At 45.9% G+C, this 288,358-nt stretch overlaps 1 protein-coding gene and 1 long non-coding RNA gene across 6 annotated transcripts; one reads left to right on the top strand and one right to left on the bottom strand.

Moving 5' to 3' along the window:
- Positions 1–87,141: 87,141 nt before the first annotated feature.
- On the top strand, positions 87,142–252,312 carry LOC119863613 (aryl hydrocarbon receptor-like). Of its 5 annotated transcripts, XM_043505753.1 has the most exons (13): positions 87,143–87,586; positions 89,890–90,077; positions 171,098–171,213; positions 209,890–209,979; positions 219,855–219,978; positions 220,807–220,937; positions 225,290–225,492; positions 228,101–228,210; positions 230,435–230,576; positions 234,151–235,277; positions 235,314–235,882; positions 237,986–238,103; positions 238,181–239,948. In XM_043505753.1, the coding sequence occupies exons 1-13, from the start codon at positions 87,546–87,548 to the stop codon at positions 238,216–238,218; spliced, it is 2,997 nt and encodes a 998-aa protein (XP_043361688.1). In that variant the 5' UTR covers positions 87,143–87,545; the 3' UTR covers positions 238,219–239,948. The 5 variants fall into 5 exon arrangements, with proteins under 5 accessions (XP_038278232.1, XP_043361687.1, XP_043361688.1 ...); XM_038422304.2 differs by lacking the exon at positions 238,181–239,948 and adding an exon at positions 250,829–252,312 and having other exon boundaries at positions 87,142–87,586; positions 234,151–235,882; positions 237,986–238,131; XM_043505752.1 differs by having other exon boundaries at positions 87,142–87,586; positions 234,151–235,882.
- Positions 91,833–95,218, bottom strand: LOC119863614. The gene is made up of 2 exons (XR_005295664.1): positions 95,009–95,218; positions 91,833–94,378 (listed from the first exon to the last, which is right to left on the bottom strand). It is a non-coding gene; the product is annotated as an uncharacterized LOC119863614 (long non-coding RNA).
- Positions 252,313–288,358: the final 36,046 nt, after the last annotated feature.

Here is a 288,358-nt window from a genome sequence, read left to right as displayed (position 1 = left end):
CAAGGATTGAACTCACAACCCTGGGTTTAAGCAGGCCAATGCTCAAACCACTGAGCTATCCCTCCTCCCAAATTATATAATATCACTCTTTGGCCATGCTGTCGTTATTAAATAATGGTACCTATCTTTATTGCAGTGTGATCTGTTTATCATGGAACCATTAACTTTAAGTTGCATTTCGCCACCAGGCCAAGGTAAAAACCAAAAAAAACCCCCAAAATAAAAAAACATTTTTAACTACAGTTGTGCTTAATATTGGTAAATTAAAAAAAAAAAAAAGGTATTACACAGGTTGCATCGGGATTTGGGGGTAATACTCACTACAGTTTTTGCTTGTTCTTTAACCCTTAGACCCAAACACACATGGGGGGAAACAGAACAACCATCTGCTAGCAACCTTTTATCCTGTGTTGGAAGGTAACTTTCTGCAATTGTTTTTTCTCAACTTGTATCGGGACCACAGATATGAGATGTTTTACTTGCAGAAGGAGCTAGAATATTACTGTCAGCAGGATGTCAAAATTTTGAGACAGGCCTGTATCCTATACAGAAAAGAGATTATGAAAATATTGGAGATGGGAGATATAGTAGAGAGAGGCCCTGGTAAATTCACCTAGATAAAACTGTGTATAGATCCTTTCCGGTACATAATGCTAGAATCTGTCTATATGGCTATGTACAAGTTTATGTTTTTGGAGCCTAACACAGTAATTCTTCTCCCTCCAGACAAATACCACAGGCAGAAAAATAGATATTCAACCCCATCTATTCAGTGGCTGTTATATACCTCTCACAAATAAAATATACAGATACGGCATGCTTTACAGGGTGGGGAACTACAGGTAGGCCCCTACATTTTAGACAGTTACGCCAATGTTGACGGGGTATGCACAACCTTTGAGTTTAACGGGTGTTTTTTCCATGGCTGTGTCACCTGTTGCTGTGAAAAAACACAGAACCCTATGACGGGGACAACTTTTGGGTTTCTTTATTACAAGACACAGCTCAAGACCGACTGTCTGAAAAGACTTCATTTTGTAGTGAGGCCTCTCTGGGAGCATGAGTGACAGGTGATGAAAGAAACACACAGGAAGCTTGCAGGTTGCCTTGGGATGCTCTTTTTGTGTGGAGGACAAATGCTACCAACCTGTATTACAAACCTAGCCCTGGGGAAGAAATCCACTATTATGATGTACCAGCCTATACCCTTTCATAAACAAAACCAAAGAATAACCTATTGGACACCCCGATATAATTTATTTTTTCTGTAGGGCCCCCTTACAGTATTAAACAGTAAATCACTATAAACAACAATCCTTAATGTTACTGTATGCATTCCAAAGTGGGGGCCCCTTGCAGATATCAGTGAATCTCTTGGGGCTTTGTTTGTTTGTTTGTTTTGTTTTAAATGTTTTTTTCATGCTTAAAGTTTGGGGGTTGTTTTTGAAATAAAATGGGTGTATCACAACCATAGTAAGCACCCTACAAATACCCATAGCTTTTAAATGTTTGATTTTCTTTAAATCAAATGCTTGTTCTAAAGTATGGTGGAGATTTGTGAACCATTGAAACATTTCAGTTTTGGGTTAGATCCTTGTTTATTTTTGTAAAAATATTATTTTAAACTTCTAATGACTTTGAGTTGCTAGAAAGAGTGACCCATAGCATTCAACCAACTCCTGAGATTTTATTTAAACCGTCCGAGTTCTACCAACTCCTGGGGTTTCTATTTCATTTCATATTAATCAGAGCTCACTATCCTCACCCACCCACCTCCCTTACTGTGGATGTACACCCATCAAATTTAATTACTGATCACTAATACGATTAACCTGATGGCAACAAGGGTGGCTAATCTCAACCCTGGTCTACACTACGAGTTTAGGTTGGATTTAGCAGCATCAGATCGGTTTAGCCCTGCACCCATCCGCACTACGAAGCCATTTTTTCCGACTTTAAGGACTCTTAAAACTGGTTTCTGCACTCCTCCCCGACGAGTGGATTAGCGCTGAAATCTACCTCGCTGGGTCGAATTTGGGGTAGTGTGGACACAATTCGATGGTATTGGCCTCCGGGAGCGATTTGCCTCAACCTCCCACCCTGCCATAAATGTCTACCCCTTACTCTCACAGATATTGTGGAGCATACAGCAAGCAGTAATAACAATGGGAATATTGGTTTTGCTGAGGTCTAACCAAGTCAGTAAACTGCACCAGTGCACTTTTAAATGTCCAAATGCACATTCTACCACCATTCTGCACTTACTCAGTCTATAGTTGAACAGCTCCTGACTACTGTCCAGGCTGCCTGTGTATGGCTTCATGAGCCATGGCATTAAGGGGTAGGCTGGGTCCCCAAGGATAACTATAGGCATTTCAACATCCCCAACAGTTATTTTCTGGTCTGGAAAATAAGTCCCTTGCTGCAGCCGTTCCCACAGACCAGAGTTCCCAAAGATGAGAGCGTCATGTGCCTTTTCCAGCCATCCTACTTTGATATTGGTGAAACGTCCCTTGTGATCCACCAGTGCTTGCAGCACCATTGAAAAGTACCCCTTTCGGTTTATGTACTGGCTGCCTTGGTGGTCCAGTCCCAAGATAGGGATATGCGTTCCGTCTATCACCCCACCACAGTTAGGGAATCCCATTGCAGCAAAGCCATCCACTATGACCTGCACATTTCCCAGTGTCACTACCCTTGATAACAGCAGCTCAGTGATCGCATTGGCTACTTGCATCACAGCAGTTCCTGTGGTAGAATTGCCCACTCCAAATTGATTCCTGACTGACTGGTAGCTGTCTGGCATTGCAAGCTTCCAGAGGGCTATCGCCACTCGCTTGTGAACTGTGGCGGCTGCTCTCATCTTGGTATTCTGGCGCTTAAGGGCAGAGGAAAGCAAGTCACAAAGTTCCATGAAAGTGCCCTTACGCATACAAAAGTTTCACGGACATTGGGAATCGTCCCAGACCTACAACATTATGCAGTCCCACCAGCCTGTGCTTGTTTCCTGGGCCCAGAATCGGTGTTCCACGGCATGAGCCTGCCCCTTTGCCACCAGGATGGCCAAATTGCCAGGGCCTGTACTTTGAGAGAAGTCTGTGCCCATGTCCTCATCACTCTCCTCACCGCACTGCCGTCGCCCACTCGCCTGCTTTTGCAGGTTCTGGTTCTGCATATACTGCATGATAATGCACGTGGTGTTTAGAGCAGTCACAACTGCCACGGTGATCTGAGCAGGCTCCATGCTTACCATGCTATGGCATGAGCAGGAAAGCAGAGTGGCAGCAGAAGTGGTGGGTGGATGACAATACTGACAGCAATATGGCGCCCGCACAGAAAAAGGCGCAAAATGATTGTCAGAGGTTGCTTTCACGGAGGGAAGGGTAGGCTGGCAGCAAACGGTGCTTGTCAAGGTTCCTTCCCCACTCTGAACTCTAGAGTACAGATGTGGGGACCTGCATGAAAACCTCCTAAGCTTACTTTTACCAGCTTAGGTTAAAACTTCCCTAAGGTACAAACTATTTTACCTTTTGCCCTTGGACTTCCACTGCCACCACCAAACATCTAACCAGGTTTATTTTTGAGAAAGCGTTGTTTGGAAACATCTTTCCCCCCAAAACCTTGCACCCCCCTTCCTGGGGAAGGTTTGATAAAAATCCTCACCAATTTGCATAGGTGACCACAGACCCAAACCCTTGGATCTTAAGAACAATGAAAAAAGCATTCAGTTTCTTACCAGAAGAATTTTAAGAGAAGAAACAGTAAAAAGAATCACCTCTGTAAAATCAGGATGGTAAATACCTTACAGGGTAATTAGATTCAAAACATAGAGAATCCCTCTAGGCAAAACCTTAAGTTACAAAAAGACACAAAGACAGGAATATCCATTCTATTCAGCACAGCTTAATTTTCTCAGCCATTTAAAGAAATCAGAATCTAACGCATATCTAGCTAGATTACTTACTAAATTCTAAGACTCCATTCCTGTTCTGTCCCCAGCAAAAGCATCACCCAGACAGACACAGACCCTTTGTTTCTCTCTCCCTCCAGCTTTGAAAGTATCTTGTCTCCTCATTAGTCATTGTGGTCAGGTGCCAGCAAGGTTATCCTAGCTTCTTAACGCTTTACAGGTGAAAAGGTTTTTCCTCTGGCTAGGAGGGATTTTAAAGGTGTTTACCCTTCCCTTTATTTTTATGATAGTGCTGTTGGCTGGGAGAGTAGCCTGAGGCAGATTAGCCCCCTCAAGGATTGAACTCAACCCTGGGTTTAGCAGGCCAATGCTCAAACCACTGATCTATCCCTCTGCCAATATTCCAGGCAGGACTGAATCTCCATTAGACAAAACTTAAAGAAGAGAATGACCTGAGTCACTACCTGACAGACTTTACTCATGTCCAACAAGGTGCCCCTGACAGACCTTACTGAGGTCTGCCAGGAGCACCCTATGTCCGCCCAGGCACCCCCAACAGACCTCACCGAGATCTGCCAGAAACACCCAGGAGACAATGAGGACAGCTACTAGTCGTACTGCACTATCTGCTGCTACAAGACAGTGAGCCGCTGCTGTGTAGCAATGCAGTCCCATGTCTGCCAGCAACCAGGAGACATACAGTGACGCTGAGCTGAGTGGGCTCCATGCTTGCTGTGGTATGGTGTCTGCATGGGTAACCCATGAAAAAAAGGCACGAAACAATGGTCTACCTTTGCTTTCATGGAGGGAGGGAGTGAGGAAGGGAAGGGGGGCCTGACGACATATACCCAGAACACCCGCGACAATGTTTTTTGCCCCATCAGGCATTGGGATCTCAACCCAGAATTCCAATGGGCTGCAGAGACGGCGGGAACTGTGGGATAGCTACCCACAGTGCAACACTCTGGAAGTTGATGTTAGCCTCGGTACTGTGGACGCATTCCGCCGACTTAATGGTCTTAATGGTTTTAAGTGGGGACACACACAATCAACTGTATAAAATCACTTTCTAAAAATTCAACTTCTATAAATTCAACCTAATTTTGTAGTGTAGACATACCCTTAGTCACCCTTGCTATTCGGTGGGGGTATGGTTAAAACCATTCAATTCAAAAGGGTGAGTCAGCTCTATTGTACTCAAACACGTCTGAATCATCCCTGTTGTTTTTTTTTCAATTGTAAACACATTTTTAGGGTTTTCCCCCCCACAAGATTCTACAACATACATTTCAGCTTTTTGCTGTAAATGGGTCTCTTTTACACAACGACATAAGCGCTAGCTATTTTTTTTTTATTTAAGAGACATACAGCTCCTTGAAAACAAACCAAGATGCTCCATTAAAACTTTTAGCTCACTTAAGGGCCAAAGGCCTGCTAACAGAAACACAGATGGTCACAAAGCCCTTTTCAATAGATTTTTTTTTTATTTACAGCTACCAAGTTTTATATCGCATGTTTGTCACCTCATCATTCTCTAACTTAATCCTTTTAGATTTCTTACATATAGTCTTTTTTTTTAAGCAGGGTTCTGTAACTTTTTGTGCGGACCAGACAGTCAATATAACGCTGTAAGCAGGCATCTTCCGGTTTGGTCATTTTCTTTAAAACACGGTCAGGGTCCCCACTGAATTGTACAGCATTTATCAAGGTCACCCATTGCGCTAAATGTTCTTGAGTTAAGCACAGACATTGCATAGCATAACCTATGGCAATAACAGTTTTTAATAAGCTTTCCAAACACAGCTCAGCACACAGGCCCAGAGCTTGCAATTTATATCCGTTGAAGTCCAAGTCACACAGTCATGGTGCCACTGGCCTGGTGCATCTATGACACAGCCCTCACAATCTCAGAAAAGCTTTTCTCTAAGACAGTGATTAAGGACAGCATAAACAGCAACACATACAATAGTCCGTGTGACTTGTTTACACTCACAACGTGGCACTGGCTCAGTTAGTTCCATGCCAAGCCTCCTCCTAAACTCCTCATAGCCGTGATCCTCAGAGTCCTCTTCAACAATTTGTATCGGTGTTGAGCAAAAACAAGGCGGGCCCGGTTCATCTTCACTGTTTGATGCAACACTGTCCAGAGCCTCTGGGTCCTCTAGAAAGGCATCGTAGAGCTGTCAAGAGATTTTCAGAAAAGAAACAAGTTTAAGTTCCTACTTCTTTTTTTTGGATTTATATAACCCCGGTTCTTAACCCCATTACACACACACACACAAAAATCCTCTAACATTACTTCTAAATCGTTCATTTACCTGAGTGACATCTTTTCTGTTCATCTTGTCTGCTGGTGCCTCCCCCGAGCTGCGTATTCATTTACCTGAATTTATATAAAATATCATGTAATCCTATATATATATATATGTATATATATATATATATATATATATATATACACACACTCTACAAAAGTATAAGTACAATGACAAATATATCTATAATCCTGACCAAAGCCCATATTATTGACCACAACAAAGTGCAAGAGGTGGCCCCCTTTATAATATCACCCAAAGGTCATCAAAGCACAATTCTGAACCCCACCCCTCAATCATGGCCCTGGGCCTAACATTCCCAGGCCCACCATAAAGGACTCAAAACAGTTGGAAAATAAAATCTATCCATTGCTCATACAAGGGAATGTGCAGACTAAGGGACAGATGGGATATGAATATATGGATGGTAAAGTAAGGTGACCACATACCAGTGTTTAGCCCACTGGGTCATCTTCAGTCCATGCATTATGCTTTTTCGGGACGATGGGTAAACACCCTCCCCATAAAAACACAAAAAATGGGGGAAAGTAGTTGAAAGAGAGAGCCAGAAGCATGGGCCTGGTGCAAGGCCTGAGGCCTGAACCAAAGTCAGCAAAAGTTATGCTCTGAGCAACAGTCAGGTCCTGTCAAGAGCAGCGCTTGCTGACAAGTCAGCGTCCAGTACGTGAACTCAGCACTAGTACTGCTAGCATTGCTAAAGCACACTGAATATGTAAACACATTTCAGCAGGCCAGCACAAGAACACCCCGATCAAACACACAATAAAATGGTTTGACAAAAGTGATGAACAGAAATATTTTGTTGGAAACATCATGAGGAAAGGAACAAAGACAGGTGGTATATAGGGATGTTTTGTCTGAAACATCAGGAGAAGAGTACAAGGGGAGGTAACAAACATGTCATGAAACACGTAACATGATACATAAGTTGTTTATCCCAGATTGTTTGTCTCAATCTACAAATGTTGGGATACCTCACTTTAACTGCTTGTCTGGCCTAGGGGACAGTGGAAAGTCCTGCCACTGGTTGAGCTGGTCCATTGTCACGGGCATACATGAGTTAGTGTACCTGTAACCATTGAACTGGGGCATTAGCACCATGCCTTCGCTTCTAAAGGAGTCTGTGGTTATTGGGCAGTTTGACTGGAACCTGCTGTATGAGCTATCTAGCCAGAGCCAGTGCAGCCCACAGAAAGGACACACACATACAGTCAAACATCTGACAACACTCACACAGCTGGAACCTTTGTCAGCCAAGCAGATGTCGCCTTGGGAAAGGCCAGGCAAAATGAGAACCGGCATCCATTCTGCCAAACTCCACTGCTGTGTTCTGGAGAAGAGCCCAGTTCCTGCGCTCGGATCTAGCCATGATTTAGTTGGGGATTGGTCCTGCTTTGAGCAGGAGGTTGGACTAGATGACCTCCTGAGGACCCTTTCAACTCTGATATTCTATGATTCTATGTCAAGTTTTCCCATGCTGTGATCTCTACACTTTTGGGGAGGTTATGTTTTTCCTTTTCTCTTCTTTTTCCATGGATGTATTTCACCTTCCCCTCCATTAACGTTTTCCATCACTTGACCAGAAAGAAGTACAGCGCCCCCATCAATACGAGACCAAACCAAGCGGAGTTATAATAGCCATTCATCACTTATCATTGGGAAGCAGTAGCATTGCCTTCCTTGCAGTCCTGCATTCCTAACACCAGATGGTGCTGTGCAAAGGTATAAACAGCAACATTCCTTGCATGACCCAAAATGGAGTCCCACAGCCCCTACCAGGCATAGTTGCCTCTTCTTGCTCCAGGGAAAACTACCACAAAGAAATCCCTGCAGTAAGAAAAAACAACTCTCCATCATCTGTGATAAGGCCAATATGGCCAATCCCCAGTATTCAAAATTCACGTGGCGGACCTCAAAAAAATCATGAGGTTGCCTTAAAAATCAGATATTTTTAAAATAATTAATGTGTGGTTCCTTTTTCTTTGTCTTCTGCTTTTTGAGCCTTTTGCTTACTCTTGGGTCCATTATCAACTTGTTAGTGGAGCCAACAAGGGCCAGAAACTTACTTTAAAAATAAAAACCTGAGATTGCCATGTACTCAGATGACTCCAGAAGCTGGAAGTTGAGGAAAATCACCAAAACATCACCAGAGTTGGCAGGGCAATTGGACAAAGGAAGGAAAAAAACAACTCTGCAGGAGGGGGTCTCCATCTGTCTTCCACTAGGGACTTTACATCAGTTGGGGGTTGTACTACAAGAATCAACCATTTAACAGATTTTCCCCTTGGATTGCCATAGAAATTTCAACATGAAATTGCAGCCACCTCTGCTCTCTTAGTCTCAGGGGGTAAAATTCACCAGCAAAAGATCTATGCATCACTAAAATCTTACACAAATTATGAACCCTGTCAGGAGGTGGGAAAACTGTTGCATTAGAAAGGGCTGCCAGTTGGAATCCTACCTTAGACTTTAAACCCTTTCTGTGCTCCTGAGGACACAACCTGGCCTATAACTAACAGATGCTGGGAAATGTTTCTTCTGTTTTCTGTTGTCCTTTGACTAATCACAGACCAAGTATTATTCTTCTGATCCACAGCAGTTCTCAAGTGTACAAAGTCCCAGACTAAGAGGTGATATAACTGGAGAGCAGTTCCCTTTTGAGCAGGAAGAGTTCAGCCTCTCTAACAGCCCATGGTTATCACTGGCTATAGGCCTTACTTCCCCATGAAAAAGTCTGCCACTAAAGCTCTTGGGATGTATGAGGGCTGTGGCAGGTCCCCAGTGCTTCATTGGGAAGGGGGTTGCAGACTCCATGTGATGACACTACCATGGTGCCATTTCTTTAAAAAGCAAACAGGCCTGGATTGAAATGTATAGTAAGCCTAAAGCTGCTTTTTTTTTTTCTTTTTTTTTTTTTTTGTTAACTGTGAAGATTTGATCTGCCTGGCAGATGTTGGGCAGTGGTGAATGAATTCATGACTTATTCATCTGAGCTTCACAGAGTGCATTTCACAGCTCATTCCTTCCTGCTTCTGGAGCTCCCTTGCAAATGAAAAAGCTGCGAGCTAATCATCTGCACATGACAGGATGGTTTTCCTTGCTTTCCTATGGGGTGGAAGGGAGTCAGGGTCTTCCTTGGTTCCATACAGTGGGAGCAACTGGGAATGGCAGCACTTCTGATATGTCCCTCCATTTCTCTCTGCTTGCATAACTGTTCTGTTATGCCCACTTCAATCATTCAAGCACATGCAGTGCTACTTCTGTTGTCTGGAGGGCCGACCTGAGCTGACATCCTGCTATTCCTGAACTTCTTTGAAAGACAGCTGTTCATAACATCAGCAGATGTCAGCCAATTGGCTATCACCAACCTCCTTTCCCCCCCCACCCTCATAAAACAGTGTCACTACAAAGGAGACATGCACTTAAAGACATCTAGGTCAAGACACAGGGACCTGCATGTAGGCAGACTCTCTCAAAGAGGAACACCATAGCACAGGGATGGGCAAACTTTTTGGCCCGAGGGTCACATTGGGGTTGTGCAACTGTATGGAGGGCTGGGGAGGGAAGGCTGTGCCTTCCCAAACAGCCTGGCCCCTGCCCCCTATCCCCTCCTCCCACTTCCCGCCCCCCTTAGAACCTCCGACCCATCCAACCCCCCCTGCTCCTTGACTCCTGTCTCCTTCCAGGACCCCCACCACTAACCGCCCCCCCGGACCTCACCCCTTATCCAACCCCTTCCCCCGCTCCCTGTCTCCTAACTGCCACAATCCTTATCCACATCCCTGCCCCTAACTGCCCCCTGGGACCCCACCCCCTATACAACTCCCCCTGCTCCCCATCCCCTGACTGACCCCCCAGAACTTCCACCCCATCCAACCGCCCCCTGTTCCCTGTCCCGTGACTGCCCCCCGGGACTCCCCGCTCCCTGCCCCCTTACCACACTGGAGCCAGCCACGCTGCCGTGCTGCCCGGCAGAAGCGGTGGACCAGGGCCCTGGCGGCGCATTGCGCTGAGGCTGCAGGGGAGGGAGAACAGTGGGGGAGGGGCCGGGGCAGGACAGTCCTGCGGGCTGGATGTGGCCCGCAGGTCGTAGGTTTGCCCACCTCTGCCATAGCATGTAACTCCAATGAAGTCTCCAGTCTCATCTCACCTATGGGAGCTCACTGCACAGTTGCTTGGCAATACCTCTCTTGAATGTGGTGGGAGCTTGGCAAGGGAAAGGTATTTAGGTGGAGGCAGTATTGTCCAGTGGCCTGAGAGGTAGGTGACTTGGGTTCTATGCCCATCTTTACCATGGGCCAGCCGTGTGACTTTGGGCAAATCACTTTACCTCTCTGTGCATCTGTTTCTCCTCCCACCCTTTCTCTGTGTTTTCTATTTAGGTGGTAAGATCTTCAGGGCAGGGAATGCCACCCATACTATATATTTGTACAGCATTAGCACAGTGGACCTTGATCTCAGTTGGTGACTCTAGGCATTACTATAATATAAATGGTAATAATAACAATAATTCTAATTTTGCAGTGATCTGATGCCAGATACTTGCTTAAAGGCTATCTCGCTGCTCTCTAGGGCTTTTTCCAGTCGATTACTCTGGAGGCTACTATGCATTTTCTGGAGGGAATAAGGGAATTACTAAATAGTTGATCACTGTAAAGCAAAGTTTCTAATCCTTTACTCATTCTTGTGGGTCTTCTCAGACCCTTCTCCAATTTAGCAACATCCTTCTTAAATTGCGAACACAAAAATTGGACCCAGTATTCCAGCAATGGTCACACCAGTGCCAACTACAGCAGTAAAATAACTCACTACTCCTACTCAAGGTTTCCCTGTTTATGCATCCAAGTTTTGGCCACAGCATCACACTAGGATCCCATGTTCAGCTGATTATCCATCATGACCCCCAGTTTTTTTCTGTCACTGCTTCCCTGTATAGAGTCCCTTGTCCTGTAAGTATGGCCTACATTCTTTGTACCTAGATGTATAAATTTAAATTTAGCTGTATTAAAACATATATTGTTTACCAAGTGATCTAGATCACTCTGTCAGTGAGCTATCATCTTCATTATTTACCACTCCCACAATTTTTGTGTCATCTGCAGACTTTATGACTGTATGTTTTCTTCCATCATTGATCAAAATGTTAGCAAGCTTAGGGTCAAGAACCGATCCATGTGGGACCCCACAGGAAACACAACCGCCTGATGATTCCCCATTTACATTCCCCTTTTGAGACCTATCAATTAGCCATCTTTTAATCCATTTAATATGTGCAATGTTAATTTTATATGACTGGAATTTTTTAATCAAAATGTTGTGAGGTACCAAGTCAAAGACCTTACAGAAGTCTAAGTCAACACTATTACCTTTATCAACCAAACTTATCTCATCAAAAAAGATATCAAATTAGTTTGACAGGATCTATTTTCCATAAACCTAGGTTGATTGTCATTAATTATATTACTGTTCTTTAATTCTATTTTAATGTATCTGAGCATCTCATAATCTTTAATGTATTTATCTTCACAACACCCCTATGAGGCAGGGCACTGCTCTTATGTCCATTTTACAGATCAGGAACACAGACAGAGAGAGATTAAATGAGGGCCAAGGTCATATCGAATGTTTGTGTCAAAGCAAGGGCTTCAACCTCTGTTCCCAACTAGCACCTTAACCACAGGGCCAATCTTCCCATTTAGGAATGCTAGGGGCATGTCCTACTGATGGAGGCCCAGTCACATCCTCAATGAGCTAGGCATGCAAAGGGGATTTTCAAAGGTCCTAATAGGCATTAGTGCCAAGATCGTGCTGATTTCCAATGGGAGTTGGGCACCAAACTCCCATCTGTGCCTATGACAATCTCCCTCCAGTTCAGTGAGAGTTGGGTATTTCCTGAAAGTCTGAGGCCAAATTACTACACTGATTGTTAGCTGAGATTGCTGTGTTTTCCCTTCCCCATTTGACAAAGATTCGGAAAACAGTTTCTGTCAAGGTTCCTTCCCCACTCTGAACTCTAGGGTACAGATGTGGGGACCTGCATGAAAGACCCCCTAAGCTTATTCTTACCAGCTTAGGTTAAAAACTTCCTCAAGGTACAAACTTTGCCTTGTCCTTGAAACCTGTGCTGCCACCACCAAGCATGTTAAACAAAGAACAGGGAAAGAGCCCACTTGGAGACGTCTTCCCCACAAAATATCCCCCCAAACCCTACACCCCCTTTCCTGGGGTAGGCTTGATAAAAATCCTCGCCAATTTGCATAGGTGAACACAGACCCAAACCCTTGGATCTTAAGAACAAGGAAAAAGCAATCAGGATCTTAAAAGAAGAATTTTAATTAAAGAAAAAGTAAAAGAATCACCTCTGTAAAATCAGGATGGTAAATACCTTACAGGGTAATCAAATTCAAAACATGGAGAATCCCTCTAGGCAAAACCTTAAGTTACAAAAAGACACAAAAACAGAAATATACATTCCATTCAGCACAGTTTATTTACCAGCCATTTAAACAAAAGGAAATCTAACGAATTTCTAGCTAGATTACTTACTAACAAGTTCTAATACTCCATTCCTGTTCTGTTCCTGGCAAAAGCATCACACAGACAGACAGACCCTTTGTTCCTCCCCCACACCCAGCTTTGAAAGTATCTTGTCTCCTCATTGGTCATTTTGGTCAGGTGCCAGCAAGGTTATCTTAACTTCTTAACCCTTTACAGGTGAAAGGGTTTTGCCTCTGTCAAGGAGGGATTTTATAGCACTGTATACAGAAAGGTGGTTACCCTTCCCTTTATATTTGTGACAGTTTCCAAAGCCAAACTGAATCTTTGTCTTAAGTTACATAATTGAAATGCTTGTGGTCTAGCTACATTTCTGATCCTTAAGATCTCAACATCTAATCTAGCTAGGTCATGAACTAACGTCTTAACAAACTTTTCATAAAACTCTGATATCAGCTCATCTGATCTGAGGAATTTTTGCTGAGATCTTTCTAATAGCAGTAGCAACTTCTGCTTAGCCCCTTGGGCAATTACTATTTGCATTTCCTCCAAAGAATGTATCCTTGGAATCTACAAACAGCTTTCAAAACCCCTCTGGATTTCTTAGAAATGAAGATTTCTTTTTATCCTTACCTTCTTTTCTCTTTAATACCTTGGTATTCTAGGCTGTCCTTAGCAAGCATTTATTTTAAAGTTATTTGCTTGAAAGCTGATGACTGTTACTCTGTTCAGCAAATTCAATGAGGTTTCAGTTCCACAGAACCCCTCCCCTGCAAACCACACCATTTAGTTTCTCTTTTGTGTCATAGAAACAGGAAGATTTAGAGAGGAACTGGATGCATCAGGCCCTGTAATTATCCTATATAATGTTACTAATCCTACTATACTGATTTGGGGGCAGTATGTGTGATAACCACATGCAGTACCTTTTGGGATTGCATTCTACTCCATAGTGGAGGGTTGTTGCATTCCCTCAGGAACTAAAATGTCTGTGGGCTGCTTGATGCAGAAGCCCAAAGCTGGCTATGCAGATACCCAACCCTTTGAGGTGTGACCTCCTGGGGAGAGGGGCAATGACTAGTTTTACCTGGAAAGGAAAGCAAGAGCTTAGGTATAAAGGCACAACCTCAGGGCCTGCCTTTAGATCAATGATTCTTAACCTGGGGTGCATGCATGACATGCCAGTTTTTTTTAGAAGGTAAATCATCGAAAACACAAATTAAGCACAGGCATTTAAGTACAACTACTTTGTTTCATCAACCCTATGTATTTATTAACATTATACATTTTTTAACGATTACTGTAATATACAAACTAAAATATATCTAGGTTTAAAGAACTGACCTACTTTAATGATTTTTTATAAGAGGTGCAAGAACATATTTTGAGAACCAAAGGGGTGCAGGCTGCAGTAAAGGTTAAGAACAACTGCTTTAGATTGAACCAGTGGACCTGGCCTTTGGCCCGAGGCGGGACCCAACCCTGGGAAAGACTGGAACCTGGCAGGGTCTCCATAGGACTGATGGGGAACTACTGGTAAAGGCTTTCAATCCTGTTTTGGGGTTCTGTGTTTTTTTTCTGTATGTTTTTATCTTTGAATACATGTACTGTGCTCTGGAAGTGCTGTGTGGTCACTGGTAAATCACTGCCATTGTACCCGGAGTGAAGCTAAAGAGTGGGGGTTGGACATTTGTCAGACCTGCTTGGGGAGAATCACAGTGAGTGCTAGGTGACTGCGGCCTAAAATCCATGGTGGGAAGGAAGTGGGACGTGGGTCCCTTCCCAGAGAGAGCTAATGTCTAGAGAAGACCACGGAGGCAGGCTACAGTTGCTGATAGCCTGAAACTGATAGTACAATATGACCAAGTGGAGATTGCAATGAGCTGGGAATCAGGCTGTATCTCAGTGACTCTGTTTGCCCCCCCCATTATTTTAGCTTGTCCACTTTTTGGTAAATTCTTCAAGGCAGAGATTGTCTCTTACTACCTTTTTGTACAGTGCCTAGCACAATGGGATCCTGATCTCAGTTGCGGCATCTAGGTGTTACTGTTATACAAATGACATCAATAACTGACCCATTTTTATTTCACATCTTTGATTTCTGTCTCCCCTTCCCCTCATACTGCAATGTTCTCTTGGAATACAAATCTACTAATGTCTCTTATTATTATTCATAGCCTGTTTTTGTTAAAAAGACACCAGCAACTTAAAAAAAAATCGCACACATCTCTGCATTTTTTCACCTATTGTTGTTGCAAGCAACCCTCATGATTCCTAAAACTGAAAGATCAGAAAAGATACTCTCTTCCTTTCATTTGGTTTACTTGGTTAATTTGATAGCATTTTGTCTCTAGGATCATTTTCACAGTATCCTCTGTCCATTCGTCTCTAGGGACAGGGCTCTTTAATTGGACTACATCTCTCATATGCACTACACTCTTTACTTTGGGGAAGTGGTGCATCATGGGAGTCCCAGGCTGTAGTGTGGCATTAGAGATGTAATCTGATCAGTGAGCCTGACCAATAGACTAATAGAAGAGGATATGGATTTAAGGCAACCAAACTACAACTCTCATAGGCACTGCAGCAGTGTGTGTGTTCTTTATTTAATGGAAAATCTAAATTTCCCATGGAAAGCAGACACTTTTCATGAAAAAATTTAGTTGAACACCCAATTTTCTATGGAAAAACAGTTTTGATGGAAAATTTCCCACTAGTCATATCTAGTATGTTACTCACATAATCATAGTACTAATGGAGAGTGGTTTGCACATTCATCCCAGTGAAAGAGCTCCCACTACTGCCCTTGGAAAGGGACCGATCTGGTCTCACCATAATCTCCATTAGGAATTTTCTGATATTTCGCTCTTGTGACAACAGTTAGGACTGACATCTTTTGCATCTCAGCAATGGTCGTTGGTGCCTTGGGTTTGTAGGAAGGTCATTGAGTTTGGAGAAGGACTGTGATTGGGAGAGAAGATAAAGGGCATGGGGCCAGTCCCACTATGACACTCTGTATCTCGGGGGAACACTCTGCACCCCCATGTTCATCCTTATAATATGATTGTGTGGTATTGAATGCAAAGTTTGTCATGTCAGATATCTTTGGAAGGCTCATGATTCACTGAGCATTGTTGTTATAGTAATATTATAGTAATGTTAACATTGTAATCTCATCTATATAGTTATGAGGTTGAAAATGTGTCCTCATGGCTTAAAACAAGCCTAGGCAAATCTCTCCAGGAACAGAGGGGCAGTTCACACCTCATGATGGCATTTATGGGACAAACCCAGCCCAGCCTCACAGGAACAAAGGACAGTAGCCTAGGCAGCAACAAAGGATCTGTTGGACTCTTGAGTGAGTCACCCTTTCCCTTGGTCAGTCAGGGACTATGATGAGGTAATGCTCAGCTGACCCTGAAGAGGGGGAGGGCAAAGCCAAGAGAGAAGAAAGAACATGATAAAAGGGAGAGACATTTTCCATGCTCTTCTCTCTCTTCCACCTCCATCCACAGACATCACCACCAAGTGACTGAAGTGCTGATCAAAGGGGAGAGCCTGGCTGAAGAGCAACCAGCCAGCCTGTGATGAGAAGTATCTGAGTTTGTAAGGGCACTGAAAATGCTAAGATCATCTTAGAATGCATTTTGCTTTTATTTCTTTTGACCAAATCTGACTTGTTGTGCTTTGGTATATAATCACTTAAAATCTATCTTTTGAAGTTAATAAATGTTTGTTTATTTTACCTGAAGTCATGTGTTTGGTTTGAAGCATGTCAGAAACTTCCTTTGGGATAACAAGCCTGGTGCATATCAATTTCTTTGTTAAATTGACGAACTCATATAAGCTTGTAGTGTTCAACTGGCATAACTGGACACTGCAAGACAGAGGTTCCTAGGATTTTGTCTGGGACTGGAGATATTGGCTCATGCCATTCGGTTGCACAATCCAAGCAGCTTACATGCCAGAGACTGTGCATGAACAGCCCAGGAGTGGGGGTTCTCACAGCAGAGCAGGGTAAGGCTGGCTCCCAGAGTCAAGGATTGGATTGACCTAGCAGATCACCAGTCCAGATAACACCAGGGGAACATCACACCCACACCCTCCATTCAAGCTCCTGGGAGGCTTCCTCTGTCTTTTGCTGCTCCCTGGTCTCACTCTCCTGCCTCTGACCCAGCAGCAGGGTAGGTAGCTCACAGTGGCATCAGTAGCTTGGGGCAGTGCAACCCAGAGGAGCTCTGTGTTGAAGAGGCAGAAAGGGAGAGGTTCTTTGGGCAGTTCTGGAGGACTGGGACAATCTAGGGTGGTAAGACAATATCACAGAAAAGAGACACAAAGGATAGAGTTAAACTTGAATCCTTTTAAATACTGAAGAAAATACACAGCAAGGAAAAGAATATAGTGATTACCAGACTGGATCAGACCCAAGGCCCATCTAGCTCATGATCCTATCTCTGACAGTGGCTAGTGCCAGATGCTTCAGATAAAGGTCAAGAACCAGGTGTGGGATAATCCCCACCCATACTGGATCTGATCCTGGTCTCTAATAGTTAAAGACTGACTTAAGCCATGATACGTGATTTTTAATGTCTCTTCCAAAATGTTTTGGAACCATTAATTGTGATCATTCTGGATATCCATATAAATGTCCAATCTCTTTTTTGACCCTTGGTAAATTCTTGGCCACATCTACATGCAGTATCTCAAAGAAGATATACTGGAATTGAAAAAGATTCAGAAAAGGGCAACAAAAATGATTAGGGGTGTGGGACGGCTTCCGTTTGAGGAGAGATTAATCAGACTGGGACTTTTCAGCTTGGAAAAGAGACGACTGGGAGGATATGATAGCGGTCTATAAAATCATGACTGGTGTGGAGAAAGTAACTAAGGAATGTTATTTCCTCCTTCTCATAACACAACAACTAGGGATCACCAAATGAAATTAATAGGCAGCGGATTTAAAACAAACAAAAGGAAGTATTTTTTTCACACAATACACAGTCAACCTGTGGAACTCTTTTCCAGAGGATGTTGTGAAGGCCAAGACCATAACAGGGTTCAAAAAAGAACTAGATAAGTTCATGGAGTATAGGACCATCAATGGCTATAAGCCAGGACATGCAGGGATGGTGTGCCTAGCCTCTGTTTGCCAGAAGCTGGGAATGGGCGACAGGGGTTGGATCACTTGATGATTCCCTGTTCTATTCATTCCCTCTGGGGCACCTGGCATTGGCCACTGTTGGAAGACAGGTTGATGGGCTGGGTCAGGGGTGGACAAACGTTTTGGCCCGATGGCCACATCGGGGTTGCGCAACTGTATGGAGGGCTGGGTAGGGAAGGCTGTACCTCCCCAAACAGCCTGGCCCCCGCCCCCATCCACCCTCTCCCACTTCCTGCCCCCCTTAGAACCTCCAACCCATCCAACCCCCCCTGCTCCTTGACCTCTGACCGCCCCCTCCCAGGACTACCCACCCCTAACCACCCCCCAGGACCCACCCCCTATCTGAACCCCCGCCCCATTTCGTGTCCCCTGACTGCCATGACCCCTATCCACACGCCCGCCCCAACTGCCCCCTGGGATCCCACCCCCTATACAACTCTCCCTGCTCCCCATCCCCTTGACTGCCCCCCCGAACCTCCGCCCCATCCAACCGCCCTGTCCCCTGATGGGGGCGGTCCTTACCATACCGGAGCCAGCCACGCCGCTGCGCTGGCCGGCAGAAGCGGAGGGCCAGAGCACTGGTGTCGCATCACACTGAGGCTGCGGGGGGGAGGAACAGCAGGGGAGGGGCCAGGGACTAGCCTCCCCAGTCGGGAGCTCAGGGGCCAGTGTACTAAACTGCTCCACATAGGAATGTGCTAGTGGTAGCAGTTACTGATATGTAATGGATTGTAAGAAACTGCTATTGTAGTAAACTGCTACCAAATGCCTACAGGTAGCAGTTTCTTGCACTATAGTGTATGTGAAATTGCTACATGTAGAAATGTGCTACCTGTAGCAGTTATTTATATGTATAGATTGTAAGAAACAGCTTTTGTAAAAAGATGCTACTTCCCTCATAGGTCATGTTTTCTAGACCTTAAATTTTTTTTCTCTTCTCCGGACTCTCTCCAATTTGTCCAGATCTTTCCTGAAATGTGGTGCCCAGAACTGGACACCTGGACGCAATACCAGCTTGTGGTCCACTATGACCCTCAGATCCCTTTCCTCAGTACTCCTTCCTAGGAAGTCATTTCCCATTTTGTATGCGTGCAGCTAGTTATCATTCACAAACTTTATAATTGTACTCTCTATGTCATTATCTCAATCATTGATTAAGATTTTGAACAGAAACTTATCCAGAACTGATCCCTGCAGAACCCCACTTGTTATGCCCTTTCAGCCTGACTCAGCCCTCTCAGCCTTTGAATCACTGATAACTACTGTTGGAACTATTTTCCAACTAGTTTTGCATCCATCTTATTTTTGCTCCATCTAGGTTGCATTTCCATAGTTTGTTTATGAGAAGGTCATGGGAGACAGTATCAAAAGCCTTACTAAAGGTAAGTCGACCACTTCCCCCCATCCACAAGGCTTGTTACACTGTTAAAGAAAGCTATCAGTTTGGTTTTACGTGTGAGACTTGCTTGTATTAGCTACATCAGATGGCCTTTTTTAGCAAAGTAGGACCTGTCATTGCTTTAGGTAGTCCGGTCCTACAGATAGCATTTTCACACACACATACATGTATAAGAAACTGCAGTCTGTAGGGATGTCCTACCTGTAACACTGCTATACATGTGTGATGAAGCTAATTTCTACAGATAGCAGTTTCTCACACCATATGTATGCAAGACTGCTATCGGCTTTAATTAGCTACATTAGATGGCCTTTTTTAGCAAAGTAGGACCTGTCGCTGCTGCAGGTAGTATGATCCTTGCTGCTGCATATGTTTCCGGATGGTACAAGTCTCTGGAATCTAATGTATACACATTAACCCTCATGGGGCACATCACTATACAAAAAAAGTTGTGTCTGTGCCTGTACAGGGGCGGCTTCCACTATGTGTGAGATGGCAGACAGTGAGGAGGGCCAGGCAGGTTTGTGGGTTTAGAAAAAAAGGTGTAAACATTACATATACGTTTATGTAGTGGATGGTTAACAATACATTATAAGAAGTTGGATCCCATGGCCACAACCACCCCTGTCTGACCTGTTTGGTACCCAACATACACTGCCAAAACAAAGCTTCCCAAATACAGTGGGATATCTATTCATGGTGCACCTCGCTCTGAATCTATACAAGTGCTTCTGGTGAGTACCCTGACTGCTGAGACAAGGAGTACAGGAGGCATGCACACAAGTGACATAGTAACTCTAGTAACTCCATGCTGCCATAACTTGAATTAACCTACACTTCAAAGGGTAGATATGGCCTTAGGTATATAAAATGTTTGGAAGAGGTAACAGGAACAGTATGAGGGTAGACTAAAATTCATTCAGGTGTTCAGGCTCAAGGCATTGAAACTGGCCTTACTGCACCCTATAGGCTCAGGAACAAAGAAGCACATAAAAAAAAAGATATCATTTATTTATTAAATTTTCTTGATTCGAGGGTGTATAACTCATGATTTTAGAATTCTTGTGGTTGTAAAGGTATCTTGAGGTTGTAGATGTGTGATCATTATATTTTGAAAGGCAAAACTATGAATGGGTTGAACAAAGAGTTAGATCAGTCCCTCAGGATAAATACATTGGCTATTAGCCAAGATAATCAGGGATGCAGGCCCATGTTCTGCATGTCCCTAAACCATCCTTTGACTGCCAGATGCTGGGAGTGGACAATGGGATGATTCACTGAGTCATTGCTTGGTCTAATCATTCCCTTAGAAGCACCTGGCATTGGCCACTGTCACAAGACAGGATACTAGATTAGGCGGACTATTGGTCTGACCCATGATGGCAGTTTTAATTTTCTGCAAAAATTACAATCGATTTTTTTAAGGGAGAAAAATGTTATAGGAGATAGTATACTGCCTTTATTGAATATTTGAGAATTAAGTTGTACACAATGGCATGCGGAAAAACACTAAGGGCTAGACTTAGAGGCAAAATAACAGTTGCAAAAATGCAATCCCCACTGGTGGATTGGCTCAAAACAAAGCTTTGACACTAGGCCAGAAATTCAATCAGCTCTAAAATGAGAAGAAAAAATTAAATTTAAAAATTCAAGGAATTCAGGGAATACCAGCAGCAGATAAAACAACTTGGGAAACTGCTAGGAGACTCTATGCAATCAGATACAGTGATAAGGAATTCTTTGTTTCTGAGGGGATATATGTAACTTGTTTCACTGAATTAAGTCTCAGGGATTATCTGCACTGGCAAGTTAAAGCGCTCTAACTTGCTGCCTCCGGGGTTTGAAAAATCATGCTCCCCGGGCGCCGCAAATTTGAGCGCTTTAAAGTGCTAGTGTGGACAGGCTTGTCTCCCAGTGCTCGGAGCTAATCCCCTCATCGAGGTGGATGACCAGGAGCACTGGCATCCATGGCAGCGCTTTGAACTTTGTAGGGTAGACACAGCAGCAGTAGGTTAGATCAGACAAAGAGGAGTTGTATTGACTAGGCATTGGCTGCCTGTGCCTTTAAGAACCCAGCCCTGGGAAGCCAATGCTGAGAGGTGCTGCCTGTGAAAGGGGAAATTAAAAAGCCCTTTTGCCCCCACCATTTTGGCAAACACTGGTGTCCCAATCCCACGGGGTAATTGTTACCCGCTGTGCCCCTGCCTGTGCCAGGTTTTGCCCTCTGACACCCTCTGCCAGCACCTCACCTCGGGCTTAACTCCTGCTCCTCTCACCCCAGCCCTGATTTTGCCCTTTAGCCCCTCTCCTAATCCTGCCTCAAGCTGCTTGATCCCCCCCAACCAGCTTTATATCTTCTTTATATCTTCTTCCCACTTGCTGGAAAGCTCTTTTGCTCTGACCTGGGTCAAACATTGTGTAGTGCTATCTCTGAGAGGTTTCTATTGTACACAGTTCCTGGGGTAATCTTTGTGCTTTTGTGCATTTCCTCAATAAGCCATTGACATTGTTTGGCATTTTTACTGTTGTACCTGAAAGGCTGCTTGTGAGTGTTTTCAACCTCACATGTTTCAGTAACACATACATATCCAAACTTCATAACTTCACAGAAGATGGTAGCACATACAATCCAATGAAATATTAATGTCTAGCAGATCAAGACCTTTAGAATGATACCTCACATGTCATACTTTGTACAAAACATATCCTAATTATATGACAGTGGTGAATAAGGGGATGCCAGGGTGTCACACCCACAGACAAAAAATCCTTTACCTTTTTTTTAAAAGGATGAGCATAGTATGATTTCAAAAGTGTTTAAGCCTTTTTCATGTTGAATATATGAAAACACTGGTGTCAATCTGTCATGCATGACTTATAAAGACAAGTCACGATATCTAATCTCAGTGAGAATTAGGGTATATATTGCCAGAGGCTATCATTACAAAGCAGCATGCAAATAGGATTTTTCATGGGAGTACTTTAATTTTCTGTCCAAAACTTAGAACTATTTGAAATGAAGACACAAAGGCAGCCACATCGTATCATTTTCAAAGACAACTCTCCTGCCCCTCTCCCCAAACATGGAATCAGTCCTGCCAGCTGAGTTTTGATATGGGGGGGAGGGGGAAATCAGCTTTAAACACTGGCAGATCTTGTTAACTGATGTTGCCTTAAACAGCAAGAGTACCTGTAGTTCAGAGCAAGGTGCATGGAGTTTGCAATTAGAGAATTCACATCAAAACAAGATCAGCTGGACTGCAGGGATAACAATCTATCCAGATCAAGGGAGGCCACATGTCTCCAGCTGGTCTCTTCTTCCTTTCAAAAGAAGACTAAATTCATTAGCCAGTAGGGGAAACTCAAGCCAAGGAGATTTGGGTGAAATCCCAGCCCCACTTAAGTCAATAGCAAAACTCCCAGTGGCATCACTGGGGCCAGGATTTCACCCTCAGTGCGTCAGGTAACAAATATGGCCCAGATCGCAATGTTGCCTACACTCATGATATTTGATGTGTTTCTTAAAGTACCAGCTACTGGAGGCAGGTGATTAGGTGAGAATCTCAGGGTTCTTCTTCTTCTTTATTTGTAGTGTGGAGTCATGTAGGTGAACCAATCATGGATCAGTACCCCATTGTGCTAGCTTAAAGACATGAACTGAGTGTATCTAGACATTCAAAAACCTGAAGGCAAATAAAAAGAACCCTCAATTTAAAAAAAAGTATATCTCTGGCTTAAAAATTACTTCTTGTGAGCTGAAAACACTTGGCAATACTCTGACCATAATAATTCTTGTCACGCTGAATAGCACCTTGCTGCACAAGTTCTGGTTCAGCGTGGACGTCTTGGGGTGAGAGCTGCTATTGAGCATGGATAGCTGGATCACATAATGCAGTATCAAGTGCTGAATAGCCTTGTATGTATCTTGTGGATCTCTCCCATGGCTTCCTGGGAAAGAAGGGAAAGGGTATTAAGGAAAGGGTGTTAATTTTCTAAGAGCAGCTGTCCAGCTCCAGGGTACAGGATTTCCTTCTAGTGTTACTAACAATCGCTGAGTGAGCTTTGATATGAACAGAGCTCAAGTGGAGTTCAAATGCAAGTGTCTCTGGTCATTCTGCTTGTGCTTGGTAACTGTAGCGAGCAGGTGATGACTGTGTAATCTTGAATGGGGAGTCTTCCTGAAGTTTGTCTTTGGGAGGTTGTTTCTGTCACCACCCATGCTGGTGCCCACCTAGACCCCTTTAATGACGTTCAGGCTGCATGCCTGTAATCCACCATTGAAAACAACCTGCCAGTTTCCTTGGATTTCTTTAATTGACTTACCCAAAGTCTCAGAACAGCTCAGTGGCAGAGCCAGGAATAGAACTCAGGTAGGGCTCTTGGGTCTAGCCACTGCCTTTCTCTTGCTAGGTGCTCTTTTCATGGGGTTCTCTTAAACAAGTGGACATAGAGCATGCAAGCAACTATTTGATGACAATTAAGATTACAGTGGTGCCCAGATGGAGTTTGGGAAGGGCCTAGTAGAGGAGGATGTGACTTGTGCTATGTTTACGCTGATGGTTCCCTTCTTATTTGCATTTTTCTTTCCCTCCGTTAGCCCGAAGCCACCACGTCCCGAGGGTGTACAGTCAAACCCCTCCAAGCGGCACCAGGACCGCCTCAATCAGGAGCTGAACAAACTGACGAGCTTGTTGCCTTTCCCTGAGGATGTTCAGGCCAGGCTCAATAAGCTTTCCATCCTCCGGCTAATTGTAGGATACCTGAAAGTGAAGAGCTACTTCATGGGTAAGTGTAGGCAACCCAGAGACTCCTATGCTGAGACAGGGACGGCTTCCTGGCTCGATGGTGTTAAGCGATGTTCAGGGATCTGCTAGGCAGCATTTTATCTTCTTCTGAGCTGGATGGCATCCCAATCCTGAATGCAATTTGTGCCAGAATGAGCTGCCACTGGGGAGGAGGTAGCAGTCTTAGGGCAGGACAGACCATGCGTCCTAGGAAGCTGGACTGATGCTCCCTGTTTGTTTGTTAAGGCCAGGAGAGCAGTGTGGCTCAAGTCTGCCCTTTTACCTCATTACTATTAAGCTTTAGTGGTCGGAAGAAACGGGCCATGGAAGATTTGTCCTTGCCTAGAGGATGGACTTGGGAGATTGAGCCAGAGCAGCAAGCATCCCAGCCTGAGTGGGGGAAGGCAGGCTTGCTTGTCGAACTCCGAGCAAAGACTTCTGGGAAGAGGAGGAGTCTGATGCCCTTTATAATGCATCTGGAACTTAGTCAGTGCTTGTGAGAGTAGCACCATGGGAGGAGGTGCTGCCCAAAGGAACATTCCTTCTTGATGAAGCCTGTTGGCTCTGTGTTGGAGAAGACCTTGGGGATCAATATTACTAAGCACTTTGGGGAACGGGCCTGTACACAGGTTCATGAGACTGTCTGGTTTTGAGAATCTAACCCATCTAGATATTCATAATAGGGTAGGCTCCAGGAATCTCACTTTCCAGGTGCAGTGCTTCTAGGAATGAGGATAGAAATCTCACTCCTTCCTCCCCTGTCTGTTTGCTTCTGCTCCTGGAAATACAGAGGGTGCAACAGGGAAAGAGGAGATGCTCGTAGGTAGCCAAGTGTTGAGAAACAAAAAATGGAAAGCACCCAGTCTCACCATTGCCTGATGCCTGGAGTTGCAGGGAAGGTATAATGGAGAATGCTAGTGGAGGATCCCTGTACTTTTGAGAAAGATGAGAATCTCGGCTAGTGAGTCCTAGGCCAAAATTCTATTCTTTCTCCTTGCTTGACTAATAGAGCAAGAATGCATGTGGTAAAGCATCTAATTCTATGTAGGCACCTCAGGTAACCTTGATGTCACAGTTGTGGTCCCAGTTTTAAGGGAGCAAGAAGCAATACTTTCAGCCATAACCTTCCTCTGTCTTGAAATCTTTAATTTGCTAAATATTAAAGACGGGATTTCAAAAATGCACAGTGTTGGCCTATCTCTGCTCCCCACTGATGTCAAAGCTAAAAATCCCATTGCTGTCAAAGTGAGTAGTTAGGGCAATGCTGAATGATTCTGAAAATCCCTGTTGTGATAAGTTTTATCCTAATTTTAGTTGAATGATATTTATATCCATGAGTAAGCCTTAGGCCTGGTCTACACTATGAGTTTGTGTCTTCACTATGTCTGAATTAGCAGCGTTAAATCCAAATTAACCCTGCACCCATCCACACAACGAAGCCATTTTTTTACATAAAGGGCTCTTAAAACCGATTTTTGTAGTCCTCCCCAACGAGGGGATTAGCGCTGAAATCGACATCGCCATTTAGAATTAGGGTTAGTGTGGATGCAATTCGAAAGTATTGACCTCTGGGAGTTATCCCACAGTGCACCATTGTGACTCTCTGAACAGCATTCTGAACTCGGATGCACTGGCCAGGTGTACAGGAAAAGCCCTGGGAACTTTTGAATCTCATTTCCTGTTTGGCCAGGTGAGTTCATCAGCACAGGTGACCGTGCAATCCCAGAATCGAAAAAGAGCTCCAGCATGGACCAAACGAGAGGTACTGGATCTGATTGCTGTATGGGGAGAGGAATCCATGCTATCAAAACTACATTCCAAAAGACGAAATGCCAAAACATTTCAAAAAAATCTCCAAGGCCATGAGGGACAGAGGCTACATCAGGGACGCAACACAGTGCAGCGTGAAACTTAAGGAGTTCAGACAAGCGTACTGGAAAACCAAAGAATCAAACACGCTCTGGGACAGAGCCCCAAACATGCCGCTTCTACGCTGAGCTGAATGCAATTCTAGAGGGGGCCGCCACAACTACCCCACCCCTGTCCGTGGACTCCGATGATGGGGTACTCTCTGCCAGGCTTGAGGATTTTGCGGACGGGCAAGATGAGGAGGAGAAGGACGAGCTTGGGGAGAGCACACAGCACACCGTTCTCTCCGACAGCCAGGATCTTTTTATCACCCTGACTGAAATATCCTCCCAACCCAATGAAGCCAGAGAAGGGACCTCTGGTGAGTGTACCTTTTTAAATATAATACATGTTATAAAAGCCAGTGTTTTTTAATGATTAAGTAGCCCTGAGGACTTGGGATACATTCGTGGCCAGTACTTCTACTGGAAAAGTCTGTTAACGTGTCTGGGGATGGGAGCAGAAATCCTCCAGGGACATCTCCATGAAGTTCTCCTGGAGCTACTCCCAAAGCCTTTGCAGAAGGTTTCTGGGGAGAGCAGCCTTATTCCGTCCTCCATGGTAGGACACTTTACCATGCCATGCTAGTAGCAAGTAATCTGGTATCATTGCATGACAAAGCCTGGCAGCGTATGGTCCCAGTGTTTGCTGGCATTGAAGAAACATCCGTTCTTTATCTCTCTGTGTTATCCTCAGGAGAGTGATATCGTTCATGGTAACCTGGTTGAAATAGGGGAATTTAATTAAGGGGACATTCAGAGGTGGCTATTCCTACTTGGTGTTTGCCTGTGGCTGAAAAGAAATCCTCCCCACAGTTAACCAAGCAGTGGGGGTGGGGCATTGTTGCTGAGCTGTTCGCATTTGGCTAGCAGGGATCTTCCCTGATACCAGCCAGGCTGGTGGGGGAGGGGAAAAGCGATCATCCCAGAGAATTGGATGGGGGGAGGGCTGCCAGTAGGACTGAATCACCATGTGCCAAGGCTCCTTCCCCACTGTGAACGCTAGGGTACAGATGTGGGGACCTGCAGGAAAACCTCCTAAGCTTACTTTTACCAGCTTAGGTTAAAACTTCCCCAAGGTACAAACTATTTTACCTTTTGCCCTTGGACTTATCGCACCAACAAATGCCTAACAGGGATATAATTTGGAAAGAGTCCATTTGGAAAGTCTTTCCCCGCAAAATCCTCCCAAAAGTTACACCCCCTTTCCTGGGGAAGGTTTGATAAAAATCCTCACCAATTTTCATAGGTAACCACAGACCCAAACCCTTGGATCTTAAGAACAATGAAAAAGCATTCAGTTTCTTAAAAGAAGAATTTTAATAGAAGAAAAAGTAAAAAGAATCACCTCTGTAAAATCAGGATGGTAAATACCTTACAGGGTAATTAGATTCAAAACATAGAGAATCCCTCTAGGCAAAACCTTAAGTTACAAAAAGACACAAAACCAGGAATATCCATTCCATTCAGCATAGCTTATTTTCTCAGCCATTTAAAGAAATCATAATCTAACGCATATCTAGCTAGATTACTTACTAAGTTCTAAGATTCCATTCCTGTTCTGTCCCCGGCAAAAGCATCACACAGACAGAGAGAGAGGCTTTGTTTCTCCCTTCCCCCAGCTTTTGAAAGTATCTTGTCTCCTCATTGGTCATTTTGGTCAGGTGCCAGCGAGATTGTCATAGCTTCTTAACCCTTTACAGGTGAAAGGGTTTTTCCTCTGGCCAGGAGGGATTTTAAATGTGTTTACCCTTCCCTTTATATTTATGACACCATGAGACAAAACTTAAAAGGGAAATGACCTGGCTGAGTCACTCCCATGTTTGCCCAGGCACCCCTGACCTCATCCATGACGGCTACCAGTCATACTGCACTGTCTGCTGCCAAAAGGCAATAAGCTACTGCTGTGTAGCAATGCAGTAGCGCGTCTGCCAGCATCCAGGAGATATACAGTGACGGTGAGCTGAGCGGGCTCCATGCTTGCCGTTGTATGGCATCTGCATGGGTAACCCAGGAAAAAAAGCGTGAAATGATTGTCTGCCGTTGCTTTCACGGAGAGAGGGAAGGGGGGGCCTGACAATATGTATCCAGAACCACCCACGACAATGTTTTAGCCCCATCAGGTATTGGGATTTCTACCCAGTATTCAAATGGGCGGCAGAGACTGCGGGAACTGTGGGATAGCTACCCACAGTGCAACGCTCCAGAAGTCGATGGTTGCCTAGATACTGTGGACACACTCCGCCAACTACATGCACTTAGAGCATTTGTGTGGGGACACACTCAATCGACTGTATAAAAATGCTTTCTACAAACCCTATTTCTATAAATTCAACTTAATTTTGTAGTGTAGACAAGGCCTTAGTAGTTCTACCCACAGGACAGAGAGATTGAGATAGGTTAGTATTTAGCAAATGTAGGACACTCTAAGAAACAAGTCACTGTTTCTATCTGGGAATTGTTTTGGTGTCCATTTTCAATATAAAATCTGCAAAGTGGTTTGTGATCCTACTGAGCATGTCCTAGGTAGAGCTGGTCAAAATTTTCCCATCAAAATGTTTTTTTGGTAGAAAATTGGGTTTTCAACTAACTGAAAATTGTTACAGAAAATGGCTGCTATCCTCAAATTTCTGATTTTTAATTGGAAAATTCTCCCTCCCTCCCCAACCCACCCCCAAATTCAGCTATAAGTCAAACAATGTTTCAGTTTTGGGTTTTCAATGAAGAGTCAAAAATTCCTATAAGGGAAAAAATATTTTTTTTCATCTAGCTCCAGTCCTGGGGTTCGTTTTAGCTGGCCTGGGCTTGGCTGAATACCATGGTATTGTAAAGGGCCTGAATCAAGATAAATTACATCCTGCTTCCCCATCACAGAAACCTGCAGACATCCACAAGGAGAACTGAAAGAAAGATGTAGGTCATGGGCGGGTGTATTCTGTAGCTTTGGAACCGTTACAACATTGTGGGAGCTCTAGTTCCTTACATCGAATTAGGCACTAAATGAAATGTAAATCTTGATGCTTCTGTTTAGTTTTCCAAACCCTTGGAGTGGGGTAGGGGAGAAAAGCACAATTATGTGCATGTCTGTGTTTGATAGAGAGCTCTGGACAGCACACACATATTAAGGTGATGGGCACACTGTAGGTACCTAGCTATAACAAGATGTTGTCGATTGGACTATTTTATTCAGTACAATCATATCAGTTTTAAATATTTCTGTTGCATAAGGCTGCAGAAAATCTCTGCATTTGAGCTCTGTAAGGGTGGGACTTGTTCTATGCTCCCTCCCTCATGACTTATTTCTTAGTGATGAGATAATTGATTTGGGCTGCTGTATAGTCAGACCAGCCTTTGATGTGTTTTGCTTCGGAGAGAGGCTGGAATGGGAGAACAGAGTCACTGTCTATTTTTGGTCTTCCTGTGGGCAGAGACACTGTGTTCTTGCAGAGAGATGCTGCATCTATGCCCCACTGTATTGAGGCACTATGATGTGCTACCCTTGTGTGTTCTGCCGTAATGTTGCATTAGCAAGACTTTTGAATTGGCTATGACTCAGACCTGAGAACAGCAGGGCTGGTTTGTGGGTTCAGGGAGGTGCTCAGGACATGCTGGGGGTGGTCATGCTTGCTGGGAGGGGTCATGGACTTGAAGTTGGGGGAGAGCTGAGCTCTAGTCCTGCTTCTGCTGCCACTGACCCACTGTGTGTCCAAGATCAACCCATTTGTGGTGCCTTCATTTTTGGCAGCTGCACACCCAGGGTTTCATCACCTCTTATTGGAGTCGTGGATTCTCAACCCCTCTGAAAGCCCTAGGTGTGTCAAAACATACGCTTTTATGAAGACTTTGGCCTTGAGGTCTCTGCCTTTATTCTTCCACCTGTAAAATGTGGCTTACAGCTTCTGCATAGTTCATGGGGCCATTGTGGCTTAACACTTTCATGATGAAAAAGCACTTTGGAATCCTCCGATGGGAGCTGGAAGAGCAAGGCAGAGGATTAGAAGTGTTTTGTGTCTGGCTGACTAAGGAACAGCACCGATGGTTCCATTCAGCCCTCCATTGCTAGAAGAACGGTAGCTCTGACAAGCCTTACCCAGGGGCTCCCATCTTCCTGGCTCTCTCATGGACATGCAGGTCTCTGAGAGTTCCCATCTGACTACAGAGTATGAGAAGTTCACAGCCCACTGCAGTTAATTATTGTAATTGTTTAATTCTCTGCTCAGGCTGTAGTTGGAACAGGCCCCACTCTGAGCATTTGCCACCAACTATACAACCATCACCTCTGTTGGCATTGGCTCAGGCCCTTTGCTCTTCACCCCATAACAGGTTACTGCCTTCTATAAGAAGTCCATTACCAAGCCTGTCCTACATGTCTTAGAACTAGAGTTGCCAACTTTCTATTTGCAGAAAACCGAATTCCCATGCCCCACACATGCCCCAAGGCCACACCTCTTCTCCGAGGCCCACCCCATGCTCTCTCCATCCTTCCTCCTTCCCTCTGTCGCTCACTCTCCCTGCACCCTCGCTCAATCACTCATTTTCACTGGGCTGGGGCAAAGGGTTGGGGTGCTGTGGTGGGGGTCTGTGCAGGCTTTGGGTTGGGGCTGGGGCCCAGGGGTTTGGAGTGCAGGAGGGGGCTCAGTTCTGGGGCAATGGGTTAGGGTGCAGAACGAGGTTCAGGGTGCGGGCTCCGGGCAGCGCTTACCTCAGGCAGCTCCCGGAAGTGGCACATGTCCTCTGGCTCCTAGGTGCAGGGATGACCACATAGCTCCATGAGCTGCCCCTGCTGCAAGGCACTGCCCCCGCAGTTCCCACTGGCCGCAGTTCCCAGCCAATGGGAGCTGCAGAGCTGGCACTCAGAGCAGAGGCAGCACGCGGAGCTCCTGTGGCCACCCCTTTGCCTAGGAGCCAGAGGGACATGCCAGCAGCTTCCCGGGGGTACCTGTCCTGCTGCGCTACCGACTGGACTTTTAACAGCCCAGTCAGTGGTGCTGACTGGAGCTACCAGGGTCCCTTTTTGACCAGGCATTCAGGTAAAAAACTGGATGCCTGGCAACCCTACTTAGAGACAAAGGCCACCTTGTCTCAGCAGTGGCAAACAGTTTGGTGGTGTCTGCAGACATTCATCATTCCCCACCCCCCCCCCAAAAAAAGAAAACCCTAACAATTTTAGCAAGCTGCTTGCTGTATCAGAGCCTTTGTAGGTGTTTGCTTCAAGATGAACATACTCTTAGCCCTTTTCTGGTACATACAAGGGGAAAACTCAACTATGGTAGAAAAGTGACACTGAAAGAGCTAGGAGGGGAAAAAATCTCATTTTGGAAAAATTTCTCCAACAATTTTGTCAAAGCAAAGACTTTTAGGTCAGATTTGAGGCCTAATAAATTTATTTTAGAACTTATACAACCTGATTGTGGAAAATTGTGCAGGTTCCAGAGAATTCATTTTTATTGTAATCCACCACTCTTCAAAATGTTTTATTAAAGAATAGACATTATGTATACTGCGGCCTCTGGAGACACTGATTGCCATGTTTGGGGTCGGGAGGGAGTTTTCCTCCAGGGCAGATTGGAGAGGCCCTGGAGGGTTTTTTTTGCCTTCCTCTGTAGCATGGGGCATGGTTGACTGGAGGGAGGCTTCTCTGCTCCTTGAAGTTTTGAACCATGATTTGAGGACTTCAATAGCTCAGACATAGGTGAGGTTTTTCGTAGGAGTGGGTGGGTGACATTCTGTGGCCTGCGCTGTGCAGGAGGTCGGACTAGATGATCAGAATGGTCCCTTCTGACCTTAGTATCTATGAATCTATGAATCTATGACACACTAATCTCTTCTGCCCCCTCTGCGGCTTCTTCAGCAGCAGAACTAACGCACTGGTGTTTTTAGAGCTTTTCTGATGTCTTTGATTTATGCTGGGAGTCAAAAATATGAGAGATCAATAGGGCAAAGTGTTATGTAAATAAAAGTTAAACCACACAAAAAGAAGACCATTGCATTGAGTATAATTTGACTTCTATATTTGGGGGAGAGGACAGCTCCAGTCAGAGCAATGGGGCTGCATGTGCAGGGAGGGGCAAATTCTACACCTGCCCAAGGCTTGCAGTTTCAGGGGGCAATGCCCTCTGCCCCCCAAACTATGCCTATGCATTTCAGTTCATTTCTAATGTGTTTGGTATGGGAGTGGTTAGAATAAGTCAGACCTTGCCAAATGGAAAATGACATGATTGATAAGCAAAGAAATACAACTGTAAATATATAAATATAACTGTAAAAAGGGAATTGTGAATAACAGAGCTGAAGGCAAAATTTAATTAGTATTTTAAAGTTGCGTTTAAAAGTAAAAACAGGACAGTTTCTGATGAATGGATGCCTCTTAAGCGCTCATTCTTAAGTATGCAAGCTATTCGCTTTATACAAGCAAAATAAAGTCTGCTGCAACTTTCCCTTTATTTTTCTGGATTGTAGAGAGAAAAACAAAGCTGTAGTATGAAAAATCTGACCCTCCTCATTCCTTGTTGTCACTGTGCCTCAAAGGGTCACAACTGAGAATACCAAATTCAGGATAAACTGCTGACCAGCCCAAAACTGGTGGTTATTCTTCCATAAGATGTACCGAACCAGCAACAAAACTAAACTTCTGTCTCACCACACTGGCTAACAAGAAGACAGAAATGCAGCCTCCTTAGCTATTCCAGTCCTGGATTCAATACCCAGACACTAGACCTAAAGATGAGTGGTTATTTAAAACCAATTTGATCAAACAAAAGGGTTTTTCTGATCCTAAAGGACTAGCCACACACCCAGGTCAATACCTAACTCAGATCTTACCCAAAAGTCACACTGTTGCCCATCCTTTAGTATCTAAAAGCTAAAGGTTTACTGAAAGAAAGAAAGAAAGAAAGAAAGAAAGAAAGAAAGAAAGAAAGAAAGAAAGAAAGAAAGAAAGATGAGAGTTAAAATTGGTTAAAGGAATAAAATACAATCAGTAATTGCAAAGTTCTTAGATCTGCTTTGGAACAGAGATGGAATAAACTGCTGGCTTGTTAAGTCTCTGGTTGCTTCCAAATCATTGGAAGGACCTCCGTCCCTTGGTTAGAATGCTCCCATTTGTATAAACCCATAATCCAGAGGTTTGAGCAGGAAGGAGGCAAAATGGAGATATTTCCAGGACCTTCTATAGCTTCTGCCACATGGACGGAAACTTCATTGTTTCAAAAAAGCCCTCAACATAGTTTGTGGAAAAGTACAGGCACACAAGATGGCGTTTAATACCACATGATCAAGTCACATGCCCTTGCATGCTTCAGTGTGTCATAGCAGGGCTCATTACCGATATTCTAGCTAGAAAGTCCATCTGGAAAGTTCATTAGGTGGGGATAGGCTTCTTCCTTGGCCCTTAGTGTTCATTGGTGGGCCATCAACTTAAACATTCCCAACACAATGTGCTGGCTAGACTGGATGTAAATACCTTGTGGGTGTTACCCAGGAGCAAACACATTTGAAATACAGGTACATAGTCAAGGAGTACTTGTGGCACCTTAGAGACTAACAAATTTATTTGAGCATAAGCTTTCGTGAGCTACAGCTCACTTCATCGGATGCATGCAGTGGAAAATACAGTAGGACAATTTTATATACACAGAGAACATGAAACAATGGGTGTTACCGTACACACTGTAACGAGAGTGATCAGGTAAGGTGAGCTATTACCAACAGGTACGAAGTCAATATTCATAACTCCAGATACAAAAATGATACAAGAAGACAAATAGCATCATCACATTCAGTAAACCCTAACTTTTCCATTGATACCCTATTGACATATTTTGTACAAGATTTGTTGCAATTGCATAATAGTGGTAGCAACAATGATCTACATGGTCATATTTTAATCATATAACATCTCACTTGTTTAAAATGCACCACTGATAAGTTTTGGATTCTGTCTCAGCCCTGACCAAAGTGATGGCTCTGTCCATCTTGAAATCCCAGGGCCTGGGCTAAGTGACTCACTGACAAGCAGCCCTGAATCTGGTATGGGTGCTGATTTGATACAGTTGCATATGCTCACAGGTCCATCCAGATTGCATGCTGCTGATCTTTCCTTAGGAGCCTAGGAAGAGAGGAGTAAAATGACGAGTTCCTCTTTTTCTGAAGGGCCCATCTGGGAGAATAAAATTCTTGGTCAATTGCAGTGTTCAACCAGTTAAAGGGAATAAGGTGATGATGTAGTATGTGTGTGTGCACTTGCCGTGTACAGCTAGGTTTCACTCAGCCTAAAAGTGGAGGTTTTAGTGCTATTGCAGCTCTTGCATTTGACAGTAGATCATTTGGATCTCTTATTTGTAAATTGACATCCTGTTCTGACTTTACAATGCTCGACCCTATAGTTTTTCTATGGGATTCAAGTTACGATGTTTTCAACTTACGATGCGGTTCTCAGGAACCAATTGTGTCGTAAGTCTGAGGACTGCCTGATTGCAGTAGCTGCTAGCGGTCCCAATCCAGATCAGGGCCTGATCGTGCATGGTGCTGTATAAACACATAGTAAGGGAGAGCCCTACCCTGAAGAGCTCACAGTCTAAATAGACAAGGCAAGTAAAGGGTGGGGGAAAAGGGAGCTTTATTATTCCCATTTTACATATGGGGAACTGAGGCGCAGAGAGAGTAAGTGGCCAAGTCACACAAGGTGTCTGTGACAGAGTTGGGACCAGAGCACGGAATTTGTGCCTCAGCCCAGTGCATTCTTCACCAGTCGTCTTTTCCATCAACAGGAAAGAGGTTGCAAAACAGGAAAGGCCATTGAGGCTGGGTGTGTTTGGTGCTGATGCAGATCTGCTGATACAAGCTTCCTCTAAAATGCTTGTTCAATTCAATATTTTCTTCACTCCGTTTTCTTCCCCCACCCCTTTGTGGTCTCTGAAGCCTTAGAAAACCCCTTCCCCAGGATCAGCCGTGATAGATGGATTCAAGAAAACCAGAGGATTTGTTTTTCCAATAAGCATGTTTTACGATATTTAATATGACACATGATACCCAGCGAGCCCAATTCATTTGTGCAGGAAAAGACTTTCAGCTGATTTATTTGGCAAACCAATCTACTGGTGTTTGCCTCTCCAGCTGTCCTGCCTCTTGAATGGCATTATGGAGACTTCCCATGCTGGCAAATTACTTCTCTCCTCAATGGCACAGAAAAGAAGGGAGTAAAACATGTCATAAAGTAACAGATTTTCTACTCGGTGAGCTTCTCAATGTTTTATCCCAGGGGTATTATTGCTGATCATTTACATACTTCTAATTAGGGCCGGCTCTACCGTTTTTGCTGCCCCAAGCAGGATGTCTGAAGACAGAAGCTGCCGCTAAATTGCCGCCGTGGCAGCAAGAAGAGTGAAGCCGCCACCGAATTGCCACCGCAGCGCAGCCTCCAGAGTAGGGCTGCCACCGAATTGCTGCCCCAGCACAGCCTGCAGAGTGAAGCTGCCACCGAATTGCCGCTTCCGCGGAAAGACAAGTGCCACCCTGATGGCACACGGACTCCCGCCGCTGTCACAGTGCCACCCCAAGCACCTGCTCGGAACGCTGGTGCCTGGAGCCGGCCCTGCTTCTAATACTACTGCTCTTCCCCTAGCGTGTCCGCCGTCTCCAGTAGAGAGCACGGTTCATTTGACAGAATTCCCTGATGCGTCACAAGCTAATACATAACCCACACTGTGGGTGTGTAGAGATGGGACTGCTTCTTCTGCTGCTGAAAGTCAGCCACCGTTGGGGTGAGACTTGCCATCTGTTTAACAGCATAAAGCAACAATGTTGTTGAAAAAAGAACGAGGAGGACTTGTGGCACCTTAGAAACTAACAAATTTATTTGGGCATAAGCTTTCGTGAGCTAAAACCCAAAATTCAGGTTATTTTTGACATGAGCATTTGCAAGGAAGGCTTATAGTCCTCCTTGGTGTACATGTTTTAGTCCAGGGTTCGGCAACCGTTCAGAAGTGGTGTGCTGAGTCTTCATTTATTCACTTTAATTTAAGGGTTCACATGCCAGTAATACATTTTAACGTTTTTTAGAAGGTCTTGCTCTATAAGTCTATATATTAAATAAATAAACTATTGTCGTATGTAAAATAAACAAGGTTTTCAAAATGTTTAAGAAGCTTCATTTAAAATTAAATTAGAAAGGTTGATCTTACGCCGCCAGCCCGCCTGCTGGTCTGGGGTTCCGTTCACCTAGGTTGGCAGTGGGCTGAGTGGAGCCTGCGGCCGGGACCCCGGCTGGCAAGGGACTGGCAGCCAGAACTCCAGACCGGCAGGGGACTGAGCGGGACCTGTGGCCAGGACCCCGGCTGGCAAGGGATTGGCAGCCAGAACCACAGACCAGGAGCGGGCTGAGCCGCTCAGCCTGCTGCTGCTCAGGGGTGCCGTCTGCTGGCTCCTGCCAGCTGGGATCCCGGCTGCTGGCCCCGCTCAGCCCGCTGCTGGTCTGGGGTCCCGGCCCTGCCCACATAGAGTGGGTACCTACCTTCTCCCTGGTTCTAGCCCATTCTGTTCCTCTCTCTGCACTGAGCTGAGGGTGGGAGTGCACTGAGCACAGGGCTGGGGGTGAAGGAGCAGGCTGGGGGTTGGGGTGTAGGGTCTTGCCAGGAGCTAGAATGAGGGAGGGGGCTCAGGGTTGGGGCAGGAGGTTTGGGTGTGGAGTGCTTACCTGGGCAGCTCCCATTTGGTAGGAGGGGTGCAGGTGGGAATGTGGGGGGGGGAGGTGCAGGAGCTCCTGTTTGGTGCTAAGGGTGCGGGTGGGGATGTGGGGGGTGCAAGAGTCAGGGCAGAGGACTGGGGGCATGTGAGGTGGGTGCAGGTGTCAGGTCATGGGGTGTGGGGGGCCTGGGTATGTGTGGGGGTGCCAGAGTCAGGGCTGGGGTCGGGGGGGAGTGAAGGAGTCAAGCAGAGGGCTGGGTGTGTGTGAGGAGGGTACAGGGCTCAGGGCAGGGCCCTGGGGAGTGTGCGGGGCTCAGGGCAGAGGGCTGGATGTGTGTGAGGGAGGGTCAGGGCAGAGGGCTGGGGGTGTGGGCTGGGGTCGTGGGGTGCTCATGGCAGGGGGCTGGAGGGGATATGCCCCACTTCTTCTCTGCCTCTGCCGGGAGCAGCGACCACGCTGACCCCGCTCCCTCCGTGGCAAGGGCTGGCAGGGAGGGAGGGACAGAGAGGAGGAGGAGGGGCAGGAACCCAGCACACTGCGGGAAGAGGCAGAGGAGCCAGCAGGACCAAGCTTCTGCCCCTTGCCCCCCCGCGAGTGACCCAGGCAGGCAGCAGCGTGCCATTAAAAATGGGCTCACGTGCCGTCTTTGGTATAGCTCTAATTCATTTGTTTAGTACACTTTATTAGCAAGGAAGGTGCTAACAGTCTTCGGTATGGACTTTGCACCTACATGCAAAGCTATTGCAGGAGTATGGGGTAGTTTTTGGTATGTGTCACACAGTCCTGAGGGTGCTTGTGCTAATGACTGATTTTTAGAAAGAGCCATTGGGCATTGATACAGGACACCCAGCTTCCCTTTGCTTCTGTACCCAGATGAGAGGTGGAAGGGTCTCCTCCATTATCCAGGAAGTCAGAGGAAACTCTGAGCACGGAGTGTTTAGACAGTTCTGTTGCAACCCAGATACCATATACTCATTATATGTTCTGTGTGTCAACTCCACTGTAATGCTTTAAGGGCTGCAGCCTCTCCAAAGTGCAAACTGAGCTGTGCATAGCTACAATATTGAGGAGAGAGGCTGAAATTCTCTCTAGGTCAGTGGACTGTACACCTGCCATTCCCCATTAACCTGCCCATGGGTTAGATATTTTTCTACCATTTTTTTGGTAGCAGAAGATGACAAGTACTGTCAGCATCCCTGGATCCCAGCAAATACGCTTCCAAATAGAGTGATCATCTACTGAATAGAGATGAGAAGACAGCGGTTAAACCTAACCATTTAACCTAATGGAAAGTATTAAGGGAGACTATGCTAGGCTGGGGAAGACGCTTAAGGAAATTGAGGCTCAGGTGATCTTTAGCGGGATCCTTCCTGTTACTAGAGAAGGGCAACAAAGGTGTGACAAGATTATGACTGTCAACAGATGGCTTAGGCAGTGGTGCTATAAGGAGGGCTTTGGGATGTATGGCCACTGGGAGGCATTCACGGACAGAGGAGAGTTCTCTCGGGATGGACTTCATCTGAGTAGGGAAGGAAATAGACTTCTAGGATCGAGGCTGGAACAACTGATAAAGAGAGCTTTAAACTAGGAATTAGGGGGAGATGGATGGGAGATGTCCAGGAAATCTCCACGCCAGATTTTAGCATTGAGAGGGAAGAAGACGAAGTAAGAAAGGATACAGCTGTGGGTAGGAGAATGTATATAAGGAGCGAGGGAAGTGTGGATACTAGTCTAATAGGTTATACTGGCTATAGAATGACTGTGCCTAATAGGGTACAAAATGTGAGCGAGACCAAACAGCAAAAATTAAGATGTCTATACACCAATGCGAGGAGCCTAGAGGAGGAACTAGAGCTACTGGTGCAGGAAGTGAAACCAGATATTATAGGGATAACAGAAACATGGTGGAATAGTAGTCATGACTGGACTACAGGTATTGAAGGGTATGTGCTGTTTAGGAAAGACAGAAACAAAGGTAAAGGTGGTGGAGTAGCATTGTATATCAATGATGAGGTAGAATGTAAAGAAATAAGAAGCGATGCAATGGATAAGACAGAGTCCGTGTGGGCAAAAATTACATTGGGGAAGAAAACTAGTAAAGCCTCTCCTACGATACTGCTTGGGGTGTGCTATAGACCTCCGGGATCTAATTTGGATATGGATAGAGCCCTTTTTAATGTCTTTAATAAAGTAAATACTAATGGAAACTGCGTGATCATGGGAGACTTTAACTTCCCAGATATAGACTGGAGGACCAGTGCTAGTAATAATAATAGGGCTCAGATTTTCCTAGATGCGATAGCTGATGGATTCCTTCATCAAGTAGTTGCTGAACCGACTAGAGGGGATGCCATTTTAGATTTAATTTTGGTGAGTAGCGAGGACCTCATAGAAGAAATGGTTGTAGGGGACAATCTTGGCTCAAGTGATCATGAGCTAATTCAGTTCAAACTAAATGGAAGGATTAACAAAAATATATCTGCAACTAAGGTTTTTGATTTCAAAAGGGCTGACTTTCAAAAATTAAGGAAATTAGTTAGGGAAGTGGATTGGACTGAAGAATTTATGGATCTAAAGGTAGAGGAGGCCTGGGATTACTTTAAATCAAAACTGCAGAAGCTATCGGAAGCCTGTATCCCAAGAAAGGGGAAAAAATTCATAGGAAGGAGTTGTAGACCAAGCTGGATGAGCAAGCATCTTAGAGAGGTGATTAAGAAGAAGCAGAAAGCATACAGGGAGTGGAAGATGGGAGGGATCAGCAAGGAAAGCTACCTAATTGAGGTCAGAACATGTAGGGATAAAGTGAGACAGGCTAAAACTCAAGTAGAGTTGGACCTTGCAAAGGGAATTAAAACCAATAGTAAAAGGTTCTATAGCCATATAAATAAGAAGAAAACTAAGAAAGAAGAAGTGGGGCCGCTTAACACTGAGGATGGAGTGGAGGTTAAAGATAATCTAGGCATGGCCCAATATCTAAACAAATACTTTGCCTCAGTCTTTAATAAGGCTAAAGAAGATCTTAGAGATAATGGTAGCATGACAAATGGGAATGAGGATATAGAGGTAGATATTACCATATCTGAGGTAGAAGTGAAACTGAAACAGCTTAATGGGACTAAATCGGGGGTCCCAGATAATCTTCATCCAAGAATATTAAAGGAATTGGCACCTGAAATTGCAAGCCCATTAGCAAGAATTTTTAATGAATCTGTAAACTCAGGAGTAGTACCGAATGATTGGAGAATTGCTAATATAGTTCCTATTTTTAAGAAAGGAAAAAAAAGTGATCCGGGTAACTAGAGGCCAGTTAGTTTGACATCTGTAGTATGCAAGATCCTGGAAAAAATTTTGAAGGAGAAATTAGTTAAGGACATTGAAGTCAATGGTAAATGGGACAAAATACAACATGGTTTTACAAAAGGTACATCATGCCAAACCAACCTAATCTCCTTTTTTGAAAAGGTAACAGATTTTTTAGATAAAGGAAATGCAGTGGATCTAATTTACCTAGATTTCAGTAAGGCATTTGATACCGTGCCTCATGGGGAATTATTAGTTAAATTGGAGAAGATGGGGATCAATATGAACATCAAAAGGTGGATAAGGAATTGGTTAAAGGGGAGACTGCAACGGTCCTAGTGAAAGGCGAACTGTCAGGTTGGAGGGAGGTTACCAGTGGAGTTCCTCAGGGATCGGTTTTGGGACCAATCTTATTTAATCTTTTTATTACTGACCATGGCACAAAAAGTGGGAGTGTGCTAATAAAGTTTGCAGACGATACAAAGCTGGGAGGTATTGCCAATTCGGATGACCTTGTAAACTGGAGTAATAGTAATAGGATGAAATTTAATAGTGAGAAGTGTAAGGTTATGCATTTAGGGATTAATAACAAGAATTTTAGTTATAAATTGGGGACGCATCAATTAGAAGTAACGGAAGAGGAGAAGGACCTTGGAGTATTGGTTGATCATAGGATGACTATGAGCTGCCAATGTGATGTGGCCGTGAAAAAAGCTAATGCGGTTTTGGGATGCATCAGGAGAGGTATTTCCAGTAGGGATAAGGAGGTTTTAGTACCGTTATACAAGGCACTGGTGAGACCTCACCTAGAATAGTGTGTGCAGTTCTGGTCTCCCATGTTTAAAAAGGATGAATTCAAGCTGGAGCAGGTACAGAGAAGGGCTACTAGGATGATCCGAGGAATGGAAAACTTGTCTTATGAAAGGAGACTTAAGGAGCTTGGCTTGTTTAGCCTAACTAAAAGAAGGTTGAGGGGAGATATGATTGCTCTCTATAAATATATCAGAGGGATAAATACTGGAGAGGGAGAGGAATTATTTCAGCTCAGCACCAATGTAGACACAAGAACAAATGGGTATAAACTGGCCACCAGGAAGTTTAGACTTGAAATCAGACGAAGGTTTTTAACCATCAGAGGAGTGAAGTTTTGGAATAGCCTTCCAAGGGAAGCAGTGGGGGCAAAAGATCTATCTGGTTTTAAGATTCTACTTGATAAGTTTATGGAGGAGATGGTATGATGGGATAATGGGATTTTGGTAAGTAATTGATCTTTAAATATTCAGGGTAAATAGGACAAATCCCCAGAGATGGGATATTAGATGGATGGGATCTGAGTTACCCAGGAAAGAATTTTCTGTAGTAACTGGCTGGTGAATCTTGCCCATATGCTCAGGGTTTAGCTGATTGCCATATTTGGGGTCGGGAAGGAATTTTCCTCCAGGGCAGATTGGAGAGGCCCTGGAGCTTTTTCGCCTTCCTCTGTAGCATGGGGCATGGTTGACTTGAGGGAGGCTTCTCTGCTCCTTGAAGTCTTTAAACCATGATTTAAGGACTTCAATAGCTCAGACATGGGTGAGGTTTTTCGCAGGAGTGGGTGGGTGAGATTCTGTGGCCTGCACTGTGCAGGAGGTCAGACTAGATGATCAGAATGGTACCTTCTGACCTTAGTATCTATGAATCTATGAATCTATGAATCTAATCTGCACAATACTGTAACCTACAGATAATGATTTAGCAACAGGCTCTTGTGCTGGCAAATGCTCTCCTTGTGGTACACTGAAAATATGTTCTTTTGGAAACCCTAATGAGAAAAGTCATTAAAGTCAAAATTACCTTTTTAAATCCCCTTGACAGGCTGGCTGCATTCATGATGCAGGTTAGGGGCTGCATCTAGGTTCCTTTACTCGAGAGGTGAAGTTAAATTGAACTGTTTGGACAGCAGCTACATAGTATTTCTGAATTTCTTTTTCCTCTTGCATTTGACTTGGAGAGGTGTCCCATGGCAAATAGAAATTGTTCCCTACTGGACAATAAGATATAAGAACAACAGTGGCACTCTGCCAATTTACACTAACTGAGGATCTGCCCCAAAGAATCTGATGTGCACAAGGGGGTCTTTTTCATTCTGTTTGTGCAGCGCCTAGCACAGGATCCATTATGCCCTGACCTCCTGCACAGCACCAGAGACCCCAGAGACCCCACCCAGTGACTGACCTGTTGTTTGGTAAAGGTGGCTGAAAATTTTCTAGTCTGAAGCTTTGACAATTTCAAATTTGGACATTATGAAATTGAAAAAAATAAAGAGGGAAACATTTAGACAAAACTTTTTCAGAATTTTCATTTTCTTTTTGACCAGCTACAGAGCTGGTCAAAACGTTTCAAATTTTGAAAAATAAAAAATCTTCTTACAATTTCCACACACCCACACTTTCCAGCATTATTGTGCAGCTGCTCTGTTCTTACACTAGCTCACAGCCCTACGGTTTTATAGCCAAAACTTTTATGGAATGTTAACTTCTTATCCCATTTAAATACCTGCCTAACCACTGCTTTGAGCTGTTGTTTACCCATTACCTGAAAGTTCTTCTGCTTCCCACCTCTTCATTTTCACTGTTGTGGTGTTTAGATGCTGCTTGTAATTATTAGAACTGGGAGCACTGGCTGTTGGGAGTCTGAAAGGACAGGAAACAGGAATGGGGGGGAGTTGAAGAGGCTGAATGAGAGCTACCAAGGGTGCAGCAGCAGCTTGGTAAAGAGGCTTCCTTTTTGAAAATAAAGTCCTGTTGAAGCTTGTTAGTACCTTCCTGGTTGATACAACATTTTGGCGACCGGGATGGATCTTCTGCCTCTGAACCCACCTGCACCCTTTCTGCAAAGCCCAGATGAGCCTCCAGTTGCTTTTACTGCCTGGAGCCATATGTTTGAGACTTATCTGCTTGCAATCAGTGCTACAGAGATTTCTGAAGTAAGAAAGCATGCTCTGCTAATTCACTGCCTTGGAGCAGAACGGCAGCGTATATTTTACACTTTTCCCCTTGCAGATGATAAATATGAGACTGCACTCACTGCATTAAAGAACGTTTTTGTGCCAAAAGTGAATGTAGCAGTTAATCGCTTTTATCAGCACAAGCAGAAAACAGGGGAGACTATAATGCAGTATATTGCTTCCCTGAGGAGTCTGATTGTAACTTATGACTTTGGGAATATGGCAGATGAGATTATTAGAGACCAGCTCATTGAGAAAACAACCATGCTTCGTATAAGAGAATGCTTATTTCTGGAACCACAACTTACACTAGAAAAAGCAATAACCATTGCTATTCAGATTGAGTCAGCTACAGCTGAAGCCAAAATAATGAGCATGGATACAGGAAGCACAGTCAAGGCTGTGACTCCTTTGCAGAAAAGTTCCCTATCGCTGCAGACAAGCGATTACAAGAGGAAAACTAATAGAAAACCAGTGAATTAGCAAATTCAAAATAGAGTAAAAGCATGTTTTCGCTGTGGATCCCCACAACACCTTGCAAACTACACAGGATGTCCAGCAAAAGTAGCTCAGTGCAATCATTGCAAAAAGACTTGACATTTTGCTGAAGTATGTCGCAGCAGCCAGTTCAATCAACAGGTGCATGCAGTTACAATATCAGATATTACTGTGCTGAGCGTGGACAAAATCACTACTGCACATTATTCCAGAACAAATAAAGTGCTATTTAAACATTTCCGCCATACCCTCAGGCAAATCACACTTTATTCAGCTAATGTTGGACACTGGTTCAACAGTATCTATAATACCTGATTCCATATATTTGCATTACTTTAAAGATGTGCCTCTCACTGAACCCAATCTTCACTTGGTGTGCTATTTGAAAAACCATATTCCAGTACATGGCTGCCTGCCAGTAATAGTTACTTTTGGTGATTGCTGTGTAACTGCAGAGCTCTACATTGTCCACAAAGGCACTCCTGTTCTTGGCAGAGATTTATTGGCTGCTTTAAATCTCAGGGTAGCTAATGGATGAATTGATCTTCCTCAGCAAAGCACTTTTGCGGTACACATTCCAGTTTCAGCTGAGACCCAACACCAGGTTGAGGAGAAACTCGGCTGTGCTTATGGGTTTCTGCATAAAGTTAAAATGCAGAATAATGTGATGCCTGTACGTCAGAAGTTACAGCGCTTACCATTTTCAGTCAGGGAAGCTGTTTTAGAGGAGCTTAGAAAACTTGGTTAAAAGGACATTATTGAAGAGATCGACTCCTTGGAATGGGTTTCACCTATAGTAGTGACGCAGAAGAAGGGTGGAGGCATTCGCCTTTGTGTGGACTTAAGGGAGCCAAATAAAGCTATTGTGATTGACAGCCATCCTCTTCCTCACATAGAAGAAGTATTTGCAGAACTCCATGGAGCAAAGATATTTTCTACTCTTGATTTGCAGAGTGCATACCTCCAGGTTACGTTGCATGAAGATAGCAGAGACCTCACAGCATTTATTACACGAGGGACTATTTTGTTTTAAACATGTTCCATACGGTTTTGCATCTGCCCCAATTGCCTTCCAAAAAATGTCATTGATTCTGAAAGAATCAACATGGAGTTCAGTGCTATCTAGATGATATTATTGTGTTTGGAAATACTTCTGAGGAGCATGACAATAACCTGCAGTCTATACTAAACTGCATCAGCAAAGAAGGCCTCAAGCTCAATCCGTCCAAATGCAAATTTAGACAAACTGAATTCTCCTTTCTGGGGCATACGATTTCACAGGCTGGACTAAAACCTGATCCAGATCATATCCTGGCAATTTCAAATGCTCCTCCTCCAACAGATTTGCAAACCTTACGTTCCTTCTTGGGTCTTACCTCCTAGTATGCAAAATTCATTCCCAGTTATGCTTCTGTCATTGAACCGTTACAAGAATTACTACGGAGAAGTTCAACCTTAGTGTAGACAATGGATGCACAAGCTAGTTTCGAAATGGTGAAAGACTTGATTGTACATAGTTCAGTACTTGCACTATGCAGTCCTGCATTGCCCACAATTGTAACTACTGATGCTTCTGATTATGGACTTAGGGCTGTCCTCACACAACTTCATGAGGACAACACAGAGAGGACTGTTGCATTTGCTTCAAGGACACTAAGTAATGCTGAGAGAAAATATTCTACAGTCGAAAAAGAAACGCTTGTGTCTGGGCTACTGAAAAATGGACAACTTACCTGTCGGGCCGCACGTTCAAGTTGCTCACAGACCTCAGCCCTTTGACGACGTTGCTCACCATGAAAGGACTCGGAAGAGCAGGATATCATATTGCTACATGGTCTGCAAGACTACTCTCTTTCAATTATGAACTGGAATATAAGCCTGGAAACCAAAATGTGGTCGCTGATTGCCTTTCTTGCCTGCCTTTGCCTTCACCAGATGGTCCACTGGAGGATGAGGATATAGTGGTTGCGCTTATTACAAGCACTCTCACTGCAGTTACAAAAGAACAATTTCAAGCTGCTTGTTCAGTGTGTCCAATTCAACCAAAACTACAGGAATTTCTGACAAAGAGATGGCCCAGTAACCCTAAAAACCTTGACCCAGTTTTGCTGCCTTATTTTAGAGTTTGGGATGAACTTTCTTTGCTTGATGACTGTGTGCTATGAGGTACACACTGGCTTCTTATGCCAGAAGAATTACAGTCAAAACTCATACAGCTGACACACGATTCTCATCAAGGAATTGTCAGAACCAAACAACAACTATGGGATCTGTATTGGTGGCCAAGGATGGACTCTCAAATTGAAGCACTCATAAAATCCTGTGTCACTTGCCAAATTCTTGATAAGACAGCAGTTATATGTACCCCTCCATTACAGCCTGTTCCTCTTCCTGAATCTGCATGGGAAAAAGTGGTGATTGACATTGTAGGACCTTTTGATACTGCTCCAATTGACTGCCGTTATGCCATCACTTTAATAGACTATTTCAGTAAATGGCCTGAGATAGCGTTTACATGGCAAATCTCTTCTGCTACAGTAATTAAGTTCCTCTCTTCAGTTTTTAGCAGGGAAGGTAACCCCAAAGAACTGGTTTCAATTAATGGTAGTCAATTTACTTCCCTGGAGTTTGAAACTTTTCTAGCACAGAGGAACATTTTACACAGAAGGTCATCCCTATATTACCCTCAAGCCAATTGGGAAATCGAATGGTTTAACAGAAGTTTGAAAGAGAGTTTGCAAACAGCTAAACTGGAAGGGCAATTGTGGATAATTTTCACTACTGATTTCTTGCAAGCATACTGGGCTACATGACATGCCACAATGCAAAGATCATCCGCAGAGTTACTGCATGGGAAACACAAGAATACTAAACTAAACATTGCTGGATTGTTTAAAGGCACGACCTGATGCCCCAACCGAGCATGATGTGAGAAAAACAGTTGAACAGAACCAAGCAAAGTATAAGGCTTTCACTGACAAGTGGCGGGGTGCTAAGGAACCAAAGTTTGAGTGTGGTTCCTTCGTTAGAATAGGAAAACCTGGAATTTTACGCAAAGGGGACCATAAATTCACAGCTCCTCTTAAAATCATAGACAAGAAGGGACCTTACACCTATCGACTTTCTGATGGATGAGTATGGAATGCTTCTTATCTTGCACCTGCCTATGCAACAAAAGGAGATTATGCCAACATCCAGTCTGCAGTGGATGACTTCACCGTAGTATCAACACAACAAGACATTGCACTGGAACCAGCGCTTGAGAGATGGCCTGTCAGACCCAGACAGCCACCTGTCTGGACTAGAAACTATGTTATGTAGTATCAACAGTGTTTTCAGTGTAATATTTCTGCCAACAGTATAGTGTCTTGTTTCATATTTGTTTCTGTGGTTAGAACAACAGTGTTTATTTTAATTGGGAGAGTTTCTTAAGAAAGGAGGGAATGTGGTGTTTTGATGCTGCTTGTAATTATTAGAACTGGGAGCACTGGCTGTTGAGAGTCTGAAAGGACAGGAAACAGGAAGGAGAGGGGGAAAGTTGAGGAGGCTGAGTGAGAGCTACCGAGGGTGCAGCAGCAGCTTGGTAAAGAGTTTTCCACTTTAAAAATAAAGTCCTGTTAAAGTTTGTTAGTACCTGGCCTGGTTGCTACAACACCTATGTGATCCTTTATTCCCCATCCTCTTACAATTATTGCCATAACCTTTCCACTCTGGTAGGAACTGTCCAGCTCATATTCTTCCCATGAGAGGGACTGTCCCCGGTTGTGTCCTGTTTGCAGTCATGTGGACAGCAGTTCCACGTTTCTTTTTTTTCCCATCTACACTGTAATGACAATTGTTTTCAGGAACCCAATTGAATCCTGACAAAGTTAAAATACAGGAGTTAAAATAATGCTGCTGCTTTCTTGTTGCTTCACCCCAGAAGATTTCTGTTTTCCTAGGAGGAAGGACAAATATGTCTGTCTGTCTGTCTTGTAGAAACCAAATGTGTCAAATTACAACTACCCTTCCAGCCTTAGGGGTTGGGGGCAAGTGCATCCATAAGGGAAATTGGAGAGTGCAAGAAACCAGGTTCTGGCCTGGACTTGTCCTTGCAATATTTTAAGACTTCCCCCAGGTGGAAGCCCATCCTTTTGGAGTCGCTTTCATCTGGCAGCTCTCTCTCTCTGGGTTAAGGAAGTGCTGTCGTATTGGAACGCATTTGAAAGTACAAATAACTGAACAAGGCAAAGCAGCCAACTTTCATAGAATCTCAGACATTAGAACCGGGGATAAAATAGACAGTGTCCCAGTCCATTCCCCTTGTAGAACTGTATTGCTTCCCTCTATACATTTTCTAGTGAACTGGTCCAGTTCTGGGACTTCTCTTGCAAGATTCTTTTGTAGTGGAAGCTCCAACTGCTCTGCTGTGACTTTCTTTTTGTCTTGCCACTGAAGAGGCCCAGCGTGTTTCTTCAATAAGCCCCCAGCCAGCTTCTGCCCTCCCTGGATTCTGCAATGGAGTTCTAATTGGGTGTTTATGACACCACCTGTTGTGAACAAAGAAATCATAATGTCACACACAGACTCATAGGTTTTAAGGCTGCCCTAGTGGGACCATTATGTAACACAGGCAGTAGAATTTCACCCAGGAAATTCTGCATCAAGCCCTTTACTTTGGCTACAATGCATCTTTCAAAAGACATCCGATCTTGTTTTAAAAGCTTCAAAGGATGGAGAATCCACCAGGAACTCTCATTGTGTGGGTGGGTGAGGGAAGTTTCATTCTAAACATGCATTTTTCCAATCCATATTTGAAATTATGGAACAAAATTGAACAAATGTGGGCTCCAAGAAGTTATTCAGAAAATGTGTGTTTATATATAATAAATGACATTTTTTTAAAGCTTCTTCCCAGAAACCTCTGAGTGGCTAAAATGGCATATTGCCTTCTTCTGCAACGCCTGGACAAGATGAGTTTAATGGTTTCAGCTTCCTGGCATTTGATATGACCACCTATAGTGGAGGGTCCCCTTTGTTCCCGGCGAGTTAGTTGGATACCTTGTGCTTGGAATGGTCTCTATGGTTTATCCCACAGCATTCAGTTCAGGGAGGACGCAGACACAGGCACTCCCTCCAACCCACCTCCATGCACTGACCCTATTCCTGTCCAAATCCGTGGAAAAACTCCCAGGTCCAGGATTAAGCCTTAACTGCTAGATGAGGAAAGTAGCTGGTACTGGTGATGACAGCTGCTGTCCGCCCACTACATCTCTGTTTCCAAGGCAGCATCCTCAGGATCCACTCTGTTCATAGAATCATAGAAGATTTTGGGTTGGAAGATACCTCAGGTCATCTAGTCCAAACCCCTGCTCAAAGCAGGATCAACCCCAACTAAACCATCCCAGCCAGGGCCTTGTCTGTTGTTCCAGAATGATCCCACAATTGGTCAGTCTTTGATGGTCACCGCTCTGTGGAGCCACCAACGTGACCTCTCGAGCTTTGCAGCCCTGCTTGGCCTGTGATGCAGGAGCAGTTGAGGCCTCTTGGGGCTATTATTAGCTATCACTTAGGCATCTTCTTCCAGCTGTGCAGGGTAGTGATTGTGTTTCCCACGGCCCCGCGACCCCCAGCTGTTTTCTGAAAGGAAAAGGAAAAAAACCATGAAAACACTTCAGCACTTCAGTTTTCTTGTTCCCCTAGAATTTCATTTTTAAAACCTACATTTTAGGCTTAAAGTCTTCCCTTTTTCCTCTTTGGGCTAAAAATACATGAATGGCTTTTGCTCCTTGCTGAGTTCTGTGGGAGCAACCTGTCTGAGAAGAGAGAAGAGCTCTGAGTGTCTAATCCCCTTCCCCTGCGGCAAAGCACTTTCTGCCTGTTCATTGGCTATCAATGTGGGCCCCCTGAAGTGTTCATCTGATGACTGCTCTGTGTTAATTCTATAATGCTGGCTTCCCCCTTTGCCCTCCTGCTTTTGGCTCAATCCTCGAGCCCGAGACCAGAACATGCAAGATACCTGTCTGAAGCAGTGAAGTTTGGACTGCAGTCCTGTGGGAGAGACAGTTGATGCACTGTGGTTCCTCCATCTGAAAGGACAGAGAGTGGAGAGGGGCCAAACTTTCTGCCAACTGTTTGATTTTTAACAGTCGTTTAAGTCGTGGCCCAACCCTAAAAGTTGCTGGATGTTGAAAATATTTTCAAGTGCTTCTGTCATGTCCAAATATGGAGTGCTTTAAGGTATATCTACATGGTAAAAAAATCCATGGCAGTGAGCCCCAGAGACTGGGTCTACGGACTTGGGCTTGCACTACAGCACAATAGCAATGGAGATGTTTGAGCTTGTACTCTGGAACCCAGCCCGCTCCAGGCTTCAGAACCCGAGATGCAGCCTGAGCCATAACATCTACCATGGCTATTTTTAGTGCCATAGTGGGAAACCTGTGAGCCCAGGTCTGTAGAACCAGGCTCTGAGACTCACTGCCATGGGGGTTTTCTTTTTTGCTTTGTAGTCGTACCGCTAGTGCACACACCAAAGCGTGCAGGGAGCATTGCTCGTAAGTCTTGCATTGCCATAGTAAATCTACTTTGGGAGATAGATCATAGATAGGGCTTCTGTTTTTTGCATGGGGAGGGAGGGAGTATTAATGTCATTTTTAGCAATTTTTAGTACTGTGTCGATGTCCAAAAATCAGTTTTGGGGGGGTTGGGGGGATTTCTCTTTGTGTATACTGTAATGAGTAATGTAGATACTATAACGAGTAATCTTTGTAATGTTCCTAGTGTTTCAAACAACACTAAGTAAAAGCATACTCGGGAACCTTTACTGCGCACCAACAGGGTCTACACCAGTGGTTCTCAAGCTTTTGTATTGGTGACCCCTTTCACACAGCAAACCTCTGAGTGTGACCTCCCCACCCCCTTATAAATTCAAAACACATTTTTTATATTTAACACTATTATAAATGCTGGAAGTGAAGCAGGCTTTGGGGGTGGAGGCTGACGACTTGTGATCCCCCCATGTAATAACCTCACGACGCCTTAAAGGGTCACAACCCCCATTTTAAGAACTCCTAGTCTACACAGACCTATTAAAGCACAACACAGTGGTTTGCTTTATAAATCATACCCCCATAGTCAGTATTACTACTTTTTGTAGCTAAGCCCTTAGATACCACTAACTAGGTCTGGGGTTTGCCTGATATTTGTTAGATAAACAACTATTTCTCTCTCTTCTGTGTCTGTGTGTGTGTGTGAGAGAGAGAGAGAGAGAGTGTTTTGTTGGTGTTAGTTAAAACCGAAAATCAGATGCCCTATGTATAGACTAGAGATAAGGGGAGGCGGTGGGATACTGCAAATGTGAGTTTGAGAGGGAATCATTACTGAAGAGATGAGGCCTTGAAGCCTTTTGAGTGAATATTTCTCATTTTTGTGGAGTCATGGAACTGCCGTCTGCGTGTCAGGTTGGATTTGTTTGTTAAAGCACTGCACTGTGTGACTGAAGAATTTGTATGGGAGAATAGTGAAAAAAGAAATCCTGGAAGGGAATAATCAGGCCTTAGAAGAGGACAGTTCCACATGTGACAAAGGGAGTTCGGTGTTTGCTTGGAGAAAGCGAATATGTTTCAGATTCTGGTTTTAAAAAGCCAGCTCAGCAGAGCTGATGGTGAACATGAGCAAGGCAAATAGATGCAATAGCACCTTGCACTTCTATAGATGTCTATAGATGTCGGTGATGCTACATCTTAGAACTTTTGTCCTAATCTAGGTTCCAAATGGGTGGACCATATGATGCTATTTTCATTTGGGAGGATTCACTGCTAATTCGTGACCTAATTTTTTTTCAGGCCTTCTGGGCGTTATTGGTTCTTCCCTGACCTGTGTCACCTTGCCCAGCAGCTTTTATAGTTAAGAACCAGTAGGGTCTGTAAATGATGGTCTGACATGCAACAAAACACAGGTTTTGTGCATGCAAGTCATTTTCCATGCATAGGTAGGCTTGGAAGTTGAGAGGGATGGTTCCTATTTACCTCTTCTCTCCCTACCCATCAGAGCAGCAGGGAAGCAAAATTCCTTTCTGGGGTGGCACATATATTTCCTACCCCATAGACAGGGCTGAGCCTTCTCCTTAATCTTCTGAATGGTAGCTGAATCCTTTTAGCTGTGGGTTGGTTGGTGGATGGGTGTTGCAATTTGGGCTGGGATGAGTGGTTCTCTTGTTTTCTTATGAGCACTATTCTTTAGTCCCATTTCACTCTGAAATACTGTCAGTGATTTTCACAGCCCAGGATTTACACGTCTTGCTTCACTGGAGAAAGCCAAGCATGCATCTAAAGGCTGGGCTGGGCCCCCTGTTTCCTGGCAAGGTCACTCACTACTGAGCAGAGCCCTTTGGTCACCTCCTAGTCCAGGCCTCTAGGTCAGTGCGCTTTCCTGTTGAGGATGAATGGCAGGTATTCAGACACTGTGGAATCCATAGACACTTCATTATGCCTAGTGTCTTTTTATCCCAGCCTAACTGACAATACCTAACTTCCAAGACTAACACTTCCAGATCTTCCAGGAAAGATTCTGGGGCGCATTTGAATCCAGATTAGTTACCTGTGACGTTATCCGGCATGTACTATTGCTGATACAACATGGGTGTGTTTGCGTACCTCATGTTCATTTAGGCAAAGAGCAATACCACGTTGCAGTAGGGAAGGAGAAGGGATCATCTAAAGACACTGTGTCCTTGTCACAAACACACAGCCATGCAGTGTGTTTGAACTTATTAAAGACTTTCGCTGAACCATAGTTAATCTTGGACTTTATCTCATCCACCCAGAATTTGTTGGGGGGCTGGAAGCTCCAGTGGCTGGGACCTGTATCTCGCTAGGGAGTGAAACTCAGTCCTGGAAAATCTGGAATCTGAATCCCGTCTGTGATCAGAATATCAGCATTCAGCCACTGATAACGTCATTTTGACTTTCCTCTTGTTAAGTCTTTTGCTCCTCTTGAGTTCAATAAACTCTTTCCCTTGTGCCCCCATGTCACCTCCAACCCACTTTCCCCAACATCTGGGTTCTTATCGCCACCAGCTGCCTCCAACACCTGTAGTTTCACCACCCAGCCCTGAAAACTACAACCCTTACCCACTGCACTCAACCCCCATCACCATGCAGTATAGCCATCCTGAAGTGCAGCACTCATTGCACAGCACTCCAGACTGGAAGGCTGAGTATGATAACAGGACATATACAAATCTGTGATTGTACCATTCCCTACCCCACCCCGTTGCCCTTTCTGTTTACCAAGCAGTTGTGTTTCTTTTCAATAAATGAATTTTCTTTTCAATAAATGAATTTTTTGGCTTTGAAAACATTCTTTATTATTGCATAAAGTAAAAGATACCTTAGCCCAGGAAAGAAACAGGCACTGTAAGTCAGCGTAGCAAACATAGATTCCTACTAACATTGGAACCACTGTACTTCGCTCCCATGCAGGGCACCAGACATTACTGGTGGCTTTCAGCCTCCAATTCTCCCTCAAGGCATCACTAATCCTTGCAGCCCCACACTGGGCCCCTCTAATAGCCCTGCTCTCTGACTGTTTAAATTCAGCCTCCAGGTGTTGAACCTCCGAGTTCCATGCCTGAGTGAATCGTTCACCCTTCCCTTCACAAATGTTACGGAGGGTACAGCACGGGGATGCTGTCATCAGCCAGGTCCAGCTTCCCATACAGAGAGCGCCAGCGGCCCTTTAAACAGCCAAAAGCACACTCCACAGTCATTCTACACTGGCTCAGCCTATTGTTGAACTGCTCCTTGCTACTGTCAAGGCTCCCTGTGTAGGGTTTCATGAGCCACGGCATTAAAGGATAAGTGGGGTCTCCAAGGATCACAGTGGGCATTTTGACTTCCACTACGGTGATCTTCTAGTCTGAAGGGAAAAAAAAAGGCTTGCAGCTTCCTGAACAGGCCTGTGTTCTGAAAGATGCGTGCATCATGCACCTTTCCGGTCCAGCCTGAGTTAATGTCAATGAAACGCCCATGGTGATCCACAAATGCCTGGAGACCATAGAGAAATACCCCTTCCGATTAACATACTTGGAGGCTAGGTGGGCTGGTGCCAGAATCAGAATATGTGTGCCATCTCTCAATCCTCCGCAGTTAGGGAAACCCATTTGTGTAAAGCCATCCACAGTGTCATGCACGTTATCTGGAGTCATGGTTCTTCTGAGAAGGATGTGATTAATGGCCCTGCAAACTTGGCATCAACACAATTCCAACGGTCGACTTTCCCACTCCAAACTGGTTAGCAACTGATTGGTAGCTGTCTGGAGTTGCCAGCTTCCAGATTGCAATAGCCACCCGCTTCTCCAATGTCAGGGCAGCTCTCAATCTTATATCCTTGCTCCGCAGGGTGGGGGGCGAGCTTCTCACACAGTCCCATGAAAGTGGCTTTTCTCATCCGAAAGTTCTGCAGTCACTGCTCATCATCCCAGACTTGCATGACGAGGTGATCCCACCACTCAGTGCTTGTTTCCCGAGCCCAAAAGCGGCATTCCACGGTGGTGAGCATGTCCGTGAATGCCACAAGCAAACTCATGTCATATGCGTTACTTGAGTCGATATCATCGTCGGAGCCCTCACTGTCACTTTGAATCATAAGGAATAACTTGACTGCCAAACGTGACATGCTGGCGAGACTCATCAGCATACTCCTCAGCAGTTCGGGCTCCATTCCCGCAGACCAAAAGGGAAGACAGCATGCTCAGTACAAAAAATGTTGAAAGATTGCACCAAATGTGGATGGAAGCACAGGGATTGCTGGGATGAAAACCAATGCATCACGGGGCTTTGGGACAGGACCCAGAATGTCTCGTACCCCCACCCCCTTCCCACAAGTCATAGCGCCAGTATGGGAAGAGGTGTTCTGTGGGATAGCTGCCCATAATGCACCGCTCCCAATGCCACTGCAAGTGCCACAAATGTGGCCATGCCAGTGCACTTGCAGCTATCAGTGTGGACAGACCGCAGTGCTTTCCCTACTGTGCTCTCCGAAGGCAGGTTTACCTCAACGTGCTCTACATCTGCAAGTGTAGCCATGCCCTAAGATAATTTGGTCTTTCCAACCAAACTCCCAGCAGTGTCACATCCTGAAAAGACGTGGAAACCTGGCAGAGTGGGGGATTTTAATGGTCCGAGTGATAGGAATGCATCTCTGAGGGATATACAGAGATTTAGTTCCTAGCAGAAGGCAGAAAAACAGAATCTTGCAGAGGTGTCAGGTAGAGTCTCACAGAGAGCACTAGAACAAAAATCCAGAGTTTAGTAGTACCTCTCTCAGTGGCACTGATGGCATGCAAGGTAATTTTAGTGTAGCCTCCTCCTGGGAATTACAAAAGAAACTCCCCTGAACAATGTGAGGCAGCAGCTTCACTTTATGCCATGTGATGACAAAATTTTTCGAGCAATTCTTCACATCCTGGACCATTTGTCCTGGAAGCTATGCGGTTCACTCATCCTTCGAGCAAGCATGAGACAGTAGTTTCTTCATTTTGATGTTGGAGATGTTTGTGGAGTCAATGATTTTCTATTGGACATGACGTCTCTTTTTTTCTGGTAATATTTTTAATGGATTCCATTGCATACATTTCAGACATGAGATAGACTTTGTCAAAGATCCAGTATTTTCTCTGTAGCCTCATAATGAAGTGTTCAGCCAAATCTCTGCAGGTGTTAACGATTTCTGGTTTGTCAAGAGCTTGTACCTCAGCCATACCATCTATGGCTTGTGGCTGCATGAGGAGCTTTTTAGCTATCTAAAACCCAAAGGGATACTTACAGGAAATGGAAGGCAGGGCATGTCACCAAAGAAGTATACATGGGAATAGCACAAGCATATAGGGACAAAATCAGGAAAGCCAAGCCAAGGCAAAGAATGAGTTACAGCTGGCAAGGAATGTTAGAGACAACAAGAAGAGGTTCTTCAAATATGTCAGACAAAAAAGAAAGATCAGGGATGGTGTGGGTCTGCTGCTCAATGGAGAAGGTGAACTGGTAATGGAAGATAATAGGAAGGCAGAGCTGCTCAATGACTACTTTGCTTCAGTCTTCTCACAAAAAATAGCATGTGACTGGATGACTAATGAAGTTACCATAGACAATAAAGGGGAAGGGATGCAGATCAGGACACATAAAGAACACTTCAGCTCTTCTGACCAATCTGAATGAATTCAAATCAGCGGGACCTGATGCTGTTCATCCCAGGGTACTGATGCAATTAGCTGAAGAAATCTTGGAGCCACTGGCAATAATATTTGCAAATTCATGGATGACAAGAGAGGTCTCAGAAGACTGGAGGAGAGCTAATGTAGTGCCCATCTTTAGACAGGGGAAAAAGGAGGAGCCGGGGAACTATAGATAAGTATTGACTTTAATACCTGGGAAGCTACTAAAGCAATGTACAAAACATTCAGTTTGTGAATACCTGGAGGATGAAGGGGTAATCACTAACAGCCAACATGGATTTACCAAGAACAAACCATGCCAAACCAAATTGATTTCCTGCTTTGACAGGGTAACTGGTTTGGTGGATGGGGGAATGCAGTGGACATAATATACCTAGACTTCAGCCAGGCTTTTGAAACAATCCCACGTGACATTCTGATAAGTAAGCTGGAGAAATATGGGCTTGGTGGAACTATTATTAATTGGATACATAACTGGTTAAACAATCGCAAACAAAGACTAGCTATGAATGGAATGATGTCAGATTGGAAAGAGGTCTCAAGTGAGGTTCTACATCAGAGGTGAGCAAATTACAGCCTGCGGGCAACGTCTGGCCCGTGGGACCATCCTGCCCTGACCTTGAGCTCCTGGTCAGGGATGCTAGCCCCAGCCCCTCCCCTGCTCTCCCCCCTCCCCTCTAGCGACGCTGCCGCGCGGGCAGCAGGGCTGTGAGCTCCTGCTGCTCTGAGCGGCATGGTAAGGGGGCGGCAGTGGGGTGTGCACATTGGATAAGGGGTAGAGGGCCCTGGGGGGCAGTCAGGGGACAGGGAGCAGGGGGTGGTTGCATGGGGTGGAAGTTCGGGGGGCGGGTGGTCGGGATGGGGAACAGACAGGGTTGGATAGAGCATGGGAGTCCGTTAGGGGGCAGGGGTGTAGATAGGGGTCGGGGGGCAGTCAGGGGACAGGGAGCAGGGGGGCATTGGATCAGGGTGGGGTCCCGGGGGGCAGTTTGGGGTGGGGGTCCTGGGAGGGAGCGGTCAGGGGACAAGGAGCGGGAGGGATTGGATGGGTTGGGGGTTCTGAGGGGGGCAGTCAGGGGGTGGGAAGTGGGAGGGGTTGGAAGGGGACAGGGGCCAGACTGTTTGAGGAAACACAGCCTTCCCTACCCGGCCCTCCATACAGTTTCACACCTCAATGTGGCCCTCGGGCCAAAAAATTTGCTGATCCCTGTTCTACATGCATCTGTTCTGGATTTGGTGTTACATAACATCTTTATTAATGACCTGGATATAGGAATATAGAGCCTACTGATCAAATCAGCAGATGACATAAAGATTTGGGAGGTGAGGGGTGGCAAACACCGTGGAGGACAGAGCTAAAATTCACAGGGATCTTGATAAATTAGAGAACTGGGCCATAGACAACATAATGAAATTCAGCAAAGACAAATGTAAGCTGCTACACTTAGGGAAGAAAAAACAAATGCACAAATACAGAGAGGGGGATAACTGGCTTAGCAGCAGCACTGCTGAGAAGGCTCTGGAAGTTGTGGTGGAAAAGAACCTCCACATGAGTCAGCAATGCGATGCTATTGCAAAAAAAGCAAATGCAATTTTAGGTTTCATTAACAGAGGCATAGCATGCAAGTCATGGGAGGTGATAGTACTGCTCTGCTCAGTGCTGATTTGGCCTCAGCTGGAGTACTATGTCCAGTTTTGGTCACCACTGTACAGAAAGGATGTAGAGAAACTGGAAAGGATCTAGAGTTGTGACAAAGATGATTAAAGGGATGGAACACAAGCCATATGGCATAGGCTGAAGGAACTGAGTATGTTTAGTTTGGAAAAGAGGAGATTAAGTGGGGATATGAGTGCAATCTTCAAATACTTGTAAGGCTGCTATAAAAAAGATGGAGAAAAGTTGTTCTCTTGCCACAGAGGGCAGGAAAAAAGACAATGGGTTCAAACTACAACATAGCAGATCTAGATTAAATCTCAGAAAAAACATCCGAACTGTAAGAACAGTGGAACACTGCAACAGCCTGCTTAGCGAGGTTGTGGAAGCTCCTTCACTGCAGGTTTTCAAGAGGAGGCTGGACAGCCAACTGTCTTGGATGGTTTAGACACAACAAATCCTGCATCTTGGCAGGGGGTTAGACTAGATGACCCTTGTGGCCCCCTCTTACCCTATGGTTCTAGGATTCTATTATTTGAACATGCTTTCATCAGGACATTTATGCACTCAGGTCTGCCATATGCAAACAGATTGCCAGTGTGCACGCTCATCCTGTATCTTTAAAATTGCCCCTTCTGGGCATTTAATGAGATGGTGCATGGTTACTTCTGGGGAAGTCCTCCCAGCCACAGTTAATGTTTCATTCAGAATTCGATGGAGTTCTGGGATTGTCAGGAAAAAAGCATTTGGATTCTGTGTTATGCCTATCAACTCTGCAGTACTTTCCCCTGCTCTGTTTTTGTGTTCTAGGGCTCATCTAAATCAAGTGCACAGAAGGGAAATGGTAACCTTTGAACAACCCAATTTCCTTGTCAAAACTCCTCCTGTATGTCAGGGTCAGGCTTTTCTACACCATTCATTTCAGCGAGATACCAGGCAATCATAGCAGAACAGTTAGTTAAATCTAAAGCAGAAATGCATTTCACTAAGTCTTCCAGTGCTGCCAGGTGCATGTTCCAATCAGCAGTCTGGACAGATAGAGTAAAGAGCAGCAAAGACTCAAGGATCTTCATGTTTTAGCGCACCACCCTGAAAGTTTGGCTTTGTCATCAATTCAACCACATCACATTGCTTGCTCCATTCTGTGATACTGCAGCCCTCTGTCATGTGCAATAGGTCATTGAGAGTGGAATGTATACTGGATATGTGGAACTGGTCTTGCAAGTCCTGAACCCTTTGAGAAATGACTTCAAACACATCTATCTGCTTTTCAGCTAAGACATGTAACTATGTGTAGACCATTTGCGGGTGGATTCCAGTAATTTCTGGCTGGATGTTGATATCTTAACCAGTGCCTCATTACAATTCTTTCGACATAATAAACCAAGCTGATAATCAATACCACGGACTTGCTTCTTTTTTTGCTGATGGCGGCAAATCAACTTGAAGCACTCCTTAGAATTCTATTAATCTGTAATAATAAAAAAATTAATCAGGTATCATGTACTGAGCATTAATTGATGACACAGTACTGTCAGTCAAGTACTTAACTTTGTGAGGGATGCATGTTTGAAATGGTCCATGTTAAGAATATAATTTAAAAAGTTGATTTTTAAGCATTTTCTCCAATGTATATCTGCAAAATTGTTCTAGGTTTGTCATGTTTGATACCGTCTTATTTGTGGGAGAAATGGCTTTTGAAGGATACCCACCTTGGCCCATTTCCAACGACACCGTATTATTGAAATTTCCACAAGCTGGACCTGGATCTGGGAGCTGGGGCAAGGAGCCCCCTTCCCGCCCCCCACCATGTCACAGAGGGTGACACCCTTGAAAATTCTGAATCTGTAGATTTTTACAAATCAAATGACATCTCCCTTACCTTTCTATGATTAACTTATCCACATAATTACACTCATTCCTTAATTAGAAGGGTTTTGCTCAAGCTGTAGGCATCCAGGCTTTTAGATCTGACAGTTTCCCAGTTCTGGTCTTGGAGTACTGGGGCAGAGCTGGGGGCAGAGCAAGGCTGGGTGGTGCCCCTCCCTGCCCCCTCATGGGGGCTGGCCCAGGCCCCGCAGCACCCCCCGGGATGTTCCTGTGTGCCCCCCCAGAGGGTATGCCCCACAGTTTGGGGACCACTACCCTAGACAGAATGGGAAGAGAGGTGTCTATAGTAGTCTCTCTCATGGTGTGAGCCATACTATAAAATATCTACAGGCTTGTCAGAATTGGATTTTTATATACAATTTTGATAGTTGGTATTGATGTTTATTTTTAAACTTTTGGTTCAGGTTTTATCAATTTAAAATTTCACAGCTGTGGGAACTTATGCCGTGGGAGGCAATTGAGGGGTCAGACAGTCTCTAATCACAGTAGACACTGAGATTCAAAAAGTTAAAGCTTTATAACAGTTACAGCACAAATTGTCAGCATCACATGTCAAAATATGCCAATGAAATACCCTTAAATCCAACCCTAAGTTCTCAGTCACAATTTTCCTCACTTGGCCTATCTGTAACTATGGATTAGTCCTGATAGAAATATTTGTTTTGTGTGTGTCTGATGAAATCAATATTTACCACTAAAAATGTAATCCTTCCAAGCGTACAAATCTACAATGTAGCATTTGCCAACCCCTTCCTTAATTTGGATATTTTCTCACTATTTGCACATGCCAGCTTGCCACTCTCTTTTTACAGGATGTGGACCACCCCCAGAGACAATGCTTCTGTGCTCCTGTGTAGTTTACTTTCCAACCAGTGTTTGAGGGGGAATTTTGTCCATGCGTTGCTCTGTTTACAAATAATCACACGTGTCTGTGGGTTTGCTCCATAGTTCCATTCTATCTTGTTTATTACAGTACTGGAGGATGAGATGCAGGCATACTCTGGCTTCGGATACACCCTTGTAGCTCCTGTTAAGTTGACAGGAGGCAGAAGTGAGGGAGGAAGAGAAGGGGCAGGAAAAGAATGGGGGTAGGGGAAATAAAGGAGTGGGGGGGGGGAGAAAAGATGCCCAGAAGAAAGACAAGAAGGGAGAAAAAGGAACAGATGGGAAAAGAGAAATAAGAGAGAGCCAACGGATGGAAAATGGTGGCAACTGTGCCAGGACTTGGTGCAGGTGGATACCAAGAGAGTACGTCTATCCTAATAGGAATGTGTAGCAGGCTTTGCTCGATGGCAAGCAAGTCTAGTGGTCAGGTCATAGAGTCATAGAATCAGAGAATATCAGGGTTGGAATGGATCTCAGGAGGTCATCTAGTCCAACCCCCTGCTCAAAGCAGGATCAATCCCCAACTAAATCATCCCAGCCAGGGCTTTGTCAAGCCTGACCTTAAAAACTTCTAAGGAAGGAGATTCCACTACTTCCCTAGGTAACGCATTCCAGGTCATGGTCAAACACTTTCTCTGAGTCTTGGGACCACTCTTCTAGGCTGCCCAAGGAGGTCCTAGTAACCAAATCACGCCCCCTGCCCCCAGAGTCCTCTACGATCTCTCAGTTGGCCAAGGAAGGAGGGAAGGGTAGAGGGACCTGGGCCTCCTTCTCCACCAAGTCCTGGCCCAGGGCTGAGAGGTGAGAGGGAGCTCAGTCCCTTCTGGCCACTGCTCCAGATTAACCTCCCCTAAGCCATTTCCCATCTTTCCTGGCTATTTTCCCTTCAGTTTGGGGTGTGGCCTCAGCCATCTGCTTGGAGAGTTTCAGAAGTTCAGAGCCTCAGCTAGGGGGGACATTCCATCTCATTTGAGGGTATATCTACACTGCAATTAGACACCCACGTCCTGCCTGTGCCAGCTGACTGGGGCTTGGGCTAAGGGGCTGTTTAATTGCAGTGTAGACATTTGGCCTTGGGCTGCAGCCCAGGCTCTGGGACTCTCCTACCTTGCAGTTTCATAGAGCCAGGGCTCTAGCATGAACCCGAATGTCTACACTGCAGTTAAAGAGCCCCACAAGCCTGAGCCAGCTGGCACAGGCCAGCTGTGAGTTTGTAATTGCAGTGTAGACATACCTTCAGAGTCCAGTTGTTCCTCCTAGCCAAGAAGTGAGGGAGAGTCGGGCCCTGGCCTCCTGGCAGAGTCTCATTCACAGTCCCGGTCCCTCCCCCATAGGCCCTTCTATCTTAGCAATTGCGGCCTGTCTGCTTTCCTGCAGCCAGTCTCTCTGTCACTTCCCCAGCTTCCTTTGTGTGGGGGCTGTAAACCGCAGCCAGGGCTCAACATGCAGTCCCCTTGGGCTTCCCAGACATCTTGCAAGCCAGCCCTCCTGGAAATTCAGCAGCTGCCTAATTCAGATTCAAACTGGAAGGGGTTTTAGTGGATGAAATATGGAAGGGGATGATACAGTTTTGAGCAATGACCTCCTGGCCACATTGGGGTGAAAGCTCACCCACCTGCCCATCCCAATGTGAATGAGTTGGTTGTAGCATAACCTGGAAAATCCCTTTTAATTTCATTTATGGTGCAGCCCCCCTTACAGGCAATGGGCAAGTTCCCAGGGTTCAGGAGGTCACGGAGAGGTGAGGGCTGGGAGATAGAACTTAGTTGCCAGCTAGGAGAGCCAAGCCTGAATACCAGTGATGGGACCCTGTGGAGCCATCACATCACATCAGAGAGGGCTGAGGCACCCCCTTGACAGGCGCCTGAAAAAAGGAGCCTTTCCCCCATGGTATCCTCTGCTCACCTGCACTTCTGGCTCTATCTGCATCACTCTGGCATGGAGCAAGGAGGCCCCAACCATAGACTGTTCTCTGTGATTTGGGGCCAGACTATCACTGGAAGACTGGAACTGGCTGTGGAGCCTGAGGGATTTAGCCACTCGGTGGCCACCAGGATTTGGACACCCACATGTCTCCTTTTCCTTTGACAATCCTACCCTGAGATCTCAGGCTATGTGGCCTGATTGAAGTCTCTGTCTCTGTAATCTTTTCCCGGTAACACATGCAGACTAACCTACACTGCCACAGTCTTTCCCACCCCCACAACATGTGCTTTAAAAATGTAACTGTAGTTTGCGGGCAAAGCACGAGGCCTTGGGAATGGCCTGCTGCTGAGAACTGCCCCAATGTCTGCAGGTCCCAATTCGACAAGGATTGCTTTGCAGAAGGACTCTTCAATTGAGTAAGCTCAAGCTATCATCTTAAAAACAAAGTGAACTGCCAGAAAGATGAAAGGCAGAGAGTTGCCTTCCCCGGAGGGCTATGCTATAATGTTCTACTGGCTTGAATAAATTTATTTTACTTATTGCAAACCTCCCAACCGTTCAATCATCTGGCAATCCTGCTCCAGTTTCTCTCCCACAAGTCTTGAACAAGGGTTGCTTTCTTAATAGAAAATGGAATCAGATCATGGCATAGAGTGCATAGTCTTTCCAGTCCTCCGAATGCTTGAATCTAGGTGGGGCCCTTTTTCATAGTCCTGGCCCTAGAATTTCAGTGTCATGCCTGTGTAGCTCAAGGAATGTTAATTAGCCTGTGGAGCTCATTGCCATAAGGATATGCATACACTACAAAATTAGGTCGAATTTATAGACGTCGGTTTTGTAGAAAGCGTTGTTATACAGTCGAGTGTGTGTGTTCCCACACAAATGCTCTAAGTGCATGTAGTCGGCGGACTGTGTCCACAGTACCGAGGCAACCGTCGACTTCCGGAACTTTGCACTGTGGGTAGCTATCCCACAGTTCCCTCAGTCTCCATCAACCATTTGAATTCTGGGTAGAAATCCCAGTGCCTGATGGGGCTAAAACATTGTCGTGGGTGGTTCTGGGTACATATCGTCAGGCCCCCTGTTCCCTCCCTCCCTCCATAAAAGCAAGGGCAGACAATCATTTTGCGCCTTTTTTCTTGAGTTACCTGTGCAGACGCTATACTACGGCAAGCATGGAGCCCGCTCAGCTAACCATCACGTATGTCTCCTGGGTGCTGGCGGACATGGTACTGCATTGCTACACAGCAGCAGTTTATTGCCTTTTGGCAGCAGACAGTGCAGTATGACTGGTAGCCGTCGTCGACGTAGGCCTGGGTGCTCTTTTAACTGGGTACCTGGGCAAACATACGAGTGACTCAGCCATGTCATTTCCCTTGTTTCGTCTCATGGCGATTGAGTTCTACCGGCAGTGCACTGTCTTTTAATCTGCAGCCAGCAGAAGATGATGGCCAGTAGTCATACTGCACCGTCTTCTGCCGAGCACCGAGGAGGTGACGATGGCTAGCGGTCATAGTGCACAGTTTGCTGCCAGCATGATGTATAAAGATAGATGAAGTGGCTCAAAACAAGAAATAGACCAGATTTGTTTTGTATTCATTTTCTCCTCCCTCCCTCTCTCTGTGAAGTCAACGGCCTGCTAAACCCAGTTTTGAGTTCTATCCTTGAGGTTTTGAGTTCTATCCTTGAGGCGGCCATTCAGTTTCTTGCAAAGCCACCCACTTTGTTGATTTTAATTCCCTGTAAGCCAACCCTGTAAGCCATGTCGTCAGTTGCCCCTCCCTCCGTCAGGGCAACAGCAGACAATCGTTCTGTGCCTTTTTTCTGTACAGACGCCATACCACGGCAAGCATGGAGCCCGCTCAGTTCACTTTGGCAATTAGGAGCACATTAAACACCACACGCATTATCCAGCAGTATATGCAGCATCAGAACCTGGCAAAGTGAAACTGGCCGAGTAGGCGACGTCAGCGCGGTGATGAGAGTGATGAGGACATGAACACAGACTTCTCTCAAAGCACAGGCCCTGCCAATGTGGGCATCATGGTGCTAATGGGGCAGGTTCATGTGGTGGAACGCCGATTCTGGGCTCGGGAAACAAGCACAGATTGGTGAGACCGCATAGTGTTGCAGGTCTGGGATGATTCCCAGTGGCTGCGAAACTTTCGCATGCATAAGGGCACTTTCATGGAACTTTATGACTTGCTTTCCCCTGCCCTGAAGCGCAAGAATACCAAAAGGAGAGCAGCCCTCACAGTTGAGAAGCGAGTGGCAATAGCCCCGTGGAAGCTTGCAACACCAGACAGCTACCGGTCAGTCGGGAATCAATTTGGAGTGGGCAAATCTACTGTGGGGGCTGCTGTGATGCAAGTAGCCAACAGAATCAAAGATCTGCTGATATCAAGGGTAGTGACCCTGGGAAATGTGCAGGTCATAGTGGATGGCTTTGCTGCAATGGGATTCCCTAACTGTGGTGGAGCCATAGACGGAACCCATATCCCTATCTTGGCACCGGAGCACCAAGCCAGTGAATACATAAACCGCAAGGGGTATTTTTCAATAGGGCTGCAAGAACTGGTGGATCACAAGGGACGTTTCACCAACATCAACGTGGGATGGCCGGGAAAGGTACATGATGCTCACTTCTTCAGGAACTCTGGTATGTTTCAAAAGCTGCAGGAAGGGACTTTCTTCCCAGACCAGAAAATAACCATTGGGGATGTTGAAATGCCTATAGTTATCCTTGGGGACCCAGCCTTAATGCTATGGCTCATGAAGCCATACATAGGCAGCCTTGAGAGTAGTCAGGAGCTGTTCAATTACAGGCTGAGCAAGTGCAGAATGGTGGTAGAATGTGCATTTGGACGTTAAAAGCACGCTGGTGCAGTTTACCGACTCGGTTAGACCTCAGCGAAACCAATATTCCCACTGTTTTTACTGCTTGCTGTGTGCTCCACAATATCTGTGAGAGTAAGGGGGAGATGTTTATGGCGGGATGGGAGGTTGAGGCAAATCACCTGGTTGCTGGTTACGCACAGCCAGACACCAGGGCGGTTAGAAGAGCACAGGAGGATGTGGTGCGCATCAGAGAAGCTTTGAAAACCAGTTTCATGACTGGCTAGGCTACAGTGTGAAAGTTATGTTTGTTTCTCCTTGATGAAACCCTCCGCCCCTTGGTTCACTCTACCTCCCTGTAAGCTAAGCACCCTCCCCACCTCCCTTCGATCACCACTTGCAGAGGCAATAAAGTCATTGTTGCTTCACATTCTTGCATTCTTTATTAATTCATCACACAAATAGGGGGATAATTACCAAGGTAGCCCAGGAGGGATGGTGGAGGAGGGAAGGACAAGGCCACACAGCACTTTAAAAGTTTAAAACTTATTGCATGCCAGCCTTCTGTTACTTCGGCAATCCTCTGAGGTGCAGTGGCTGGGTGGTAGGAGGCCCCCCCACCGCATTCTTGGACGTCTGGGTGAGGAGGCTATGGAACTTGGGGAGGAGGACGGTTGGTTACACAGGGGCTGTAGTTGCAGTCTGTGCTTCTGCTGCCTTTCCTGCAGCTCAACCATACGCTGGAGCATATTAGTTTGATCCTCCAGCAGCCTCAGCATCGAATCCTGCCTCCTCTCATCATGCTGCCACCACCTATCAGCTTCAACCCTCTCTTCAGCCCACCACCTCTCCTCCCGATCATTTTGTGCTTTCCTGAACTCTGACATTGTCTGCCTCAGTGCATTCGTCTGTGCTCTGTCTTTGTGGGAGGACAGCATGAGCTCAGAGAACATTTCATCGCGAGTGCGTTTTTTCGCCTTCTAATCTTCGCTAGCCTCTGGGAAGGAGAAGATCCTGTGATCCTTGAAACACCTGCAGCTGGTGGAGAAAAAAAAGGGACAGTGGTATTTGAAAAGTCACATTTTGTAGAACAATGGGTACACTCTTTCACAGTAAACCTTGCTGTTAACATTACATACATAGCACATGTGCTTTCATTACAAGGTCACATTTTGCCTGCCCCCACCGTGTGGCTAACAGCAGGGAACATTTCTGTTCAGCCATAGGCAAACAGCCCAGCAGGAATGGGCACCTCTGAATGTCCCCTTAAGAAAAGTACCCTATTTCAACCAGGTGACCATGAATGATATCACTGTCCTGAGGATAATACAGAGAGATAAAGAACGGATGTTGTTTGAATGCCAGCAAACATACACTGCAGTGCTTTGTTCTACAATGATTCCCGAGTACATGCTACTGGCCTGGAGTGGTAAAGTGTCCTACCACGGTGGATGGAATAAGGCTGCCCTCCCGAGAAACCTTTTGCAAAGGCTTTGGGAGTATATTCAGGAGAGCCACGAATGCCAGGGCAAATTAATCATTAAACATGCTGGTTTTTAAACCTTGTATAGTATTTTAAAAGGTACACTCACCAGAGGTCCCTTCTCCGCCTGGTAGGTCTGGGAGGCAGCCTTGGGTGAGTTCGGGGGGTACTGGCTCCAGGTCCAGGGTGAGAAACAGTTCCTGGCTGTCAGGAAAACCGATTTCTCAGCTTGTTTGCTGTGAACTATCTACAACCTCCTCATCATCGTCTTCCTCGTCCCCAAAATCTGCTTCCATGTTGTGTCCATCTCCATTGAAGGATTCAAACAACACAGCTGGGGTAGTGGTGGCTGAACCTCCTAAATTGGCATGCAGCTCATCATAGAAGCGGCATGTTTGGGGCTCTGACCCGGAGTGGCCGTTCACCTCTCTGGTTTTCTGGTAGGCTTGCCTCAGCTCCTTAAGTTTCATGCGGCACTGCTTCGGGTCCCTGTTTGGCCTCTGTCCTTCATGCCCTGGGAGATTTTCACAAATGTTTTGGCATTTCCAAAACTGGAACGTAGTTCTGATAGCACGGATTCCTCTCCCCATACAGTGATCAGATCCCGTACCTCCCATTCGGTCCATGCTGGAGCTCTTTTGCGATTCTGGGACTCCATCATGGTCACCTCTGCTGATGAGCTCTGCATGGTCACCTGCAGCTTGCCACACTGGCCAAACAGGAAATTGAAATTCAAAAGTTCGCGGGCCTTTTCCTGTCTACCTGGTCAGTACATCTGAGTTGAGAGTGCTGTCCAGACCGGTCACAATGTAGCACTCTGGGATAGCTCCCGGAGGCCAATACCATCTAATTGCATCCACAGTACCCCAAATTCGACCCAGCAAAACCGATTTCAGTGCTAATCCCCTTGTCGGCAGTGGAGTAGGGAAATCGATTTTAAGAGCCCTTTAAGTATAAAAAAGGGCTTTGCCATGTGGACGGGTGCAGGGTTACATCAATTTAACGCTGCTAAATTCGACCTCAACGCCTAGTGTAGACCAGGGCTAAGATGTACTTGAGGTCAAGATGTTAGTAGAATTTCAAAGAAGGATGGGATATTTACAAAGATAATCAGAACATTCACAAATGCATTAGGTAGGGCGAATGTATTATGGTATATAAACCCTCATGCATGAGAGTATAAATCATCTGGCAACTGACAAGATTTCCCTCTGTGCAGGTTAGTCCATTAACTGGAAATGGGATTCTTGCACTTGCCTCTAATGCATCTGGTATTTGCCACTTGCTACTAGACTACATGGATCATTGCTCTGATTTGATATGGTAGGTCCTATGTTTCTTGGTTTAGTAACACAGGTCAGATACAGTGTGGCTGTGGAATGTCCCTGGTAGAGTCATTAGCAGCAGAAGGGTTAAAGTGGTGTAGATGGGAGCCAAGGTACAGTGCTATAATAAATTGTTGAACAAGGAGAGCAACGTCTTTTCCTTTTCTTGGCTGTAACTAGGATTCTGACTCTGGATTTGGATATCTGTGGTACAGGTGGCTACATAGGTTAAAAAAACCTTGTCACTGTACAAGTAACTATACAATTATTCAAAGATACATAATGAAGGGCAGAGCCCATCCTGGGCTGAGAGTCATGTTTGTCTTCAGATTTTTGGAGCCAATATTTGAATTCTGATCCCAATGAATATGACATTGCCTGTGAAATCAAATATTACTAGAAATAAATTATTTTTCTCCCAATTTCTCCTTCTCTGCCTTCTTTTCCTCTGATTTCTTAATTTTTCCCCTCTTCATATCTTTTCTCAAGACAACATCAAATATGCATGATCTGGGCTATTTTGTAGGGTCAAAGACTATACTCCTTATGAAAAAGTCCTACAGAACTTAAATGGGATAAAACCAGAGCAAATTGACATTTGTTTTAATGTCAAAGTTTTGGGGGGAAATGGGAATTTTTTTTGGCAAATTTCATGAATTCCCCCTTTTCCCCACTATTTTCCATCCAATTATAGAACTAGTCAAAACTCTTTTTGAATTTTACATTTCAAAAAAAGGGGAAGTTGTGTATTGGGGGGGGAGGGAATCACAATTTCCCCCTTTCTGCCATTTCTTTTTTAAACAACTTCTAAATGAATCAAACAAGGTAGAAACTACCACAAAAACTCACAGTATTTAACAGAGAAAGATCTTCATTTTCTAGCCGTTTTGTGTCTTTCTGTAGAATTCTACACACAGGATGTGATTTCTTGTTCAATTCTACTGCAAGCATTAAAAACCCTAAAGAAAGGTGGCTGAAGTGATACTGGGCCAGCTTCTGTTGGTGTGAGAGAGAAGCTTTTGAGCCACACAGAACTTTCTTTGGGTCTGGGAAAGGTACTCCCGAGTGTCACAGCTAAATGCAAGGTGGAACAGATTGTTTATCATAAGTAGTTAACACATATTTCAAGGAACCATTCAAGGTGAAGTGGCACATTAACAGCCCTCCAATCATGGAGCAAGTGGGGGAGAAGGGAGCTGTTACGGGATGCAAATGGGGCTGGGGGTTGTTAATGGGTTACAGATTGTTGTAATAAGCCATAAATCCAGTAGTATCTAGCAAAGTTATGAATTCAAGCTCCCATGCTCATCTTTTGAAAGTGTTGTGCAAGGGGTCTCCTTTGAGGATGAAGACTGATATGTCAGACATAGAGCAATCGCTTTGTGAAAAATGTTCACCCACTGGTGACAGGGTATTTTTTTCTTTTTATTATTTTCCTGTCTTAAGTTTATTTGAGAGTGTAGAGATTGTCTATCTGATTTCACCCACAGAGTGACCATTGGGGCATTTAGTGCATGGGATGAGGTTCACAACATTTTGTGATAGGCATGTGTAAGACCCATGCATCTTGAAAGGTGTATTGTGGCGGATGTTGATCATTGTAGCAGTGGAGCTATGTTTGCAGGTTTTGCATCTGTTCTTTTGGCAGGGTCTGGTGCTTTTTTGAGATGGCATGTCCTGGTCTGTGGGGAGCTTGCTTCTGATGATGAGCTTGGAGAGTTTGGGGGGTTGTTTGAAGGCCAGAAAAGAGGTTCAGGAAAGATTTCTTTCAGGATGGGATCCCTGTCGAGTATGGGTTGTAACAGTTTGAGGATACCTTGTAGAAGTTCCAGTATGGGGTGATAGGTGACAACTAGGGGTGTGTGATTAAAGGGAGGTTTTATTTCTGTATTAAAATGGATTATCTCTGGGTATTTGGGTGGCTCATTCCATGATGTGATCTACTTCTCTGGTGGGGTGTGCTTGTTTGGTGAAGGCAGTTTTGAGTGCATTAACTTGTATATCCTAGACTTTCTCCTCAGACCATATTTTGTGTATCTGAGTACCTGGCTGTAGCTAACACATTTCTTGGTGTGTTTGGGCTGGTTCCTGGATTTATGAAGGTAGGTGTGGTGATCTGTGGGTTTCTTGTATGTAGTTATCTGTAAGGTTCCAGTGTTGAAGCTGAATGTGGTGTCCAGAAAGAAAAGGAAAAGGAGTACTTGTGGCACCTTAGATATTAACAAATTTATTTGAGCATAAGCTTTTGTGAGCTACAGCTTACTGCATCGGATGCATTCGGTGGGAAATTCCAGAAAATTGTTGCTAGTGTGAGAGTGTTCTAGAGAGAGTTTGATAGATGGTGTCAAGTATCAGAAGGGTAGCCGTGTTAGTCTGGATCTGTAAAAGCGGCAAAGAGTCCTGTGGCACTTTATAGACTAACAGACGTGTTGGAGCATAAGCTTTCGTGGGTGAATACCCACCTTGTCAAATACATTTGATAGATGGGTCATGGTTGTTGAAGTTGTGGTGGAAATCTATAAGGGAGTTGAAGTCGTCTGTCCAGAGGATGAAAATATCATTGATGTATCTCAGGTTATCATTGGTTTTGTGATGCATTTGGCCAGAAATTCTTCTTCAAGGTGGCCCATGAAAAGGTTGGCTTTTGGGGGAGCCATCTCAGTACTCCTGGCTGTTTCCGATGGTTTGGACAAAGTGATTGTTGTTGAACGAAAATGGATATCTGAGGGTTGTTCATTGTCTTGTAAGTATTTGAGGCATGCAGCTATGCCATCATTGTGGGGGATACTGGTGTACTGGGAGGTGACATCCCTGGTGGCAAAGATGGTGTTCTGAGGGAGGTTGAAAATGTTACAGAGTTTGTGGAGGACGTTGGTTGTGTTCTGCAGGAAGCTGACCCATTGTGTGGTGTGTAGTTTGAGGATGGTTTCTATGAGTCCCAATGTTCTCTCAGGTTTCAAAGTAGCAGCCATGTTAGTCTGTATTCTCAAAAAGAAAAGGAGTACTTGTGGCACCTTAGAGACTAACAAATTTGTTTGAGCATAAGCTTTTGTGAGCTACAGCTCACTTCATCGGAGGCATTCTCAGTAAGAGTACGGTGGTCAGATATGATGGGTCTGCCTGGGTTTCCTTGTGTGTGTATCTTGTATGTAAATTATTGGAGGATGAGTTTGTAGAATTTCTCTTGGAGTTGTTTGGGGAAGGATTTGATGATATCCTTAAATTCCTGGGTAAATTGTGGTGTGGGGTCTTCTTTGACATTGGAGAGTTGTTGGTTGGCCTCATTAATGTAGTCATCATGGTTGAGGACTATGTGTTAATTACTTATGCTGTACAATCTGCTCCACCTTGTGTTTAGCTGTGACACTCCAAGTCCCTTTCCCAGACCTGAAGAAGAGCTCTGTGTAAGCTCAAAGGCTTGTTTCTCTCATCAACAGAAGTTGGTCCGGTAAATCTAGTCTAGACCCACCTCGTCTTTCTAATATCCTGAGACCAACATAGCTACAACAACACCGCACATAGAAAGGTTAGCATTTTCTGTGGGGTCTATATGTTTTTTTACAAAAGGTATTCTGATACTGTTTTGAGTCTGAATTGTGTGACTTGCCATTTCATGGCATCTCTATCAATTTGTAATTGGAACTATGAATTGATCCAGGTATTTATTTCCATGCATATTTTGCTTAAAGGCACATACACAACTACACTTTGGCTGATTGTATTTGGAATGGATTATGATGCATAAATTAATTTTACTGTCTATTATAAATGTTTATACAGTGTTTTTTTGTAATTGTCTGGGGCCTCAAACCATGGTCCATAGGGTGGTTAAGAGCTAGTATGTTCCATCCCACTACTCAGTTACTGTCATCAGAACTCAGAAGCTCAACTCTGACAAAGGACTCCAGTTCTAGGATCTGATTGGTGGAATTCTGGGGCGCCTGATTGGTTGCCTATATCTATTTAAACCAAGCAGAGGAACAGGAAGTTGTCTATACAACTGGGTTAGCCCTGCCTAGGGCTGAGTCCCCTGTGCTACCTGTTCCTGCTGCCTGACTCTGATTTCCTGGTAACCTGGCCCTGCTTGCTTCCTGACACCTGACTCTTGGTTTGCTCTCTGGCCTGTCTTGGGCTCTGATTTGGTATCCTGACCTGGCCTGCCTCCTGGCTGCCAACTCCAGTTCTGACCACTGGGCCTGACTGCCCATGTCCCAGTTGTGATAGCAGTATCGCTATATACATGGTACACATGCAACGAATAGGAGATGGGGATGGAGAACCCTCTGAGATTGGCAGCCTTGCAGTATTTCGCACTGTGGACTGGCACAGTCCTGACCACTAAATCTATCCTGTTAGGGGATGTGTCTTGTAGTCTTTAATTTAACTATTTCTTCATCCTAGAGAAACTGTAGAAGGTATAAGGATGAGATCCCACAAAGAGGTCTGCAACAGACATGATGGTCTTGGCTTTTATGTGTTGGATTTCTCTAAGTCATCCTGCACAAGATTTCCTACTGGAAGGTGTAATCCTCCTGTTTAACTTTGTGCACATACTGAAGTCAATGAGCCAGAAGTAGGCATGGCAGAATTCAGTTTTTACTTTTGTATAATTCTGACAGATAATATCAGTGTTTAAAGCTTTATAACCATTAATACACACATTGTCAACATCACAAGTCAAAATATACACAAGACATATCCTTAACTCAAACTCTAAGAAGTTCTCACATCCCTTTTCTTGCTTTGTCTTTTGAAAAATTTCAGTGAATATTGATGGATATTTTTTTTGTCAGTTTATGTGTGTAGTAAAGTCAATGTTTAAAGACATCTACTGATTAAAAAAATTACATCTAGGTGTGGAAGGATTCAAGCATGTGCTTAAGCTCTCTACTGATTAGAGAGGGAAGGTATTGCTGGAGACTCAAAATCTAGTCCTTCAAAACTCATTTCACATGAGACCTGGTGTCTCTGTACCATCATATAGCTAAACCACAAACTGGCAGGACTAGCACTCTGCACTGCAGAGCACCAGCTGGGGAAGTGCAGGGGGCCAGCAGTGAAGGAGGCCAGTTATCCCTCCAGCCTGTGTTTCAATTTCAGCAGCATCTAATTCACAATGATCAAAAAAATGCCCAAAAGTTGGGGAGATTTCACTACCCCCAAGTGCTGGCATTACCACTGGATGTTTATATCATTCTCATTTCTTCCTTAATTCGAGGGCTGGGCAGGAAATGGTTTTACTTTTCCCATGAGAATTTTCAGACTCCTAAATTTGGAATGAAAATTCAATCTTGAAAACTTTTATGAACTTAGGGTAAAAATATTGGTTCAGGTAAATTGACGTGTTTTGATTCTTCTCTTTTTACTTAACTTCACCCTTTTTTAGAATCAGTTTGAGCTGAAACTTGACGTTTATTATTTTGGGGCCTGGGAAGCTTGTTTAAGCTTTCCCAGGAACAGTTTTGGTTTTGATGACTTGGCATTTTTCAGTGAAATCACATTTTGTTGAAAACTTCTTGACCAGCTCTTTTTAACTCACTTTAACTGCTTGAAAGCGAAAGGGAGTGTGGACTAGGAACAACGTTTTTATTTTGGTGCCTAACACGCAGGTGCTGTAGTAGCTTTCCTTCCTGTTGACCCCTTTCACCAGCCAACAAAGCTTTGGGCATGTTTTCAATAATCCTTTCTAGAAATGCATGTGATAAAACACACACAGCTTGTGAGGCAGAGTTCATTCACCTCCTTGCTAATCAGAGCTTTAGGGCAGGGTTGAGAGAAGGATGTCTACCTACCATGTGCATGTATGTGTTTTCTTAAGTCCCCTCTCAATCCCCCACCTCACTGTAACACTCTCTTGCAGCATAAGCATTGAATTCCTCAATGCACAGTGTACAGACCCTGGGCTAAAGACAGAAATGAAAAGCCAACCCCTCTCACTGGGCTCCTGCATTTCAGGGGTTAAATCTCCGAAGGCAACTAAATACAAGACTTTACCCTCAGTGCGTCAGCAACGGAGAGACAGCTATTTCTTGTTTCCTTTTTGTTTTTACAATATGTGTGATCTGGATTGTCATCTTTCTGGCAGCTGGAATTGTAACTGATTCACAAATGGGCATCTGTGTCTATCCCTAGGGAATGCAGCAGAGAACTTTAGGGGGAGAGGGGCTTTCTGTTTTTTAAATCCAAATGGTACAACAAAGACCCTGCCCTCTAGAGTTTGTTTTGTAGTGTGGGATTGTTTTTAAACCAAAAATGTGCTGTCAAACTGCACGACTCAATGCATTTTTGGTAACAAACTTTCTTTGCTATGAGCCTTTAAATATTCCTTCTCTCTCCCCTCATTCTTTAATAGAAAAGCAGAAAAACTTGTTATCCAAATAACTGAAGGAAACTAGGAGCTTCAGGGTTCTGAAAGAAAAGCCTTAGAATGTTGAAATATATTTAAACTTGATATTAAATACATATATTTCATAATAGACATATGTATACATATATTACATAATGCATGTACTCTAAAATGTGTGTGTTTGTGTTATAAGTTGCCCAACACTTAATATTATAAACCTCTGATTTTAGTTGCTAATAATGTTGCCAAACTTTAATTATTTGGGCTGAGATTTTGCATGGAGCAGCTGCCAATGGTGGAGAGCTTCTGCTGGGCCTGAGAAATGAACACTGATGGGTGGGATTGCACTGTAATGCAGGCTTGGGATGACAAGCAGTGGCTTCAGAACTTTTTAATGAGCAAGGCCATGTTCCTGGGTCTGTGTGCCAAGCTCGCCCCAGCCCTCCAGCGTAGGGACACCACAATAAGAGTTGCCCTGACAGTGAAGAAGCAGGTGGCAATCATAGTGTGGAAACTTGTAACATCAGATTGCTGCTAGGCAGTGGGAAATCATTTTGGAGTTGGAAAATTCAGTATGCGGGGCCATTGTTATACAAGCATGCAGGGCAATTAACCACCTCCCGCTACACAGGAGTGTGACTGTCAGCAACATGCAACACACAGTGGATCAATTTGCAGCAGTGAGGTTCCAGAATTGCGGTGGAGCAAGGGAAGGCATGCATATGCCTATTTTGGCACCAGGCCACCTTGCCGCAGAGTACATCAACAGAAATGGCTACTTGGTTATGCAAGCATTTTTGAGTCTCCAAGGATGCTTCACTGACATCTGTGTTGGCTAGTCAGGCAAGGTGCATGATGTTTGCATCTTTAAGAACACAGGACTGTTCAGAAAGCTACAAGCAAGGACTTTCCTGACTGGTGGATTACAATGGGCGATGTTGAAATGTCAATAGTGATCCTGAGAGACCCAATCTACCCCTTAATCCCCTGGCTCATGAAGCTGTACACCAGCCACATTGACAGCACCAAGGAAAGATTCAGCTACCAGCTCAGCAAGTGCAGAATGACAGTTGAATGTGATTTTGATTGTTAGAAGCGTTGCTGGTGTTGTTTACTCACAAGATTGGATCTCAGTGAGAAAAATATTGCAAAGGTTATAGCTGCTTGCTGTGTCCTGCATAATATCTGTGAAGCAAAGAGGGAACGTTTCTGTGGAGGCAGAGCAGCTGTCTGCTGGGTTTGAATAGCCAGACACAAGGGATAGTAGAAGAGCTCAACACGGAACTATATGGCTCAGGGATGCTTTGAAAGACCACTTTAGCAGTGACCCTCGGTAACACATTTTGATGTTCTGTGCTTTACCTGGCTCTGCTGTTTTGGAGCCTGTTAGGAATTGTGTGGTGCTTGGTGACCATGTGTGAATACAGCACTGTCAATGACCTATTATTTTTGTTGGTCACTCTTCCTACGCGTTGTGTCACACTGTACAGTAACAAGTAAGTGGGTGCTTTCAGAACTGCTAGGCACTCTGCAGCAGATGTTGTGAACTAATAAAGATGAATTACATTCCAAATAATAGAATGTTATTCTGTAATGAAATCAGTGCAAAAAAAACCCACCCACCCCTGCAATTTTAAAGCAAGTAATCAGATACTTAATACATTAATAGAACAGAATTTATGAAAGGGAAAGAACATTCATGTCCATTTCAGCTATCCACACACCAACCGTGGCTTTCATAGGTCAACGTATCTGAAGCTGTGGTTGTCTTTAATGTCCATGGGGGAAGAGGAGTAGTGCAACGGCTTCTGATAGCATGTGGAATATTGCAGGGGTGGGGATGTAGGGAGGTGCTGCAGTGGAATTCTCCATGGACTGTAGAGGGAGGCGAGCCTGGGAATTGTTGAATCTGTAGGTCCACAAATGTCTGCAGCATGTGTGTTTGCTACCAGAGAAGCTCCATTGTGGCCTGCTGCCTCTCCCTCTCCTTTTCCTGCTGAGATTCCTGGGTCTTCCTCCTCTCCACTCTTTCCTTCTCCAGGCTGTCTGCAGTGTTTATCCTCCAGTGTTTATCCTCTGTGCTTATGGTCTGATGTAGCACTGGCCTGCTGAACATGTCATCCCAAGTTCTTGTCTTTCTCCTCCTTATCTTAAGAGGGTTAGTCTCTAAGGTGCCACAAGTACTCCTTTTCTTTAAAAGAAATAGTATTTTTCAATTCACCTCATACAAGTACTGTTGTGCAATCTCTTTGTCATGAAAGTTAAACTTACAAATATAGATTTCTTTTTTTACATAACTGCACTCAAAAACAAAACAATGTAAAATTTCAGAGCATACAAGTCCACTCAGTCCTACTTCTTCTTCAGCCAATCAGTAAGACAAACAAGTTTGATTACTTTTACAGGAGATAATGCTGCTTTCTTCTTATTTACCATGTCACTAGAAATTGAGAACAGGCATTTGCATGGCATGTTTGTAGCCAGCATTGCAAGGCATTTATGTGACAGATATGTTAAACATTCGTATGCCCCTTCATGGTTCAGCCACCATTCCAGAGGACATGCTTCCATGCTGATGATGCTCATTAAAAAAAGAATGTGTTAATTAAATTTGTGATTGAATTCCTTGGGGGATAATTATATACCCCCTGCTCTGTTTTACCCGCATTCTGCCATATAAAGAAAAGGAGTACTTGTGGCACCTTAGAGACTAACAAATTTATTAGAGCATAAGCTTTCGTGAGCTACAGCTCACTGCATCTGATGAAGTGAGCTGTAGCTCACGAAAGCTTATGCTCAAATAAATTTGTTAGTCTCTAAGGTGCCACAAGTACTCCTTTTCTTTTTGCGAATACAGACTAACACGGCTGCTACTCTGAATTCTGCCATATAGTTCATGTTATAGCAGTCTCAGATGATGACCCAGCACATGTTCATTTTAAGAACACTTTCACTGCAGATTTCACAAAACGCAAAGAAGGAACGAGTATGAGATTTCTAAAGACAGCTACAGTGCTCGACCTAAGGTTTAAGAATCTGAAGTGCTTTCCAAAATCTGAGTGGAATAAGGTGTGGAGCTTGCTTTCAGAAGTCCTAAAAGAGCAACACTCTGATGCGGAAACTACAGAACCTGAACCACCAAAAAAGGAAAATCAACCTTCTGCTGATGGCGTCTGACTCAGATAATGAAAATGAACATGTTATGGAGTCCTCAGCATGAACCAGTCCTCAGCATGAGCGCATGTCCCCTGGAATGGTGATTGAAGCATAAAGGAACATATGTATCTTTAGCGCATCTGGCATGTAAATATCTTGCAACGCCGGCTATAACAGTGCCATGAGAACACCCTGTTCTTGCTTTCAGGTCACATTGTAAAGAAACAGGCAGCATTATCTCCTGAAAATGTAAACAAAATTCTCTGAACAAGAAGGACTGAGTGGACTTGCAGGCTCTAAAATTTTACATTGTTTTATTTTTGAATGCAGTTTTTTTGTACATAATTCTACATTTGTAAGTTCAACTTTCATGATAAAGAGATTGCCCTACAGTACTTATATTAGGTGAATTGAAATATACTATTTCTTTTGTTTTTTTACAGTGTAAATACTTGTAATCAAAAATAAATATAAAGTGAGTACTGTACACTTTGTATTCTGTGTTGAAATTGAAATCAATATATTTGAAAATGTAGAAAACATTCAAAAATATTTAAATAAATGGTATTCTATTATTGTTTAATAGTGCAATTAATCGTGACAAATTTTTTTAATTGCTTGACAGCCCTAAAATAAATATGTATATAAATGTGTGTGTGTGTATGTATACCCACACACACTAAATATTTCCCTCTCATACTGTTTAAATAGGTAAATAAAATGATGAGTTCACACTATTGTGGCTCTTTAGGGTAATGTTGATGGCTAATTTGGCTCTGGAAGCACTGAGGTCCGAGTATCACTGCTATAGAATTTAAAAGTATGTAATTATAGCATTAAACTGCACTTCACTTGCTGCACATTGTGCCAGATTCATCGTTTTCCTGTGCAAAGTGAGTGTGCATGCTTTGCACTGGTGGAAATGACCTAGGTCAGGTGTAGGGCACCAGCAAAGCAGGTCTGTTAAGTAAAGCAGAATAATAATGAACATTTGCTGGTGTGTTTGTAGCCCAGCTCAGTGGGCTTCAGGGTGAACTCAGCCATCCCCAGAATTGCAGTTAAGGAATGGGGGATAGCTCAGTGTCTTGAGCATTGGCCTGGTAAACCCAGCATTGTGAATTCAATCCTTGAGGGGGCCATTTAGGGATCTGGGGCAAAAATTGGGGATTGGTCCTGCTTTGAGCAGGAGGTTGGACTAGATGACCTCCTGAGGTCCCTCCCTATGATTCTATGGCAGCATTTCAAATCCAAATGCAGATGTGTTACCTTCATACTTACAGAGTGAAATCATGGCTCATTGAAGTCAGTAGCAAAACTCCCATTGACTTCAACGAGGCCAGGATTTCCCCCAGGGCATTATTTGAGAAAAACAACATGGTTATGTCATTAAAGACGGTGTTGTAACACATATGCATAAAGGGACAGAAATAAGGGTGTACAATGAAGCCTTAAAGTTAGCAATTATATGGAGTATACATGTATATTCTCTTTACACAATTCCTTCTTCTGAAAAATATATTTTGTTTCCTGCCACAATGTGGTTATAAAAGCACTATCCAAAGGTAACATATTTTTTTCCCCTTGTCAGTGTCTGAAATAAGCCGTCTATTTCATCTCAGCTGGAAAAAGGCAACAACCTCAGTCAGATTTTTTTCTTTTTTTTCTGTAGTTTGTGAAATGCCAGCTCCAATCTTAGTGCCTATTATGTTTCCCAACATAAACATAGACAAATATTTTGTTTATTTGTTAGCAATTCTCTCTCTCTCTTTCTCACCCACACACCAATTGAACATGGTGCCAGCAGGGAAATCAGGTAGTGTTTGGAATGTTTATTTTTATTTTTCTGTTGCTATCCGTTGGCTTTCAGCTGAAACTGTTAATTCTTTGATGCTGAATTAAAAAGTAACCCTAAAAGCCACCCAAACTGAACTTCATGAATGCTCTCCACCATGGCCTAAGCAGTGGGAGAAGGGGAGAGATTCATTAAATGGAAGAGTCTGTTTGATTTCCAGGAGGCATGGGAGGAAATCCTCATGCACCCTGGTTTGAAAGTCGTTTTATATTTTGCATAGCCTGATGGATTCAGTCCATGTGTCCCTTGTACGAGGTCCAGGAGACTGTTTTCTCCTTTCTGGTGGGAATGCTTCCCAACCAGGTGGCCTCTGGCTTTGAATGCCACAGTAATACAAGTCATAAAATTATAATCCCACTTTCAGAGCCTTCATGGCTTAACAACCATGTAAAAGAAGCAGTGAGAGATAAAAAGACATCTTTTAAAAAGTGGAAGTTAAATCATAGTGAGGTAAATAGAAAGGAGCATAAACACTGCCAAATTAAGTGTAAAAATGTAATAAGAAAAGCCAAAAAGGAATCTGAAGAACAGCTAGCCAAAAACTCAAAAGGTAATAACGAAATGTTTCTAAAGTACGGCAGAAGCAGGAAGCCTGCTAAACAACCAGTGGGGCCTCTGGACAATTGAGATACAAAAAGAGCACTTAAAGATGATAAAGTCATTGTGGAGAAACTAAATGAATTCTTTGCTTCAGTCTTCTCGGCTGAGGATGTTAGGGAGATTCCCAAACCTGAGCTGTCCTTTGTAGGTGACAAATCTGAGGAATTGTCACAGATTGAAATGTCATTAGAGGAGGTTTTGGAATTAATTGATAAACTTAACAGTAACAAGTCACCGGGACCAGATGGCATTCACCCAAGAGTTCTGAAAGAACTCTAATGTGAAATTGCAGAACTATTAACTGGTTTGTAACCTGTCCTTTAAATCAGCTTCTGTACCCAATGACTGGAAGATAGCTAATGTAACGCCAATATTTAAAAAGGGCTTGAGAGGTGATCCTGGCAATTAAAATGATCAGTACCGGGCAAATTAGCTGAAACAACAGTTAAAGAATAAAATTGTCAGACACATAGAAGAACAAAAATTGTTGGGCAAAAGTCAACATGGTTTCTGTAAAAGGAGATCATGTCTTACTAATCTATTAGAGTTCTTTGAGGAGGTCAACAAACATGTGGACAAGGGGGATCTAGTGGACATAGTGTAATTAGATTTCCAGAAAGCCTTTGACACAGTCCTTCACCAAAGGCTCTTACATAAATTAAGTGGTCATGGGATAAGAGGGAAGATCCTTTCATGGATTGAGAACTGGTTAAAAGACAGGAAACAAAGGGTAGGAATATATGGTAAATTTTCAGAATGGAGAGGGGTAACTAGTGGTGTGCCCCAAGGGTCAGTCCTAGGACCAATCCTATTCAACTTATTCATTAATGATCTGGAGAAAGGGGTAAACAGTGAAGGGGCAAAATTTGCAGATGATACTAAACTGCTCAAGATAGTCAAGACCAAAGCAGACTGTGAAGAACTTCAAAAAGATCTCACAAAACTAAGTGATTGTGCAACAAAATGGCAAATGAAATTTAATGTGGATAAATGTAAAGTAATGCACATTGGAAAAAATAACCCCAACTATACATACAATATGATGGGGGCTAATTTAGCTACAACTAACCAGGAAAGAGATCTTGGAGTCATGGTGGATAGTTCTCTGAAGATGTCCACGCAATGTGCAGTGGCAATCAAAAAAGCAAACAGGCTGTTAGGAATCATTAAAAAAGGGATAGAGAATAAGACGGACAATATCTTATTGCCCTTATATAAATCCATGGTACACCCACATCTTGAATACTGTGTACAGATGTGGTCTCCTCATCTCAAAAAAGATATACTGGCATTAGAAAAAGGCAACTAAAATGATTAGGGGGTTGGAACAGGTTCCATATGAGGAGAGATTAAAGAGGCTAGGACTTTTCATCTTGAAAAAGAGGAGACTAAGGGGGGATATGATAGAGGTATATAAAATCATGAATGGTGTGGAGAAAGTGAATACGAAAATGTTATTTACTTGTTCCCACAATATAAGAATTAGGGGCCACCAAATGAAATTAATGGGCAGCAGGTTTAAAACAAATAAAAGGAAGTTCTTCACACAGCGCACCATCAACCTGTGGAACTCATTGCCTGAGGAGGTTGTGAAGGCTAGGATTATAACAGGGTTTAAAAGAGAACTGGATAAATTCATGGAGGTTAAGTCCAGGATGAGTAAGGAATGGTGTCTCTAGCCTCTGTTTGTCAGAAGGTGGAGATGGATGGCAGGAGAGAGATCACTTGATCATTATCTGTTAGGTTCACTCCCCCTGGGGCATCTGGCATTAGCCACTGTCGGCAGACAGGATACTGGGCTGGATGGACCTTTGCTCTGACCCAGTATGGCCATTCTTATGTTTTTATTCTCCAGCTAGTCTGAATGACTCGAACATGCGGCTAATTTAACCACTTTGCTATGCACTTGTCTCAGTGGCAGTTGTCAAAGGGTCGGCCTGCTACACCATGCCTCCAGGCCCAGCTCCGCCTCCAGGCCAGATCTCTCCACAGTTCTGCTCCAACCTCAACTCCATCTCCACTCCAGCCCCTGCACCACCCACATCCCGGCATTGCCGCCATCCCAGACCAGTTCCACCTCTAGCCCCAGCTCCTCCCCCCAGCTCCTCCCCTAGCCCCAGTTCTGCTCCCAGCTCCGCCTCTAGCCCCAGCTCCTCCCCTAACCCCAGTTCCACCCCCAGCTCCGCCTCTAGCCCTAGCTCCTCTCCTAGCCCCAGTTCCGCCCCAGTTCCGCTCCAGCTCCTCCCCCAGCTCCGCCTCTAGCCCCAGCTTCTCTCCTAGCCCTGTTCTGCCCCCAGCTCTGCCTCCAGCCCCAGCTCCTCTGCTGAGGGAGTCTTGGCTGTGCAGTAATAGTGGCGGGGGAGCAAAGACAGATTCCATTACTGGTAAGGGGGGCACAACTGGGAAAGTTTGAGCACCATTGGTCTAAAGACAGAGGTGCAGGAAGAACGTACTGAAGATGACTCTTCCCAACTGTTTTTTTGTGAAGTGAGCAGTGAGTAGAGTTGGATGGAGCCTTTTGGCTGGAACGTTTTTCTGCTGGAAAATGCTGATTTGTTGAAATCAAAACATTCTGCAGGAACTTGACAAAATTCCAGTAGAACCCAGCCAGGGTTCAATCCAAAACTTGGTACACACCAGCTCAGAGGTCCTGCTCTTCAGCAGCCAGTCTGCTGGGCTGAATGGGAGCTGAGAGGCTAGAAACCCCAGCTCATATGCTGGCAGTTCCTTGACAGCCCAGGCTTCCAGGATCCCCAATCCAGGGTAGCTGGCTGGGCAGACCCCAGCTCCCAGGCTCCCCAAGGAGTTGGGAGGCCGGTTTCCTGTCTGGGGCAGCTCCCTGAGGACCTGGACAGCCCAGCAGGCTGGCTCTTTGGGTAGGCAGGTTGCCTAGTTTCCCAGCTGGGGCAGTCATTCTGCAAGAAATTTTGAGTTGATTTTTCTTTGGTTTGTTTTATCCTACTGGGGACTGAAACATTTTCCCAGAATTCCCAAAAATCCCAGAATTTTTCACAGAATGGAAAATGCACTCAGTTGGAGGGATAACTGTAGGTGGGCTAAACTCACCATAGTTTTCCCTGTTATCAGATAACTGCACAGATTAGGTTAAACCCTAGCTAATGGACCGACATAGCTCTGTTCTGCATTCATTCTTGGTCCTAAAAGTTTTGTGAACTCTATTTCTTTTTTGTTTGTTTTATTTTACAGAGGTAAAGTTGTGCTGGGATACACAGAAATGGAGCTCTGCATGAGAGGCTCTGGGTACCAGTTTGTCCATGCAGCAGACATGATGTACTGTGCAGAGAATTATGTGAAATGTGAGTTTGGTGCCGAGTTGTAAGATCAAAGATCCCAACTCAGCTAACATGATTGTATTGTCCTATTTTATGCAGGGCTTGTCTACTCAGGGAAAATTACTGGCATAATTATACCAGCATAATTATAATTCTTCTTTGAATGCTGGTCCCTTTGCATATTCCAAATGTTGGGTGTGCATGTGCGCCACATGACTGAGTTTGGAATTTTTTCCAGGCAGTGTCCAATGACCTGCATGTGCACAATATCTTCCCTCGTGCTCCCCAACCGACGGTATAAGGGGCAGTGCAGGTCGACACCTCTCCAGTTCCCTCTTTTGGCTGCATGGCCTGAATCAGAATCTTGTTCTCCTTTGCTCTTGCAAGCTCAAGAAGAGTTATGGTACATATTTGCTGCAAATAATTATCTTTTATTTATAAATAAATTACTTATTATTATAATAAGTAGTTTAGAAATCTTAGTTGTATGTCAAATAGTTTAGAACAGCTTAGTAAAGCCCTCCCCCAAGTCAGGGACCATCTTTGTCTTGGGGACTATGCCCAGGTTCCTGTGCTTCAAGAACTGCATCTCCTGCCTCTGCTATTTTTCCATCAGCGACAATCATCCACGGTTCCCCTACCATCTGGGTGAGGCGCATAGTCTGAGAAGTGTCCTTCCCACCCAGAACCAGAGAGGTCCAAGGAGGGGCTTAGGCTGAAGAAGCACCTAATGGAAGAGGCTTTGAGGCCCTGCTTTAATCCAGGCCAGAGGGACCTCCCTGTAATTTGGCCTCAGCTGACCAGCAATGCCCGTCCAAGCATGAGCCATGGAGCAGAGCCGCTGGCATCAAAGCCCAACAACTCAGGACACTGGGCTCCCCATGCTAGTAAGAAACACACTCATGGGCGTAAGGGCAGATCCCTGCTGTTGACTGCCCACAAGGAACATGTTTGCTCCCCAAGCCATGCCCAGTCAGGCGAGACGTTGTGTACAGATCCCATGGAACCGGTGCCAAAGCCCCCTGGGCTGGAGGGTAAGGCAAAGAAGAAAAGGGATCCATCAGTTCCAACAGTGAGTGCAGTAACAGGTCAGAAAGACAGGCCAGTCCAATCCATGAGTGCAGGTCCGGATGTACGATCAGTACTGCCTCGGCAATTCAGAGAGTGACCAGCTCTGATGGATGAAGTGTGTCCTTCTGGTTCCTTAGTGGGAACTCCGCAGACTCTGGGCCATACTGAGAATTTTATGACACCAGAGGATCTTTCTCCCCGACCCACAATCTCCACTTCTGTTGGGCCCTGCAGTTTTCAGGGAAGTTCTTAGCCTGGAGGCCGAACTGTTGCTGCTGTCAGAGGAGAGACCCCATCCCGATCCATCAGACAGGAGCATCTCAGTACCAACAGTGCCACCATTTCCAGTGGAACCATCTTCAGACTCAGAGGAGTCAGATGCAAAAGCTCCACCGATATCTACGGGAAGGCGCAGGAGCCCAGACAGACAGTTGCAGCACCCCAGTCCTCTTGACTGTAACACCGCCCTGCCCAGGGACACCTGGTCATTTCCCGTGGGGATCACCACAACCAATAGATCCCTCCTTCTGGCCGTACTGGGGCCCCTGGGATCCTTATAGCAGTCGCCCGTAACTTTCGCAAGGGTCCTACCATTCTTCCCCATCTCATCAGCCAGTTCCATCAGTGTATGAGGAGGAAGAAGCAGTGTCAGTAGCGCCACATCTTACCAGAGCCTTCTCATTACCAGATAACATGGTCATCCAGATGCCACCCTCTCTTCAAGATCTATTCCAAAGGGTGGCCGATAACTTGCAAATCCCACTGGAGAAGGCCCAGGACCCCCAACACCATCTCCTGGACTTACAGACTTACAGCCACAGGGACTATCCCTTCCAATAAATGAGGCCATCGTGGGACCAGCTAGAATGGTTTGGCCCACTACAGCATCATGTGGCCCCACCCCGCAGTGAGCCAAGAGGGATTGTTTTGTATTGTCTTGTGAGATGGTGGGGATCCCTGGACACCCCCCACCCCAGGTCCCTGTTGTTTACCTTCTTTTCTCCCCCAGTTGGCAGCACTTGGGGGAGTTCTCTGAGACAACTGCACATGTGCAGAGGGTTGACTCCTTCCTCTTCCCTTTTCCTTGCAAAAGAGGAGGATCTGTCTCTCAGACAGCCCCTGGATATTCAGCTGTAAGGCGTTAATCTGCTAGAGTCTATTGCTTCTCTTGCTCCTTCACAGGCTTTACCTTCTACCACTCTTCCAGGGGCATACTGCTATCCTGTCAGTCAGAGCAGTTTTGGGAGTGGTGCGTCTCATGGCTGTTCTCTTTTTGGCTAGAACCAGTAGTCTTTGGGTGGAGCAGCCTTATTCCGGATCACTGCCCCTTCCTATGGTAAATTCCCCCTTTTAAGCTCCTCCTCCTCCAGGCTGAATAAGTTTTGAAGGTGCATCTTGTTACCATGGAACAGGCCCATAAGAGCTCGTTAGTTTCCTTCATATCAGAATGAGGATGTGTCCCTTCACATACCCCACCCTTCAAGATTGAAAGGCCATTCGGGATTGGGTGTTCTCCATCCCTGATCTCCCGTGAAAAGAAATTGGGAGTTGTGTGGTGCTTTCCCACCCAGTGTTGTACTCGGAAACTATAGTGTTATAGTGCAAGCTACTATCTCATCATAGGAGGGTTCATATCCCCCATTGTCTGAATCCAGCATAGAGGCATGTAATCAGTGATCAGAGAAAAGGGGCTACACAAGTAATACCTGAGGGTATCTACTACCCATTGGAAAATTAATACCTCCTTGTCAATAATTGAGTATGACTTTTCCTTAGGGAATAACTTCCTACTTAGGTACTGTATAGGACCAGATGTTTTTCTCCTTCAGCGTCTTATGAGAGGATGGCACCAAGACTGACATTTGAGGCAGCTGTGTGTAGTATGAATTCCTGAGAAAAATTGGGGCTGAAGAGTACAGGTGCCCGGCATAGTCATATTTTCAGTTTGCTGAATGCTTCCATGCATTTCCTATCCCAATGGATCTTCTTAGGATTGTTGTCTTTTATGAGGTCCATAAGTGGGGCCACAACTGAGGTGAATCTGGGGATAAACCTCCAGTAATATCCTGCAAGGCCAAGAAAACGTCTGACTTGCCTCTTCGTGAGGGCTTGCACCTTATCAACCACTGGCTTCACAAGGCTACCTCCTACACAGTACCCCACACGGGTTACTGCACTCACAGCCAAATTACATTTCACCAGGTTGGCCGTAAGGTCTGTTTCCTTTAGGAGTTTTAACACTGCCCTTATATACTCTAGGTGGTCTTTCCAGGTGAACTGTAGATGACAATGTCATCAAAGTAAGCTGCTGTATATTGATGGTGGGGGTTGTAGATCTTATTCGTAAGCCGTTGGAAGGTAGCAGCAGCCCTGCAGAAGCCGAAAGGCATGATCTGAAGTTGGAAGTGCTGGTCTCAGCCGTTCTAGTAACTTATCCAGTCTTGGTATTGGGTAGGTGTCGAATTGCATTGACCTTCCTGAAGTTGATGCAAAACCAAACCATACCTCTCTTTTGATGAGGCCAATCTGTTCAATGAAACGACAGATGAATCTCTACAGGACTCGAGATCCACCCTGAGATCCCTGTGAATTTCCACTCTGGCCCCCAGAAGTAAACATCCATAACAGCCCTCAAGCCACAGCTTTCTTCCTCCTGTCCCTCATATTATCAATGTCCACCTGAATCTCCTCACAAGTGACCCAGATCTCAGAGAACCCGTTTCCAGGCTCCAACCCCTACCACAGGGGTAGCCAATTATTTTTTGTCAAGGTCCAACTTTCTTGGTCAAGGCATAGTCAAGGTTTAGACTCCAGAGAAAATAATAACAAAAAAATAACAATAATGATAATAATAATTATAATAAGTAAATAAAAAGATTTTGAGGTCTATTCAAAGGAAGTGAGCGGTCCAGGGCACTGGATTCTGGTGTACTGATTCCTTGATGAGTATCGTGTGCCAGGTGTATGAGTTTTGATTATAATTCTTCTCACACAAGGAGCCAAGGAGCCTTCATTCCTTCATCCCTCCTCCTCCTCCTCTCCTGCCCAGCGGAGAGGGAGGCGCAGCCCGGCTCCCAGGAGATGCCCGGCGGCCGGCTCTCTCCTCGCTCCCATTGGCCTACTGGGGTCGCCGAAGGTGCTGCGGCGGCGGCTGGGTGCGCTAGACGCCGGGAGCGCACTTGGAGGGGGCGCCAGGCGGGGCCGCTTGGAGCAGCGGCATAAGCGCGGCTGGCTGGCGAGGGAGTTTTGCAGCCCGGCGGCAGCGACCGTGACTGCGCCCTGCCCAGCGATGAGCAGCCCGAAAGTCCCGGCCCAGCCCGAAGCGGCTGCGGTGCCCCGGAGCTAGGGCTGCCTTGCCCCCGGGCCAACGGCTCGGAGCTCAGCAGCAGCCGGCCGTGGAGAAGATGCGCCCCCGGCTGGCACGGCCCCTGGGCGCAGCGCGCTGAGCCAGGCGCAGCCGGCTGCTGCCCGGAGTGGCCTGGTGCCGGCGGGCCGGGGTCCCCCGGTCCTTCTGTGCTGAGCCGGCAGGCAGGCGGCTGCGAGGAGACAGGGACAATGTACGCGGGGCGCAAGAGGAGGAAGCCCGTGCAGAGGACGTAAGTAGGGAGCCGGAGGGGGAGGCTCGAACCTGCGTCCCTGGCTTGGCCCCCTGGCAGGGAGCACAGGGCCGGCGGGGAGGTGGGTGTCTGGAGCTGTGGTGCACGTTCGGGGTGGGGGCGAGGTGGCATTGCTCCCCAGGCGGCACTCTGCTCCTTTAGCTCCCAACATTTGACAGAGCAAGTGTTGGGTTGGGGGGAGAATGAGTCCAACCCGCCTGCCAAAGGACTCTGCCCCCCCCCAGTGCCTGCCCCGGAGCTGCCGGCGCTGTGCCTCCTGCGGACTTTCCCCCCGTTGCAGCATTCACAAGCCTTCTCTCTCTTTTTTTCTTTTTTCTTGAAATCCCTCGTTCATTTCATCGCTCCCTAGCTCCGCTGCTACGGATTTCTGCTGGGCAGCGGTTGAAACTAGGTTTCTATGTGTATTTACCAGCGGCGGATGTTCCTCGCCAAGGAGGAAAAGCCGGAGTTTGAGTCTGATGAGGCGCTGTGATGCAATGCCAGCACGGTGAAATTGCCGTGGTAAAATGGTGCCAATGAACTCCCTCCCCAACCTTAAAAAAGTCCTTTTCATGAGAACCTATGCAGGATATTTGTTGAAAACATAGGCACAATCTATGATCTGCGTATATTTGCATATTGTATGGTCTGCGTACATATGGCTATTGCACCAAATGCCACATCTTCCCTACAAGATAGGCTAGAACTATCACCCACAGTTGGTCTGGGAAGTTTTATGTAAAGATTTCAAAGACTTCACATGGGGCATGTTATGATAAAGAGCTCTGTTTAAATTATCAGTAGCCTCCATTTGAAAAAGATACTAGTGAACAATAGTTGTCCTTTCAAGGACTGACCTATTTTTAGTTGATAACCTTCCCAAAGATTAATGATGGAAAGGGTAGCTTTTTAAGTTGTCCCCTTGATCAGTTCAAATCCTGTGAACATGCCCTAAAAGAAGTTACCATGGCAGATATTTGGAATCAAAAGAGGTGCCTTAGTTATTTTATTGACTTAAAAATAAAACAAATGTTCTTTTTGTAACTGAAGTGTGTGGATTTCAGATTATCCCTTGCCTTTTCTTGAGGTAAGACTCCGAATTATTTTATAATTGATAAAATAATGTGGTACATCTTCAGAAGGCTACAATGAACTTCAGGTTTGTGCTTTCTACCCACATGTGTACCATCCAAAACAATTTTCGTTTGCTTTTCCATGGTTAGGGAATAGGTACAAGAGACACAATTTACTAAAATGTCAGTGCACTTAAAATAAAGGACTAGTTATCATGTAGTATGAGCTAATTATTAATTTAACCAGCACAAATGGTTTGTCTGTTGATTTGCAGCCATTCATTGGGATGAATGGCCAATTTTAACACTCAGTTAAAAAGTTTAGTTAAAGTTAAAGTTTTAAAGAAATCTTTAAAATATATTAAAACTATGAAGCCTTTTTGACCAGTATAAACTCTGAATGGCTGGAACTCTGTGACCAAGGATGGCCCAGTCACATTCTCACACTTGCTCCCTTGCAGCCAGGAAAGCAGGCTGAAATATGGAAGGGAAGAGGTTGAAAGTCGTAAAGCTTCTAAAGTAGATTCAGAAGGCAAGCAAGAAGGGCGCCCGACCTCATGCATTGAGCAAGTGTCCTCTTGAACCTGGATTCATTTGTTTAAAATGAAATAGATAAATATCCTTGGAAAAAGTCCATGGCCCTTTGCATGGGTAAATGAAAGGCAAGTAACCAACAGAGGCCATTGTTAGGGTTGGCCTGTTTGGTAGACTGATGGCGGGAACAACTGAAATCAGAGGTGATGTGTCGGGGGGGCAGGGGGTGACATGCAGGATCACGTGCCCCCCCTTGTTGCTTTGCTTGTACTGAGCATGCTTACACAGACTGAGCATGCTCAGTAACATCTTCTGAAGCCCCTGCCCTCGCTCTGCCCTTCCCCCCCCCACTATTGGCAGGTCTTTGACTGGGGTCATGAAGAACAGCTGCAGTTCATTCTTGTTTTGAGGAAAAGGGTTTAATTGTAAGCACTTGGGGGCAGGGGCCATATGTTATTCATCTGAGGATCAGGGTGCACGATGCTAGAAGCATATTAATAGCAGGAATGAATAAGGGGTTGAAGTAAGAGCTCCCATTCTGTTAAGAAATCAAGACTGGAGGTCGGCAGTCTGGCAGCCCTCACAGGGATGCCAATTGTCATAGTCCCCTCTCACACCCTTGCTGTGTGCTGGAGAGTGCTGTGAACTCTGCAGGTGTGTTTGTGATGTGTCTGCCTTTGCTCCTCCCCCTGGCAGAGTGAAGCTGCCACCCCCAGAAGGTGTGAAGTTGAACCCCTCCAAGCGCCATAGGGATCGGCTGAACTCGGAGCTGGAGCAGCTGGCTAGCTTGTTGCCTTTCCCCGAAGAGGTCATCTCTACCCTGGATAAACTCTCCATCCTGCGCCTCAGCATCAGCTACCTCAGGGCCAAGAACTTCTTCAACAGTAAGAGCAAACTGCGGGAGGGTGGGAGACTGGAGTGGGCCCTTTCCCATTAAATACACCATTTTCCCTTCAGCACTGCAACAGAACCAGAAAAGTGCGCACTGCAGGGAAATCTCTCCCTGTGTGTTAACATGCTGGCAGAGGAAGATCATTTCATTGCATAAGGGAATGGTTATTGTGAAAATCTGATTCCTGCATGTTGCCAGCACCTTTCACTCACCCCCACACCTACAGACATTAAAATGGACTTTCACCACCAACACAGTGTAAAGTGGATCTGCCACTTCACACTTATATTAAGGGAAGCCACCAGGAAGATAAAAAGCCCTCTGAAACTTCATGCTTATCTGGTGCTGCTTTTTCCTGCATTGGAAAGCAGAAGTCCCAGAAGACCGAGCAGGTCTCTTCCATCAGATCTCTTATATCTGTTTTGTATTTAGGCTTTTATTTGAAATATGGCACCTGGAATCTTGTCTAAAATCGGTTAGCTCCAGGATCAGATGTGTTTTAGCTTGATTGAATTTTGGCGAGAGAAGCACTCCCTATTTCTGAGAACAGCATGGTAATTCCTTTGCAGTACAATGACATCTCCTGCCGCAATAGTCTTCAAACTGGGCTTGTCCTCTTCTTGCTTTTCAGTACTAATTTTTATCTCTTGAGCCGAAGAGCTCGGAGGAGCAGAATCTGTTCCCATTCAGAATACATATACTGGAACAAGAGGAATCAAATCTATTATGAAGCCTAGATAGCAGACTAATAATACCAGATCTCAGTGCTCAGGATGCATCTAATTGAGCAGTGTTATCATAGCTGTGTTGGCCACAGGATATAAGAGAGTCAAGATGGGGGAAGTAAATATCTTATTGACCAGCTTCTGTTGGTGAAAGGGACATGTTTTCAAGCTTCGCAGAGTGCTTTTGCAGACCTGAAGAAGAGCTCTGTGGAGCTCAAAAGCTTGTCCCTTCCACCAACAGAAGTTGGTCCAATAAAATATATTCCCTCCCCGACCTTTCTCTAGTTTAGTAGTCAGTTCATTGCCTGTTAAAGTCAGAGTTCCTGATCAAAATGAGTGTAGTTTTTGATGCATTTGTTTACTTAGGGTGTGTCTACACTGCAGCATAAGACCATGTTTAAGGCCTGGGCTCAAGCATAACTCCCCTTGCGTCTACTCTGCAATTGTGCTAACCCAAGGCTTGGGCCTAGAATCCCAGTTAAGCTGGAACCCAGCATCTGAGCCCTATTGCTTTGTCATGTAGATGCAGCCCCACTTGACTCAGGTCCCAGAAGTCAGTTGGAAGTATCCCACAATTCTATGGGACAGCTTCCTTAGTCCTCTCTATCCCAACAACCTGCGATCCACTCTATTGAAAATGGAAGCCACCCTCCTTTGCTAAGAGCAGCAGCTCAGGGCAGCATTAACCTATTCTCTTCTGATCGCTGATCTGCAAGCACACTGTCAGAGAGCCTCCTGAATTTGCAATGGAGAGCAAACCCATCAAGCCTTTTGCAAAGCGAGCTGCTTCCTGATAACGTGCAGGACAGGCGGTAAAGTTTCCCCACAGTGCACCATCGTCCTAGGGCTAGAGCAGTTATATTTTGAGAGGCACTAGGGACTCCGCAATATGGTTACTTGGTTCTGTGCATTATAGTGTGGGTGCCAGAGTGCTAGGTTTGAACATGGGTTAGAAAAGTCTTAGCATAGGGTTAAAATACAATGTAGACACTCAAGACCAGGGTTTCCTAACTTGAGTCCCACTAAACCTGGGGTTACATGCAGTGTAGACATATCTTTACACACACATTTGATACTACCGATAGCCAGGGGTGAAAGTAATTTAAAGGACTTACTGGTACTCCGGAGCCCTGAGCATGGAGTGTGGCCTCAACCGGAAGAGGCAGGCCGAACCCTTTAAATCAAGATTTAAAGGCCCCAGGGCTCCAGCTGCAACTGGGAGCCCGGGGACCTTTAAATCACTCCAGAGCTACCAGCTGCAGAGGCAGCTGGGAGCCCCAGGGCGATTTACCACAGCGGAGCTCAGGCCCTTTAAATGACTGCTGGAGCCCTGCCGCCAATATCCCAGGGCCCCGGCAGCAGAGCTCAGATGGTGTTATAAAGGGCCCTGGCTCTGGCCACTGTGGGGAGCCCTGAGCCCTTTAAAGCTCCAGCCTGGGGAAGCCGGTCCGGCACGGTGTACTGGCTCTTGCCAGTACGCCGTACCGGACCAGCTTACTCTTCACCTCTGCCGATAGCACTTAAACAGTTTTAGATTAAAGGTTTCAGGTTTTTTCCCTGTTATATTCTTTAAGTGACCAAGTTAATCCTGGATACTGAACATAATTTAGCTGTCTCTGCATGGATTGTTTTAAATTAGCACTATGTTTTTGTAGCTTTTAAACTAAACTGCTTCAAGATAAGTTTCACGACCAACAAAAGTGTAACCTTCGTCATTCTTGTTTAAAATATCCTCAGTTGCTTTCATTTTATTTGGCACTTTTGACCCATGCCGTTAAAATACACATAATAACTGATTCTTAGTGGCATAGAACATAGGTGTTATATTAATGGAGACAAATAGAAATGCATACAGCATATGTGTTTTATCTTTTCTCCACAGTATATTTTTGAGATACTGTTTTATATTAAGATTTTTTCATTGTTACTCCAATCTGAAAAAAATGAAGTGTGTGAGCTGTTCATTTGCCATGTTTTGACAGAAGCATTTTAATACCAAAGCACGTGATTGTTTGGAATTGCAGGGCTCTTTAAAAATTGCATGGTTTTGTTTGAGGGTTTGCGACGGGGTGGATGTCCCCATCCAATGCGGGGTGAGTTCACCCTGACCCTCCAGCTGTCCTTTACCTTGAGGTAGTAAGACCAAAGGACTGAAATTGATGGGGTAACCCTGGTTTGCAGGGCAGCCCAGCCTAGCAGCCAGGTGTAGGTGTATTTGGGACCAGTTTGGTTTAGGGGCTGGGACCAACTCCCTTCAGACTAGGGTCTGACTACATCCGGAGTCAATCAGAGCCACAATGGGTGTCCCATTTACACGCACGGGGACCCCGAGCTTCCCTGGGGCCTTCTTCTGGGTCCGTGGCCTGACTACCCATCCCTATCTGCAGTTACAATCTATATAGGGGCAATCCCTTCAGAAAATGCCTCTTTTGTCCACATTCATAACAATGGTCTCAGGTCCACTTTCACCATGCCAGTCCACACCCGGAGGTCTTCATCCTGCCGGGGCAGGACTCAAGTAGCTATCAGCCTCCATGTCAGGTCTGAGTGATTGGTGGGAGTTCTAGATCGGCGTCGTTATCCTCTGGGCTTGTTCCAGCCAGTTTATCTCGTACCACTTACACTTCAGGCTTTCAGTATCGTGGTTCCCCACTTCTGCTGCCAAGTAATCTTCCATCAGCCCTACAGCATCCATATGCGTCACAGGTCAGTGTCGTCGCACCCATTCCTTGCCTCTGCAGGGATTTGGGTGAAGTGCAACAGGACTACGGCTTCTGCTACCTGGGCCCCAGATCACTTGTCAGGCGTAACCTCTGAGGTGTTGGCCCACTGCTTTTGGTCTGGCCCCAGAAGGGTAACACTCTTGATGGAAACAGTGTCGGTATGTTTCATGTCTGATGCCAGTTTGGTTGGGATTGCTGCCTTCACTTTATCATCATCTAGTGCGTTCAAGTGATCAAGATTGCGATAAGCTGACGGAGCAGGCCCAGTGTGTGTGGCCCAGTGCTCTGGGGGCCAATATGTGGTGGTAGGCACCCACTCAAAGTCACTAGGAACACTTCAGGGTCATCCCCAGGTCCCATCTTGGTAAGCTACAGCAGGAGTCCAGATGGCATGGAGCCAGGGTTGGATTCTGCTAGTCTGGTGGTCGGAGTGCCCCCTGGCTGCAGTAAAGCCACCATCTGCTGCACAAGACTCTCCTGCTGGGCTTGATGATGGGGGACTAGTCCCCGCATCATTTGTGGTTGTTGATTGGCAATTTGTTGCAACAGCTGTACCTGTTGCTATTTGTGTGCTTGTTGTTGTTGTCTCTCCAAGAGCCATTTCAATACTTTCTTTGACTCCATCTCGAGGCCTAATATTCCCCAAGTGGTGAGGTACAAGTATCCATGGCGGAAATGGTGTCTTCCCTCTTCCTGGGCTTCTCAACACAGGCCTCTCAGCAGGCCCTCATCACTGCCTGCATTCTCCACCACGTGCAATGGGGTGGGTGTCCCCATCCAGTGCAGGAAGAGTTCCTTCCCATCCCTCCAGCTGTCCTTTACCTTGAGATGGTAAGACCTAAGGACTAAAATCAATAAGGTAACCCTGGTTTGCAGGGCAGTGAGGCTTAGTGGCCAGGGTCAATATAGTTCCCATGATTCACAGGGAAGTAGAGCCTAGTGTCTGGAGTCAATACAGTTACCTGGCTTCTCAGGGCAGTGGGGCCTAATGGCCAGAGCCAATAGGGGGAGGGATAGCTCAGTGGTTTGAGCATTGGCCTGCTAAACCCAGGGTTGTGAGTTCAATCCTGGAGGGGGCCATTTAGGGATCTGGGGCAAAAACTGGGGATTGGTCCTGATTTTGAGCAGGGGGTTGGACTAGATGACCTCCTGAGGTCCTTCCAACCTTGATATTCTATGATTCTATGAATAGAGTTACCCATGTATACAGTGCAGTGGGGCCTAATGGCCGGAGCCAGTAGAGTTACCCTGGTACGCAGGGCAACCCAGCCTAGCAGCCAGAGTCAAGGGGGTTTACAGGGCAGTAAGGCTTACTGGCGAGAGTTGGTAGGTTGCCATCTGGGGGAGCTAGGGTAGGGGGACCTGGGCTGACCCTGTGGCAGAGTGTCCCACCACTGAGTCATTGGGGCTCCCACCCAAAACACACCAATTTATAGCCACAGGACTATAGCTAGTCCCCCCGGGCCACTTCCTACCATATCTTTTGGAGCTACAGTTGAGGCATCATCAAGGTCTCCAGGTTTTTCAGCGTGTGCATTTCCCGGTGACTCTGATCCCTTTCGGACGTCTGCATGCACTTGGGCGTTGGTCAGGGTCTCCATGGCTCTGGCTTCCACGATCCGCGGTTCCTGCTGCTCCTGGGCTGGAGCCAGCAAGAAGTGTCCTTCCTCCCCAGTGGTCAGCCCAGACTGAGCTGGGCTGCTCCCTTTTATACTAGTGCTGCATCTGGAGCATGCCTAGTAGTGACATGGGAACATGGCTTCATCAGCCCACAGTGAGGAGTTAACCCTTCCCCATCCAGTGTGGGGTGAGTTCATCCTGTCACAGGGTTCCAGAATATTGAAGTTTAGGTTTATGGGCGAGAGGCTATGTCTGTGGCAGACACCTTTGTGAACAGGTAAAGTGTTATCTAGCACAGATTAGATTTGATAGTTTCAAAGTGACTTATTTTTTTCACTATCATCAGATGAAAGGGAAGTACTCTTACCTGTTCTGCTTACAAAGAGTACTCGTTTGATATTGTTACAATCTAATTAAAGATATTTTAAAATATGTTAAAGAATTCATCTATCATGCCATTGTAATATAACATTCTTAGTTAATATATTCCATTCTTGTCCCTCAAACTCTGACTGCCAGATCCTGGGACTGGATAACAGGGGATGGATCACTTTATAATTGCCCTGTTTTGTTTTTTTCCCTCTGAAGCATGTAACAATGGCCACTGTCAGAAGACAGAGTACTGGGCTAGATGGACCATCGGTCTGACCCAATATGGCTGTTTTTATATTTAGACTTTGCTTAGACTTCTTCTATACAAACAGCATCAGTTTGAAAATGATACTCGTTTGACTTACTATAGAAACATTTGCAAGAATTTTTATTTGAATTCCATTTAGGTTTTCTCTGTTAAAAAGCTGCTTTAAACATGATACAGTGCTTATAAGAATGGGAAGCCTGGTGAAATGGAAAGCTGATGTTATTAGAAAGCAGTTATTTTACTCTGCAGTGCCAAATCAGTTGACACTGAGTTGATAACTATTTCTAATTTATTTTTAACTTCGACTTTTCACTATTAAATAGTTCCTATATGTGAGCCCTTACTGTACTAAACATATCAAATGCAACATTTTTAGCAGCAGCATTGTAGATGAAATTCAGATCTTCAGAGGTTTTCCACCTCTATTTTAATCCTCTGACTCTCTGAAACAATGGCAACAGATTTAGAGAAATATAACTTGGTTTGGGTTGTGTTTGTTTGTAAAGGTTTTCATATTGCAGAAAAATGGCTTGTTTTGACAGTGAGCTGATGATGTCTGCTGAAAATCAATGGTGCGGTGTGGACATTGCATTCTCTTGAAGCATTAATAATTTAAAAATCTCAGCTTAAAGAATTTATAAAATGGAGGCATGGGAACCACTCTTTAAACCTTTAGCCTTAAAATGGCTGGTCTTGTCACAAAGAATCAAAACCTAAGTTACAATGCTTAGAGACTCCTTGTCTAAGAATTTCAAATGAAATTCTGCCAAGATACTGCGGAAATTGAATTTGGAAGGAGAAGACATCAGTCCATGTTATGGGGATAGTGTGCACTTCATGGGTTATAGACACCCAGAAACTTGCATAACTATCTGTTCATTTTACATTTCTGGATCCCAGTTTTTACGTTCTTGGTGCATTTGGGCATATTGGCCTCTCTATGTTTGCATCAAAGGAAACCGTAAAATGCCTTGTTTAAGGTTCCTAATATATTTTTGTGTCCCCCCTGTACTGGAATTTAATTTGTTTTTTAGCTACCAGCATTCAAAATGCTAAGCATAAAATAGTGTACTCTTCTTTGAAGAGCACCTGGGATTTTAGAACTAAACCTCCCTCCATAAAGACAACAGCTTAGTTTGAGGAAGCATCCTTGGTTATGTCAGGTTTCAGAGTAGCAGCTGTGTTAGTCTGTATTCGCAAAAAGAAAAGGAGTACTTGTGGCACCTTAGAGACTAACAAATTTATTTGAGCATAAGCTTTCGTGAGCTACAGCTCACTTCATTGGATGCATTTTTTTATCCTTGGTTATGTGACTGGCTCAGTCAGATTAAATCAGCATTAAGGAAACTTATAGATGATAGTGCTACCACAAACCTAGAGATGTGTTTCTTAATTAGTCCTGCAGCCTTTAAAATGTTTTGTATTAAATAGTTAGCTTTGGGCATTGCTGCAGCAAGTACTTCTGAGCAACTTAAAGAACCCATATTTAAAGAGTTTTCCAGCATTATTCATTATCTTTGGTCAGATTCAGCTCAACTGCAGTGTGGTTTGTTGGTGAAGATTCTTGTACTCTGGATTTATGCCATCTTCCTAAAGATCATACTGAGAGTGCCTTCTGCAGAGAAACATTTCTAGTTTCCATATTTTTATTTTCACAAGCATTAAGCTTCTCTTAGCTTACCTCAATGCATGTCTAAAGTGTACACTGACCCATACAAACCAGTATTGCCTACTTTTATTATTAGTCTAGATTATGTACACTAGAAATACTGACAGGTTTCAGAATAGCAGCCGTGTTAGTCTGTATTCGCAAAAAGAAAAGGAGTACTTGTGGCACCTTAGAAACTAACAAATTTATTTAAGCATAAGCTTTCGTAGATGAAGTGAGCTGTAGCTCACGAAAGCTTATGCTCAAATGAATTTGTTAGTCTCTAAGGTGCCACAAGTACTAGAAATACTGATTCTTACAAATAATGTTATTTATATTAAAAGAGATAATGTGACATTACGCTCCATACCCTTGTGTTTTTCTTGTGCTCTTGGATTTGGGTCCGTTCAATGTCTGATCTTGGCTGAAGACTGTGGATGCTAGTTTTTGACTTTGGATCTAACCGTATTCCCATTGAAATCAATAGTGTGTAGCAAAACTCCTTCCGTACATTTAAGGAGGTTCTATACAGCAAGGGTAGTGGTTAGTAGTAGCATAAGCTGCTCTGCTTCAGGATGTGGTCGTCTCTGCCTACGTGAGCTTTGGATCAGACTGGCTCCCATTGATGGCACCCGATAAGGGTCCCTGCTCAGAGGAAGGAGTGATGGCCAACCGTGGATCCAGTGGATGCGGGCCAAGTTCCCCAAACGGCAGTGAATGTGGACAAGCTATGATGGTGGATGTGTGGACCACAGAGAGAGGAGAACAGATAAATCTTTGAAAAGGCTATCCAGGCCCTACAGAACCAATGGCATCTGTCAGAAGAATTCCTGGGGAAGGAGATGGTGTGTGCGGTCACCCCAAAAACAAGATACCTTCTGCACCTCCCCAGTCCCAAGGAAGAAAAGTGAAATGAAGCACCATGACAACAGCACCAGGGTTAGCACCCCTGCTACTGCCAACTCCTGGAGGATGGGCACGTTCTGCATGAGCAGGACAGGTGTGACCTAAACCCCTCTCAGGGAAAACACATCCCTGATAACCCCAACTTCCTGGAAGTCCAAACCAGACCTTAGTCATGTTCTGTCTCGCCACTATGGAATGTGTTTATACTGAACAGCACTGGCTGCAAGACAGCTCTTGTCAAAGAACTCACTTGCTATGAGATGGTAATCGCTGGCGTTGAGGAGGCTTGCCTGCCACAAAGTGATCAAGTTGCTATGGAAGGAGCAACCTTCCTCAACTTCGGTGGTCCATACCATACTTGAGGTGTGGCACTTGTCATTAGACAGCCTCTAGAACAGACTTTAACCATATGGAACCCCATTTCTCCATGCTTATTTTGTGCTTGGCTTCAATGCCATCTTGTCATTGTGGCCTTGTTACCAACAGAAGGTGTATCAGCTGCAGAAAAAGACACCATAACTATCTCTACATTGCAGTACTGGGCTGTTGGGTATATTGGCCACCAGCTAGCAGCAAAAATCCATTCTATTCTGCCACATTACACATTGCTAGTGCTTGGAGATTTCAATTCTGCAATCAAACTGGGTATGAAACTGGGATGGGTTTCCAAACGCCAGCACCACTCGGCTTCTGACCTTGTGTGCCACTGAGGGCTTGTCTGTTATGGGCGCCTGGTTTTAGGTGCCACAATAACCATTGCTGGACCTGGATCTCAACTAGTGGACATGCCATGGAAGAAACTGATCACATCCTTGTCAGAAATTGCTCCATAGTGAAATCTCACCGGGTCTTTGGCAGCAGAGAAGCACCAGCATACACAGACCTTGGACTAGTTGTTGTTCATCTTTCACTCTCTTTTCCAACTCTGCGCAAGCCTGAAGTTCACCAACAGTACAATATCCAACATTTATCTGAGGATCGTGTTGAAGCCGTGAAATACGCACAGGTCTTTGAGGATCACATACATAATCTCGGTACCCTCTCTGACTACTTGGAGATCACCTGGATTGGTATACGTAACGCTATCACGCACTGCCACCGAGACAGTCAGTTTCAGATGGTCACGTAGTAGGGTTGCTATGTTTCTAATGGCTGGTAACATGGGGAGGCCCCGCCCCCGCTCCACCTCTTCCCTTGAGGCCCCGCCCCCTTCTCTAGGTCTTCCCCTAGATAAAAAAAAAACAGACATCCCAGCTTGTCAAATGGCAACCAGACACACAAACTGACACCTGGACTGTCCAGGTGAAAATCGGATGGGTGTAGGCCTCCCACCCCCACAACATCCAGAGCAATAGGGACAGCATCCATGTACATTTCCCCTCCAAAGTTTTGCTCTCCAGTTGCAAAACTCTGGCTGTGAAATGAGTGGATGAACCGGGATTAGATCTGGAGCAGTCTCTTTAGAAAAGTACTGAAGTGTGTGTGGGGGAAGGGAGCGTGGAGGCCTGGGGGAGGTCAGCTGCCTTCTGGGCACCCCGTCATGGCTAGAGTGCCTCTGCAGTGATTTTCTCCCTCAAAGGGCTTCTTAAACAAATGCCACCCAGGCTTTTCTTGTCCATCCCCAATCCCTTCTCAGGGGCCGAGTTTATTCATGAAAATAAAATTCCAAGTCCCAAACACAGTCCATTGGTTTTACCCTCTTGCTGGGTCACTCCCAGGCGTTTCCTGCCTGCAGTCTCAGTAGGGAAACCCCACCTCCCAGGGCTTTCTACTGGAGCTTGCTTATTCCCAGCAGTCTCTAATTCACCCTGCTCCCTGGCCTTCCTGCCCAGGGTCTTTCCTGCTTTGGCCGGCCACCCCCAGGCCCTGCCTGGCTGGAGCCTCAGGTTTTGGCTTCTAACCCACGAGCATCAGGGTCTTGCCTGTAGGACATTTCTCTTTCCCTGTAGCTTCCTGGGCTTTTCCCTTCACTACAGCCACCTGCTGCCCTTCATAGAGAATTACCAGATCCAACCCTGGCATGCCTCTTTTGTACTTGGGGTTGACTAGCCCCAGAGCCTCCAGTCCTTAAGGGATGAGTCAGTCTGTTACAAGTATGATGCTGCACGTACAATTTGAGTCTAATAAAAATTCATACACCATGTAATTCACATTCTGTGCATATATAGAAATGCAAACTCAGGGTGAGCACTGGGTTTTTCCTCCTAGATCATACGTCAGCTGATAACTATGCATCGTGGCTTGTTATAGATAGCAGCCGCTTCCATTGGTTAACAAATTCAACTTTATTTCCATACAACAGAAATAGATATTTCCTTTTTCCTTTAAAAAATAAACCCATTCAGCATTATAGGGGGCTTTCATTTTCAACAGGGCCTCACTGGTTTCAAGAGCTCTGGGGCTTGCTGCTTGCAATTTGTGGGAAGCCATTGACTATTACCGCCAGCCATAAAAGAGTATTTAAAAACAAAAAACTAAAATTTATTTTAGCTTTTGTTTGGCAAGGGCTTAGCCTTTCTGTAAGGCTGTTCCCAATAAGCTAGACAAGAGTTATGGAGAGCCAGATTCCAAGATGATGCATGCATCTCCACTTCCCATGAAAAAGCCACTAGTAAAGGAAATAAAAGACAGTGCTTATTTTAATTGTCTTTTAATTGCAAAACAGGGAGCAATAGCCTAATGCTGCAAATAGGAAGGGGGGGAAACAGGTTAGAAATCAGAACAACTTTTAGCTGGTGGAGGGTGATAAAAGATTCCAAAGCTCCGTAAGAGACTTAAGGATGGAATGGAAAGGGTAAGCATGGGGGAAGTGGGCAGAAGAGTCTGTGTCCACTGGAGCACATGCCTCTACAGAGCCTGGAATGGAACGCAAAATCCCTGAGTTTCACCATTCCTCTGCTGTTGGGAAATATCTCTGAAAACACAGGCAAAGGGTCTCCTCCCCCTCTAGTGCTGATCCACAGAGGAGATGACAGCCTACCACTGCGATCAGGTCTGTAGCTTAAATGGCAGAGATCTGTGTGGCAGGACCCATGTGGATGTCAATGTGATGGAATATCAATGCACTCAAAAGTCAGGAAATGTCAGGATTAAGTTTGCCTCTGCAACTTTAATTTGTCCCCCTGTATCTGTTATGGTGCAGTCTTGAATTCCATACTATTTTTTCCATAGGACCCCTGCCTCATTCAGTGCACAGGATGGTTCTGCTTAGGGGATGAATCAGGGTGTGTAATGAAGGAGACTGTTGTCTGTAGGTTCCTTAAAACTCTATTCTGCCCTCATGTCTACAAAAACTTTGACAGTCAGGCTGCTGGTGTGCTGAGACCACTGCCTGTCATGCTGACCAATATTGTCTCATTGTTTCCTGTCTGTCTGTATGCAACTATTGTCTCTTGTTTAATACTTAGATTATAAATGTTGGGGGGGGGCGCAATGCCTAGCACAGTGGGGTCCATGTCCATGACTAGGACTCCTAGGTGCTATGATAATGCACATAATTAATTCATAATCTGTGCCTCATTTGTTGCTGAGGTTGAAAGGTATGTAATGAATGAGGCAGAGGCTTGCAGGAAGAGCAAGGACAGTCTTGGGGTTAAGACAGTTGACTGTTGCCCTGGAAAATTGGTGTCTCAAATTTGGCACCCAAAATTAGTGGATACTTTTGACTTTCATCGCTTTGTACCTCAGTTTCCATCTTCAAAATGGGGATAATAAGTCCCTCCCCCATCTCACAGGGATGTTGGGAAAATTAATTAAATTACTGTTTGTGAAGCACTCAGATTTTATAGTGATGCACACCATAGAAAGTCCATGAAAAATTAATAATTTTGTCTTCAGAGTAGGGTTTGAATAGCATGAAGGAAATAAGGCCTGAGGCTGAACATTGGCTAATGGGGATAAAACAAAACATTCAATTACCTCTCATTCAGTGGGCACCGTCCATCCTGTGCACTGAATGAGGCAGGGGTCCTGTGAAAAAATAGTATGTGATCATGGAATTACAGATTGTATCATAATCTACATGCACAAGGGAGCCGAACTAAGATTGCACAGGCAAATTTAAGCCTGGCATATCCTAACTTCAAAGTACACAACTGGTAAATTGGAACCGTTTGTCCGAAATAGAAGGGCTGGGAGTTGGGGTTGTGTTGCTGGTATGGCAGAGCCTAAGGGCTCGTCTATATGGAGAGTTAGTGAGCAGCAAGCAGGGTTGTTAATCTACAGTGTGCTAGACTGCCGCACATTAATTGGCTGTGTGGACCTCGCTACTGTGCACTAACAGTTGCCCAGTGCAACTTACTACAGAACTTTTAGTGCGTGGTAGCAGAGTCCACATGGCCAATTAGTGCATGTCAGGGTAGAATGTAGTAGATTTGCCCCCCAGCTTGCTGTGCACTAAGTCACCTCCTACAGCTGAAAAGCAGATGTGTAACATGCTTTTCACTTCGCTAACATATATCACAGAAAGCTGCTACCTTCACGGCTTTCTCCTAGAACCTAAAATCCTGTAATAAGCAGGACTTGATGGAGAGGTTAGCACAGAAGTTATGTGCTCTTTATGATGTTTGACATTTTTGGAAAACATTGTCTGGGAGAAGCCATCATTAGAGCATCGTTTGTGCTATCTGCAGTGACATGGGCTTTCCATCACAGCCATTAGTGTGCTCCAATAACATTAGTCCCGGTTAGGATGAGATTTTCTTGTACTGTCATTTCAGAGAATTACTAAGGGCTTGTTTTGTCTGACGTGTTCCAGCCTAGCCCCACTATAGGCTAACGATTAGTGGGACATGAGTCGCATATTAGTTCCGGGTGTTCATACTGGTCTTTGCTCTTCTCCTGGAGTCACTCAGTTGTAGCTTCTCCTTTCTCCTCCATCCCCAATGACTCTCGGTTCTTTGCTCTGGGCACTCTCTGGCCCTCCCTTCCCAGCCTTGCCATAGCTTGGTTCAAGGAATTCATGGCTTCCTTTTAGGCTAAAATTGTCCTAATTTGTGATGGCACCTTGTCTGCCATATACACAAATTTTTGGGTCTCATTTTCCTTCCTTCATCTTCTCCCTGTCCCTTGGCTCTCAGGATCCTTGCAATTATGTGTTCCCATAAGAAAACTGCCTCTTCTCCTGACATTCATCCCTCCCAATGGTGTGGAACTGTTTCCCTTTCCTTGCTCTGGACACCAGCAGCTCAGTTACTTCTGCCACATCTCTGCTACTTTTCTCTCATCGTCTTCTATCTCATTTCAGCCCTTGACACTATGGGATGCTCCAGCCTCCTGGACTAGATCTATAGCTACAGAAGCATCTTAGCATCTCCTTCCACAGCTCCACTCCTACCTATCAGAACTCTCTGTCTTAGGCAGTGACTCCACCCTTCCCCAAGACTCCTTTTCTACGGCTTCAGTTTTGGTCTCTGCTCTCATCTGTCTTCTCCTTCTTGGTCACCCTGGACCAGATTCTGATCTCAGCTACGTAGCTGTTAGAAGCACTGGAGTCACTCTGTCTATCTAGTCATCTATCTGGCCCCCCTTGCTCTAGTATTCATGCAGCAGCCATGACTCCACTTCTACTGAAATCCTCATCTGCACCTTCCTGTCCGCTCCCTGGATGATTGTTTTGACTCCGTTTTCTTTGACATTTCCCTCTTCCCCAAAACCAGCTCTCCAGATACCATGTCTAGATTGCCACCCACCAGGTTCTGACATGTACAAAGAAGTAGCACCTCAGACCCCACCATCACCAGCTGTGCCCTGTTCCTTTCAGCATAATTGCCAGAGCAGATCTTTTAGAAGAACATCCAGTCTTGATTAAAAAATGGTCAGTGATGGAGAATCCCCCACGACCCTTTGGTAAGTTGTTCCAGTGGTTAATTTACGCTCTCTGTTTAAAAATGTATGCCTTGTTTCCGGTCTGAATTTGTCTAATTTTAACTTCCAGCCATTGGATTGTGTTAGATCTTTTTCTGCTAAATTGAAGAGCTCATTATTAAATATTTGTTCCCCCAGAGGTACTTATAGACCGTAATCAAGTCACCTCTTAACCTTCTCTTCGTTAAGCTATCTAGATTGAGCTCCTTGAGTCTATCACTATAAATCAGGTTTTCTAATCTTTTAATCATTCTTGTGGCTCTTCTCTGAACCCCCTCCAATTTATCAAAATTCCTCTTGAACTGGGGTGCAGTTGAGAGAGAGAGAGAGAGAGAGAGAGCCTGGAGCACTGGGCCTGGTGCAGGACCTCAGGTCTGAACCAGAGGCTGTGAACCAAAGTCAGGCCATGTATTAAAGCAGATACTTACAAGTTCACTGTCCAGTACATGAACTAGGCAAAGTTGCTGCTAGCGTACTAGGCACTAGATATTTCCATAAATATATTTCAGAAGGCTAGTACTGATAAACCCCAATCTAGTACAAGATAAGGTTGACAGAACAATGAATAGGGATATTGTGTCTGAGTGTATGTCTACACTACGAAATTAGGTCGATTTTAGAGAAGTCGATCTTTAGAAAGCGATTTTATACAGTCAATTGTGTATGTCCCCACTAAGTGCATTAAGTCGGCAGAATGCGTCCTCAGTACCATGACTAGCATCGACTCACGGAGCTGTGCACTGTGGGTAGCTATCCCGCAGTCTCCGCTGCCCATTGGAATTCTGGGTTAAGCTCCCAATGCCTGATGGGGCAAAAACATTGCTGCGGGTGGTTTTGGGTACATGTCGTCAGTCTCCACTCCCTGCATCCCTCCCTCTGCGAAAGCAACGGCAGACAATCATTTCACACCTTTTTTGCTGGGTTACCTGTGCAGATGCCATTGCATGGCAAGCATGGAGCCCGCTCAGCTCACTGCTGCTGTTGTGAGCATTGTTAACACCTCATGTATTATCCTGCAGTATGTGCAGAACCTGGCTAGGAGCCGCCAGCATGAGGACGATTGTGAGGAGGACATCTCGGAAAGGCATGGGATGTGGCAATTGGGACATCATGGTGGCAGTGGGGCAGGTTGATACAGTGGAACGCCGATTCTGGGCCTGGCAAACAAGCACAGACTGGTGGGACTGCATAGTGTTGCAGATATAGGATGATTCCCAGTGGCTGCAAAACTTTTGCATGCATAATGCCACTTTCCTGGAACTTTGTGAGTTGCTTTCCCTCACCCTGAAGCTCAGGAATACCAAGATGAGAGCTGCCCTGACAGTTGAGAAGTGAGTGGCGATAGCCCTGTGGAAGCTTGCAACGCTTGACGGCTAGCGGTCAGTTGGGAATCAATTTGGAGTGGGCAAATCTACTGTGGGGGCTGCTGTGATCCAAGTAGCCAGTGCAATCACTGACCTTCTGCTAACAAAGGTAGTGACTCTGGGAAATGTGCAGGTCATAGTGCAGGCTTTGCTGCAATAGAGTTTCCTAACTGTGGTGGGGCGATACACGGAATGCATATCCCTATCTTGACCATCTTGCCAACCAGTATGTAAATTGCAAGGGGTACTTCTCAATGGTGCTGCAAGCATGGGTGGATCACAAGGGATGTCTTACCGACATCAGTGTGGGATGGCTGGGAAAAGTGCATGACGTTCTCATCTTTAGGAACTCCAGGCTGTTCGAGCAGCTGCAAAAAGGGACTTACGTCCCAGGCCAGAAAATTACCATTAGGGACGTTGAAATGCCAATAGTTATCCTTGGGGACCCAGCCTACCCCTTGCTTTCATGGCTTACACACCATACACAGGCAGTCTGGACAGTAGTAAGGAGAAGTTCAACTATAGGCTGAGCAAGTGCAGAATGGTGGTAGAATGTGCATTTGGACGTTTAAAAGCTCACTGGCGCTGTTTGCTGACCAGGTTAGACCTCAGCACAACCAATATTCCCATTGTTATTGCTGCTTGCTGTGTGCTCCATAATATCTGTGAGAGTAAGGGGGAGACGTTTATTGCGGGGTGGGAGGTTGAGGCAAATCACCTGGTGGCCAATTTTGAGCAGCCAGACACCAGGGCGATTAGAAGAGCACAGCTAGACACACTGTGCATCAGAGAGGCTTTGAAAACTAGTTTCATGACTGGCCAGGCTACTGTGTGACAGTTGTGTGCGTTTTTCCTTGATACAAACCCGCCCCCTTTGTTGATTTTAATTCCCTGTAAGCCAACCACCCTCCCCGCTTCCATCACAGCTGGCAAAGGAAATAAAGTCACTATTGTTTTGAAACCATGCATTCTTTCTTTATTAATTGAAAAAAAAAGTGAGATAACTGACAAGGTAGCCCGTGTGCGGTGGGGGAGTAGGGGAGGAGGGAAGGACAAGGCCACATTGCTTATTGTAGCAACACTACAAATCAAAACTGTTTGAATGACAGTCTTCTGTTGCTTAGGCCATCCTCTGGAGTGGAGTGGCTGAGTGCCTGGAGCCTCCACCCAGCATTCTTGGGCATCTGGGTGAGGAGGAACTTGCGGAGGAGGCAGGCAGTTATACAGTGGATCCAGCGGCGGTCTGTGCTCTTGTTGCCTTTCCTGCAGCTCCACCAGCTTCTGAGCATGTCCGTTTGCTCCCCCATTAGCCTCAGCATCGCCTCCTGCCTCTTCTCATCGCGCTCACTCAATGCTTTCCTGGCCTCTGTCACTGAATGCCTCCATGCATTAAGCTGTGCCCTATCAGTATGGGAGGACTGCTTGAGCTCAGAAAACATGTCATTGCGAGTGCGTTTTTTTTGCCTTCTAATCTGCGATAACCTCTGGGACAGAGATGATAGGGGGAGCGTGGAAACATTTGCACCTGCGGGGGGATAAAAAGGGAGAGTAGAATTTAAGATACATTTCTGAGAACAAAAGGGAGACTCTTTCACAGTGACTCAAGCAATTCACAGCAGACAGCACATGTGCTTTTTAGATACAAGGTCACATTTTGCCTTTTATATTGAGCACCTGCCAATATGGTGACACATCACACACAGCTGGGCAACAGAATTCGGTTTCCAGGCAGCCATGGTAATCCAAAGGGTATGTGGGGTTGGCTTCTTCCACCTTCATAACATATGGGAATGGTTTCAAACTGCAGCGCCCTCCTTTCCCATAGCAAGCAATGCTGGTTGGGTTTGCCTACTGGCATTTAAAAGGAGGAGCTGCAGTTTTCGGGTGGATGTGCAGCACAACTCTCCCCCCACCCCATTGCATGGCTATTCTCTGGGATGATCCTTTCACCCTTCCCCCCACCGCATGGCTATTCTCAGGGATGATCCCTTTTAGCCAAGCACAAACAGCCCAGCATGAACAGGGTCCTTTTATTGTTCTCTTACAAAAATTCCCCTATTTCAACCAGGTAGCCATGAATGATATCACTCTCCTGAGGATAACACAGAAAGATATAGACCAAATGTTGCTTGAATGCAACCAAAACCCAGGACCATTCGCTGCCATGCTTTGTGCTGCAGTGGTTCCAGACTACTTGCTACTGGCTTGGTATGGTAAAGTGTCCTACCGTGGAGGACGAAAAAAGGCAGCCCTCCCCAGAAACCTTCTGCAAAGGCTTTCAGAGTACCTTCAGGAGAGCTTCATGGAGATGTCCCTGGAGGATTCCCACTCCCTCCCCACACACGTTAACAGACTTTTCCAGTAGCTGTACTGGCCACGAATGCATCCCGGTTCTTCAGGGCAAATCAAACATTAAACACAATTGCTTTTAAACCCTGTAGTGTAGTTACAAATGTGCACTCACCAGAGATGCCTTCTCTGGCTTCAGGTCCAGGAACCTGCCTTGGGAGGGTATTGGCTCCAGGGTGATGAAAAGGTCCTGGCTGCCCAGGAGAACAGATTCTCCGCTTGCCTGCTGTGCATTCTCCTCCTCCTCTTCCTCATCCACAAAATCCCTCTCTGTTACATGAGACTCACCCCTTGCAGGTGTCCACGGACAGTGGTGGGGTAGTGGTAGGATCCCTCCCTAGAATGCCATGCAGCTGATCATAGAAGCGGTATGTATGGGGCTTTGACCCAGAGCAACTATTTGCGTCCTTTGTCTTTTGGTAGGCTTGCCTGAGCTCCTTAACTTTCACACAGCACTGCTGTGTGTCCCTGTTGTAGCCTCTCTCCACCATGCCCTGTGTGATTTTTGGCATATATATTAGCATTTCTTCTTTTTGATCAGAGTTCGGCCTGCACAGATTCTTCTCCCCATACAGCAATCAGATCCAGTGTCTCCTGTTCGGTCCATGCTGGAGTTCATTTGCAATTCTGGGACTGCATAGTCACCTGTGCTGCTGAGCTCGCGACACTGCCCAAACAGGAAATGAAATTCAAAATTTCCTGGGGCTTTTCCTGTGTACCTGGCTAGTGCATCAGAGTTGAAAGTGCTGTCCAGAGCGGTCACAGTGAAGCACTCTGGGATAGCTCCCGGAGGCCAATACTGTCAAATTGCATCTGCACTACCCCAAATTCAACCCAGCAAGGTCGTTTTTAGCACTACTCCCCTCACCAGGGAGGAGTACAACAGTCAATTTTAAGAGCCCTTAGGCCGATGGAATGGGGTTGGTTATGTAGATGCATTGCTTATAAAATCAGCCTAACGCGGCTAAATTTGACCTAACCTCGTAGTATAGACCAGGGCTGTTTGTCTCAGTATAAATGCCGGGGTACCTCGCCTTAAGCCTTTGTATGGCCAAGGGGACAGCAGAGACTCCTGCAACTAACTGAACCGCTCCTTGCCACTGGTCACTCATGTGTTAATGTACTTGTGCAAGTTGTGTGAGTCGTTAGGACTTGAGGGCAATAAACCTGGCTGAGTGCCTTTGTCACCAAACTGTTCCTGTCGTCTTTCTCTATGAGTAATATTGAGGTCTGCTGAATTAGCCGGCTGTATTCTGTGCTAGTGCTGATAATACCAGAGCTCCAAGGACAGAAGCACTCAGCGACTGTAAAAACTTAGCTGTCTTAATAGGATTGCAGCAATAACATTCTTCAGCATTCTTATACATCAGGATATAGAAATGGACCCAGTTTTCCAGCAGCAGTTACACCAGTGCCAAATACAGAGGTAAAATACCCTTTCTACTCCTAACCAAGATTCCCCTGTTTATACATCCCATGATTGTGTTAGCTCTTTTGCTCGCAGCATCACACTGGGAGTTCATGATCAACTGATTATCTGCCACGATCCCTAACTCTTTTTCAGAGTAACTGCTTCCCAGGATAGAGCCCCCTGTTTGTGTGAGTATGGCTGACATTCTTTGTTCTGCATCCCCACAGAATACCAGATGGGTGTAAATTGCACTGATCTACTGGACTCCTTTCCTGTTTACATCCAATGGCTACCTGCCCACTCCTCTGAATTTTTCTGTGGGAGTTAGTGCAGTGGAGAAAATAGCAGAGAGAAATGTTTTGTGTGGGTAGAGGGATGAGATCTGAGTTAGGGGTGGGTCAGTACTTCTCTGTAATGATTTGCTTGTATCTTTCCCAACCTCATCCCCCTTATCTTTTAGATTGTGATTTCTTCAAGGCTGGGACTGTCTTTTATCTGTGTTTGTACAGCACCTAGCACAATGGGACTCTGATCATAGATGAGGCCTTTGGGTGATACCAGCATGTATATTAGTAGTAAACATTTACATTTATGTCAGAAGTGTAACATTGAACTATCCTTGGACCCAGCCAATAAGCCTCTCTTCTACGCTCTGCCCAACTACCCAAGAAACTCTGTTCTTTCTCCCTGAAAGACTCACCCCATAACTCATCAAGCTGTACTTGCTTATAGCCAATAGGATGGAGGTTCAGTGTAAATGGGAGCAGCATTTGACGGTGGTGGTTGTCTGGGCCACAGGACATCTGTATTCAAAGTTCCTTCTTATAAATGAGAGGCAGTAAGGGTGGATTGTGTGGGAGAAGAGGATTGGCAGCCTCTTCCCTCAGTGGGAAGGCAATCGGACTCTTTTCTTGGGGAAGGGAAGGATCTAAAAGTAAAGAGAAAGTGTCAGTCCTTTAGTGTAATGATTGAATACTAATTTGCATTCTTTTCTGACCTTGGTCAAACGAGTGGCTTGTTCCTCAGCAGCTCTTGCTCCCCAAACTGAAACGGAGATAGAAATGCTGGGACCCACAAAACTGGAAAACAACAACAAAACTCACTCAGGATCCCACATCAGTAACAGAACATCACTTCTCTGTCCTTCTATCAGTACACAGAGCCCCTGAACTGTGTGTTAAACTAAAGCAGCTTAACAGCTCTCTGGTGGGAGAGGTACATATCTAATGTTTCCTAGAGATTTCTTGCAAAAAAGTGATGGTCCTGTGGGAGAACCTGAAAGCTGCCAGCACTTTGCCAGAGAAAAAAAACAATAGATAGAGTGAGTTAAATCCCTTGAAAACACAAATGCACACTTGGAAATACAGCAGGAGAGGAGCTACCAACTCTAGAACTGAACGGTGGAGTAAGTGGAGAATTACCCTAAGGGCACAGGTACAGAAAACAAGACTGCTACACACATGGGAAAAGAACATGCAAACTGCCAGTGTCAACTGAGGGAGCAGCAACTTGTATAGCAAATCCCCTAGATCTCTCACCTGAGATGGAATAAAATGAATAGCAAAGCCAAAGAGGTAGCTGCAGTCTGCACTAATCATTCTAGGACCCGGTACAGTGAGCAACAGACTCCAAATTGATTGATCTCACTGAACACTTCCATGCAGTGCTTGAAGTTTACCAGTCACTTACTAGTCAGAGGGAGATAGACTTAGTGAAGGTGAGGTCCCCATAATTTCTATCTAGGGGCAGCATCCTGGGGAGACCTGATCAACACCTAGAATCAAATAGAATGAGACCTGATCTGTTCTGTAAGTTTGAAAAAAAGTTTCAAGAACCTTGTTTAACTTACATGCCAGCCTGCAGCTCTTGGAAAAAAGAGAACCAAGGTTCTGTAGGAAAGAGGCTGCTTTTGGTATTTCTAGGCTGGATAAATCCCCGATTATGGATAGAATAAATTACATGATAATCTAGCATGCTGTTGAACATCTTCTTTTTGCTACATAAAGCTGGTAAATCAATTCTAAAGAGAAATGCCTGGCCCATTCTTTCGTATGTGGACCATCTGCATATCTTGGAGGATTCCCGAGATGACTCTGAATGTGCTTCAGACTCATTGCACACTTCATAGAATCATAGAAGATTAGGGTTGGAAGAGACCTCAGAAGATCATCTAGTCCACCCCCTGGCTCAAAGCAGAACCAACACCAACTAAATTATCCCAGCCAGGGCTTTGTCAAGCCGGGCCTTAAAAACCTCTGAGGATGGAGATTCCTCCACCTCCCTAGGTAAGTCCACCACCTCCCTAGGTAGTGGTGGAATTACCTTCAAATTCTTTCACAGCAAGGGATTTTCTAATGATAGTCTTTTCTTTTCCCAGCATAATCTTTCTAATCGGTTCAACCATCTTTTGGCAGCGTTGTGCTCCAGCAAAGAGATAGTGGACTTGTTGTGGAGATTGTATATGTTGTGACAAGCCTCTCTATTTACTTTGGTATTATTCCATAAAGTGTTGCCTTTTTTCTCCCCCTTCCTCCTCAAGCTTATCATTGCACTTGTGTACCTTGCAACCCTGTGGAGAGATATGGAATATGGCATCAGCACATTTCTTTTCAGGCAGGATCACACAGTTTTGTCACTGACTGCACCTAATTCCTGATCTTACTTCCATGAGTTGAATTACAGTGGAATTACTTGTGATTGCGCCTGTGTGACTCAGTATTTGTGAAGAGGGCAAAAACATAGCCTGACTGAGCAATATATCGTTTTTTTAATTGATGATTTCTAGTCCTTACAGTATGAAACAAGAAAGTGAAGCACTGCTGGTTTGCGTGTGGCCCCCTGAGCCCAAGATTTAAAATGCACAGAGGTTACAGTTCAATTTGAATTGAGCAATCTATTTTTAAGCACTTACTTTGAGCCATTTATAACTCTTGCAAGTGTCCCTGGAGCTAATATTTTTTCCTGCTGGATCTCAGATCAAAGGTGAATTATTCTGAAAAGTCTGAGCAAAATCCGTGCAGCTGTTTTTGAGTTCTGGGTGGAGGGGAGAAGACTGCAAATGAGAGGAAAGGGGTGAAGATGGGGAAGGAATGAAGAATCGGGAGGAAGTGGGCAGGACTGGTACCTAGGACTGTTGCCAGCTGTTCTGTTTGGCAAGGGTTGTCTTGGGCTTTAGAAATGCGTCCAAGGATCTTCCCATCCCAGTCAATGTGCAGGGCTCCCAAACCAGGGCAGATCAGTGAAGACAGGAGGCCAAAAATTGCTGAGCAGCTGAGAGCTGCTTCATGCCCATAGCTGGTCATTGCCCCATTGTAACTGGCCAACACACATCTGTTGGCATGACCTCCCAGGGCTTGTGTGTCTCATCCGTGTGGCACTTGCCTGTGAGGGACACCTGCTTCCAGCTGAGTTTTCCTGTCCCCAGAGGAGGTTTCCAGCACTGCCTTGCTTTCGGCAGCCTGCCATTGTCACTGAACTCAGGGTCCTGATCTTACTCCCTTGGCTGGCGTGGAATCCGGAAATGATCAGAGGATACTGTTCCTCCATCAGCGTGTCTGCCATTCAGATCGTTCTTCCACTGAGGTCGTAGGGGACCCAATAGCTCTTTCCACTCCTGGCTCCCCAGCAAGATACTTCAGCCCCCAAGCTCATAGCCTGAATCAGAACAACCTTCTGGCTGGCCAGCTCTCAAGCTGCTACTCCCAGAGCCAGCATAACTGCAGTGCCCTCCCCTCCCAACTCTCTAGCCAGGGGAGTCTGGTAAGAAAGTAGCCAGCTCTAGAGAACCAGCCATATCCCAGCTAGTGGAGAGGGGAAAATAGCTTTTCTGATTTTGCAGCTTGATTCTTCCAGGTGTTTCACTGCAAAGGAACTGCCCTGCCTTTGCAATATGGCTTTGTGCGACTCCCCCACACTCTTCTTTTCTTTGCTGATAGCAAAAGACTGGCCAGAACTCCAGTTCTACTGATATCTTCATCCGAACCTTCCTGTCCTCTCACTCTGACTGTTGACTCCTTTTTCTTTGACGTTTCTCTCTCCCCCAAAACCATTCCAGGAAGACCTCTAGCTTGCACCCCACCTGATCCACAGAGGGCAGATGTCCTTGGTTAATAGTAGAGCTGGGTGGAAAATGGTTTCCCCGTTCCTTGAATATTTTCAAGAGTTCAATTTTTTCCCTTGAATCAGGATGAAAAGTCAAAATCTCAAACTTTTGTGAATTGAAAACCCCAAAACATGTTCAGCATGAGTCCATCAAAATATTTTGTTTATTGAAAAGTTGTGATGTTGACCATTTTTTCTTTAACTTTTTTAGTCTAATCAATTTAAGTTCAGGAATGAAAAGTCATTCCAAAATGGAAAAGGAGAATTTTTCATGTAGCAAATGTCAATTTCAAAAAAGTTTCCAATGTTTTTTTCAGTTGGGAGAATTTTTGAAACTGACCTTGATTCACAAACAGTTTTTGTTCTGTTTTGTTGAAAAATTCCTAACCATCCATAGTTGATGGTGACCTTGTGCTTTGGCCATTTCCCTCATAACACTTTCATCTGCCCACCAGCATCTAAATTTGATCCAGGTGCTTTTTTTACTCTAACCTAGTGATGATGTGGTCTGTGTTTGATGCGAAGGGCATGCAGGATGTGGGGGAGATTGTAGAGGAAGGTGGGGAATTGAAGATTTGTAGGAAAGCAGGGGAAGGGAAGTGCCTGGAAATAGAGGCCTGGGGAAGGGAGGAGATCGTGTGGAGCAAAGATGGAATGGAACAGGGGACCAGAAACAGATAAGAGGGAGATGGGGAGTGGAATAGGACAGAAAATGAGAGAGAGGAAAATATACAGAAGGGAAAGAAAGAAAAATAGTTGGAGTAAAGGAAAATAGGAGCTGGAAGGAGAAAGTGAGAGAATGCAGACATTTACAGCTGAGTAACAACTTGTTTATTCTGCCACTGGTTCTCTCTGTATCCAGCCAAAAACCATCTCTAGGCGTTTTCTGTACATCTCAGTGCTACGTTCCCTCAGCTGGGCTAAGTATCATTTTCTAGCTAAGCAATTTCTTATGCCCCTGCTTGTCTCTCATTAGTTTGCTCCTTGAAACACATCACAACACAAAGACATTTTCTCTCTCAAGGAAAAGGAAGCGACAGCAGTTGCTGTAGGTTGACAGGCAAGGGATCTCCACAGACCAGGCACCTACAGTGCTCTTCTAGGATAGGAGTTCATCTTGCCATCTCATCAAACAAACAAGGGGTATTTTCAGCTGCATTAAGCTATAGGCGCTGAGTTCCTGTTTACAGTACTGGATTGTGTTTCAGAGATCTGTTGTCCCCTGTTCAGATCTATTGTCCCCCGTGTTGGTCTGTTGTCCCTGGTGTGGATCTCTCCCTTATAGGATAGAGGAGGCTGAGTTTCCATTCATGGAATTTATTGCCTTTTCTAGCAGGAGCGTTAGGAGGTGGAGTTTGGCCTTCCCATTCCACAGGAGGTCCATATGGCTTCCAGGGGATCTGCAGAGGCTCTATGCCTCCACACTGTTTTCTAGCTTCCCGAGTGTCATTCCTGGAGGATCTGCACTGCTAGGAAATCCCCTGATGTATATACCCCACATCCCTCTCCTATTCTCTGCAAGATGGGCAGCATCCAGCAGAGGAGGGGGAAAAAATCTCTTCACAGGCTCCATGTTAGCTTACCTGCCAAAGCCATGAATGTTTGGCTGGCCTCTCCTTGTGCCTTCCCCAGTGATAGATCCAGACCTCTGCAGGCCCCAGCAGAGGATCATCAGAAGCGGGGAATGATGGCATGGAGGCAGCCTGCTCCCTCCTCACTTGCTTCTTGTTCCCTCCAGCCAGGGCTGCAGAGGAAAGATGGTGCCCTACATGTTAAATCTATGGGTTAAATTTCCTGAAGTATTTAGTTCTTGTGGGCACAACAGTAGAGCCCCTTCAAGGAGCCAGTGTTTCAGGAAGTGTTGAACACTGGCTCTTTTAGCTGAGCCCCAAGCCGGACACCCAGATCTACAAGCCCCTTTGGACAATTTAGGCCCAGCTGCGTTAATATTTCAAGGATAAAGAGCCCATGGAGTTGGCAGCATTTAAAAACAGTGGTGTACTGCGTGGAGCAGCTAGCAAATACCCATACGCCCACCCGCAGAAGGACATGTGAATGGCTTGCCTTAAAACCACATCATTAAGTAGCTGCAACTGAGAGAAGCTGGCCCCATTCCAAAGTCCTGCTGCTCCACAACATCATTACAGCAGCTGAGCCTCCACCCAGCCTTATTGTCTGCTTTTCACAGCAATAACCTCGTTTATTTTGGATGGATGTTGGGCCCTTCTCCCCCGTCCCCACCCCTTTCCTTTTCTGTGTAGCAAATTAGCTGAAGCACTAGAGCAACACTCGAAGAGGAGCCAGCCCCTTGCATGAGTAAAATCCAGCCCGGGAAGGTTATACAACATAATTGGCTTTCCAGTCTCTCTTAAGTAAACTTTAGACAAAACAGCTGAGTGAGCCAGTGAAAGGGCTCAGTGGTGAAATGGAGCCCCAGCTGTCCCTTTGCCAATTGCTCTTCCTATCGCATGGCAGCATGTGGTCATGGACTGGTCTGCCCTTCCCCCGGAAGGAAGAACGTAAAGCAGCAGCATGTACAACCCTGAAATTTCTGTTAATGAGCGCTGCTTTTTAGATAAGCAACCCAAGGCACCCATTTCAATGGCAGCGCTGTTAACCTACAGCCTTCCCTGCTTTCCTGTTTGTTTGCATCTGTCTCAATCAGATCTGGATGCTGTGGGATAAAAGGCTCTTTGCCAGAAAATGTGGTGATTTTTAATCAACCAATTTCTAATACAATCAACTTGGAGCTCTTTCTTTCTTCCGATGGTCCTGTGGTTTTTGTCACCTCCGGTCACACCAAACTGCTCTCTTGCCAATACAGTTTTTTTCAGGTTCTTTTCCAACCTCTCAGGATATCAGTGAGTGTGCCCAGTAATCGGGGCTGGCATCTCGGAGCTGGTATCTAAATGGCAGGGGCACGGAATGGATTGTGCTGCAAAGAAATGCTGAAATCTTCCCCAGCCAGGGGGCCCAGTACCTCAGTCTGGGCAGGCGTAGCCCAGCAAGAGGATTTCTGCCTGCTGGGAAACCTGTTAACTGTTCAAACTGAGGTAAACTCTGGTGGGGGCACAGGCTGGAAGGCTGCCAAGACTACTTTATGCTGGCAGTGAGGGGGTAGGTGCTTTAGACTCAACTTTCTATCGCAGCCCCATCGCAAGGCTTCTCGATTGAACTGCTGAAAATGCTCTGTTGAGCGAAGTCCCAGCCTCACCATCTTCATGTAGAATCCAAGGCAGTGAAGCAGGAGGAGCATGGCCTCTACCTGAATCCAGATTGGTGTCTGAATTTCAGTTTATCACCGTCAAATATTTGCATGTCTGCCACTTCGATACTGTGCCAGAAGAAAAGAGAATCCTTGAGCCTTTCCACTTCCTGCACAGTCAAGAGGCAAAGTTAGGGGGAGGGATAGGTCAGAGGTTTGAGCATTGGCTTTCTAAACCCAGGACTGTGAGTTCAATCCATGAGGGGGCCATTTGGGGATCTAGGGCAAAAATTGGGGATTGGTCCTGCTTTGAGCAGAGGGTTGGACTAGATGATCTCCTGAGGTCCCTTCCAACCCTGATATTCTATGATTTGCTGGTAAAACCAGAAGAAAATGAGTGTGAGGGATGTATTCTTATGGCCTGAGTCAACTCCTAAGGCAGGAGGAGACCCTTCCTCTTCCTCCACTTTTGCTTGTCAATGGCAGAATCCCCACAGGACGATCCCTCTTGAAGAGACAAATGCTTTACACTCATCTTCCACTATGGACAATGATAGCTTTATCTGTCCTTGCCTCCGTGGGTCCCGCATTTCCTGGCAGATTTCGCTAGCCTCAGAGGCTCACTGTGACCCTCCACATAACCCTTCTTTCTCTAGAGACAAGGGTCACAGTCTACTGAGCCATTTTCATCATAAGTCAGCGAGGGAGGTGAGAAGAAGTTACCCTTCCTTGCACAGTCTCTGTTGTCTCCCAGTCTCAGTGATTAATAAGGGAGCAAAGGTGGGAGGGGGGAAGCCCAGACCCACCCTCTACTCTGGGCTCCAGCCCAGGGACCCTAATAGTATCAGCTATGGTAGCTGACCTTTTAGAAACATGACATGTACAATTCCCTGAATTACTTCCCCCACAGCAGCCCTCACTTCCTCAAACTCCACTTCACCCTTACCTCAGGGTCTCCTTCCTTGTGCCTGATACGGTGTGTACTACTCAGGCTCTCCAACCGTGCAACTTCTTCCCACAGCTCCTGACATGCACCCCCACCTGACTGACTGGGAGGCTTTTAACTAGTTTCAGCCAGCCCCTGATTGGCTTCAGGTGTCCCAATCAACCTAGCCTTCTCCCTGCCTTCTGGAAAGTTCTTAATTGGCCCCAGGTGTCTTAATTGACCTGGAGCAGCTGCCATTTCACTTATCCTGGTACCAGGAATTTGTGTAGCCTGGAGCTAATATATCCATCTCCCACGACAGGAGCGGGACCGCTCGGGCACCGAGCAGAGCCCGGCCGCCATCGCCGTCCTCCAGGAGATGGTCGAACACCACTCCTTGGTGGACGTCTGGCGCGACCACCACCCGAATGACACTTCCACGTTCACCTTTGTCCGGGTGGAGGCCCATCGGTCGTGCCACTCCCGGTTGGACCGCATTTATTTATCACGCTTTCATCTTTCACGAGCCCACTCCTCCAGCATCCGGCCGGCCCCATTTTCTGACCATCATATAGCCACCGTGACAGCCTCCCTCTGCGCGGAGAGGCTGGGGCCGGCCTATTGGCATTTTAACAACAGCTTGCTGGAGGATGCGGGCTTCATGGCGTCCTTCTGGGAGTTCTGGCTGGCCTGGCGAGGGCAGCGGCGTGCCTTTCCCTCAGTGCGGCGGTGGTGGGACCTAGGGAAGGTGCGCGCCCAGCTCTTCTGCCGTGATTACACCCGGGGTGCCAGCCGACGGAGGGATGCGGCGATAGAGCAGTTGGAACGGGAGGTCTTAGAGCTGGAGAGGCGTCTGGCCGCCAGCCCCGAGGATCCACCCCTCTGAGGAGCGTGCCGGGAGAAGCGGGAGGAGTTCCGGTCCCTCGAGGACCATCGGGCCCGAGATGCCTTTGTTCGATCCTGCATCCGTCTCCTTCAGGAGATGGATCGCGGCTCCCGCTTCTTCTATGCTCTGGAGAAAAAGAGGGGGGCTAAGAAACATATCATCTGCCTACTGGCAGAAGATGGCACCCCTCTGACGGATCCGGTGGAGATGTGCGGGAGGGCGAGAGCCTTCTACGCAAGCCTTTTCTCCCCAGATCCGACCGATCCTAATGCTTGCAGACTGCTTTGGGAGGAGCTCCCGACGGTCAGCATGGGCAACCGAGACCGGCTAGAGCTGCCTCTCACTCTGGCCGAGTTCTCGGAAGCCCTCCATCGCATGCCCACCAATAAATCTCCGGGCATGGACGGGCTGACCATGGAGTTCTACCGCGTGTTCTGGGACGTCCTGGGCCCAGACCTAGTCACCGTCTGGGCCGAGTCTTTGCAGAGCGGGGTCCTTCCTCTTTCGTGCAGGCGAGCCGTACTGGCCTTATTGCCGAAGAAGGGGGACCTCCGCGATTTACGAAATTGGCATCCTGTCTCGCTCCTCAGCACAGATTACAAAGTCGTGGCAAAAGCCATCTCGCTGTGGCTAGGGTCCGTGCTGGCCTTCCGGTGGAGCACGGGTCCACTGCTCTATCTGGGCATTTACCTTTCTGCCACGCATCCCTCTCCGCCGGAGAACTGGCAGAATTTAGAGGGTGGGGTGATAGAGCGGCTCCAGAAATAAACAGGACTACTCCGGTGCCTCTCCATTTGAGGGAGAGCGCTGGTGCTTAATCAACTAGTCCTGTCCATGCTCTGGTACCGGCTCAACACCCTGGTCCCGGCCCCGGGTTTCCTGGCCAACCTCCGGACATCGATTCTGGAGTTCTTTTGGTCAGGACTGCACTGGGTCCCTGCAGGGGTTCTTCATCTACCTCTGGAGGAGGGAGGGCAGGGCCTAAAATGTCTGCTCGCTCAGGTCCATGTCTTCCACCTCCAGACTCTGCAGAGGCTCCTTTATGGTGCAGGTAGTCCGGCGTGGAGCATACTGGCGCATGCCTTCCTGCGCCGCTTCCAAGGGCTCCGATACGACCGGCAGCTCCTTTATCTCCATCCGAGAGGTCTTCCGCGAGACCTCTCCAGGCTGCTGGTCTTCTACCAGGACCTCCTCCGGACCTGGAAACTCATTACAATGACCAGGTCTGTGGTGGCCACCGAGGGGGCAGATCTCCTCGTGGAGCCCCTGCTAAACAACCCCCAGCTCCGTGTGCAGGTGGCGGAGTCCCGCTCGGTGCGCCAGAGGTTGATCCTGGCAGACGTCACAAGAGTCGGAGACCTCCTGGACTATGACCGGGGAGACTGGCTGGATCCTCTGACACTCGCTCAGCGCATGGGGCTTTCCAGACCTTGTACTCCCCGGCGCATACTTCAGGAGGTGAAGGCCGCTTTGCCGCCCGCTGCTCGGGTTCATCTCGACCGGGTCCTGCACGAGGGCACGCCCCGCCCACCCGTTACCCCAGGCCCGCCGGATCTTTTAATTGGACCCCTGCCCAGTGGACCCAACCGACCCCTTCACACCTTCACTAGAAGCCGGCTGCATGAGATGCAGCCGGTCTGCTTTCAAACCGCGCCAAGAAAATATCTCTACATGCTCGTGCTCCACACCCTTTACGCCCGCACCCTCGTGTCCCGCCCCGATACAAAATGGCGGGACCTCCTGCCACCTTTGGAGGGTGAGGAGCACCGGTGGGCCAGCCTATATTCCACCTTAGTCCCAAGGCCTGCCGGGGATGTCAGTTGGCGGCTCCTTCACGGAGCCATGAGCACGGGCGTGTACTTGGCGCGGTTCACTTCAATCCCAGACACCTGCCCCTTTTGCAGCGTGAGGGATACCCTGGCACATGTATACCTGGTGTGTGCCAGGCTGCAGCCCCTATTCCGGCTCCTCACCAATATTTTATTACATTTTTGGTTACACTTCTCCTCTCACCTTCTCATTTATGCACTCCCTATCCGTGGCCCCACAAAGTCACGGGATCTCCTGGTCAACCTCCTCCTGGCCCTAGCTAAAATGGCCATCTATAAAATCAGAGCGAGGAGGTTGGCCGATGGAGTCTCCTGTGACTGTGGGGCCTATTTCCAATCCTCGGTCCGTTCACATATCCGGGCAGACTTCCTCTGGGCGGCGTCCTCTGACTCCTTTGACGCCTTTGAGGAGCAGTGGGCGCTGTCCGGGGTTCTCTGCTTGATGTCCCCGTCCGGTTCCCTTTGTTTGACCCTTTGACCGCACTCCAGTTCCTGTTATTTTATTAGTTGTTCCCCGGAATTTTTTGGGCATCTAGGTCCTGTGGATCCCCCTTTTAGGCTGGGGGGGATCCTTTAGCAGTGGACGGGCTTCGCCCGCCCACTTCCCGGATCCCAATAAGACGACTCTCCCATAGCCTTCTAGCTTGGAGAGCGGTGGGAAGCTGCTACTCCTGATGCTGGGCTCTAAGCTCTCCCTGCTGCTCCAGCTGCTCCCCTGGCTGGGCCAGACACCCCCGCCCCTGTTCTCTGCTACCTGGTTGCTGGACCCCCCACTCTCGGGTGCTGCTACTGCTCCAACTGCAGCCCCGGTGGTGGGGGAGGGGCTGCTAGTCCACTCCCCAGAGAGGAGGAGTGAGGGACCCCAGCCACTGCTGTTGTGGACACCACCACCTGAGAGGGGTCCTTTCTGCCTGCCTGGACCACCACCTGGAGTTCCTGGAGCTGCTGCTGCTGCTGCTGCTGCTGCTGTGGAGTCAGCTGGCTGGAGCTGCTGAAGGAGGAGAAGAAGAGGACCATCTACCAGTGGGGGAGCTTTGCAGACCACCGTGGAGGGGGCCCTCAGACTGAGTAATTTTCAAACTGTGCTCTTGTGGTGGGGGTCTTGACTGTGTTGCCAGGGACACAGGGGGTGTGGCGTGGAGCTGCCCCCCGATCCATCTGTGTGTCCCCCCCAACCCCACCACTGCTACCACCACCGCTGCCCCCTCCACCACCCCCACTGGCTGTATACCATCTGCCTCAGCTCCTGCCTCTGGACTCAGCTGCTTGCTTGGCTTGCCATGCCCTATTTCCACCCATTGGGCCAGAAGCAGCAGCCAGCTTAAAAAAAGACTTGTGCAAGTGCACGTGGGCACATGTGCCCTCCCCGGACTGCCTACACCCCAGCTTTGCCCTTTACTACCTGCCCCATTTGCTACTTGTAGCTTTGCCCCCCCTTTTGCCCCAACCCCCCTTACTAGCTTCAGTTTGTTTGCCCCGCCCCAGCCTCTGAAGCTAGCCCCTTGGTTTCCCTGTTCTACCTCCAGACCGCTTAGCCCCTCGCTCCGTGTGCCCATGCCCTCTCCCATGCGCTTGTGCAATTCCCCATTTTAGTTGCAACCCTCTTCACTGCACCCTCAATGTTGTTATATCCCCCCCTCCCCTAGTGCACCAAGAGGAGCCGGAATTCCACCTTGTGTCTGTGACTGACCCCTAACCCCTGATTGCCCCCCGTCCAGCCCACCCCTTTTGGCGCCCTCCTCCCTTGCCTGCAGCCTAGCGGGGAGGAGTGGTCGACCTTCTTCCCCTCTCCCCTCCTCCTTCTTGTGTCCCCCCTTCCCTCCTTGCTCATGATGGCGGGGGATGAGACGGGTGGGACCCCTCCAGCAGCCCGAGCTCCCCCTCCCCCACCTACCCCTCTGTCATCCCCCTAAGCTTCTACCTCCGCTGCCGAACCATTTGCCACCGCCCCCGCTGGGGCACCAGCAGCGACGGGCACCGGGTTGACCTCCACTGCTGCCACGTCTCTCCCCCCGTCAGATTCGGGGGGAGCCCCCCCAGCCGGCGGGAAGGGCCAGAGGAAGAAGAAAAGGAAGGGCCCTGCTAAGAAGACCAGGCCCTCCATGGCAGGGGCTGCCCCCAATGCCCCGGCCCCACCGCCAACTGGGGCGTCCCTCCCCGCTGTTCCCTCCACCAGTTCTGCGGGTGTCCCTCCCCCGGCCCCCAGGGCGTACGCCCAGGTGGCGGCAGCCCCCCCGCCTGCCGCTACGTCATCTCTCCTGCTCACCGCCTCCACTACCATCTATAGAGGCCGGGGCCCCTTTCCCACCATGACCAGGAAGCACGGCGTCCGTTGCCTCCTGGTGCCCGCCTCACCCGTGGAGACCTATGTGCGGGCGTTGGTGAGGGTGGTGGGGCCCACGGCCATTGTGGCGGCCTCCAAAATGTATGGCAAGGTCGTCTTCTTCTTAGCATCGGAGGCCGCCGCCCAGGAGGCGGTGGAGAAGGGCCTGGCAGAGGGGGGCGTGTTTGTCCCCTTAGAGCCGCTAGAGGACCTGGGCGTCCGCCTGGTCCTGACCTCCGTCCCTCCCTTTCTCCCCAATGCCGCCCTGTTACCCGCTCTTTCTACCTTGGGGAAGCCCATCTCTGTCATCAGCCCTCTCCCGTTGGGCTGCAAAGACCCCACCCTCCATCACGTCCTCTCGTTCTGCCGGCAATTGCAGCTTCAACTGCCACCGGCGGCGCATGACGGAGAGGCGCTGGAGGGGTCCTTCCTAGTCTCCTACCAGGGGGCCCGTTACCGGGTGCATTATTCCACGGGGGAGGCCCGGTGCTACCTCTGCCAGGCGATGGGGCACGTCCGGAGGGACTGCCCCTTGGCCCAGCAAGGAGGGGCATCCAGGACCCCCGAGCCCCAGCAGGGCACCAGTCCCGTCATCACCGGCGCCCCTGGCTGCCCAGCGCCTGAAACCACCCCTCCTCCTTCCCAGTCCACCATTGCTCCCGCTCGGGCCCAAGGGGCACCTCCCCAACTATGCCCAGACTAGCGGGAGAGCCCCACCCCCGCTGCTTGCAATCTGGCGGGGCCTGTGGAGGAGGGTGCGGCAGGGACACTGCCGGGCATGGGAGAGGGCCCGCCCCAAGGGGAATCTTCCCTCCCTTGTGCTGCCCCACCATTACCCCTCGAGTCCCTGAGCCATCGCCTCTGCCCCCTGACACAACCCCTGCTAGCCAGCCCCCAGATGATGCCATGGAGGGCTGGGCCCTAGTCCAGGGGAAGCGGGGCAAGCGGAAGGCTCAACCTCCGCTCCTTTCATCTGATGCAGAGGCCCCCCGGAAGACCAGGAAGGGGGGCAATGATGCTGAGCCTTCCGCTCTACCCACGGGTGTGCTCCATCCACCAGAGCTGGCTGGGGAAGACGTGGCAGCACTGGAAGGCAGTATCTCCCCTCCACGGGAGTACCTCCCCTCCAAGACCCCCGAGGCACCATCTGAAACCCCAGTGTGCCCCGAAGCAATCGTCACGTCAGGTGCCGGCAGGGAGAATCCCGGGGCAGCGGAAAACAATTTCCCATCTATATATGAGGAGATCGAGGTCCTGGGTCTGACCCCGGACACCCAGGGGGAGGACGATCCTATGCTAGCGGGCCTCGATCTGGGCGACCTCACTCCAGACCCCCTTTCCCCATGTTCCCTCCCCCTAATCATTGCTTCCGCTCCCACCTCCGAGGAGCCCCTGAACTCCTCCATCAACCCAGCTGCAGAGGGCACCCCGCTGAGAGCCACCAAGCCTGTGGAGGCGACGGCCAATGCCACGCAGCTGGACCTTAGCCACCAGGGGCATCCCTCGCTGGTGAGGAGCATTCGACCTCCTTCCCGGGAGAGGGCCCTACAGAAGAGAGTCCACCTCCTGATGCCGTGGCTGCCAAATCCACCAGAGAGCTTGCGCCCGGCATCACTGAGAGCCCTCTCCCCGCCCAGACTCTCACCTCTAACCCTGCCCCTGCCCCTAACCCGTCCACCTCCCGAGATGTTATTGCCGCCCCTGGGGCTGTCTCCTTCCCTTTTCCAACAGATGACTCCCAGGGAGTGGCCTTTGTGTTTACCCGTCCCGACCCACCAGGGGCTGCTATCCTCCCTCCGCCGTCCCCTATCGCCCCAGCATTTAGGTCAACCCATCAGGAGCCCCGTCGGGAGTCCACACCCTGTCTGCCCGTCTCAGTGGGCCACGGGGCTGTACCAAGGGCCCGGTCGGGGAGTAACCAGACCATAACCCCAGCCCCCCATGCGCTGCGAGAGGAGTTGCGGGAGTTTCTAGAAGACGTCCGTGGCTCCCGCAACAAAGTACAGCTTGTCCTCCAGCGATGGGGGGACTTTAATCAAATCCTGCGGGCCATAAGGGCCCTCATGGGGGAGGGTAAAAGGCCCGGGAGGCAGGGCGCCGCGGCCTACCAGCGGGTCCGCCTCTTCCGTGACTCCTTACTCACCTACGGGGTGGGTCACGGATTGCTGCGTGGCCCGCCGGGAGCCGTGAGCATCCCTGCTGGCGAGGATCCCCCCCAGCCCTCCTCATGGCACCCTTTACCATCGCAACATTGAACACCTGCGGCTGTAGGATGGGTCTCCGCAGGTCCTAGCTGCTCTCCTTCCTTCGGGAGGGAAGGTACTCTGTGGTTTTCCTGCAGGAGACCCATACGGATCCGACCGCCGAAGACAGCTGGCGGCTGGATTGGGGAGACAGGGTCTACTGTAGCCACCTCACCGTTCGTACGGCTGGAGTGGTGACCCTGTTCTCCCCCGACCTATGGCCCGAGGTGCTGGGGGTCGCCGAGGCTGTGCCGGGCCACCTGCTGCACCTCCAGGTCTGCATGGAGGGGCTCGTAGTCAACCTCATCAACATCTATGCCCCAGCAGCGAGCCCGGAGCGGCTGCAATTCTATCAGCAGGCATCCGCCTTCCTCGGCACCTTGGATCCTCAGGAGTGCCTGGTCCTGGGAGGGGACTTTAACATCACCCTTGAGGAGCGGGACCGCTCAGGGACCAAGCATAGCCCAGCCGCCGTCGCCGTCCTCCAGGAGATAGTCGAACACCACTCCCTGGTGGACATCTGGCACGACCACCACCCGGATGACACTTCCATGTTCACCTTTGTCCAGGTGGAGGCCCATCGGTCGTGCCACTCCTGGTTGGACAGCATTTATTTATCACGCTTTCATCTTTCATGAGCCCACTCCTCCAGCATCCGGCCGGCCCCATTTTCTGACCATTATATAGCCACCGTGACAGCCTCCCTCTGCGCGGAGAGGCCAGGGTCGGCCTATTGGCATTTTAACAACAGCTTGCTGGAGGATGCGGGCTTCGTGGCATCCTTCCGGGAGTTCTGGCTGGCCTGGCGAGGGCAGCGGCGTGTCTGTCCCTCGGCGCGGCGGTGGTGGGACCTAAGGAAGGTGCGCGCCCGGCTCTTCTGCCGTGACTACACCCGGGGCGCCAGCTGACGGAGGGATGCGGCGATAGAGCAGTTGGAACGGGAGGTCTTAGAGCTGGAGAGGCGTCTGGCCGCCAGCCCCGAGGATCCACCCCCTGCGGAGCGTGCCGGGAGAAGCGGGAGGAGCTCTGGACCCTCGAGGACCATCGGGCTCGGGGTGCCTTTGTTCGATCCCGCATCCGTCTCCTTCGGGAGATGGATCGCGGCTCCCGCTTATTCTACGCCCTGGAGAAAAGGAGGGGGGCTAAGAAACATATCATCTGCCTACTGGCAGAAGATGGCACCCCTCTCACGGATCCGGTGGAGATGTGCGGGAGGGCAAGAGCCTTCTAGGCAAGCCTTTTCTCCCCAGAACCGACCGATCCTAATGCTTGCAGAGTGCTTGGGAGGAGCTCCCGACGGTCAGCGTGGGTGACCGAGACCGGCTAGAGCTGCCTCTCACTCTGGCCGAGTTCTTGGAAGCCCTCCGTCGCATGCCCACCAATAAATCTCCGGGCATGGACGGGCTGACCATGGAGTTCTACCGCGTGTTCTGGGACGTCCTGGGCCCAGACCTAGTCACCGTCTGGGCCGAGTCTTTGCAGAGCGGGGTCCTCCCTCTTTCGTGCAGGCAAGCCGTGCTGGCCTTATTGCTGAAGAAGGGGGACCTCCGCGATTTACGAAATTGGCGTCCCGTCTCGCTCCTCAGCATGGACTACAAAGTCGTGGCAAAAGCAATCTCACTGCGGGTAGGGTCCATGTTGGCGGACGTGGTCCACCCAGACCAGACCTACACCGTCCCGGGCCGCAGCATCTTCGACAACTTCGACTGGTCCGGGACCTTTTGGAACTCGGGTGTAGGGATGGTCTGTCGTTCGCCCTCCTCTCCTTAGATCAGGAGAAGGCGTTCGACAGGGTGGATCACGGGTATCTCCTGAGCACTCTGCAGGCATTTGGCTTCGGACCCCAGTTTGTGGGTTTTCTCCGGGCGCTGTACGCCTCCGCAGTGTGTTTGGTCAGGCTCAACTGGACCCTGACCTAACCAGTCAGCTTCGGGCGAGGAGTACGGCAGGGGTGCCCCCTCTCGGGCCAGCTGTACGCTCTGGCGATCGAGCCCTTCCTCTGTCTTCTCTGAAGGAGGTTGACAGGGTTGGTGCTGCGGGTGCTGGAGCTGTGGCTGGTCCTGTCGGCGTACGCTGATGACATGCTCCTCGTGGTCCAGGACTCAGGCGACTTGGCGTGGATGGAGGCTTGCCAGGCCATCTATTCGGCAGCCTCCTCCGCGCGGGTCAACTGGGTCAAGAGCTCTGGCTTGGTGGTAGGGGACTGGCAGCAGGCGAGCTCCCTCCCACCCGCGCTTCAGGCCATCTGGTGGAGCACGGGTCCACTGCTCTATCTTGGCATTTACCTTTCTGCCACGCATCCCTCTCCGCCGGAGAACTGGCAGAATTTAGAGGGTGGGGTGATAGAGTGGCTCCAGAAATTGACAGGACTACTCCGGTGCCTCTCCCTTCGAGGGAGAGCGCTGGTGCTTAATCAGCTAGTCCTGTCCATGCTCTGGTACCGGCTCAACACCCTGGTCCCGGCCCCGGGTTTCCTGGCCAACCTCCGGACATCGATTCTGGAGTTCTTTTGGTCAGGACTGCACTGGGTCCCTGCAGGGGTTCTCCATCTACCTCTGGAGGAGGGAGGGCAGGCCCAAAATGTCTGCTTACTCAGGTCCATGTCTTCCGCCTCCAGACCATGCAGAGGCTCCTTTATGGTGCAGGTAGTCCGACGTGGAGCATACTGGCGCATGCCTTCCTGCGCCGCTTCTGAGCGCTCCGATACGACCGGCAGCTCCTTTATCTCCATCCGAGAGATCTTCCGTGAGACCTCTCTGGGCTGCTGGTCTTCTACCACGACCTTCTCCGGACCTGGAAACTCTTTTCAACGACCAGGTCCGTGGCCGCCACTGAGGGGGCAGATCTCCTTGTGGAGCCCCTGCTACACAACCCCCAGCTCCGTGTGCAGGTGGCGAAGTCCCGCTCGGTGCGCCAGAGGTTGATCCTGGCAGCGGTCACAAGAGTCGGAGACCTCCTGGACTATGACCGGGGAGACTGGCTGGATCCTCTGACGCTCGCTCAGCGCATGGGGCTTTCCAGACCTTGTACTCCCCGGCGCATACTTCAGGAGGTGAAGGCCGCTTTGTCGCTCGCTGCTCGGGTTCATCTCAACCGGGTCCTGCACGAGGGCACGCCCCGCCCACCCGTTACCCCAGGCCCGCCGGATCTTTTAATTGTACCCCTGCCCCGTGGTCCCAACCGACCCCTTCACCCCTTCACTAGAAGCCGGCTGCACGAGATGCAGCCGGTCTGCTTTCAAGCCACGCCAAGAAAACATCTCTACACACTCGTGCTCCACACCCTTCACACCCTCACCCTCGTGTCCCGCCCCGATACAAAATGGTGGGACCTCCTGCCACCTTTGGAGGGTGAGGAGCCCCCATGGGCCAGCCTATATTCCACCTTAGTCCCAAGGCCCGCCGGGGATGTCAGTTGGCGGCTACTTCACTGAGCCGTGAGTACGGGTGTGTACTTGGTGCGGTTCACTTCAAACCCAGACACCTGCCCCTTTTGCGGCGTGAGGGATACCCTGGCACATGTATACTTGGAGTGTGCCAGGCTGCAGCCCCTATTCCGGCTCCTCACCAATATTTTATTACGATTTTGGTTGCACTTCTCCCCTCACCTTCTCATTTATGCAGTCCCTATCCGTGGCCCCACAAAGTCACGGGATCTCCTGGTCAGCCTCCTCCTGGCCCTAGCTAAAATGGCCATCTATAAAACCAGAGTGAGGAGGTTTGCCGATGGAGTCTCCTGAGACTGTGGGGCCTATTTCCGATCCTCGGTCTGTTCACGTATCCGGGCAGAGTTCCTCTGGGCGGCGTCCTCTGACTCCCTTGACGCCTTTGAGGAGCAGTGGGTGCAGTCCGGGATTCTCTGCTCGGTGTCCCCGTCCGGTTCCCTTCGTTTGACCCTTTGACCGCACTCCTGTCCCTGTTATTTCATTATTTGTCCCCCGGAATTATTTGGGTATCTAGGTCCTGTGGATCCCCCTTTTAGGCTGGGGGGGATCCTTTAGCAGTGGACGGGCTTCGCCCGCCCACTTCCCGGATCCCAATAAGACTACTCTTCCATAGCCATCTGGCCTTGCCCCATCACAGTACGCATTATCAGCTCTGCTATAAGTTTGGGCTCCTGCTTAGCTCTCCATCCCTTCAGCATTTTGCACCTCAGCCCTTTGCACAGTGATGGGTACAGTTTGCTGCCTTCAGAGTTTCACAAAGTTTGAGGCAACCAGAGGGTCACCTGCTGTGACTTCATGCATAACACAGGCCACTAAATTTTACTGAAACACTTATGTTAAGATGAATGACTTCAGTTGGCCAAAGCCTTTCAGTCTTCACTAGGGTTGCCAAGGGCAGAATTTGACCCTGTGTCTATGAAAATCCAGTTAGATCATTGAGAGCCCTACAAATTATTACTTATCTATCAACATAGTACTGGGGCTTGAATGAGAATAGAAACATTTCCCAGACATAGGGACCTAATTCCCATGACCCCTTGCAGCATCATAGCCCCAGTGTCCTACAGAAGAAAGGGAAAGAGACCTGTTTGGATCCCATCAGAGTTCTTGCTGTTATTGGTCTGGTATGGGGGTGTCTCCTCTCCTGGCTGCTTCCCTGTGGGAGGGGCTGGTCTCATCCATAACATTCTTAGCGAAGAATTTAACCCCCAAGGAACAGACGTTCCTCCTTCCCCCTCCCCGTCCCACTGCATTTTATCGCTCAGCTAGAATGCTGTGACTAGCCTTTGTTACAGCCAGTTGTTTCCTATACTGATCACATTGTATCTGTCCTACCAAAAAAGTAGTTGGATGGCAACTCAGAGTTATGTGGCCCTCCAGGCTCCTTTGCACACCAGCGAATGAAAAGAAGAATGCAGCACTTGTTTTCTGCCATCCCAGATCCTCCCTTTTCATAACATCTGTCTTGTTCTCTGTCCGCCTAGAGCCAGTGTTGAGGTTTGTACAATGTCTAATTCCAAATTTCAGAGTAGCAGCCGTGTTAGTCTGTATTCGCAAAAAGAAAAGGAGTACTTGTGGCACCTTAGAGACTAACAAATTTATTAGAGCATAAGCTTTCGTGAGCTACAGCTCACTTCATCGGATGCATTTGGTGGAAAAAAACAGAGGAGAGATTTAAATACACACACACAGAGAACATGAAACAATGGGTTTATCATACACACTGTAAGGAGAGTGATCACTTAAGATAAGCCATCACCAACAGCAGGGGGGGGAAGGAGGAAAACCTTTCATGGTGACAAGCAGGTAGGCTAATTCCAGCAGTTAACAAGAATATCAGAGGAACAGTGGGGGGTGGGGTGGGAGGGAGAAATACCATGGGGAAATAGTTTTACTTTGTGTAATGACTCATCCATTCCCAGTCTCTATTCAAGCCTAAGTTAATTGTATCCAGTTTGCAAATTAATTCCAATTCAGCAGTCTCTCGTTGGAGTCTGTTTTTGAAGCTTTTTTGTTGAAGTATAGCCACTCTTAGGTCTGTGATCGAGTGACCAGAGAGATTGAAGTGTTCTCCAACTGGTTTTTGAATGTTATAATTCTTGACGTCTGATTTGTGTCCATTCATTCTTTTACGTAGAGACTGTCCAGTTTGGCCAATGTACATGGCAGAGGGGCATTGCTGGCACATGATGGCATATATCACATTGGTAGATGCGCAGGTGAACGAGCCTCTGATAGTGTGGCTGATGTGATTAGGCCCTATGATGGTATCCCCTGAATAGATATGTGGACAGAGTTGGCAACGGGCTCTGCCGCAAGGACAGGCCCCTGGGCCAGTGGTTCCGCTGTGCGGCGCGTGGCCGCCGGCGAGCATTCGCTTCAGATTGGGGGGCTGTCTGCAAGCAAGGACCGGTCCATCCCCCAAGATCTGAGAGAGCGATGGCTCGTCCTTCAGGATAGGTTGTAGATCCTTGATGATGCGTTGGAGGGGTTTTAGTTGGGGGCTGAAGGTGATGGCTAGTGGCGTTCTGTTGTTTTCTTTGTTGGGCCTGTCCTGTAGTAGGTGACTTCTGGGTACTCTTCTGGCTCTGTCAATCTGTTTCCCCACTTCAGCAGGTGGGTACCGCAGTTGTAGGAATGCACGATAGAGATCCTGTAGGTGCCCGTCTCTGTCTGAGGGGTTGGAGCAAATGCGGTTATATCGTAGCTCTTGGCTGTAGACAATGGATCGAGTGGTATGATCTGGATGAAAGCTAGAGGCATGTAGGTAGGAATAGCGGTCAGTAGGTTTCCGATATAGGGTGGTGTTTATGTGACCATCGCTTATTAGCACCGTAGTGTCCAGGAAGTGGATCTCTTGTGTGGACTGGTCCAGGCTGAGGTTGATGGCGGGATGGAAATTGTTGAAATCATGGTGGAATTCCTCAAGAGCTTCCTTTCCATGGGTCCAGATGATGAAGATGTCATCAATGTAGCGCAAGTAGAGTAGGGGCATTAGGGAACGAGAGCTGAGGAAGCGTTGTTCTAAGTCAGCCATAAAAATGTTGGCATACTGTGGGGCCATGCGGGTACCCATCGCAGTGCCGCTGATTTGAAGGTATACATTGTCACCAAATGTGAAATAGTTATGGGTCAGGACAAAGTCACAAAGTTCTGCCACCAGGTTAGCCGTGACAGTATCGGGGATACTGTTCCTGACGGCTTGTAGTCCATCTTTGTGTGGAATGTTGGTGTAGAGCGCTTCTACATCCATAGTGGCTAGGATGGTGTTTTTAGGAAGATCACCAATGGACTGTAGTTTCCTCAGGAAATCGGTGGTGTCTCGAAGATAGCTGGGAGTTCTGGTAACGAAGGGCCTGAGGAGGGAGTCTACATAGCCAGACAATCCTGCTGTCAGGGTGCCAATGCCTGAGATGATGGGGCGTCCAGGATTTCCAGGTTTATGGATCTTGGGTAGCAGATAGAATACCCCAGGTCCTGGCTCCAGGGGTGTGTCTGTGCGGATTTGTTCTTGTGCTTTTTCAGGGAGTTTCTTGAGCAAATGCTGTAGTTTCTTTTGGTAACTCTCAGTGGGATCAGAGGGTAATGGCTTGTAGATCAACATCCTCTACAGCAAACAGGGAAAGATTAAGAATGAGCTCTCAAAACTGGATACTCTCATAAAGAACCAACCTTCCACACAAACTTCCTCGTGGTTGGACTTTACAAAAACTAGACAAGCCATTTACAAAACACACTTTGATTCTCTACAAAAGAAAAAGGACACTAAGCTATCTAAACTACTATATGCCACAAGGGGCCACAACAATGGTTCCCGTAACCCACCCAGCAATATTGTTAATCTATCCAACTATACTCTTAGCCCAGCGGAAGAATCTGTCCTATCTCGGGGCCTCTCCTTTTGCCCCTCCACCCCCACGAACATGATACAGTTCTGTGGTGACCTAGAATCCTATTTTCGACGTCTCAGACTCAAGGAATATTTCCAACACACCTCTGACCAACATATTAACCCACAGAGACCTTCCTGCCAACACTACAAAAAGAAGGATTCTAGGTGGACTCCTCCTGAAGGTCGAAACAGCAGCCTGGATTTCTACATAGACTGCTTCCGCCGACGTGCACGAGCTGAAATTGTGGAAAAGCAGCATCGCTTACCCCATAACCTCAGCCATGCAGAACACAGTGCCATCCACAGCCTCAGAAACAACTCTGACATCATAATCAAAAAGGCTGACAAAGGAGGTGCTGTCGTCATCATGAATAGGTCAGAGTATGAACAAGAGGCTACTAGGCAGCTCTCCAACACCACTTTCTACAAGCCATTACCCTCTGATCCCACTGAGAGTTACCAAAAGAAACTACAGCATTTGCTCAAGAAACTCCCTGAAAAAGCACAAGAACAAATCCGCACAGACACACCCCTGGAGCCAGGACCTGGGGTATTCTATCTGCTACCCAAGATCCATAAACCTGGAAATCCTGGACGCCCCATCATCTCAGGCATTGGCACCCTGACAGCAGGATTGTCTGGCTATGTAGACTCCCTCCTCAGGCCCTTCGTTACCAGAACTCCCAGCTATCTTCGAGACACCACCGATTTCCTGAGGAAACTACAGTCCATTGGTGATCTTCCTAAAAACACCATCCTAGCCACTATGGATGTAGAAGCCTCTACACCAACATTCCACACAAAGATGGACTACAAGCCGTCAGGAACAGTATCCCCGATACTGTCACGGCTAACCTGGTGGCAGAACTTTGTGACTTTGTCCTGACCCATAACTATTTCACATTTGGTGACAATGTATACCTTCAAATCAGCGGCACTGCGATGGGTACCCGCATGGCCCCACAGTATGCCAACATTTTTATGGCTGACTTAGAACAACGCTTCCTCAGCTCTCGTTCCCTAATGCCCCTACTCTACTTGCGCTACATTGATGACATCTTCATCATCTGGACCCATGGAAAGGAAGCTCTTGAGGAATTCCACCATGATTTCAACAATTTCCATCCCGCCATCAACCTCAGCCTGGACCAGTCCACACAAGAGATCCACTTCCTGGACACTACGGTGCTAATAAGCGATGGTCACATAAACACCACCCTATATCGGAAACCTACTGACCGCTATTCCTACCTACATGCCTCTAGCTTTCATCCAGATCATACCACTCGATCCATTGTCTACAGCCAAGCGCTACAATATAACCGCATTTGCTCCAACCCCTCAGACAGAGACGGGCACCTACAGGATCTCTATCGTGCATTCCTACAACTGCGGTACCCACCTGCTGAAGTGGGGAAACAGATTGACAGAGCCAGAAGAGTACCCAGAAGTCACCTACTACAGGACAGGCCCAACAAAGAAAACAACAGAACGCCACTAGCCATCACCTTCAGCCCCCAACTAAAACCCCTCCAACGCATCATCAAGGATCTACAACCTATCCTGAAGGACGAGCCATCGCTCTCTCAGATCTTGGGGGACGGACCGGTCCTTGCTTGCAGACAGCCCCCCAATCTGAAGCGAATGCTCGCCGGCGGCCACGCGCCGCACAGCGGAACCACTGGCCCAGGGGCCTGTCCTTGCGGCAGAGCCCGTTGCCAACTCTGTCCACATATCTATTCAGGGGATACCATCATAGGGCCTAATCACATCAGCCACACTATCAGAGGCTCGTTCACCTGCGCATCTACCAATGTGATATATGCCATCATGTGCCAGCAATGCCCCTCTGCCATGTACATTGGCCAAACTGGACAGTCTCTACGTAAAAGAATGAATGGACACAAATCAGACGTCAAGAATTATAACATTCAAAAACCAGTTGGAGAACACTTCAATCTCTCTGGTCACTCGATCACAGACCTAAGAGTGGCTATACTTCAACAAAAAAGCTTCAAAAACAGACTCCAAGGAGAGACTGCTGAATTGGAATTAATTTGCAAACTGGATACAATTAACTTAGGCTTGAATAGAGACTGGGAATGGATGAGTCATTACACAAAGTAAAACTATTTCCCCATGGTATTTCTCCCTCCCACCCCACCCCTCACTGTTCCTCTGATATTCTTGTTAACTGCTGGAATTAGCCTACCTGCTTGTCACCATGAAAGGTTTTCCTCCTTCCCCCCCCTGCTGTTGGTGATGGCTTATCTTAAGTGATCACTCTCCTTACAGTGTGTATGATAAACCCATTGTTTCATGTTCTCTGTGTGTGTGTATATAAATCTCTCCTCTGTTTTTTCCACCAAATGCATCCGATGAAGTGAGCTGTAGCTCACGAAAGCTTATGCTCTAATAAATTTGTTAGTCTCTAAGGTGCCACAAGTACTCCTTTTCTAATTCCAAATTAATACTGACAGATTAATCTGATTGTGCATGGCATACTGTTCACCGCATAATTCTTTCCCATTTTTTCACTTGACACCACACGCCCTCTGCACAGTGGGCTCAGTAAATGTTGCTTGTTTACAGAGGGTTTTCAGACTCTTCTCCCTTCTTGCAAGATTTACCTATGGAGAATCTAACCCAGTAATTCCTTTATTTATTTTTTAAGGAGCTGTTTTCTTTGTTTTCCCCAAACTGGCTAGTAAATTACATGATTATTCCTGGCCAAAGGAGCAATAAAAATTACTTGTAGCTGTCCATTGGTTGTAGAACCCATATATAATTAGGTCCACTTTAATTCCCAAATGGGCATCTAAATCGGTGGGCATTGTCATAACTTCAGTACACAGTCCAGTCTTTGATGAATTACCTTCTACAATTTGCTTGTAGGAATACACTTTGACAGTATTCTGGAAAACTTGTCTGGCCCATGATTTGTTATGTGGAATACATTCCTTTTTATTGTGAACCCTGTTATTTGTATAGTGTGTGGAATAGATCTCCATTACATATGATGTATTTAGAATATACAGAAAGGAAAATAGGTCACATGATAACACTAAAAATAGTTGGACCAGATGCAGTATTCTTTATTAAGGACCTACTACAGTAAAGCACATGCTTAAGACCCACTGGATGTTGAAAGCTTTGCAGAATCAGGGTCTCCATTCTTATTCCAGCCAACTCTCACTGTGATCAATGGGATTGTGCCTGAGAGAAGCCAGATGCATCCCTCTTTCAGGTTTCAGAGTAGCAGCCGTGTTAGTCTGTATTCGCAAAAAAGAAAAGGAGTACTTTGTGGCACCTTAGAGACTAACAAATTTATTTGAGCATAAGCTTTCGTGAGCTACAGCTCACTTCAACCTCCAGGCTGGGATCAGGAAGGGGAAAAGTCCTTGAGGTTCCTTTTGTGGTGTGTCCCTCTTGTTCCACTGGAGCAGCAGGGTATGCTCTCCACAGGCTAGACAGTGAGTCCACAGAGGTCTTGCATCTCTGCAGTAAATCTGGGCTTTCGGGGGTTTTGGTCCCAGTCCCTGGCAGACCAGGGTTTCCCCGGGACTCTGCCCCTTAAAGGCGAAATTATCAAATATCCCCTTCACACACATATCACCAAGCAAGGAAGCCTGGTTTTTGTTTACAGACTTGGAATTGTCCTGTATACCTATGGCGTGGAAGAGCCTTGTTCCACGTCCATCATCACCACTTATTGCTGAAAAAAACAGGGTATGTTTTTAAAATAGATTTCTTTGGTGAGAGAGAGCCTTCCAAATAAGTACTAAAGTATGAACCCACCCTTAAGAACTCATGCCGCATATCCATCCCTTCTAGCTATAATACTAGTGGCTTCGTTTCACCTTTCAGATGGACAAAGATCCCTCTTCATTTCAAGCAACTTTACCAAATACCAGGAAAAGTTCCCCAGTGCGTCAGGCACTGATATGTTAACATGCAGTAGTTCTGATGTTCCCAAACTGAATATTTCAGAGTAAATTATTATAATTCTGTACAAGATGTGTTTCAAAATCAGACTATGCTGATAGGTCCAATAGAAAGGCCTAGAGAGGGCTGACTATATCATTATCAGTTCTAGAAAATATTCACTTTCCATTTAAGTAGCTAGGGTTTTCCAAAAAAGCTTTGCACACTGTGTCTTGTGTTCTTTTGAAATTCTGGCTGTTAGGTGTTGCAATGGAAGTTACTGGTTGCTCAGCATCTAGCCAGTGTGGATTGATTAAAATCAAAGCAATTGAAATCACAGATTTTAATCATGATTTAAATCAGCAGTGGGGAAACCTTGATTTAAATCATTTATTTTAATCTTGTGTTGTATTTGTACTTTTTAGTTATTTTCCTAAAGAAAGGTTGCTTCTCATTGGCTGGTAACCATTAAAACATGTAGATTTGCAACTATATATCACCTTCACACTTGATTTAGTGCTGCTTTTTGCAAACCAGGAGGATATACTGTATCTATAATGTAAGAGGGCTACCAGGCCTTCAGGGCCACTATTGGAAGCCCCACTGTTCTACTGCACCCTGCCCCAGGAAACAGTTCTTCAGAGACGAAAAGAGCAGTGAATAATTAGACCTCCCGGTTGCCTAAAAAAACATCTTAGGAGCAGCCATTTTGGAAACAAGTGAGATTTGGTTCTCCAGTAGCTAGAAGGGTTGGGGACCAGCAACAGCCACAAGGCCTAGTAGGCTAAAATACAGAAAGGCCAGGGAGCAGTGGCAGACTGATAGAGGGGAAATATATAAGCCTTAGGCTAATTAAGGCATGGTTCCCTGTAAACTAGGGAGAGTTGCTACAGGTTAATTGGAGCACCTGTAGTCAATTAAGGCCCTGTCAGGAACCTAATAAAACCCTCTGCTTCAGGCAATCAGGGGAGGAAGGAGAGAGGACTGGAGCTTGGAGGTGTGGTGTAAGATTTGAATGATCAGAGAAGTGAAGTAAAGGAGACCCTCTCCCCCAGCATCTAAGGACTGAAGGCTCCCCACACAAGGGGTAAGAACCCACAAGGGTTGAGAGTGGGCTGGGGCTCAGAGTGAAGAGCAAACTCAGACCCCTTCCCTTCTTTACCACCTTCCTGGGCCACTAGCAGGGACCTTGGCAGCCCAAGAGCAGGGGCAAGGGGTGGTGTCTGTGCACCCCTGCCAAGAAAAGTGCAGGACCCACCATGCTAACATTGGCCATCTTGCCACACATGTATTGCTTAATACTTGGGGGGAGGGGTTGTATTTAATTGAAAGTAATAATTATAAACTTAGATCTTTGCATAAATTGTCATAATCTCAAACTTAATTTTGAATAGGCTTATTTTTAAAGTGTTTAATTTAAATAAACCTCTGTTTTAAATTTAAAAACAATTTTTTTTATATCCACCCTGCACCTAACTCTTATGTAGGTTATTAAAGCAAAACAGAGTTCATCTAAAATTCTGGCTGCTGGTGTGGGTGCTGAACAGTTTAAAATCTGTCCATGAGCACATGTGTGATCTTTACTTGCTTCCTAAAGTGGTTATAGGTTTGAGTTTTAAAAGAATGGTTCATTAGAACTGGGAGCTATCTCCATAGCCTTAAATGTATCTGAGCAGTACAAATGAATCCTCTATTGTGCAGTCTTTATTTAACTGAAAAGTATTTTGGGAGAACACTAGAAAATACTATGTTTCCCATTATAATCATCTGGCCTTAAATGGGTACCAGCTAAATGGTATCTCATCAGATAGCAGCAAGATAACCTCTCAGTTTATGCCACATATAAACTTGAACTGAATGAAGTATATTTAGAATATGGCAGTCTTTATCCTGGCTTCCTCCAGGGTTTTTCCCATGAAAGCATTTATTTCATAGGAAAGCTAATGAAGCTAAACAATTTGTACTTCACGCATGCAGTCTTAAAATGAAGATGTGAGGCTGTTGAGGTTTTTTTTAGTGTTTAATCTTTAAACCTGGATGGCATCTCTGGGATTAATATTAAATGTAACTTGGTTATTTTTAATCCCTTAACTCGGGTACAAATGTGAACAGCTATTACTACATATGTAACGATCTGGGAAGATTTTTGTTCTTTTTTCCTTGTCTCTCAAAACAAAATCAAACTCTTTTTCAGAAAAGTGAGGCTTTCTAATATCCACAGTTAAAATGGAGCAGACATGGAATGATTCTTAAGAAGATTTAAGAAACACAATTGACAAAACTCCCTTCTCACACCACCTGACTCTTCCTCAATATATCTTGAATATAGGTTTCCAATGCAGTCGCTGCTGCTGACAATAAGCAGCCCTATTGACTTCTGCAATAAGAGCTACTTTCATAAGGAAGGGTTTCAACGGTGGGATTTAAATTAATAGTCTGTTTGCATCTTTTGTTTATAAAATGGTAATTTTTAAAGGCTAATAATGGGTACTCATGAGTTAACTTTATATGCTCTTTCAACTTCTAAGGTGTTATGAGCAACATTAAACCTCTTGTATTGAGTTAAAAACCTCCTCCAAACTGATGTGTGAACACACCCTTCACTTAAGGACCTGTCCAGAAACTAGCACTATCTGGGCGGGTGGCTTCCACTGGATACTGTGACCAGGTGTTGGGATGGTACAGGAGAAGAAGGGGAGAAAGGACACACACAACTCAACACAGAACCAGGAGAGAGGCAGAGGCAGGAAAGCCAAACAGTAGCCATTTAGCAAGATGTGACCCTGGGGAAAAAGCTAGAGAGGGAGCTTTAGGGTCTCTTAGCTAAAGAGGATTGGGGGTGGTAAGCTAAGAAACTGCTCCTTCTGTTCTTGGTGGTCCTGCAGTTGGAGAAACAAGGAATGTACAGAGCCCTGAAAACAAACCGGATTGTCTCAGAGAAATACCTGCCTGTCACCAGTTTCTCCTCCTCACAGGAATATCCTTGGGGTCCCAGACTTTGACTAGCTTCTCTGCTGAAAAGAGAGCAAAACTCTTTATTTCATTCCACTTACCAAGCATTATTAAAATGACCTTTTGGGGTTTAATTAAGAAATTAGAATTTAACCCAACTCCAGCATTGCATTTATCTTAAACTTAAATCCAGATGATGAACCAAAATATTCCATGTTCATCACATACTATAAAACAGAGGCACAATTTATTGACTGAAGTTGAAAACTCCCTTAGTATGCATTTTGCCCTGTGAGAAAATTTCAGGTTTAAATGGAGCAAACAAAGCAACGAGCACACAACATACGATGGAAAATGTCTCAGACTCTGCAGAGGGAGTGGCATTCATGCATTTCCAGGAGTGATGATTCCATTATCTGTGTAGGCTTTGACAATGTAAACTGGAAAGGTATGTTCTATGGTGTAATCCATGACTCCTTCTACTTCCTGCTTCTTCAAAAAAAGGAGTACTTGTGGCACCTTAGAGACTAACAAATTTATTTGAGCATAAGTTTTCGTGAGCTACAGCTCACTTCATCGGATGCATGCAGTGGAAAATACAGTAGGACAATTTTATATACACAGAGCATGAAACAATGGTTGTTACCATACACACTGTAACAAGAGTGATCAAGTAAGGTGAGCTATTACTGGGGGGGAGGGAAGAACCTTTTGTAGTGATGATCAAGGTGGGCCATTCCCAGCAGTTGACAAGAATGTGCAAGGAACAGTAGAGTGCTGCCAGACCCTGGATTGTTTTGTGTGGCAGCCTTCTTCATTAGGGAGAAATCTGTGTTCATTCTTAGCTGGTTCTCAAGGACAATAGGGCCCCTGAGAATAACACCAAGAATGCTCATAAGGTCCCATATCACACAAAGTGTGTTCTCATCAGCCATCTGAACCCCAATCATTAGGGAAATAGATTTTTAGAATACCAAGGCCTGAAAGCATCGGGCATTCCGTGATTGGAGATCTACAAGGGGTCTTGCAGTCAGAATACCAACCAGCTAGGAAAAAGATCCACTCTCACTACGAGGAAGGAAAGTTTGGAGCTCAATCCTGAAAGGTGCCAAACAATCTGACACTGATATCACAAAGCATTTAAGCACATGCCTCACTTCAAGCAGGTAAATGGTTTGCCATTACTTGGGCAACTTCTGTTAACTTCAGTGGGAATTTGAATAAGGACTGAGTGAAAACATCAGGATTTGTTTCAATGGGAATCTTGCTTGGGTAAAAATGGAGTAAGGCCTTCAGGATTTGTCTGTGTATGTAATAACTATTGGTACATATAAGATAAAATCCTGGCTCTGCTGCAATCAATGGCAAACCTCCAAACCCTAGAAAGTAAATGGACTATGTTCCAAGTAGCCTTGTGATCATTTGTCTTGCATACAGAAGTAAAAATAGAATATTGCCCAAACAGTTGGTATCTTGATACAGTGATTATTGCCTGGTATTGAAAATTTGATTTCCCTGGATTAAAATACCTTGAATTGAATGTTTTGTGATGCATTCTCTCCATGCAGTGCTACCCTGGCCTAAATTACACAGATTCAGTTCTTGTACTCATTATTATACCACAAGTGACAGCAGATTGTTTTTTTTTTTTTCAAGCTGTGAAATATGGGACACCTATGCATGTGCTGAATACATATTTCTGTTTCTGCAGATGCATCCACATACTTGCAAAGGCTGCCAATAGTTGATCATACAGAAAATACTTCATTTTGCTACATCACTAAACTGTGGTGAATACAAATGTTGGAACTCCATGGATATTTTAGCATGAATTATTTTCACTAGCCTGAAGAAAGCTTTTAGATTATGAAGGACCGCTGCTGTCTCTGTCCTCTTCTGATGACTCCTAAGTAATGCAAAGTGAGTTTTGTAATAGGATGCCCATGTTGAATGTATACAAGTTTTACTAGAGCTACCTGCTCGGTGACCTAGGCAGCCAGGCCTAATGGTTAACATTAGGGTAGGAGGCTGGATCCCCACACCAGCTGGGGTTCAGCATCAGGAGCTGAGGTCAAACCTTGAGTCAGGGAATCGGGATGTCATTGTTATGAGACAAGAGCAGGTAGCACTTGGTGAACAGGCCAAAACTGGATGGCACCCAGTTGTACAGACTTCCCCTGCATCCCCCTGGCTTAAGTAGGGGGAGTGGGCCAATCAGGAGCTCTGATGTTTCACCAATTGGGGCCCAGAGATCGCATGGTCTATCTGAGCTGGACTTCAAGGAGTCTTGACTCTAGGTGCTACCAGGAAGCCATAAAGTGGAAGGCTGGAGCATGCCAACCCTCAGGCATCCTCTGGCCCTGGGTTTGAGACCCATGGGTCATGATACTCAGAGCCTTAGTACTTTGGGTTAAATTTTAGAGAGCAATTGAATTAGACTAGATTAGATTAATCTTTAGAAAGGATTACAATTTTTGCAAAGTTTATTGAAATCATAGATTGAATCTGAACCTTACTGCAGATCTATAGATAATTACCTTTATGATCTGCTATATGGCATGGATTTCAGCTCCTAGAAGTCCAGTTCTGACTGTCCATATATACAGAATAATGGGTAAAATTCACCCTTCAATTCATTTCCAAACTGACTTCAGTGTGTCTACGCATGTGGTTAAAAACAGACATTCCAGAGCAGGGGGGCATGGAGAAAATAAACTTCTTCATAAGGTGGATGAATAAGGGCTTGTCTACATGGGAAAACTTGCTGGTATAATTATACCACTCTAGTTATACCAGTGTGACTCTCCATGTGTATGCTCTTACTCCAGAATAAGGCTATGTCTACACTACAAAATTAGGTCCAATTTATAGAAGTCAGTTTTGTAGAAAGCATTTTTATACAGTTGGTTGTGTGTGTCCCCACACAAATGTTCTAAGTGCATTTAGTTGGCAGAGTGCATCCACAGTACTGAGGCAACCGTCGACTTCTGGAGCGTTGCACTGTGGGTAGCTATCCCACAGTTCCTGCAGTCTCCGCCACCCATTTGAATTCTGGGTAGAAATCCCAATGCCTGATAGGGCAAAAACACTGTCGCGGGTGGTTCTGGGTACATATCATCAGGTACCCCCTTTCCTCCCTCTGTGAAAGCAATGGCAGACAATCATTTCGTGCCTTTTTTCCTGGGTTACCCATGCAGACGCCATACCACGGCAAGCATGGAGCCCGCTCAGCTCAGCATCACCGTATGTCTCCTGGGTGCTGGCAGACAGGGTACTGCATTGTTGCGTAGCAGCAGTTCATTGCCTTTTGCCAGCAGACAGTGCAGTATGACTGACAGCCATCGTCACCGTACTCCAGGGTGCTCTTTTAACCAACCTCGCTGAGGTCAGTCGGGGCACCTGGGCAAACATGGGAGTGACTCAACCAGGTCATTTCCCTTTTAAGTTTCATTTCATGGCGATTCAGTCCTGCCGGCAGTCCTACTGCACCGTCTTCTGCCGAGCACGCAGGAGATGATGATGGCCAGCAGTCATACTGCACTGTCCGCTGCCAGCAAGATCTATAAAGATAGATGAAATGGATCAAAACGAGAAATAGACCAGATTTGTTTTGTATTCATTCTCTCCTCCCTTCCTCCGTGAAATCAACAGCCTGCTAAACCCAGGGTTTTGAGTTCTATTGTTGGGGGGGCCATTCTGTTTCTCCTGGGTGCAAAGCCACCCTCTTTGTTGATTTTTAGTTCCCTGTAAGCCATGTTGTCAGTCACCCCTCCCTCTGTCAGAGCAATAGCAGACAATCGTTTCGTGCCGGCGCCATAGCACTGGGAACATGGAACCCGCTCAGATTACTGTGGCAATTATGAGCACTATAAACACTGCACACACTATCCAGCAGGATATGCAGAACCATGACCTGAAAGAAAAGCACAACCAGGCGAGGAGGAGGCAACTGCAGCGCGGTGACGAGAGTGATGAGGACATGGACATAGACTTCTCACAAAGTACAGGCCCCTGCAATGTGCACATCATGGTGTCAATTGGACAGGTTCATGGCGTGGCATACCGATTCTGGGCCCGGGAAACAAGCACAGAGTGGTGGGACTGCATAATGTTGCAGGTCTGGGACGATTCCCAGTGGCTGCAAAACTTTCGCGTGCGTAAGGGCACTTTCATGGAACTTTGACTTGCTTTCCCATGCCCTGAAGCACAAGAATACCAAGATGAGAGCAGCCCTCACAGTTGAGAAGCGAGTGGCGATAGCCCTGTGGAAGCTTGCAATGCCAGACAGCTACCAGTCAGTCGGGAATCAATTTGGAGTGGGAAAATCTACTGTGGGGGCTACTGTGATGCAAGCAGCCAATGCTGTCACTGAGCTGCTGATATCAAGGGTAGTGACTCTGGGAAATATGCAGGTCATAGTGGATGGCTTTGCTAACTGTGGTGGGGCAATAGATGGAACCCATATCCCTATCTTGGCACCGGAACACCAAGTCAGCGAGTACATAAACCAAAAGGGGTACTTTTCAAAGGTATCGCAAGCACTGGTGGATCACAAGGGACGTTTCACCAATGTCAATGTGGGATGCCGGGAAAAGTACATGACACTCGCATCTTCAGGAACTCTGGTCCGTTTCAACAGCTGCAGCAAGGGACTTACTTTCCAGACCAGAAAATAATTGTTGGGGATGTTGAAATGCCTATAGTTATCCCTGGGGAGCCAGCCTACCCCTTAATGCCATGGCTCATGAAGCCATACACAGGCACCCTGGACAGTAGTCAGGAGCTGTTCAACTATAGGCTGAGCAAGTGCAGAATGGTGGTAGAATGTGTATTTGGGTGTTTAAAAGCATGCTGGTGTAGTTTACTGACTCGGTTAGAGCTCAGCAAAACCAATATTCCCATTGTTGTTACTGCTTGCTGTGCGCTCCACAATATCTGAGAGGGGGAGAGGTTTATGGTGGGGTAGGAGGTTGAGGCAAATTGCTTGGCCACTGATTACACACAGCCAGACACCAGGGAGGTTAGAAGAATAAAGGAGGGCGCGGTGCACATCAGAGAAGCTTTGAAAACCAGTTTCAGGAATGGCCAGGCTATGGTGTGAAAGTTCTGTTATCTCCTTGATAAACACCCCCCACACACGGATTTCACTCTACTTTCTTGGAAGCTAAGCACCCCTCCCCTCCCTCCTTGTATCACCGCTTGCAGAGGCAATAAAGTCATTGTTGCTTCACATTCATGCATTCTTTATTTATTCATCATACAAATAGGGGGATAACTGCCAAGGTAGCCCAGGAGGGGTGGTGGAGGAGGGAAGCACCGGCTGGGGTTGTGGAGGAGGGAAGGACAAGGCCACACAACACTTTAAAACTTACTGAATGCCAGCCTCCTGTTGCTTGGGCAATCCTCTGGGGTGGAGTGGCTGGGTGTCCGGAGGCCCACTTAACACGTTCTTGGGCGTCTGGGTGAGGAGGCTATGGAACTTGGGGAGGAGGGCAGTTGGTTACAGAGGGGCTCTAGCGGCGGTCTGTGCTCCTGCTGCCTTTTCTGCAGCTCAGCCATACGCTGGAGCATATGAGTTTGATCCTTCAGCAGCCTGAGCATTGACTCCTGCCTTCTTTCAGCAAGCTGACACCACCTACCATCTTCAGCCCACCACTTCTCCTCACGGTCATATTGTTTTCCTGCACTCTGAGATTGTCTGCCTCCACATACGTTTGTGCTCTGTCAGTGTAAGAGGACAGCATGAGGTCAGAGAACATTTCATCACAAGTGCATTTTTTTCGCCTTCTAAGCTTTGCTAGCCTCTGGGAAGGAGAAACATATGCAGCTGGTGGAGGGGAAAAAAGGGAGAGTGGTAGTTAAAAAGACACATTTTATAGAACAATGGGTACACTCTTTCATGGTAAACCTTGCTGTTAACATTACATAGCACATGTACTTTCATTACAAGGTCTCATTTTGTCTCTTAGTGAGGGTATGCCGGTTTGGTGTGAGAGAGCACTTACGGAGGGCCAGGCAACAGAACTCTGCTTGCAGGCAGCCATGGTAAACCCCAGTCTTTTGGCTTCTTTGGCTTCATAACATGTGAGAATGGTTTCAAACAGCAGCACCCTCATTTCCCACATGAAGTAGCTGTTGGGTTGGCCATTAAAAATGGGTGGGCAGTTTAAAAGGAGGGGCTGCAGTTTCCGGGTTCAGCAGCAGAAACCCAACCAACGCCCCTCCCCCAACACACACCCCAATTCTCTGGGATGATGGCTTCATCCCTCCCCCACCACGTGGCTACCAGCAGGGAAGATTTCTGTTCAGCCACAGGCAAACAGCCCAGCAGGAACAGGCACCTCTGAATGTCCGCTTACTAAAACCACCCTATTTCAACCAGATGGCCATGAATGATATCACTCTCCTGAGGTTAACACAGGGAGATAAAGAACGGATGTTGTTTGAATGCCAGCAAACAGCGGGACCATATGCTGCAATGCTTTGTTCTGCAATGATTCCCAACTATGTGCTACTGGCCTGGCATGGTAAATTGTCCTACCATGGATGACAGAATAAGGCTGCCCTCCCCAAAAACCTTTTGCAAAGGCTTTGGGAGTACATCCAGGAGAGCTTTATGGAGATGTCCCTGGAGAATTTCCGCTCCATCCCCAGATGCATTAACAGACTTTTCCAGTAGCTGTACTGGCCGCGAATGCCAGGGCAAATGAATCATTAAACATGCTTGCTTTTAAATCATGTATAATATTTACAAAGGTACGCACACCAGAGGTCCCTTCTCCGCCTTCAGGGTCTGGGAGCCTGCCTTGGGTGGGTTTGGGGGGTACTGGGTCTAGGGTGACAAACAGATCCTGGCTGTTGGGGAAACCGCTTTCTCCGCTTCCCTGCTGTGAGCTATCTACAACCTCTTCATCATCTTCCTTGCCCCCAAAACCTGCTTCCATGTTGCCTCCCACTCCTTGGATGGAGTCAAAGCACAGGGTTGGGGGAGTGGTGGCTGCACCCCCTAGAATGGCATAAAGCTCATCATAGAAGCTGCATGTCTAGGGCTCTGAACCAGAGCAGCCATTTGCCTCTCTGTTTTTTTGGTAGGCTTGCCTGAGCTCCTTAACTTTCATGCGGCACTGCCGTGGGGCCCTGTTATAGCCTCTGTCCTTCATGCCATTGGAGATTTTTTTTCAAATATTTTGGCATTTCGTCTTTTCGAACGGAGTTCTGCCATCACGGATTCATCTCCCCATACAGCGATCAGATCCCATACCTCGCGGTCAGTCCATGCTGGAGCTCTTTGGCGATTCTGGGACGGCATGGTCTCCTGTGGTGATGAGCTCTGCATGGTGACCTGTGCAGGTGAGCTCGCCATGCTGGCCAAACAGGAAATGAGATGCAAAAGTTTGCGGACCTGTTCCTGTATACCTGGCCAGTGCATCTGAGTTGAGAGCGCTGTCCAGAGTAGTCACAACTGAGCACTCTGGGATAGCTCCCAGAGGCCAATACTGTCGATTGCGTCCACAGTACCCCAAATTCGACCCGGCAAGGCCGATTTCAGCACTAATCCCCTTGTCGGGGGTGGAGCAATGAAATCGATTTTAAGAGCCCTTTAAGTCGAAAAAAAGGGCTTCATTGTGTGGACAGGTGCAGGATTAAATCGAGAGAACGCTGCTAAATTCGACCTAAACTCGTAGTGTAGACCAGGCCTAAGTGTCTTCATGTGGGGAGTTATACCAGTATAATTATGATGATCTTCCCCATGTAGACAAGCCTTTAATCTAGAGAAGTGATAAACCAAATATGATCTCTTGGGTTTCTGGAGGTAGATTTGATGGGTCAAATATGCAGGAGTCATGACTGACTTCATGTTTAACAACTAAAGAGCTTTTCTCTTTAAAATTACAAACTCTGGTGTGGGGGGGGGTAGGGAATCTACTTACTGTACGGTTTATGGAGAGTTGGGGTATAATTTTCAAAAGTACACAGGTCGTGTAGGAGCTTACATCCTATTTTCAAAGTGACTGAGAAGCCTAAATCCCACTGACTTTAGATTCCTAAAGGCCAGACTCTTTAAGATAGGTATCTAATGGGATTTTCAAAAGTGACTAGGCACCTTAAATGCCCAAGTCCCTTTAAAAAATTAGACTTTGGCTCTTAGTTGGGAACATTTGAAAATGATACTCTTTGTAGCTCCAAGCCAGACACTGAGGAGCAGAACACCCTCTCAGCACCCACTGCAATCTAGTCACTGGGAGATCAGCTCTCATGTTAGAGCTAGTTGGAAAAAGTGCAGGGGAAGGGGATCACAGTAATTTGTTTAAATCTTCTTGAAATTGATACTTGGATGAATTTTTGTCAAACTTTTGCCCAATTATATAGCTAGGTGAAGATCTTAAAGACAATACATTAACTTTTTTGGAATATTGTAACCAGCTCTACTTGTCTTTTTTTCATAGACTGCTGGAAAAGCAAGCCTTATAGCTGGCATGTGATCTGTCCTATAAGTTCTAGAAGCCTATAAGAGTGAGCCTGGCTCATCCAGAGGTTAACAGTGCTTGACAAGCGTTCTGTTCCTGTTAGGATTTCAGATGTCATTCTTGTAGTGCTTGAGAAATAACTCCGTTGTCAATCATCCACAAACCTGCTGTAAGTTGCGTTGTGATGGCCCTGGGTGCTCCCTATGAAGTCAGAAGGAGCTGCACGCATGCTAATAGTACAGAATGTGCTCTGGGCACATATGATGAGCACATGTACCATATATACAAACTACCACTCCATCTTCTTCAGCATTAGATGTTCACGTTACTTGTTTCACATTCAGGGGATTGTGGCTAGGTCCCTGAAATGTGGTTTGCTTTCCCATGTTATGCCTACTGCAGTCGCCCCAGTCTAATTAGTTCAGTTCACACTAGCAACCTTGCTTCAATGGACATGTTAAGTGAATCTTCGTTAACACATAATTTTTGAGTGTATATCCTCCCCAACCTCTTTTGTTTTAATGTTTTGTTTATAAAATCAGTTCCTGCTGTTGGGAAGCTTTTACATTATTGTCTCAGTGATAACTGAAGGAACAAAAGACCTATTTCCTGTAGCAGATTGTTCCAGGCATGTCGGGTTAATTCCAATAAAGCGCTGTGACAGGAAAAGTTGCTTGGGACACCATCGCCGCCCCTTCTTTTCCGGGAGCAAAAAATAAGGGCTGTGCACCATGCCCTGAAGGCAAAAATTCTCAGGGTCTGGAAGGCCCACAAGGGGACAGATTTTCCAGCTATGAGCCTTCCACAGATATTGCCCCACCTCCCAGCCCCCGCAGTGCTAATTAGTCAAGTCTCATTTAAATTTATCCTGCCAGTGTATAGACTTACACTGCATTATTAATCATATCCCAGTTCATCAGACAATCAGATTGACCTGCTGCTGTGAAAAGTACTCCACAAAACATCACCAGCCTTAACTACCAATATGAGGAGCTGTGTGGTTTTAATTAACATGCCAAGAACTCTTGCTTCTAAACTTACTTCAGATTTTCTTCTAGCCACATCATCTTCTGCCAGGCTGTAGCTGGTACAGGTTCTGTGCAATGGATGCAGTTATTATCTTCCATTTATAATCACAATCAGTCTGTTGGATACTAATGTCTTTCCATATGCATTGTAGTACCTTTGGATCCAGAGCTTCTTCATGTCTGATTCAAGAAGCAGTGGTATTTTTCTTCTAATTGTAAGGCTGCATTGTAGAACACAGTGTGATTTCTTATGACCCAGACAGGACTTTCCAAGATCTAGGTGGACACACAGGTAATCCTTCTTGCAAAGCCCGCACTTCTGTGTGCAGTTATCTGTTTTGCTTGCTCACATGAAGGCTGTGCAAATGGAGTTGCTCTGTCTATAATATTGCTAGCAGATGTAAGAGAGGGCAACAGTTCAGACGTTTAAAGAAGGAAAAACCCTTAGCTAAAGCCTAAAGCACGGAAAGATGCATGTTTTTGACATGCAGCTCCAATTGGGTTGGTATACAGTGTGTACCCTCACCAGGCTGGTCAATGAGGGGGTGAACATCCTTTATTGGGAGGAGGCAAGAAAACTTGCCTCCCCCTCCTTACAGATTCTTGTAACTTTCAGCCATTGATGAGTGGGTCTCCAGATGTGGCTTATTTGTGCCAGGTGATTAGGAACCTGATGGAAGTCGCTAAGAAGCAGAGTTTGGGGATGGTTTTGCATCCTGTAGTGCCTGTGTGCCCTGAACCCAAGCGACTTAGAGGTGCCTGACCAGAAAAGAGAGCTGCTTATTTTTTCTGAGTTTCTACACGGAGACACCTGGAAACTGCACAGCTCCCATCTCAGCAGAGCGCTGCTGTTCAGTTTCTTGGAAAACTTTGGTGCTGGATGGGCAAAGAGTCAGCTAAATAAATGATCACCAAGGTCTTGTAACCTGCTATGTAAGTGAAAGTTCATGTCGCAGCATCACAGTAAGGTCAGTCAACCACTCCCAGTACTGCTAGCATTCCTGCTAAAGATTAGATCTTACAATCTATAAACCATGAGTGAAATTTATCATTGGTTTCTATCTGTGGGGTTACTCCCAGGATGGATTTGGCTTTGGGTGTACAGGCTGAGGTTGTCAAAGGAGCCTAAGGGGGAAGCTAAGGCATCTTTTATAGACTAGCTAAAAGGTATAACATGTCACATCCCAAAAGTGATCCTACTGTTTGTTTGGTGTCTACTACAATGGAGTCCTGCCCCTGAATGGGCCTTCTCGGCACTACTGGTATATGTACAGCACCTAGCACAATGCGGTCCTGCTCCGTAAGTGAGGCTCCCAAATGCTACTGGAGTAGAAATAATGGTCATAAATAACCATACTCTGCTCTGTCTTTCAGAAGTAAATGGCATATGTTTCTAGGTGTTTGTGAAATTTTCTCTTTCTACTTCTGAATGGGTTTGATTCACCATCCATATTTTTTAATACTCATTGCTAAATTTTGCATAAATGTACCCATTTAAAATGTGTCATTAAAGAGACTTTCAATAGAGAGTAATATACAGGCCAGTCCTTGCTTACAGACAGCCCCCCAACCTGAAGCAAATACTCACCAGCAACCACACAACAGAACCACTAACCCAGGAACCTATCCTTGCAACAAAGCCCGTTGCCAACTCTGTCCACATATCTATTCGGGGACATCATCATAGGGCCTAATCGCATCAGCCACACTATCAGAGGCTCGTTCACCTGCACATCTACCAATGTGATATATGCCATCATGTGCCAGCAATGCCCCACTGCCATATACATTGGCCAAACTGGACAGTCTCTACGTAAAAGAATAAATGGACACAAATCAGACGTCAAGAATTATAACATTCAAAAAACAGTTGGAGAACACTTCAATCTCTCCGGTCACACAATTACAGACCTGAGGGTGGCTATCCTTCAACAAAAAAACTTCAAAAACAGACTCCAACGAGAGACTGCTGAATTGGAATTAATTTGCAAACTGTATAAAATTAACTTAGGCTTGAATAGAGACTGGGAGTGGATGGGTCATTACACAAGTAAATCTATTTCCCCATGTTATTTCTCCCCCCCACTGTTCCTCAGACGTTCTTCTTAACTGCTGGAAATGGCCCACCTTGATTATCACCATAAAAGGTTTTCCTCCTTTCCCCCCCCTTCCTGCTGGTAATAGCTCATCTTAAGTGATCACTCTCCTTACAGTGTGTATGATAAACCCATTGTTTCATGTTCTGTGTGTGTGTGTGTATAAATCTCCCCACTGTATTTTCCACCGAATGCATCCGATGAAGTGAGCTGTAGCTCATGAAAACTTATGCTCAAATAAATTTGTTAGTCTCTAAGGCGCCACAAGTACTCCTTTTCTTTTAGTCTAAACATCATTATTTAAAAATGCAATTATATATTTAAATATGACCATAATAAAATACACATTAGCAGAACTTGGGATATATACAGACACCATTCAGACAAGGGATTAATAATTCATTTATTGAATGAAATTCATGTCAGTGCAAGCTTTAGATTAACACGCCAATAGATGTGAAGGCTATTGGAGAAACAATGAGGAAAAAACTAAATTATTAATTATAGCTGAACAAGGAGAATGTAATTTGTATTGTTTTCAGGAAATAGTTGCAGGCTGCTGGAAAACAGAGGTGGCATGTTATAGTGGTGCGAAATGAAATTATATGCATTTTAGAAAGCTGGATGAGAGTTAGTTTTGCTATTCTGTTTCAGCAAATCTTTACATATTTCACTTATGCACTTCCTTAGCCTTTTGCATCACTGCATGAATACCTACAAAACAATAAACTAGTTGCACATCAAGTGTTCTATTATTGAGAATATCAGGTCTACCCCATTTTTTTTTCTTATAAAAATGATCTTCAGAGTTCAGTGCATTAGTTGTCTGAGAAGTGGAATAACTGAATAGTACAATATGCAGCGTTATGTAGATAGTACGTGTGCCCAAGGTGCAAAGAAATACATAACTATGTACTGAAGGTATTCAGTGCCTTTTAATATGCTCTTGCAACTTGCCTTACCCTTCTAAAATATGTATATTAAATCATGCAGGCATTTTCATTAGAAATGAACACAGGCAAAATACTAAACTCAGTGGGTTCCACTTGATGATGCATGCAGAATCAGATAATTTAACTGGATGTTGCATCCTCTGACTTTATAGACAAGGCTTTGTTTTTCTCATTGATTGTACCCTCTTCAACTAGAAGTAAAGCTGCGGGTGAATGCCAAATTACACAAATTGAATAGTCCAGGTAAGATGTGATTAAATCTTAGACTGTATTCTCAGCTATTGTAAATCAGCATGTCTGAGGTAACTAGAACTCTGCTGACTTGCCCCAGTTGAGGATCTGGCACAGTACGTTTTAACTAGCATCAGACTTTTGGGGGGAAAAAGATGGGACAACTGCAAAAAAAAGTCTCATTGAAAGATTTTTATTCCAACTATTACAAAAAAGTTGGTTTTTACTTTTTCCACTAGCCTCATTCTCGGAGATCTAAACTAGCTGGCTACATGTAATATCTGGGAAGCTCTGCCTGTACTAAGCATGGCCCTTTATTGAAATTGCTCTTCCATGCTGCAGATGTATCTTCAGTACATATCATATAGCACAACTCAAGAAGCGAACACTGTGTTGTTGTTGGAACTGGCTGAAGTCAGCTCCTTGGTTCCCAATTCAATATCTTGTCTTTTGGGCACATTTAGATCTTTCCCTGTGGACATGGTTTTACTTCAATATAAAAATATATTGACTTTGCCTGGATATGCCATTTCTGCTGCAGTAAAAATCCCAGGATGAAGCTCATAAGAACAATCATAGTGGGTCAGACCAATGGTTCATGTAGCCCAGTATCTGTCTTCCACCATAGGCCAATGCCAGATGCTTCAGAGAGAATGAACAGAACAGGGCACTTATTGAGTGATCCATCCCCTGTCATCCAGTCTCAACATCTAACAGTCTGAGGCTTAGGGACACCCAGAGCATGGGGTTGCATCCCTGCCCATCCTGGCTAATAGCCGTTGATGGACCTATCCTCCATGAATGTATTCAGTTCCTTTTTGAACCCTGTTATACTTATTGCTAGGGGATGTTGTGAAGATCAAGAGCTCCACAGGTTGATTTTGTGTTGTGTGAAGAAGTACTTCCTTATGGTGGTTTTAAACCTGCTGCCTATTAATTCCATCAGGTAACCCCTGGCTCTTGTTATGGCCCCTTCACATAACACCTCCTTATTCATGTTCTCCACACCATTCATGTTTTGTAGACCTCTATCATATCAAGCCTTAATTGTCTCTCTCCTAATATGAACAATCCCAATCTTTTTGATCTCTCCTCATGTGGAAGCTGTTTTTGCCCTTTTCAATAAAAAAGACATCCGAATTGGAATTGAGATGGGGCAACCAGAATTTCCTGCAGTATTCAAGGTGTGGGCATACCATGGATTTATATGGGTGGCATTATTGATATTTACTGTGTTATCTATCCCTTTTCTAATAGTTCCCAACATTCTCTCGGGTCTCTTTTGACCACCGCTGCACAGAGAATTATCCACAGTGACTCAGATCTTTCTTGCATGGTAACAGCTAATATAAATCCCATCATTTTGTATGTATAGTTGGGATTATGTGCATTATTTCGCATTTATCACCCTTGAATTTCATCTGCCATTTTGTTGCCCGGTCACCCAGTTTTGGAAGATACCTTTTGTAACTCTTCACAGTGAGCTTTGGACTTAACTATCTTGAGTAATTTAGTATTCTCTGCAAACTTTGCCATGTCACTGTTTATCCTTCTTCCCTCCCCCTCCCCCTGATCATTTATGAATGTTAGACTTCACTTGTTGCTATTTATCTCTCTCAGTTCTGAAAACTGACCATTTATTCCTACCCTTGTTTTCTTGTCTCTTAATCAGTTACTGACCCATGAGAGGACCTTCCCTCTATCCCATGACCTGCTTACTTTGCTTAAGAGTCTTTGGTGAGGTACCTTGTCAAAGGCTTTCTGAAAGTCTGAGCGCACTAGATCCACTGGATCATCCTTGTCCACGTGTTTGACCCCCTCAAAGAATTCTAATTGGTGAGGCATGACTTCCCTTTACAAAAGCTGTGCCTCTTCACCAATAAATCATACTTGTCTATGTATCTGATACTTCTATTTTTCACTATAGTTTCAACCAGTTTACCTGCATAAGTAATAGACATCCTTCCATCTCGCGAGACCATGGGTATGGACCCCTGAAAGGTAAAGAATTTACTCAGTTGGTTTTATGGCAGCTGCGAGTGTGGCTGAAGAGACCCACTAAAGAGACAATCTCTGCTGCATCTGCCACATTTAAAGGTGATGTTTTGACCCTTTGGGTTCTGCCTTCTGTGACCTAGTTTCTCCTCTGCTAAGATGGACTGCTTCCTCTAGGAACTCCAGAGACCTTTGTTAAGCTCTTGTTTCCAAAGGCTGCAGTCTTGAGTGTGATCTTCCCAGTTATCCACATCCATGTCCATTTCTTTGGGGTCTCACTTGCACACATCCTTGAAACACAATTTTGGGTGTCCTTTGGGATGTGCCCATCATTCATTCGGCACACATGCCCAAGCCAGTGGAGGCATCTCTGTTTGAGGAGCGTTTGCCTGCTGGGTAGGCTGGCCCATTTGAACACCTCAGTGTTGGTGACTTTTCCCCTCCAGAAGATTCCAAAGATTCGACAAAGGCAACACATATGAACGCTGATGAGCCTCTTTTCCTGATGAGAGTATAAGGTCCATGTCTCGCTCCCATACAAAAGTATGCTGATAACACACGCATGATACACACAGATCTTTGTGTGTTCTGTCAGTTTGTTGTTTTGCCATACCTTCTTGTTCAGTCTAGACATTTGTTGTGGTGGCATTTCCAATGTGGATGTTGAGCTGCCAGATATAAAAGCTAAGATTATTGTTCTGTAATTGCAATTCAAGCACTTCTGGCCCTTCTTGGGGTGTGGACAGCCCAAGTCATTTAAGGAGAGGTAATGTACCCATCCCGGCACCAGTGGATCTGTCCAGTGGAGCTAGTCAACATTTATGAACCAGAAAACCTTCCTGAGGAAAAATGGCATTTTGTTGCAATGACTATTCCCACAAAAGATTTTCCTTTATGTTCAAAACTTAAAGGAAATTTTAAAACTTTTTTCATTTCAAATGGAAGCTTCCATTTAGGTTTTTGAAAACTGAAAAGTTTTCAAGTTTTATCCCTCCCCCCACTTCTTTCTCCTCCTGCTGCAACTCAGGGCAATAAACTGAATAACATCCCACGGGTTGGGGGGTCACTTTTGTCAACTTTTTCTTTTGCAAACTTCTCCAGTTTAGAACAGGTCACCAAGTGGTAGTTAGTGTTCCATTTTTATCCCTTGTACCAATGGATAACTTGTATTTAACATCTCAGATGGGACTGAACGAGGGCAGCTAACTCCTCATGCTGGCATGAACAGCAGGGCTTCATTGCTATTTTTAACACACTCGCTCAATCAGAGCCAGCACGGGTACATCTCCTCGAGCTGGAAACTACCTCCCTGTTTCACTGTAGTTGGACCCTTTGTGTCAGTGAAGTGGCCAGCATAATGGGACCCTGATTTCAGTTAGGGCCTCTAGATGCTATACAAATAATAGAGCACCTTCTCCTGTTTGCTAAACTGGCCACGCTCTGAGGAGTGAATGAGTGTTTCCAGTAACCTCCATTGCTCACCACATGGTGCTTATGACCTGCTGTCATGGCATAGCTGGAACAGACAGCACAGCCCTATGGCGGCTGCAATCATTCCTCTCCCACAGGGTCTAGATTCATGCTGCCTCCCCTCCCCATCATGATGCTGCCTGGAGAGGTGGTGTAGCGACTCTGGCTCCATGGCCAGTGAGCTGTGCAGCTCTGCTTCTCCAGGTGCAGCGAACACTGTGCTAGCCACAGATCTGAAGAGCCTCCAACTCAGTCCAGGCAAGACTGAGATGAAGCTGGCTCGATAGAGGAACTGGCACCCGTTGTCCTCTTCCTTTGAAGGCATCTGCCCCACATGCAAAGACTCTTCACTTAGCCTGAATGGCCAAGCAGCAGAGATAAGCCTCCTTCCCCCTGCAGCTCGCTAAAGCACACTGCCCTCTGCTTCCAGCTAGTGATCTGGCCTCAGATCTGTGCCTTTAACTCCAGCTTGCACTGTTGTGACTAGCTGTACCTGAGCCTTAATGTGGATGCAATGCTGAGACTCCAGCCAGTGCAGAATGCTCCAAAATGCTCCTCAGCAAGACAAGCCACTGCAGTCATATCACCCAGGGGCTCCAGTCCGTTGACTGGCTTCCAGCCTACTTCCACTGCAGGACCTTGCTCTGGATCTTCAAGGCCAATGGGCTGGGGAAGGGCGCTGGGCCCAACAGCATCAGTGCCAACACCTCTCCCCATGACCCATCAAGACAGCTGCCAGCCTCTGAGCCAGACCAGCTTCAAGGCCCAGGATGAAGAAATCAAGCATTCTTGATGACAGGAATCCAGCTGTGGCAGATGTTTGCTGAGCAGGTCAGACTTAACCAGGATCTGACTCCCACAGAACACACTGTAAAAACCCTCCTTTACGAAACTTTCGTCTTTTCCCTCAGAGCCTCAATCAGCAGGAGAGCACTACCTTGTTCTCAGCTCCATAGCCCTGGAGTATGATCAGTCAACTTCACACTGGCATCGCTGTAGCCCCTATACCCTGAGGGCCTTCTGGAGGTTTAGCAGCATTGTCAGAGCCAGCCCTAGCACTCATTTACATGGCACAGGCAACTTTTTTACCTCTCTGAGCTGCATGCTGCTAAGACCCACCATACGCAGGGTGCAATCACATGGTTTTCCGATTTGTAGCAGGTCTCTGTCTTGCTTCCAAAGTCCTCTCCATTTTCAGCAGCGGAATTGTAGTGCCCCCTCTCCATCTTGTTACCTCCTTTAATGCCAATCCCCTTACAGGTTTTGATGCATAGGTCTGGGTTCTTTTGGATCTCGCCACCCACTCAGCAGGGTGTATCTTCTTTCTTTTTTTTCCTATGAAATTATTTGGTGGTGCCTGCTCCTTCCTGGCAGGGTCACCAGGGCAGCTTGGGTGGAAAATTCTAACTACAGAGTAATCCCCACTTACTTGCCAGATAGTTGGAGACTTCCAAGAAATAACACATATTATATTAAACAGGAGACAAATACAACATAACAAGGTAAAAACACTATTTTTAGGGTCACCAGTGCCCACACTGCAAATACTCATGACTTGACGTAGCAAATGTAAAATTTAGCATCCCGTTGGTATGCATACTTTGCTGGGGCCCTTGATGACCTATAACCATAAAATTCTTCTCTGCAGTGGTTTAGCAGTGTGACTGACTGGGTTCAGTACAACCCAAAGGACTCACAAGTGGGAGAAGGTGGTAATCCCTCCACAGATATAATATGCAGAAGATTATAAAATCCTCAAACCCTTACTCCCTGGCTTGAGGACACAGTTCAGGGAGTAGGAGGTCCCCAAAACAAATTCCCTGAATGACTAACTAAATGATGGTGCACTCACAAACTCCATGAATGATCCTCAGATTTGAAGATGTCTCTGGACTCCTCAATCACTGCAGAGGGGCTGCTCTCTGCTGGCAGGAAACCTCCACAGGCAGCAATCAGGCTGCATGGGTCCCAGGATTTCCCCTCACCACAAAGGGGTGCAGGGCTCAAGGTGTAGGTTATAAAACTACACTAACATCCCAACTGTAGCCTCCTAGCCCAGCCTCCAGTCACACATTCCACAGGCAGCTTCCCTGGACTAGCAGACAGAGCAGAGCTGACCATGTGGTGACGGGTCTCACCTAGGGTGCTGGAGGGCTAACTCAGCCTGGCTGAGTGATGAATCTAGGTCATCTCCTTGGGGGTTACATAATGAACACAGTGAAGGCAGCATCAAACTGCTAGTTGTGAGGGGAGGTGTAAAAACAGAAATGAATGCTATGTCCTGAGAATCCACCCTACATACCAATCGGAGATATTCTCCCTCTTCTGCTGGCAGGTGGTGCTTTTGGCTGGAAGGAAATGCCACATGTGCAGAACAAGGTATGTGGTGGTGTTGGTGGCTTTGCAAAATGGCAGCAAGTTGCCCATAGAAGCTGCTTTTTGATTTTGGGGGGAAAATAAGTGACACCCATGCAAAATGTCTTGCATTTAAGTGTTCTTGCTTCTGTTTTTGCTGGTGATGACAAATACCAGCAAATCCCAAATGCAGCCACAGAGGACTCCCCCTCCCCCTCCAAAAAACAACCAAACTAGAGGAGAGAACCAATTTCTCCATTTAAATCCAGGCTTTTTCCCCACCAAAAAGTCTTCCACTAGTGGTATGGTTATTGCTAACAGGTCAACAGAAGCTCCTGACATCACGCTGAATTTAGTTTGTGTGTTGCCCCCTTACTAACATTCAGTGGGGGTGTTTTAGTTGCTAGCTCCCAGTACTAAAAGGGGGAAGGGTCAATGGGGAATCAGGACCCTGAGACTGACAGTCCCCAGGAACAATGGGGAGAGGCCAATGCTCCAGGTGAGCCTGAATGACAGGGCGGGCAGGCTAATCAGGGAGTCAGGAGGCCAGGGAGGTCCCATCCTCCGTGTGAGCTGGAATTGCCTGGGTCAGACAGAGTGGGGCAGAGCTAAGGAGAAAACAGGAGCTCAAGCTGAGCTGGGGAGCAGAGCTGGGCCAGATCCAGAGGGACCAGAAAAGCAGCCCAAAGAGAGCAGACCCTGTCCTGGGAGCAGAGCTGTAGCAACCAGAGCCAGAGGGGCCAGAGAAGCAGCCCAGGGAGCTGGAGGTAGAACAGCAGCTATGCTGAGGCAGAGTGGGGCTGGAGCTGAGACAGAGTGGAGCTGGAGCTAACACAGAGTGGTGCAGCTGGAGCTGAAGCAGTCCGGAGCTGGGCGTGGTGAGGGGGGGGACCCTGGGCAGCGGGCCCAGCACAGGGAGATGCCTCAGCCAGGAGGCTCTGCAGGCCAGACACGGAGGGGGATTGGTAACCCTGACAGGGCGGGTGCAACTCTGGGAAGAAGGGTCCTGCCTGAGAGGTCTAAAGCCTGAGAGCGAGTGGCCACCACCAGAGCGAGTGTCCAACCCACAGCATCCCTGCAGCACAGCCAGGGCCTGAGAAGAAGGCCTGGGACTTACAAGGAACAGACTGTGTGAACTGCCCTGACATTCCAGAGATGCTGTTTGTGATGTTCCCTGCCACAGAGCAGGGTGATGTGTTTCCTTTAACCTTTCCTATTTTTCCTTACTCTTTTCAAAATTCATTGTTGATTAAATAACTTGCATTTGCTTTAAATTGTATGTAATGATCAGCGAGTCAAAGAAGTGCCCAATGCAGAGAGAGTACCCCAGAGTGGGGACACACTAGCCCCTGTCCTAGGTGACCGCAACAGGTTTGGGGGTCAAAATCCTGGGCCCAGCCTTGTTGGGGTTACAAGGACTCTGCCAGACAGGAGAGTGGAAGGAGAGTCCTCAAGGGCAGGGAGGCCTCTGGGTAAAGGAAGTGGGAGCGAGGACTCAGATCCTTTCGCTAGCCCACTTCACTGGGGTAGTGCAGAAGCCAGGAAAGTTCCTCACAATAGCAGGACTATTCCCCTGCTTACATATAGCCAAGTGCCTTGTCTGAAAGGTCACTGTATTTCAAGTAATAAACGGTTTCCCTTTTTAAAGTAAAAGCACTTAGACAGGATAGGCTAAAGTAAAGCTGTGGTGTGGAGGATGCCATTATCAGCTTGTCTTCACTATGTAGACTTGATATGATGTGACAGTTCGGCTGATTTAGTGACCCAGGGGGCTGCAAAAGGCTATTCATAGAGAGAAACAAAGACTGAACAGACAGGAGGGCTGGTCTAAGATCTCAGTAGTAAAGAGCAGGACTTCCTTAGTTGTGTTTTGAGGTTCTCAATCTTTTCAATAAGAACATATTGTTCAGTCAAGGTCAGAGAAATGCTCTTCAGAGTAGTGCTGTGAACCATGTCTGTGGCAAATAGACTCTCCCTTTAATTCTCTTAGTTGACAAAATCAAAGGCCCGCATTTTCAAGCATCGGCACCTAACGTTGTGGTTTGTAAATCCTGAATCAAAGCGTCCTGATCTTCCAAAGTGCTGCGCGCTTGTGTAATGCCGACGGACCCCAGTTGTCAGGATCGAACCTGGGACTTCTGGAGCTTAGTGCTTGAGCCTCTACTGCATGAGCTATAAGCCACATGGCTGTTAGCTAAGGCTGTAGAGCAGACTCATTAATTTCCCTCTCTAGTCTAGTCTCTAGCCTCACTGATCTCAGTGCCACTAGATGGGACAGAGTACCACATCCAGGAGGTGTGTGGGTTACACTTGCTGCTCCTAATGACTTCAGTTAGTGAAGGGCATAGTGATGGTCACTAGCCATTGGAACAGCTTTCCAAGGGAAGCAGTAAATTCTCTATCGCTGGAAATCTTTAAATCAAGAAACTCTCTAGTTCACCCACACATCATGGGCTTGATTCAGGAGTCACTGAATGAGGTTCTCTGGCCTATTTATGCAGGAAATCTAGGCTAAGATCAGATAAGTAAGCTGTGAGTTCTGGGTGCTCGGCCTGTGACTTAGGGTCAAGTTTCAGGCAGCCATTGTGGACAAAGGGCAAAGGACAAAAGGCCAGATTTTTAAAGGTATCTAGGCACCTAATTTCAAATATCTTTAAAAATCTGGCCTTAAATCCATTATCTGTTGGTCATACCTCTACTGTTAGCGTGTGGCAGAGATTAAAATAGATGTGCCAGGGAAATCAAAGCCATTAGAACCAGACTTTCTTTGTCTATCTTGATGCAACACTTTGAGCCTTTCCTCTGTCATTCTATTTTGATTGTGCACCTTTTGCAGTATTTCGTTTGCAGTATTCCATTTTTTTCAAGCCTTCCTAGACCTAAAGAAGTTTAATTATTCATATTTCCTATGTTTTACTAAGAATGCTTACAAAAATGAAGCAGCCTGTTACTTGAGGCAGATGCTGTGTATGGGATTCATCCTGTGTACTGCGAAAGTTTGCACAGATTGTATATGCATGTTGCACTATCTGGTATTTCACTAACTTTCACTTACATTGCACTATCTGGTATTTCAGCAATACTCAGAGGTGCGTCTGTGTTTTAATAAACACTATGAGCTATAACCTACCTCAGCTTTCTTGCAGAACTGCTCCTCACTTTTCTCAATAGGCAGTTATGCTTAAACACTGATAGCACAACTTGGGCCTGTGATGTTTCATTGTATTAAAGCTGTACTGGCCTGAAATGACAAGTCCACAAGAGTTTTTTCTTTTTAAAAACAAACAAGTCACTTTTGTTATAGAGCCTCCACTGTGTATTATCTTTCACCAGGTCCTAGCTAACGGCTTGCTTTCCACATGTATAAACAACATTATCCATCTCTTCTTGGGGAGCAAAAATATACAGAGGTAACTACAAAGATGAAAGAAAGATGGTCTTGTACTTACAGTACCAGATCGGGATATAAGAGATCTGAGTTCAAGTGCCAAATCTGCCGGTGACTCCCTTTCTAACCTTTGTCAAGTCACTTAAATTTTCACTATGCCTCAGTTTCCCCCTATACTTTCATCATGCTTTGTTCTGAGATGTCTGTTTTAGATTATAAGCTCAGTGTCAGGGTGGAATGATTTAAATGAAAGGCAGTTGTATCACTGATTTTTAGTGATTTAAATTACCAAGCAGGAAGCCTTGGTTTTTAAATCTTCAATTGTAATCTTATTTTGCATTTGTACTTTTTAGGTTTTTTCCTAAAGAGAGGCTGATTCTCATTCAGGGGTGCTGGAACAATTTGTATACTGGGGGTGCAGAGCGCCACTGAACCACATTGTAAATCCTGTATATAATGGAAACCACTTCAAACCAGGGAGTGTGGTAGCACCCCTAGTTCCAGCACCTACATTCTCATTGGTTGGTATAAAAACTGAAATGTGTTGACTTATAACTAATATGTAGCCTTTACACTCATTTTGGTACTTTTTTGCTAATCAGATGGGTACAGTATAATTAAGCAGTCGTATAGATAATTATGAAATTCTTTTTTATTGTACTAAAATGTACAGTTAGAAAATGGTGAATAATGTATTGCTTATTTACTAGATAATTAACTTTGCTGCTGACTTGTGTCAGGCTGCATGAGGGTGGTAACCGGAATTTAATTAAAAACACACAACAGCATACAAAATCGGTTACTAAACAAAACAACCTGAAATGTTTTGGATATTGTAACAGGGTCAGGCCAGATGGCTACAAAAGAGTGGTCGAAGGTAGATACATTAGTTCCAGGTTAAGCAGGTCCCTTTCCCTGGGTAAAATAACAAGGACTATTCCAGAACACCCAGGAACTTTCTAGAACTAATTAATAGAATCATAGAATATCAGGGTTGGAAGGGATCTCAGGAGGTCATCTAGTCCAACCCCCTGCTCAAAGCAGGACCAATCCCCAACTAAATCATCCCAGCCAGGGCTTTGTCAAGCCTGACCTTAAAAACTCCTAAGGAAGGAGATTCCACCACCTCCCTAGGTAACGCATTCCAGTGTTTCACCGCCCTCCTAGTGAAAAAGTTTTTCCTAATATCCAACCTAAACATCCCCCACTGCAACTTGAGACCATTACTCCTCATTCTGTCATTTGCTACCACTGAGAACAGTCTAGATCCATCCTCTTTGGAACCCTCTTTCAGGTAGTTGAAAGAAGCTATCAAATCCCCCCTCATTCTTCTCTTCTGCAGACTAAACAATCCCAGTTCCTTCAGCCTCTCCTCATAAGTCATGTGTTCCAGTCCCCTAATCATTTTTGTTGACCTCCGCTGGACGTTTTCCAATTTCTACACATCCTTCTTGTAGTGTGGGGCCCAAAACTGGACACAGATGAGGCCTCGCCAATGTCGAATAGAGGGGAACGATAACATCCTTCGATCTGCTGGCAATGCCCCTACTTATACATCCCAAAATGCCATTGGAGTCCTTGACAACAACAGCACACTGACTCATATCCAGCTTCTCGTCCACTGTAACCCCTAGGTCCTTTTCTGCAGAACTGCTGCCTAGCCATTCGGTCCCAAGTCTGTAGCGCTGCATGGGATTCTTCTGTCCTAAATGCAGGACTCTGCACTTGTCCTTGTTGAAGCTCATCAGATTTCTTTTGGCCCAATCCTCCAATTTGTTTAGGTCCCTCTGAATCCTATCCCTACCCTCCAGCATAACTACCTCTCCTCCCAGTTTAGTGTCATCTGCAAACTTGCTGAGGGTGCAATCCACACCGTCCTCCAGATAACTTATGAAGATATTGAAAAAACTGGCCCGAGGACCAATCCTTGGGACACTCCACTTGATACCGGCTGCCAACTAGACATGGAGCCATGGATCACTATCGTTGAGCCCGACAATCTAGCCAACTTTCCATCCACCTTATAGTCCATTTATCCAGCCCATACTTCTTTAACTTGCTGACAAGAATACTGTGGGAGACCGTGTCAAAAGCTTTGCTAGCGTCAAGGAACAACACGTCCACTGCTTTCCCCTCATCCACAGAGCCAGTTATCTCGTCGTAGAAGGCAATTAGATTAGTCAGGCATGACTTGCCCTTGGTGACTCCATGCTGACTGTTCCTGATCATTTTCCTCTCCTCTAAGTGCTTCAGAATTGATTCCTTGAGGATCTGCTCCATGATTTTTTCCAGGGACTGAGGTAAGGCTGACTGGCCTGTAGTTCCCTGGATCCTCCTTTTTCCCTTTTTTTTTTTTTTTTTTTTTTTAAGATGGGCACTACATTAACTTTTTTCCAGTCATCCGGGACTTCCCCCAATCGCCATGAGTTTTCAAAGATAATGGCCAATGGCTCTGCAATTACAACCGCCAACTCCTTTAGCACTCTCAGATGCAGCGCATCCGGCCCCATGGACTTGTGCTCGTCCTGCTTTTCTAAATAGTCCCAAACCACTTCTTTCTCCACAGAGGGCTGGTCACCTCCTCCCCATGCTGTGCTGCCCAGTGCAGCAGTCTGGGAGCTGACCTTGTTCGTGAAGACAGGCAAAAAGAGCACTGAGTACATTAGCTTTTTCCACATCCTCTGTCACTAGGTTGCCTCCCTCATTCAGTAATGGGCCCACACTTTCCTTGACTTTCTTCTTGTTGCTAACATACATGAAGAAACCCTTCTTGTTACTCTTAACATCTCTTGCTAGCTGCAACTCCAAGTATGATTTGGCCTTCCTGATTTCATTCCTGCATGCCCAAGCAATATTTTATACTCTTCCCTGGTCATTTGTCCAATCTTCCACTTCTTGTAAGCTTCCTTGCTGATCTTAAACACAAAAAAGATTTCACTGTTAAGCCAAGCTGGTGGCCTGCCATATTTACTATTCTTTCTACACATCAGGATGGTTTGTCCCTGTAACCTCAATAAGGCAGGCAGGCTAATTAGGACACCTGTAGCCAATTGGGAAGCTGCTAGAATTAATTAAGGCTAATCGGGACACCTGGTTTAAAAAAGCTCACTCCAGTTAGTGAGGTGCACGTAAGGAGCTGGGAGTGAGAGGACACGCTGCTGGAGGACTGAGGTGTACAAGCCATGGGGAAGTAGCCCAGGGAATTGTATCTGTTGCGCAGCTGTTCCAGAAGGCACTCTAGACAGCTGCAGTCCACAGGGGCCTGGGCTGGAACCCGGGGTGGAGGGCAGGCCTGGGTTCCAACCAAACCTTCCAACGCAGGAGGTTCCACCAGAGAGGAAGGTCTCTGAGCTGTTCCCTGACCCACATGGTGGATCAGCAGAAACTGCGGGGATTGTTCTTACTCTTTTCCCCATGCTGGCCAGTGATGAGGTTATCTGAGTGAACGGCAGATTTGAGCCACAAAAGTGGCCAAACTGAGGGCTACTGTGAATCTCTGAGGCGAGCAAAATCCGCCAATAAACGCAGGACCCACCAAGGTAGAGGAGGAACTTTGTCACAATATATAAATGTCACTTATCAAACACGGTTCATGTGTATAACTGAATGATGTATTAAACAGAAGGATTAACTAGTCAGTCAGAAGATCAAGAAAAGGAGAAAAAAACAGTTAAATTTTGAAATGTGAAGTAGTAAATATGGCATTGTCAAGGTTCCTTCCTCACTTTGAACTCTAGGGTACACAGGTGGGGACCTGCATGAAAACTCCCTAAGCTTATTTTTACCAGCTTAGGTTAAAATTTCCCCAAGGTACAAACTATATTTTACCTTTTGCCCTTGTACTTTATCGCTGCTACCACCAAGTGTCTAACGGATATATAACTGGGAAAGAGCCCGCTTGGAAACATCTTTCCCCCCCAAAATCCTCCCCAAACCTTACACCCCCTTTCCTGGGGAAGGCTTGATTAAAAATCCTCACCAATTTGCATAGGTGAACACAGACCCAAACCCTTGGATCTCAAGAACAATGAAAAAAGCAATCAGGTTCTTAAAAGAAGAATTTTAATCAAAGAAAAAGTAAAAGAATCACCTCTGTAAAATCAGGATGGTAAATACCTTACAGGGTAATCAGACTCAAAACACAGAGACTCCCTCTAGGCAAAACCTTAAGTTACAAAAAGACATAAAAACAGGAATACACATTCCATTCAGCACAGCCTATTTTACCAGTCATTTAACAAAAGAAAATCTAACGCATTTCTAGCTGGATTACTTACTAAATTCCAAGACTCCATTCCTGTTCTGTCCCCAGCAAAAGCATCACACAGACAGAGAGAGAGCCTTTGTTTTTCCCCCCTTCCAGCTTTTGAAAGTATCTTGTCTCCTCATTGGTCATTTTGGTCAGGTGCCAGTGAGGTTATCCTAGCTTCTTAACCCTTTACAGGTGAAAGGGTTTTTCCTCTGGCCAGGAGGGATTTTAAAGGTGTTTACCTTTCCCTTTATATTTATGATGGGCATCTATTTTAACATCTTTTGTACTCTATCCCTTTAGCTGGGCAGAAACTTTCCCTTTAGAGGAAACCCCCTGCAGCCCCACGCCCCTCTGTTTTACAGACTTTGGATGGTACCAAAAATGGTGGCAACTGTCCTCTTGGGGGGTGAGGGAAGAAGTAGTAGATGAGCTGCTGCTGTTAAAGTTTAATCCCTCTTCATCTCAGATGGCATTTGGGATTCATCTGGAACTGGTAGGGATGGTGATATCATTTGGGTCCCCATCTCAGTATAGTCAGGATACCTATGGATCAGAAGGACAAAGGTCTGGGGTCCCAGGAAAAGGTGGGGGTGGCAGCAGCTCATTCTAGTTGCCTCTGTCTGTTCTTCCATATTCTACCCCCGCCCGCACAAGTCTTTTGGTGGAACAGCCCATCCCCTCATTATTTTGCCCACCAGTTAGGCTGACTAGCCAACACACCAATTTTGGTTCTTCAGTTTTTGGGTGCACATTTTCTCGTTCTTACTGAGTCTAATTTTAACATGGTTTTGAGTTCTATCAGGAGGCCTTTTTGTTTAGACTTATTCACTTTTTTTGTCTCCTTTCCTATCAACACTTGTTGTTTTTGTTGGTTATTGTGATATTTTAGGAAGCTTTACATACTCTTTAAAATTGAGCTGACAATTACGGTTAATTTGTCTCAATTATTACAATAGACCTCTGGCATGAACAAAAAATAACCTTGAAATTGGGGGTGTAAATGTAAACTTTGTGCTCCTATGGGAAAGGATTGATAACGACAATCAGTGTTGCTTGTTTACTCTTATTTTATCATTTGTTGGTATTGATTTTTAGAGTGAAAGTCTCCCCTGAGAAGTGACTTTGTAAAAATGTTCTCCATTGGGCAGTATGCATATTGTGTCTGTTTACTTCCTGCTCAAACTTGCTCATTTTTACAATTAAAAACATTTTTATTTACTTTTGCTGCAGCCCTGCAAACTCAACTATGGATCTGAGTCAATCTGGCTTCTTTCTGGCCTTTGGATCCTCACCAATAATAAAAATCCTTACAGAGCATATTTAGCCTTCAGTTGTATGTGTGCGACCTCATTGCCAAATTTAGCCCAAACCCACTCTGACCCCTCAGTCCCCCTCTCCACTCCTCCCCTGTGCTATGTAAGCTATGCAGATGTGCCGTGGAGACCTAGTTTGTAATACGTAGGGGTGTGGAGTCCCCAGGTATGCAGAATCTCTGCAGCTTTGATTCCCAACCCCCACAAAGCAGATACATGCCTTTTTTTTAGCTGCTTTTGATCCTGACCCAAAGCCCACTGGTATCAACAGGAGTCTTTGAATCAGGCTGTTGAACATCGTATGTTTCTGCTAGGAATCCAAAATGTGGCCAATGTTATCGGGGGGGCCCTTGAGTAGGGCTTTGAAAATCTACTTGCTACTCTAAATCTTCAGGCAGGTGCCCTCCATGTCTGCAGAGCTTAAACTGCATGTACTTTAATGTTTTTTGGCTTGTAGTTGCACAGGGAATTGTCCATTTTTACTGCAGCTCTTCAGAACTCCCAGGGTACAGTGAAACTGACAGGAATTCCTTCAGTTTTGCTCTGCTGCAACTTGGGAGAGCTGTGAATACACTGGAGCTGGGGTGGGGCAAAGGAGCAGAGAAACCCATATAGCAGCATTGAGAATGCTATGAGAGGCATAAAGCAGCTGAGTCATCCCCCCTCCCCACCCCCACCATTGCAACAGTCAGGATGGCGGAGAGATATGGGAAAAGGCACCCATATACAGAAGACTCTCTTGGGCAGGGAGAGGGGGATGCAGAGACCATGCTCCTTCCTACCAGCAGCCAGGCAGAATAAGGTGGGATGGGGACTTCAAATTCATTAGAGACCTACTGGCTTGAAGCTGATAAGAGATGGAATACCAGGGCCTCGGTGGAATGAGTTGGCTTCTCACTTGGGTGTTTACCCACAGACAGATGGTTCCTTTATCGTTTGGGCTCTTACAAGTGATGTATCAATTTTGCTGCATTCTCTGGTTCTCTTTGTTTGCAGTTGTAGTCTCTCCCATGGGCTCATCCACAGGTTTGTGCTCTGTGAGCCAATCTGCTCCTGATTCACTGATTCAAAGGCCAGAAAGGGACCACTGTGATCATCTAGTCCAGGGGTCGGCAACCTTTGAGAAATGGTGTGCCAAGTCTTCATTAATTTAAGGTTTCATGTGCCAGTAATAAATTTTACATTTACAGGGGGCCCCCGAAGGAACCCCAGACCAGCCGCGGGCTGAGCAGCTCAGCCGGTCTGCAGTTCCATCTGCTATTGGCGCTGCTGGTCTGGGGTCCCCACTGCCGGCCTGGATGGACATAACCGGGGCCGGCGGCTGGCCTGGATGGACGGAACTGTAGGCTGGCAGTGGGCTGAGCGGCCTGGCAGCCGGGACACTGGCTGGCAGGGGCCAGCAGACGGAACCCCACACTGGCAGCAGGCTGAGTGGCTCAGCGCGCTGCCTGTCTGGAGTTCTGTCTGCCGCCCATGCTGCCGGTCTGGGGTTCCGTCCGCCGGTCCCGGCTGCTGGCCCCAGTTATGTCCATCCAGGCCGATAGTGGGGACCCCAGACTGGCAGCGCCAGCGGCAGATGGAACCCCAGACCAGCTGAGCCGCTCAGGGATATCCTGATCTGCTCATGTAGGTTATTTCCCTGGATCGGGGCCTCTTGGGCCACCACACACGCCTCTCGCTGTTCCAAGGTTTCAAGAGGTTAATGTGATAAATTTGTTCTTGTTTCCGGCATCCTGGCTGCCACACCTTGTACCCCTACAGGTTCAACCATCTCATGGGGGCCCTGCCATTGGGCCAGAAGCTTGCTTTCTGCCGTGGGTACCAAAACCATCACCCAATCCCCTGGTTCGAACCGTCAGACTTTTGCCTGGCGATTGTAGTGAGTTTGCTGGACCTCCTGCACCTTTTCCAAATGTTCCCGTACAACGGGGGTGACCCGGGCTATCCGGTCTCGCATCTGCAACACATGGTCAATTATATTTCTCCCCTCATTGCATTCCTCTTCCCAGATCTCTTTGGCAATATCTAGTATGCCACGGGGGTGGCGCCCGTATAATAACTAAAAGGGGGAAAACCCAGTTGAGGCCTGAGGTACCTCCTGGATTGCAAACATAAGGTAGGGTAGTAGGGCGTCACAATCCTTCCCGTCCCGACTTACACCTTCCGTATCATCGCCTTGAAGGTTCAGTTAAACCTTTCTACCAGCCCATCGGTTTGCGGATGATAGACTGAAGTCCTCAGGGCATGTATATGAAGCAGTGTACAGAAGTCCTTCATTAACTTCAACATAAATGGGGTTCCTTGGTCTGTTAATATCTCCTCTGGTAGCCCCACTCGGGCAAAGATCCCCACCAACTCTTTAGCTATTGTTTTAGAAGCCATGTTCCGCAGGGGGACGGCTTCTGGGTAGCGAGTAGCATAGTCCAAAACAACCAGTATATATTGGTGGCCCCGAGCCGTCTTCTCCAGGGGTCCCACTAAGTCCATGGCTATTCGCTCAAAGGAGACCTCTATGATGGGAAGCGGGGTACTAAAGGTGCCCTCAAGTCAGGGCAGGGATTGTGCAGCTGACACTCTGGGCAGGGCGCACAGTACCTCCCCACTTCTTCATGTACTCTGGGCCAGAAGAATTGTCGCAAGATCCATGCCAGGGTCTTCTCTACCCCCAAATGCCCCCCAAAAAGATGACTATGAGCCAGACTTAATACAGCATTCTGGTGTTTTTGAGGTACTAGGATCTGCTGTACCTTCTGCCCCTGTACTGGTGCAACCTGGTATAAGAGATTCTTCTTCATTATGAAGTAAGGTCCTGGTCCCTGGGTTTTCCCTTCCACGGGAACCCCATCTATTTCGGTCACCTCCTTCCTAATGTTGTCATCCTTGGGTCTTCAGCCTGGTTCTGACCAAAATTTCCTCTCCCGGGGCTAATCTGCCTGAGATCTAGGGGGCCAGTCTCTGTTGCCTCTCCTGGTTCAGAGGTGTTAGGGTGTGGGTCAGACTTGGGTGCTTATCCCTCCGAGGTGGCCTCCTTTTCAGCTGCTTGGGTCCGCCTACCTACGAGAGCCACCCTCTGGCTTTGGGCCAGTATTCGGGTTCCCAAGGCCTTAGCTGCCCTCCTTTCCCTTTTCATCTTTCTACGCTGTCTGGGAGTGGAGAACAAATCTGGGGATATTTCAGAGAAGGTTGGGGGTTGACAGTCGACTGTGGATGCCTCACTACTTTCAGGGCTTCCCTCTTTCTCCAATCCCCCTACCGGGAGTAAGTCTTCAAACCCTGGGAAGTCCCTCCCTATGAGCACCAGGTATGGGAGTTTAGGGACTACCCCTGCTGCTACCTCAGTAGTGTTTCCCTGAATCTCGATTTTTACTGGGATGGTGGGGTAATAACCAACTGTCCCATGGACGCATGTTATCCCCGTATGCTTAACCCACAGCAGCTGACTACGCTTCACAAGCTTCCCCGAGACAAGCGTAATAGCACTCCCCGAATCAACCAGTGCTGTGGTCTCTACCCCATTTAGCTTCACTAGTCTGGTGTACATATGTGGGGTTAGTGAGACTCCCCACAAGGTGGATTAGGGAACATGGGTCTGCCCAGTTCCCCATGTTACACTGCATAGGCTCCTCGGCATTGGGACACTGTGCAGCTATGTATCCCCACTCCCCGCAGGCATAACATCGGTATGGAGCCCTAGGCGTTCCCCGGTCTCTTGGTTTGGGCAGTCTAACATCACAATCCTCTTCTCCCTCAGTATTCCAACTCTTTGTGGCTTCTGGTGGGCCTTCAGCCCCTCTTTTTCCATCTGGGCTCTCCCAGTCACCCGAGCTCTAGGGCCTGGTGCTGCTAGTTTAACCCGTGGTGCCTCTTCCCTAACTGGTCGGGTCAGCTCCCTTGCCGTCCTTCACCTCTCTACCAGTGCAACAAACTCATCATAGGTGGAGGGTTTGTTTTGGCTTACCCAGGCACGGAGGTCTGGCGGTAGTCCTCTCATGTACTGGTCAATGACCAGAACCTCTAGTATCTCTACTTTTTTTTTCTTCTCCCACTCCCTTCCCCAAAAGGGACAATGGATCCCTCTAAACAGAGGCCAGAGCTGGGCTGGGGAATCCTTTTTAGCCAAAGGACAGATTTTGACAATTGCAAACCAACTGAAAGCAAACATACCTTTAAAAATAGTGACTGTTTGAAGTTAGTGGTAAATGTCATCATATGTGATAAGAACTTGGACACTTCTCTCTAGTGGCCTAGGGCAAGGCTTTAGCTGCTGTTTGCACAGGTCTTAAGTGCCTCTTGCTTTCATGGTATATGCCTCTACCATACACACTCTGAACAGGAAAGCAAGCAGCTGGCAAGCAACGCATGCTTCCTTTAAAGAAGCAGCACCTAATCAAACTGTGAACAAATTGTTTGAGGTAAAAGAATCTGACAGCAGTGATTCTGTAAAAATTATTTCAGCACTAACATCGCTTTACTTTGCTTCATTGCAGTTGTCCTGAAGAGTCACTGCTCCAAAGGGGGAGCAGAAGGGAATGGTGACCATGACAATGGGAGGACCTCGGGACTGCCTGACAGAATCATACCAGAGGGTGAATTGCTATTACAGGTTGGTGCTTCAGGCATTTTCTCTACAATCAAGTCTGTTTGCAAGGCTTATTTGGGCATTTCCCCTCTCTCTCTCTCTCTCTCCCACCTTGGCTCCTGTGCATTTACTTTGTGGTAGAAACGGACAAATGTTTGGTTCAAAATGTGACTGACAAAAAAAAAAAGACCATGCAGTCCCTGGTTGCCTTGTTATTTCAGCCTGCAGAAATCAGTCCAGCCTCTTATTTAACACCTCACAGTGGAGCATGGTGTAAAGATACAGAGCTTGATTCTCCACTGCTTTGCACCTTTTGTTGTCACTAGCACTGGTGTAAAATGGAAGTACTGATGGAGTATTACATCCTGTTTGAACACACATAAAAGGCAGTAAAGAGTCATTTACAATTTACCATTCTTCCCACTCACTTCCATGGGAGTGGACTTGGATCATTTCAAACCATCTGCAGCTAGCTGCCATAAATGGGCGTTTAACCCACACACCTCCTGGATGTGGTGTTCTGTCCCATGTAATGGCACTGAGACCACTTAGAGAAAGCAATTAATGAGTCTGCTCTATAGCCTTAGCTATCAGCCAGTTGGCTTTTAGCTCATGTGGTAGAGGCTCATGCACTAAGCTCCAGAGATCCCCGGTTTGATCCCACCCATCGACGACCGTTGGTTTTACAGGCACACAGAGTTTTTTGTTTTTTTTTTTTAAGACAAAACCCAGTGTTGTTCTTTGAATGGTCCCTATTGTATTCCAGTGTGGGTTATGCATGCACCCCTAGTTGGAGAATTTGGAAGTAGTGTTTGTTGGTCTGTGCATGTGCCCTGACTTGCCTCAAGCTTCTATTTAAGGCAATAAAGGGGCGGGGTAGACTACCACATCTCCAGTTCTCCTTACTGCCATATAGTCCAGGTTCAAACCTTCCGTGTCCTCCTCTCTGGAGTTCTAATTATGGTTGGAAATAGCTTTACTAGTTTTATTTCTTTTCTAGTTTTTAACAGTTTAATCTAGATTTCAGGGACTTTCCCCATTACTCCCCACCCTGTACCCCTGTTCAAGTACCAGACTATGCCCAGGACTGCAGGCTTCAAACTCTACGCCTCTTGCCTGTGATCCTTTTCAATGAGCTGTGACCATCAATGCTGCTCTATTGCTTGAGTGGGAGAAGCTCACATTGCAGCTAGGTGCAGTATTTGTCAGTCCTTCCCCAGCCATACCTGAGAAGGCTCAGCAATTTGTCTCTGCAAGTATCTCATGGAGATGGCCATGAGATGGCATCAAACCCAGGCCAGGAACTGCCGCAGACATCGGTCTGATTCAGCAAGGAGTGCGCCTCCCACTGCTACATCTGACTCTGGTACTGGCAGAAGGAAAAGATTAAATGCCCCTTACGCCAGGCAGATGCGGATCCATGAATGCACCCCAAGAAACCTGGCTGGATCTAGAGTCTCCTCCTTCAGGACCCTCCACTTCCAGAGAACTCACATCCTGCCATGGGCTATGCCTGCGGTACAGATTCTCATGCTTTCCTTGCATGTTATACGCCGTCCATCGGCTCCAACGGTACCATCATTCAAACCAGAGTCCACCTCTTCCCATGAATTGGAACCGAGGGAAGAATCATCCTTACCATCCTGCTGTAGCTCACGAAAGCTTATGCTCAAATAAATTTGTTAGTTTCTAAGGTGCCACAAGTGCTCCTTTTCATCCTGCTACTATGAACCATCACAGAGACCAGCACGCCCCAGGCAAATCCAACACTTGGAATTGCACTAAGAAATGAACTGGAAGCTAATGCAGTTTACTTCTCATGTCTTGCTTACAACACTCCTGCTGAGACATCATAGAATGATGTTCACTTTTTTTGCAACAGTGTTACACTGTTGACTCATATTTAGTTTGTGATCCACTATGACCCACATCCCTTTCCGCAGTACTCCTTCCTAGATAGTCATGTCCCATTATCTATGTGTGAAACTGATTGTTCCTTCCTAAGTGGAGTACTTTGCATTTGTCCTTGTTGAATTTCATCCTATTTACTTCAGACCATTTCTCCAGTTTGTCCAGATCATTTTGAATTTTAATCCTATCCTACAGAGCACTTGCAACCCTTCCCAGCTTGGTATCGTCCACAAACTTTATAAGTGTACTCTCTATGACATTATCTAAATCATTGATGAAGATATTGAACAGAACTGGACCCGAACCGACCCGTGCAGGACCCCACTCGTTATGCCCTTCCAGCATGACTGTGAACCACTGATAACTAATATCTGGGAACAATTTTCCAACCAGTTATGCACCTACCTTATAGTAGCTCCATCTAGGTTGAATTTCCCTAATTTGTTTATAAGAAGGTCATGCGAGACAGTATCAAAAGCCTTATGAAAGACAAGATATCCCACATCCACCGCTTCCCCCCATCCACAAGGTTTGTTACCCTGTCAAAGAAAGCTATCAGGTTGGTTTGACAAAATTTGTTCTTGATTGCTTAATTATTTGCTCCATTATCTTTCCGGGTACAGAAGTTAAACTGACTGGTCTGTAATTCCCTGGGTTGTCCTTATTTCCCTTTTGTATAGATGGGCACTATATTTGCCCTTTTCCGGTCTCCTCCTCCTTCGTGAGACTTCCTTTGCTGCCTGAAGACATGGCTTCAGTCCATGTACTCACCAAACTGTCACTCTATGAACTTCATGCTGATAGTCCCATCCACAGTACTGTTATCCCTCCTATAGTGGAGAGACCCACATCACGTGTGCATGGGAGTCCCCTTTCTTCCCTCTTTCCCCAGACAAAACTAGCATCACTGTTAGGCGGGGGAGCATATAGAGACAACCCATATGACACAAGGTATGTGGCCACCTCAAGAATCCAGGTTGTACATCAATATCCTAGAACTTAGAGTAGTAAGATTAGTGTGTGAATCCTTTTCTTCCACTCATCCACTTGCATCATGACGAACAACACCAATACGGTCTTTAATATGAAAAAACAAGGGGGAGTGAGATCCGTCGCTCTCGTGCAGAAACTGTCAATCTCTTGAACTGATGTTTCAGCAATCAGAGCACCCTATTTTCCAGGGACGCAGAATGTGGTTACTCAGCAGATACTTTGCAATCAGTCACAAATGGGAACTTCAGGATGCAGTGCTACATGATATCTTCACACAATGAAGGATCCCAACTAGGGACCTACTTTGCTTCTCAGACAAACAGCAAGTGCACCACATACTTCTCCAGGAAAGCTCCCGGTTATCACTCCCAGGGTGATGCCCTCCTTCTCTCCTGGTCAGACCAGCTCAGCTATGCCTTCCCTCCTCTACTTCTCCTATCTTGAGTGCTCCACAAAATCTATTGAAACAAGGCAACATTCATTCTGATTTGCCCCCTTCTGGCCCAGACAATTCAATTCTGGTTCCCCAATCTCCTGCGCATGTCAATCCATGCACCAAGCCCCCAACCCAAACTTCCCTTTGACCGAGTACAATGGTGAGATCAAGCACCACAATCCACATCCAGTCCACCTCAGGACATGGTAGTTGGATGGGCATCACCTATAGAATGGGCATGTTCCTCTGCAGTACAAGACTTTCTCCCTAACACTAGAAAAATTCTACTAGATAATGTTACTGAGCTAAGTGGAGACGTTTTTCGTCTTGGGCACAACATAAAGAGGTTTTACCAGAAGCAACAGAGTCCCCTAATTGTAGTCATGTTCTATCCTTATAGACATTGGGGCTCACGCTCAGCACTTTGAAAGTGCATGTAGCAGCGATCACCACATTCCATCCTCCTGTTCAAGGGTACTCTGCTTTTAAAAAACACCTGCTAACCGCTAGATTGTTGGGTGTTTTTTGAAAGGCCTCCTCAACCGTCCCACCTCTCCAAACGATTGCACCTCAGTGGGACCTGAATCTGGTACTCTTAGTATTCATGAAGTCTCCCTTTGAGCCAATGGCATCTTGCTCCATGAAAGTCACCTTTCTCATGGCTATTACTTCAGCAAGAAGGGTCAGGAAACTCAGAGCTATGAGGGCAGAGCCACCATTTGCAGTTTTCCACAACTACACCCAAATTTCCTACCTAAGGTGATCTCCCAGTTTGACATTAACCAATTCATTCACTTACCAGTTTTCTCCCTGAATCCACACACACCTGCAGAAGAACATTGCCTTCATTCCCTCAACATCCAAGCTCTGGTTTTCGTTCTCTGCAGGTAGAAGACTAATCAAAGTCCCCTAGACTGTTTATTGTGGTAGCAGAGACACTCAGAGGACAGGCCACCTCCACCCAGAGAATGGATTTCTAGCTGCCTTAAACTCTGCTACGAGCTGCTGAATCTACCCCCATCCCTGCCCTCCAAACAGGTACAGGTGTATTCCACTAGAGTTCAAGCTACGATCATGGCCTCCCTTCAGGATGTGCCTCTCATAGGCATACATGGAGCAGCCACATGGAGTTCTGCCCACACCTTCACCACACACTATGCCTTGGTGCAGGACTCACTGGCACACACATCCTTTGGCACAGCGGTTTTTTGCACGACCCTCTTGCCCTCTATCCTTGCACCCTCCTGCAACTTAGGTACTGCTTGTCAGTGGAATACAATAGAGACCATCACTTGAAGAGGTTACTTACCTGTGACTGGAAGGTCTTCAAGATGTGTGGTCCCTATCAGTATTCCACTTCCCACCCTCCTTCCCCTCTGGTTTGGATCTGTCAGATTCACTGTTGGAGGAATTTGAGATATGGTTGGTCCGTCTAGTGCTTTATTGCCTCAGATGGAAGCATGAGGTGAGTTAGGCACATGCATGGACCAAAGGACAGTACTTTTGAATTCTCCAACTAGGGCACATGGCATGCATGCATAATGCACAGTCGAATCCAGATAGGGGATTCACTTACCTGTAACCTCCAGTTACAGGTAAGTAACCTCCCCTCTCCCAGTAACAGGAGAACATAATTAAATATGGTGTCAGAACAAAAAAAAGGAAGCTCTGTTGAATGGCTGTGCATGAAGAAAACTAAGACTGTTTTTAGAAACTTGGTCAAAGTGAGTTATTGCTGAGTAATCAGCGTGTTTTTTGGAATAAGCAAGGAATACTTATTCTCCTTGTTTCTTTGGATTTGTAAATGGGCCAGCTCTACTGCTAAAAGTATGGTCTGACTTCTTCAAAATCTGAAACTTTGCCAACATTTTTATATACACTTCAAACTCTGACAAATGGAAAGGAAAAGAAAATGTAGTGAAAATTTTTTTTGACCTGAGCTATACTTACATGTAGAATATATAAATGCCATTTTGCAAATGAACACAGTGCAAATAAAACTCCAGTTCTCCCTGCCAAAGAAACATAACATGAATCCATACCTGAACAAATACTATTTCCAGTGTGTCCTCCTACAGCCTAGCCCACTTTAGGCTTGGAGTATGGAGATGAGGTCCAAGTTGCTGAAATGTATTGCAGTCATGTACAGACAAGAAAAAACAGATGTGAAAAAGCAACTGGGATGGCACCTTCCAATAAACAATGCATTCTATTCATTGCTGCATGCTGATTGGCCACCTACTGGCTGGCTGCTTCATCCAATCACAGAGGTTGCTGCATTTTAACCATTGGGGAAATCATTTTGGTATGTCTACTGCGTAAAGCCAAAGCATGATCATAAGCAAAACAGCTTTGCATGAAATAAGCCTATGAGGTGCAGGGAGAGGAGAGGAAGATGCTAACCTCGAAATAGGATTTAGCGTCATTGCTACAACCTAGGGTGGGGGTAGTGGCCATGGCCCTCTGTCATCTTCTCTCCATGCAAAGTTTTTTGAGTCAGCAGATCGGGGCTGTGTTTGTGACCCACTATTCTCAGCCTAACCCTCTCCCCTGCCCCTACCCCCACCCACAGCACATAGGAGTCCCCCTTGTACTGCCAAGACCCCTTGCAGCAGAAAAACCGCACCATCAATGTAGGTTGAGCCTCAGATTCCTGTGTAGGGACTGGAATTTGCCAGTTGTTTCTAAAGTACTTTAAAATTCTTTTGTTGAAAGGCCCATGTAAATACATTTGTGGAATGTGAATCTTTCCTTGTCGGGGCGATAACACACTGAAATGCTGTATTTAAGCCAGAATTCCTCACTGAGTCCTTAATCTAAAGTTGGGGTGTTGTTTAAGGTAGATGTTAATGATTCTCGCTCTAAAATCACCAAGCTAGTGTAGCCAAATAATGCTCCCCCTCCCCCCCGAATCTCCAAAATGGCATTTTTTTGCCAAGACTTGCAAGAAAAACTCACCTGGGGGCTTTGGAGACACCCTCAGCACCGGAAGTAATTTGCAAAGGTCTGAACACCTGCACATTGGGCTTGTCAACAAGTGGCCTTCGCAGCCATAACAGTAATGTTGCCTCTTCTGTATCTGTCTGCTGCTCACTAGTGCATGGGGCCCTTCATTGGTGGCTCAGAGGCAGCAGGGTTTCTAGGCACAGGGAGCCACCTGCTCTGCTTTAGAACATTCTACCCCATGCATGCAGTCTGAGATGTCCTGCTGCTTTCCCCAGCTCCCTGCAGTTTTTTTTAAGAGGGGCAGTTTTCCCCGAGGGAGAACTCCTTTTTCTCAGCCTTCCCTCTTCTGAGCTTTCTTTCTCTGCTGTTCCTCTGCTTCGATTCGCTTGCTAAGTTAAGTGAGCTGCTCTGAAGATGGCTGAAAGGGTGCACCAAGAATAGTGTATAGTCAGGTAGAGCGCTACAGGCTTGAAAGCCCCTTTGGCTGCTGGGGATGTCTAGTCCTGCTGATTTCTATGGAGGAAGAGAAGCTAACGGCTGTTAGAAACAGGTGGACATGGCAGAATGAGGAACAAAACCATCTGCAAAAATGCCATTTTTCAGCCTACCTCCCCCATTTCATTTGGCAGCTGTGCTCATGGCCTCCATCTTATCAGAGGCAAGAGAAGGGGAAGGAGACAATCCTACGGTCTTCAGGAGTGCTTTGAAGCTCACAGAGAGCACCCAGCCATCCTCTGGTCCGTCCTCAGTGCTGCTGGGAGTAACAAAACTTGCCCCCTAGGAATGCCCCCCTTTCCTCCTCAGCAATGCCCCCTCTACATGGACCTGGACTGGAGCAGCTGGAGGAGTGTGTTCCTGATTGATCCTTCCCTCGGGGCGTTGGGCACACACTGGCAGTGAACTCCCAGCTATGCATAAGGAAGTGAGAGGAATGGGTGTGCAAGAAGGCCACTTTGCCACTGGAGGAGCGTGCCCTGCTGCCTTTCTCACACTGAGACTCCACAAACACGGAGAGCTGGGATGGAGACTCTGCTCCCTCGTACTGCCTGCATTTTTCTCCAGTGCTCTGCCATGGTCCTGGTACCTCCCATGGTGGCCAGTCCCCCTGCCTGGTGCCTAACTAATGGAGTGATCTGCATGCATGGGGAAGGGTCTCCTCTCCTTCTTGGATGACGAAGGAGAAGGCTGAAGGGAGAGGCTGCATTGCAGAGGGTACCAGGCATGTACCTGCAGCTGCTGTCATTTTGCCCTATGGCTTCAGTGAGGAGCTCTCTGGGCAGCCATGAGGATGACAGAGGCTGGAGAGAATGGTTTGCTGCAGGGGGGGGGGCATTAGGAACCCATTACCTAGCTCTGCACCCTAGCAATTGCTATCTGCATTAGGACCAAGAGGAGCAGCAGCCCATGTCTAGGCAAGGGGGCTCCCAGCAGAAAAGGCTTTCCTTGTTGAACAGGGAGGGGGATCCATGGACACCCTCATACAAAGCTGGCTATGCTTTATCATGAGTGATCTCCTTGAGCCTATCCGTTTAGATTAACAAGAGAAGGTTAAAGGGTGACTTGTTCACAGGCTAAAGTACCTACATGGGCAACAAATATTAATAATGGACTTTTTGATCTAACATGATCCAGTTGCAAATTGAAGCTAGATCAATTCAGATGGGAAAGAAGGCATAATATTTTAACAGTCAGGGTTCTTAACCTTGGGAACAACTTCAGGGCTTGTGGTAGATTTTCAATCACTGGTCACTTTTTTAAAATTAAGATTGGAAGTTTTTTCTAAAAGATAATTCCTGTTTGGACTAGACTGTAATGTGGGGAAGTTCTCTGCTCTGTCGTACAGGAGGTCAGACTAGCTGATCACAGTGATCCCTTCTGGCCTTACCTATGAAGCACAGTGTGTGCTCCTGTGCTTTCCCCACCACTGCTAATTTCTGGGCCTTTTCTTTGTAGTCCGACTGCTATAAGTATTCACTGACTTTTCAATGTTACTGGACAAATTCTTTGCTTAAACCCACTGTCAAACAGCTGAAAGCAGAGTGTGGCCCTTCATGGTCTGTCCCTTCACGTAATTCCCACTCATGCCAATATTTTTGATATAAAATGTTCTTATTTCACACACGCCCTAGAAACATTCAGAAATTAAAGCAAACTGAATTGGTGCAATGATCTCAATTCTAAAGAGTTGATCTTAAACTATGTAGAAACTTCCCTCTCCGAATCCACTCCCTAGTAGAAACCTCTGTAACCAGATGGCTTTGCATTATGTCCTGAAGGTCAGCAAACTCTCTGACTCTACTGGACCCATGGAGAAACCAAGACCCCTCCACTGAGAATACTCTGCCACTGGCCACTATGCAGGGCTGTCCCTAGAGTGGTGCAGGTCCTGGAACAAATCAGCCTGTATGGGCCCCCTAGGGGGCACGGCGTGTGCTGGATCTCCCGCAGGGGCACTCATGGGGGCGCTGGGGCTCCAGCTGCTCCATGGGGCATGGGCCGAGGAGGCTTACCTGGAGCAAGGCACACCCACTCAGTAGTCGGCTGTGCCTGTCCGCTGGGTGCCAGTGTGGGCTGGGACCCACACACTCCCTGGCCTCTGCATTCAAATAAGGATGGGGCCAGGGTGGGCACACAGGGCGGGGGAGCTGCATGTGGAGCACCCTCCTGCCAGCACTGCCCTGGGCCCGGCAGGAACCCAAGGACAAGGCAGGGGCCGTGCCATCTCTGCGCAGGTGCCACGGGGAAACCCACCTGTCTGCACAGCAGCCAGAAACCCCTGACCCGGGCCTGCTGAGCCCCTTCCCCCCACCTATGCCAAATTGTATGAACCACTGGGGGGAGGCGGGGCCAGACACACCACACTGCCTCCTGCTTGCTGGCTGCCTCTGCCTGACAGCTGCTGTCCTCACCTCCTCTGACACCGTGATGACACCCTGCATTGCACTTGGAAGTCAGTTTAAAAGCATGGGACTTGGAAATGTGTTGGAAAGCTTGCAAGAAGTGCCTCCAAGAGATTAAACATGTTCTAGGTCGTACCAATAGCCTGTTCAGCACCCAGCTCACCTCAGGTTCAGGGGAGAGGTATAAAACTTGGCTGTACATGAGGATTGGGCCCTTTGTTTGTTCTACAGAGACTGGTCTGCTCTCCCTGAGGCAGCCAATCCCACCTGATGAGCTGCCAGGAGCTTGAAAGGTGGTTTTCCTCCCCTGGCCTCCCTAGGCAAGAAATGTTCAGCTATTTCTGGGTGCAGCATGCATGGGCTTCCCCTCCCCATCTATCCCTGGGAACAGCCCTGCTACTTGGGGCTTTGTGAAGATTCTGTCAGGGGGAGGAAAGTCAGAGCTGTTGCATAAAACATTCAGACGTTGGTTAACTGGTGATCAATTCAGAGGAGGATTTCTACAAGTGAGATTCCAGCCTTTTCACTGCTTCAGATCTGAGGTTTCAGAGTAGCAGCCGTGTTAGTCTGTATTCGCAAAAAGAAAAGGAGTACTTGTGGCACCTTAGAGACTAACAAATGTATTAGAGCATAAGCTTTCGTGAGCTACAGCTCACTTCATCGGTTGCATTTGGTGGAAAAAACTGAGGGTGGTGCTAGGGGAGGGGGCACTTAGCAGAGTGTGGGTTTGTGAATGGCCACCAGCCAAAGGTCCCTGCTGCAGCATCTGTTGGGGCTGTTCTTTGTTTTGCTCTCTGACTCTGACGCATCCAAGGAATTTCCTCTTCCTGCCCTCTCAGAAGATGTGGGGTGCAGTACAGGTCCTACAGCCCTCCTACAGCATCTGTGAACAGTTGAGGCCAGCAAACAGTTGCAACCTCCTCCCAGGCTGGGAGGGGAGGGGTCAGGTCTCTGGGCTGTCGAGCAGTCTCCCTCAGACAGATTAGAAACCCAGCCAGGTCCATGAATCGCAGAGAGCGAGGCCAGTAGGAAGTGTCATGCTGCCAGAATGGGAATGAGGGTGGGTATGTGCCTCGGCCAGGATGCAGCAGTGGGTATAATCCTCATCCTCCTGGTCATAAAGTCTAATTCCAAAATAGGAGTCAGGGCTTGTCCAAATGTGACATGCTGAAATTAAATCAGTTTAGTTAAACCAGTGTCAATTTTATGTGTGGACTCTTATATTGGTCTAAAACTGGATCTATCTGCTTAGCATGTGCCTGTAAATTGTGCACCTATGAACCAGCTTGAAAACAATTTAAAACTTTCCAAACACAGTGCTGAACCACTTTTTAATTAAATTGCTACTAAATCAGGCCTCAGTTGTATTGGTCTAGCTCTGTGTACAGGCTGAGCCCTAGAACTGGTAGCTGTGTGGTCAGCAAGACATCCCTGCAATGTAGCCTTCCAGGGCTGTCCTTTATTTTTGCCAGTAGCACAAGAAGGGGCCCCAGTGTGCAAGGAGCTGTACAGACCGAGCAAAAAGCCCCTACAATCTCAGAAGCCAAGACAGACACAGGGTAGGGGAAGGGGGATAGCAGATGAGCAGAGGGTGGGTTTGTGAATGGCCACCAGCCAAAGGTCCCTGCTGCAGCATCGGTTGGGGCTGTTCTTTGTTTTGCTCTCTGGCTCTGACGCATCCAAGGAATTTCCTCTTCCTGTCCCCTCAGAAGACAAGGGGTGGAGTACAGGTCCTACAGCCCTCGGGTAGGGGCAGTCAGTGCAGCACAGCTGAGTCCAAAGGGTGTTGAGGGGAGGGGCCCCATTCTGCACCTCATCCCAGTGCTGCACCTTACCTGATGACACTGCTTCTGTGGCTGCCAGCTAGTTTTTCTGGCCACTATGTAGCATAAAGCAATCATCGTACAGCTCCCCAAGTCTAGAACCCAGGCCTGCAGAGCTTCCAGGCTGCCAGTCATCAGCAGCTGTAACCAGCTTGTGCTCCATTTCTCATGACCCGCTGTGGACACAGACCATGGAAAGTTCCACCTCAAGGTGTTTGACTGACGGCAGCCCCATGGTTCCTCATTGGCTCCTTGCCCTTATAGACCCAAGGGGCATTCCAGGATGTGCCAGGCAACATAGAATCATAGAAGATTAGGGTTGGAAGAGACCTCATGAGGTCATCTAGTCCAACCCCCTGTTCAAAGCAGGACCAATCCCCAACTAAATCATCCCAGCCAGGGCTTTGTCAAGCCGGGCCTTAAAAACCAATAAGGGTGAAGATTCTACCACCTCCTTAGGTAACCCATTCCAGTGCTTCACCAGCCTCCTAGTGAAATAGTTTCTCCTAATATCCAACCTAAACCTCCCCCACTGCACCTTGAGACCGTTGTTCCTTGTTCTGTCATCTGCCGCCACTGAGAACAGCCGAGCTCCATCCCCTTTGGAATCCCCCTTCAGGTAGTTGAAGGCCGCTATCAAATCCCGCCTCACAGCATGAATCTTCTGTAGTTGCCACAACTGTTCCTGCTCCTTGCGCCTGAATTGGTGGTTTTGACCTCAGCTTGACTTAGACTTTGCCTCCTGACTCGGACTCTGACCCTTGACATCGACCCTGATCTGGAACCAAACTCAGAATCAGAGGTTGAGAGTTATCTCTGGTGACTGTTAGTACAGGCTTCTGTGCTGGATACAATATCTGTGACAATTTTAAATGGGGTGGGGGAATCCTACATTTGATTGAATGCCATCCATACAGCAGTCATATGTTGCCATTTCTGACCATGAACTTTACACAAGCATCAAAGGGAAATGTAATGAATGCTGCTGGTCTATTACATGAAGATAAATCAGTAGCTTTTTTTGGTCTGATCAGATATCTTGGCTGCTGAGTTCTCCTTGGATGTCTCTGAGCCATGCATTCCAAGCTCCAGTGAATAGAAAAATTCACTTCTATGGTGAAAGATTGTTGCTGCAGTGAGGTCACAAGAACCTTATTCCTCCAATAGTGCTGCTATTGCATAAAAATGATCTTCAGTACATTGCAGTATTTTTAAGAGGGCCTTGCCTCTGAAATCATACAGGCATTTGTCTGCTGCTCCTTGGTACGCAGACGAGTTTGAAAACCAGTTGCAGATTATCCCCAAACCAGAAGTTTCTTTCTTCAGAAAGGATGTTCCTTCCTTTTGGTCCCCATTCAGCTACAAGTAATCAGCTCTGGTTTAAGAACTAAGGAAGCATCTCTGAATTACATGGCAAAGCCAGCCTTTTAAACAATATTAACTAAAAACACTTCTTTATTTTCAAAGCTTTCTGGCTTTTGTTTTATATTAAATTTGTGCATGCCTTTGCTCAAAAGCGTGAGAACAGAAATGCCTACAGGCAATTGCTTTTTGCAGAATAGGTTTGATTAATCAGAGAATCACAGTGGTCTTGAGGTTAAGGCACTGGCCAGGCACTCCTGAGCTCTAAATTGAATGCCTACCTTTATCACAGACTCTATATGAAAGTGTGTGCAGTTAGATCACCTTAACTCTGCCCTGTAGTGACCCTGTGAGAGAAAAGAAACAGTTTGTGTGTCTTTTAAAGTTTCACCTAACTGTGACCACAAACACTAAAATACCTAAAAAAAAGAAAAGGAGTACTTGTGGCACCTTAGAGACTAACAAATTTATTTGGGCATAAACTTTTGTGAGCTACAGCTCACTTCATCGGATGCATTCGGTGGAAAAAACAGAGGGGAGATTTATATACAAACACAGAGAACAAGAAACAATGGGTTTTATCATACACACTGTAAGGAGAGTGATCACTTAAGATGAGCTATTACCAGCAGGAAGGAGGGGGGGAAAAGGAGGAAAACCTTTTGTGGTGATAATCAAGGTGGGCCATTTCCAGCAGTTAACAAGAATGTCTGAGGAACAGTGCGGAGTGGGGTGGGGGGAGAAATAACATGGGGAAATAGTTTTACTTTATGTAATGACTCATCCACTCCCAGTCTCTATTCAAGCCTAAGTTAATTGTATCCAGTTTGCAAATTAATTCCAATTCAGTAGTCTCTCGTTGGAGTCTGTTTTTGAAGTTTTTTTGTTGAAGGATAGCCACTCTCAGGTCTGTAATCGTGTGACCGGAGAGATTGAAGTGTTCTCTGACTGGTTTTTGAATATTATAATTCTTGACGTCTGATTTGTGTCCATTTATTCTTTTACGTAGAGACTGTCCAGTTTGACCAATGTACATGGCAGAGGGGCATTGCTGGCACATGATGGCATATATCACATTGGTAGATGTGCAGGTGAACGAGCCTCTGATAGTGTGGCTGATGTGATTAGGCCCTATGATGGTGTCCCCTGAATAGATATGTGGACAGAGTTGGCAATGGGCTTTGTTGCAAGGATAGGTTCCTGGATTAGTGGTTCTGCTGTGTGGTGTGTGATTACTGGTGAGTATTTGCTTCAGATTGGGGGGCTGTCTGTAAGCAAGGACTGGTCTGTCTCCCAAGATCTGTGAGAGTGATGGGTCTTCCTTCAGGATAGGTTGTAGATCCTTGATGATGCGTTGGAGAGGTTTTCGTTGGGGGCTGAGGGTGATGGCTAGTAGCGTTCTGTTATTTTCTTTGTTGGGCCTGTCCTGTAGTAGGTGACTTCTGGGTACTCTTCTGGCTCTGTCAATCTGTCTCTTCACTTCAGCAGGTGGGTACTGTAGTTGTAAGAATGCCTGATAGAGATCTTGCAGGTGTTTGTCTCTGTCTGAAGGGTTGGAGCAAATGCGGTTATATCGTAGAGCTTGGCTGTAGACAATGGATCGTGTGGTGTAATCTGGATGAAAGTTAGAGGCATGTAGGTAGGAATAGCGGTCAGTAGGTTTCCGATATAGGGTGGTGTTTATGTGACCATCGCTTATTAGCACCATAGTGTCCACGAAGTGGATCTCTTGTGTGAACTGGTCCAGGCTGAGGTTGATGGTGGGATGGAAATTGTTGAAATCATGGTGGAATTCCTCAAGGGCTTCTTTTCCATGGGTCCAGATGATGAAGATGTCATCAATGTAGCGCAAGTAGAGTAGGGGCATTAGGGGACGAGAGCTGAGGAAGCGTTGTTCTAAGTCAGCCATAAAAATGTTGGCATATTGTGGGGCCATGTGGGTACCCATCGCAGTGCCGCTGATTTGAAGGTATACATTGTCCCAAATGTGAAACAGTTATGGGTGAGGACAAAGTCACAAAGTTCAGCCACCAGGTTAGCCGTGACATTACCGGGGATACTGTTCCTGATGGCTTGTGTCCATCTTTGTGTGGAATGTCGGTGTAGAGGCTTCTACATCCATAGTGGCTAGGATGGTGTTTTTAGGAAGATCACCGATGGATTGTAGTTTCCTCAGGAAGTCAGTGGTGTCTCGAAGATAGCTGGGAGTGCTGGTAGCATAGGGCCTGAGGAGGGGGTCTACATAGCCAGACAATCCTGCTGTCAGGGTGCCAATGCCTGAGATGATGGGGCGTCCAGGATTTCCAGGTTTATGGATCTTGGGTAGCAGATAGAATACCCCAGGTCGGGGTTCCAGGGGTGTGTCTGTTCAGATTTGTTCTTGTGCTTTTTCAGGGAGTTTCTTGAGCAAATGCTGTAGTTTCTTTTGGTAACTCTCAGTGGGATCAGAGGGTAATGGTTTGTAGAAAGAGGTATTGGAGAGCTGTCTAGTAGCCTCTTGTTCATATTCCTACCTATTCATGATGACGACAGCACCTCCTTTGTCAGCCTTTTTGATTATGATGTCAGAGTTGTTTCTGAGGCTGTGGGTGGCATTGTGTTGTGCACGGCTGAAGTTATTGGGCAAGTGATGCTGCTTTTCCACAATTTCAGCCCGTGAACGTCGGCAGAAGCGCTCTATGTAGAAGTCCAGTCTGTGTGTATATGTGTGTATGATAAAACCCATTGTTTCATGTTCTCTGTGTGTGTATATAAATCTCCCCACTGTATTTTCCACCAAGTGCATCCGATGAAGTGAGCTGTAGCTCACGAAAGCTTATGCTCAAATAAATTTGTTAGTCTCTAATGTACCACAAGTACTTCTTTTTTGCGAATACAGACTAACACGGCTGCTACTCTCAAACTAAAATACCTGATTCATAAACATTTTTTGCAGTGTTGTAGTCATGTTGGTCCCAAGATATTTGAGAGACAAGGTGGGTGAGGCAATATCTTTTTGGGGACCAACTTCTGTTGGTGTGAGAGAAAGGCTTTCGAGCTTCCACAGAGCACATTGATCTGAAGAAGAGCTCTGTGTAAGCTCAGAATCTTGTCTAGCTCACCAACAGAAGTTGGTCCCATAAAAGACGTTGCCTCACCCACCTTCTTCCAAATCATAAAAATACAGTGGTTGGAAGTTGTTACTACAGGGCAGAGTTAAGGTCTAAGCATGTTTTGAATTTCTTATAGTTTAACCTCTACATTTCTTGGATTTACAATGCATGTTTTTGGAAAAATTATACCATGTTTATAATATATTTAACTACAACTGCTGATATATGCTCTCAGCTGTCACTTTAGTTTTTATCTTGGCTTTATAATAAAAATTGTGTACATACTGCTTGTTCCATAGTAACTAGCACCTCAGCAGTGTAATTTCAAGCTTTATTTTTAAATACCTTTGTAAGATGCTATGATTTTAAAAATTCAAAAAAACCCTCCTTCATTAAGAGTAAAATTTTCAAAAGTTCTTAAGTGACTTAGGCACCTATGTCACTCTGCTGAAAGTCCATGGGATTTAGTCACTGGGGTCACATAGGTGCTTTTGAAAACATTATCCTCAAAGGGCTGGATCGTTAAAGACATTTGAGTACTCAAAACTGTAGAGAGGTATCTGTTAAGAGTTTCAGAATGCCTAGGTGCCTAACTCACAGTTAGGTGCCACTTGAAAATCCACCGATGTGCCTTTCTGCATCTTGAGGTGCCGAAATCACTTCTGAAATCTCTCCCCAAAACTCCTGTGTATATCTTTTCTGGTTTTTATTCACTTATCTCCTGACATCAAATTACTGAGCTCTAACCCTTCAAACCTCATGTTCTGAGAACAAACCAGGGGTGACTCTCATTTTCACTGAACTTGTGTCTACACGATATGAGCTAGCGCTGTGAGTCCTAGGATAATGCCAACACCAGTGGGATTGAACCTGGAGCTTCTGGAGCTTAGTATAAGAGCCTGTACTGCATGAGCTAAAGCCAACTGGTTGTTAGCAGATACTGTAGAGCAGACTCATTCATTGCTCTCTTAAGTGGTCTCAGTGCCGCTAGATCATAGAATCATAGACTATCAGGGTTGGAAAGGACCTCAGGAGGTCATCTAGTCCAACCCCCTGCTCAAAGCAGGACCAACCCCAACTAAATCATGCAAGCTGGGGCTTTGTCAAGCCTGACCTTAAAAACCTCTAAGGAAGGAGATTCCACTACCTCCCACCATTAATGAAGATATTGAACAAAACCAGCCCCAGGACCGAACGTTGGGGCACTCCGCTTGATACCAGCTGCCAACTAGACATGGAGCCATTGATCACTACCCGTTGAGCCCGATGCTCTAACCAGCTTTCTGTCCACCTTATAGTCCATTCATTCAGCCCATACTTCTTTAACTTGCTGGCAGGAATACTGTGGGAGACCATATCAAAAGTTTTGCTAAAGTCAAGGAATAACATGTCCACTGCTTTCCCCTCATCCGCAGAGCCAGTTATCTCATCATAAAAGGCTAGGTTAGTTCGGCTACTTAGTTAGGTTTGTCAGGCATGACTTGCCCTTGGTGAATCCATGCTGACTGTTCCTGATCACTTTCCTCTCCTCCAAGTGCTTCAAAACTGATTCCTTGAGGACTTGTTCCATGATTTTTCCAGGGACTGAGGTGCGACTGACTGGCCTGTAGTTCCCCAGATCCTCCTCCTTCCCTTTTTTAAAGATGGGCACTACATTAGCCTTTTTCCAGTCATTCAGAACCTCCCCTGATCGCCATGAGTTTTCAAAGGTAATGGCCAAAGGCTTTGCAATTGCATCAGCCAACTCTTTAGCACCCTCGGATGCAGTGCATCCGGCCCCATGGACTTGTGCTCTTCAAGCTTTTCTAAATAGTCCTGAACCACTTCTTTCTCCACAGAGGGTTGGTCACCTCCTCCCCATACTGTGCTGCCTGGTGCAGTACTCTGGGAGCTGACCTTGTTCATGAAGACAGAGGCAAAAAAACCATTGAGTGCATTAGCTTTTTTCCACATCCTCTGTCACTAGGTTGCCTCCCATATTCAGTAAGGGCCCACACTTTCCCTGACCACCTTCTTGTTGTTAACATGACTGTAGAAACCCTTCTTGTTACTCTTAACATCCCTTGCTAGCTGCAACTCCAATTGTGATTTGGCCTTCCTGATTTCACTCCGCATGCCTGAGCAATATTTTTATACTTCTCTCTGGTTATTTGTCCAAGCTTCCACTTCTTGTCATTTGTCCAAGCTTCTTTTTTGTGTTTAAGATCAACAAGGATTTCACTGTTAAGCCAAGCTGGTTGCCTGCCATATTTAATATTCTTTCCACACATCAGAATGGTTTGTTCCAGCAGCCTCAATAAAGATTCTTTAAAATACAGCCAGCTCTCCTAGACTCCTTTCCCCCTCATGTTATTCTCCTAGGGGATCTTGCCCATCAGTTCCCTGAGGGAATCAAAGTCTGCTTTTCTGAAGTCCAGGGTCCATATTCTGCTGCTCTCCTTTCTTCCTTTTGTCAGGATCCTGAATTTGACCGTCTCGTGGTCACTGCCTCCCAGGTTCCCATCCACTTTTGCTTCCCCTACTAATTCTTCCCTGTTTGTGAGCAGCAGGTGAAGAAGAACTCTGTCCCTAGTTGGTTCCTCCGGCACTTGCACCAGGAAATTGTCCCCTACACTTTCCAAAAACTTCCTGGATTGTCTGTGCACCACTGTATTGCTCTTCCAGCAGATATTGGGGTGATTTGAAGTCCCCCATGAGAATGAGGGCCTGTGATCTAGTAACTTCTGTTACTGTTAGATGGGACAGAACACCACACCCAGAAGGTTTGTGGGTTACACTAGCTCACGTCGACAGACGCGTGCTACCTCTCATCAAGCTAGCATGCTAAAAATAGTAGCAGAGCTAGGGTAGCACCAATAGCAGTGGTATGGGCTAGCCACACCATACCCATGGACTCTGGGAGGGCATGTCCTAGCCCGTGACACCTCTTGCCACTGCCTATGCTACCCTGGCTCAGCTACTATTTTTAGCATGCTAGCTGAATGAGAGGTAGTGTGCATATATGTGAGCGAGCTAGGACTGTCATCCCAGCTCGTAGTGTACACATACCTTTATACCCCCCCAAACAGCACTTGAGTAATGTAAAAGAGCTTAAACTTAGTGTGACTTAAACCCACTTTAAGACCCCTTTATACTGACAGAGTAGTGAAACGTGGTTTTAGCATAAATGAGAATAAGGCTCCTAGTCTCTGTGTATTAGAACAGGGGCTGCAATTATTTGTTAAAATGCATCACTGTTCCTTGTATCACTATGAAATGTAGAACATGAATGGGGTTAATATCTTGCTCACCAGGAATGAAACCAATCTGCAGTCAGTGTGATTAACAAAACACAATTGAAATATTGGGGGAAATGGTCATTGTTGTCATTGTCTAGAAATGTTTCTGCCCGGAGCCTGCTCTAAGGGTTAAAGGTAGTGCATTCAGTGGCATTAATTAACCTCCGGCATAGATTCCCACATAGTGAGATCTGCTCTGAAAATAGAGAGACCATTTGTGTCTAGAATAAAGGGGGGGATGAATACAGATCTGGACAATGAAAAGGGAATTGGCAGCAACAATAGCTGAACTTGGCTAAGAATGCACACTAGACTCTAATTACTTCAGACATCTATACATTAGTGAATTGGGAAGGCATTCCAGGGTTGGATGTCAAGGCTTTGAATTGCCAGAAATGGTTAAAGTGACAGAACTAGTATTATTGGTTTATTAAGACTTTTGGGGCAAGCCTGAGAACCTTTTAATATAGTAGGATTTCTGCACAGGTCTGAATCAGACTTGACACGATGATGCCTCTAAGGGTATGTCTACACTACGAAATTAGGTCAAATTTATAGAAGTCGGTTTTGTAGAAAGCGTTTTTATACAGTCGAGTGTGTGTGTGTCCCACACAAATGCTCTAAGTGCATGTAGTCGGCGGACTGTGTCCACAGTACCGAGGCAACCGTCGACTTCCAGAGCTTTGCACTGTGGGTAGCTATCCCACAGTTCCCGCAGTCTCCACCGCCCATTTGAATTCTGGGTAGAAATTCCAGTACCTGATGGGGCTAAAACATTGTCGCGGGTGGTTCTGGGTACATATCGTCAGGCTCCCATTCCCTCCCTCCCTCCCTCCATAAAAGCAAGGGCAGACAATCGTTTTGCTCCTTTTTTCTTGAGTTACCTGAGCAGACGCCATACCACGGCAAGCATGGAGCCCGCTCAGCTAACCATCACCGTATGTCTCCTGGGTGCTGGCGAACATGGTACTGCATTGCTACACAGCAGCGGTTTATTGCCTTTTGGCAGCAGACAGTGCAGTATGATTGGTAGCCGTCGTCAACGTAGTCCTGGGTGCTCTTTTAACCAGGCACCTGGGCAAACATGGGAGTGACTCAGCCAGGTCATTTACTTTGTTTCTTCTCATGGCGATTGAGTCCTACCAGCAGTGGACTGTCTTTTAATCTGCAGCCAGCAGAAGATGATGGCCAGCAGTCATACTGCACCGTCTTCTGCTGAGCACCGAGGAGGTGACGATGGCTAGCGGTCGTACTGCACAGTCTGCATGTGTAAAGATAGATGAAGTGGCTCAAAACAAGAAATAGACCAGATTTGGTTTGTATTCATTTTCTCCTACCTCCCTTCCTCTGTGAAATCAACGGCCTGCTAAACCCAGTTTTGAGTTCTATCCTTGAGGTTTTGAATTCTATCCTTGAGGCGGCCATTCAGTTTCTCGCAAAGCCACCCCCTTTGTTGATTTTAATTCCCTGTAAGCCAACCCTGTAAGCCATGTCGTCAGTTGCCCCTCCCTCCGTCAGGGCAACAGCAGACAATTGTTCCGCGCCTTTTTTCTGTGCAGACGCCATACCACGGTAAGCATGGAGCCCACTCAGATCACTTTGGCAATTAGGAACACATTAAACACCACACGCATTATCCAGCAGTATATGCAGCACCAGAACCTGGCAAAGCAAAACCGGGCGAGTAGGCGACGTCAGCGCGGTGACGAGAATGATGAGGACATGGACACAGACTTCTCTCAAAGCACATGCCCTGGCAATGTGGGCATCATGGTGCTAATGGGGCAGGCTCATGCAGTGGAACGCCAATTCTGGGCCTGGGAAACAAGCACAGACTGATGGGACCGCATAGTGTTGCAGGTCTGAGACGATTCCCAGTGGCTGCGAAATTTTTGCATACGTAAGAGCACTTTCATGGAACTTTGACTTGCTTTCCCCTGCCCTGAGGCGCAAGAATACCAAGATGAGAGCAGCCCTCACAGTTGAGAAGCGAGTGGCAATAGCCCCTGGAACCTTGCAACACCAGACAGCTTCCGGTCAATCGGGAATCAATTTGGAGTGGGCAAATCTACTGTGGGGGCTGCTGTGATGCAAGTAGCCAACGCAATCAAAGATCTGCTGATATCAAGGGTAGTGACCCTAGGAAATGTGCAGGTCATAGTGGATGGCTTTGCTGCAATGGGATTCCCTAACTGTGGTGGGGCCATAGACGGAACCCATATCCCTATCTTGGCACCTAGCACCAAGCCAGCAAGTACATAAACCGCAAGGGGTACTTTTCAATAGTGCTGCAAGCACTGGTGGATCACAAGGGACATTTCACCAACATCAACGTGGGATGGCCAGGAAAGGTACATGACGCTCACATCTTCAGGAACTCTGGTTGTTTCAAAAGCTGCAGGAAGGGACTTTCTTCCCAGACCAGAAAATAACCATTGGGGATGTTGAAATGCCTATAGTTATCCTTGGGGACCCAGCCTACGCCTTAATGCCCTGGCTCATGAAGCCATACATAGGCAGCTTGGAGAGTAGTCAGGAGCTGTTCAACTACGGGCTGAGCAAGTGCAGAATGGTGGTAGAATGTGTATTTGGATGTTTAAAAGCACGCTGGCACAGTTTACTGACTTGGTTAGACCTCAGCGAAACCAATATTCTCACTGTTATTACTGCTTGCTGTGCGCTCTACAATATCTGCGAGAGTAAGGGGGAGACGTTTATGGTGGGGTGGGAGATTGAGGCAAATCGCCTGGCTGCTGATTACACACAGCCAGACACCAGGGCAGTTAGAAGAGCACAGGAGGGTGCGGTGCGCATCAGAGAAGCTTTGAAAACCAGTTTCATGACTGGCCAAGCTACGGTGTGAAAGGTCTGTTTGTTTCTCCTTGATGAAAGCCCCTGCCCCTTGGTTCACTCTACTTCCCTGTAAGCTCACCTCCCTTCGATCACCGCTTGCACAGGCAATAAAGTTGTTGCTTCACATTCATGCATTCTTTATTAATTCATCACACAAATAGGGGGATAATTACCCAGGTAGCCCAGGAGGGGTGGTGATGGAGGGAAGGACAAGGCCACACAGCACTTTAAAAGTTTAAAACTTATTGAATGCCAGCCTTCTGTTACTTGGGCAATCCTCTGGGGTGGAGTGGCTGGGTGGCCGGAGGCCTCCCCACTGTGTTCTTGGGCATCTGGGTGAGGAGGCTATGGAACTTGGGGAGGAGGGCGGTTGGTTACACAGGGACTGTAGTTGCGGTCTGTGCTCCTGCTGCCTTTCCTGCAGCTCAACCATACACTGGAGCATATTAGTTTGATCCTCCAGCAGCCTCAGCATTGAATCCTGCCTCCTCTCATCACGCTGCTGCCACCTTTCAGCTTCAGCCCTCTCTTCAGCCCGCCACTTACTCTCTTCAGCCCACCACCTCTCCTCCCGGTCATTTTGTGCTTTCCTGCACTCTGACATTGTCTGCCTCCATGCATTCGTCTGTGCTCCGTCAGTGTGGGAGGACAGCATGAGCTCAGAGAACATTTCATCGCGAGTGCGTTTTTTTCACCTTCTAATCTTCGCTAGCCTCTGGGAAGGAGAAGATCCTGTGATCCTTGAAACACATGCAGCTGGTGGAGAAAAAAAAAGAGACAGTGCTATTTGAAAAGACACATTTTATAGAACAATGGATACACTCTTTCATGGTAAACCTTGCTGTTAACTTTACATACATAGCACATGTGCTTTTGTTACAAGGTCTCATTTTGCCTCCCCCCACCTCATGGCTAACAGCAGGGAACATTTCTGTTCAGCCATAGGCAAACAGTCCAGCAGGAACGGACACCTCTGAATGTCCCCTTAAGAAAAGCACCCTATTTCAACCAGGTGACCATGAATGATATCACTCTCCTGAGGAGAACACAGAGAGATAAAGAACGGATGTTGTTTGAACGCCAGCAAATACACACTGCAAAGCTTTGTTCTACAATGATTCCCGAGTACGTGCTACTGGTCTGGAGTGGTAAAGTGTCCTACCACGGTGGCTGGAATAAGGCTGCCCTCCCCAGAAACCTTTTGCAAAGGCTTTGGGAGTATATCCAGGAGAGCCACGAATGCCAGGGCAAATTAATCATTAAACATGCTGGCTTTTAAACCTTGTATAGTATTTTAAAGGGTACACTCACCAGAGGTCCCTTCTCTGCCTGGTGGGTCTGGGAGGCAGCCTTGGGTGGGTTTGGAGGGTACTGGCTCCAGGTCCAGGGTGAGAAACAGTTCCTGGCTGTCGGGAAAACCGGTTTCTCCGCTTGTTTGCTGTGAGCTATCTACAACCACCTCATCGTCGTCTTCCTCGTCCCTAAAACCTGCTTCCTTGTTGCCTCCATCTCCATTGAAGGAGTCAAACAACACGGCTGGGGTAGTGATGGCTGAACCCCCTAAAATGGCATGCAGCTCATCATAGAAGCGGCATGTTTGGGGCTCTGACCTGGAGCGGCCGTTCGCCTCTCTGGTTTTCTGGTAGGCTTTCTTCAGCTCCTTAAGTTTCATGCAACACTGCTTCGGGTCCCTGTTATGGCCTCTGTCCTTCATGCCCTGGGAGATTTTCACAAATGTTTTGGCATTTCGAAAACTGGAATGTAGTTCTGATAGCATGGATTCCTCTCCCCATACAGCAATCAGATCCCGTACCTCCCATTCGGTCCATGCTGAAGCTCTTTTGCGATTCTGGGACTCCATCATGGTCACCTCTGCTGATGAGCTCTGCATGGTCACCTCTGCTGATGAGCTCTGCATGGTCACCTGCAGCTTGCCACACTGGCCAAACAGGAAATTGAGATTCAAAAGTTCGCGGGCCTTTTCCTGTCTACCTGGCCAGTGCATCTGAGTTGAGAGTGCTGTCCAGAGCGGTCACAATGGAGCACTCTGGGATAGTACCTGGAGGCCAATACTATCTAATTGCGTCCACAGTACCCAAAATTTGACCCAGCAAAACCAATTTCAGTGCTAATCCCCTTGTCGGGCATGGTGTAAGAAAATCGATTTTAAGAGCCCTTTAAGTCGAAAAAAAGGGCTTTGTCATGTGGACGGGTGCAGGGTTACATCGATTTAACGCTGCTAAATTCGACCTCAACACGTAGTGTAGACCAGGGCTTAATGATTGCTGTGGATTTCTGCTCACTCTTGCAGTCTCAGAATGCATGATATCTCGGGTATCAGAGAATATCTAACTCTGGTTCTAGCTACCTGCATCCCGGGTTACAGGATTTGGTGTTCACACACGCTTCTGGGTATTAGTGCAACTTAGATCATGGGTTTTTGGAGCTGCACGCTTGGTCTAGTCGCAGTTTAGCTTTGCAGGTGCAGATTTGGAAGTGGTGCCCCCAGAGCCTAATACTGTCTGAGAGATAGGGAAACGCTGGCAAGTGCTGACTGCTGCATTACTTTCTGTCTGAGATTTTTGTGCTCTGCCGCCCTCCCTCACTCCTTTGAACCAGACTGCAGTCCCTGGCCATCATCACACAAAGCCTTTTGTGATGATGTAAATGGAGTCTACTGAGCATGCCCCAGCAGGGCCAGTCGTCAATTCTGGAAGTACGGCCTGGTTTGATAGGGATTGTGGTCACTAAAGCCACAGCCATATTCAAAAAGGGAAACAAATTAGATGGCCAAAAGGCACGGTGTCTCAGTTACACCAGACAGGACTTTTCCCATTAATCCTTCAGAATGTCACAGCCAGGCTAACACTGGGTGTATGCACTTAGAAAGGACTCTTCATCTCTAGGTGCTTTACAGCACACAAGAGCGATCACTTCTCCGATAGAGAAACTGAGACCAACGGAGGACCTCTGCCCAGTGTTGCAGAGCTAGGACTAGAAACCACAGTTCCTGATGCCCAGGGCAAGGTCCTTGCCCTTAGACCATGCTGTACTTTTTTTTTCTTTCTCCAAATTATTCATGATGGGTCTATGCTCCCTATCACAGTTAGACAAGGTGAGGAGCTGGTACTAGTGGCCAAGTCTCTGAAGCAGCAGAAAGAAGGAGTGTGACAGAGTGCAGGGAGTGAGTAGGTAAGCCTGCACTCAGATCACTTAGAGGTTAATTAGTGCCCCAGGGGAAGCTGACTAAGGTTAATGATCTAATCAGGCTGGTGGTCTGGACGAGGTAATAACTCATTTAGCCCCAGCAGCTGATGGCTGATAAAAGAAGCACAGGCAGGGAGGGGGACTGGCCTGGGTGGGGCTAGTCACACAGAGGGCTCAGAGTAAGGAGACCTCCATTCCCGCTCAGGTCCTGGTGCCAAGGCCAAAAGCTCAGTTAACATTGTAAACAGACTGTTACAGGGGGACTGTGGTGACATTGGTGGAGGAAACTAGTAATAAAAGGTCACACCTGGAGGAGCCTGTGTAGTTTCTGCAGGGAAGGAGACTGTGTGGAGTGGGACCCTGTTACGGGGATCCAGGCCAACGTGGCCTGTTCACATGTTACTCAGCAGTCTCTGGATGTATCCAAGGCTGGCTCTGTGGTTGGAGTCAGTGTGGTGCAGGCAGAGACAAGGAACAGCTGCCACTTGACTCAGGCTGCTCCTCTTGAACGCTGGCGGAAATCCCCATGGCTTTGCCACTGGGTGTATTGACTCCTGTTCCCATCTGTCCCTCTGCTGTGCAGTGGGAATATAAAGCAAGGGCAGCTGGAATAGTCAATGACAGAAACCATGCTTCCAGGTTGGAGGGGAGCCACAGAGAACAGCATAATGCGGTATGCACCTCTGCAGCATAGAACTTCTCTTCCCTGGAGATATCCAGAGCTTGGAAGAGAGCACCCCAACCTTGGAAGAGAGCACCTTGGAAGAGAGCAGATTTCTTTGCGACAGCCTTATGGGTATTAACAGAGACGGGTGTAATATTGCCCCTTGTTAGGGCCTAAATCAGGATCCAGTATAGGTCACATAATTTGCAAGCTCAGTAGGTCATCGCGTCCCAGAGCTGAGATCAGCAGACAGTCATGACAGCCACATGGAGCATCACAGGGATATTCAGATGCTGATGTTGTCAGTTCTGAGAAGATATTTGCTAACTCTTATCTGCTTAAGCAAAGGCAGGAGAAGATATTTGCTAACTCTTATCTGCTTAAGCAAAGGCAGGAGAAGATATTTGCTAACTCTTATCTGCTTAAGCAAACGCAGGAGTTCCAGTAAAATCCTAAGGTGACAGCTGCACTGTGAATTCAGACAAATGGCTATATTCACAGATCTGAAGGGACCATCGTGATCATCTAGTCTGACCTCCCATATAAAATAGAGAACTTCCCCAAATAATTCCTATTTGAAGTAGTGCATATCTTAACACACACACACATCCAGTGTTGTGATCCAGTGGTGATACAAGATCAGTGGTGTTGATCTTCCACCTCAACTTCTGCTTGGACTCTGAGATGTTAGCTCAGAGCTAGCCACTCTTTGAACCATCAGCCAATGACTGTTCAAAATCCCTAGCAATACATAAATAGAGCCTGACTCAGGAAACTCCACTGCAGAAGGGTTTGTGATGAAGGAAGCATTGCTTCTGGCAGATGCTCATTAAAGACGGTGCCTCATTTCTGAACGGCCTCCCATCTTTTATTTAACACCCAGCTGTGCTGTCCTGAAGGCAACATGGGGACCTCCTCAGACCAACACAAGCAAAGACTACTGAGAAGGTTTGAAATTAGTCTCCCCTGAAGAAAAGGGTGGGAGGCTGGATAAAAATATACAAGCCAATGCAAATTCCTTCTTGGGAATACAGACATTCCCCTTTTACTATTGATTTTCCTGTCACTGAAGAGGGTGGAAAGCCTTTGAACCGTAAAGTCTGAAAGTTGAGTACCATTAAAAATGCATCTAAAATTTTATATTGGTGGCTGCATTAGCTGTGCTGGTCTGGGAATTCTTAGTGCTCTATATTTCGCACAGTGAAAGAACTTAAGTGTTTATTTTATAAAAACAGAACATACCAATCATCTAGTTAGTATCACTGTGTTTGGGTTGGGAATGCGCCTGAATGAGCACACATATTTTACTATATGGCATTTGATATTGGGTAAATAGCTCTATACCAATATAGACAGTTGTATTCATAGGGACGTGGTGGGTGGCCGTAGCTCTTATGTGCGTGTATTGTTGTTTGCTTATACATGCTCCCCAATGGAATCCTGTGAAATTAGCTCCTGTCTTTACATAAAAATCCTGTTCCAAAATGCTTATTGTAGCATGTAGTACCAGATGATGCAAAAGAAAGCACCATAGTAGAAAATTATTAATTTTTCCTATTATCTGTCTTTTAGAAGGCTGCTTACACCCTGGATCAAGAGATTTTATACCCTTTATAATTTCTTATTTTCTCTCTGTCACTGTGTATATTCTCATGTACATTCAGAGTCTTGAATCCTAATAAGCCCTTAACATCAGTGAAACCTTGTGGCAATGAGTTCCACAGGTTAAGTATGTATCTTCTTTCAATGACATTTCTAACTTACTGCTTTTCAGTTGAAGAAAGTCCCCTTCTTCTTGTATGAAGAGAGAAGATAAATAGGAGTACACAATTTGCCCTCTTTCTTATTCCGTTCATTATTTTATATGCCTCTATCCTGACGACCTGTATTTATCTGCTCTCTAAATTAAACAGTCCCAATCATTTCAGTCTGTCTTCATATAAAGTTTGTGTGACTCTGAGGCCAAAAAGAGCAAATGTGATCCTGGGATGTATAATCAGGGGAATCTCAAGTAGGAGTGGAGAGGTTATTTTATTTCTGTATTTGGCACTGGCGCAATTGCTGCCGGAATACTGTGTCCAGTTCTGGTGCCAACAGTTCAAGAAGGATGTTGATAAATTGGAGAGGTTTCAGAGAATGATTCAGGAGAATGGTTAAGGTCAGGATTCTGTCACAGGTATCTTTAGTAAAAATCAGGGACAGGTCGCAGGCAATAAACAAGAATTAACGGAAGTACGCAACCTGCCCCTGACTTTTACTAAAAATATGCTGGGGGAGTGGGGACAAACAGAGCACTACCGGGGCTTGCAGCTGCTGCAGCCCTGCCACTGCTCCTATGGCAGGGGCTGACCGCTGCTGCTCCAGTCTCAGGGGGGCTGACCCAACCCCAATCACTTCCGGGTAGCTGGGGACCAGTGCTCCAGCAGACTCAGGGCTGGCCGCTGGTTAGCTGTTCTGGCAGCCGCTGCACCGCATCCCTGGGGTAGGCTGCCAGTCCGCTGCTCCGGCCCTTACCCAGAAGAAGTCCCGGAAAGTTCTAGAATCCATGACCTCCATGACAGAATCATATCCTTAAGAATGATTAAAAGATTAGAAGATATACATTTATAGTGATAGATTCAAAAGCTTAATCTATTTAGCTTACCAAAGAGAACGGGTGACTTGATTACAGTCTATAAGTACCTACATGGAGAACAATTATTTAATAATGGATCTCTTCAGTCTAGCAGAGAAAGGCCTAACAGAGTCCAGCATCTGGAAGTTGAAGATAAACAAATTCAGATAGGAAATCAGGTGTAAACTTTTAACGGTGAGAGTAATTAACCATTGGAACAATCTATCCCTGACCATTTTAAAATCAAGATTGGGTGTTTTTCTAAAAGATCTGCCCTAGGAATTATTTTGGAGCAATTCTCTGGCCTGGATTGTACAAAAGGTCAGACTAGATGGTCATAATTGTCCTTCTGGCCTTGGAATCTGTGAATTTTTGTCTGCAGGGGGTGGACACCCACTCAGGCCCAGAAAGATTTAAGAGAGCCCTTAGAGAGGGCTGGGTCAGGGGAAGAGCTGGGCTGATTGGCAGAGCAGCTGCAGCTGGGGGCCATGCCCCAGACAGACCCTGTGGGTCTTATAAAAGCCAGGAGAAGAAAACTATCTCTCTAGCTCTGAGATGGAGGGACCTTGCTCCAGGGACCTGAGCAGGGCTGTGGAGCTCCAGCCAGGAAAGCCCCAGGCTGCGGCCTAGTATTAGGCCCAAGAGGTACTGGGACTGTAGGGGACAGCCCAAGGTTAGGCAGAAGTAGCAGGTCAAACCCAACCTTGCCTGGGATGAGTGGCTCATGCTGCAGTCTGCCCCAGGGCGCAGGGGCTAGCTGGTGACTGGCAGGAGCCTACGACTAAGGCAAGGTAGGGATAGTGGGTGGGGGGTTACCCTGAGATGGGGAGACCCATAACTGTGGGGTACTGCCAGGGGGCAGCACCCAGTGAAAGGGGCTCCGGGGTCCTGGGAGCCAGCAGCAAGGTGAGACACCAGCCTGAAGAGGGCACTCCAGAGGCTGGAACGCTAATTCCCTGAGATGACCAGCAGGAGGCACCACCGATGAGGCTGCGCCCTGGTTACAAAGTGGTGGAGAATGCAGGCATGAGCGGTCTGTCCCTGATACAAAGGGCAAGGGCACAGACTGCGGGACGATCGCCCGAATCGGAAAGGAGAACTTGAAGGTGGACAATGGGACGATGGACCCAGGTACACCGGGGTCTTCTATGGGGAGTCCCCGGGTGTTGTCCCTGGGTGGGGCCCAGTGTCAGCAGCGCACTGGAAGGGGGCTGATGGCCTGAAGGGGGACCGAGAGACCCAGGATGGATTATGGGAGGCACAGTGGGTCCTCCAAGGACAGATGGCCCAGCTGGTGCGTGCACAGCGGGTCTTGCAGAAGCTCCTCCGACACATGTTCAGGAGAAACCGCCAAGGCCAGAGGGTGGAGCCAGAGGACCAGGAGACCCAGCACAGAAACAAGGACTTGTTACGCCTGTGCCAGGCGTGGGCACATAGGACAGAACTGTCCCAATGGGGTTGGGGGCTGGATGCCTCAACCTGGGACAGGATGGTGGCAGGTTCCCTTAAGCCGTCTTCTGGGAAAAGGGACCCAGGCGGCTCCAGGCATGTTGGGACTTTGGGCAGCGGGGGCACCTTAGGCAAGAGTGCCCTGGCCCAAGGAACACAACCCAGGGCAACCCAGGAAGGGCTGGCCCAGCGAGGGACAACAGGAAGAAGCAGGAGGCCCAGGCCACACGGAGGCGGGGAGCCTGTTGGCATTGCTGGGAGCCGGGCCACCTACGGAAAGACTGCCCCCTAGGGGGAGGGAAAATACAGCTGGAGTTGGCCAACAGAGCAGCTGACCGGCCAGTAGGTCACCCAGGGGAGGTAGCAAAGATGGCAACCAGGACGGCGGGGATCCTGCGACTGGGCGGGACCCAGACCGTTGCCGGGGAGGTCTGTGACAGGGAAACCGAAGTGGACTGGGCCCAGCAGGAGGCTGGGACCCAGGTTGGGGTAGGACAGGGAATAGTGGAGACCCAGACAGAGAGAGAAGAGGCTCTGGGGGACCCGGACCTAAGGGCACAACTTGAGGCTGTGGAACAGGCCCGCTGGAGGGCGGAGATACAGGTCCGGGAGATGTCCCAGGCCTGGGAGGCCTCAGAGAGAAGGTGTGTGAGCCTGGAGGGGTGACCTTTGAGGGCTAGTTCCAGGGAGCCCTGGCCGAGAGGCCCCTTCCCCCAGGCGTGGAGGTTTTGTGGGGGGGGGGGGGTAGCGGGGTGGACACCCGCTCGGGCCCAGAAGGGTTTAAGATAGCCCTGGGAGAGGGCTGTGGCAGGGAAAGAGCTGGGCTGATTGGCAGAGCAGCCGCAGCTGGGGGGCCACGCCCCAGACAGACCCAGTGGGCCTTATAAAAGCCAGGGAAGCCAGGAGAAGAAGAGATCCTCTCCCTAGCTCTGAGAGGGAGGGACCTGGCTGCAGGGACCTAAGCAGAGGACCTAGATTCGAGCAGGGCTGGGGAGCTCCAGCCAGGAAAGCCACAAGCTGCAGCCTAGTATTAGGCCCAAGAGGTACTGGGGTTGCAGGGGACAGCCCAAGGTTAGGCAGAGGTAGCAGGTCCAAACCCAACCTTGCCTGAGATGAGTGGCCCATACTGCCATCTGCCCCAGGGTGCAGGGGCTAGCTGCTGACTGGCAGGAGCCTACGACTGAGCAAGGTAGGGATAGTGGGTGGGGGGTTCCCCTGAGAGGGGGAGACCCAGAACTGTGGGGTACTGCCAGGGGACAGCACCCATTGAAAGGCGCACCGGATCCTGGGAGGGACACAGGAGCCAGCAGCAAGACAAGACGTGGGCCTGAAGAGGGCGCTCCAGAGGCTGGAACGCTAATTCCCTGAGGCGACCAGCAGGAGGCGCCACCAGTGAGTCTGCGCTCCATGACATTGTCTCATATTTTACTTAGATTCTGCTTCTTTGGGCCGGATTTCCATTTTCGGAGAGCAATCCACTTTGTCTGAATAACCTCTTGGATCTTGCCCTTTAAATATAGGGGCTTGTTGGTTTTACTTTCCTGACCACACAGGGTGTCAGAGCAACACTTCCCAGTCCAGTACATAGAGGAAATGGGAGCATGCAGTGTGTGTGAGTACTTCTTTAGTGCCCCTTGTAAAGAAGTGGTTGTCCGGTGTTCTAGACAAATATTTCTCTCCCTTGTACGCAGGCCTGCTGTGATCTCATTACTGTCTATTTAGTCCCATCAGAAATGCTGAATTACAGAACAGGGATCACAAATGAGGTTGTTCAGGCTAAAGAACTGATCCTGGACCACTTTCATCTGCTCTCACTAGGGCTGTTAAGAGATTAATTATTTTTTAAAATTGAGATTAAAAATTAATCGTGATTAATCTCACTGATTAATAATAGAATATCATTTATTTAAATATTTGTGGATGCTTTCCACATTTTCAAATATAGTTATTTCAATGACAACACAGAATACAAGGTGTACAGTGCTCATTTTATATTTTTTATTACAAATATTTGCACTGTAAAAAAACAAAAGAAATAGTTTATTTCAATTCACCTAATACAAGTATTGTAGCACAATCTCTTTATAATGAAAGTTGAATTTACAAATGTAATCTCTAAAGTTTTACATTGTTTTATTTTTGCATTCAGTTTTTTTTGTTCCTAATTCTACAAGTCCCTCAGTCCTACTTCAGCCAATTGCTCAGACAAACAAGTTTGGTTAAAATTTGCAGGAGATAATGCTGCCCACATCTTGTTTACAATGTCACCTGAAAGTGAGAACAGGCGTTCACATGGCACTGTTGTAGCTGGCATCACAAGATATTTACGTGCCATGTGCACTAAAGATTCATATGTCCCTTCATGCTTCAACCACCATTCCAGAGGATATGTGTCCATGCTGATGACGGGTTCTGCTCAATGATAATCCAAAGCAGAGCGGACCGATGCATGTTCATTTTCATCATCTGAGTCAGATGCTACCAGCAGACTGTTGATTTTCTTTTTTGGTGGTTCGGGTTCTGTAGTTTCTCCATCGGGTGTTGCTCTTTTAAGAAATCTGAAAACATGCTCCACACTTTGTCCCTCTCAGATTTTGGAAGGCACTTCAGATTCTTAAACCTTGGGTCAAGTGCTGTATCTATCCTTAGAAATCTAACATTGGTATCTTCTTTGTGTTTTGTCAAATCTGCTGTGAAAGTGTTCTTAAAATAAACATATGCTGGGTCATCATCCAAGACTGTTATAACATGAAATAGACAGCGGAATGTGGGTAAAACAGAACAGAAGACCTACAATTCTTCCCCAAGGAGTTCATAGAATATCAGGGTTGGAAGGGACCTCAGGAGGACATCTAGTCCAACCCCCTGTTCAAAGCAGGACCAATCCCCAACTAAATCATCCCAGCCAGGGCTTTATCAAGCTGGGCCTTAAACTCCTAAGGAAGGAGATTCCACCACCTCCCTAGGTAATGCATTCCAGTATTTCACCACCCTCCTAGTGAAATTTTTTTTCCTAATATCCAACCTAAACCTCCCCCACTGCAATTTGAGACCATTACTCCTTGTTCTGTCATCCGCTACCACTGAGAACAGTCTAGATCCATCCTCTTTGGACCCCCCTTTCAGGTAGTTGAAACAGCTATCAAATCCCCCCTCATTCTTCTCTTCCGCAGACTAAACAATCCCAGTTCCCTCAGCCTCTCCTCATAAGTCATGTGTTCCAGTCCCCTAATCATTTTTGTTGCCCTCTGCTGGACTCTTCCCAGTTTTTCCACATCCTTCTTGTAGTGTGGGGACCAAAACTGGACACAGTACTCCAGATGACGCCTCACCAATGTCGAATAGAGGGGAATGATCACGTCCCTCGATCTGCTGGCAATGCCCCTACTTATACATCCCAAAATGCCATTGGCCTTCTTGGCAACAAGGGCACGCTGTTGACTCATATCCAGCTTCTCGTCCACTGTAACCCCTAGGTCCTTTTCTGTAGAACTGCTGCCTAGCCATTCGGTCCCTAGTCTGCAGCAGTGCATGGGATTCCTCCATCCTAAGTGCAGGACTCTGCACTTGTCCTTGTTGAACCTCATCAGATTTCTATTGGCCCAATCCTCCAATTTGTTTAGGTCCCTCTTTATCCTAACCCTACTCTCCAGCGTATCTACCTCTCCTCCCAGTTTAGTGTCCTCTGCAAACTTGCTGAGGGTGCAATCCACACCACCCTCCATCATTTATGAAGATATTGAACAAAACTGGCCTGAGGACCGACCCTTGGGGCATTCCACTTGATACTGGCTGCCAGCTAGACATGGAACCATTGATCACTACCCATTGAGCCCAATAATCTAGCCAACTTTCTATCCACCTTATAGCCATTCATCCAGTCCATACTTCTTTAACTTGCTGGCAAGAATACTGTGGGAGACTGTCTCAAAAGCTTTGCTAAAGTCAAGGAACAACACTTCCACTGCTTTCCCCTCATCCACAGAGCCAGTTATCTTGTCGTAGAAGGCAATTAAATTAGTCAGGCATGACTTGCCCTTGGTGACTTCCATGCTGACTGTTCCTGATCACTTTCCTCTCCTCTAAGAGCTTCAGAATTGATTCCTTGAGGACCTGCTCCATGATTTTTCCAGGGACTGAAGTGAGGCTGACTGGCCTGTAGTTCCCCGGATCCTCCTTCTTCCCTTTTTTAAAGATGGGCACTACATTAGCCTTTTTTTCCAGTTGTCCGGGATTTCCCCCAATCGCCATGAGTTTTCAAAGATAATGGCCAATGGCTCTACAATCACATCCACCAACTCATTTAGCACTCTCGGATGCAGCGCATCCGGCCCCATGGACTTGTGCTCGTCCAGCTTTTCTAAATAGTCCCGAACCACTTCTTTCTCCACAGAGGGCTGGTCACCTCCTCCCCATGCTGTGCTGCCCAGTGCAATAGTCTGGGAGCTGACCTTGTTCGTGAAGACAGAGGCAAAAAAAGCATTGAGTACATTCGCTTTTTCCACATCCTCTGTCACTAGGTTGCCTCCCTCATTCAGTAATGGGCCCACACTTTCCTTGACTTTCTTCTTGTTGCTAACATACATGAAGAAACCCTTCTTGTTACTCTTCACATCTCTTGCTAGCTGCAACTCCAAGTATGATTTGGCCTTCCTGATTTCATTCCTGCATGCCCAAGCAATATTTTTATACTCTTCCGCCTGGTCATTTGTCCAATCTTCCACTTCTTGTAAGCTTCTTTTTTGTGTTTAAGATCAGCAAGGATTTCACTGTTAAGCCAAGCTGGTCACCTGCCATATTTGCTATTCTTTCTACACATCGGGATGGTTTGTCTCTGTAACCTCAATAAGGATTCTTCAAAATACAGCCAACTCTCCTGGACTCCTTTCCCCCTCATGTTATTCTCCCAGGGGATCCTGCTCATCAGTTCCCTGAGGTAGTCAGTCTGCTTTTCTGAAACCCAGGGTCTGTATTCTGCTGCTCTCCTTTCTTCTCTGTGTCAGGATCCTGAACTTGACCATCTTATGGTCACTGCCTCCCAGGTTCCCATCCACTTTTGCTTTCCCTACTAATTCTTCCCTGTTTGTGAGTAGCAGGTCAAGAAGAGCTCTGCCCCTAGTTGGTTCCTCCAGCACTTGTACCAGGAAATTGTCCCCTACACTTTCCAAATATTTCTTGGATGTCTGTGCCCCACTGTATTGCTCTCCCAGCAGATATCAGGGTGATTCAAGTCTCCCATGAGAACCAGGGCCTGCAATCTAGTAACTTCCATGAGTTGTCGGAAGAAAGCCTTGTCCACCTCTTCCCCCTGGTCCGATGGTCTATAGCAGACTCCCACCACATCATCACCCTTGTTGCTCACACTTCTAAACTTAATCCAGAGACTCTCAGATTTTTCTGCAGTTTCATACTTGAGCTCTGAGCAGTCATACTGCTCCCTTACATACAATGCAACTCCCCCACCTTTTCTGCCTTGCCTGTCCTTCCTGAACAGTTTATATCCATCCATGAGTACTCCAGTCATGTGAGTTATCCCACCAAGTCTGTTATTCCAATCACATCATAATTCCTTCTCTGTGCCACGACTTCCAGTTCTCCATGCTTGTTTCCCAGGCTCCTTGCATTTGTGTATAGGCACTTGAGAGAACCTGCTGATCATCCCTCTTTCTCAGTATGAGGCAGGAGCCCTGCCCTCTCATGGACTCCTGCTCGTGCTTCCTCCTCATATCCCACTTCCCCACTTACTCAGGGCTTTGGTCTCCTTCCCCCAGTGAACCTAGTTTAAAGCCCTCCTCACTAGGTTAGTCAGCCTGCTTGCTTGCGAAGATGCAGTCACAAATTTAATTAATGCATTTTTTTTAATGAGCATCATCAGCATGGAAGATTGTTCTCTGGAATGGTGGCCAAAGCATGAAGGGACATATGAATGTTTTTAGCAAATGTAAATGTAAACAAACTTGCTTGTCTTAGCAATTAGCCGAACAAGAAGTCGGACTAAGTGGACCTGTAGGCTCTAAAGTTTTACATTGTTTTGTTTTTGAGTGCAATTATATAACCAAAAAAATCTACATTTAAGTTACACTTTCACAATAAAGAGATTGCATTACAGTAACTCTATTAAGTGAATTGAAAAATACTATTTCTTCATTTTTACAGTGCAAATATTTGTAAAAAAAAACAGTATAAAATGAGCACTGTATACTTTCTATTTTGTGTTGCAATAGAAATTAATAAATTTGAAAATGTAGAAAAACATCAAAATATTTAATTTCAATTGGTATTCTATTGTTTAACAGTGCAATTAATCGCAATTTAATTTTTTTGAGTTAATCATGTGAGTTAACTGTGACAGCTGTAGCTCACACTAATTTTTATGCTTCTATTTTGGGCCTTTGTCCCCCATTATATGCCATGTTTGGGCTTTAGGAGGTTGTGAGATCTCTGGGGGGAGAGAGAGAGAAGGGAATAATTCTGCTATCAGTGTACTTAAGTCTCTCTACTGCCGTCCACCTACAAGAGAGAGGACTATGAGCGTTTTAATCGGAATATGTGAAATACAAGCTGAAAATATTCAGCTCTCTGATATTGTGTATTTGGAAAATTATTAATGGATTAATTATTGAAGTTGCTGAAAACTTGGTTGCCACAAAATTGAAATTTTCCCCCAGAAAACTTTGATTTTTGTTAAGTTTAAAAAAAAAATTTCTTAGATTGAGACATTCTAGCTTGTTGAGAACCAAACTGAAACACTTCATTTCAGGTCAGTTCAATATTAATCTGTGTCTGCTTGAGGTGTCATGGTTGATTTACCCTGCACCCTGATGCCCCTCTGGCTTAAAGTGCTCTGTGCCTCATGTGCATACCAGGGCCACGTTGTATCATGGGAGATGCCGTCCATATGGGAAAATGGGGAGAGTGAGGAACCTAAACTACAGCTCCCTTGAGGCACTGACAATTCAGACATAGTTCAGTGTTGAACCAAGCTGAAATGAAATATTCAACTCAGGAATGTCAAAATGTTTCATTTCAATCAGAAATGACAAAACAACTTATTGTCTCTATTCAGGATGAAAACAGTCATTGAAACATCTGAATTTCCTGATGTTTGATCAGATCTAATTAGGATACGGTTAAGCAACTAGACAGACTAGGTTCATAAATGTGACAAAACACAGCAGAAGGCACTTTGTGTTTGCTAGATCAGCACAGCTCTGCCAGCATTGGAATGGCTTCAGCACTTGTATGTGTGAAAAGGCGATGTGATGGGGTGGCTGCCCCCACTGGCAGAAAAGGGATTAAAAGCAGCCCTAGGGAGGCTGCACTGGAGGCAGTCAATTAGAAAGGGGCTGAGAGGAGTAGCCAATCACGTCCCGGTAGGCTCATACAAGAAGGGCTGAAGGGCTGAGCAGAGTTAAGTAGCTGACTGGAGAGAAGTAGCTTGAGGGGAGAAGGCCAGGCTCCTAGCAGGAGGAAGAGGTGCCAGTACCTAGGACAAAGCAGTGCTGCAAGCAGAGACCAGGGGAGCTAGAGAGAGCTCCTAGCTGGCTGCTAGGGCCTGTTGGCTGAGGCCCGGCGGTAAGGGCAGAAGAGGGTGCAGGAGCCTCATGGGAAGCAGCCCTGGAACAATGGACTGCATTTGCCACTGAGGGAAGTGGCTGGACAGAGATTGCAGGTCCCTCAAAAGGGGGAAACAGAGTGTGGCACAGCCGGAGGGCCGTGTCACTGAAAAGGATGCCACAGTCCTGGGAGTGGCGCAGGTCCTGGAACAAAAGTGACAGTGAGTCACCACCAGAGGATGGCACATTAGCGAACAGAGCTAATCTCCAGGACAGCCAGCAGGAGGCACCTCAGTGGTGAGTCGCACTCCATCACAGGCAGGATTTGTGCCTGCTCAGTAAATCTGGGAGAAAAGAAAACAACACTTCATTTTGAAATACTGCTTTATTTGGCCTCCTGAAGACTAGTCCAGACATTCTGTTTTCAGTTCTCTCCCAGAGTAGTCAGTTACCATATTACATGAAATTCACACTTTTTTCAGATCTTGGCTCTCAGATCACCACTAGTTTAGTTTGGTTTGGCTTTGTGTGTATCTGCTTGCTCAGTTTTGCTAACGATACGCGATTCACAATCCACCTCTTAGACTGTCTCTGTAGAAAATGAAATCCCAGTCTCTCCTCTGCCTCATTTTCAGTCAGTGAGGGGTGGCTCTGAAACTCGGAGCCCACTGCAACCTGACAATGGTTTTGCCTCAGGGACACCATTCTCCCCAAGGAGAATGCTGCAAAATCCAGACGGACTGAAATCGACCACCAGGAAATAACGAACGTGAATCTAAAATCCCCCTGGTAGGGAGGCCTCCCTAGGCTGTTCCACCCCATTGTAGTGGGCTGTGAGGTCCTTATTTCATTAGCCATTCCTCTGTCACCTGCAGGATGCCACCAGTGCGCCCCACAGAAAAGGACCTGTTGCTGGTGGCAGCTGCCTGTTGCCATGATACAAGCTGAGAGCTCTGTGTAGGGTTGCCAACCCCCCATGATTGTCTGGGAGTCTCCAGGAATTAAAGATTATGTTATGTGATGAGATCTCCAGGAATGCGTCCAACCGAAGTTGGCAACCCTAGCTCTGTGTCATCGGAGATAACCTCCATACAAAGATTCTTTGGTGTGGAAAGCCTTCCCCAAACTAGTCTACCCTCCTCTAGGCCCACTCCTACCAGGGTGTTCCAGTAAATGGCCAGCTGATGGCAGCCAGCCGGTGGCTAGCAGTGATTACCAATATCACTAATATCTAGTTCATGTATAGTGTTAACAAGAGATCAAATCCTGCACCTTTCTGCATGTAGCTAATCTCCATAACCTTGTTTCCCTGTGGCTGACATTCCTTGTCCACCCGCCCTCTCGGATTTTCAGAAAACACCTCCTTCCCCCTTCCAATCATTTGGGCCTGACTATAAATCCTTATTTCCCTATTTTCCCCAGCTGCAACCTTTCCTCGGGGTCTCGCTAAGCTGTCGTCCTACCCCCACTACTTTCTTATCCCCACCAGCAGCTGAACAGGGAACCTGACCTCCAGACAGAGTGAGATCTCTCCACTCACTTGGTTTCCATCTACACGCAATGGTGTTGGGTTGGGAGCTGAGTTCTGGTGCTCACTCTGTCTCCCTCTCTCCTAGGCTCTTCATGGCTTTGTGCTGGTGGTGACGTCTGAAGGGTTGATATTTTATTCCTCTCACACGATTCAAGACTATCTTGGATTTCATCAGGTTAGTAGGACGTTTCATAATGTTTTAACATGGTTTCTCTTTGGCCTGTGCCTTTCTTTTTTGGTTTAGCTGGTAAAACATATCCTCTAACCTGGGAAATAGCTGACAGCCAATGGCCTTCAGGCTCCTCTGAAATGCGTGGATGAGACTTGACCAGATGTTTCTGCTCCTAAAAGTAATGTGACTCTTCTGGGCTGATTTCACAACCACATTCATGGCTCCCTTGATCCGAGGCCAGCAGAGGGAGGAGCAGAAAATTGCTCTTGGCACTGGAAATAAAGAGCTGAGCTGATAAGCAGAGCCAAGCGAGAGACTTGAGCTCCCATGTGCAGAGCATGGGCCAAACTCTGCTCTGTTCCAGCGATGTAAGCATGCAGTAACTCAGATGAAGCCAATGGAGTTACTTTGGATTTACACCCATACAGATGAAAGCACAATTTAACTCTAGAGAGTCTGCCTGTTGTCATTCTGACAGTGGCATGGCAGGGTATCACTACCCCTTTTAAGATCACTTAACATAGGGACTACAGAATTAAAAAGGATAAATATCAGGGAGCAGGACCACAATACATGTATTCCTTTTCCCTCTCTGAATACAATCCCTTGTTACTTCCAGATGTGGAATGACTTTGCCATACCTCAGGAAAGTTGACTAAGGAAGGAAAGGCAAACATTACTGGTAGAAAAGACTCATTTGTGATCTCTTGCTACAGCCCTGCACTGGGAACAGTGCGGGAGAGCTGGTCAAATAACAATGTTGAAAAATGTCTCTTTGGCTGAATGGAATCCTTCCCAGAAGCTGCAATTTCTTCTGATTTTTTTGCAACTGAAAAACAACCTTTTCTGTTTGTCCACAACAGAATCAAACTTTCATTGTTGAAAACCAAAAAAATTGTTGGGTTTCAGGTTTTTCAGTGAAACTCTGAAACATTTTGCAAAAACTTTTGACAAAAAATGGAAAAACTTCTGTTTTTTCTTCAAAATGTTTTGTGGGAACAGAAGAACGGCCCTAATGGGTCAGACCAAAGGTCCATCTAGCCCAGTATCCTGTCTTCCAATGCCAAGTCCCCAGAGGAAATGAACGGAACAGGGAATCATCAAGTGATCCATCCTCTGTTGCCTGTTCCCAGCTTCTGGCAAATGTTGATTAGGGACACCATTCCTGCCCATCCTGGCTAATAGCATTGATGGACCTATTCTCCATGAATTTATCTAGTTCTTTTTTGAACCCTGTTATAGTCTTGGCCTTCACAACGTCCCCTGGCAAAGAGTTCCACAGACTGTGCATTGTGTGAGGAAAAATTTCCTTTTCTTTGTTTTAACCCTGCTGCCTATTAATCTCATTTGGTGACCCCCAGTTCTTGTGTTATGAGAAGGAGGAAATAACACTTCCTTATTGACTTTCTCCACACCAGTCATGATTTTATAGACCTCTATCATATGCCCCTTAGTCATCTCTTTTCCAAGCTGAAAAGTCCCAGTCTTATTAATCTCTCATAGATTCATAGATACTAAGGTCAGAAGGGACCATTCTGATCATCTAGTCCGACCTCCTGCACAGCGCAGGCCACAGAATCTCACCCACCCACTCCTATGAAAAACCTCACCCATGTCTGAGCTATTGAAGTCCTTAAATCATGGTTCAAAGACTTCAAGGAGCAGAGAAGCCTCCCTCCAGTCAACCATGCCCCATGCTACAGAGGAAGGCAAAAAAACCTCCAGGGCCTCTCCATTCTGCCCTGGGGGAAAATTCCTTCCCGACCCCAAATATGGCAATCAGCTAAACCCTGAGCACATGGGCAAGATTCACCAGCCAGATACCCAGGAAAGAATTTTCTATAGTAAATCAGATCCCATCCATCTAATATGCCATCTCAAGGGATTTGGCCTATTTACCCTGAATATTTAAAGATCAATTACTTACCAAAATCCCATTATTCCATCATACCATCTCCTCCATAAAATTATAGAGTAGAATCTTAAAGCCAGATAGATCTTTTGCCCCCACTGCTTCCCTTGGAAGGTTATTCCAAAACTTCACTCCTCTGATGGTTAAAAACCTTCGTCTGATTTCAAGTCTAAACTTCCTGGTGGCCAGTTTATACCCATTTGTTCTTGTGTCCACATTGGTGCTGAGCTGAAATAATTCCTCTCCCTCTCCTGTATTTATCCCTCTGATATATTTATAGAGAGCAATCATATCTCCCCTCAACCTTCTTTTAGTTAGGCTAAACAAGCCAAGCTCCTTAAGTCTCCTTTCATAAGACAAGTTTTCCATTCCTCGCATCATCCTAGTAGCCCTTCTCTGTACCTGCTCCAGTTTGAATTCATCCTTTTTAAACATGGGAGACCAGAACTGCACACAGTATTCTAGGTGAGGTCTCACCAGTGCTTTGTATAATGGTACTAAAACCTCCTTATCCCTACTGGAAATGCCTCTCCTGATGCATCCCAAAACCGCATTAGCTTTTTTCACAGCCATATCACATTGGCAGCTCATAGTCATCCTATCATCAACCAATACTCCAAGGTCCTTCTCCTATTCTGTTACTTCTAATTGATGCGTCCCCAACTTATAACTAAAATTCTTGTTGTTAATCCCTAAATGCATAACCTTACACTTCTCACTATTAAATTTCATCCTATTACTATTACTCCAGTTTACAAGGTCATCCAGATCCTCCTGTATAATATCCCGATCCTTCTCCGAATTGGCAATACCTCCCAGCTTTGTATCATCTGCAAACTTTATTAGCACACTCCCACTTTTTGTGCCAAGGTCAGTAATAAAAAGATTAAATAAGATTGGTCCCAAAACCGATCCCTGAGGAACTCCACTGGTAACCTCCCTCCAACCTGACAGTTCGCCTTTCACTAGGACCCGTTGCAGTCTCCCCTTTAACCAATTCCTTATCCACCTTTTGATGTTCATATTGATCCCCATCTTCTCCAATTTAACTAATAATTCCCCATGTGGCACGGTATCAAATGCCTTACTGAAATCTAGGTAAATTAGATCCACTGCATTTCCTTTATCTAAAAAATCTGTTTTTCAAAAAAGGAGATTAGGTTGGTTTGGCACGATCTACCTTTTGTAAAACCATGTTGTATTTTGTCCCATTTACCATTGACTTCAATGTCCTTAACTAATTTCTCCTTCAGAATTTTTTCCAGGACCTTGCATACTACAGATGTCAAACTAACTGGCCTCTAGTTACCCGGATCACTTTTTATCTCTTTCTTAAAAATAGGAACTATATTAGCAATTCTCCAATCATTCGGTACTACTCCTGAGTTTACAGATTCATTAAAAATTCTTGCTAATGGGCTTGCAATTTCAGGTGCCAATTCCTTTAATATTCTTGGATGAAGATTATCTGGGCCCCCCGATTTAGTCCCATTAAGTTGTTTCAGTTTCGCTTCTACCTCTGATATGGTAATATCTACCTCTATATCCTCCTTCCCATTTGTCATGCTACCATTATCCCCAAGATCCTCTTTAGCCTTATTAAAGACTGAGGCAAAGTATTTGTTTAGATATTGGGCCATGCCTAGATTATCTTTAACCTCCGCTCCATCTTCAGTGTTAAGCGGCCCCACTTCTTCCTTCTTAGTTTTCTTCTTATTTATATGGCTATAGAACCTTTTACTATTGGTTTTAATTCCCTTTGCAAGGTCCAACTCTACTCGACTTTTAGCCTGTCTCACTTTATCCCTACATCTTCTGACCTCAATTAGGTAGCTTTCCTTGCTGATCCCTCCCATCTTCCATTCCCTGTATGCTTTCTGCTTCTTCATAATCACCTCTCTAAGATGCTTGCTCATCCAGCTTGGTCTACAACTCCTTCCTATGAATTTTTTCCCCTTTCTTGGGATACAGGCTTCCGATAGCTTCTGCAGTTTTGATTTAGAGTAATCCCAGGCCTCCTCTACCTTTAGATCCATAAATTCTTCAGTCCAATCCACTTCCCTAACTAATTTCCTTAATTTTTGAAAGTCAGCCCTTTTGAAATCAAAAACCCTAGTTGCAGATTTATTTTTGTTAATCCTTCCATTTAGTTTGAACTGAATTAGCTCATGATCACTTGAGCCAAAATTCTCCCCTACAACCATTTCTTCTATGAGGTCCTCGCTACTCACCAAAATTAAATCTAAAATGGCATCCCCTCTACTCAGTTCAGCAACTACTTGATGAAGGAATCCATCAGCTATCGCATCTAGGAAAATCTGAGCCCTATTATTATTACTAGCACTGGTCCTCCAGTCTATATCTGGGAAGTTAAAGTCTCCCATGATCACGCAGTTTCCATTAGTATTTACTTCATTAAAGACATTAAAAAGGGCTCTATCCATATCCAAATTAGATCCCGGAGGTCTATAGCACACCCCAAGCACTATCGTAGGAGAGGCTTTACTAGTTTTCTTCCCCAATGTGATTTTTGCCCAGACGGACTCTGTCTTATCCATTTCATCACTTCTTATTTCTTTACATTCTACCTCATCATTGATATACAATGCTACTCCACCCCCTTTACCTTTGTTTCTGTCTTTCCTTAACAGCACATACCCTTCAATACCTGTAGTCCAGTCATGACTACTATTCCACCATGTTTCTGTTATCCCTATAATATCTGGTTTCACTTCCTGCACCAGTAGCTCTAGTTCCTCCATTTTGTTACCTAGACTCCTCGCATTGGTGTACAAACATCTTAATTTTTGCTGTTTGGACTCGCTCACATTTTGTACCCTATTAGGCACAGTCATTCTACAGCCAGTATAACCTATTAGACTAGTATCCACACCGCCCTCGCTCCTTATATACATTCTCCTACCCATGGCTGTATCCTTTCTTACTTCATCTTCTTCCCTCTCAATGCTAAAATCTGGCGTGGACATTTCCTGGACATCTCCCATCCATCTCCCCCCAATTCCTAGTTTAAAGCTCTCTTTATCAGTTGTGCCAGCCTCGATCCTAGAAGTCTATTTCCTTCCCTACTCAGATGAAGTCCATCCCGAGAGAACTGACCTCTGTCCGTGAATGCCTCCCAGTGGCCATACATCCCAAAGCCCTCCTTATAGCACCACTGCCTAAGCCATCTGTTGACAGTCATAATCTTGTCACACCTTTGTTGCCCTTCTCTAGGAACAGGAAGGATCCCGCTAAAGATCACCTGAGCCTCAATTTCCTTAAGTGTCTTCCCCAGCCTAGCATAGTCTCCCTTGATACTTTCCAGCGAGAATCTGGCTGTATCATTTGTTCCCACATGAAGGATAATTAGGGGATTCTATCCCACTCCCTTTAGGATCCTTTTCAACCTCAGGTCTACATCCCGTATCTTAGCACCCGGAAGACAGCACACCCTTCTATTCTCAGGATCAGCTCTAGTTACAGGCCTGTCTATTCTTCTCAATAGAGAGTCCCCGATCACATAGACTTGCCTTTTCCTGGTGACAGTGCTATTCTCCAGTCTCTCCCCTGTTCCCTCTGGCTGCAAGTTCTTTCCATTCCTATTTTCCCTTACAATCCTCTTCAACCCATCCTGTATCCTCCTGGGGCTCATATTTGGTGTAGTCTCAATTGACTCTTCCCCTTTTTCTATAGGGCTAGCCTCTCTTCTCTTCTTCCTTACCCTTCCACCTTCAACAAGTACCTGCTGAGCCCCTTCTTCATTTTCCAACTCTGCAAACCTGTTCCTAAGCTCTATTTCTCCTTCACTAGCCCGTCTTTTTCTCTGCCTGGTTCTTTGAGTCACATGTTTCCACTGACCACTTTCCTCATCCAGTCTCTCCTCAAAATTCCCCAGCCCTGCTTCCATCTGTGAGTCTGAGCTTTTCCCTTCAGATACCTCATATCTTTGCTCCATCATCTGCTCAAACGCCTTCCTAAACTCAACCAGACTTTCCACCTGCATCTCCAAACCTCGGATCTTTTCCTCCATCAGCTCTATCAGACGACATTTCATGCAGAAAAAACTCTTACCAGTTCCCCCCTCCAGGATCATGTACATACCACAGCTTCCACATCCAGTCATCCTCAATGTGTCTTTCACTACAGGAGTCACTCCCACAGCTGCCTCTGTATCTGTCATCTCCTTCCCACCTAAATCCTGTTAATCTGGGAAACACAAGCCACACCAAAAAGACCACACACCCCCCCCCAGCAAAAGCAAACCCCAAACAAGCACCACAAGCCAAACTCCCCTTGCAAACTCCCACTCAAACTCCCGTTTAGAGCTCTGTTTGCTAGCTCCTGTGCCGCTGCAGCTGTATGAGCTCTCCTCATATGAAAGCTGCTCCATACCCCTAATTTGTATTGCCCTTTTCTGAACCTTTTCCAATTACAACATATCTCTTTTGTGATGGAGCGACCACATCTGCACACAGTATTCAAAATGTGGGCATACCGTGGATTTATATAGAGGCAATGAACATTCTGCTCGCTTTTTTGAGTGCCATTGCACATTGAGTGGATGTTTTCAGAGAACTATCCACAATGACTCCAAGATCTTTCTTGAGTGGTAACTGCTAATTTAGACCCCATCATTTTATATGGGTAGTTGGGATTATATTTTCCAATTTGCATTTATCAAAATTGAATTTCATCTGCCATTTTGTTGCCCAGTTTTGTGAGATACCTTTGTAGCTCTTTGCAGTCTGCTTTGGACTTAACTATCTTGTAGTTTTGTATCATCTGCAAATTTTGCCACTTCACTGTTTATTCCTTTTTCCAGTTCATTTATGTTGAATAGGACTGGTCCCAGTACAGACCCCTGGGGGACACCACTATTTACCTCTCTCCATTCTGAAAACTGACCATTTATCCTACCCTTTGTTTCCTATCTTTTAACTAGTTACCGATCTATGAGAGGACCTTCCCTCGTATTCCACGATAGCTTACTTTGCTTAAGAGCCTTTGGTGATGGACCTTGTCAAAGGCTTTCTGAAAATATAAGTACACTGTATCCACTGGATTTCCCCTTGTCCACATGCTTGTTGAGCCCCTCAAAGAATTCTGGTAGATTGGTGGCATGATTTCCCTTTACAAAAACCATGTTGACTGTTCCCTAACAAATCATGTTAATCTAGGTGTCTGATAATTAATTCTGTTCTTTACTATAGTTTCAACCAGTTTGCCTGGTACTGAAGTCAGTCTTACCAGTCTGTAATTGCCGGGATTGCCTCTGGAGCCCTTTTTTAAAAAAAAAAAAAAAATTGTCACATTAGCTATCCTACAGTCATTTTTGTACAGAAGCTGATTTAAATGATAGCTTACAAACCACAGTGAGTAATTCTGCAATTTCACATTTGAGTTCCTTCAGAACTCTTGGGTGAATGCCATCTGGTCCTGGTGACTTATTACTGTTTAGTTTATCACTTTGTTCCAAAACCTCCTCTAATGACACATCAATCTGGGACAGTTCCTCAGATTTGTCACCTAAAAAGAATAGCTCAGGTTTGGGAATCTCCCTCAAATCCTCAGCCATGAAGACCAATACAAAGAATTCACTTAGAAAAGGAAACTAATTTCCTTTCCTATTCTGTCCCAGCTCAGCAGGCACTCCATTCTGCCTAAGCAGGAGACTTTTGCATTTCTCATGACATTTTAGTGGCCAATACCATATTCCCTTCCTTTGCAGAGGAAGCCTTTATAAATGGCCTCCTTTTTGATAGTGTCATTCTCACCAATTTGCTTCCTCCAGCTAAGCCACAGTCACCAGTTTTCACCCACATGTACAAACACTCTGATCATTTATCAAGGCTTGGAAACAGTTCACAGTTGCTTGCAGAAAGAGTTGGCCACCACGTTTATTGTAACTTAAATGGTCTCCTCAAAGAATAGTGGTTTCCCTGCAGCTTTCACTGAGCAGAAATGAACGTCCGTGATCTTAATGTTAACAATTGTTTCCCTATAATTAGCCAGGATGGGCAGGCATGGTGTCCCTAGCCTCTGTTTGTTTGCCAGAAGCTGGGAATGAGTGACGGGATGGGTCACTGGATGATTACATGTTCTGTTCATTCCCTCTGGGCACCTGGCATTGGCCACTGTCAGAAGACAGAATACTGGAGTAGATGGATCCTTGATCTGACCCAGTATCGCTATTCTGATGACCTTATGTTCTTAAAGGTCTGACTGATTTGAAATGAGCACTTAAATGTGGAGGGCCAGATTTTTTTCAAACAAGGCCAGATCACAACTGCATGTGTAAAATAAATGCAACTGCTCAACTAACTTGCATATTTAATAGCCTTAAGCACAGGATCAGATCATGTAATTGCATATCCAACTCTCCAGCACTGGTCTTTGCCGTGCACAGATACCTGATTTGTGCATGCAATTGCGGTAACTATGTGTGGAAAGTAGATATTGACTTGCCTGCCTTAACCTGTAGGGAAGTCAAATTACTTCACTCTTTTTATACAGGGCTTCTTTCTCTAGATATCCCAAAGTAAGCATCGTTAGCTCAATTTTGCAGATGGAGAAAATGAGCCAGAGAGGTGAAGTGATTTGCCCAAGGACACTCGGTAGCAAAGCCGGAATTAGAACTCTGGTCTCTTGACTCCCAGTCCTCAGCTGTATCCACCATGGCACAGTGTCTTGGACTCTATTTTCTGACCGCATCTGCAATGTTTTCTTTATGAATTTCAAAAATAAGTGAAGTTGACATCTATTAATAGCTCTGCATTATTGCAGGCAATGGAACAGATTTAGTGCTGTTTTTCTCCTTTTGAAATGTTTTTTTCTAAGTAATGGAATCAGGATAATCTAAGTACAGTACAGCATGTGCATAAATCAGCTGCTGAGGTGTCAAATTGCTTTAAGAATGTTTCTTCCAATATGCAGAACTTCCTTTCATTTAAAAAAAAACACATTATAATAAACTGAAATATAGCCAGTACAAAGCTCCTAGCATTCTAAACCTTATTTATATTTCATAATTCAGAAGTTTTCATATTTTAAATGTGAAGATCTTGAGGATTAATTTAGTTGGCAAATTGCAGAAAATTATAGTGAATGACTGAGTGTCAAAGCGCCAGTGAGGGCAGCGTTTGTGATTTTTATTATTCTGATCTGCTCTTTGTAAATTTTTGTCTGCTCTACTGACTCTCTCAGGGAAATGAGGTCAGATCTTGTTATGAAGTGTGACTTAATTACAGACTTTTTTGGCTTTTGTTCTTATTGGAGCTACCCTATTGGTCCATTGCTTGCTTTTTCTGCTTAAACATACTTCATCTTGCCAGCAAACACACTGCATATTAATTACACTGGGGTAGCATGTGACTGCACACCTGTGTAGTGAAGTCCAAAGCCACAATCTCACCCTTTAGGTGATGACAGGGTAAAGGCAGAATTAATCATGGTGATCTGTTTTGTTGAGATTCTTTGAGCAGACTGGGCTTGATTCTGCACCACTGACACTTGAATCAGTTTCTTCCACACTGACTCACTCTTATGCCCCAAATGGTCCCACTGAAGAAACCAGGACCTCTCCCATGGTGAGTAAGGGTGGCAGAATTGGGTCCATTGCGTAGTTCTGGCTCCAACAGGTAGCTCCATTGCCTTTGCAGGGGCTGCTGTCTATGCCATGGAGGTGAGGGATGTAGGCCACCTTTACCCACCCTGGCCTGACCCAGCTCCCATCAGCAGAGTGTGCTCAGGCCCAGGATATAGAACCTTACTCCCTTGGGAGCCCCACTGATCTCAGTGGGGTGAGACTCTTTGCAGGCCCTGGCACTGCCCCTGGGAGTGAGGGTGATGAAATCCAGTCCACTGTGTGTGTGGCAATTCCGATGGTGAGAGGCCAGGCTGTCCCTAGCTGTGCTGCAGGTGCCTGGGATGGACAGCTGGACTCACCTGTCACTCCGCTTCCTTCCAGACAGATGTCATGCACCAGAGCGTGTTTGAGCTGATCCACACCGAGGACCAACAGGAGTTCAGGCGCAACCTTCACTGGGCCCTTAACCCACCTCCCATTCCTGAGAGCGAACCATCACCTGATGGTAGGTGCAGGAGACTAAAGAAAGGGAGGTGGCATAGAGCCTGCTAGGGGGTCGGCCAGTTTTGTTACCAACCCAAAGACCACCAGGAGTGTCCTGTGACTGTTCACTGTTTCCATAAGAGAGTTGCTTTAGAAATGCTGTTGTATTCCTGTTAGTCCTGGGCAGATCCTGTCAAGAGGAGTTTGGTCCTGGCCCTCAACGGGGGAGATGGATCGTCCACTAGACCTGCTGCCTACAGGCACCACTCGGTTCAAGCCTCAGCTGCAGTAATGTGCAGAAACAACAAGGAGTCCTTGTGACACTTTAGAGACTGACAAATTTATTTGGGCATAAGCTTTCGTGGGCTAAAACCCATTTCATCAGATGCATGCAGTGGAACATACAATAGGGAGGTATAAATACACAGCATATGAAAAGATGGGAGTTGCCTTACCAAGGCAGGTGCAGGTCTCACAGATGGCAAATCCTTCATTGAGGCAGCTGTGAACTGAAACATTCTCTGTGCAGTGTACAGCTTGTGCACTGAATAAGGCAGAGGTCCTGTGTCAACGATAGAGAGATCTTGTAACTCAGGGCTGCACCCACAGCAGGCCATTGGAACTTTCCTGACTTGAGTGCTTCACTTTGAAACAGTCCTGTTCATGTACATGCAGGTTTTTGTAGGGGGCATTTCCTTAGACAGAAGGAACCACATGTGTCCATCAAGAGGAGATTTTTTTGCAATGCCTTCAATAGATATAGCTTCTGATGCACGTTGTCACCTTGTTGGGAGTCTCCACGCTTCCGTGTGTGTTTAATTTGGGCTCTCCTTTATCCCACATCCTTTAGGTGAAACAAGTATCAACTCCTCCGTTATCACTTACAAGCCCAGCCAGCTGCCTCCCGAGAACTCCTCTTTCCTTGAAAGGAGCTTTGTGTGCCGATTCCGCTGCCTCCTGGATAATTCATCCGGGTTTGTGGTGAGTAAGAACCTGCATCAGCCTGTCCTCATTAGTGTGACATTAGTGCAGGACTGCTCCTTGAGTATCTTCACCCCCACACACACACCCATTGGTGGCAGAAGGAGTCCCGCACAGACACTTAGCACAGCTCTGCTAGGGCAGAATTCTCCCTACCAGAACAAGGGGGCTATTTCTGTGACAGGCCTGTTTTTCCTTTGAGCCTTCAGTCAGTCCTTGACCATCTGGAACAAAGGCCTTCTCCACACCAGCCTTTGTTCTTCACTCCCCCTTCCATTTCTAGCACATCTCTGCCAGTGGGAGCACTAGTCTAGACAGACCACTGGCATTTTGAGCACCTCATCCTCTAGAAGTGTTAGGAACATGGTTAGACAATGTCCTCATACACACTAGCTCTTCCTCTATGCTACCACCAATGGAGCTGCAGTGGTGGTGGGACAATTTAAGAACAAGGCTAGTGCAGCAGCTAAAGTGACATACTTCCACTCCTAAATTCATTGGGGGCAGAATGTGGCCCCTGATCTCAGAGCAAACCTGCTGAACACCAATGGATCTCTGTCTAATCACCCTAGGGGTCAGCAGCTATTGGAGTGGCCCTTACGGGGCACAGGCAGCAGCTCAAAGCAGGGCATCCAGTGAACAGTCCACTCCAAATCTGGGGGTCAGCCAAGGATGGAAGGATGTAAACTGGCTTAACTTCCCCTTTGGCCCTGCTTCTCTCTCATACACTCACACACAAAAATAGTACATAGTGTGGTTCACCCACAGACCAGGTTCAGGACAATTGTCTCCTAAATTGAGGGGGTTTGTCTGGATTCTGACAGGAGAATTTGCTCGTGTTAAATTTCAGTAAACAACAAAATGGCATTCAGTTTTCAGTGGCGTTCTGGAATGGTGATTTTAAGTGACTTGCAAAATGGAAAACAAGGTCTGATGTTCCCCCAGTGCCTGCGTCCTCCAGGGGAGGATCCAGAAATGCAGATTGGGAGCTCACTCAACCCTTAACGGAAGGAGAAGAGGGACAGACTCTCTTTCTTTAACAACCATGCTTTTCTCCAATCTGTTTGCCAGGCATCCGAGTTAAATATCTGTCACAAAAACAAAGATGCTTTAGAATCACTTCCAGGAAAATAAAGCTTCCCCCCCTCAGCCCTTATTACATCATAAAGCTTCTATCAAGTGCACAAACTCCATTACTGTTATGTTTTCAGATCACCTCTAAGCTTTTTAAGTGGTTGGTAGATTTCCCAAAGCGAGGACTTTGCACACACACAAAAGCACCACTCAGGGTCAGTTCTGCATGAGAGTATGGCTCTAGGTGATACTGCCTGGCAGCGAAAATATGAAGGTTGGTGAATGCCTCATGCAAAATGCTAGGAGGGCTGGTTGGCTCAGGGGACTGGTAATAGGTTGAGAAGCTTTTCACTGCTTGGTCACCAATTCAAATGCAGCTGCTGCTGGTAGTGACTAAAAGTCATTCAGGCCTCATAGCTGTGTGATGTCTAAATGCACTTCACAGTGTGGTTTCAGCCCGCAAGCAGGTGTGAAAAGTCAGCCACAAGCTGTGAGGGTAAGTGGAAGTCAGAGACTGAATGGACATGGTAACTGCACTATCCTCTTAACCGCTAGTGGCCTGAGACATATTAGTGAAACCAGCTGGGTTAGCTTCTGCCATCTGCTCTATGGAGAGTGGATGTCAAATACCAATGTTGTTAGTCCGGCACAGTTCACCAGCACAGGCTTCAGTTGCACTAATAATACTCAGAGCTCCGTTGGGGTGATAGTTGCATCATGTGGGTGGTGCTTTTTCCTGGGGTTCCCTTACACCTAGTCTCCTAGTAAACCAGACTGCTGTTCCCAGGGGCATGTGCATGTGCACTATTCCTGAGCCTGGGATGGCTTTTTCCTCACCCAGCACACAGTCCCTAATCCTTAGCAAGGTGCTTTGTAGAAAGGTTTGGGTGCCTACTGTGTGAAAAGCAATCTGTTTGGTAAAGCCACCTTTGGAGGCATCCCTGTGACGTTTACATTAGATGGCCTGGATTTTCAGCTACAGGAAGATGTGGCTGAGGCCTTTATTTTAGAGCAGTATTTTCTGACCATGCAAGATCACCACAGCGCGGGTCCCAAAGGACTGGTTTTAAGGATGTCGATGCTTTGGTTGGGTATGTGTGTTAGCCAGCCAGAGGGGGAACATGTGAGTGGGAGGAAGCACAGATAGGAAGCTGTGCGAACTTTACTCCTCAAAGAACAGACCACATGACTGCCAAGGAGACTAGCAACAGCACTGCAGGGACACACCAGATCCCATTGGCAGCCTGAAGTGTTGCCATACCAGGGCTCAGCTCTCACTCTCACACACAGAATAGCACACAGAACAGCCAGATAAGGAAAAGATGGGAGCAGTGAGGAGCATGATTCTACTCAGTAAAGTCAAGGTGGGCCTGACTCAAAGTCCATTGAAGGCAATGGAGGGTTTCTGATTTCCTCCAGTGGTCTTTGAATCAGGCCCTGTAAGAAAGTGACAGCAAATTTCCCCGTGTCTCTACAGAAGCCTGTCTGCTCATTCATTAGAAACAAAGCAATACAGAGGGACTAAAAAGAGATTTTTAAAAAACTCACCTCTTTTGGTGACTTTTCACTGCATTGTCTCACTTTCCTTTGCCCTCCTATTACAAGAAATCTAGCACACGCTTAGATTAGTGCTTTGGCCACATGCCTGTGCCTCATGGGCTGACAAAGCTCCTAGGGTATCAGTTGTACAGCAGGAGTATTTGTCTATATGATTTATTACTTTTAGCCATAAGGGAATATATGGGTATCAAGGCAAACCTATCAAATTTTAGTTTGATAACAAATCTGCTGCAGCACAAACACTGTCATTGCCAAGGAAGGCTAAAAAAAGAGCAAGAAGTGGGCAAAAGGAGTCAAGGAGCTGAAATCGTACCTTTTTCTAAGGCTATGTCTACACTACAACTCAACACCCAGGGCTCATGGGTCTCAGGCTGCAGGACTATAAAGCTGCAGTATAAGCATTTGGCTCTGGGACCTGCTGGATTTAGACACCGCTACACTCTGTGTATAATAGTTACTGTCCTTGGGGAATAGATGTTGCTTCGCAACTGTTTCTTGGGGATTACCTAACAAAATAAACTATTTGAGTGAAAGTTAGGATACAACAGAATCTGCTGATGAATGAAATTGACCAAGTATTTTAAACTGATGCCTCTAGGAGAAAAATGAAAATCACATGCACAGATTCTGAGTAATCGCACGTGGTGCTGGTTTGGTTTTTATATTGAGAATTGATTTCATTTTAACAAGCACATTAAAATACAGGCTGCATTTTTTTGAAAAAAAAGAAAACCCTAATAGGTATTGGGGCACTACTGTAAAATCAAATGACTCAACAGAGTAAAAAAACATCATTTTGTAAACAAAACAATTATTGAAATCCTATGTGTGGTTGAAGATGTTAAGTTACCAAAATGGAAGTGAGTGGTGACCTACATTCCTGCTAGGCACTTCCCTCCAGCTGACAGGTGATATCACTTCCTGTATTTATTTCCAGTAACTTTTCAAGGGCGATAAAATGTGCAGTCAGAAAACTAACTGAGGTCCATCCCTGCCTCTCAGACCTCTCAAACAGCTGAGCAGCATGGCTACTCCCTCTGGTTTTGCATTGGATGAACATTTGATGAAGGTGGGGTACGGATTGCTTTTGGGTGTTTGTTGGAGATGGGAGAACTGGAGTGTGTTAGCCACAATGCTGCAGGCAGCAGGAGTGGGGAAGGGAATTTGTAAGTCTTTCCTCTTTACTTCTCAGTTCCCAACTTGTAAGGTTTTGTGTGGGATGGGTCCTGCCACCTCTGAAACTGTCTCTACTGTAATTTTGTTTGTGAGCTCACATGAATAGAGGTCATGTTCACAAGAACAGATCCTACCTATGTCCTGACCTTACAGCATGGATCTAACCTGATTTATGGCATTGTTGCCACAGGGTACAGCTACACTGCGATAAGACATCCACAGCTGGCCTGGGTCAGCTGACTCTCAGGCTGTGGGGCTATTAAATTGCAGTGTAGACTTTCAGGGTCTTGAGGGAAGAGGGGTCCAGACTCAATGCCAGGGGATTTTGTGCTCCAGCAGCACCTCTGAAAATCTCCTCTGAATAGCATACAGTCCCGATATGCAGTGTTCATTGGCTTTTCTCTCCTTCCCCTAGGCTTGGCTTGTTCGTTTGCATTTATTTATTAATTTCAGCAACGAAAGGCCTGTTTAAAGCAAATACAGCATTTGTTAACAGCCCAATTCAGGTTCTTGAAGTGACTCCTCTTTTTTTTCTTTTCAAGGCTTTAAACCTTCAGGGCAGGTTGAAATTTCTCCACGGCCAGAATACAAGGTCTGAAGATGGGTCCCTGCTGCCGCCCCAGCTGGCTCTCTTTGCCATCTCCATTCCCTTGCAGCCCCCTTCCATCCTGGAGATCAGAACCAAAAACTTGATCTTCAGAACCAAGCACAAACTGGACTTCACCCCCTTGGCATGTGATGCCAAGTAAGTACAGAAGTTGGGACTAATCATGTTGGCATGTGCTGTTAAACAAGACTTTCCCCAAATACTCTTGTCAGCAAGATTCGTGTTACATTCAGCATCTTTCTTTGGTGTTCCATGTTTGTGCAGCTCCTGGCAGGGGGGGGGGGGGTCCTGGTCCATGATGGGACCTCTGAGGAGCTACTGAAATACTAATTAATTAATAATAATAATTAATTACTTAGGAAAGATATATATTTTTTAAAATATGATTAATACAGCTAGTTGATTTTTTTTTAACAAAAAGGGTTTTGGGGAGGAATTTTTTTTTGTTTTGTTTTTGTTTTTTGCAAAAAATTGTTAGAATATTTTTCTGGGGGCAGGGTACTGTTTATCAACCACACTGAAATTATCCAAATGGCTGCTGAAGATTTTCAGTTACTGGGAACACAATTTTTGGTAAATGAAAAGTATTGTTAACCAGGTCAGTAACATTTTTGATTAAACACAATTGGATGGGTGGAGAAATTAAAAAAATAGTTAAATAAAAAGGGAGGGGGTCCATTTAGAATCCTTCAGTATGGAAACAACATTTTTCATTTTCAAAACCTTTCCAAAACTAATAGTTCATTTTTCAGCTAACTGTAGTAGTCAATATCCTTGCTTATGGAAGTGAAAGATTGGTCCCTTGGGTTAGTCAGGCACAGATAGCAAGCAGCTGGCTAGGCTTCTCTGCAGACTTCTGCCAGTGCACTCTGGACCTGCAGCACTACAGTTCTTGAAGCAGGAACCAGCAGTTGTGTGGGGATTATGGCCCACATCCTCAAAGATACTTTGGCGTCTAGTGCTCATTGAAATCAGTGAAACGAAGGTGCCTAAATACACTTGAGGACATAGGCCTATGTGATTTGGCCCTTCATCCACCCTGGCTTGAGATGAGACCTATCCCCCAATTTATGTCACTTGTTACTGAAGTACTAGCTGGATCAAAACTATCCTGTGTCAGTGGTTGTGAACCAGGGGTCCACGTACCAGAGGTCTTCCAGGGAGTACATCAACTCATCTAGATATTTGCCTAGTTTTACAACAGGCTACATAAAAAGCACTAATGAAGTCAGTACAAACTAAAATTTCATACAGGCAATGACTTGTTTATACTGCTCTATACACTGAAATATAAGTACAATATTTATATTCCAATCAATTTATTTTATAATTATATGGTAAAAATGAGAGAGGATGCACTTTGTCAGTAACAGCATGCTGTGACACTTTTGCATTTTTATGACTAATTTTGTAAGCAAGTAGTTTTTGAGAGGTGAAACCTGGGGGTATGCAAGGTAAATCAGACTCCTGAAAGGGGTACAGTAGTCTGGAAAGGTTGAGAGCCACTGTCCTATGTAAATGCTACAGCCAGCCTTTGCTTCCATTGACAGTATTTGAACAGCCATTGGCATTCCAGGCCTCCTTAGCCTTGCAGTGTCTGTTTTGTTCCCATTGTGCTACTCTTTAAAAGAAGAACATCCTGCTTCTGGTCTCTGCTCATCACACTCTTCACAGCCCAGAGGAGCTGTGTACTCTGTTAGCCTCTGGCTGCTCATAATTCAGATTTTTTTAAAAAATTAATCCTTGTGTGGGGAACCCTCTCTGGGCACAGGGACCACGCAAAGCCCTAATTTAAATGGTTAAATGCTGCATAGGCTTCCTGGGATCTTCTGCACAGGGGTGAATTCCAGCCAGTTTCCTGAAATCTTGCTCCTTCTTAGTCTGTTGGGATCCATTTCACCCTTTACAAAGCTTTCCACTTTAACAGTACTGCCCCAGGTAACACAGTTAGCTGAGGAGGCCTAGCTAGGCCTCTCTTTGGAGGGGTTCAGAGGGCAGGAGGGGGCTCAGGGTTTGGGCACGGGAGGGGGTTTGGGGTGCAGGCTCCAGGTGGCACTTATCTCAGGTGGCTCCTGGAAGTGGCAGCATGTCCCCCTCTGGATCCTAGGCAAAGGCGTGGCCAGGCAGCTCTATGCACTGCCCTGTCCACAGGCACTGCCCCTGCAGCTCCCATTGGTCATGGTTCCTGGCCAATGGGAGCTGTGGAGCCAGCACTTTGGGCGAGGGTAGCACGTGGAGCCCCCTGCACGTAGGAGCCAGAGAGGGGACATGCCACCGCTTCTGGGAGTGGCGCGGAGTCAGGCAGGGAGCCTGCCTTAGCCCTGCTGTGCCACCGACTGGACTTTTAACAGCCTGGTCAGCAGTGCTGACCGGAAACACCGGGGTCCCTTTTTGACTGGGTGTTCCGGTCAAAAACCGGATGGCTGGTAACCCTACTCTCTGCTCTGGCGCACGGGTGGGGTATTACAGGGCAGGGCACAGAGGAAAGCTATTCTTCACTCACCCGCTCCAGGGAGGGAGGGAGCAATGTTGCTATCTCCTGTGTGCCCAGATTCAGGGTCTGGGTGATCCTGTCAGGGGGGCTCTTACTGACCGCCTGCCCCGCGGATGAGGCGATTTCCCCATTGCAGAACTGTAAATAAGCTGGGAATGGAGTTGCTAGAAGCGTTTTCTCCTAGCAGCTGGATTTTTGAAGGCCAGGCCGCTGGCCTCTCTGTAATCGTGGTGCTCTGCTCTTCTACCTCAGAGGGAAAGTCGTGCTGGGCTATACGGAGGCAGAGCTGCGGGTGCGTGGCACCGGGTATCAGTTCATCCACGCTGCTGATATGCTGTATTGTGCCGAGAATCACGTCCGAAGTAAGACTATTAAAAATCTGCAGGTTTGGATAGTTAATCTGAATGCAGTGTGAGTGACAGTCCTGAGACACAGCTGGAGGTGTCTTTGGAGGAAGATGGTAGAAAGGTGTCAGAGTCCTAGACGGCTCCACAATGTTATTGAAAAGATCTGCTGTAGGCATTATCTGGCCTATGTTATACTGGGGGGTCAGAGTAGATGATGGCAATGGTCCCTGGGCAATGGTCCCTGGGCATGCTGACATAGAATAGCCTGGCCAGGGTCAGCTGTCCAGCCTCTCTCTATGCTGTGTTGTGCATTATACAAAAGTCTGGCTCTGGTGTACTGGCTAAGTTAGACAAAGTCCCTTCAGAACTCCTGTCAGGGGCTCCACAGCAGCACATGCTCTGCCACCTGCAGATGCTGCCCCCTCCACCTGGCCAGCTCTGCGCTCACCCTGCCCCCTTTCAGGGATTGCCCTGGCAGCACCACAGCAAGTAACCCTCTTAGTCCTGTCCATCCCTCCTGCGTCCCTGTGCAAGGCTGTGGGCACCCTGGCTGGCTAACCAGTCCTAAGGGCTTCAGGAGAACAGAAGTTAGGTAGATTCCCCTTTAAATTCCATTCCTGGCACCAGCTGCTGTAGTCACATGGGAGCAATCTCCACAGGAGCACCACCTGCAAAGCCCTGTTACTCAGGCTTGGTACAAGCTGCCCAGAACATCCCCCCCCAGAAAGAACTGGTGGGAGATGACCACATCCAGGAGTGCAGGCCATGTCTCTGCCTTCCCTTCTGGTAGAGGTTTCCAATAGACCTTCCCTTTCAAACACAGACTGCAAGGGGGGATGCACAGTATCACCAAGGCTCTAGCGAACACGACTGCTGGGTTACTCTTTGACTCATGGGGCAGGAGCCGAGGGGAGTGGTGCCTGGATCCTTTCTTGGCCCATTGTGGTCCAGGAACTTCTCCATTGCACATGATAGTTTAGGGATTTCTACAGATAATTCTTGGCCCATCAGCAGGACCTGACCCTGTCAGGTGCTCAGAAGGGCATTGAGGGTGCTTGGCACCTACTCAGCCCTTTGTAGGGTAAGAGCTGGCATGAGGAGCTCCAGTGTATGCTGGTGCTGAGGGTTCACCCTCCCACATGGAGCAGAGAGCATCTCTGTTTCCCCAGCCCAGTGATGCTGGAACTCTAGGTCACAGCCAAATGTCCCATGTCGGGATGGCAAGCAATATGACCTGGCTTTCGTAAAGGCATGAGTAATGCCTGATTAATTACTGAATGAAACGTTTCTGAAGGGATGGTGTTGGTGTTAAGGATTGTGAATCTGTTGGACAAATCATGACTTTACCTCGTATTTGTCTGATTAGGAGCCTATGGGCGATCCACAAACAGAATTGCAGCAATGTTGGACACAATTGCTGCTTCAGGTTCCTGACCCCAAAGCCAGCTTGGTTGAGTTATTTCACCCAGCATCACTAAGTGACTTGAGCCCCTTTCAGTGGTCCTTTCTTGGTGCAACATGTCGTGCTTATGCTACGGGTGATGGATCTGACCCAAAACACATTGCATGTAACAGAAAGGGAGCCAAGTAAGAAACCCCACGCACAGTTTAGCCATAGAAAGAAAGGGGTATTCTGTAAAAGCAGCCATATAGAGTTAATTGTTGTTTAAATGGCCTCACTAAACAAGACACAGTTAGTGTGACCCTTATCTGCACCTACTCTCGGGTCCCAGCCCCGCACACATGGGCATTCTAATTTGGGTTGGGGGGAGGGGTAAAATTACCTCTGGGTCTTGTCTGATGTAACCTCTGAAATGGCTCTTTTTTTCTAACATGGTTTTTATAAAGAGCATGGGCCAGATCTTCAGCTGGTGTAAATCAGAAATGTCCATTTACTCCAGCAGAGGATCCAGCCCTACTCCTTTATAGAGATAACTGTTCTGCCCCCTCCCTTCCTAGATAACTGAACATCACAGTGTCTGCAAATAAACGAACACATATGCAAATATTACTAGCATATGTGTCATGAATGAGAAAAATGAGGAATTGTCCTTAAGTGGCATTTGACCAGATTGGGTGGGCACAGCTGGGCCAGTGTATATCGAAGGGCTCATGTGCTCCAGGGCGCTTCGGTGTTGCAGAAGTCACGGTACCTTGTGACACTGAGGCTCTGCATCCCTGGATCCATTTCTGCAGATCGGGTGTCGCTCACTGCATTGTCTTGGCATCTCTTTTCCAGTGATGAAAACGGGCGAGAGCGGTCTGACTGTGTTCCGTCTCCTGACAAAAGAAAATCGCTGGAAGTGGGTCCAGGCCAATGCTAGACTCGTCTACAAGAATGGCAAACCCGATTACATCATCGCCACGCAAAGGCCGCTTGTGTAAGTGCCGGGATACGGGCCTGGAGTGAGTCTAACCTCTCCTGGGTTCCAGAGCCTGTCAGTCTTAGTTTCATTTAGTAAGGAAGTTTCATTTAGACAGAGTAGGGTAGGTCACTTGTTTCATCTTCCTAGTACACTGTCTTGCTTGTTGCTTCTCTCAGAAGGAGCAGCATGGATCCCAACTGGCACTGACTATAATGAAAATAATGTAATAATAATGCCTTGCTCTTATCTAGCACTCTTCATCAGTAGATCTCAAAGTGCTTTACAAAAGGCACTATCATTATCTCCACTTTACAGATAGGGAAACCGAGGCATAGAGCAGTGAGGTGACTTTTACCCAATGACATCCAGCAGAACCAGGAATAGAAACCAGCTCTCCTAAATCCCAGGTCTGAGCTTGAGCCACTAGGCCATGAAATATACAAATACTTTGAAACTCACCCATTGCTTGGGATGGCATCCAGGGACAAAAACCACTGTATTATTCTAAAGAACGAGAAAATATTCTGAGTTTGATTCTGATTTCACACCATCTTACATTGGTATACTGGCTAGAGGGGGGAGCTTGTGGTTTACTGCCGTGTTGGAGCAGAATCGGGCCATTGTAAGCCTGGGCTCTGAAATTTCACAATCTCCTCTGGCCTTCGCTAGGGCTACCTCATCCCTTCTCTGGCCGCTTACTTATGGCAAGAGATGATCGCATACCCCTGCTGCTCCCCTGCATCTTTCTCAACCCTCACACACTGGAATGAAGAACATCACACTTTTTTTTTATTGAACACATGGTTTTTGTTTAAAAAAAAAATACATACACTCATGCTAATAGCCAGAAACTTCTCATACGGACATACAACATGATCCTGTGTACTACAAGCATACTGCAGATGCTAAGGTGGGAATTATGAAAGCTTATGTCTTTTAGAAGCTGATCTTCAGAGGTAGCTGTTCTAACTTCAACCAGGAATGTCACAAGTTTTGCTAGAGCAAAATATTAGACACTTAAAGTAATGCAATAAAACAAATAATGTTAGGGTTAACCCGTCCTTTACAATTACACTCTGAACTGTGGAGTTAGCTGATCCGACCCGGGGGGAGGGGCGTTGCAACTTCAGCTTTCAAGATCCAAGTTTGCAGCTGTGACGGTGTCCACTCACAGTGCCTCCTGCTGCCTGTCCCGGGGATTAGCTCTGCTAGCCAGTGCACCCTCTTCTGGCGGCATCACACCACCGTCACTTTGCTCTAGGACCCACGTCACTCCCAGAACCATGGCATCCTCTTCACACCACAACCCTCCAGCCATGTCACGCTTTATTCTCCCCCTTTCCGGGGGAACTGCAGTCTGCTGTCCGGCCACTTCCCTCAGTGGCAACTGAAACCAATTGTCTGGCCACTTCCTCTGTGGCAGGTGGGGGGGACCCAGGCCCGCTCACTACTCCAGGTCCCAGCTTGGGGACCCTGTAGATGGCCACCACTTGCTACATCCCCTCTGACTCCTCCATTCATTTCCTTGGGCCACTTCCCTGCGGCCCTCAGCACCCTCTTTGACCTTGCCTCAGGGCCCCAGCCTGTGAATCCTGCAGCCTACCAGGCACCATCTTTAGCTCCACCCTGCTCTATCCAGGATACTAGTTCCCTTCTGCCTGGTCAGAAGCCTTATCTTCTCTCATCAAGCTCCAGTCAGCTTCTGAACTTGCTCTGCCCTGCAGCTCTTCTCATATGGGCCTGCCCAACCCTGATTGGCTGCTCTTTGCAACCCCTTTCCGATTGGCTGCTTTTCATGCAGCCATCTGATTAACCCTTAACAGTCCAGTGTGGGACACACCCCATCACAGCAGCTCACAGAAAAGGGGCGTGGGTGGCTCCATGCAGGGAACTGCATGGCGCTTTACCCCTTGCTGCAGGGAAGAGCTCAGACAGGGGAATCACCTCCCCAGGGGAGCAAATCTGCCTGCATGCTACCTCCTTGCAGCTGTAGATGGTTTCCCCAAAGCTGTGCTAGAAATGTGCCTCCCCCTGGGTGAGCCTGCAGTGTGAGCCCCTGGAAAAGCCTGGCCAGCCCAGCTCCAGGACAGGCAGCTCCAGGCCCAGCTGCTTGGGGAAGTAGGTGACTTGGGAGCAGCTCAGAGGTTTGATGCAATTACTTCGCTGCCCCTTCCTTGGCCCAGGGGCAGCACGGACACCTGGAGGAGTGTAAGATGTGGTGTTGTCAAGCACCAAGCTATGCAGCTCACAACCAGGAAAACTTGCCAAGCAGCTGAACTGATACTTTGTGATGGTAGCATGGGGCTGTGGGACAGCCTTAAAAATTGGGGCCAGATGCAGGATGTTCTGCACAATGCGGCACACTTGAGCCGCATTATGCGACAACAGGCCAGTTATTAAGACAAGCCAACGATACTTTCTGTGGCTGATCCTGGAAACCTTTTCTCCTACAAATAGTCCTGACGCTTGTGTGTGGTCTCCAACTTCACTGGGATTTTTCCCGTGCATGGGAACTACCTGCAGGAGTGAGGACGTCTCCCTGCACCCCCTATCTCCCCTTCAGCAGTCATGAAAACACCACAAACACAACTTCAGAGGGTTTTCCCTCAGGCTTTGCTTTGATCACGGGCTGCATTTTGGGAGGTATATGCTTGAACCCGCATCAGTGAACTCCCTGCCAAAATTCCCATTGACTTCAATAGCACAAGATTGTGACAGATACCCTGATATCACTTATATCATCAGCTGGGCATATGTGAGCTTGCTGTTGATGCACAATCCCTAGCCTAGAACGTCCCTCTACCATCTGGGAATATCCCTCAGCGAGGCCTTACTTGCACACAAAACAGCTGATAAATGCTATTTGGGTTTTTTCAAGTCTTGGTTAGTGTCATTCTTCATTCCATCTGGAGTTTCTGTTTCTATTTTGTCCAGGATGCAATATGAACCTGGTGCAGTTACCTGACTTTGTACATGCACCAGAGAACGTTACACAACTCCCCTGTTTTAAGAACCCTATGTTAGTTCTGCATCAGATTCCAAAATTAAAATCAGGGTTTTCCAGGAGCATAGGAATGGCCTGACTGGGTCAGACCAATGGTCCATCTAGTCCAGTATTCTGTCTCTGACAGTGGCCAGCACCAGCTGCTTCAGAAGAAGAAACTTTGGAGCAGGCAGTGATGGAGAACTTTGGCAGGCTGGATTTTGTTACTCTTTGCAACATAACTATCAGCAATGGGGCGCTGGTGTGTGTTTAATGGAAAGTTGATGTTTGAACTACATTCCTTTCTCTTAGCAATGTTAAAATCCAGTTTTGTACGAGTACAGCCTTCTGAAAGGGTTTTATATGAGGAAGACTTCAGACTATTTAATATCTCCTTTACCTTCTGTGCACTGAGGTCACTCGCCTCAGTTCCCCTCCCTCACCCCACATAGAAGGTGCAAGCTTCCAAAAAAGATCTTTGATACCAGTGTTGACTATGTGAGCACTAGGGGGAATCAGCGAGGTGATATTAACCTTTGTGGTGAGTCATTCTAGGTCTCCTTGTGGATATGTGTCCGTAACCAATCTTGTCTTTGTTCTGTTCAGAGATGAAGAAGGAGGGGAGCACCTTCGGAAGCGTTCTATGCATCTTCCTTTTACCTTTGCTACAGGAGAGGCACTATTATATCAAACACCCTACCCGCTTCCTGGCTTCCCTGACCCTTTCAACAGCAAAGGGAAAAACAACAGATCCAAAAAGAATTCTCACGGTAAAGGGGGAAGGTCCCAGAAGGACAATGTAGACCCAAACTCTCTTCTGGGAGCCATGATGAGGCAAGATGAGGCTGTTTATGTCTCCCATCCAGCTTCTACTCCCAAAGATTCCTTCAGCAGCAATCTCTTCAGCCACCTGGGAGAATCTGGCTTTTTTGGGACTAGAGGAGATAACTGGAATGCAGTTGCTAATCCATTGTCCTCTGGGGAAAATAGTTCCAAGCAGGAGCTGGCTGACTTGAGGGAAGGGGACCCACTGTTGACCACGCTGGATTCTCTCTCGATAAGCAGTGATGAAAACTGTTCAAATAATGAGCTGTTCAATACTTTGGAGGGTCTGGGGCTGAATGCTGAGGATCTGGAGCTCTTGCTGTTGGATGAAAGGATGGTGAGGGTAGAAATGGACCTGGATTATATTCCTTCTCTGAACGATCTATTAACAAACAATGAAATCCTCTCCTATATTCATGGCTCACTTGTAAACAAATCTGAGGATGAGCCCACCGGGGAGCAGCAGGCCTGTTCCTCGTCAGACCCAGGCCAGAATCCAAGCAAAGACCCAGTGGTGTATCCATCTCAGATGCCAGAGAAAGAATCCCATTGCTCACACCAGTCCCCGCCACAAAACCAGCAATCGCTGATCTTGCATCTCCCGCAGCAAATGCAGCAGCACATTGTGACCCAAAACCAGCAGAACAGCCAGCCGTGGGAGCAGCTGTTGCCCTCAGTTCTCAGTCAGCCAACGCCTCTGCTGATGAAGCAGGCTGATGAGGATAAGCAGCAGCCTAGCAGCCTGCAGTGGAGGCCACCAGCAGGAACAGCTGAGCTCAGGCTGTCGCAGTTTGTACAGTCACCTCTAGGTAATCAGCAGCAGAGTCCACAATGGGTCAGACCTCATGGATCAAACCATCTCCATCAACCCATAGAAATCCCTTACGAACATCAGCAACATGGGCAGCAGCTGGAGAGCAGCCTACACTCAGTGCAGGGAGCATATCAACCATTCCTGCAGCAAAGCCAGCCCTGCAGCCAACAAAACCAGATCCAGGCACGCACAGAGCCACAGCTGAAACAAAAACCCAACCAGCACTTGTTAGTGAACGGCCTGTGCAGCCATGACTCCTCCAACCAGCCAACCCTAGTGAGTAACACGTGGCAGGGCTATAGCTACAGGCCTGCAAATCAGCCACCCCAGGGCCTCCCAGCACAGACCAATATCTATGGTGTCGAGCAGGAGCTGAGCTCCCAGCTCTGCCCAGCTCAGATGTCAAACATGGGAGTGTCCACCATTCATTTTTACCTGAACAGGCTGTCCAACATGGAGATAGGAGATAGAGGTAGAGGAGCATCCCAAGAAGAGATGACTCCGTATTCGGGTTTTCTCCCCCCTTTCTCATATCAGGTCATTTCTCCAAAGCAGCTGACCCCTGTTCCTTCAATGTCCCAGTACCTGTGTCCAAATTCAGCCTTGGAACACTTTGTGAATATCCATGGACAACGGGATTCCTCCATGCACTCCTACGGGGCACACACGTCATTATTATGCCAGGATAATATCCATAAGGTAAGCAGCTCTTTTACATTGGAGCTAAAGATTTCCTGAATCTGTTTACATGTTTCAATGCCTCATCTAGTGCCGATTTTATTAATTCGGGGACTAACTCTCCTCTCATTTACACTATTGTAAATCAGGAGCAACTCCATTGACTTACACCAACGCCAAGCAGGCATCAGAGGAGGATCTGCCCCACTGGCCAAGCCTTGTGAAAAGTGACTAGTGGGGTGAGGTGTCTCATGTTTCAGATGTCCCACCGGAGGTACCTGAACGGGGCCCGCTGTTCAGAGGGTGGGAGTCCAGCAGTGTCTAACAGTTGGGCCCCTTTAAGGAGTCTTAAGATGGGCACCTGAAATCACTAGCCCTTTTTGAAACTCTAGTCTTCTCCTTTAGTCTGCCAGTACACACACATTGAGTTAGCCTGCCAGAGTGTCCTCTTGAATTGTGGTGAAAAATGGGCCTTTCTTAACCCTTTCTCCTATGATGAATTGAAAAACAAAAGAATGGAGAACATGCTGCATGGATTCCTGTCCTTGGCTCAAACTTCCATAGGGATCAAGGCACACAGTGTGTGGTAAAATCCTCACCTCTGTATTTATGGACAGAAATGCCAAAAGAGTGATTGTTGCAATATGCCTATTGTTATTGCTCTGGCAAAACAAAGGTGAAGGATTGATTTTTTTTTTTTTTTTTTTTTTTCAGCAAAGATGTCAGAGTGCCTTTAGAACAAGGCCTTCTATAGGCCAGTTATCAGTCAGTGCTACTCACATGTAGTATCTGAGCACCTCACACTCTTACGTGTAAGTCACCTCATGTGCCCCTGTAAGGCAAGGCAACGCTATTATCCCTGTTTTACAAAGTGAAGCACAGAGAGACTAAAATGGCTTCCGCAGGGTCACACCGCAAGCCTTGGGAGAGCAGCGATTAAAGCCAGGTCTCCCATGTCCCAGGCAAGCCCCCCTGCCCACCTTCCTCTCCTGTAGTCAGCCTGTGCCACAGCTCTTCAGCTACAACTGAATGGGGCACAGGACAGTTTGGAGAGGGGGATGCTGTGCAAAAGTGTCCTTAGCACTGTATGTAGCCTCACCCCCACCCCCGTGAGGCTGTTATCCTCCTTGTACAGATCAGGGTGCAACCAGAAATGTCCTAAAGAGGAGTATGTCTTTACCGAACCCCCCCAACATACTCCTTCTGGAGCGGGCCCGGCAGAGGAGGAGATGGGGAGGTAGTGGGAGGAGATGGCAGCCTGGGGTTCTGAGAAGCAGTACAGAGGTGGCTAGGGTTAGAGGGGGCTCAGCCCCCACCCAATCTATCTCTGCCTCTGGGGCACAAACCTGAGCACCAGGCACGGTGCTTAAAGTGACACGGGTCACGGGGGGAGGAGTCACAGCGCCAGAAACCATTTTGTAAGATTGAACCAGGGATGCAGCTTTTTAGTACAGCTGCTGCTGCTTCATGCTGTGCTGCTTCCCCATCAACCCAGGCTCCACTCTGCCTCATGCCACCCAGCTCCACTCACTGCCTCCCCATTGGTGAGCCATTTGGGAGCTGAGAGCCAATCAGGTTCAGAACAGCTCCCTCCCCTGCCCCAGCAGTGGGCAAGGGTAGGGCACAACTCTGTCAATGGAGAAGCAGTAACTAGAGCTAGGTGGTGTGGGGCAGAGCCCCTCCTCTACATGAGTGGTGGAGAGGTGGTTAGGCCAGCGAATGGCATTTCGACCTGTCCTGGGCTGTGGCTCCATCTTATGCTTCTTTCCTATCTTGTTGCACCCCAGTGAGGTACAGGGACAGGAAGTGACTTACCCCAGGTCACACAAGAAGTCTGTGGCAGACCAAGGAATTCCTAGATTCATTGATTCATAGATTCCAAGGCCAGAAGGGACCATTGTGACCATCTCATCTGACCTTCTAGATAGCCCAGGGCAGAGAACTGCCCCAAAATAACCTCTAGAGCAGATCTTTGAGAAATTGAATCTGTCTCTCCCGGGTCCCAGATGACACTTTCCCCACTGGCCCATCCTTCCTATTAGTAAAGTTTACATCTTTACCTTCAGTGTTTAAAACATTAAATCCTCCAGAACCCCTAAACATTTTCTCTCTGTCCTCCCTCAGCCCGAAAATGATTGTGTTTTGACCAACGTTAATGTGGGATACCTCAGAGACTGCCTCCTGCCCAACAGAAACCCTGCTTCCTCAGACGAGCTGCATTCCTGCACAGAACTGCTTCCAAATAGGTTCATAGATTCATAGATACTAAGGTGAGAAGGGACCATTCTGATCATCTAGTCCGACCTCCTGCACAGCAAAATCATTCTAATCCCTCCAGCAGTGGCTTTTATCTTTAAGAGTGGGCGATCAGATTGGCCAAACCAGGATTATTCAGACCATATGGAGAAATAGTTGTGTTTTTAAGTTATGGAAAACAAGCAGCCATTTTTTCTGGCTATTTTTGTCTCGTCTTTCCTTTTATTGTTTTAATCAGTCTCACATGATAGTGATCTTGACAGACAGGGCTTGGCCGTGAGTGAGAAGGAACTTCTCATGGTAGAGTTTAATTTTCACAAAGATATTACCTATCTGAGCATTAATGTTCCATCTACAACAGTCTAGTAGGGAAACAACTTTTAATTTTTCACAACCCCTCTAATGCATTTATAAAAATAGCCCGGGCTTGAGCTATGTACACAAAGTCTCATGTGTCCAATTATCTTGGAACGGCTGAGAGTTTTTTGTGTTCTTTGCTTCATCAGTTGGGAGTTTCCAAATGTCAGGGCCCTATCTGTTTTCCTTTCATGTTTCCCTGCAATCGATTGCAGAAAGGCAGAGACATCCAGCTACAAAGGAAAATTGGCTTGGAAATATCTTGATCCAGCCTCATATTTTTCTTTTGTAGCAGTCTTTTAAATTGAATACAGAACTACATTTTAACATCAACAAAGACTACCCTGTTGAAGATGCGACATTGACATAATAAATCTTGCACTTTGATGAAAAGAGTTCTCTATTGCACTACACTCCATTTTTAGTTCTACTTTTACTTAAGATTATTGGGTTGGGGGGGGTGTCTAATCACATTTTACCGGTCTCTACAATTTAGGACATTTTTGTTTCTGTCGTTGAGAGGTTCAACAGTGTAGATATTGTTTTGGTGAAACTGCACCACTGTAAAAAAGGCAAGATGTAGAATTTCACTAACTATGCACAGATTGTAATGAATCTCTTCCTGCTGGGTTTGCCAAAGCTTTTTGATTTGTTTGCTTTTCTCAAAAAAAAAACAAAAAAAAAAAACCACATTTCCCTAATGACATGGTTGACCATGAAACCAATTGCGTTCATCAAAAAGTTACCACTGTGAATGAATATGTGAGCTGCTGCTTTGCCAAACATCACTCTAAAGTCACATTCCACTAAGTCTGCAAACAACTGACCTATAGTCTCATATTACATGGGTCCTTTCACAGCCAGATTTCAACATCCACGAGAGATGTTATCATTAACTGATTCCACAGATTAGAGCATTAGGTATTGTAGTAAATATCACTGATTGTCATTTGGTTGTCTTCTGTATGATATGCCCAAATTGGTTGGTTTTGATTCTCGGAGAACCTAGCATGTATTCTGTCTGAAAGTGGATCTAAACCACCAAGACTATTCAAAGCCACAGGAGCTCATGTGTAGGTACTTAACTATTAAAAAATTAGGAGCAGACTGGCATATAAGCCATATGTTGTATCTGTGCCTAAAAAGATTGCAAATAAGTAGAGGACTTGACTAGTTCAGAGGAAGAGTCGGATTACTGTACAGAGAAGTTTGCAATATAATAAATAAAATAAGTATAATGATACTTAATATTAAATGCTTGACATAGTGATATTTTCCCACAAAAGAAGTACAACCCATACATATGTATATAATGTGAGCCGACAGATATATTTTTATGCTACTCCAGCAGAGAAAAACATATCTTCCCAAGGTATTCAAGTAACGTCCTTTGGAATGAGAAAAATATTCAAATTCAAAGGATCAGAAATTCTTCAAGTGCTTGTTCACGTTCATTCCACATTAGGTGTGCGCGCGCCACATACACGAGCATCGGAAACTTTTTCCCTTAGCGGCTCCCAGCAGGGCCCCCGGAGTGGCACCATTGCGCCGTGCATATATACCCCTGCCGGACCGACCCGCTCCAGTTCCTTCTTACCATCCATGGCGGCGTTGGAACAACCCCCCCCCCCCTCTCTCGTAGAAGAGCAGTCCCTTAGCCTTCAGAGTAGCTGTTATCAGTTAGTTAACATACCTTTATTGTGGACACTTAAGTAATTAGGTGCTTGGAGGCTTCTAGCACCCCCCCAAGGCATGCCGCAGGCCCACGGCTTCACGGCTTGTGCCATGTGCCTAAAACCTATGTCAGTTAGTGACCCCCACGACTTGTGTCTACATGGCCTGGGGGACGGACATCAAACTGAACAGGGTAGGATTTGCTAGGCGTTTAAGCCAAGAAGGAAGGAAAGAAAGAGACTTTCGTTTAAAGCAGCTGTTGATGGAGGCTGCATTGCAGCCACTGGGCCCGGAGCACCCAACACCAGCTCAGGCTTCCTCGGTGTATAGTGCCCTGGAGCCATTGGGAGACCCAGCACTGGCTAAGCACTGTAAACTGTCGGCCCCAGAGTGCCAGACTAGGCCCTGGCGCTTGGCCTCCCAGGTGCGGCCCCCGGTGCAGCCGAAAGGAAGGCGCAATCATTCCCCTCACAGGAGGCTGGCCCCAAGCGTTGATAAGAGTGGGAAGGCCGCAGTACCAGCGCCGACATTGGCGGTCCCAACAGCACAAGCCCCACCGAGCCCAGACCTAAGTGAGCTCAGTGCGGACAATGGGCTCAAGGGCATAATGGATCAGCCCTCCAGGCCTGGCACCTTTGAGGCTGCAAAGGACTTCATCAAGCTGTCGGTGGTGAGCCCCCTCCGTTATGGGGGGGAACCCTCTGGCACCCATGCCTCGGGTGCCGTCGAGGGGTAAGCCGGCAATGGTGTGCTGCTCAAGGACACTGTCCCAGCATCGCTCCCGGAGTTGGCCCCGGTTGACCTCTGACTCTGCGGACTCACAGTTGCCAGCGGTCCAGAAGGAGGTCGTGGCACCGGGAGTGGGTCGGCTCAAGGAAGCACTGGAAAGGGCACACTGCTCTCCGGCACCACCCAGAAACCGGCACTGGGAGGAGTCGAGATGGCCCTCACCAGAGGACTCCCACAGACAGTCCCATCCAGGGAATGCCAGCAGCGGTCCTGGTCCATATCCTAGTCCCGGTCCTGGGGATACCGGTACCGCTCCTACTCAGTCAGAAGCCGCTCGTTCTCCGGCCGGCGAAGATCGTTGCACCACCGTGGCCTTCACGATTGGCATTGCCGTAGTCCAGTACCAATGCCGGCCGCTATAGCTACCCGCATCGGGCCCCAGACAGCAGGGACCCTCAGGTGGGCTGGCAACCCCAAGGGGGGCCTCCAGGCCATTGGCCCTTCTGGATGCCCGGGCCTATCAGGAGCACCAAGGAGCCCCATCCAGGGCAAGTTACTTGGTGCAGCAGTCCCGGTGCCCACACCGATGCCAGACGGTGCCGGAGGCTACAATATTGAGGTCTCCAGCTATCCCCCAGGATAAATCGGAGAGACCGGCACCAAGTCCAGTGCCGTCCCATGGACCCCCACCCCAGCCTGAGCTGGAGGTCCCTTCCACAGGAGAAGGGGAGCAGGAAGACCAACCAGAGGGGATTGAGCAGCAGTTAACCTCCTCGTCATCCCCGGATGAGGTGGTAGTGGGTACATATATGTCCGGTCCTCCACCGATAGACCATAGAGCCCACCAGGAGTTGCTGCACAGGGTTGCCCAGAACTTGGGGTTGCAGGTCGAGGAGATGGTTGAGCAAGAGGACCCCATGGTGGACATTTTGAGCCCTGACGGTGCATCCAGAATAGGGCTCATTAAGACTATTCAGTCCAAGTATAAGACCATATGGCAGACCCCAGCCTCCAGCGCTCCAATGGCTAAAGGAGTGGAGCGTAAATACTTTGCCCCATCTAAGGGCTATAAGTTCCTGTTCTGCTGCCCATGTCCATGCTCCCTAGTGGTCTCAGTGGTAAACGAAAGGAAGCACCATGGACAGCAGGTCCTGGACCCTAAGGCCAAGGAGGCGAAACGCCTGGACCTTTTTGGCAGAAAGGTGTACTCGGCAGGGGGCCTTCAGTTGAGGATTGTGAACCAGCAGGCCATCCTCAACCGGCACAATTTCAACTCCTGGGTGGCGGTGGGGAAGTTTAAGGACAACCTAACACAAGGTTCCCAACAGGAGTTCACGTCCCTGGTGGCAAGGCAGTAGCCAAGACCTCTCTCCAGGCCTCCTTGGATTCGGCTGACTCGGTAGCTAGAACAATCGTGTTGGGGTGGTCATGGGGCACTCAGTGTGGCTCCAGGAGTCAGGCCTGCTGCCCAAGGTCAAGAATACACTCCAGGATCTCCCCTTCAAGGGGTCCGGGCTCTTCTCGAACCAGACATACACGAGGCTGCACAGCCTTAAGGACTCGCGAGCTACGCTTAAGTCGCTGGGTATGCACGCCCCGGCGACCCAGAGGAAGCCCTTTCAGCCGCAGCCTGCCCCTCAACGCCAGTACCAGCCTTGCCATAGGCTGAGCCTTACCATAGGCGAGGCAGGGATAACAGGAGGCGGCACAACAACAGTAACAATAATGTGCCGGGCCAGAACCAAGGCCAGCACAAACCCCAGCCGGGCACTAAGCCAGGCTTTTGAAGGTGCGCTCAAGGACAGTGTACCAGACCAGACATAAAATCATAGAATATCAGAGTTGGAAGGGACCTCAGGAGATCATCTAGCCCAACCCCCCTGCTCAAAGCAGGACCAATCCCCAATTTTTTTTGCCCTAGATCCCTAAGTGGCCTCCTCAAGGATTGAACTCACAACCCTGGGTTTAGCAGGCCAGTGCTTGAACCGCCTCTCCCGTTTCTCCCGTGCATGGTCCACCATTACATCAGACCGTTGGGTCTTAGGCACGGTGCGGAACGGGTACTCGCTGCACTTTGCCTCCCATCCCCCTTCCCCATCCCTCTTCAGGGACCCCTCTCATGAGCATCTCCTAGAGAAGGAAGTCCGCTCACTGCTAGAGGTGGGGGCGGTAGAGGTGGTGCTGCACAGCCTAAGGGGGAAGGGATTCTGCTCCCGGTACTTCCTCATTCCCCAAGGCCAAAGGGGGCCTTCTCCCCATCCTAGACCTGCGCAGGCTCAACAAGTTCCTGGTCAAAGCCCAGTTCCGCATGGTCTCTCTGGGCACCATCATCCATTCCCTGGATCCGGGGGACTGATATGCTGCCTTTGACATGAAGGATGCGTACTTTCATATTGCCATCCACCCAGCACATCAGCGGTTCCTACACTTCACCGTGGGCCAAGAACATTACCAGTTTGTAGTTCTCCTGTTCGATCTAGCCATGGCCCCACGAGTGTTCACGAAGTGCATGGCAGTGGTGGCAGCCTTCTTATGGAGGCAGAGAATCGGGCTGTACCAGTACGTCGATGACTGGCTCCTGGCGGGCCGAGCCGAGGTGGAAGTGCGAGGCCATGTGGAGGGGGCCCTGAGATTGTTCCACGAGCTGGGGCTCCTGGTCAACGTCCCCAAGTCCACGCTCTTACCCACACAGAAAGTGGAATTCATAGGAGTGGTCCTGGACGCGGTGCAGGCCAGGGCAAGCCTTCCAATATCCCAATTCCGGGCTATCCAGTAAGCGATGGCCTCCCTGTACCAGTTTCCAATGACAATGACCAGGTGCTGCCTGCGGCTGCTGGGTCACATGGTGGCATGCACGCTCGTGGTCAGGCATGCCAGACTGAGACTCAGGACTCTCTGCAGATGTGGCTCACTCAGGTGTACTGCCCAGGCAGGGACCCCCTGGACTTGGTACTTCAGGCCAGTCAGCCTCACCTCAGTCTCTGGAAAAATCCTGGAGCAGGTCCTCAAGGAATCAATTCTGAAGCACTTAGAGGAGAGGAAAATGATCAGGAACAGTCAGCATGGAGTCACCAAGGGCAAGTCATGCCTGACTAATCTAATTGCCTTCTACAATGAGATAACTGGCTCCGTGGATGAGGGGAAAGCAGTGGACATGTTGTTCCTTGACTTTAGCAAAGCTTTTGACACGGTCTCCCACAGTATTCTTGCCAGCAAGTTAAAGAAGTACTGGCTGGATGAATGGACGATAAGGTGGATAGAAAGTTGGCTAGATTGTCGGGCTCAACGGTAGTGATCAATGGCTCCATGTCTAGTGGGCAGCCGGTATCAAGTGGAGTGCCCCAAAGGTCGGTCCTGGGGCCGGTTTTGTTCAATATCTTCATAAATGATCTGGAGGATGGTGTGGATTGCACCCTCAGCAAGTTTGCAGATGACACTAAACTGGGAGGAGAGGTAGATACGCTGGAGGGTAGGGATAGGATACAGACAAATTAGAGGATTGGGCCAAAAGAAATCTGATGAGGTTCAACAAGGATAAGTGCAGAGTCCTGCACTTAGGATGGAAGAATCCCATGCACCGCTACAGACTAGGGACCGAATGTCTCAGCAGTAGTTCTGCAGAAAAGGACTCGGGTTAAAGTGGATGAGAAGCTGGATATGAGTCAACAGTGTGCCATTGTTGCCAAGAAGGCCAATGGCATTTTGGGATGTATAAGTAGGGGCATTGCCAGCAGATCAAGGGACATGATCGTTCCCCTCTATTCAACATTGGTGAGGCGTCATCTGGAGTACTGTGTCCAGTTTTGGTCCCCACACTACAAGAAGGATGTGGAAAAACTGGGAAGAGTCCAGCAGAGGGCAACAAAAATGATTAGGGGACTGGAACACATGACTTATGAGGAGAGGCTGAGGGAACTGGGATTGTTTAATCTGCGGAAGAGAAGAATGAGGGGGGATTTGATAGCTACTTTCAACTACCTGAAAGGGGGTTCCAAAGAGGATGGATCTAGACTGTTCTCAGTGGTAGCGGATGTCAGAACAAGGAGTAATGATCTCAAGTTGCAGTGGGGGAGGTTTAGGTTGGATATTAGGAAAAAAAATTTCACTAGGAGGGTGGTGAAACACTGGAATGCATTACCTAGGGAGGTGGTGGAATCTCCTTCCTTAGAATTTTTTAAGGTCAGGCTTGACAAAGCCCTGGCTGGGATGATTTAGTTGGGGATTGGTCCTGCTTTGAGCAGGGGGTTGGACTAGATGACCTCCTGAGGTCCCTTCTAACCCTGATATTCTATGATTCTATGGTAGTGACAGCCCCAAGGGACGTGCTGGACTTCCTGCTGTGGTGGCAGTCCCAGCCTGTGGTTTGCCAAGGCATCCCCTTTGCCACCCCACAACCGGACCTGATGCTGGTGATGGACACATCGGACTACGGATGGAGGGCTCACCTGGGGGATCTGATGATGCAGGTGTTGTGGTCTGGAGCAGAGTGGTCGCTCCATATCAATGTAAAGGAGCTCAGGGCAGTTCATCTCACCTGCCAGACCTTTCACGCCACTCGGAGTGTTCACAGCATGACAGTTCTGACAGACAACACTACAGCCATGTTTTATATAAACAGGGTGGGGCTCGTTCCTCACCACTCTGTCGCGAGGTTCTCCTCCTCTGTGACCTATGTATAGGACACCTCAAGTTGAATTGCATGGGCTATCTCCCGGGGGTACAAAACGAGCTGGTGGACTCCCTGAATAGGTCTTACCACATGCATGAGTGGATGCTAAGGGCGGAAGTCGTGCTTTCACTCTCCCGCAGGCAGGGTTTTCCTCGGGTAGACCTGTTTGCCACCAGGACCAGTGCCCAGTGCTTGCAGTTCTGTTCGTTCCAGGGCCGCAGCCCGGGCTCACTCTCGGATGCATTTGCAATCCCGTGGAGAGGGGGCTTGATGTATGCCTTCCCCCCCCCGCTCCTCTTGGTGCACAAGGCCCTACTCAAGGTGCGCAGGGACAGGGCGGCAGTGATGCCCATCACCCCAGCCTGTACCTGCCAGCACTGGTACACATCGCTCTTAGAGCTGTCGGTGGATGCCCTAGTATTCCTGCCCCTACACCAGGACCTCATTACGCAGGACGGCAGGCGGCTTCTCCACTCCAGCCTACAGTCACTGTACCTGATGGCATGGAGGCTCTGCGGCTAAACGCCCTGGAGAGCCAGTGCTCCCTTCCCGTGCAGCAGATTCTGCTTGGCAGTAGAAAGCCCTCTACCAGGGCAACTTATATGGCCAAGTGGAAAAGGTTCTCATGTTGGTGTGAACCCTGACAGATGCAGCCATGCCTGGCCCGGTGCAGGCCATCCTGGAGTACCTCCTGCATTTCAAGCAGCAAGGGCTAGCTGCCTTCTCACTCAGAGTACACCTGGCGGCCATCTCCGCCTTCCATCTGGGGTTCTCGGGGGGACTTGGTGTTTTCCCACCCAATGGTGGGACAGTTCCTTAAAGGGTTGGAGAGAGTGTTTCCATGCTCCCGCCCCCCCAGTCCCTCCATGGAACCTTAACCTGGTCCTCTCTAAACTCATGGGACCCCCTTTCAAGCCCCTTGCTTCCCGTTCTCTCCTCCACCTTTCCTGGAAGGTGGCATTTCTGGTTGCCATTACCTTGGCCAGAAGGGTGTCCGCTGGGCCCTCACCTCTGAGCCACCGAATACAGTATTTCACAAGGACAAGGTGCAGGTCCGGCCACACCCCAAGTTCCTCCCTAAGGTGGTCTCCCAATTCCATTTGGGCCAGGATATTTGTCTGCTGCTGTTCTTCCCAAAAACCCATACGCACTCGAGTCACCGCAGCTTGCACACCCTGGATGTGCGTCAAGTGCTGGCATTCTATTTGGAGTGCACCAAGCCCTTTCGCAAATCCACACAGCTGTTTGTGGCTGTAGCTGAGAGAATGAAAGGCCTCCCAGTGTCAGCGCAGTGGATTTCGTCTTGGATTACAAGCTGCATCCGGGCATGCTATGAGCTCGCAGGTGTTCCGGCCCCGGCAGTCATGGCCCACTCAACCAGGGTGCAAGTGACTTCCACAGCGTTCCTGGCACAGGTCCCGATCCAGGAGATCTGCAAAGCAGCCACCTGGTTCTCGGTGCACACCTTCATGAACCACTACGCGGTCAACCAGTAGGCCAGAGAGGACGCAGCGGTTGGCAGAGCGGTCCTCCGAGCAGTTGTTCTGTGACTCCTACCCTCTTCCAGAGGTAAGCTGATTCACCTAATGTGGAATGGACGTGAACAAGCACTCGAAGAAGAAAAAACGGTTACTTGCTTTGTCGTAACTGTTGTTCTTCGAGGTGTGTTGTTCACATCCATTCCACCACCCTCCCTCCTACCCCTCTGTCAGAGTCACCGGCAAGAAGGAACTGGAGGGGGTCAGGCTGGTAGGGGTATATGTGCATGGTGCAGTGGTGCCACTCAGGGGGGCCCTGCTGGCCCAACAGGAGCCACTAAGAGAAAAAGTTTCCGACGCTCGTGCACGCGGCGCACGCACACCTAATGTGGAACAGACTTGAACAACACATCTCAAAGAACAACGGTTACAAGAAAGTAAGTAACCGTTTTTTATGGCCACTTCTTGTCAGAAACCTAACATAAAATAACATCCTTTCTGTGTGATCAGCCTTGGTTTTGCATTAACGTTACATTCTTTTTATTTCAGTAAATGGTTTTGGGTCTTAGCACTTCTTTGATTCCCTTCCTTGATGTCTGCTCTTGTTATTTATTATAAACAACCACAGTGAAGTTCAACTTTCACTTCTTGTCCTTTGTGTCATTAGGGCCCTGATCCTGTAGCCACACTATTCCACACGTGATGAGGGGTTGATTTTTTTTCCTTTAAACATTACCTGTGTAATTTTATCATTGGCTTCAATAGGAGCAGGGGAAATACCTGTGTATGGGTGAAGACTTGTAAAGAAATTTGTCCATTGGATTTGACTTGAAACATCAGGTCACTGTAGTGCTAGACACTGTACAAACACAGTGAGAGAGTGCTTGCCTCAGAGGACTTCCACAGACTATATAAACAAGGGTTGGGAGAGGAATGGAGAAGTGATTCACCCTAGGTCATAGAGCAGGTCAGTGGGACAGTTGGAAATAGAACCCATATCTTCTGGTTCCCAGGCTGACACCCTATCTGCTAGGCCACTCTGCTTCAGGAATTGCTACCCACAAAATTGGTCCAGCGTGTCAGGCTGCTAAGTCATTATAAACACTTCTTCCCCACACCAGTGTTTAAAATATCTCTGGTTTATTGCTGATTAAAAACTGAATGTCAGCAGCTCAGACCTCACAGGCAACCCTCCACTAGCAAACTAGTGTATGTGCACAAAGGAGGAAAAACAACCATCCACACTAAGCTTAGAAATGGGATGTCAGGGGCTTGATTTCTTTTTAAACCCGCCTACAGTTGTGCACAGGAGCAATTAATTGCTGGAGCAAATGGGGTTCAGCAGACATCTAATTACTGGAGCTGATCAGGAATTTTCTCCCAAAACAATTACTCTTGTTTTGCTCTCAATCACTTGTGTTTGGCAAAAGAAATATGTGATAAGATCGGGCCAGATAGCTACAGGAGAGTAATAGAAGGCAGATGTATTAGCCCAGGTTAAGTGGGTTCCTTTTTCCTGGGTAAGGTAACAGGGAAGGTTCCAGAACAATCAGGAACCTTCTGGAGACAATTAAGATGACAGGCTGATTAGAACACCTATAGCCAATCAAGAAGCTGCTAAAATCAATTAAGGCAGGTTAATCGGGGCATCTGTGTTTAAAAAGGAGCTCACTTCAGTTTGTGGTGTGCGTGTGAGGAGCTGGGAGCAAGAGGTGCTAGGAGCTGAGAGTGAGAACGTGGACTGTTGGAGGACTGAGGAGGACAAGCATTATCAGACTCCAGGAGGAAGGTCCTATGGTGAGGATAAAGAAGGTGTTGGGAGGAGGCCATGGGGAAATAGCCCAGGGAGTTGTTGCTGTTGCACAGCTGTTCCAGGAGGCTCTCTAGACAGCTGCATTCCACAGCGCCCTGGGCTGGAACCCGGAGTAGAGGGCGGGCCCAGGTTCCCCCCAAACCTCCCAACTCCTGACACAGGAGGAGTTGACCTGGACTGTGGGTTCACGAAAACAGCCAAACTCAGGGCTGCTGTTAAGCTCCAAGGTGAGCAAATTCACCAATAAGCGCAAGATCCACCAAGGTAGAGGAGGAACTTTGTCACAAATAACTTCCAAAAAAGTGTCCAGTCTTGAAGATGTGGCTTCCCTTGGTAGCTTGTTCCAATGGTTAATTATCTTTACTGTTTGAAAATGCATGCATTGTTTCTAACTTAAATTTGTGAGGCTTTGACTTTCACCCTGTCAGGGTTCCCTCCCCACTCTGAACTCTGGGGTACAGATGTTGGGACCCGCATGAAAGACCCCCCCTAAGATTATATTCCACCAGCTTAGGTTAAAAACTTCTCCAAGGCACAAATTCCTTTCTTTGTCCTTGGACAGTATTGCTGCCACCATGAAGTTTTTTCAACAAACATTCAGGGTGGGGCCACTTGGAGCCCTATTCTCCCCCCCAAAAAATCCCACCAAGCCCCTTCACCCCCTTTCCTGGGGAGGCTTGAGAATAATATACCAAGTGATAGGTTAACAAAGTGAGCACAGACCAAATCCATGGTTTTTAGGACACTGAAAATCAAACAGGTTCTTAAAAGAAGAATTTTATTTTAAAAAAAAAAAAGTAAAAGAATCACACCTGCAAAATCAGGATGGAAGATAACTTTACAGGGTAAATAAAAAGATTTAAAACCCAGAGGATTCCCCTCTGATTCTGCTTCCCAGTTACAAAATAGGAATAAAATTATCTCTTAGCTTGTGAATTTTCCCTATGCTAAAACCAAAGATAATCTAACGCATTTCCTTGCTATTACTTACAATTTCTGTAATTTTAGATGTACCATTTCAGGATCTTTTTGAGATGTTTTTTCCTGCCCTGGTCCCTCTCTCTGTCCGAGAGGGCACACACAAAGAGAGCACAAACAAAACCTTCCCCCCCCCCAGTTTTGAAAGTATCTTCTTTCCCATTGGTCCTTTTGGTCAGATGCCAACTAGGTTAATTGAACTGATTAACCCCTTACAGGTAAGTGATTCTGTACCTCTGGCCAAGAGGGATTTTATATTACTCCATACATAAAGGTTGTTACCCTTCCCTTTATATTTATGACGCACCCATTGATTCTAGTTCTGCTTTTCTCCATTAGATTAAAGAGCCCTTTCATTTCCAGTGTTCTCTCCCTGTGAAGATGTTTATACACCGTAATCAAGTCACTTCAATCTGTTTAGCTTATCAAAAATATCAAAAACTCCTTTAGTCTCAATGTCATACATTTTCTTCAGCCCTAGAATAATTTTGGGGACTCCTCTTTGTACCTCTCCAGTTTAACATTCTCGTTGAACTGGGGACTTTAGAATTGTGCTCTGTATTCCAGTGTCAGTCTCACCAGTGCCATAATCAGACTAAAATCACCAATCAGAGGGATGGATGTCCTAATGCTGTGAAGGGAAACAATTTTCTTTAATGTGCAGCATAAAGGTGAAGAGAGTAGCAGCATATGACAGTAAGTGCATTACATTAGCCCTGTTTGCCACAGAATCGCATTTGAAGTGCCCGTTAGCCAGGATTTCAACATTTGTGCACCTGCATAAAAGCACAAGCGTTTCCACTGCTCCGCTATGCATGACCGCATAATTCAAGGCTCAGTTTGTCTCTCGCTTACCCCAGCATATGTTCAGTGTAACTGGAAGCAGAACTGTCCTGCCTTCAAGTGACTATAGAATTTTTCAGACACAAAAGAAAGATCAATAAGTGGGGCTCAGTTTTTTTTCCCTCTGCCTCTCATTTAATTGCTAATAAGAATGTTTTGCATTTACACAGTTACTTCCATCTCAGAGGGTCCTGAAGTGCTTTACAATCCTGTGATGATAATCTGCACTCTCCTGTATGCACAAAGATACATACCATGAGGAATGGCTTTTTCCATCAGGAAAATAGAGCCATCACTGAAGTGGAATGTGGCAGCAGCTATTTTAAACAAAGCGTAATGTAGTGATTGTGATGGAGCATTGGCCCCACCCAGGTATAAAAAAGGGTTAACCTCGGTAAGGGTGAAGAAGAGAAGGCCTTCAGCTCCACTTCCTTTTCTCTGGCTCTCCTCAGCCTGGAGTGAGCCCTTTCATAGTATCAGAAGGGCCTTAATTAGAGTCAGTTGTTCATAGTACCTTAATGGCCTCACCTGACCCTTTGCAAGTTAATTGGAGTCAGGTGTTCTCATTAGCCTGGAGCAGCCCCTGCTCTGGTCAGTCAGGGAACAGAAAACTGCTAATGCAGTGGCCAGTAGATCTGCCTTCTACAACTTTGGTGTACCCGATTGGCTTAGGTCTATCACAATATACATTTATGCCTACAATTATTTTGTTTGGCAAAACCAAAGTTAATACTTTTTTGTAAACTCAAAACACATTAAAAACATAAAACAGTTGTCTGGAGTATTTTAATGCTAATATTTGCAACTGTTTGGCATTTTATCTATGTATTTTCTCAAGGTCTCATATAATTTATTACATCCTGGAGATTATTTTTAGGTTATATAGTGATGTGACTTTATTGTTCATTTAATGCACTAAAAATATAAGCAATGAACCATGGGTGTATTTTGAATGCACAGCATTGTATGTGTTGTTTGAACAGGGGCACTTGTGGTGTGAAACATGTTTATCTGGAGTCTGGACCTTGACTAGACCTTGACCAAGAAATTTAGACCTTAACAAAAAATAATTGACCACCCTTTCTCCTTTGTTTCCACTTAAATTTATATTTGCTTTCAAATCTGATAATTACATTATAACTAACTTTCTTGGAAGAGGGAACTTTAATGAACTAGAGATATGTCTTACTCTTTTTCAGTAGTACAATCAACGTCTAGAAAGGAAATGCACAATTTAAAGTCAACATTCACCACTTTTAACTTCTTCCCCCTTTTCTTAAACTGGTCCTATTATCGCTGCGTATGTGGTATGTATTGTCCCACCTTGACCTGAGACCTCTGCAAAACCAAGAGTTGAGGATTATTGTGAGTTTTAAGAGGTCTTAAACATTTGTTATTTTTTAGGGGAAAATCCACATAAAGAATTGATAGAATAGCCTGTTGTAGTCTGAATTGCTATACTGTATTAGGTAAACACATTTACACATTTTTGGAAAGTGTGTCTTATGTAAATGTTTAAGAACTTTAAATAGGTTGTTAACATGACAGGATGCAAGAGTTCCAACATCTGTAACAATTTAGTTCATAATTAAAACTAGTGCAATAGCTATTTTTATATATCTCACTTCTCATATTTTGAAAGAGTGAATTTGTGGAAATATGTATCATTTCAGCTCCATTGCATAACAGTGCTCATAGAATCATAAAATATCAGGGTTGGAAGGGACCTCACCTAGTCCAGCCCCCCTGCTCACCAATCTCCAGTTTTGCCCCAGATCCCTAAACAGCCCCCTCAAGGATTGAACTCACAATCCTGGGTTTAACAGGCCAATGCTCAAACCACTGAGCTATTTGAACATATTTGGCTGTAGTGGGGCTTGAAAACTCTATTACCGTACAGTTGGTTCTGTTTGGATTTTTTTTTTAAAAAAAATCTGAGGGAAAAAAATAGAAGTGTATTGTCCAGATCCCCACCTGGTGTAAATGGGTGAAGTGCCATTGGAGTCAAGGGGGCCAGGTCCTCATGTGGTGTTTATATATAAACTGGCTTTGATCCAGCCAAGTCAACATTACTAGTTTCCTGATCTCTTTAACTAGCTTACTTCCTTGTTCAGGCTAAACCTTCTTTCTTCTAGGCAGTGTTGACTCCACAGAATCTTATAGTGGTAATTATGGGACCTCTACATTGTTGCTTTTATAAACTCAGTAAGTAACTAGCTCAATACTGAGATCCCTTTTGTAATCATTCCTGCAGGCACTAACTGTATGCTGGAAGTGTTCTTTAAGTTTTTCTTCTGCTGCTTTTACTGACTGATTTGTTGAAAACTTCTGCTGGAGAATGATTAGAAGTCAGTGGAGTATGCCAGTTTACAACCCTGGACAATCTGAGCCTCAGGGAGTAAAGGTGGTACATTGTCAACTGACTTTGCATAGGCCACTGTCTCAGGAAGCTCAATAAACTGGTCAATCAAACATTTAACAGGTTGGTGCTCTTACCCTCCTACCAGGCTATGTCTGGTAGGAGGCTATTCTACACTGCGCTTTCATCATTAAAACTTCTGTTGTGCAGGGGGCGTGAAAAAAACATTCCCCCAAATGACAAAGGTTTTAACAACGAAAAGCGCCGGTGTAGACAATGAAGCTACTGCCCCTCTTTGGGGATGATTTTATTTTGTCAGGAGAGCTCTCTCCTGGCAACAAAGAGCAGCTACACTGCGTGCCTTACAAGAGCATGGCTGTCGTGGCACAGCCGCATCATTGTAAGGTGTTCAGTGCAGACATAGCCGAAGAAAGACAAATAGCAGTACATAGAACTGTGGCACTTTCCCAGAGAACTTTCATATTAATTCTGTGTTTTACTCCTTGGGGAATTCTGCGTCACTGTGTGTGGGCAGAATTTATGTCCCCCGCAGATTTCTTTGCTTCCCTGCAGAAAAATGACTTTCACCCCCAGATTTCTTCTCCGTCTGTCTCTCCCCACATCCAGACTCCCCTCCCACTGAGCTCTAGCCCCCCACACCCAGACCCCCCACCTGAGCCCCTTCCACCAAGTCCCATCACCATGGCACCCAGAACCCCCCCAACAAGCCACTATGCATCTAGATCCCCCCAACCTGGATTCCCCACTAAGCTTGCCCGCACCCAGATTGCTCCACACAGAACCCTCTCAACCCACACCTGAATCCCCCCTCACTAAGCCCCTCCACACTTAGATCCTGCCTTGCTGAGCCTGCCTGCCCGCACCTAGTGCACTGGCACAGAGGGGCAGGGCCACGGGGTGTTTCTGGGGCAGGCCAGGTTCTTGCATTGTATCAGGGTTGGGTGCAGCTTCATCACTGAGTCCATGTCCCGGGGGGGGGCTGCACAGTGATCTCCCACCTTGGTGCAGCCAGTGGCCTGTGCTCCCCAATGCTATGCTGGAGCATCTACGTTTATTTGAAAAATAAAATTTGCAGACTTTTAAAATACTGTGCACAGAATTTTTATTTTTTTGGTGCAGAATGCCTTCAGGAATAGTTTGTTACCTATGAACCAATGTGGTTTCAATTTAGGTTCCTATTAATCTTGGGTATTTCTTTTAAGTGGTTTTAAAAAAATAAAGTTAATGTTGAATATTTTCATAACATTACATTTCAAAGGCAACAAGTGCAGGAGTGAAGTTTTGCCTTATTAAAGAGGTCCCTAGTGAAGTAACAGTCCATGAGCGATCACTGGGCACAGGAGTTACACTGACATTTTAGCATATACCCATTTCCTGTAGAAATGAATCTCAAGAGGCCCAGAATATAGTGCTAATAACTAACAGCTTGTTCCATCCCTCCCCCCCCAATGAAGTCAATGGGAGTCTTTCCATTAATTTGAGTTATCTTTGGATCAGGCCTTTGGCCCTGATCCTGCAGGCAGTTCTGCACAGGCACACACAGATCTCACTGCAAGATCAGGGCCCTAATGGGGAGCTGGGTCCTTGATCCTACAAACTAGATATTAAAAGGAGTTTTGCAATTGACTTCAAAGAGAGCAGGATCCAGCCGTTAGTGAGGGGAGTCAATACTGTCTAGAAGAAATGGTTTAGCCTGAATAGCTGAAAAAACAGTTAATCGGGAACAGAGTGAAAACTGACTAAAAACTCTCTTCGGTCTGCGCATGCTCAGGGTAATCCATTTTGCTTATGAGCATTAGGCACATGTCTAACTTGAGAACTTAACTCTCTTGCCAAAACCATGTTCAGTTGCTCCTGTGAAGAGGCACCAGAAGCCAGCCACTAGCTGGGGTACAAGGGCAGCAATAGACACCCCTGTGCAAGGAGAAGAGCCATGGTATGATTTCCAGATCCGGGGGCGGGGAGGGAAGCAGGGTGGAATCCATCAACTGTAAGAAACTTTGTTTCGGGGAGTTGAGTGTGAGAAACTCCTTCGTCAAATCACCCAAATTTGGACCGCTTAACCCTACCCTGCATCTCCATGAGGCACACCAAATTTCATGATAATCCAAATAACCGGATTTTAGAACATGTAGAAAAGTGGAGCCTTAACCAGAAAGCTGGTCTTAACCTTAACTATAGCAAAGGCTAGTGCCTTGCTACAGTTATAAAAGAATAGACATGTCAGGCTGGAAGGAACCTCAAGAGGTCATCTACTCCAGCCCCGCTGGCTGTGACAGGACTAGGTAAATCTAGACCATCTGTGACAGGAGTTTGTCCAACCTGACCTTAAAAAGCTCCTATGATGGGCATACCACAACCTCCCTTGGAAGCCTATTCCAGAGCTCACTTATAGTTAGAAAGGTTTTAGTAATACTTACCCTAAATTTCTGTTGCTGCAGATTAAGACCATTACTTTTTGATCTTGACCTACCTTCAGTGGACAGGAAGATCAACTGATCACTGTCCTCTTTATCACAGACCTTAACATATTTGAAGACTGTTACCATGTCCCCTCTTCGACTTTTTTTCTCAAGACTAAGCATGCCCATATTTTTTAACCTTTCCTCACAGCTCAAGTTTTCTAAACTTTTCATCGTTTTTGTTGCTCTTCTCTGGACTCTCCCTACATCTTTCCTTAAGGGTAGTGCAAGAATTGTCCTCACCAATACAGGGTAGGGTGGGACAGTTACCTCCTGTGTCATATGTACACCACTCCTGTTACCATTTTGGTACCTGCATCACCTTGTTCCAGGCGGGGTGAATAGAAATTCCTGACTTCCCTTCTCCAGACTATTGATTATTTTGCACACTTTATTCATGTTTCCTTTTATTTGTCTCCTCTCTAAAGTAACGATTCCATTCTTCATTTGATAGTTTTTCCCCTGGCACTAATTCTAATTTCCCATCACTAAGCCACCCCTAGGTATTCTATAGACCATACCTCTGCAATACCTTAATCTGATACATCACAGAACTAAACTGGCCAAACTGAACAAAAGCTAAAATCTGCTTTTTTTTTTCCCTTTTGAGGTCTATTGACTAAAAATCATCATCTTTACATAAGCCTGCTGTAGCCAAACTGTTTCATCACTCCCCTCCCCTTCCCAGAAAGGAGTCTCCAAAGAGTCTGGAGCTTAAATAATTCATTCGCCAGCCGTGTACTCATGATGACCGGCTGCTGCTCTTTATCCCAGAAGCCATACAGTAGTGAGTTAAGAAGTGCCAGCCTAACCTAGAAACAAGGATTTGATGAATTCTTGCTTTTGCTAGCTGTGATAAGAAAGAAATTGCCCTTTATCAACTGAGTCATCGAGAGCTTCCACAGACGTATTCTGATAGAAGTAGGGTGATCAGATGTCCCAATTTTATAGGGACAGTCCCAATTTTGGGGTCTTTTTCTTATACAGGCTCCTATTACCCCCATGCCCTGTCCCGATTTTTCACATCTGCTGTCTAGTCACCCGAGATAGAAGGACAGTGCCTCAGCTGGGGTATATCAGCATCACTCCATTGAGGTCTGAAGCTGAGCACTTTTCACTGCGTGTGAATTATTATTATCCCCGAAGTAGCAGTTTTGTCACTTGTCTTTCTCACTGCCTGGTTTGCAGAGGGAGCATACTGATCATCAGAACCTTTTATTTGTTTACATTTTTTTTCTTAAGCTGATAGCACGACAATAGTCTCCTGTGTCACAAGAATCCTGTATTCAGGAAGCATCAGAGACAGGTGGCACGAGAGTGCAGATCTAAGGGAAAGAGAATTGGTGAAAAGCTTTCCCTCGGGTAGATAGGAAGGATGGCTCAGGAGGCTGCCATGGAAAGATGATGCCTCGAAACAACATAGCAACAAATCAGCCAGACGTCTTGTTTGGGGCAGATTTTCTCCCAAGAATAGATGGATAAAGTAGTTACCATGGAAAGGATAGCGAAACATGTGGTCCTTGTTTTTGCTGCCAACCACAATTCAGGGGTCAGACTGGAAGGGAAAAGTTGGTTACCTTTCATGCTCCACCCAGAAAATACACCCATGGGGGGGAGGTTGCTAAAAGTGACACAACTCAAAGGAGCTTGTACAGCTTTCTGGGCTCCTTGAATGAGGTGAAAGACGAGCAATATTCTTCCTCAAACTCCACCCACTTGCATCAACCAAATGGGACATCACTCACAGCAAATTGTGTGGCTCCAGGACCCTCCCTCTTCTTTCATATATGAGCGTTGGACTAGTTATCCATGCAGAGGTTTAAATCGTCATCAGTGGCAACTGAGTTAACTCCTCATTGAGATGAATGAAGGCCACTAGGAACTTCACTGTTACTGATTTTAAATGCCAGCTACTCTCAGGCAAAGAACCAATGGGAAACTAGCTGAGACATTTTACTTTGGTGCATGTGCATAAGAAGGAAAGACCATGGACAGTGTGCACGGGGACACCTGGAAGCACTGGACATGTGCTCACTGGGTGAGGTCCCTGTAGTGCAAAGGGCCCACACAGGGCGAAAGTTACCTCCTGAATGCAAACACCAGTAGCACTGTCACATGTGCAAAAAGGCAGGATGCTCCAAAGGGGCATGGACAATGGACATGCCTCCTGCACCTCCACACAACCTGGCGGTCCTCCTTAGGGAAGCTCATGCTTCCCCATTGTAAATGGTGTAGCAGTCACTTCTCCTGCCCAGTGTACATAGAGGCATTCCGTCTGCCTTGGTCCCTGCAGGCAGGAAGGAGCCATACCTTGCCTGGTACACAAGTGAAGACAACGGAGCTAGGAGAATTTTCACCAGTGAAGGATCTTCCTACAGCCACCACTACTAGGGTTTGTGCCATCTTTCCATGGTCATCCTGCTGCCCCTGAATACCCCTTTGGTATGTGATGCATTCCCCATTGAGGGATGGTGCTGGCTGAAAGGCCAGGGAGACTGGGAAATGAGGCTCTTGCTATGGGAGCTCCCCACGGGGGAAGCAGCATAACTTGATGACATCCAGTGGCCCACTAACAAAGAAGGCAGGATACTTCTGGCTTGGGATTCAAGAGACATGGATTCTGGTCCTGGCTGTGACCTGTTTCCTTTCCCAGTGTTTGTCTGTTTAGTTAGACTATAAACTGCTCAGAGTAGGATTATCCTTCCCGGTCCCTTTGTACTGGGCCTAGCACACTGGGCTAGAGACTGGGACTACCGTAATGCAAACAATAGCAGAAGAATGGGGGGAAAGTGTCTCCCACTGAAGCTTGTAGTCACTCAAGATTATGACAGGCTTTTCAGACTAGGGAGCTTCTAAATGTTCAACAAAAAGAAGTTCCTGAAAGTGAAATATTGGGGAAGCTGATTTTTAAAACTGTGTGCCAGCTGACATTCACCACCATACCAATGGCAAGGTCTTACTCCTGGTATGGAATCAGCCTGGTAACCACAGCTTTGTCCAGCCATACAGGTGACATTGATTAAGTGCCCAGACACCACAATGATGGGTACAGCGTAAGAACCTATGTAACCCACACACCTGCCGTGTGTGGTGCTCTGTCCCCTCTAATGGCACCGAGACCACTTAGAGATTAATTAATCTGCTACACCCTTAGCTTAGTATCAGGTGGCTTTTAGCTCCTGCAGTAGAGGCTCATGCATTTAGCTTCAGAGGTACAAGATTCGATCCTGTCTGTCGGTGTTGCACCTACACAGGGCAGATTAGGCAAGATTTAGTGTGTGTACTCAGGAGGCTAGGCGTAGTTTATGCAGTAAGAGCGCATCGGGGAAGGGAGTGATGTGGAGTGTGCAACAGTGACCCTCTTGCTGTGAAGCAGCAATGCTGGCAGACTCCTAGGATTTGAATTTGAATCCTTGATTTTGGCTGAAATGTGGGAGTTTGAAAGGAAGGGGTTAAAACCAAGAGGTGGGACCCCAGGTGGCAACTGGGAAGTGTGAGGATTGTTCGTCTGCCTCTCCCCTCAACACACACACATACTCTCCCTTTTAAAGACGAGAGGAAAAATGTGCATTTAAGACTCAGATCCACAAAAAGCAACGGGCTCCAAAGGAGGGGGTTTTAGCTATTGAAGTCACCTAGTGTTAGCAAATCCAATGGAGATATTCTGGAGCTAATCGAATGTCTTTAGCTCATCGGGCTCTGCTTGAGGTATTGCAACAAAAAAGGGGCTGAATGTGAGCAGGGCTGGTTTAACTCTTCTGTGGGCTATTATTCTTTGTGGGGCCCCTGAACAACAAATGTGTTTCCTGGGATGGAGTTTGGTGCAGGAGGAGACTGGGGCAGGAAATTGTGGTGTAGGAGGGGTGCGGGGTGCAGGGAGGCACTTACTACAGGCCAGTGGAACAGCTGGAATCAGGCTGTCTGCCTGCTATAGCCCCACACCACTCCCAGAAGCAGCTGGCTGTTAGGACGTCTCTGCGGCCCAGAGGCGGCAGTTGATCTCCAAGTGCTGCTCAGGCCTGCAGGAACCACCCTCCTAGCTCCCATAGATCAGTTCCCGACCAATGGGAGCTGCGGGGACGGTACTGGAGGCGGACACCTACCCCCCGCCCATACCAGGGGCCGCAGAGATGTGCCTGAGTGCCCCGTTTAGTGGCCTGGAGGTCGCTGCCTGTGATCTATTTTTGCAGGGCCCACCTTGAGCTGGGGCTCTGTGCTGCAGCCCCTAAAGTCCTTGCCTTAATCCAGCCCTGTCTGTGAGGGCCCTTTCACCTGCCTTGCAAAATCTAGTCCCTGTGGGGACGGGAAGAATTGGATCAATGGACTGTGTCCTGTGCTCTGAGCCAGGGATTGGCTAAATGGACATTCCTAACTCCAGTACCGGTCACCTCTAACTCTCATCTGCTGCAATTCTGGTTGTTAATGGATTTAGCACCTTTGACACCTCTCCTTTGGCATAGCTTGAGTGGGATGCATCTGTCAGAGGGGCGGGGAGGTAAAAGAATTGAAATATTTTGCTTTCCCTCTTTCGAAATCTTCCTCCCCAGCCCCAGTTAGAAGCAAAAAGAGAAAAGAAGGTTGAGACTCAATCTCCTTGTGCTACAGCAAGGATGGCGTGAAAGTCCTGGTGGCTAGGCTGGAAGTGATCACAGCCACTGCAAGGCAAGGCTGGCAGTGCTGTGCAGTGAAGTGGCAGGACCCGCCGGTCTCCAAACAGCAGCTCTGGAGCCAGGAAGCAGATGTCTCCACAGCACTGAGCAAGGCAGTGAATGTCAGGGTAAATATTTTGTAAAAATTCAGCCTGATGTTTGCTGACAACACTGAAGCACCTCATACGTTATAAAGAGGGGTTCTGAGTCACAGGCCACGAAGCAGAACAGCGCTTTATTATTCAGACGTTAAAATGAACAAAGGCCTGAAAATGTGGTGCTAGCCTGCCCAACTCCACCCCTCACGCCCATCTAGGTGGCTTTTCAATAAAATTGGAACCGGTATCCGCACCAGTCCAGGCACCCCACCAATGCTTCCCGTGGGGGTGGGAGCTATATATATATATATATGCTATATAAGACACATCTCTGCTTGTGTAGCCTCATCTTCTGCATGCTGTACGACTAGCTTTTCCAAGAAGAAGCAATAAATTGTTACACCAAATTTTGTGGTAGTTAATATGGGGGTAACTCGACACCCATTATGAAAGCTTCATTAAATGTTGCCTGTTGAAGATTCTGAGTGCTCTGTATTTTTTTCCCTAAAAACCCTCTGCTACAGATTTAAAAACTTCTCTTCATTTTACAGCGCAGAACAGCTGCTTGGCTGCTTTAGTTTCTGCCATACTTTAACAGCATTGGCAATAGAAGATAATTTTGCAACATGAGGGAGATTCTTGGCTGGAACCAAGACATGGAAGCATTTCATTCTTCAGCATGACTCGTTTCTGAATGAGAAGTATTAGGCTAGCATCCACAGAGGGTTTTACTGGGGCCAGTTTCATGGATTCAGAATTTATGCTAGTCACACAGGGGCTGGGCTCTTCTTGGTTACTTAATTCCCCTAGCTGTTGCACTATATATCTGCTCTTCCTATAGGTCCCCCCAAATCCCAGCTGTGATCAATAAGGTGACAGAATATATGTGGCTATCCAGCAATTCTCCTGCATGGCTCATCTATGTAAGCTTTGCTTGTGGAGCTCCCTGAGAGAAAGAGCGCTACACAACAGACTCAGTGTAGCAGGGATCTGACTGGACAACCAGGTTTCCAAAGCTCCTATAACCCAACAGGACCTGTTCAGTCATTCTTCAGGAGGTCGGCTTGTTGCATACAAATACAGCATACTTCAATCTCTCATACAGAAGAAAGCTTTCCAGGCTTCTGTCCACTTTAGTGATCCATCTCCGGACTCCCTCTAGTTCTGCTATAGCATTTTCAGATGTGGTGACCAGAACTGAAAAAAATTCTCCAGTCGAGGGAGTGCTGTTGTTAATAACTGACATTATCTTATTTGCTGTTTTATTTTTTATCCCTTTCACTGGTACGGTAACATTTCATTTGTCTTTTTAACTGCTGGTGCACACAGAACAATTGTTTTTAATTAAGCTGTCCACAGCGACACTCATCTTTCCCCGGTGACGTAACAGTTCATTTAAAACCCAATAATGTATGCGTAGATCAGATCATTCCTTCAGTTGCGTATCTAATTGTACCCTCATGCTATGTATTCACCAGTCTGAAAGCCTTCACACTCATCACTAAAGAAAATAATTTGTGCCTGGAAATGTTGCTACCTTTTCCAGATCTTGAATAAGCACATTAACAATCCTGGTTCCAGTTTTGTGGTGCTTTCTAGGCATGTTAGGAACTATTTATGCCAGCTCTTTGTGCTAGTTTTTGATACTTTTCCCACAAGGCGAGTGGTTGAACTTAACTATATTAGTGTAACTGTTTGCAGCTTCTTTTTGAGCCCATGCTATATAAAACACATCTCTGCTTGTGTAGCCTCATCTTCTGCATGCTGTACGAATAGCTTTTCCAAGAAGAAGCAATAAATTGTTACACCAAATTTTGTGGTAGTTAATATGGGGGTAACTCGACACCCATTATGAAAGCTTCATTAAATGGTGCCTGTTGAAGATTCTGAGTGCTCTGTATTTTTTTCCCTAAAAACCCTATGCTTATATTATGGGATTTATATCCATATCAGCTCTTTGGTTCCCCTCCACTCAGAATGTTACCTCATTGGATTTTATGGAATTTTTTAGACACAGTTTTACTCGCCCTCCCCATGGCCTAACGTGGCCCGCCTTGTATAATTGAAAGCCAGGGATTGTAGCATCCCATTGATTTGATTTCTATTTATGTATTTATTACATTCCACCATGTTTCTATAATACCTGCTATGCAAAAGCTCCTTTTCCATCACCAGGCACTCTAGTTGACTTTATTTGTGCTTTTCACTTTATTTTTAGCCATTTACATATTGTTACTTAATTCTGTACACAACTACTTAGCACAGGCCTACAGGTCCCTCCACTTATAGAGATTGGCTCCACCTCTAGCCATTTCTGCTGATCTTTGCCCTCGTGTTAGTTCTTCTAAATAAGGCCACTACTGTAGAAAGTTTGCATGAAGGAGGTTTAATCTCAGTGCTTGCTAGTGCCCTTCAAACAGGAAAATTCCTTCCAGGGAAAGCACAGGGATGGGGCTGAAGTGTGAACTTTAATAAAAAAGCCACCCATTCCAATTTTTACACATCATCCTGTGCAAAATCAATATGCTGAAGTGTTCCACAGAGGCCAAAGTCTAGAAGTAAAGTATCTAACAAACACTCTGGTCCAGGAAGGAGCAAACAATTAAACAATTAAGCAAAGGGATGTTGAAGCTCAACTCCATGGAGAGCAAGAGTTCAGTGTCCTTTGGCACAAGGGACTACAGTGAAAGAGAAATTGTCTTGCCTCTTCATCCTCTTGTGCAGTGAAACACGTTACCCAGACCCTGTGCTTTGGCTCCAAAGGGCTGTGGTAATCATGCGTCTTCCTGCCAACTCAGCTAGCGCCACAAGGCCATCACCACACCTTCCAGGCTGGAAGGAACAGCAGTGATGTCTTGTGTAGTGAGATGCCCAGGCAAGGCCTGGGTCATTGACAGTGGGGATTAATCCCAATGTCTCTACAGAGCCTCTACAGGTTTATTTTCCCACTGGCTAGGAAGCTCATGCTGAGATTCAGCAGGCTACCAAAGTTAAACTCCCTGTTCAGACTACCATGCTGTAATTGGTCTTCTGCACTGATCGTACCTCTGGAACTCAAAGCGTGACCTTACCTGAGCTAAAAGACTGAGTTCTGTGAGCTAAGCCTGTGTCTGACTCAAAGCTCTATGTGGACCAGCCTTTAGAAGAGGGAAAAGTGCCCCTGGATGTCAATTTGGGTTATATTTGTACAACAGCAGAGGATAAGGACGTCATCCGGACCAAGCTGGAATGGCAGTGTGGGGGATGACAACCCAAGGAGAAATTAAATAAAATATTTCAACACAAACAGTATATATAGGAAAAGGAAAATTCCAAATCTGTATTCATGGTTTATTCAAGACAGTTATATATGCTTATGCTGATAGTCGCACATTATTAATAATGGTAGCTTTTTATAACAAGGGAAAAGAGAGGACTACATTCTTTTTCCCTTGACAGTGTCATGCTTTACAGACAGGAAGGATGGCCTGTCAATTAAAAGCTGGGCGAGAAATGGTCTTTCTGTCCCAAAAGAAGTTTCAACATTTCAAAAATATTATCCCTCCTGAATTGGAAAAAAAAGTTGAAATCTCAAATTCACAACTCAAATTTTTGTTCTGGGTCTGTGATGCGATGTCTACTCACAGTCACCCCGCTAAGTTTAATGCAGACCAGATGGGTCAATTAACCAGTTAGGCAGCTAATTAAGAAGGTTACATGGGCAGGAGTAGGAGACCCTGTAAAGCCCAGGAACTGAAAGCAGAAGGGGTTGGTGGGAAAAGGCAGACATTCCCAGGAGAAGGGGAGAAGTGAGTAGAGAGAGCAATCACTCCCTGGGAACAGAAAGGAGGCTTTGGGAAGTGGCAAGCCCGGGAAGAAAGGGGAACCAGGAGTACAGTGCAGCCGAGAGACAGAGCAGTGAGTCTAGAGAGAGAGGGTCCGAACTGCTCAGATGAGGGTCCCTAGACCGGAATCTGGGGTAGCGGGTGGGCCTGGGCCCCCCACCAGCCTCTGGGCAAGTGAAAGTGAGGCATTCAGCAGGAAGACTGCCTAGCACTATGGTGTTAATCCCGCCTCACCCCCAAAAGGGGAGAGCATGGATAGTAACACAGCCATAGGCTGAGCCACAAAGAGGGTGCTGCAGTTGCTGAGGCTGGGAAGAGGGCTGCAGACTGACAATAGTGATGGTGAGTCAAGGGAGGTATCAGCCTCGACCTAATCCCCATAGTACCAGAAAGAGGCTCCAGTCCGGCGGTGAGTGATGTGCCGTGTGACAGGATCAAAAAGTTTTCTTGAGATTTTGACTTTTTTTAAAAAAAAAATTTCCTTAGTGCACTTGCAGTAAAATTTAAAAACAAAGTAATTTTGACTCAGAAACAAATAAAATGGGATGTATTGGACCGTCTTTAAACTTTTTTAACCCAAATGCTTTTCTATTGAGGTGTTTCATCAGAACAGATGGCATTTTGCAAACCGTTTCAATTTCAACAAATCTGCATTTTCGGCGGGGTGTAGGGTTTCAGCAGGAAATTCCCAACAAGCTGTACAAGAAGAGTTCATGGTTGTCTGGCCTTGGACTAATCCTTTTGATTTCAACAGGAGTAAAGGTTCTTCAAAAATCTGGCCCTCAATCTCTGCGCCATCACTTCTCCAACTGTAAAATCACACTACTCCTTTCCTGCCTATTTAGACTGTATTCTCTGCAGATCACGCTTTCCCTATACATTTATCTATGTACAATCCCTAGCACAATAAAGCCCCAATGTGGTTGAGATCTTTAGACGCTACTATATAATACAAACAATAATGATGCCTGATAATGAAGGATAAAGGGTTCTGTGTGAAAAGGGAAAGATCAGGTGGCAAGAAAAGCATAACTGAATGAAGGCTGTACACCCTCTATCAATATGTGCGTGCCTGTTTCTCCAGAGAACTGAGACTTACATCCAGTGAGCTTTCCTGCTTAATAAAACTGCCCTGTACTTTTGTTCAATTAAATACAAAGAATGACGGTAAAATGTGGGACTGGGAGTTCAGGTCAGAATGTTAGACTTGCTCTGGAATATCGCCTATTGTCCATGTTTGCAGCATGTTACGCCTAGTACATTGTGTATTTCTGTAGTGGAGACGAGCTGTGAGAAATACAGGGTTTTCCCGCCCTCCCCCACTATAAAAAAAATCCAAAGCAGCTTAAATTCTGCGCTGTCAGAAGTTTGTAGACCTTTGCGGAACATCTGAGCAGTGATTTGGACACTCACCCTGGCGGTTTTATGCTCTGTAACTCAAAAAGATGTTATGTGCTGTGTAATTGTAGCTGTGTCAGTCCCATGGTATTGGAGAGACAAGGTGGATGAGAGAAGAGAAGGTCCCTCTGACCTATTCCTATGTTTACCACTTCCGTCACAGACCTCTCTTTTTGTCTGTCAGTTAGAGCTCTTGGCTTCTATTTGTACTACAGGCGTCAGAGACATCCTATTCTGTTGAAGCTCGGCCTCTGTTACTAAAGCAAACAAGGCCAGCAGTAGGGATGGTTTTCTTTTTCGCTTTACTGCTTTCTTTCTGATGAAATCCCTTTGCAATGTCATCCAAATCCACGGCTCCTTGTATTTCACACGCATTTTCTCCTAAGTCATGGATGCAGATCCAGCGTCCGCAGATGGCACTTCACTCCTTTACGTGCACCCTTCGGCAGACACTGATGTTAAGAGCTCCCGCTCATGTGTGGCTTTTTTTAATATAGGCTTCAAAAGTACAACGGGCTAGATACCAAGATAGGAGTGCAGATATAGGGAGATACTGATCTCTTCTGCATCTCTTGAGCTTCCATGAGTCTGAAGCGACCATGAGTTAAACTGTCAACAAAACTTTTGCGCTTGAATTGCGTTCATGCATAGAATTGAGTGGTTCCTGGCCATGTAAGCGCAGCATCTATCTGCAGTGGCCTCTATCACAGAATATCCAAAGGTGTTCTATAGTGGATTCTATAATCCTCTATCGAAGCGTGTTGATTTTTAACCCAATTGAGTGACTGCTACTTATTGGACAACTACATAATTGGGTGGAAGTTGCATCTGTGTAATCAAGGGCAAAACTGGACTCATGGCCAATATCTTCCGGCTTCAATTCAGTCAAGCATCCCTATTCAGAAAGGTATTAAGCCTCATGCTTAAGTGCCATAGGTTTCAACACGTCTGATGTAAAGCAAGTTCTCAAATGGTTTGCTAAATCAGGGTGTAAATGCAGAGATCTGGGCCAAACTTACATCTTGCTCCATGAGCATTAAACTCAACCAGGCTAGTTGTGCAGGAGCAAAGGCTTAACAAACAGGGTAGGGTGTGTAAATCTACAGTTTGCTAAACCACTGTACACTAATAGGCTATGTGGAACCTGCTGCCACTCACTTATCATTCTGTACTGTGCTTGGATCTACCCCCTTTCAAAGTGGGGTAGTGCAAAGCACACTGTGCAATATTTAGAGCTCTCGAGCTTGCCTTGCACAACTCTCCATATATAGACATGCTCCAAGACTGCAAAATCTGCTCCTAAACCCCAGGCGGAGGAATGGATGGGGCTGCAGTTTTCTTTCATCTGCATGAAAACGTGAACTTTGTTTTGTTTTTTTTTAAAATAAGCCCTCTGCTGCTTCCCCAGTCAGTGTGAAAGAAGCAGGCTGGCTGTTTCATTGATACTACTGTACTTTGAAACTCTGTATTAGCACTGCCCTTGGTAAGTGTGAGGTTTCAGAGTAGCGCTCGTCTTAGTCTGTATGCGCAAAAACAACCTATCCTGAAGGACGACCCATCACTCTCACAGATCTTGGGAGACAGGCCAGTCCTTGCTTACAGACAGCCCCCCAATCTGAAGCAAATACTCACCAGCAACCACATACCACACAACAGAACCACTAACCCAAAAACCTATCCTTGCAACAAAGCCCGTTGCCAACTCTGTCCACATATCTATTCAGGGGACACCATCATAGGGCCTAATCACATCAGCCACACTATCAGAGGCTCGTTCACCTGCACATCTACAGTATTTGATAGATGCCATCATGTGCCAGCCATGCCCCTCTGCCATGTATATTGGTCAAACTGGACAATCTCTACGTAAAAGAATAAATGGACACAAATCAGATGTCAAGAATTATAATATTCAAAAACCAGTCGGAGAACACTTCAATCTCATTTTAAGTGATCACTCTGGTTAGTGTGTGTATGGTTTCATGTTTCATGTATATAAATCTCCCCACTGTATTTTCGACTGAATGCATCCGAAGAAGTGAGCTACAGCTCATGAAAGGTTATGCTCAAATAAATTTGTTAGTCTCTAAGGTGCCACAAGTACTCCTTTTCTTTTTGCAGATACAGATCTACACGGGTGCTACTCTGAAACCTGTCTAAATGGCTTTGATCATCTGAGAGAACTTGCCCGAATTCCTCTCGTTCACGGCTCCTGAGTTATATTGGAAAAGAACGTGGTTTCCGCTTCAAAATTAGCCATTCACTTTCTGTTCCATACGAGCAGGATCTTTTTTTTTTTGCTTCAATTTTGCTTCTTTGTTTAGATGGGCGTTAAAAAAACTGAGGGAGGGAGTCAATAGCTACAAAGCCAAATAACTCAAGATCACTATCATATGATTAAAAAGAGCTTGCACCAGATTCTACCAATATAAATTCAGACTAACTCTTTTGACTTCTGATTTTCCACATGTGTAACTGAGAGCAAAATATGATCCTCACGTTTCACTCTGAATTTTAAGAAATAGCAACAATAGCCATTCATTCCCGCAGTCCATCCCCTCTGAGGTAGGAATGCTCTCAATCCAATACGCGTAGGATTAAATCTTTTTGAGCAGCAGTGAACTATATGTGAACCACCAGTTTGTGCTGACAAGCACTAGTGCTCCTGTCCAACTACACAACTGCAAAAATAATTATGAAAGACCCCATCTCCAAAAACACTTGAACTTATCCGAAATAGCCAAAGACTGCTGGGGGATTCTGTCTCAAACTCGCAATTTTCCAGCCAGGAAGAAAGGTCAGGAGGATCCCACATGACCTCAAACCTGTCTCAGAGGCAGCCTAATTGAGTCTTTCTATAGTCTTCTAAGCGGAAACAAATCAAGCTTTGAACTGTATTAGCAGCTAAGTACTAGCCCTCTTAGGTCTGGAGACCTATCTCCCCTGTCCCAGTTTCAGCTGGACTTCCCTATGGTCTGCTACTTAGCTTTCTATTATTTTTTAAATGGAAAAAATAACCCTCTAGTACTTTGTTTTTGGGAAGGGGGATAGGTTTAATGCATATTTTGCCACAAATACTCCTTTTCTTCATGTTACTGTCTCTAGGAGTCACTTACTTTTCCTGAACAATTGCCGTAGAGTGACAGCGATTCCAACTAACACCGTTCCTATCTGAGTAGGGTTCACTGGGAATGCAGGAATGTATTTTGTATTCCATTCCTGCAGTGTTTAACGTCCTTTTAAAATTGACCATATTTTCTTTTCAATTTGAAGGACTCTCCCAGCAGAGACGTAGAGCAAGATCTATAGGCAGCTTGATGAAGGAAAAATTAGCCCTTTCCATTCTTTCAGTTCTTTAATTCTTTGGAATTAGATATGCGGCTGAAAAACTCTGCTGTAACCCTGTTATAGGCACGGAGCACAGCACACTTGCCCTGTACACTGAACAGATTTCTTGTCTACTATTAATAACGATTACTGTTTACTCTTTACTTTCTTTTTCAGCAAATGCGTTCAAATGATGAATAACGTGTGGCCTATACAAACAGAGAAATATATTTTTCTCTAGAAAATCTCAAGAGGAGAAAACTCGCATACTCTGATTCTGCGACTTTGGTCTTGAAAATTCTCAGGATGTTGACTAATCATGTTAAGAATGTAGCTCTTGTGCTCCCCTCAGGAATAATATGTATTTTATATCACCTTTAGCCAGTTAGAAAGCGAAAAAAGGGATTTTATTTGTCTTAATGAAAATTGAAGGTTGTTTGTACAGTTGAAGTCTCGTTGACTGGTCATTTTTCTTTAAAGTGATTAGCTCACGCTTGGTTGTTTTTTTTTAATCCACTTCCCCTAAGTGGAGGTGACACACAACTAAGGACAAGTGAGCCTTTTACAGAAATTGAAAAATATCTCCATTTAAAGAAAAGATAGAAGACTTTTTAAGAGAGCGGTACAGCGATGGTTTATCCAAAATTATACCAATTCATTGTCTCACACTATCTGTATGCTGGCGCATTAGACTGGGGGCCTACACTTACTCACGAAAAATAAACAAAAGTAATAGAAGCAGCCTTTTCCTTGTTGGCATAAATAAACATATAATGCTACATTTTAGTGAGTGATTGATGGCAGTGCAGATTCCATTTAGCTAAAAAAACAGTGGAAAAATGGCTGCTCTACATGTACAAATTCGCTTTTTTATTATTTCTTACTAATTCTGGCAGAGGAGTAGTTTTTTGAAAATTTTACAATGAATTCTGAACAGAGATGATGTTGATGAGAGAGAATAACTCTTTATTCAGGGGGAAACAGCTCTGATCCAGCTCGTTAGTAAACACGGGGGCGCTATAGTTTCTAAAGAAAATTTTATAAGACTCTTTTTTTAAAATAATGAATAATAATGAATTTTGTCATAGATTTAACAGTTTTCGCTGAAGCTTTTCCAAACAAATAATAAATGAAATATTTTCATGGGTCTGAATCAAATTATTTTGGCATTATTGCTTTGTAGGCAATGTCTAAATTTTAGTTTTTCATACCAAATTATATATAAATCAAATTTTAATATTTCAGAATAGGAATTCCTGTTCCCAGGGTACTCTACTAATTAACATTCAGAAGAGACGTGTGTGATAAGAAAAAGGAGATGAAATAGGGTAATATGAATTTTTTCATTAAAATTGTTTTTGAATGGAAAATAATCTTTTCCAAAAAAAGAGTCTCTGAAGAGACATTTTTATTTCCGTGAAAATTTTTTGACTTTCCATCCAAAACAAAATTTTTAATCACTGAATTTAAATAATTAAAGGTTTCAGAGTAGCAGCCGTGTTAGTCTGTATTCGCAAAAAGAAAAGGAGTTCTTGTGGCACCTTATAGACTAACAAATTTATTAGAGCATAAGTTTTCATGAGCTACAGCTCACTTCATCGGTTGTATTGGGTGGAAAAAACAGAGGAGAGATTTATATAGACACACACAGAGAACATGAAAAAATGGGTTTATCATACACACTGTAAGGAGAGTGACCACTTAAGAAGTCATCACCAGCAGCAGAGGTGGGAAAGGAGGAAAACCTTTCATGGTGACAAGCAAGGTAGGCTAATTCAAGCAGTTAACAAGAATATCAGAGGAACAGTGGGGGGTGGGGTGGGAGGGAGAAATACCATGGGGAAAGAGTTTTACTTTGTGTAATGACTCATCCACTCCCAGTCTCTATTCAAGCCTAAATTAATTGTATCCAGTTTGCAAATTAATTCCAATTCAGCAGTCTCTCGTTGGAGTCTGTTTTTTGAAGTTTTTTTGTTGAAGGATAGACACTCTGTGGTCTCAGAGTAGCAGCCGTGTTAGTCTGTATTCTCAAAAAGAAAAGGAGTACTTGTGGCACCTTAGAGACTAACAAATTTATTAGAGCATAAGCTTTCGTGAGCTACAGCTCACTTCATCGGATGCATTTGGTGGAAAAAACAGAGTCCACCAAATGCATCCGATGAAGTGAGCTGTAGCTCACGAAAGCTTATGCTCTAATAAATTTGTTAGTCTCTAAGGTGCCACAAGTACTCCTTCACTCTGTGGTCTGTAATCGAGTGACCAGAGAGATTGAAATGTTCTCCAACTGGTTTTTGAATGTTATAATTCTTGACGTCTGATTTGTGTCCATTCATTCTTTTACGTAGAGACTGTCCAGTTTGGCCAATGTACATGGCAGAGGGGCATTGCTGGCACATGATGGCATATATCACACTGGTAGATGCGCAGGTGAACGAGCCTCTGATAGTGTGGCTAATGTGATTAGGCCCTATGATGGTATCGCCTGAATAGATATGTGGACAGAGTTGGCTTTCTTGCAACAAAGCCCGTTGCCAAACTACAGACCACAGAGTGTCTATCCTTCAACAAAAAAACTTCAAAAAACAGACTCCAACGAGAGACTGCTGAATTGGAATTAATTTGCAAACTGGATACAATTAACTTAGGCTTGAATAGAGACTGGGAATGGATGAGTCATTACACAAAGTAATACTATTTCCCCATGGTATTTCTCCCTCCCACCCCACCCCCCACTGTTCCTCTGATATTCTTGTTAACTGCTGGAATTAGCCTTCCTTGCTTGTCACCATGAAAGGTTTTCCTACTCCCCCCCCCCCCCGCTGCTGGTGATGGCTTATCTTAAGTGATCACTCTCCTTACAGTGTGTATGATAAACCCATTGTTTCATGTTCTGTGTGTGTGTGTGTGTGTGTGTGTGTGTCTATATAAATCTCCTCTGCTTTTTCCACCAAATGCATCCGATGAAGTGAGCTGTAGCTCACGAAAGCTTATGCTCTAATAAATTTGTTCGTTTCTAAGGTGCCACAAATACTCCTAAATAATTAAAAAAACCCTTCTATTTCCTCATGAACTCTAGATATTCTACTCATATATATATATATATCAATCAATATTAAGTTTTAATAGTGTGTAAGTGAAAAAAAATATGGCTAGACAGTACAGACATAAAGAGAAGATTTTTTTTAAAGTTGCTAGGGATTATTGGGTATATATACTTTTGCGTGACAAACTAGACAGACCCGAACGAATTTTCATTTTCAGAGACTATTTCATAACACTCAAAGTTATGCTTTATTAACAATACTGCATTAGCACCTAAGAAGTCTACTCACAGACCAAGGAGGCATTTTATTATTAACATTAAAAAGAAGTACCAAAAGAGGGTCTCTGTCCCAAAAACCTTACTAATTACTCAAGTTTGATGTCGAAAAATCACTCGTCACTTTTGAGAAACTTGGCTATAAAAATTCTCTTTCCACTGTAAGCACACGTCTTCTGAATACTAAATCTACAATGCAGGCCAGATTGAATTATTTGCCTTTAATACGAGAAAGAAAAAAAGATAGGATGAAAAATATTACTGCTAAATTTTATTACTTATGTTTTTTTACCAGCAGCAACCTTAAAACAGTCTTACAACTCTGCTTTTAATCGACATCAGATTGGCTCTGTAACTATAACATGAATGGCAATACCTGCGTCTAGAATTCTGAATCTCTGTAACTCTTCTGCCATATGTCAGCATCAATCAGTTCACTGGTAAATGTCTAGGGGTTCCTCTATACGTTACAAAATATAAACAACTCAAGAACTCACCAAGAAACCTGGGAAAACTAAACACTGACCTGCACCTGTACATCACACTTCCATTTCCAGAACTAGCCAGTCATTCTCTGTGATATGTGACACTCTGTGTCAAGGGGAACATCCTGCATACTGCAGGTTCATCCTTATAATGATTGTGTACAAACTCACAACAGGGTACGGCCTGCTCCCAGAGTCAAGGATTGGAGTGCCCTAGTCCAGATAACACCAAGGAAACGTCACACTATGAAATATTGACTGCACGGTGCCAGCAGGACAAATTCCTTTTGAAACCTCTATAATTTAAGGGGGTGTACACGCAGAAACCCGAGTGGCAGGGGGTGCTGAGCAAAGAAAAGACAGTAGCGAGGGATAGCTTTAGTCTAGCGACTGTAATTTAAATCACACATGTACAGATCAGAGAGCTGTGTGAGATATTCCACAAGTTGGTTTTTCAAAAAGAGGTGCTCAGTGTCCTCTTCTCTGAGAAACTATTCTTCCATGCATCAATTCTACTGTACTTCCATACAGATGTCATGCGCTAGATACTGAACATATAGCTTGGTAAAGTAAAGTAAGCAAGTGTATTTCCTTCATGGGGACCAATTGTAATTGGTCATTCTGAAGTCGGGCACACGCTTTCCCTGCCAAAGAAATCTGAACAGCAATCATCCACTACGTACGGTGTGCCCGACCATCTTTCATATCTCCAGGCAGACATATGATTCCCACGACACAGAAAGGCTTTTCCTCTACAGCTTTGTTCATGGTACTATATTAAATGCATTACTGATGGATCCCTCTGGGCTAGGAGCAATAATTGTAATTATTAGACACGCCAAAATGTGCATAATGCGAAGAAATAAATCGATCCGTGCCTAACAGCTGGCCATTAGGTGCAGGACTAGGCCAGCCTGGGGCGTTTGACCTCCCACTGCCCCATAGCTAGGAGATGGGACCACAGAACAGAAGGCTAGCTGTGGGACTAGAGTGTGCCAAGCAGTGCCCTAGCGTGTGAGGGCCTGACAGAAGCATGTGCAGCCATTGCTGTGTTACCGCTCCCGATAGGGCAGAGAGGGAGAGTCAAAGTGTGACAGGAAGACGGCGTCCATCACTGAGAACCTGAGGGTAGCCATGAGGAACATTAGCCCTGACTGCCCCGTTCACAGTGTTCAGCTCTCTGAGCAAACAAGATGGCAGAAGCATAAAGTCATATCAGAGTCTGTGTTCTTGGCTTAAAACAACTCATGCAATGAATGTAGGGGGAATTCCTGTATGATGTGACCCATATCACGCAGGCTGATGGCTCATGAGCACCTACTCCAGGCTCTTTAAAAAGAGATATTGCATAATACTTGCAAGGGGGATTCGGAGAGAGGGGCAATTTGAAAGAAAACTGACAAATAGTTTCTAAAGTAACTTGTGATTTTAGGTAGCTTTCTTTTTTGGTGCCCAACTTCACTGACTTTAAAGGGGATCTGATTTTCTGAGGAGAGTAGTTATCTGACTGACCGGTCCTTTTAAGGAGTTTCATATTGGGTAGTCAAAAACTGAAACCAGAAAAAAGTAACTTTCGAAATCTCGACCACGGTCCCGTATTCTGGGAAATTTTGTACCGCTTAATTCAGTTACATGAGTGGTACTCAAGGAGAACAGGGCTGACTGCCTGACATCTGCGTGAGAGACAAAAAGATAAAGTAATATTTTTATTGACCCAATCTATGTTGGCAAAAGACACAAGCTTTGAAACTACACAGCATTTTTCCTCAAATCTTGGAAAGATTATATAAGTGTCACACGTGGAACAGTTAACTCATATTCTAAGAGAGCATTCAAGGCGAAGTGGCCGGTTAAAATCTCTACACTCACGGTATACCAATAAGTATGTTAAAGTGTATATGCTAACCAGTCTTCTCAGAGAATATTTGGCTGTAGACAGCTTTCTTGGTGTGTTTGTTTTGGCAACTGGATCTGTGAAGGTAGGTGTGGAAATCTGTGGGTTTCTTGTGTATAGTTTGTAATGTTCCATTGGTGAAGTTGATCGGGAGGTGTCTAGGAAGTTGCAGCTCGTATGGGTGTGCTCTAGTTTAATGAACAGGTGGTGGTAATTAAAGTTGTGGTGGAAACATAAGAGGGTGTTTAACTCATCTGTCCAAAAGGATAAAAATAGCAATGACCGCTCTCAGGTATATCATTGGCTCTGTGCTGCTTTGTCCCAGAAATTCCTCCCCAGCATCTTAGTGTCCACAGGTTTTCGCATGATTTGGAAAAAAAGTGTTTGTTGTTGAATAGAAATTCTTAAGACAGAATGAAATGGGTGAGTTTGGGATGATATCTGAGAGGAATCCATTGTGTTGTAAATATTTGAGACACGTAGCCATGCCGTCTTTGTGAAAGATGTTAGTGTATAGGGAGTATAGTGTATAGTGACCTCCATTGTGGTAAGGAGGGCGTTCTGAGGAACAATAATAAACTGGCCCTCTGTCTGGTGAGGCGTAATATTCTCCAAGAAAGAGCGTAATGGAAAAACATAATTGGTCTGCTTTGGTCCCCTTCGGAAGCATATAGAAGTTGCGTGGGTTGGGTTAGTTGGGGATAAGTTTCTAATTTTGTTGGGAAGGATGATATCCTTAAACCTGTAGGTGAAATGTGGTTTGTGGGGCTAATCGTTGAGGGTTTTTTTGTAGTCGTTGGTGTTAGAGTGTTGTAGTTATCATCAGTGATCAGAACTGAGAACTATGATGAATCACCCTTTGAATTGCTTGTTTGAACACTAGCTGCTGGTTAGATATAGCGGATCTCTCAGCAGTGGAGAAATTATGATAGCTGCTCTGTGACGGGCAGAAGCTAAGGCTACATATAATTGAGATAATTACAATTTGAGGATGCTGGAAGTGTCATGTCATGAGGATCTGCTGGAGCCTGCTACCATGTTTTCTCCAGGACGTTCTGTGGGGTGCGGAATAGGTGTAGTTGATTCCACTCTTCGTGTTTGGGTTGGGTGGCTGACATCAGGCTTTTTGAGAGGGTTCTTTAGTTTTTCTAAAGTCCATCTGGAGACCCATTCAGCATATTTGTATTCAGAAATCAGCGTGTGACAGATGATGAACCATTTGGGAAAGATGTTTGTTATAATAAATAACAAAAATAAATAAAACAAGAAATGGTATTTCGATCTGGTTTTGTAACATGGAGGTTAATATTCTGAGGCTGACTTCTTCAATGATACCTTATTAGTAGTATTGCTATTAATTTCAGAAAGAAGATTCTCATTCTGTAAGTGTGAAGATGATGGATCCAGTCTGGAGTTAAGGATGACTTTGGAATCCTGGAACTTATATTAGTGGCGTTAGAACAGCTTAAGAAGTCTAAAACGAAGAAGCTAACAGTTTTTTCATTTTGGCAAGCAAAAAAGGACGATCAGACTTCATGCCGTCTTTCTCTGATTCACTGTGACAGCAGAGTCCTTTAAACATTGTCTCTGGAAATTAATTGCAAGTAAAATGTCTGCTTCCATGTGCCTCCCCTCCCACGCTAGCTACACCTGAGACACAGCTCTGTGGTTTTTCAGTACTAACTGAGGCCATTGGACGTTATTCTCCTTTCCAGCTTTCTGAAAGCTTTCTGAAAGGACTTATCTCTGCCCATTTTCTCATCCGCACAACTTCCTGCACGGAGGACTCGGGGATATTAAAAAAGATAAGTTCCTCCAGACACATCTCAGACAATTTTGACAATTCCTGAAATATTGAACAGGAAAAAAATCATAAAAATGCAAAACGGGTCCGGCCCTTCAATGCCTAGTTTCTTTTAAATCTATGGAAGTTCAAGCATTTCCACGGCCTGAGGCTTTGTCTTCATATATTCGCCAGTAAAACAAGATCAATAGGACCAATAACTGCAATAACGACCTCTCACAGACAACTAAAATATCAACTATTACCTGAAGGAGATGCAAAACTTGTAGGTCAAATGACCATCAATAAATGACATTTTACTCCAAGGAGATGTGGGAAGCGCTCTGCTTGTACAAAGGGCAAGGATTAACAGATGAATTGATGAGATGAAAAGCCGTCCTAGCAAGGGGGACGAAAACCCAAATAAAGCTGTGACAGGACCAATTCCTCCAAAGTACAAGCCTTACAATCACCGTTTTGTCTCTCCTTGGAATGCAAACAATTAAAAAATAAATGCAGGGCTAAACAAACAAAAAAACCCTCTGCTTTCAAAATACACAGCTATCCAACACGCTCCTGCTGTCTTGGGGGTTCCTGTGGACCAGGCAGCGCTACTGGCATTCCTGCCGGCCGGGGTGCTGTTGAATAGCTACCATGTATGTATGCAGCCACGCAAGAACAAGTTGTGAAGAACATCTCTGTCTTACTTTGAGGGAACTGTTCTGTCTGGTTTTCCTAGGAACTAGTAACTGAAGCTGTTTAGTGCTAGCTTGGTACGTCTAAGTATTGACTTATCCAAGAGCTTTGGCGTTTGTCTTCTCCATTCTTTTCACTTCCCCCTAACTGAGTGATTGTGTATGGCTCTCCCCACTGGGACCCCCGGTTACTGCACTGTTCCAGTATTAAGATTCCTCAGCAATAATATTTTTGCCACAAATTTTTGACGAACAGCTTGCAGAAGCTCTTTGAAACTTAGGAGCGGACTATTCCAGGGGTCAGGGACGTGACATCAAGAAAATGCATACAGATTTAGTCAAGTTGTAACCTGCTTAAAAAAAATCTCTCTTTGACATTTTTGTTTCTCAGCGCAGGGCTTAATATTAACATTTCAAATATTCCCAGCCTTCTATAGCGCTACACAGCGCCAGTCAGTAGTTACAGACACAATGACAGAGCAGCAAGAGCAGAAATTCCTGCATCAAATTACGCTTTGGTCAATGGATACTTGTGCTGCACAAGAAGAGTATGATTTTAGTCTCTTTTTCCTCTGATCGATGCTAGTAATTATTTAGTCTCCCACACAGCTCCCTATTGAGCAAATACTTCTATCTAGAGGAGGTCAAAAATATTTTATTTTCTACTAAAATTTGTAGATAGAAGAAAACAAAATACCCAGCTGCTGAAGTGCAGAAACAGATTGACAGAACCAGAAGAGTACCCAGAAGTTATCTACTACAGGACAGGCCCAACAAAGAAAGTAACAGAATGCCACTAGCCATCACCTTCAGCCCCCAACTAAAACCTCTCCAACGCATCATCAAGGATCTACAACCTATCCTGAAGGACGACCCATCACTCTCACAGATCTTGGGAGACAGACCAGTCCTTGCTTACAGACAGCCCCCCAATCTCAAGCAAATACTCCCCAGCAACCACACAACTGAACCACTAACCCAGGAACCTATCCTTGCAACAAAGCCCGTTGCCAACTCTGTCCACATATCTATTCAGGGGACACCATCATAGGGCCTAATCACATCAGCCACACTATCAGAGGTTCGTTCACCTGCACATCTACCAATGTGATATATGCTAGCTAGCTGGCCCCAGCAATGTGCCAGCAATGCCCCTCTGCCATGTACATTGGTCAAACTGGACAGTCTCTACGTAAAAGAATAAATGGACACAAATCAGACGTCAAGAATTAGAATATTCAAAAACCAGTTGGAGAACACTTCAATCTCTCCGGTCACACGATCACAGACCACAGAGTGTCTATCCTTCAACAAAAAAACTTCAAAAACAGACTCCAACGAGAGACTGCTGAATTGGAATTAATTTGCAAACTGGATACAATTAACTTAGGCTTGAATAGAGACTGGGAATGGATGAGTCATTACATAAAGTAAAACTATTTCCCCATGTTATATCTCCCCCCACCCCACCCCGCACTGTTCCTCAGACATTATTGTTAACTGCTGGAAATGGCCCACCTTGATTATCACCATGAAAGGTTTTCCTCCTTTCCCCCTGCTGCTGGTGATAGTGATCATTTAAGATGAGCTCTCTTTACAGTGTGTATGATAAAACCCATTGTTTCATGTTCTCTGTGTGTGTATATAAATCCCCCACTGTATTTTCCACTAAATGCATCCGATGAAGTGAGCTGTAGCTCACGAAATCTTATGCTCAGATAAATTTGTTAGTCTCTAAGGTGCCACAAGTACTCCTTTTCTTATTACCATTTTTAGCACACTAGCTTGATGAAAGGTAGTGGTGGTATGTCTACATAAACTGCGAATAGTACCCGAGCTCCAAGTTTAGAAGTATCTTGGGGTCAACTTCTGACTCCATTAAGGTCATTGAAACTTTGAGGACTTCATTCTAATTCACCTCAGGTCCCTAGTTTATGTTCTAGTTGCAGAAGCAATTTTAAGTAAAAGGACTTTCCAGAGCTGTAAGTACGATTTGTATAGCCTGGGCCGAGCGCCCACTCTCGTTTTTTTCATAATTTTGCCCACTCATTTTTCTGGCCCTGCGGCTTTGCACCTTGGGCAGCTGCCCCGCTCACTCCACCCTGGTTACAGCTTTGTGGGTTTCGAATAATGTAAAATGGAGCAATCCAATACACTGCTCCCGTCCCCTTGTTGTCAGCCCAAGAGAAAGGAGAACTTTCTCTTTCCCCAGCCTCCGAAGCTTGGCAAGATTGCTGGTCTGACGGGCAATAGCCGAAGGACAGAAAAGGAAAGGACTTTCCAGACTCTGGGGCCAGCTAGCAATGCCTTCCAGCTCAAGTATCACACACACTAGAGCCGTGATTTCCGTGAGGGCTTGGACCCACCTAGGGCTTTATAACTATACCAACACCTTGAATTACACCGAGCAATCAAATGGAAGAATATCACCACAATGGATAATCTGCAGGAATCTAGGGGGCTCTAGCTAGTTCACTAGCTAAAGATCTTGGGAGGTTCTCTGGTGTATTGTTTTACATAGTGCATTGCATTAATTTCATATGGACCAGGCAGCTGTCAGAAAGTCAAACCAATACTTCTAGAAAAGGGGGGAGGAACAAACTCCCATACAAACTGTCTTTCAGAAATGTAGAATAGCCGTGGCTGAAATGGCCTTTGAGTTTCTAGTTTATCTTTCATGTCTGTACTTTTTTATTAACTTGGTAACTTTTTCCTTGCTTTTCACAACTTACAATTTGGGGACTCAAACCGTAAGGCGAGAGCTTGACTTTTTTTTATTAATGATGCATAACAAATTTTCTTCATACTTCTTTGACATCTTCCAGCCAGACCACTCCAGGCATTTCTTAGTGATAGTATTCTTGTGTATACTTACAGAATTTCAGTTTTTCTATCAATCTAAATTTTCGCAGTTGCTTGAAAATATAGGGACAATTATTTTTTGACAGAAACTGAGATAAAAAACTCCATGTCTTTTAAACCATTAAAACACAAATTGCCAACATCAAATGTCAAAATATTCAAAAGAAGTATCCTTCAATGAACAAATCATAACTGTTTATTATTCATTTTCTGGTCTATTTTTAATACGCCTCATCCAAAAGTCTAAAATTTTTACTCTAAACTGTATTTCAGTATTTTGGTTAGTTGTAAATTTCCATTACTAGAGATGGAAACATTTAATTTGTCAGTTTGCACGTTTACAGTGAAATCTACCTTTACCAACAAATAGAATCCTTTCAAGCCTACGGTTATTTTAGCACATTACCCAGAGTTTTACAGCTTCCAAAGTTTGCTATTCATAGTTGATTACGGACTTGCACTACTGCCATTTGGGTGGGAGGGTGGTGACAAAAAAATTAATATACTATATTGTGAAGCTACGCACATTGTTGGAAATGTATGTCAGGTTTATAGTGTGCCCCTAGCGTTTCCAGAACAAATCTGTAGCTGTCCATTGAATTAAGACTTGAGAGATAAATTTAAAAAATAAGTGTAAGGCAGTATCCTTTGGTAACATAGGTTACCATTTTTCCCAATCTGCACGGCCACCTTCTGGACAAGAGGCACAATTGCAGTTTGCGCTTATTTAGATAGGACACTTTAAAAGAATAACGGAATAATAATAGCCATTTCAGATTTTCATAGCACTTTTCAAGCATTCTATCCTCAGCCATTAGACTATTGTAAAGTACTGTAGTAATGGCATGATTTTTTGTCATAAATCGTCAATATCTGTTGTTTTTCTTAGCATTCCTGTCTTAGAATCATATTATAATAGGAAAAATCTCAGCTTTCATTTTTTTCATAGATTCCAAGGCTGGAAGGTATCATTGTGATAATCTAGTGTGAGCTCATGTATTACATAGTCCACCGAAGTGCTACAAAATTATTTCAGGAGCTAGTATTTTAGAGGAACACCTAACGTTCATTTACTAATTGTTAGTGATGGAGAATCGACCATTACACCTGATAAATTGTTCTATTGGTTAAGTATTCTCACTGTTAGACTTTTACCTTGTTTGTATTTAGAATTTGTCTAGATTCATCTTAGACATTGAATTATAGTAGACCTTTTTCTGCTAGATTGACGATTCTGTTGTCAAATATTTGTTTCCCAGGTACGTACTTACAGTTTATAACTCAGTCACCCCTTAAGATTTTCTTCCTTGAACTTAGACTCAAGGTTCTTACCCTATCAATAATGCAGGGTTTCTAAACTTTTATTATCTCTTGTTGCTCTTCTCCGAACTATCTCAATATGCTGTGGCGGGGGCGGGGGGGCAGACGCAAAATATTGGAGTGCTTTAGATTAGTAATACTCTTTGAGTATTATATACTTTCATCTAGATTACACAAAAGCTCAACTTTGAGTCCTAAAATTAAGCACTTATATAAGTGGCAATTTTTCAGAAGAATTGGGTGTTCACAATGCCTATTGTTTTCCTCAAGGTCCCACAGTAAATCAGAGGCCAAACTGGGGATTAGGATTTGGGAGTTCCTATTTCCCAGTATGTGCTCACTACCAGGATAAGCGTTGGAGCTAAAATACATACATAACATTAGAGGAAAGACTAAAATAAGAACAAGAATGACTGTCCTGAGAACAAAGTGCCCTAGACATAAAAGAACTAAAGCGTAGATAGCAGCTCAGCAAAAGTCCCCACCAAAGTGCCTTAATCTTGGTTTGGAATGGCCAGGGTAAGGGTGAGATGTTTGTTAGTCTCAATGCACAGACAGTCCATAGCCTCTCAGCTAACAGAGCCAATCAGTGGGAGCAAGTATTTCTCCTTTCCCTCATCTCCAGGTCTGATGGAGAATCATAGGAATAAGGCACCTCCTGTTTCATCAAATCGAGCGCCTGTTATAGATCCCATTAAAAACTATATCAGACTATATTCAGTCACAGAGAGTGACTGAATTATGCTGGGTGAGTGAGGGATATTGCCTAGTGCAATTCTTTCATGGGCTTTGATCACTTAGTCCAAATGGGTCGCAATGAGGGATTATACTGGATCTCTGACCCTTGTTTCCAATATGTTGGTGGTAGCCAAAGATGCCTTTTTTTCCATCTCTACTTGGCAAGGTGATGAAATAATGATCCATGCCTGTCATTTTCTTTCAGAGGCACTGAATGTAGCCGTATAGAGTGGAATCTGAAATTCCACCAAATGCTTCCGATGAAGTGAGCTGTAGCTCACGAAAGCTTATGCTCTAATAAATTTATTTGTCTCTAAGGTGCCACAAGTATTCCTTTTCTGTTTGTCATTTTCTTGTAATATTTTTGAGGTATCTCAGGACCTCTCCATTCCGTAACTTATGTCTTTTTCTCCTTTGCACAGACGCCTTTTTTCGCGAAGGAGTCTTCCAGGGTTCATATGCTCTGTAGTTCCTCTTTACCTAGCTGCTCCCTTCTATTAATCTGTTGCTTGGTTACTAACTTTGTCGCCCAGTCAGCACTCAGAGTTGAGTACCAGCTCTCAATCCAATTCATTCTTAAGTGGTAGAATGCGGATAAAGAAATATCCATATCAAGAACATCCGGCGTTGTCTTAACAATGGGCAGCAAAAATCGTGGAAGGCATACTAAATCTGCTGCTTCAACCGTAATCTGATTATCACACCTCTACTATTGTGGGTTTCTTACACAGCAGATGATTCTGGCACTGTTAGTGATAGGACACTGGGCTTGATGGCAATTCCTGTGTTCCTAATAATATATTTTCCTTTCTCTGCATGATTTAACTGGGCCATGTGTCAGTGTTTCCATGATGAGAGGTGGTGGACAATCATAGGTGCCACCTTGCAGACGTCCAAAAGTATAAAGTCAGGGAGTGGACTGCAATGGGTTGATTTAGCCACAAAAACAAAATAGATTGCAAAAACATTTATCCTTAGATCTACTATTATAAGTAAAGAGAGTGAATTTTGGATTGGGAAATTATTACCTGCATCTAAAGACACTATTGAAATGCCGAGTGTTTGCTGGTTGGTTTTAAAATAGAGATATTATCCATTGTGGAGCATAATTGGAACACACTCCATTTTTCAAGGCACTTTGCGCTTAATCCTCACAGCGAGAGGATTTCAATTTAATCTGGATTTCAGATTAAGGTTGATAAGAATTACTGTCTGTTTTTTGAGAGGGGAAAATGTTCCTTCCACAGTTCACAGAACCGATTAAAATGGACATGAATGGCTCCTAATGATGGAGCGAGAAGTAAGTAATGTTTTTCGTTCTTATTGAACATTGTAGTTTACCAATAACTAGCTAATGTACGTACAGAATATTAAGCACAGTATTATCTTTCTGAATTTTCTCATTGTGCATTTCAGATGCTACATCTGAGTTAAAATGAATCCTGAATCTGTTTTAATTTAGATGACAGTCATTTTTTAGAAAATGAATTTAAACCTATATATTCCATATATTTGTTCTGTGTTGACTGGTATGTTTGCGTGATAGTTTTAAATGTATAACTAATGTAGAATGGAACAGTGTTTGTGCTACTAAAATCTTATGCTATCACGAAAGAAATATAACCTCTCTCTCAGTATAAATGCTATATATAATCACTATGCATGATATAATCATATTAAAGTCTATGTACATAGTTCGTACGCTAATAGTTTAACGTGTGTGTATATATGGTCTAAGTGTTTAATATATGCTATACTAATTGTGTATATGTATACCTATATAAAATATATATACACTTATTGCACAAAAAAAGTAAATTAAAAGAGCATGATTTTGGTTACAAAGTCAAACAGTCATCAACAAGAAATGCCAGGAATACGTTTTCCTGTGCAACCTTAATTCAGCCTCTTTGTGCATATGCGTTAGGAGCCAGAATTTAATTACATGCCCACCTGCTCATTTTTCCACAGGACCCTTGCTTCGTTCAGTGCTCAGGATGGCCCAGCTCATGAGATGAATCAGCATGGTGTTGTTGAAGAATATTGCTGTCCGTAGGATATCTGCTTGATTTATTGCAGAATTTGGCAGGTGGGTAGTGAATTACTCAGGGCTTGGCAAGAAAAATATGGAGCGTCTCGTGGTTAAGGCAGTTGACTGCTGTTCTGGAGAACTGGATTCTTCTACACGCGCTTCAGATTTCCTCTGTGAGGTTGGGCTAGTCACTTCAACCAAATGTTTCACAGCTAGGTTACCAATGGAGTTTTCCCTCACTTTCTGTGCTCCTGATTTGATATTCCGGAGGTGACTTCCAGAAGTGCTGAGCATTCACAGCTGGAACTGAAGCCAATGTAACCTGTGGCTTGAACATATCATGTGACATATAATGCTAACCATGCTGAAAAATCTGGTCCTAGACGTCTCAAATTGGCCATCCAAAATTCGTAGAAACTTTGACCTTCATCTCTGCCTCAGCGCCCCAGTTATAAAATCATATACACACCTCTCACAGCGGTGTTGTGGACATAAATTCATTAATGCTTTTGTAGTACTCAGATACCATGCTGATAAGCACCATACTAATAATTCTGTACTCAAAGGATGAGTGGAATAATTTGACCTACATAGGGCCCACAGACTGAGAAACGAGGATCAAATGACATATCAAATAGCTGCTGATTCAGAGAGCATTTATCCATCCTGTGCACTGAAGGAAGCAGGGGTCACATAGATAAAATAGTACGTGAACCATGTAATTAACGACCATATGCAAAAACGTCTAATTAAAGTGACAGAAGCTACCTGAATTCAAGTATTTCCTAACGTTTGTATGCTTGACTTTGCCATGTTATCATATTTTTGCATGTGATATAAACAACGTTATATACACACTAAGCAGATTTGCTATACATTTATTAAGGTTTTTCCAAAACGCCCCATTGTGAGACTCTATAGTATGTTGCTTATAAATGCCAGATTTCAACGGGCCAGGCTTGAATGTTCGATTCCATATGTCTGCCTCCAGGTTGTAGATTTGGTTTGGTCACAAGGGCTCCGCTGTTTCCAGAAGTGAACCACCTAGTGGTTTGCCGTGTGTGTGACTTTCCCACCAGTAAGGAGCACCAGCAGAGTGGTCTCTGTTCAAATTGTGCTATCCTATAGCAGATCCAACTTTTGGCACAGATTATTTGGGGTGATTCTTCTTTGAGATATGTAATTGTCTTTGTTACTCTCTGTCGGTTACGCTTTAATCTCTGTATGAAAGTGTTCAATTTGTGGACATTGAGGAAAAGTAAACTTTAATGTCCTGCCTTTTGTACAGCTAAAAACCTCTGCTGTTTTGGGTGTCACGTTTCAGAGGTTCAACTAGAATTGAGCCTGGTTATGCTCGTTGTCACCTCCCTTGGGTGAAGACAAGCAGCTCAGTCCCTTCTTACCAGGGTATTTCTCAGTTGCACAGCTCCCTGTTCATACTGTGAATTCATCAGCAAAGTCACAGGGCCTAACCAGATTCCGTTTGCCTCTCCCCTCAGATGATGAAAAGTGCAAATGCCCCAGTTTTAACTTACCATTGAGGAAAGCCTATTTATTCTGATAAGTAAAGTAGCAAAGAGGTATTACAACAATAAAAGAATCTACCTGCATGCTACTAACCTTAGCAGCGAATCCCCTCTCCCCAATTGTCCCCCACATGGACACTAGAAAGTTAGTACGTCAACCCATAGCCCTCAACCTGCGGGGCGGGGGGGGGGGGGGTGCTGTTGTAGTCACAAGCTCTAAACAGCCACAGCTCAGAACTAGCAGATTGTATAAAAAAATATAGTCCCTCCTTTAAGGAGGTCAGGTGTTTTTGACCTGGAGTTTCCAGAAGCATGTCGTCATTAGACCATAGGTTTCCCGCACGCCATAACCTTAAGAAACATCCTGAGTACCTCTTGTGAAGCCTGTTTCACATGTATTGTCCCAAAAAATTCTTTGTTCTCCCATTTTTATTAGTCATGTCCATAGAAAATTACATTCAAACCTGGAAGAACATACACAACTGCATTTTTAACAAAAATGAACCCCACGCTATTAAAACTATTTCGATAAGGTTTATTCGGAATATTGCAGGGAATCTGCCATCTGTCACAAAGGGAGCTTATACTAACAGGACCTTTTCCTTTTCCATTCTAAAAAAGAAATGCAAATCAGTTAAATAAAAGGGAAAATACCAGCAAATTAAATGACTATATTGATCCACCTTTAACGCAGAGTCAAGACAGGTTGGGAGAACCTGGGGTTAAAACTTGCAGTGCAGCAGCCCTGGGTACGCAGAGTGCTACAAACTGATAAAAATTAATAAAAACTTCTCTATCAACTGAAAGATAATTTTATAATGGAAAATGGCTAAGTGGATTCTTTTCCATTCACTGCAAAGGACATGTGCCTGGCTGAATCTGGCCCTCTATGTAAAAGTATTCTTGCTAGCATAGAAATTTAGAAATGGCCAGACCAGATCAGACCCAAGATCTAGGTCTAGCTCAGTACCCTCTCTCACACAGTGGCCAGCCCAACATATTACTTAGGAAGGTGTAAGAAGTAACATAATGGACAATTATGGAATAACTTTCCTATAAAATGCTTCTTAATTTACTGTAAATTCCGGGCTGATCCTAATGCATTAACATTTCTGTCCCTCATACTTTATCTATACAAAGAGCTACTCTATACAATTCAGTTGATATTCCTGTAACATTCTTTCTTTACAACAATACCTTCTTGCACTGAGTTGCGTAAACTATTTCGTGTTTAATAATGTAATAGTTATAACGTGAGATTAATCTTTTCTTTTGTCTTCTTTTTGATTCTGTATTTATTCTTACATCTCGTTCATCACAACAACATCTGAGTAGTTCTTCATTATTTTGTTTTCTTCTGTCATAACCCAGTCTTTTTGGTATCTCCATTTGTGGACATTTTTGTACGCTGCTAATCACATTCATTGTTCATTTCTTACCCCCTTCTATTTCTGCTATGTCTTTGTTGAGCAGTTTGTCATAGGGTGTGACATAGGCATCTTAGTGGTTAACATGGGGGGGAGAGGGGATCCCATGCCAGCTGGGGTTCAGAATTAGAAGATCTGGAGCCAAGTTCATGAACTGAAAGTTAGATACCAGGTGGTCAAAATCAGGAGACAAGCCAGACAGCTGAAGCCATGAGTTAGATACAAAGAATCAGGACCAAGCAGGGAAATCGGGAGCTCAGGATCACTACGTGAGCAGGTAGCACCGCTAAGCAGGCTAAAGCAGGGTGGAACCAAATTGCAGGGATAACTTCCTGTTCCTCTTTCTTCCACCAATTCGATACTGTGGTGGAACCTCCTACCTGAGGCTGGTTTGAAGGACACCTAGTTATTGCTGAAGCCAATTAGCCATGGGTTGGAGTATGATGACCCTCAGGAAGTGGAAATTAAATCGTAGTGACGAAAGTAGAAAGGAGCACAAACTCTGGCAAATGAACTGTAAACCTATAATTTGTAGAACCAAAGAGAAAGTAATAGCAAAAAAAAAATTAAGTAGCTCAGAAGCAGGAAGGCTCATCAAGATCTATTGGGGCCACTGGAGGATCGAGATGCTGAAGGCTCCCTCAAGAAAGTTAAGGCCATGGCAGAAAAACTAAATTAATTAATTGCATTGATCTTTATGACTGAAGATATGAGAGAGATTCCCAAAACTGAGCCTTTTTTTAGGTGACAAATCTGAGGAACTGTCTCAGATTGAGGTGTAATTAAAGGAGGTTTTGATATATTAAACAGTAATAAATCTCCAGGACCAGATGGTATTCATCCAAGAGTTCTGAAAGACTCATATGTGAAATTGCATAACTACTAAGTTTAGTCTGTAACTTATCATTTAAATCACCTTCTCTATCATGACGGGAGGATAGCAAATATGATGTAAATATTTAAAAACGTCTCCAGAGGCAATCCCGGTAATTAAAGGCTGGTAAACCTGATTTAAGTACCAGGCAAAGTGAATGAAATTATAGTAAAGAGCACTATTGTCAGAAAAATAGATAAACATAATTTGTTGGGGAAGAGTCAATATGGTTTTTGTAACGAGAAATTATGCCTCACCAATCTACCATAATTAATTGGGGGGGGGGGGGGTCAACAAGCTTCTGGACAAGTGTGAGCCCAATGAATAAGTGTGTTTATATTTTAGGAAAGTCTTTAAAAGGTCTTTCATCAAAGGCTCGAAAGTTGCTATGGGATAAAAGGGAAAGTCCTCTCATGGATTGAGAACTGGTTAAAAAGATAGGAAATAAAACATAGGACTAAATGGAGTTTTCAGAATGGAGTATGGTTAATAGTGACGTCCCCCAGCGCTCTGGTCCAGGATTAGTGCTATTTAATATATTCATAAATTATTTGGAAAAAAGGGAAAACAATGCGGTGGCAAAATTTGCAAATGCTACAAAACTACT

This window comes from Dermochelys coriacea, chromosome 11, assembly GCF_009764565.3.
Source record: "Dermochelys coriacea isolate rDerCor1 chromosome 11, rDerCor1.pri.v4, whole genome shotgun sequence".
NCBI lineage: Eukaryota > Metazoa > Chordata > Testudines > Dermochelyidae > Dermochelys > Dermochelys coriacea.
Note: the sequence above shows the minus strand (reverse complement) of the source record. Positions and strands in the feature narration are given on the sequence as shown.

Excerpts from the sequence above, each read along its gene's own strand:
- LOC119863613 (XM_043505752.1), top strand. The coding sequence starts at position 87,546 with ATGTACGCGGGGCGCAAGAGGAGGAAGCCCGTGCAGAGGAC. Across the intron at positions 171,214-209,889 it reads AGGGTGAATTGCTATTACAG|GCTCTTCATGGCTTTGTGCT; the intron begins GTTGGTGCTTCA and ends CCTCTCTCCTAG. Across the intron at positions 238,104-238,180 it reads CTGCACAGAACTGCTTCCAA|ATCATTCTAATCCCTCCAGC; the intron begins ATAGGTTCATAG and ends CTGCACAGCAAA.